Genomic DNA, 288,358 nt, shown 5'->3' with positions numbered 1-288,358 from the left:
TTTATTATTTGTAATTTTATGTTTTTTCTTTTTTTTTTTTTTAAGATTTATGTATTTGAGAGAGAGAGCATGTGCACAGAAGGGAGGGGCAGAGGGAGAGGGAGAGAGAGAGAGAGTTTCAAACAGACTGTGTGCTGAACACGGAGCCAGGTGTGAGGCTCAATCTCACAACCCTTAGATCAGGACCTGAGCCAAAACCAAGAGTCAGACGCTTAACTGACTGTGCCACCCTGTATGCTTTTTCATAAAAAGAGCCCCCAAGATTGCATAGATTCCTGGCCACACAAAACTTAGATCTGCCCCTATTTCTGAAAAGTAAAGAGAATAATCACCAGAACCATATACAAAAAGAGATCAAGAACAAGACTTCTAGACCTGAGTTACTGAGCTCCTAGCCCTGGGGCTCCTGATCTGACCATGTCTAGGAACTGGATGGGTCTTAAGATCTGGAACATAAGTGAACTTATAGGTGGATTAAAGGAGCCCCCTGTCATGTCGATGTGTAAGAAGTGAACCAAGCAGAAAGTCACCTTGTTAAAGTCAGGTTAGTTAGTTTAGTTAAGACTCCACTATGGGGTTAAAATAATAATATTGACTAGCTTTTGTTGAGTTCTTCTTATGTGCCACACAATATACTAAGCAATCACTATATTATCTCACTTATTAACCTTATTGACCTTGCAAGTTCAACAACATTTCAGCTATTACAGATGAGGAAACAGGTTTGAAGAGGTTGGCCTGCCCAAGATCACACACAGTTAAGGTAATTTAAAATTCAAAACCACGTCTCACTTCAAGCCTTTGCTCTTAATCACTGTATAATGCCTCTAAAATATGCTGTGAAAAACTGTTGTGATGAGCATCTGAAAGACTTTTACTCAATTCCCTCTGCTTTGCAGCAGCACTTACATTACCTCAACCACACTATGATTTTAAATTCCACTTAGAGTTTGCCTGTGATGGGGTCACTGACTTTTTTAGAAGCCAATGAGAATCAACATCATTAAAGAAATACTGTCCTGGGACAGAATGGGAGAGGGGGAGTGGGAGATGCAGGCTTCCAGTTAGGGAATGGGGAAGTTATGCAAATAAAAGATACAGTCTAGGAAATATAGTCATTGATATTGTAATAGTGTTGAATGGTGAAAGATGGTAGCTACACTTGTGGTGAGCATAGCATAATGTATGGAGATACTGAATAACTATGTTGTACACCTGAAGCTAATGTAACATTATGTGTCAACTATACTCAAACAAAAACATTTAAAAAAGAAGTACTGTGCCAAATTTTCACCTATTCATTTCAAGTTCAGTTTCCACAGGCTTTGTGAAAAGTTCAGCTTTTCACAGCATTGCTTCCTTAGAAATCACATTATAGTGAGGACTTTGCCTAGAGGGCAGCCCGAGAATACTGTCCAGCGGATTAAGAATAGAATGCAGGTCAAGCGGGGATCCAAGGGAGTAGCAATCATATCAAAGGCAAAGAACCCAGCACTAGTCCTTTATCCAGGATAAAACTAAGGATGCCAGCTTCTTCTTGCCATTTCTTGCTTCTTCCCTTCTACAGGGTATAATTAGGAACCAAAGAACTTGATCTCAAATTTCTTTCTTCTTTCTTCCAATCATTCAGCCAAAAGCTCCTGTGGAGTATATAGGTTGTGTTCCTGCTTTGGACTATAGTGTAGCTGCTGCTAAACTAACCATCTTGCCTTTAAATTGGTTACTTCTCAAATAGGATCTTTCTTGCAAGGAGGGAACAGGGAGAACAGTCACTATAGTTATCACAGTGAGTCTTTCTTCTTGAAAGATGGCAATCATCATGGAATATTTGGAATTTGTGGCATTTATGGACTGTTTTATAGTCCATTCATTAAGGAAGTTTGCACAGATATGTTAAGCAAAACCTCTTAACCCTAATTTCTGCTTTAAAGTATTTTTAAACTTGGTTAATTCTCTGACCTACTTCCCACAGTATGTATCCCAAATCTTCATCAGGACTCTACTTAAAGAGATGCCTGAGTGGCTCAGTTGTTGGGCATGTGCTCAGGTGGTGGTCCCAGGGTTCTGGGGTTGAGCACAAGCCCCATACCAGGCTCTCTGCTAGGCAGGAAGCCTGCGTCTTCCTCTCCCACTCCCCCTGCCTGTGTTCCCTCTCTCGCTGTGTCTCTCTCTGTCAAATAAATGAATAAAATCTTAAAAAAAAAAAAAAAAGACTACTTAAAGCTCTCAACCTATCCTCATTGGATAAGCTATCTGCCTATTCTACAAAACAATAAGCCATTGGTCAGTCTTCATCTGTCCTCCTTTCCATCTCTAAAAATCACAACATTCCTTTCCGCCTTCTTTTCATCTTGCTTCCTACCGAAATTAAACTCTTTGCCTATATCCTCAATCTTGCCCTCTCTAGGTCCTTGAGGATCTTCCTGCCACAATTATCCCCAGTTTTTCAAGTGTTCTCAATTTCTCTCTCTCCACTGGGTCTTTGCACTCTGCTTTCCAATATGTACAAAATCTCTCACACTGAGGGGAAAGGAGCATCCATCCGGTTGACTCCTCAGTTATCCCTGAATTCTGTTATATTTCACATTCTTCATTATCACACTTCTTGAAAAATGTGATACATTCCTCACCACTATATCCTTAATGCCCTGAAGTCCATTCATTAAGGAAAACCCGCAGCACCAAGTACCTTTGTAACTAGGGATAAAGGACAGTGGCTGAAGTAAGGATTGTGTAAAAAACAGTTTGAGAAGTGACTCCTTCCCTAGGTCTTCTCCCAGATTCCATGTGGCTGCATAACTGTCCCTCGGTTACCACCGCAGAAGTCTGGAACTGGTTTTCTGGAGAAGATGTGATGAGGCCCTCTGGATTAGGGGATTCCAGGTAAAGTTAAGGTTTGGGGTACCTTGCAAAAACAGGGAGATCAAATGACCATCTGTATACGAAATGCTGAGGTGTCTCTAACTCATTCCCGACTCTGCTTCCAGAGCACTGGAAGCAGCTTAACCACTACTCCTCAGGCAGGAAATGCAAGACTCCTTTCTGAGGATTCTACTATCTTAAGAGAAAAACCTAAAGACACAACATCAGGGGTTTCCTAACAAACAGCTTGTCCAGGTCTGTCCACAGGGAGACTCAAAGTCAATAAACCCCACCTCATGCTCAAGCTTCCAATGAGCTCTTTAACGTGTAATCATGAACAGACAACTAAAAATTATCATCTCTCTGAAGAAAGCCTCTGATATGAAAGACATAGATCAAAACAACCAAACAATAAACAGAAAAAAAAAAATCTCTGGCATGGAGGAGGGTGGTGGGATAGGGTCACAGGGTGATGGATGTTAAGGAGGGCACATGATATATTGAGGGCTGGGTATTATATAAGACTGATGAATCACTGAATTCTACCTCTGAAACTAATAATACATTATATGTTAATTAATTGAATTTAAATTTTAAAAAAAAAATATTCTGAGGAAATAAAGCCTCTTTATGGAGTAGAAAATTCCTCAAGGGAGGGATGCCTGGGTGGCTCAGTCAGTTAAGTTTCTGCCTACAGCTTGGGTCATGATCCCAGGGTCCTGGGATCAAGTTCTGCAGTGGGCTCCTTGCTCAGCAGGGAGCCTGCTTTTCCCTCTGCCTGCTCCTCCCCCTGCTTATGCTCTCTCTCTCTGACAAATAAATAAATAAAATCTTAAAAAAGAAAGAAAAAAGAGAATTCTTCAGAGAAAGAGAGAACACATCTATAAAAAAAGAATAGGATGTCGTTAATAAACAAATCAATAAAAGGAGCATTCAGAAAGAAAAAAAAATCCTCTTGGGTTTGAGGGCATCAAAGGTACAAACTTATGGTTGTAAAGTAAATAAGTCATAGTGAAGTAATGTACAGCCTGGTACTGTAGTTTCTACTTTATTACACACTTGGAAGTTGCTAAGAGAGTAAATCTTAACAATCACATATGGGAAAACTCTGTAACTATGTATGGTGATAGATGCTAACTAGACTTATTGTGATCATTTTGCAATATGAATCATGTTGTATACCTAAAACTAATATAATGTTTTATGTCAATTATATCTCAGTAAAAAAACAATTTTTAAAAACTCTTGAAAATTAAATACAGGATAGCAGAAATCCAAATGTTAATAGATAAATTTGAAGAAATCCCTTAAAAGTACTGCAAAATGAGTTAAAGGTGGAAAAGAAGAGAGAAAAGATGAAAAATTAGATGACCACTCCAAATGTTACAACATCAGAATTAGAAAAAGCAGAGGGGAGGGAATCATTAATGAAATAATTCAAGAAAATTTCCCAGAATTGAGGTTTCTAGACTTGAAAGAGCCAAAAGGCAAAAAGTTTGAAGTGACTCGAGCATGAGGAGGTTAGGACCACTTGGTAAAGGACCTTTTAAGTCATCCCTAGGGGCTTAAATTTTATCCAGGAGGCATAGCAGAGATTTTTAAGCAGGTAAAGACCAGATTAGATATATTAAGGAGCTGGGTGGGGTTGGTCCGGGAGCAATAGGATGAACAATGGTGTGGAGAAGAGAGAAAATAATTGCAAAAAGAATGTTCCAAAACAATTTAAAATGGTTAGGAAAGAAATGTTGAAGCAGATTTAAGAGCTATTTAGGAAGTGGACTAGGCAGACTTGGAGCAATTAAGAAAATTTGAAAGACATTAAAGTAGAAGATGTTTTCCAGGTTTCTAATTTGTATTGTATAGTAAAAATTATAACCAAAATAGAAGATTCAGGAGTAAGAGATTTAAAGGAAAGGATTACAAGTTCACTTTGGGACATATTAGGCTTGAAGTGTTTGTGAGACATCTAGGTATAAATGGACTGAAGCTCAAGAGAGTAACTTAGGACAAGGGAGAATTTGGTCCAGCTTAGGGTGGGAGTTGGAATCTTATGGAAGAAATGGGATCACCCTGAGCAAGTGTATAGAGTTAGGGAGTGGGGCAGACAGGGAAGACCTAGAATGAAATCAAATGATCACGAACATTTGAGAGGTGGACACACAGGAAGAAATGAACAAAGGAGAGTCGAGAAAAAGAAGCAGAGAATGAGATCATATAAGCCAAATGAAGAATGGAAGTTAAAAAGGAAAGGCAAAACAAACAAACAAGGGGCGCCTGGGTGGCTCAGTGGGTTAAGCCGCTGCCTTCCACTCAGGTCATGATCTCAGGGTCCTGGGATCAACCCCACATCGGGCTCTCTGCTCAGCGGGAAGCCTGCTTTCCCCTCTCTCTCTGCCTGCCTCTCTGCCTACTTGGGATCTCTCTATCAAATAAATAAATAAAATCTAAAAAACAAACAAACAAAAAAACATTGAAGAGGCAAAATAAAATGAAGATAGGAAAAAAATTGGGTTTGACCATTAAGAGATTCAGTTTTAATATTGTAGTGGTTCATACACCAGATTTTAGTTTCTTAAGGATTGAATAGGAGAGAAAAAAATGAGGACATGTAAACACAAGTAACTGTAATACAAGGCAGTATGTGTATTATGTTAGAAGGGAAACATATAAGGGTGCCTGGCTCAGTTGGTTAAGTGTCCCACTTTTGATTTCATCTCAGGTCATGATCTCAGGTTCGTGGGATCAAGCCCCACACTAGGCTCTGCACTCGGGGTTGGGTCTGCTTGTCCCTCTCTCTCCACTCCCTGCCCATCTCTAAAATAACTAAAATATTAAAAAAAAAAAAAAAAAGAACATAAACATATATTCTTCTACTCTGTTAGTAGTAGTCTGCTGCCCATGGTCTGTTGTCTACATGGTAGCTGCCTTCCTTCAGACTGCTGGACTCCAAACTACACAGACAACACTGCCTTACCCCAACCTCTAATACTCCTCCCCTTTTCTATCCAACAGCAGAGCACATTCCACTTCCTAGAACCAGCAGCTCAGCAGAGCTGATGGGCCCCTACTACTCAAGATTTCCATTCAGCTCTCTTCTTTCTAGAACACTCAGGCACTCCAGAAGGGGGTAGAAAGGGCTAGATTAAATTATGGTCAGCACGATTTCCCCACACCTGCAACTTCTACAGCCACCATTCTCTTTCTCTCTTTTTTTAAAGTTTTTCTTTTCTTTTCTTTTCTTTTTTAAGATTTTATTTATTTATTTGAGAGAGATAAAGAGAGAGCAGGAGAGGGGGGAGGGTCAAATAGAGAAGCAGACTCCCTGCTGATCAGGGAGCCTGATGAGGACTCAATCCTGAGACTCCAGGATCATAACCTGAGCAGAAAGCAGTCACCTAATCAGCTGAGCCCCCCAGGGTACCCTACAGCCACCATTCTCCGGGACTTGTCATGTCGCCTAGCCCCTACACCAGATTTCTTCATTCGTGATGTTTTTCTCTCAGGTGCTCTATACACTCTCCCTCAAATCCTGACCTGCAAACAAATATGTATATGCCAGAATTCAAACATGAGCCAAGTTCAAATTCTTTCTCAGATTTCTGGACTTGAAGCAAACCACAGAATTTCACTGGAAATATTTTTCAATATCTTCAAAAGTCCCATGGCAAATAAAAGGCTGGAGATAGGTAAGAAATATGGAGAAAAATATTCATAACTAACATAAATTGAGCATTTACTATGCATCAGACATTAAACTAAATTCTTCATATATATTTACAGGCAAGGAAATTGATTCAGAAAGTAACAAACTAATGTAGTTGTTAAATAACAGAGATACTATTTGAACCTATGCAGTATTAGTCCAGAGTTCTTGCTAGATTAAGGGCAAAGAATTAAACTGAATAAAAAACAACACAAGTACATTGTTTCTGCCCCCAGTTATCCATTTTAAATTGGAAGTCTGGTTTAATAAAAGGACAAAAAAGTAAATAAAGGAAATGTCAGGGAAGCGTACGAGCCAAATACATAAAACAAGTTGTAAAAATAGAATCAAACATCAGTTACGATGATAGAGGCAAGCAATTTTAAATCTTACATTTAAAAAAAACTTACATTAAACTAAGACTGAGGAATTCATGTCAAGCTGATAATTTGGGCACAAGAATTTAACTCCCTTTGTATCAATCAGATACAAGTCAGATTCAAATCAGATACAGATCTGTTGGGTGGACGAGAAATATGCTGAGGTGTGCAGGTCACAGCTAGTCCATGATGATTGCTAGGTGAGTACTACTAGGCTTCCTTCATGTTGTCAAAAAACAGCTCACTCAAATCGGGAAATCAAGTACCTTTCTCCTATGAATTACAGTGTCCCTCCAGAACTCTGTTGACAAAGTCTAATATCAAGCTAACTGACAAAGTTTACAGGCTCTGTTATCAAAAATGTGACAACGAAGAGTGCATTTGGAACTAAGAAATAATAAATTAATAACTACCCAGTTCATCCCTTTAATTTCCATATATACCCTTCTTCATACATTCAAACTTCCATAAGACAATAAAATAACTCTTTCTACCTAACAAGTTAGCCAACATCAATTTGTATAGAAAATTTAAAGAGAAAAAGGAAAGAGAAAATAGTTAAATATACAAATAAATATACTACACATAATCAGTGAAGAGAAAACAGGCAAAGCTACCACAAATCCTCAATTTGGCAATTGGTCCTGAGGCCATAGTTAATATCTGTGACTTCCTTCTTCTGTTAACCATGGTAACCATTCTGGTCTTTTATACATTAGGGTGATCTGATCCTTCATTTTGGAAGAACCCTCCAATAGTCCTGCCTTTGTCTGATTGCTATAGTTTTCTATAACTTTTACTTTGTGTGGGGGAGTATTAAAAGTAGCCCCAGGAGATCCCTGGGTTCCGGAATCACTCTTTTTATGCATGTGGCAACAACTTGATTTACCCAGGGTAATCAGGAAGTAATCATTCAGTAGAGTAATTCTTTTATCTGCCTGCTGGTTCAGTGTCATAAAAGGTCCGAATAGCCAAATGGAGTTTCATCTTCTAATTCAATGGAAACATTATTGTATGAATTTCCTGTTAGAAACAAAGCTCTCCAAACCAGCAGAACTCAAAGTAGCTGAAAGAGGAAGCAAAAATCCTGAGTTTGTTACTAAGTATTAATTGCGAGAGGAGCCATCCCTCCTTCCTCCCCTTGGGTTGTAGATTCTGGATATGGAGGAGACAGCACCATATAAAGGTCTCTGATTCAACAATACACTGCATACTGTAAGTCAAAATCCTATCCTTTCACGGTGTCCTCTCCTAACCTGGTAGTCTAGTCTTTAAGATTCATCCAACCTCTGCAGAGGCCAAACAGGTATGTTAAATGTAGATGTGATAGGTATCAGCATCCCAGCACATGTCAAGTCTTTGACAGTGGTACTAATGTCTATAGTTCCTGCAGGGATGCAGCATTGCACCTGGTTTGTTGTTTTGATAGAGAGCGTTAGCCTTTCTACCACAATGGCTCTCATAGGCAGGTTTATTCCAACTATACCTTCAGGAACTGGGGAAATAACTATAGGATATGTCTATGGACAAACTGGTCCGACCTTAACTTATGCTAAAATTCTCATCCATCACCTCCCAATCATAGTCCCCACTATGAACCACAGTGTCATTTTGGATCCCCTGTGATTAACATTAATTAATACCTGAAAGATCTAGATATTCCTTTTTTTCCAGTGCATAGACACTCTAGCAAGTGGGTGAGTATCCCTTTGGAGAAGGCCTGGAGGAAGATTTACGATGTGTTCATGCAGCAGTGCTGCAAGATCATTCCTCATGGGAAGGAAGGCTCCCATTCAATCAAAGGATTCTACATTTGTGAACTGGCTTAAGTCTGGAAACTGGGTGAGAGGCCATGACTCTCCAGTGTGGTAATTCAAGTCAGATTTTTGGCCACCCAGTAAAGACCAGGCTGTTCATTTTACTTCAAGGGATATCATGTTCAATTAGCCACAACCAAAGGTCACTGTGGGCAAGAGCATTCTTATTACTAATCACATCTCTCCTGTCCTTTAGAGTAAACATACCCACCTTGTCTTTTATGGCTAAGTGCTGCCACTCGACCTCTGCTACTTGGAATTCTACCATTTCTAGTGAAATCAGGGAGTTCATCACAATGGCAGCATCTTGCATGGTCATACCTTTCCCACAAAGGAGAGCAACCACAAACCTCTCTAATGTATTTCTCAATACTTAGTATTTCTCTTCTCACTAATGTATTTTTCAATCCCCTAGTGGCAGGAGTGCCATCCAGGCCTCCCCAGGAGTTATATATGGAGGATGAGCATGTCATTTGTATAAGATAAATCCACTCTAACCTTCCTGTCACCTTAAGTCTTGGATACCCATCTTTACTCCAGGCCAGTGAAGCTGTGGTACCCACCTCATTCAACAGGCTACCAATGAGTGAAAATTTTAGTTAACCAGCCCATTAAGCTGTTAGAGCCACTCCATTTGCATAAATTAATACATTAAATCTGGACTCTCTAGTAAGCAGCCCCATATCAATGAATTCTTCCTAATCTAGTTATGTTTTGTCTTCTTTGGTCTGATACCCTTAGAATCTACTCCAATACATTTCCAGGTTTCTGCTATCAGTGTATATATTAGATAAATCTTGTGGTAATTCATTTAATATACTAGCTACTCCTTTCTAGGCCATATTATATATCAGACTCCCTAGAGTAGACCGAAATTTGACCCTACCTGTGGTTCTACTGGGAACCAAGTATGATTGTGGTGTTTCTTACAGAAGATGCACACCCCTTGCAAGGCCTCTATCATCAGTCAGGTTATTGTCAGGTTTTCAAGCAAAACAAGGCTAGTTTCCTCAAAGTCCTGCCTTTTGGAGATGATGGATATGTTTATGGCATAAACTATAGTGATTGTTTCATTGATGTATACTTATCTCCAAACTCATCAAGCTGTATACATTAAATATGTACAGCTTTTTGTATGTCAGTCGCTTTTTGAAATCAATAATTTAGCTTCAAAAAAAGAAATTTTAAGGCACCTGGGTGGGTCAGTCAATAAGCAGCTACCTTCAGCTCAGGTCATGATCCCAGGGTCCTGAGATCAAGTTTTGCTTCACATTGGGCTCCCTGCTCAGTGGAGAGCCTGCTTCTCCCTCTGCCTCTGCCCCCTGCTTGTCCTCTCTCTCTCTCTCTCTCACTCTCACTCTATCAAATAAATAAATAAAATCTTTTTAAAAATTAAATATAATTTTAAATGGAAAAAAAAAGAACTATATTGTCTTAGGTTTTGCCCATCCCTCTACTAGAGGAAAAAAGGAATGGTAAGAGGTTTACCACTGCTCAGGAAATTCTCCCCTCTACTCCTTCCTTCTGGGTTGCTGCCACCACCTAAACCAGGTAGGCAGCACAAAGTAGTCTCTCACTGTCCCTTAAACATGCCACCCGCACTCACCAGTTGTCTCCACGAGTGTCAGGTTACACTTTCTCAAGTCAATATGACTTTTAAATGCTGAAAATATAAGGGGACATGGAGTTTATTTGGGAAGAGGGAACGTAGTAGGTTTTAATTTGTTTCAGTTACCAACCATTTAGGAAAAACACTGATGTTGGACTAAGCTAAAATGTTGAGGAGAGGGTTTAAAGAACAAACAACTATTTTTTAATGAAATAATAACAACTATTAAAATTCACTAGCAGTGATTATTAGTGATAACAGATACTTTAGGTCCAAAGAGAAATGGAGAAATAGTGCTATGAGAAAAGCAGCATTAGAAACATGATTGAGTCACATAAATCATGGGAAGTTTCTCGAAAAAATCATGTATTTACAGTAAGCTTATTCTTCTTGGTTTAAAGTGGAAGATCTGAAGAAAGAGAAATAGACAAGTAATATATTCACCAAAGAATATATCAAAAACTTTTATGGGGCACCTGGGTGGCTCAGCCTTTTGTTCAGGTCATGATCCCAGGGTCCTTGTATTGAGTCCCCCATCGGGCTCCCTGCTTAGCAGGGAGCCTGCTTCTTCCTCTCCCACTCCCCCTGCTTGTATTCCCTCTCTCACTCTGTCTCTCCCTCTATCAAATAAATAAATAAAATCTTAAAGAAAAAAAAAACTTTTGGCATAAAAGGTACATCTAGAATCAATGAATTGAGTAAGTTCATACCTTTGTGTTGGCTAATGTTACACTCTATGATTTACACTTTAGAAGATGTATCTTTTGGGGGCCCCTAAACCATGCTATTCAGCTTCCCACATCTATTTATAACTAAATTATTAATTAGTTGTCTTTTTTAAGTTCAAACCAAACCATAATTCTTCCATTGATGCTCATGCAGATCCCCTTTTAAAAAGTTATTCAAATGGTGAGTAGAGTGTTGTCAATGATGACATCAGGATTCCTTATGGAAACTATCTAGCTAGCTAATCACTTTGTAGTTACACCAAATGCAATTGCCTTTTAGGCCACAAGTTCTTACAAGAGTAAACAGTTTTTTTGAGAGTAAACATTTTAAAATATAGGTTGAAGACATATTAGAAAAAAATCACTTTCTTTTTTCTCCCAGGAACAAAAACTAAGAGCAGATTAAAAATCAAGAAAGTTACTCATCAGGGTACAAGAAGAGGCTTAGAGTCTTTCCTTTGCTGCCAGAGTGGTGCTGATTTCAGCATAATGGCATCCTTCAGTTGAGAGACCCTGTCATTCATCAGTGATGTTCACTTTGGTTAATTAGAAATACTAAAATAACATGGGAATTATTTTGCTAGCCTAAGAGAGCATGAATAAATTATATAAAAGCCATGAGTAAACAGAACATTCACATTAGCTTTTCATAATGGTTCCCATCTCAACTTCACAGACTTAAAACATCTCCAAAGTTTAATGTGACACAGTCAGAATAAAGCTCAACCGGGCTTAACCACACTTTAGATATAGGAGTGCAACAGACGGCAGGCTGCAGGGGTAAGGAATCAGCTTCCTTGAAATGTGTATTAGCCATATAATCATGTGTACTTAAATAGAAATAAGGGATACATTTTTTTTTTAAATTTTATTTATTTATTTGACAGACAGAGATCACAAGTAGGCAGAGAGGTAGGCAGAGAGAGAGGAGGAAGCAGGCTCCCCGCTGAGCAGAGAGCCCGATGCGGGGCTCGATCCCAGGACCCTGAGATCATGACCTGAGCTGAAGGCAGAGGCTTTAACCCACTGAGCCACCCAGGCGCCCCAGGGATACATTTTTGACCAAGGATGCAGTATAACATTGGGATAAATTATTTTACTATGATGACCTGTTTCAGAGGCTTCCCTGAAAATAGTGGTGGAGAACAAAGGGTAGTAACTACCCTTGTCTTGGGTCTCAGAAAGATACAGAGTAGTGGTTCTTGCCAATGAATGATATCACATAGGAGAGAAGAGAACTCCTCTGACATGCTGTTTTTCTCCTCCTTTAAGAAGGACAACCCAGTCCTAGTCAGGGCTGCCCCTACAGAATTCAGGTATAGAAAAAAACTGGGGGGACGCCTGGGTGGCTCCGTCAGTTAAGTATCTGCCTTCAGCTTAGGTCATGATCTCGGGGTCCTGGGATCGGACTGCCTTGTACTCTAGACTCAGCAGGGAGTCTGCTTGTCCCTCTGCCCTTCTCTCTAGTCCTGCTCTCTCTCTCTCAAATAAATAAATAAAATCCTTAAAAAAAAAAAAAAAGAATACCTTGATTACTAAGGAGTATCCAATCTCCAGGCCACCTTCCTAAAATTGGGACTTAGCCATGGGACCTTAGAACAGCCCCATAGTATGAATCCCATAGTTACTCAGAATGTCTGATCAATTATTATGATAATTTTATAAATGATAATAATTATTATGATACAATTTTGATGCATTAGTCAAAAATAAGATGTAAAATAATTTACTTTTCAGTAACATCAAAAAACATCAGATATTTAAGTATAAGTTTAACAAAGTATGAAAAACCTGTACACTGAAAGCTACATAAACTAGAAAAATTAAAGAAAACTTAAATAAATGGATACATCATATTTGTGGATCAGAAGACTCAATATTGTTAAGATGCCAATTCTCCCCCAAATTAGTTCAAATAATTCACACAGGGTGTCTTTTGTTGGTGGTGGTGGTTTTAGAAACTGACAAGCAGTTTCATAAATATTTATGGAAAGGCAAAGGACCTAGAAGGAACCAAACAATCCTGGAAAAGGAAACAAGCTGGAGGTCTTATACTACCTAACTTCAATACCTGCTATAAAACTTCAGTATTGGGGCACCAGGGTGACTTAGTCGGCTAAGCATCTGCCTTCAGATTAGGTCATGATCCTGGAGTCCCAGGATCGAGCCCCATGTTGGGCTCCCACTCAGCGGGGAGTCTGCTTCTCCCTCTCCCTCTGCCCCTCACTCCTATTCTCTCTTGCTCACTCTCTCTCTCTCTCATATAAATAAAATCTTTAAAAGAAAAAAAAACTTGAGCACTAAGACAGTGTGATGCTGACATAAAGACATATAAATCAATGGAAGTGAATAGCAAACCCATAAATAGACTCACACGTATATGATGAGTCAAAGGTACCAAAGAATCCATTAGGAAAAGGAAATCCCTTCAATAAATAGTCCTCAAAAAGGTGATTATCCATATAAAGAAAATAAACCTCAACCCCTATTTCATACCAGATACAAAAATTTATTCATGACAGACTAAATGTAAAATCTAAAACTATAAAACTTTTATTTTATTTTATTATTTTTTTAAGATTTTATTTATTTATTCATTTGACAGAGACACAGCAAGAGAGGGAATACAAGCAGGGGAAGTGACCCCGGGATCATGACCTGAGCCGAAGCCAGAAGCTTAGCAACGGAGCCACCCAGGCACCGCATAAAACTATAAAACTTTTAGAAAAAGAGAGGAGACATGGGAGCAGGCAAATTTTCTTAGACATGACACAGAAAGCAGTAATCAGAAAACAAGTGATAAATTGGACTTCATCAAAATATAAAACTTCTGTTCTTCAAAAAATATCATTAAGTTAAATAAAATCTTTAAAAAAAAAAAAAAAAAAAGGGGCGCCTGGGTGGCTCAGTGGGTTAAGCCGCTGCCTTCGGCTCAGGTCATGATCCCAGGTCCTGGGTTCGAGCCCCACATCGGGCTTTCTGCTCAGCAGGGAGCCTGCTTCCTCCTCTCTCTCTGCCTGCCTCTCTGCCTACTTGTGATTTCTCTCTGTCAAATAAATAAATAAAATCTTTAAAAAAAAAATATCATTAAGTCAATCATAGGCAAGCTGCACAATGGAAAAGTATATTCATAAAACATATATTTGACAAAGGATTTATATTCAAAATATATAAAGGATTCCTAAAGTTAATAAATAGGCAAAATTTTTGACACAGACCATTCAGAAAGATATACGAAAGGCCAATATGCACAGGAAAAAGTATTCAACACCGTTCTCACCAAGAAAATGCAAATCTAAACCACCATGAAATACCACTAACACCTAGTACAATGGCTAAAAAATTTAAAACTGGCATCATCTAATATTGAAAAGTGTGGAGCAAACAGAATTCTCATTGTTGGTGGGAATAAAAAATGGAACAATTTGGGAAAAGGCTAGGCAATTTCAAACATAAACCTATTCTTTATTTAGAAGTTTCACTCCTAAGTGTTTAGCCAAAAGAACTAAAAATACATTGCAACAAAAAGACTGTACAAAATGTTCATAGAGTCTTTATTTATAATAGCATCAAACAGCAAACGACCTAAATAGCCTTCAACAATTGAATGAATCAACAAATTATAGCATATTCCTATAATTAAATATTCAGAAATATTAAGAAACAGGGATGCCTGGATGGCTCAGTTAAGTGTCTGACTCTTGATTTCAGCTCAGGTAGTGATCTCAGGATCATGGGATCGAGCCCCACATTGGGCTCTGTGCTCAGCACAAAGGTCGCTTGTCCTTCTCCCTCTGTTGCTCCCCCAGCTCTCGCTCTCTCTCTCTCAAATAAATAAATAAACAAAATCTTTTTTTAAAAAAGAAAGAAGTATGAAGAAACAAACTCCTGATACATAAACCAACATGGATAAATGTCATGAGTATAATGCTAAGCAAAAGAAGCCATACACAAAAGACTACATGTTGTATGATTACATTTATAAAACGTTCTAGAACAGGTGGGGCATCTGGGTGGCTCAGTCAGTTAAGTGTCCAAATCTTGATCTGGGCTCAGGTCATGATCTCAGTGTTGTGAGATGGAGCCCTTCATTGGGCATGGATCCTGCTTAAGATTCTCTTTCTCCTTTTCTCCCTGCCCCTTCTCCCAGTTGCTCTCTCAAACATGTGTACTCTTCCTCTCTCTCCCTCTCCCAAGAATAAATAAATAAATAACATTTTAAAAAAGATTTTATTTGTTTATTTGAGAGAGAGACAGTGAGAAAGAACATGAGAGGGGAGAAGGTCAGAGGGAGAAGCAGACTCCCCATGGAGCTGAGAGCCCGGTGCGGGACTGGATCTCGAGACTCCAGGATCATGGCCTGAGCCAAAGGCAGGCACTTAACCAACTGAGCCACCCAGCTGCCCTAAATAACATGCTTTTAAAGTTTAAAAAATTAGCTGGGCCCACCACCTTTTCTGGTAAGACCCTGTTGTCAAAAAACTCATTTTCCCCACTACCTAAAGACTATTTAAAACCTCCTTCTCCACTCTCTCTAACCTTCCATCTTCCCTGTCTCCTAATCACAAAGAGTTCCTCCCACCACTAAACCTGCAGGTCTGCTATTATTCACATCCACATCTTTCTCTTCCCTCCTGTTCCAAAGAAAGAAGTGGCATTTCTTCTCTCCAGTGTCAGTCCCTCTGCCTGAGCCCTAGAGTCCTGCCCTCTACCCCCACCATCCCACCTTGCCTTTGATTATCATTTTCTTTTCTATCTTCTCTGCTGGCTCCTTTCCATCAACTTACCACACTCAAATCTCTTCTGTCCTGAAAACAAAAAATATAAAATCTTTATTACACATTTTCCCTAACTCTGCCTTATTGCCCTCCCCCTTCAGAAACAAATTTCTGAAAAGAATTATGACACTAGGGCGCCTGGGTGGCTCAGTGAGTTAAGGCCTCTGCCTCCTGCTGAGGTCATGATCTCAGGGTCCTGGGATAGAGCCCTGCATCCGGCTCTCTGCTCAGCGGTGAGTCTGCTTCCCCCACCCCTGCCTGTCTCTCTGCTTACTTGTGATATCTCTTTGCCAAATAAATAAATAAAATCTTAAAAAAAAAAAAAAAAGAATTATGACACTAATTTTGTCACCTTCTTCCATTTCCCTCACTCTTTGGCCACTCCAGTCTGGCTTCCACCTCCACCACTTCATTTGAAATGGCTCTTAACTAAGATCACCAATGACCTCCATATCACAAACAAAAGAATAGTTTTTAGTCCTTATCTTCCTTGGACACTAAGTAGCATTTGATATCCCCTTCTTATCAAAAAGCTTCTCAAAGTTTCTATGACTCCATATTCCCTGGCCTAAATCTCATTTGCTAACCTTTTGTCTTCTACCAGAACCCCATATGCTGGAGTTTCCTAGGTCAATGTCTTGGACCTCTCTCAACACATTGTACCTCTCCTGGGTGATCTCATTTGCTCCCATCTATGTGCTAAGGGCTCCCAAATGGATTTCTCCAGCTAAATTTCACTTCATACTCCAGAACAATATATTTAACTCTCTGTGGTGCTTTCACATCCTAGGGGCACCTCAAACTCTTCATGTCCAACACTGAACTCCCATACTTGCTTTCCACAAGACTCCCTGTATGAGTGTCTGGCACTACTTTCCCACACAATAACTCAAACCAGAGATCTAGACATCCTTGACTTTTACATTTCCCTCACCACCCATATCCAATAAATCACCAAATTTTGGAAATTTTATTTTTAAATATCTTTCAAATCTTCATTGTCTCTGGTTCATCCTAGTCCAAGACACTATTCCCTCTTCTTAGACTCCAGTTACAGCATGACTATTGATCTTGTCTTCAGTCCCACAGGCCTCTAGCCTTTTTAACTTACAACAGCCAGAGTGGTCTTCCTACATTTACTTTTGATCACTTTCCCCACTCTTCCCCAGTCTGCTTAAAAATATGCAGTGACTTCCAACTGTCCTAATGACAAAGTGAAAAATACTCAGTATGATCTATCAAGTCCTTTGTGTTGTGACTTTGTCTAGCTCTACAACCTGGTTTTATGCCTCTCTCCTTCAGTCTCTTTCTTCCAACAATACCAAGACAAGAATGGCAGTTGAATCCCCTGGGAAGAAATGCTGAGATGGAGTCAGAAAGGCAAAACACTTATTGGGAGTAAGACCTACGAAAGGAAAAGGCAGAAAGAAGGATCGGGCAAGAGGAGCCATGAGGATCGCAATACAGATCTGTCAAAGTCTTTGCCAGTCCAATGGGGAGCCCTAGAGCAAAGACTGCGAATTACAGGACTTTCACATTAGGCAGAAATAGCCAGGCTCTTAAACCACAATCTTAGTCACTGGCTGAAGCTATAGAAGAGCATAACCTCCTCTCAAAAGCTGAGGTGGAACTGAAGGCGTTAACAGCTGGAGGTCCATGGAAGGTACCCTTAATAGCCCCTTTTTTTTGAAGGGGGAACAGCCATTTTCATTGTCTCCCACAAGGGCGCATTAACAATAGCCCCTTCTGAAGCCTAGGATTTGGGGGAAGACTTCCTAAGGAAGCAACATCTAAACTGAGGCCTATTTGGTAAATTAAAATAGGCCAGAGAAGAGTGAGAGTATTTCAGTCCAGGGAACAACGGTATGTGGGAAGGCTCTAATAGCAAAGGTGTTGGATTCTTTTTTTTTTTTTTTTTAAAGATTTTATTTATTTATTTGACAGAGAGAAATCACAAGTAAGCAGAGAGGCAGGCAGAGAGAGAGGAGGAAGCAGGCTCCCTGCAGAGCAGAGAGCCCGATGTGGGGCTCGAACCCAGGACCTGGGATCATGACCTGAGCCGAAGCCAGCGGCTTAACCCACTGAGCCACCCAGGCACCCCAAGGTGTTGGATTCTTGAAGGAACTGAAAAAGGACCCAGGTGGCTGAGAACAATGTGTTGAGCACAATGTTGGTTCCATCATTCACTCAAGAAATGCATCTTTTTCAAACTGAACGTATGTAAGATTTTTTGAGGATTTCTAATTAAAATTGCAGATCCCTGCACAGAGATTCTGATGCAGTTGGTCTGGTGCAGTCCTTACCTGTGTGGGGTTTTTTTGTTTTTAATTTTATTTACTTATTTGACCGAGAGTGATCACAAGTAGGCAGAGAGGCAGGCAGAGAGGGAGGGGGAAGCAGGCTCCCTGCTGATCAGAGAGCCCGATCCCATGACCCGAAGGCAGAGGCCCAACCCACTAAGCCACCCAGGTGCCCCTTAACCTGTGTTTTGATAAGTACTTACCCCTAAGGATTCCAAAGTAGGTGGTTTACAACACACACCTTGAGGATTGTGATAAACAGTAGCTGTTTGTCTACCATCAACTGTGAGTTTCTCTCAGGGAGTTTATTAGCACTGAGTATAAAATAGGTATTTGATAAATATTTGATGAATGAATAAATGACAAATAAAAAATGGAGGCAGGGTCATGTCATAAGCATAGGTTGCCTAAAACTACCTTGTCAGCTATAAATAAAATGTTCTATACTGTAAACAGTGACTTTCAACTTTTTTCACCGTGTCCTGCACTAAGAAATGCATTTTACATTGTAACTTGGTGCACACACACATGCACACACACTATACACTATATACGCAACTATAAAACAACAGATTAACATGCTAATAGTTAGCCTTATTACATATGAAGCATTCTGGTATTTTCTATTCTATTCTATCCTTTTTCAGAAAATATATTGTCTTAATGACTCATTCATGAGTCTTGTACAGTTGAAAAAACAATGAGTAAAGTGATGTTTTTTCCACTACTCCTTGACCCACCCGGTGTCCATTCCCCAGCTATGATACAGCCTTGCTAAATTAACAACAAGTACCTAGTTCTGTGAACTTAATTCTCAAGTCTGTACAGCTGCTTCCTCAAAAGGCCCTCCACCCTTTCCTTTCTTGAGTAATTCCCATTTATTCTGTCCTGTCCTATGGCCTGGAAACCTTTCCCTCTCCTGGGCTAAAACAGCATTGTGTTTTTATCACTGTCACTTTGTATGGAAATTGTCTGTTTACCATCCATACCCTTCAGCAGGCTCAAGACTTAGAAGTCAGGGATTGAATAAAATGAGCACTCAAAAAATGTTTTTCACATACCTAAATAAAATCAAAGTGCTGTTATATGTTATTTTGAGAGGGGAAATCTGGGTGCTGGGGGGCAGAAGGGAGGCATGAGATAAATGACATAATTTATGTTGTTAAAAACATGAAAGTTCTGTAAACAAACCAAGAGAAGCCTCGCATTTTCAGAATCTACAAATTCTGTGACTCACTAAAACTATTGGGTTTTAGTCCAAGCAGATGCAAGTTTTTGCTTTGTGGTCTTTATACAGAGCCTAAATATTTAAGTGTTTTAAACATGAATATTAGTAGAGATATTGATTCACTGAGAAGTGATAAAGGCTTTGGTGATGGAATCAACTGATTGAATCAAAGATATAACCTCAAAGTGCCCAGTATGAAGGCCATAAATGAGATGGACACAGAGCCCTTAAAGGGGTAGAGTGGCTCTGCTCCTCAGCACACTCAAAAGGCACCTTGGTCCGCATACAAAGTGAGGAATTGAAATTACAAGGTCTTGTCTTTTCTTCACCCATATAGTTACTCTGTTAGTTGAATGTATTTGTACTGTATAATGGGGAGAGTATTAACAAAACCCAATAACATTTTTCAAGCTTTTATTTAAATTCCAGTTAGGAAACATACCCCAATAACATTTTTTTAAAACATTTTATTTATATATTTGACAGAGAGGTCACAAGTAGGCAGAGAGGCAGACAGAGTGAGAGGGGGGAAGCAGGCTCCCCGCTGAGGACCCTGGGATCATGACCTGAGCCAAAGGCAGAGGCTTTAACCCACTGAGCCACCCAGGTGCCCCTCCAATAACGTTTTAAAGATGTTTGTGTTTCCTTTAAAAACTGTTTAGTCTTTATGAAGACTTAACGTATTTTTGTCATTTCTTAGTTCCCTTCACTTTAAGCATTTCTACTTGAAGTGGCTCTTGACACTGTCACTCCTCTCTCTGTCCCTAGAGTCTTTCTTCTGTCTTGTATTCCCCCTCTTCTCTGAGTAATCAGAAACCAAAGGATCTTTGAGATGCAGCTTTTTGACAGTTGAAGGAGGTAAGGTACTACCTTTCATCATACTTAATAAAGGAGGATGCCACAGAGTGAGGCTCAGCCTTGACTCCTAAGAGGTAGGGTTGATGTTCCATAGAGTTGGCAGCAATGCAGGGATCTGAGAGGAAAATGAAGAAGTACCGTTCCTTATGAAATGTCTATTATGCAGTCTCATTCTGTTCTCCTAGTATACCAACACTATGTAAAATCGATCAACCTAGATTTAATTTTTATAGTCTCCATTTTTTTCTATTAAGATTTGAAAAGTGCCACATACTAGACCACCAGTAAGCTGTGTATTTACCAAATGCACTTGTGAAGTGGCCTTGCTTCCATTCCGAAAGCATGTAGTCCAACACTGAGCCCTCTACTTATTCATGCTTAATATAGAAGAGAATTGGGGTGCCTGGGTGGCTCAGTGTGTTAAGCCTCTGCCTTCAGCTCAGGTCATGATCTCAGGGTCCTGGGATAAAGACCCGTATTGAGCCCCACATCAGGGTCTCTGCTCAGCGGGGAGACTGCTTCCCCCCCCCCCGCCCCCCTCACCCTGCCTGCCTCTCTGCCTACATGTGATCTCTCTCTCTGTCAAATAAATAAAATCTCTAAAAATATATAGAAGAGGATTGAAACAACTGTCATAATATTTACAATGAATGCTATGTTGTAAATATATAATACTATGTCTATTGAGACTTTTGTCTTCTGAGAGTTTTTACCAACATCCAGGAACCCTTGTCAGGTATGAGTCATATAAACAATATTAGCAAGGAAAAAAAAAACAATATTAGCAGAAATAAAAAAAGAGGAAAAAATTACTCTCAACTCCACCACTGCAACAAATCAAAACCCTTTTTATTCCCCACATTTCCTGTCCTTGTCTCTATATCTATTAGATATTTCACTTGCAAATAACTAAATGATAAAAGAATTGATTAAAAGTATTGCTTCAGATGAGGCTTGACCCAGCAGCTCAAACTAAATCACCAAGTAAGTACCAAGTTTCTTTCATCTACTCTATTCTGCTTACCACTGTGTTGCTTTATCATCAGGTACAACATGCTAAACTTAGGGAGTTCTAGTCCCTCCCAGTACAGCAAAATAGCTGCAGAAGGTCTAGATCCTGCATTCTGACACCTCATCAAGCCCTAGCAAGTAGGCTGTGATTGGGTTACCTGCCCATCCATGAAACAACCACTATGGCCAGGGAGATGAAGTTCAGTTGACCTGAATTATCAAGACCCACCTACATGGCTGAGAACTGGTAAGAACTGCTTTCTTTAGGGGCGCCCGGGTGGCTCAGTGGGTTAAGCCTCTGCCTTCGGCTCGGGTCATGATCTCAGGGTCCTGGGATCGAGCCCCGCATCGGGCTCTCTGCTCAGCGGGGAGCCTGCTTCCTCCTCCCTTTCTCTCTGCCTGCCTCTCTGCCTACTTGTGATCTCTCTCTCTGTCAAATAAATAAAATCTTAAAAAAAAAAAAAAAGAACTGCTTTCTTTAAAAACAAAACAGAGGAAGGGCACCTGGGTGGTGCAGTTGGTTAAGTGTCCAACTCTTGGTTTTGCTCAGATCCTGATCTCAGGAACGTGAGATAGAGCCCCATGTAGGGCTCTGCACTCAACATGGACCCTGCCTGACACTCTTTCTCCCTCTCCCTCTGTCCCTCCCTCCACCCCACCCCTGCATGTGCTTTTGCACTCTCTCTCAAATAAATACCTAATTCTTAAAAAAAAAAAATGTGCTCTTGGGAAAAATAGAGAAAGAATGCTAAACAATATATGCCTGTTACCATGGGCAAGCTTAATTTGTTTTATCATTATAATCGCAGCCTGAATGTGATTTTATATTCTGCTTTTTATTTTATTTTATTTTTTAAAATATTTTATTTATTTATTTGACAGACAGCGATCACAAGTAGGCAGAGAGGCAGGCAGAGAGAGAGGAGGAAGCAGGCTCCCCACTGAGCAGAGAGCCCGATGCAGGGCTCGATCCCAGAACCCTGGGATCATGACCCGAGCCAAAGGCAGAGGCTTTAACCCACTGAGCCACCCAGGCACCCCTATATTCTGCTTTTTAAATGTAATCTTCTACAGAATTATATTTCCTTTTTAAAAAATATTTTTATTGGGCTCCTGGGTGGCTCAGTGGGTTGGGCCTCTGCCTTTGGCTCGGGTCGTGATCCTGGGGTCCTGGGATCGAGCCCCGCATCGGGCTCTCTGCTCGTTGGGGAGCCTGCTTCCCTTCCTCTCTCTCTGCCTGCCTCTCTGCCTACTTGTGATATCTCTCTGTCAAATAAATAAATAAAATCTTTAAAATATATATATATATATATTTTTTTTTTTTTGACAGATGAAGATCACAAGTAGGCAGAACAGCAGGCAGAGAGAGAGGGAGAAGCAGGCTCCCCGCTGAGCAGAGAGCCCCATGTGGGGCTTGATCCCAGGACCCTGGGATCATGACCTGAGTTGAAGGCAGAGGCTTTAACCCACTGAGCCACCCAAGTGCCCCAATAAGCATACTTTCAATGCTGTTAGACTTATGCCATTTCTAGTGACTCTGTCATCATTTAAACTTGAATGTAAATATTGTTGACATTAATGAAAAAGCTAGTGACAAGTCATTCGAATAATATAAGCATATAAAATTAATCATCCATGGAAGCTGTTGTATCAATAATCAATGATCATGATACATACAGTGATCAAAATGATACATACAATGATCAAAATACATCTTTGGGGATGCCTGGGTGGCTCACTCTACCTTTGGCTTAGGTCATGATCCCATGGTCCTGGGATTGAGCCCTGCATCAGGCTCCCTGCTGAGGGGGCCTGCTTCTCCCTCTCCTTCTGTCTGCTGCTCCCCCTGCTTTTTATCTCTCTTTGTGTGTCAAATAAATAAGTAAAATCTTAAAAAAAAAAAAAAAGGAAAACAACTAATTTGAAAATATATATGCACCTCTGTGTTTATTGCAGCATTATTTACAATAGCCAAATTATGGAAGCAACCCAAGTGTCCATGGATAGATGAATGGATAAGGAAGAGGTGGTATATGTACAATAGAATATTATTCAGCCATAAGAAAAGAATGAAGTCTTGCCATTTGCCACCACATGGATGGAGCTAAAGAGTATTATGCTTAGCAAAATAAGTCAGTCAGAGAAAGATAAACACAATATTATTTCACTCATAGGTGGAACTTAAGAAACAAAACAAATGAACAAAGAAAGAAAGAGATAAACCAGAAAACAGACCCTTTTTTTTAAAGATTTTATTTATTTATTTGACAGACAGAGATCAGAAGTAGGCAGAATTAGTAAGTAATAGTAAGTAATAAGTAAACAGACTCTTACTATAGAGAACAAACTAATGTTTACCAGAGGGGAGGTGAGTGGGGCATGGGTAAAATAGCTGGTGGGGATTAAGGAGTGCACTTACCATGATGAGCCCTGAGTAATGTATAGAAATGTTGAATTACTATATTGTACACCTGAAACTAATATTACACTAAATGTTAACTATACTGAAATTTTATTATTTTTTTTTATTTTTAAAGATTTTATTTATTTATTTGAGAGAGAGACAGTGAGAGAGAGCACGAGAAGTAAGAAGTCGGAGGGAGAAGCAGACTTCCCATGGAGCAAAGAGCCTGATGCGGAACTCGATCCCAGGACTCTGGGATCATGACCCGAGCTGAAGGCAGTCGCATAACCAACTGAGCCACCCAGGCGTCCCATACTGAAATTTTAAAAGAAACAAATTAAGTTAAAAAAAAACAAACAAAACAGTTATCACTAAGGCTGAAAAAAAGAAAAACCACATCTTTTGTGGTCAAGAGTTTAAGAGTAAGATTTTTTTTTTTAAGATTTTATTTATTTATTTGACAGAGAGACAGAGATCACAAGTAGGCAGAGCAGCAGGCCGGCGGGGGGCAGGGAGGGGGCAATGGTGCAGGGGGAAGCAGGCTCCCTGCTTCTCAGAGAGCCCCATACAGGACTCTATCCCAGGACCCTGAGATCATGACCCGTGCCAAAGGCAGAGGCTTAACCCACTGAACCACCCAAGCACCCCAAAGACTTTTTTTTTTTTAAAGATTTTATGTATTCATTTGTCAGAGAGAGAGAGAGCACAAACAGGGGGAGCAGCAGGCAGAGGGAGAAGCAGGCTCCCCGGTGAGCAAGGAGCCTGATGCAGGACTCAATCCCAGGACCCCGAGATCATGACCTGAGCCAAAGACAGATGCTAAATCATCTCAGCCACCCAGGCATCCCAAGGCCAAGACTTTAAGTGAATACTTATTTACTGATTTATTTGCTTATTCAACAGCCATTCAACAAGAACTTATGTGTGCCAGTGTGTCCTAGCAGTGGGGAATAAAATGATTAATCAAAACTCGTCTCTGACCTCAGGACTATATGGGTTTTATCAGCCTTTTCCCCAAACCTCATTCAGGTTTTATAATTGTGTTTTCTGTATAATTTACTTTGATGTAGCAAAATTGAGTAACAACCTCAAGTTTATATCTCTGATAAGTTTCTTCCCTGGAGCAACCTGGACATTATTTCGGTCTTCAGACAGACTCTGAAGCCACAGGATTGCAGTGTCTGACTACAAAGCAGATTCTTGCATATCTATTTATGTGCTTCCAGAACTTATTATCAGCATATAATAATTCCTAGAGATATAAAGGAAGATTTGACTAAACAGAGACATTACCATATTCCTGGATGTCAATCCTTTCCCAATTAATAGATTTTTAAGTGCAATTCTAATCATCATCAAATTAAGTTTTTAATTATAACATGATTAAAAGATAATTTGAGTATCTTCTGGAAGAATATAAAATAAAAAATGAGTGATGATTCTCTCTTCACAGAGACTTTAAGTGTTTTAAAAACTATAAAACAGGAAGAATTCCAAATAATATATGTAGAGATTCCACCTCTAGGATGCAAAACTTAATTTCTGCCTTCTCCCCTCCAAGTGTTGGCTATACTTACTAACTCTCTATGCAAGGGTAGGGCAAGGAAAGGGAAAAAATAGTAACTTTGCAGTGAAGAAACTTGGCAAACATGACCTTAACTAAGTGATGAAAGTTTACATCATCAGTGATATTGTCTATCACTTACCCCAATGGGATATGCAGAGAAGGGCATTTCACCTCTGTGATATTCTTTCCAACAGTTCATAAGCCCAGTCTAATCATGAGAAAAACATTAAACTCAGATTTGGGACATTTTTTTTTTTATTTGGGGACATTTTACATAATATTTAGCCAGTACATCTCAAGACTATCAAAGTCATGAGAAACGAGGAAAGACTAAGAAACTACAATAGACCAGAGAGACTAATAGAAGTTAGGGACTCTTGGGTGGCTCAGTCAGTTAAGCAGCTGCCTTTGGCTCAGGTCAGGATCCTAGGATCCTAGGATAGAGTCTCGCATCAGTCTCCCTGCTGAGCAAGGAGCCTGCTTCTCCCTCTGCCTGCTCTTCCCCCTGCTTGTGTGTGTGTTCATGCTCTCTCTCTGATAAACAAAAATCTTTATAAAAAAGTAAAAAAAAAAAAAAAAAGGGGTCTCCTGGGTGGCTCAGTCGTTAAGTCTCTGCCTTTGGCTCAGGTCATGATCCCAGGGTCCTGGGATCAAGCCCCGCATGGGCTCCCTGTTCAGCAGGAAGCCTGATTCTCTCTCTCCCACTCCCCATGCTTGTGTTCCCTCTCTTGCTATGTCTCACTCTGTCAAATAAATAAAATCTTTTTAAAAAGTCAAAAAATATATATAAAAAATAAAATTTTTAAAAAGTCATAGCAACTGGGGTGCCTGGATGGCTCAGTGGGTTAAGCCTCAGGTCATGATCTCAGGATCCCGGGATCGAGCCCCGCAGAGAGCCCGCTTCCCCCTCTCTCTGCCTGCCTCTCTGCCTACTTGTGATCTCTCTCTCTCTCTCTGTCAAATAAATAAATAAAATCTTAAAAAAAAAAAAAGTCATAGCAACTAAATCCCCTAGATTGAAACAGAAAGAGGACATTAATAGGAAAATGGGTGAAACCCAAAGTCTTGCATTTGGCTAATTAAAATGTACCAATGTTTGTTTCTTGGTTTTGACAAATGTACCATTGTAATTATCATAAGATGTTAACAATGGGGGAAACTGAGTGAGGGGTATATCGGAGCTCTCTGTACTCTCTTTATAATTTTTCTGAAAATCTAAAATTATTCTAAAATAAAAGTTTATTTTAAAAAATAGCATGATGTTGGCATATTTACATGTAAATAGAGCAATAAGATTGAAGATATTGCCTAGAAATAGACTTAGTATATAAGAATATAAGAAAAAGAAGGTATTATAAATTATGGGTAATATATATATTATTCAACAAATAAGGTTGGACCACAGCTGTTCAGCAATTTGAAATGAAATCCAACTTGACCCTTACTGCTCCATATACATCTATGAACAATCTATAAATATTTATTGAGCACCACCTACATGCCAGGCATTGTGTTAGGTATTAACACTCCTCCTGCTCTCAAGGTGCTTACAATTTAATGGGAAATGAGACATGAATAAATCATTAGAATTGTAGTTATTGTAAAGAGAAAATTCTGAGTGTTCAAAAGGGTTTCTAACCTAGTACAAGGCATCAAGGAAGTCTTAGACTCAGGAGGTGACATTGAAGTTGACATCTAAAGACTGGCAGAAATTAATTAGACAGCAAGGGGATGAAGAGTATTCTAGGAGGAGGGTACAACCCAAGTAAAGACCTGAGATGTGGGACGTCTGGGTGGCTTAGTCAGTTGAGCAGCTGCCTTTGGCTCAGGTCATGATTCCAGGGTCCTGAGATCGAGTCCCACATCAGGCTCCTTGCTTGGCGGGAAGCCTGCTTCTCTCTCTCTCTCTCTGCCTGCCATTCTGCCTGCTTGTGCTCTCTCTCTCTCTCTCTCTCTCTCGAATGAATAAAACTTGAAAAAAAAATCTGAGATGTATGAGATGACCCAAGGAAAATAGTTTATGTGACAAGAAAAGAAAAGAGCTGAGGAAATAGTCCTAGGGCACCCTAACATTAAAGAATGAATGGTGGCGGAAGAGCCAAGCTTAAGACAGAGAAGCATTTCCTTCAAATGGTAAGGACCTAGGATCAGGTCCTGCATTGGGCTCCCTGCTCCATGGGGAGTGTGCTTCTCCCTCTGACCTTCTACCCTCCCCATGTTCTCTCTCCCTGTCTCTCTCTCAAATAAATAAATAAAATCTCTTTTTTTTAAGATTTTATTTATTTATTTGACAGAGAGAGATCACAAGTAGACGGAGAGGCAGGCAGAGAGAGAGAGAGAGAGAGGGAAGCAGGCTCCCCGCCGAGCAGAGAGCCCGATGCGGGACTCGATCCCAGGACCCCGAGATCATGACCTGAGCCGAAGGCAGCGGCTTAACCCACTGAGCCACCCAGGCGCCCCAATAAATAAAATCTTTTTTTTTTTTTTTTAAAGATTTTATTTATTATTTATTTTGACAGAGAGAGATCACAAGTAGACAGAGAGGCAGGCAGGCAGAGAGAGAGAGAGAGAGAGAGAGGGAAGCAGGCTCCCCGTCGAGCAGAGAGCCCGACGCGGGACTCGATCCCAGGACCCTGAGATCATGACCTGAGCCGAAGGCAGCGGCTTAACCCACTGAGCCACCCAGGCGCCCCATAAAATCTTAAAAAAAAAAAAAAAATACACTCCTTTCACCAGACTGAAAAATGCACTGGGAAGGAAGCACTAGCATCCCTGAAAGGCACTGTATCGCCATTCTCTGCAAGACAGTGGGAAATGCTGTCATTGAAATGCACTTCCTGAATTCAATGTGTGATAAGAGTGCTAGAGGCCAAATGGAGCTCTTAACTGTTAAGAGATAAGGCAGGCATCTCTTTTGTTCTGGTGTGCATGGGGGTTGGGGGGTGCACATGGGCAAAGATAACCGGAGCAGGGCATTTTTACTTGGCAGAAACAATACACCTTCATTATCTTGTCTCAAGTCTGTGTCAACTCTCCAATTCTGTTATAATCTAGACTGTATAAAGACTTTGATCATATCATCTTTCCATATTATATAACCAACTTCCACAGGTAGTTGTTTCACTACCTTGATAACATCTTGCTGACTATACCTAATGAACAGGAAATTGTTTTGCAATTATCTTAGAAGCCTTTGTAAGACACATGCATGCCAGAGGGCAGAAAATAAACATTATAAAAATTAAGGAGACTGTTGCATTGAAGAATTTTCCAGGGGTCTAATAGTCTGAGTCATGTAAAGATATATTCTCCAAGATGAAATGGAGAGTAGCAAAGAAAATACCATTCTTCTCTGAAGTCAGTTACAGCCAGATATGTGGGAAGGCATGAAAGCCATAGTAGCTTCCCAGAAAGCTCTTGAACACTACCTGTTTCTGCTTCACTACTGCAGACTAAGACAATTGGCTCTCAGGTTCTTGAGAATTATGGCACCTTCTCACCAAGCCCTTAAGAACTACTAATTTCTTGGTAGGACCTGATCTTTGATGGTGGTTTCTCCAACCTTTACTCTCCTGCTCTTCCAATGGTTGTATAAGCCCCCAATTCATATATTAAACCTTTCATACCTAGAAAACATAAAATGGTTCCTGTTTTCTGATCCATCACCTACTTATACAGAAATCTAAATTTCTTTTTTTTAAGATTTTATTTACTTATTTGATGGAATTGGGGGGGGCCACAAGTGGTGGGGGAGTGGAAGAGAATCAGGCTCTCCTCTGAGCAGGGAGCCCAATGTGGGGCTCGATCCCAGAACCCTGGGATCATGACCTGAACCAAAGGCAGTTGCTTAACTGACTGAGCTGCCCAGGAGCCCCAGATATCTAAATTTCTAAGTGGTTGTAAAACTTTACTGTGCTATTCACTATTTGGGTTTCTTCTTTTATGAATTAGCTATTGTTATTATTTGTCCATTATTCTATGGACAACTAGTAATGACTAGTTTTATATGTCAACTTGACTAGGCTACAGTACCCAGTGTACTGTACTACAGTGTTTTTAATCAAACACTAATCTAGGTATTGTTCTGAAGATATTTTGTAGATGTGGTTGACATTAACAACCAGTTTTTTTAAGTAGATTACCCCCATTAATGTAGTGGGTATCATCTAATCAGCTGAAAGTCTTTAAGAGCAAAATCTGAGGCTTCCGAGAGAAGAAATTCTGTCTCAAGAATGCAAAACTGCAGCATCAACTCCTGCCTATGTTTCCAGCCTGCTTCTCTCTCTCCCCTCTCCCCTATCTCCCATATTGGTTCTGTACTTCTGGAGAACCTTAACTAATACAGATTGATACAGATTTTGGTATTAGGAAGCAGAGTGCTGCTGTAGCAAATACCTAAGATTGCAGAAGTAGTTTTGGAATTGGGTAATGGGTAGAGGCTAGAAGAATTCTGAGGCACATGTTAAAAAAGCATAGATTGCCTTGAAGAGACTGTTTTGGAAATATAGAGACTAAGGTGCTTCTGATGAGATCTCAGAGAAAATGAGGAACCTGTTACTGGACACTAGAAGAAAAGCAAACCTTGTTATAAGATGGCAAATAACTTGGCTAGATTATGTTTTACTGTTGGGTGGAAAGTAGAAATTGTAAGCAATGAACTTAGATATTTAATTCAAACAATCTCCAAGAAAAGTATGGAAGGTGTGGCCAGAGGTCTCCTTATTGCTTATAGTAAAATGTGAGAGGAAATAGATAAATTGAGGAAGGCATTATTAAACAAAAAGGAACAAGCACTTGATGATTTGGAGAGTTCTCAGCCTATCCAGATAGTGTGCCCTGGAAACAGAACCAAGAGTGTAGCTGGATAAACTTTTGCTGAGGAGATTAAATTTGTGACTTATGAATCTAATCAACCATCTCAGCAGAATCCAGGAATAGAAATGAGTTCTCTGAGAAGAATCTTTGGAGAACCCTCTTATGTAATGGTGTGGATCCCGTTGACGTATATGGAAGATCAACACAGTTTTTTGAGAATAGTATATCAGCAGAAATACTGTCAGTTTGGACTGAAGGGGCCAGAGACAGAACTAAATGAAGGAAGGCTGTCAGACTTCAAAGATTCCACAAGCAGGAAATGAGCTGTACTCAACTACAAATATGTGCTATGCTTTAAGTTAAAGGAAGATTGACTCCAAGTGCAGTCCTGTAGACACAGAGGCAGAGGACAAAGATATGGACCCAGAGGCACAGGCTAAAGAGGCCTCCTGCAGCCCAGAGGGCAGGTCAAGCCACAAACAATGATTCTCAGGTCTTGAAACCAAATGCAATTTCCATGCTAGGTTTTGAACTTGCTTGAGACAACTAGTTTCTCTTATTCCTTCTATTTTCTCCCTTTCAGAATGGGAATATCTATCCTACGTCTGGCTCACCATTGTATTTTGGAATCAGACAACTTGTTTTCTAGGCACAGAGATCCAAAGATGGAGAGGAATTCTGTTCCAGAGTAGACCATACCCAGAGTCTCACTAAAACCTGATTTAGATTATTTATATTATGAGATTTGAGGTTTAGTGTTGATACCAGAATAAGTTAAGACTTTGGGGGATGTTAAGATGGGATAAATATTTTTTTGCATATGGAACGGATGTGAATTTGAGGGTTCAGATGGCAGACTATAGGAGGTTGACTAGTGTCCCACCAGAACCTCAAAATGAGACCTTACTTGGAAGTACAGACTGCAGAATGTAATCAAGTTAAGATGACATCTTACTAGATTAGGATGGGCCCCAAATATTATGACTGGTGTCCTAAGAAGCTCATATTAAGATACAGACAAAGACGCAGGGAATAAGGCCAGGTGAAGACAGAGGCAGAGATTGGAGTGATGCAACTACAAGCCAAGAAATGCCAAGGATCGATGGCCACCACCAGAAACTAGGAGAGCAGCATGGAAGTATTCTCCCTTAGAGACATTAAAAGGAATTAGTCTTGCTGACACCTTGATTTTGAACTTCTAGCCTCCAGGACTGTGAGAAACTAAATTTCTGTTTTTTAAGCTATTCTGTTTATGGCAATCTGTTCTAGGAAACTAACACAGTCAGCATTTAGGCGTTGATTAGTAATTCTTCATTATCTAAATGTATATCTTCTGTTGGATATTTGGGTCACAAGTAATTTCCTCCAAATTGCCACTTAGCTTTTCACTTTATGAAGCCATTGATGCACATGATTTTTAACACAAAATGATATAAACTTTTTTCTTCGTTTTTTGTGCTTTTCTTCTTGTGTCCTGTTTAAGAAATCCTTCAGGGGCGCCTGGGTGGCTTAGTTGGTTAAAGCCTCTGCTTTCGACTCAGGTCATGATCCCAGGGTCCTGAGATGGAGCCCCGCATCAGGCTCTCTCCTCAGCAGGGAGCCTGCTTCCTCCTCTCTCTCTCTCTGCCTGCCTCTCTTCCTACTTGTGATCTGTCTGTCAAATAAATGAATACAATCTTTAAAAAGAAGAAAGAAAGAAAGAGAGAGAGAGAGAAAGAAAGAAAGAAAGAAAGAAAGAAAGAAAGAAAGAAAGAAAGAAAGAAAGAAGAAAGAGAGAAATCCTTCATACTTGGGGCACATGGGTGGCTCAGTCAGTTACACGTCCAAATCGGTTTCAGCTCCAGTCATGATTACAGAGTCGTGAGATCCTTCTGCCCCTCCCCCTGCTTGCTCCTTCTCTCAAATAAATAAATCTTTTAAAAATATATATAAAATAAAATTAAGAAATCCTTCATACCCTGAAATGATGAAGATATTCAGCCATATTTTCTTCTAAAAGTTTTTATGGGAGCTCCTGGGTAGCTTAGTCAGTTAAGCATCTGCCTTTGGCTCAGGTCAAGATCATGGTGTCCTGGGATCGAGCAGCAGATCATTCTTCCTGCTCAGCGGGGATTCTGCTTCTCTCTCTGACCCTCCCCACATCATGCTCTGTCTCTCTTTCACTCTCTCAAATAAGTAAATAAAATCTGTAAAAAAAAAATAAATAAATAAAGGTTTTTATGAATAGTATAAGGTTGTAATGTTTTAATCAAATATTCCAGCACCATTTAATAAACTGCTTATTCCTTGACATGCAATTTCATCTTCATCATTTATCACATTCCATATTTGAAGAAGTCTATTTTTGGTCTCTTTCTGCTGTTCCATTAGATCTATTTGTCTATCTTTGTACCTATAACACATTAACTACAATAATTTTATAGCACTGGTTCTCAACCAGGGGTGATTTTACCTCTAAGGGGACATTTGGCAATATCTGGAGACATTTTTGGTTGTTATATACTGAGTGTAGCGATGTACTACTGGCATCTAGAGGGTATAAGCTAGTGATGCTGCTAGACATCCTATAATGTGCAGTACACAATACCCCACAACAAAGAACTCCCCCACCCCAAATGTAAATAGCACTGAGGTTTGCTTTTTTAAGTATTACTAACGTACAGTGTTATATTAGTTTCAGGTGTACAATGATTCAACAACTCTGTACATTACTCAGTACCCATCTCAGTCAGTGTACTCTTAATCCCTTTTATCTATTTCACCCATCCCCTCACCCACCTCCCTATTGGCAATGACCAGTTTGTTCTCTGTATTTTTTTTTAAGATTTTATTTATTTATTTGACAGACAGAGATCACAGGTAGGCAGAGAGAGAAGGGAAGCAGCCTCCCTGCTGAGCAGAGCGCCCAATGCAGGGCTCGATCCCAGGACCCTGGGATCATGACCCGAAGTCAGGGGCTTTAACCCACTGAGCCACCCAGGCGCCCTTGTTCTTTGTATTTTAAAAGTCTTTTTGTATATCTCTTTTTAGCGTGCTCATTTGTTTTGTTTCTTAAATTCCACTTATGAGTGAAATCACTGGTATTTGTCTTTCCTGACTAACTTATTCTGCCTAGCATTATACCCTCTAGGTCCACCCATACTGTTCCAAATGGCAAGATCTCATTCTTTTTTATGGCTGAGTGCCTGAGTAATATTCTAATATTCCATATATATATATTCATATATTCCATATATATGCCATATATATTCCATATATTTATCTTCTTTATCCATTCATCTATGGCTAGACACTTGGGTTCCTGGCATGCCTTGGCTATTATAAATAATAGAGAGCCCTGCTTTATAGAAGACTTGGGATCTAATAGGACAGTACATTATCTCACTGAATCCTTACAATAACTATGTCATAGGTACTATCACTATCCTTACTTTACAGATGAGAAAACTGAGGCCCCCACTTTGAGTGACTTGTCCTAGATCACACATTTCTCAGTAATTGACAGAACCTAGATTTAAAACTTTAGTAAAACTTCCTAATATAAGATAGTTCTCATCATGTCCTAAGACAGGGCTTCCAAATCCCAAGTTTTCCATTGACTGATTTTTTTTTTTAAAGATTTTATTTATTTATTTGACAGAGAGAGATCACAAGCAGGCAGAGAGGCAGGCAGAGAGAGGAGGAAGCAGGCTCCCTGCTGAGCAGAGAGCCCGATGCGGGGCTCGATCCCAGGACCCTGAGATCATGACCTGAGCCGAAGGCAGCGGCTTAATCCACTGAGCCACCCAGGCGCCCCAGCCATTGACTGATTTTTTAAGAAAATTCATTGTATATCCTTTCTGTGCCAGCTTGGGCTAAATGTGGGAACACACAGTAAACAAGCCAAAAAAACCCTGCCCTTATGAAGTTCATAGTCTAGTGGGGAGATAAACTTGGGAACAATCTCTCCTAAAAATGCTTTTGCAGAGAGTAATCATCACTTTAATTTCCTGTCACAAGACACTGCTTTAAAGTCTTTAAAGAGGGACACTTGGGTGGCTCAGTCAGTTAAGAGTCTGCCTTCAGCTCAGGTCATGATCCCAGAGTCCTGGGATTGAGTCCAGGGTCCTAGGATGGAGTTCCACATCCGGCTCCTGGCTCAGCAGGGAGCCTGCTTCTCCCTCTGCCTACTCTACCTGCTGCCTCCCTGTTTGTGCTCTCTTTCTCTGACAAATGAATAAATAAAAATCTTTTAAAAAATAAATAAATAGAGACTGCGTGGCTCAGTTGTTAAGCATCTGCCTTCTGGACAGGTCATGATCCCATGGTCCTGGGATCCAGCCCCACATCAGGCTCCCTGCTCCTCAGGAAGCTGCTTCTCCCTCTCCCACTCCCCCTGATTGTGTTCCCTCCCTTGCCGTGTCTCTCGCCGTCAAATAAATAAATAAAATATTTTAAATAAATAAGTAAATAAATAAGCAAAGTCTTCAAGGAAATTTGTCATTCTCAATCCCAAATTTTTTTAAAAATATGAATTTTAATCTATGATGGAGAGATTGTTAGGCAAAGTTCAATCTTAACCCAGCCCCTGTTCAAGTTATTGTAAATTCCAAATAAACTTACCTAGTAGAACGTCACTGTGTTTAGGAGTATACAAAAGTAGGGCAATAACTGTATAAAAAGGTGTATAAAGATTGGACAGCGATGTTCATGAAAAGATCAACAACTAAATCTTTTCTTTGTTTAGAGAAAATGCTCGTCAATTCTATCTGAATTAATGGCAGGGAATCTGTGATAAAACCGCAGAATGAAAGTTAGCACCATTTAACCTCCCTCCCTCCACCCACCCCAGCTCTTTAGGAGTTTGGAAGGAAGGCCTGCAGGGTCATTAAATTCTCTCTGTGGTAGCAGGATGGATGTGTTAGTCTCAAACCATCCATAATAGATGGGTGTCTAGTCTAGCCTTAGAAATCTATTCATATGGTGATTGCTACATAGCCTCCCTCAGCAGTTAAGTGTTTTTAGAATTTTAATATTTATTAAATCCAAGCCTCATCAACTTATTTCCAAAGCCCAGATAATGGCAGGCAAGATTTGTTGTAATTGATTCGTCACCTGTCCATCCCTTGCCAGGTTCTCATCTTCCATGCCAGGCACTTTCCAATGTCAAATGACTTCCTTTCTCTCCTAATTGCCAGACTTTCTTCTACTTAGTCTTACATCATCTCTACCCTCCTCTCCTCCCATTTGTGCCTCGCCTCTCCTTTCTCGGGTGCTCGACTCTTAGTCTTCTTTAGATCAGTTCTTGGAACAAGAGCACTTCTGATTCTAGCCGCTGGATTTTGCAACTTTTCCATTACCTGCCTTATGTTTTCTGAACAGTAATGCTTTAGACATAGGATTGAAATATCTCATTATATGTCACTGCAGCTGGCAAAGGGAAATTGATGCCCATTTTGTAATGTTACATTCATGAGAATTGATCTAACTTTAAAATTTTTTACCCAGGGAGTGCCAGGGTGGCTCTGTCGGTTAAGCATCTGCCTTCAGCTCAGGGCATGATTCCGAGGTCCTGGGATTGATCTCTGCATCGAGTCATCAGGCTCCTTGCTCAGCAGGGAGTCTGTTTCTCCCTCTCCCTCTGCCACTCTCCTTGCTTGTGTGTTCTCTCTCTCTCACTCTCTCTACTAAATAAATTATCTTGGAAAAATAAAAAAATAAAATTTTTTATCCAGTGTTGCTCACATTACAGATTTAGCCATTTTCACTCCATTTTCACCTGCATATTTCTCTCTCCATCATGCACTTGTGTCCCGGTCACCACACATCTCACACCTCTCCCTGCTTCATCTGTCTCTTCCAGTTGAAGATAGAGATATATGGGGGAAGTATATTTGTAGGTCATAGAATGGAAGTTTAAGAGGGCACGATAGAATGATTGAGGAGCAAGGCAAGGAGGGAAGGCAGGGTCAGTTGAGGAGATGTATAGAACAGGTAGAAGGGAAATTCAGAAAGGTAAGGTGATCCCAGTGAATGGGATACATCCTGAGGGGCCCATGGAGGAAGCAGCATTAACCCTGGTTCTTATTCTCCTCTGAGCAGTGCTTGTTTGTATCCTACCCTAGAACCTCAGGTAAATTTCTCACTTCAAGTGTCTGGAAGGAGAGATTGAACCAGAGTCATCTGTCTTTCCCACATACAAAGGTGGCAGGTCTGTCACTTCTGGAGAGAAGGTCTTAGGAGAAGAGCTCAGCTCCTCTCGTTTCTAGCCTGCCCTAATCTTGTGGCATCATCTTGGCTGTATCTGCGAAGTGGGAGATAAGAATACTGTTTCTTATCTATAAAACACTGGTTCTCTGGCTATAGATCTAATTTAGATTATAATCTCCTAGAATTGTGTTTAGCAATGCTACATAGAGAAAAGCATAAACCATGGTATCCGATAGACATGGGTTCAATTTTCAGTTCTGCCACTCAGCAGCCACATGACTTGGAGCAAGTTAGTTAGTTTCCCCACACCTCAGTTTTCTCATGAAAACTAAAGTACCTGCACTATAGGCTATAGAAGGAATTAAAGGAGATGATGTATGAAGGCTTCACAACACTATGAGGGCTGAGGCTGTGCCAATTTTTTCCCCATTTGTAGTCCAATGGCTGGCGCAGAGTATGTCCTCAATAAATATTTGTCAGAACTGAATGAGTGAGTAGGCACTTAATAAGCTGTACCTGGTTATCCCTTTGTCCAGGCTGATTCTAGCTGATAGTAAGATACTCTGCTCTGACACAGCCTAAAAAAAATTGCTACATCAAATCCAGGGATAGTGGCATACTAGTCTAATGTACCTGGGGGGTTGCATCATGTCCCATGGGCTAAAAGAGGCTTGTGTGAAACAAAACTTTCAATAGCATTGATTGTACCCATCAAGGAGTTTAATATAGTGCTTCTCAAACCTTAATGTGCCTCCAAATCACCCTGAGATCTTGTTAAAAAGCAGACTCTGTCTGTGCCATCTTTCCATGCTGTCATAATGGTGCATATCAATGTCCTGACTGAGGCTTTCAAGAATATCAACAATGCTGAAGAGAGGCAAACAGTAGGTTCTTATTAGGGCATGCTCCAAAGTCATTGTCCGATGTCTAGCTGTAATGCTAAAGCATGGTTACATTGGTGAGTTTGAATTCATTGATGATCACAGAACTGGGAAAGTTGTTGTGGACTTCATGAGGTTAAGCAAGTGTGCAGTGATCTAGAATACGATGTGCGGCTCAGAGATCTAGAAAAATGGCAAAATAAACTGCTCCCATCCCTTCGGTTTGGTTTCATTATACTGATAGTTGGTATCATGGACCATAAAAAAGCAAGACGAAAACACACAGGAGGGAAAATCCTGGGGTTCTTTACCTAGGGATGTAATACATACATGCAAATGAATGCTTCGATGGGGGAGAAAACAAAACAGGTTTTGATTCAATAGTTCTAAGTGGAAGTCAGACAAGCTCCCAGCTGAGATGCCTGGCTTCATTTGAGCAGCAGGGGTCTAACACAGAGGTCAATAGACTTTTTCTCTAAAGGGCCAGGTGGTAAATATGGTAGCTTTGTGAAATGTATGTTCTCAGCTGTCACTACACTTTACCGGTGCAGCCATAGACAACATGGAAAAATGAGTGTGGTTGTGTTCCAATAAAACTGTTTTTACAAAGCCAGGGGCAGACTGGATTTGGCCTATGGGCTGTAGGTTGCTATTGCTGGTCTAATATAGTTAAAATTAGTGTATCATTCTTTTTTTTTTTTAAGATTTTACTTATTTGACAGAGAGAGAAATCACAAGTAGGCAGAGAGGCAGGCAGAGAGAGAGGGGAAGCAGGCTCCCCACTGAGCAGAGAGCCTGATGCAGCGCTTGATCCCAGGACCCCGAGATCATGACCTGAGCCGAAGGCAAAGGCTTAACCCACTGAGCCACCCAGGTGCCCCAAATCAGTGTATCATTCTTATATTGAACCTCGGTGGGCTTGTCTCCTGAGCTCCCAATAATTCCCCCATACATGATAACTTGCCCTTCCTACAGACCACCTTCTCCCTCCCCACAATCTACATGATTTCAGGAGCAGAGCACCCACTGCCAGTTTCCCACAACAGGACTCTCTGACTCCAGACTCCAGCTGATTGGTTCAAGGTAGGTAGTGGCACAACTCTAAGGGGCACCATTCACACCCTAGTCTAGAAAATGCACTCCACAGATGCCTTTTGCATAGAAGACAAGGTGACTGGCAACCTCTAGTACTGTGCAACTTAGCTGAACTGCGCCCTGACTGAAGTGGGCTGCTCATAGTCTTTCCTCTAGATTCTGGAATTGAGTCTAGGAGATTCTGTCCTCTGAAAGAGAAGTTATGTAAGTGGAGATGGAACCCCTTTGTTAACCCTATTGATTGGGATGCACAGAAAGTTAGTAGTGAAAAGGAATGAAGCAGATATTCAGAGAGAAACAATGGTGAGAGCTGGTGAGAGGGTTTCTCGGGTTCTCTGTAGCACTGCAGTCTTTGGCTCTAAGCCCTTTCTGAGCTCCAGATGCATCCTTGCCCTTGGGCTCTATGAAAGGACCCGTACCCTTATATAAATTCATTTTTCTTTTGCTTAAATCCAAAAGAATTCTGTTACATGCAAACAGCAGTCCTAATAGCATTAGCAAACAACAAAGGAGTACTTCAATAGAATTCAAGTTTGGTAGGTTTTTTTTTTAATCAATATATAGATTATTTCAAGAGCACATAATTTTGTTTCAAACTGGATCTCCCTGACGATAGAGTATGTGAAATTTCATAAATACTAAAGTATCTCTATATTCTAATGATCTACATAGTAATAAATAATTGGGTGGAGATGCCTGGGTGGCTCAGTTGGTTAAGTATCCCACTCTTTTTTTTTTTTTAAAGATTTTATTTATTTATTTGACAGACAGAGATCACAAGTAGGCAGAGAGGCAGGCAGAGAGAGAAAGGAAGGGAAGCAGGCTCCCTGCTGAGCAGAGAGCCCAATGCGGGGCTCGATCCCAGGACCCTGGGATCATGACCTGAGCCGAAGGCAGAGGCTTTAACCCACTGAGCCACCCAGGTGCTCCAGGTGCCCCTAAGTATCCCACTCTTGATTTCGACTCAGGTCACTATCTCAGGTCGTGAAACCGAGCACTGTGTTGGCTTCAGTGCTGAGGGAGGAGCCTGCTTGAGATTCTCTCTCTCCCTCTGCCCCTCCCCCCAACCCCCACCCTGCTCACATGTGTTCTGTCTCTAATAAAAAAAAAAGTTTTATGGGGCGCCTGGGTGGCTCAGTGGGTTAAGCCTCTGCCTTTAGCTCAGGTCATGATCCCAGGGTCCTGGGATCGAGCCCCCGCATCGGGCTCCCTGCTCAGCGGGGAGCCTGCTTCCTCCTCTCTCTCTCTGCCTGCCTCTCTGCCTACTGTGATCTCTCTCTGTCAAATAAATAAATAAAATCTTTAAAAAAAAAAAAGTTTTAAAAAATAATTTTGTCAGTTGTATAGTAATTCTCAGCCCCTTGCTCTTCAGTTAAAGTTCAGTGACAGAGAGGGGGAAAAATAAATAAATAAATAAATAAATAACAACCTTGGAGCATAAAGGGTTTATTGCAAGGTATCAAATGGCTTATAATATTGTTATACGGAATGAAGAAACAGACTCTAGGCTGATCTTCCAGGCACAATTTCTAAGTCACACTGCAGAACTGAGCTATGGGAGCAGCTGCTGCTCCTGGCAAGAACAGGAAACTACCCGCTGAATCCAGGACTCACCTATTAGCCACAAGCTCTAGAATCATGCCACTTTCACATCAGGAAGCTACCTGCCAAATGATGGAGCCATCACCTCTGCTTCCAGGTCTAGACCAAACTACTTCCCTTTAAACATCAGGACCAGCAAGATAGACACCTCAAACTTTCCCTTTTTTTCCCTTCTTAACTCAGTTCCTTTTTCAGATCCAAGGTGAATACATTTGATTGAAGAAGCCCTATTCTCATTCAAAACCCTAGCAGCAAAAGAGTCTAGAAAATGTAGTTTTAAGTTTCTCAGTTTTCAGCATTCCCGGAAGACACACTATTTAATAAGACTAAAACAGATGTTGAGTAAGCCAGTCCCCAGATTCAGCCACACCCCTAATTGACCACACAGTTGTAAAACAAAAATTATATTTTTGTGGGGAAAATTTAAACATGAGCAAACAAACAATAACACAGTAGTTCATTGCATTTGTCAGGCTGATGCTAGCATAATTCAGACTTTCCCTATTTTTGCCAGATAGTGTTAGTTATGCATTTATTCCTACTTAGGCATCTGGAGAAGCTTTTAACATCTGAATGATTATGATGAGTAAAGAGATTTATTCATTCATTCATTTATGCAACAAATATGTTTTGAATGCTGCTAAGTGCCAGCCATTGCTTCATGTGGCAACCACAACAGGGAACAAAGGATATTACATCTTACCAGGTCAAGATTCCCTGTGAAAATTTCCTCCATCCTCTGTGAGGCTGGAAGGATTCAGGAGGTTCTGCTGACAGAGGCAAAGACAAAACAATTGCATTGGTGGATGGCCCTTCAATATTTAGCCTTTTAAACCCAATAGGTGCAAACATTTGGTCAAAGAATGCAATAACAGGTAGGCCAACTTTATTGCCTTAAAAACTGGGTAAAAATCTAGATTTAAGATTAAAAAAAAAAACAAAACCTTCTCTTGACCTAAATTTCACCATTATTTGATGATCCTTAATAATTTTGTCTTGTCTACTTTGCTTTTTTTTTTTTTAACATATAATGTTATTTGTTTCAGGGGTACAGGTCTGTGATTCATCAGTCTTACACACTTCACAGCACTCACCATAGAACATACCCTCCCCAGTGTCCATCACCCAGCCACCCTATTCCTCCCACCCCTCACCCCTCCAGCAACCCTCAGTTTGTTTTCTGAGATTAAGAGTCTTTTATGGTTTGTCTCCCTTGTCTGCTTTGCTTTTATGCCAACTAATCTTTGGTAGTATGCTGTGTAACTGCAAATATAATTAATCTTTCCTTGTACTGACATCACTCAGTTAAACACCATCTTTCAAGGGTTAAATATTTATGCTGGCTTGTTTGTATTTTTTACTCCATTGCATGTGGATGAAAAACTCTATAAAGTCAAATGCAGAGAAAAGTCAAAACAAAGTTTCAGACACCTGTAGAATCATGACTGATAAAATGACTGATTGGTGCCAAATTAAAAAAAAAAAAAGAGGGGCGCCTGGGTGGCTCAGTGGGTTAAAGCCTCTGCCTTTGGCTCAGGTCATGATCCCAGGGTCCTGGGATAGAGCCCCTCATCAGGCTCTCTGCTCAGCCGGGAGCCTGCTTCCTCCTCTCTCTCTGCCTGCTTCTCTGCCTACTTGTGATCTCTGTCTGTCAAATAAATAAATAAAATCTTAAAAAAAAAAAGAAAAGAAAAGAAAGAGAGAAAGAAGTGCTCATGAATTTGCTGATTCATTCACTAAATAAGTATTTATTGAAAACCTATTATATTAGTTGTCTATTGCTGCATAACAAATTACCCCTGAACTCAGAGGCTTAAAACAATAATCATTCATTATCTCAATTCTCTCATGAGTTTATAGTCAGATGTCAGCAAAAGCTGCAGATATCTGAAGGCTTGACCGGGGCAAGAGGATCCACTTTCAACATGCCTTCCTCCCCTGGCTGGCCAGCTGATGCTGGCTGTTAGTGGGAGACCTCTGTTCCTCTGGGCCTTACCACAGAATTTCTTGAGTGACCTCACAGCAGCACTTGGCTTCCCCTGAACAAGTGATTCAAGAGTAAGAAAGCACCAAGAAGAAGCTGTATTCTTTCTATTATGTCAGAAAGTCATGTACCCGGGGCGCCTGGGTGGCTCAGTGGGTTGAAGCCTCTGCCTTCGGCTCAGGTCATGATCCCAGGGTCCTGGGATCGAGCCCCGCATTGGGCTCTCTGCTCAGCAGGAAGCCTGCTTCTCCCTCTCTCTCTCTCTCTCTGCCTGCCTCTCTGCCTACTTGTGATCTCTGTCTGTCAAATAAATCAATAAAATCTTTAAAAAAAAAAAAAAGAAAGAAAGTCATGTACCATCACTGCTACCACATTCTGTTAGAAGCAGCTTACACGGTCTGGCCTACATTCAAAAAGGAGAATTAGACTTCCATTTTGGAAAGGGAGAGTGTCAAAGCATTTGTGGACAGATTTTTAAAACCACTATACCAGTTTTGTATAAGTACTGGGATAAATGCTGGGAGACCATGTGTAAGTCCTCATCCAACTTATAGACAAGAAGAAGAGAGAGGGTTTAATTAAAGGAGTACACAGATAAATGTAAAATTACAACTGTGATAAACTCTGTAAAGGAAAGGCACAGAGTGTGATGAGGGAGATTAATGGAAAGACCTGGAATATACGTGAAGAGTAATATTTTAGTCAAAACCTGAAGGATAAATAAGAGCATTCCAGGCAGAGAGAAGGGATGTGCTCCTGGGGCAAGGACGAACATGGCAGGAGGGAGGATCTAAAATGTGACTGCTGGGTGTGTAGCAAAGAGTGCAATGAGGTGAGAGGAAGCTAGAGAGAGAGGCAGGGACCTACCACAAGTTGAGCTCTGGGTCCAAGTGGCTGTCCCATGTGAACCTAACAGCAGATGCCTTGGGCCATGTTAACCCCCCTCTGCATCCTACTTCTAGACCAGATGCATATGAAGCTGCAGAGCCATAGTACCGTATTGTTGCCAAATCACCACAAGAAGGCTCCCAACAATGACTGGTCAGTGTGTGTTTCTTTCAACCAAGAAACTCTCAGGCTGAACCCCATTCAGAGGGGTCACCTTAACTTTCTAATTCCCTTTTCCCACCTGTTTTCTACATCTTCTCAACTGACTCAGCCCTCCTTCCTTGCCTGGCTCCCCAGTCATTCCTTTGTATCTTCTGGAACTTCCATTCTGAAACCTACAAACCCCCTTAGATAGCTACATCTCCAAGCTTTTCTTAGACCAGAACCTCCATCATCTGCCTAAACTGAAGCCTAGTGCTCCCTTGTGAACACCACATCCTCCAAAGCTTTTCCTCTAACCTAATGTCTACTGAAATTTGGAAGGTGAGGTCAGTGTTTTTCTCACCACCACACAGCTTCTAGACTCTTACTATCTTTCCCTCTTTTTTTTTTTTTAAGATTTTATTTATTTATTTGAGAAGAGAGAGAGAAAGAGCTAGAGATGGCACTAATGGTGGGGAAGAGCAAAGAGAGAGAGAGAAACAGACTCCCTGCTGAGCAGGGAGCCAACATGGGGCTCGATCCCGGGACCCTGGGACCATGACCTGAGCCACCCACAGGCCCCTATCTTTCCGTCTTGTGAAAGAAAAAATTTTGTGCTTTTGCAGTTTCTCCCTATCCAACAATACCGCTTTCCTTTCTTGCCCACAAAACTACCATTTTTCAGCCTCTTGCTTATGACCTGTCATTCTCTGAAGACTCTGGCATGTGGCTCAAGGCTTCCTCTCCTTTACAACTCCTATCACCTTCTGGGTGGTACCAGTACCCACATAGTGAAGCCATCCACTATTCTGGGCTCTCAGTTTCCTTGACTTCCTCAGAGTCAGCGACAATTTTCTTCATTCCATTGCAGCCTCCCATGTTCCCGGTCACATATAGAACTTGTCATCATCAGAATCTAACCACCTCCTAAATGATTTGTTCAAACATCTCATTCTTCAGAGGGCAAACATCACAATGCCCTCTTGTTCCAACTCATTTATTTAAGAATCTCCAAGGAAGCCATTCTTCGCTTTATTAGGACTTCCAACTAATTAGTTTTGCCCATTCTGTCCACCATCACCCTCCTGTGTTCCCTTCTTGCCTTAAAGATGATCCATCTTGGGGCACCTGGGTGGCTTAGCTGTTGAGCGTCTGCCTTCGGCTCAGGTCATGATCCCAGGGTCTGGGGATCAAGCCCTGCTTCAGGCTCACTGCTCGGCAGGAGACCAGCCTCTCCCTCTCCCACTCCCCCTGCTTGTGTTCCCTTTCTCCCTGTGTCTCTCTCTGTCAAATAAATAAATAAAATCTTAAAAAAAAAAAAGATGATCCATCTTTGTGATCATTCTCTTGCAAGTACCTTCGACCTCTCTGCCACTTTTTCTTGGCTAGAAGATAGTATATCCTCATGGGCTCTGGGACATGGTATCTTCCTCTTTTGCCTTCTCCGAAAGCTCACTCTTGCCTTTATCCGCGTCCCTCACTCCCACCTCATTTTTCCTCACGCCCACTCCATCTCTTTTACTTCTCCCTCTATGGCAGAGACTGCTAGATGTTCACCAAACCCATTACGTCTTATTCCCAAGCACACAACTAAACTAAATTTCTCAGCTTCCCTGACACTTAGGTATGTAGTGTGGATCCATGTGACTGATATTATCTATGTCATTGTTATCTGCGCTAAAGTGATATGTGCTACTAGCAGGCCAGACACACAAAGACATCCCACAAATATTATCTGTGTTCTTCCCCTTTCATTGCTTGATGCAGACAGGCTTGGAGCCGTAGAAAACTTGTTGAAGATGCATGAGGCACAAGATGGAGGAAGTCTAGGTCCTGAAGTACCATTTAAAGGAGACCTAACGGCTTTAGATTTTAAGTTATGAAGACATAAACTTCTACCATGTTTAAGTCATTATGAATAATTGGGATGGTTTATACAGCAACTACTTTATCTTAATTAATCAATATTTTACTGGATTATTTCCGGCAAACACTCAAACATGGGTTTAGCACTCAAACATGGGCTAGGATTTTTCACGTAGAATAGGAAATCCCTCCCTTAATCTAATACCCTCTTACAGCTACCACCCCCACTGCTTCCTCAAAATTTTTCTCACCAAGGTCACAATAACCTCCATATTGCTAAATTCAATGGACAGAAGTGCCTGGGTGGCTCAGTGGGTTAAGCTTCTGCCTTTGGCTCAGGTCATGATCTCAGGGTCATGGGATCGAGCCCCACACTGGGCTCTCTGCCCAGCAGGGAGCTTGCTTTCCCCTCTCTCTCTCTCTGCCTGCCTCTCTGCCTACTTGTGATCTCTGTCTGTCAAATAAATAAATAAAATCTTTTTAAAAATAAATAAATAAATAAATTCAATGGACACTTTTCAGTGGCCATCTTATTAGATCTTTCAGCAGCACCTGACTCGACTGATCATTCTCTCCTTCTTGAAACATTTTTTCCTAATTCTGTGACAACACACTCTTCTGGTTGATCTCCTACCAACACATCTACTCTTCTTTCTTCTTTGTTGGCTCCTTTTTCTTGACCCAAATATTTTTATTGCACTTCTCATCTCACTCAAACTTTTTTCCCTATACAATCCCATCCACATCCCTACATTTAATAACTAGCTATGTATCAATAAGTCAGATTTTTGTCTCCAACCTAAACCTCTCTTCTGAGTTCTGAATATTCTTTCTCATTTCATGACATTAAACAGAGAACCAAACAGCCAGGCCCAGAAACATGAGAGTGAATGTTGGTGTGTTCAAATTAAATAGGAGGGACAGATGGGACTAGTAGTGGAGAGGATGAAGAATCTGGAGAGTACACTTTTATAGCCCTTAGAGTACACAGCCTGGATGGATCACTCTAAAGGACTAATGAAACAGAGACACAGTAACAGTTATTTTATTGCATCCTTTGCCTATAATGTCCTTCCTCTAACTCAAAGAATTGATTCAGGCTGTAGGTCAGACTTGCAAATTTCCAAGAAATATTTAAATAATAGAGAATGTGTTTTTTTTTAACTAGACATTTGGGGAAATTTTTCAAACATTTGAAATTCTTTTTTGTTGGGTTAGGCTCATACACTTGTATTGTGTATTATTTTATTTGTTCAAGATTACTGTATTTTGTATATCATTTTTTAAAACATCTTAAATTCAGAATGTAAATTACAAAATCACCAATTTAAATTTTTTAAAATTATTTTAAAATATTAAGGGGCACCTGGGTGGCTCAGTCATTAAGCATCTGCCTTTGGCACGGGTCATAATCTCAGGGTCCTGGGATCGAGCCCTGCCTTGGGCTCCCTGCTCAGCGGGAAGCCTGCTTTTCCCTCTCCCGCTCCTCCTGCCTGTGTTCCCTCTCTCGCTGTCTCTCTGTTAAATAAATGAACAAAATCTTTAAAAATAAAATAAAATATCTAAAAATGGAGCCAATAAGCCACAGAACCTTAAGAACAAAGTATTGTTTGCCAGTTAGTAAAACCAGGCGAAACTCACAAATAAAAGGGGCCCCTAGGTGATTTAGTCAGTTAAGTGTCTGCCTTTCAGTCAGGCCAGGATCCCGGAGTCCTGGGATTGAGCCTAACATTGGGCTCCCTGCTCAGCAGGGAGTCTGCTTCTCCCTTTCCCTCTGCTCCTCCCCTGCTCATGCTTGCTCTCTCTCAAATAAAAAAATAAATACATACATAAAGTCTTAAAAAAAAAAAAACTCACAAATAAAAGATGGTGTCAACTTAGCAAAATAAATGTGATTCAACTATCACACTGAGTCCCCCGTTCTACTGGAGTTACTCTGTAATATCCAAATACAACTTACTCAAACCACTGTCCCACAGAAAATAGAAATTTGTCCCCTCCCAGTGTTTTGTATATCCTTTGGGAAGGACTCATGTTTTCCTTCTCACTGATTCTCCTGTTCTCCAGCTCACGAAGACTTCCTTTGCCCAAGGTTCTTCCTTGGACCTATCCTTCCCATCTTTTCATTTCTTCTCTTCACTGCTCTTCTCTCTCCAAACTGTCCAGGCCTATTCCCCCAGATGCCCCAAAACTCCAAATTCTTCTCACTTCTTGCTTTCTTTGGCAGAGCAGTTCTGCTCTCTCCAGTTCTCCTCTCCTCCAGGCATTTCTGGGCCCTCCCAAATCTCACACATTGTTTTCCTCAACAAATAAGAACCTGTACTATGGATACTATTCCTGTCCTGAAAGTGAAAATGAGCCATGATTTTTTTTTTTTTTAAGAGCAATTTTCCCCATACACAGAGAATATTGTTCTTTTAACATCGACATTTGCCTCTCCTGTGTACCTCAGTATATTCCATTCCCTCTGCCGGGAACACACCCCCACAGCCTCCCCCAATCCTCCTCATGGCCCACACAACCTATGCAACTTCGAATCTCACTCAGGCATCATATGTCCTGCAGCTGGTATGTGATTGCTGACTGAATAAATACATTAATTATGTCTTCTCAACTCTCAAATACAAAGGGCATTCATTTCTGGAAAAGATCTTCAGGAAAAATAGAGCAAAATTTACTCAGATTTAATCTAATGGGACTTATATTCTAAGCAATCATTGCCACCAGTTTTTGCTTTTTCTGCCTTGTTTCTAAAAATTTTGTGGGTTGCTCCAAGTTGAAGATTAGCCAAGACTGGAACATGCTTTTCTTTCCTTCCTCCTTCCTCACATTCATTTACTCCTTTAATTGGTGTATTTCCAGAATGGAGTATGCTGCTTGTCAGAAATCCAGCCGCTGCCCTGTGGTCTGTGTGACATTTTTTAAAGACCTTTCTGGCATATTGTCATTTGGTTAACATTTGTAGGTTTGCATTTCTGCTTCTGCAAGTGGAATAGCTCCAACAGGGGCTATTGGCTAACACAATGCTTTCAGTTTCTTAAACATCCTTGTCTAGATTGTTTAGAAAAGGGCTGCTTTTACAATGTAAGTAAGAAGCAGATTAGAGAAAGGAATGCACACATTCATTCGGATTCATTCTTAAGGTGGGACAGATAATACTATATGGCAGTGATACAGCAAAGCAAATGTTGCATCAGGCTCAGTCTCCTACAGAATGTCATATCAATAAGCTGTAATATATTGGGTGTTCTGTTGTTCCCCTTTCAATATGGTATAAATGGAAAAGATGTCTATTTTCAATAAGTTCATTATTTCTCGTTCCTGAAAACATTCTATCTGTCCCACAAGACACAGAGATTCTTGCCTTTTTTCTTACACATATTTTATTATCTAGTCATAATCCAACTCTAAAAGAGGCTTATTCAAACTGGACTGTTGAGCAAACAGGAGAATAATGCAAGTTATGATTACTGTATGGGCTTTGGAATCAGCCAATGCCCCTGCATACTGGCTGTGTGATTTTGGATGAGTCATTTTAATTCCCCGAACTCTAGGATGCTATATCATGAAATGGAGGGACAGCATATTAACTACTTCAGTGAATGACAAAGAATCAAATGGGATTGAATTTGTGACATAGCAAGGAGAGAGCCTGAAATACAGCAAGCACTTAAACAGGAGTTACTACTACTACTGCGGCTGTTGTCATCGTTGTCGTCGTTGTTGTTATCGTTGTTGTTGTTGTTGAGCCCTGTCAGGCAATTTTATTAACTGTATGATATTTTTTCCAGTTTTATTGAGAAATAATTGACCTACATCACTGTGTAAGTTTAGGGCATACAGCAAGATGGTTTGATTTATGTATATTGTGAAATGATTACCACAGTAGGTTCAGCTAACCTCTATCTTCTCATATTATTGTGGTACTTTTAGAATCTGAAAAATTCTCCTATTCCCCTCATGGTTCTTTGTCAGTTTTGCTCAGTGGTGTCCCAGAAAAATGTGTAAGCAGTAAATAGGCTGCTTTCATACATGATTTGTTCATAAAATCTTGTATGAAAGTCAAATGTATGAAAATTTAACTACATTTATCAAGCAGGGAAAGAGATCTATTCTCAATAATCAAATACATATGGAGACATATATGTTTATATGTATATGTAAATAGACATATATATGTATAAATATATATAATCTCTAATTATATCTCTGATTATGTATTTCCAGTATTTTAAAACTATTCTTTCGGGCACCTGGGTGGCTCAGTTGGTTAAGCAACTGCCTTTGGCTCAGGTCATGATCCTGGAGTCCTGGGATCGAGTCCCACATCAGGATCCCTCCTGGCTGGGAGTCTGTTTCCCCTTCTGACCTGCCCCCTCTCATGCTCTCTCTCTCTCTCTCTCTCAAATAAATAAATAAATAATCTTTAAAGAAAACTATTCTTTAATTTTTTTCCCTTTAAAATCAACACAATACGAACTGAGTTAATACTATCCAAATGAAAATAAAAAGTCACACTTTCAGGTTAACCAAATGGTAGCTGCAATATGTTTATAAGACATACACATTTGACCACCACTGTCAGCAATTTCACCTTTCCATTTTTCATTTACTTATGTAAAATATCAGTAAAATGCACAAAAAATTCAAAGTTGGACTCACAGCGCTATACCCACAAAGACGGCAAAATCAAACCGTTGCTTGATACATGTAATAGAGCAAAAATGTTCACTTATCTGCAGATGTGCAAACATTCAAAAATGTTTTATTTAGCAATATCAGTGTAATATACAAAAGTATAGCCTGCAGGTAAGTCAAGAACTACCCTTCTGCTCTTTTGGCAATTTTTCTAAAGTTAATGCCACTAATAGTTTTTGAAACAATTATTCATCTTAGGATGTTAATGGGCAACACTTTTTAATGATGGTGGTGTAAAGGAGCAGAGGAGACTTCTGGGCAGAAAATGCTAGCAAGAGCAAGAACATCATGTTCATAGACATGAAGGATTCTTTTTTTTTTTCCTTTAAGATTTTATTCAATTATTTGATAGAGAGATAGAGAGCACAAGGAGAGGGATGGGAGAAGCAGACTCTCCACAGAGCAGGGAACCTGATGTGGGACTCAATCCCAGGATCACGACCCTAGCTCAAGGCAGTTACTTAACCAACTGAGCCGCCCAGTTGCCCCCCCCCCCATGAAGGATTCTTGATGTGTGCAGTCAGCACTAATACATGAGGCCTATAACCGTTCAAATATAAATTGGAAACATATATTTCATGTGCCAGTATTTGCAAATCCTTGTTTTGATTGGGTTGGGTTTTTTTTTTTCTCTTTCTCAGAAAAACTTTCAGTTTGGAAATGTTTTTATACCAGAATTTCCCTAAGCCTCACCAACCTGTAGGTACAAATTAGGTTACATTAACAAATATAACCCACATTGTATGGCTCAGTCTCACATATAAGTCCATGAACAGCTAGACTGACAGATAACCTGGAAGACTGGGTTACCTATGAACTTGCTGGTTTATTAAATGGTTACAATGGGAACAAAAGTGGCAGCAGAAAACTGAGTAAGATGGCAGAAGCATGGGCATTGCCACCTGAGGGGTTAGGGGACGTTTAAGCTTAAGGATATGTTGGAACAATGCGGAAAGACAATTTCCTGCAGCTAGTCTTTTGTGATACCCAGATCCTAATGGTTCAGACAACCCAACTTTAACAAACGTTCAGCCTAACCAATTGCAACAACGCACCACAAACTCTTCCCCCAGTACGTACCATCTCCTCTTCTCCCTACTCACCCAGTTCTCCCCAATAATACCAAGTTACATATTAAAGAACATAATAAGGAAAATACCAAGTCATAAACCCAAACCATAACCAGCATCAACTTTAAACAACCCAGAAACAACCTACAACAGTGTGGCATGGCTGGCTGGGAGACTTCCCACACACAAGCTTCTGGCACAGAAGATCATGTCCCAACAATAAGCACTTCTAGCCTTGAGGGAGTCTCAAATATGCTCTAGTCATCACCACTGCTCCATGGAACTAGAACCCTCCTGTGCAGAAGCATTTTTTTTTTAAGTTTTTATTTATTTATTTGACAGAGAGAGAGAGAGAGAGATCACAAGAAGGCAGGAGGGGGTGGAAGGGAAGCAGGATCCCTGCTGAGCAGAGAGCCCAATGCAGGGCTCGATCCCAGGACCCTGAGACCATGACCCAAGATGAAGGCAGAGGCTTAACCCACTGAGCCACCCAGGAGCCCCATGCAGAAGCATTTTCACCTCCAAACTCTTAAAGCTAAAAGTCAACGACATGGGAAGCAAAAATGCTGTGAGTGGGTTATTGGGTATAAGAGTGAAAGGGACCATTCTACTTGCATATGTTGATTGCTAGACCCATGTATTCTGGCTATGGGGGAGAAAGCACCATATAATTATCTCTGATTTAGAACATATACTACATCCTGTATGACAGAACCCATTGTTTCAGAGTGTTGTCTCCCAACTGGTATCAAAACCAAATCTTTAGTAATCCATTCTATGTTTTTATTAGACTATCTACTTCTAGGTAATGGCATATGTAGTAAGGTCAGTTAATTTCTTGGGCATGAGTCCACTGCTTGTGGACAGAATACCATGACAGTGAGTAAAGCATTCTTGAGAAAGCTAACAGATGGTGGAGCTGACAGAATATTTCAGGTAGGGTTGGAAAATCATACCATATGTTTATTCTCCTGAGGATGAATTTATGACCTCTCCATGATGGAAGAGATATCACATATTCATCCTGCCATCAGATGGCTGGCTTTTCTCCCTGGGGAAAGCTGCCACATTGGGGATTCAGTGCTGACATGATGTTAGCCGATTAGGTACTCAGAAGTAGCAATATGTCAAGTCAACTTCCTTAAGGGGAAGTTCATATTTTTGAGCCCATGAAGATATTTCATCTCTAACATCATAGCCACATTATCTATGAGTTCATTAAACAAGCACTGGGGTAAATAATGAAAAGTCATAGATTTGTTCCAAAATCCTAGAGGTCTATTCTATGATTCTCCTATTGGGGCTTACTAAATGTTTTATTCACCATCATTATTTGCTGGAGACCTCCAAGGATCATTGGATCTGCTGGATCATGGGACCAAATAGAAAAGCATCTTATTCTATGGTCTGGACATGTTGCAGAGCCTTTTATTGCTCTGTTCCCTATTTTAAAATGTCAGCCTTCCTGAGTGGCCCAGTTGGTTAAGCAACTGCCTTTGGCTCAGGTCATGATCCCAGAATCCCGGGATCAAGTCCGGCATCTGTCTCCCAGCTCCACAGGGAGTCTGCTTCTCCCCCTGACCTTCTCCCCTCTCATGCTCTCTCTCAAATAAATAAATAAAATCTTTAAAATAAAATAAAATGGCAGCCTTATGGGTGACTCCTTAGATGATTCCAGTTCAAAATATGTTGTATATTACCTCCAAAATCCAAAAAGGCCTACAAATCACTGCAATTCTTCTGTCATGGTAGAATAGGCATCAACTTTTCTGTCACCTTGGAAAGGTGACATGTTGATACCTCAACATGTTTCAGTCTACTGGATTCAGTCTTTCTGGATTCCCAGAAAGTTCACTGAGGTGGCAGGCCATGTGGTTTTTCCCACACTTCATGTTTATATATATCTTATAAGGCTTCTAAATTAACTGCTAGTTTCTGATCATCAGATCTAATCAATATAATGTCATCAATGTAATGGACAGTGTGATGGTTTATGGAATATGAAGACAATCAAGATCTCTGTTGACTAAAATATGGCAGAGACTGAGAGCTGCCATAGCACTGAGACAGACAGTAAATGTGTACTTTTGACATTGCCAAATAAAAGTAAACCACTTAAGGACACCTGGATGGCTCAGTCAGTGGAGCACGTGACTCTTGATCTCAGGGTCATGAGTTCGAGCCCCTTGCTGAATGTAGAGATCACTTAAAAATAAAAACTTATCGGGGCGCCTGGGTGACTCAGTGGATTGAGCCTCTGCCTTCAGCTCGAGTCATGATCTCAGGGTCCTGGGATCGAGTCCCGCATCGGGCTCTCTGCTCGGCAGGGAGCCTGCTTCCCCCTCTCTCTCTGCCTGCCTTTCTGCCTGCTTGTGATCTCTCTGTCAAATAAATAAATAAAAATCTTAAAAAAAAAAACTCTTTTATAAAAGGAGCTACAATTGAAGTCACACCCTAATTAAGTTTATTGAAATCTACAATCATTCTCCAATCATTCTACTTTTGCCCAGACCAAACAAGTGAATTACGTGAGATATGCTAGATATTATAGTATTTAATGTTACACTAATCTCTGCATTTCCCCCCAGAAATGCACCATTGGTTCTGGTTTACTATCTTGGTAGGAAGATGTTCCAGGGCCTTCCACCTAGCAATTTCTACTGTAATGACCTTATCCCATGGATTAGAAAGCCAATGTAGTAATTTTCCCTCTGGCCAACCATGTCTATTACAATTATTTCTTCAGGAACTAGAGAAATAACTACAGGGTAGAACCATTGACCAACTGGTCCCATACTTTAGTGGGCTACAATGGCATTTGGGGCTCCCAGGAATTAACATCAATTCAAAGGCTTTGTCTAATCATCTGCCAAAGTTCTGAGTATTTCCTTTTCTCCTGTGCTGTCACTCTAGTAAATGACATCAGGTTATCTTTAGAAAAGGCTCAAGAGGAAGATTTATATTATATGCTTGTGACAACACTGTATGATTCTTCTGCAAAGAGACCCAGCCTCCCCTTCAATCAAGAAGCAAACAAAAACCTACTTTCTGTCTCTATGGATTTGCCTAATCTGAAAATTTCTTATAAATGGAATCATATAATATATGACCTTCATGTCTGGCTTTTTTCAGTTAGCATAATGTTCTCAAGGTTCATCCAAGCTGTAGCATGTATCGGTACTTCATTTTTAAGATTTATTTATTTATTTTAGAGAGAGAGGGAGAGCATGTGAGTAGGGTGAGGAGCAGAGGGAGATAATCTTACTTCCCACTGAGCATAGAGCCCATCCCAGGGTTTGATCTCACAAAACCCATGAGATCATGACATGAGTCAAAACTAAGAGTCAGACGCTTAACTGAGCCACTCTGGAGCCCCAATACTTCATTTGTTTTAATGGCTGAATAATATTCTATTGTATTAATAATGTCAAATTTTGTTTATTCACTCATCAGTTCATGGATATTTGGGTTGCTTCCACTTTTTGGAAATAATACTCATAGTATTACTATGAGTAATACTGCTATGAACATTCATGTACAAGTTTTGGTGTAAATATTAAGTTTTCATTTCTCTTGAGCACATACCTGTGAGTGGCATTGCTGGGTCATATGGTAACTCTGTTTATTTTTTTTTTATGTACTTCCAAACTGTTTTCCACAGCAGCTGCACCATTTTATGTTCTCACCAGCAATGTATGAAGATTCTAATTTCTCCATACCCTTACCTATAGTTGTTATTTTCCACTTAAAAATATTATTATAGCCGGGCGCCTGGGTGGCTCAGTGGGTTAAGCCGCTGCCTTCGGCTCAGGTCATGATCTCAGGGTCCTGGGATCGAGTCCCGCATCGGGCTCTCTGCTCAGCAGGGAGCCTGCTTCCCTTCCTCTCTCTCTGCCTGCCTCTCTGCCTGCTTGTGATCTCTGTCTGTCAAATAAATAAATAAAATCTTTTAAAAAATTTAAAAAAAAATATTATTATAGCCATTTTGTTGGTACAAAGAGGTATCCTTCTGTGATTTTGATCTGCAGTTCCCTAATGACAAATGATATTATGTATCTTTGGAGAAATATCTATTCACATCTTTTGCCCATGTAAAAAAAATTGAGTTATTTGTCTTTTTATTGTTGACTTAAAAGAGTTATTATTTATTCTAGATATTATGTACTTATTAGATATATTATTCAAAAGTATTTTCTCCATTCAGTGGGTTATCTTTTCACTGTTTTGGTAAAGTCATTTGAATCACAGGAGTTTTTACTTTTAATAAAGTCCAATGTATCTTTCTTTCTTTTGCTGCTTGGGCTCTTGGTGTCATATCCAATAAATCATTGTCTCATCTAACATCAAGATGACTTATGTTTTCTTCTAAGAGTTTTATAGTTTTGGTTCTTACATTTACATCTTTGATCCACTTTGAATTAATCTTTTTATATGGTGAGCTAAGGGTCCAAATTAATTACTTTGTATATTGATACTCCATTGGCCCAACATCATTTGTTGAAAAGACTACATTTTCCCCACTGAATGGTCTTGACATTCTTAACAAAAATCAATTGACCATAGGTATATGGATTTATTTCTGGACTCTCAGTTCTACCCCACTGATCTATATAGGTCTATCCTAGTACTTTGTTTGCTTACCAGTTGATTACTGTGATTAAGAGAGCTCTGGGGTCAGAAATGCTGAATTCAAATCCTGGCGCCACTATTTACTTACTGTACAAGTCTAAGCAATTACTTAATTTCTCAGAGCCACAGTTTTCACATGTATAAATGGAGATAATAAGAGGACCTATTACACAGGAAGGCCTGTTAATAATAACTGGGATAGTGTGCATAAAGCACTGAGTATCTAGAATATAGTAAGTGCTCTATAAATATTACTATCATTTTACTATATAGTATGTGTCAGGCAGGAGCAGGCAAAAAGAGCCACCATTTATCTAGAAATATCAAAGGGAGTTAGGTAATAGGTGTGGTACTTCAGCTTGCTCAGATTGAGCACCTGGTACATGTAATAAACTATAAAAGATACCAAAATGAGCAAGGTGTAGCTTAAGCCTCTTCCTATCTTTGCTGAAATTGTTGATAGCTTAACATAAAGTATGTTCAAAACAGGGAACTCAGAGTCTGCTACATCTAGGTGAGATGATTCATGAAGATAAGTGATTTCTACAGTTTCTAGGCTACACCAAGGCTGACATTCAAAATGGCCTCAGGCTGCTTAACATTGGTCAGTCCAGTCATGTCATACACGTGCAGCTCCAGCAACAACGTAGGCATCTTAGGCTGGATTCCCTCAGGAGGTATAGCCTAATCTTCACATGCAAGAAGTTTAAGAGGTAATCTTGGTGACCAAAGTCAGGGACAAGGGAGAGGGAAACACAAAAGAAGGGAAAATTAATTCAAGAGTGCATGCCTGAGATGTTGCACCTGGGTGGCTCAGTCAGTTAAACGTCTCTCTCTTTTTTTTAAATATTTTTATTTATTTATTTGACAGACAGAGATCACAAGTAGGCAGATAGGCAGGCAGAGAGAGAGATGGGGAAGCAGGCTCCCTGGTGAGCAGAGAGCCCGATGCGGGGCTCAATCCCAGGACCTGAGATCATGACCCAAGCTGAAGGCAGAGGCTTTAACCCACTGAGCCACCCAGGCGCCCCAGTTAAACGTCTCTTGATTTTGGCTTAGATCATGATCTCAAAGTGGTGAGATTGACCCCACATCAGCTTCCACGCTGGGCATGGAGCCTGCTTGAGATTCTGTCTTTCCGGGGTGCCTGGGTGGCTCAGTGGATTAAAGCCTCTGCCTTCAGCTCAGGTGATGATCTCAGGGTCCTGGGATCGAGCCCCCCATCAGGCTCTTGGCTCAACGGGGAGCCTGCTTCCCCCTCTCTCTCTGCCTGCCTCTCTGCCTACTTGTGATCTGTCAAATAAATAAATAAAATCTTTTTTAAAAAAAGATTCTCTCGGGGCGCCTGGGTGGCTCAGTGGGTTGGGCCGCTGCCTTCAGCTCAGGTCATGATCTCAGGGTCCTGGGATCGAGTCCCATGTTGGGCTCTCAGCTCAGCGGGGAGCCTGCTTCCCTCTCCCTCTCTCTCTGCCTGCCTCTCTGCCTGCTTGTGATCTCTGTCAAATAAATAAATAAAACCATTTAAAAAAAAAAATTCTCTCTTTCCCTCTCCCCTCTCTTTGTCCCTCTCCCCCTGCCCCTGACCACTCTTGCATGCTTGTTCTCTCCCTAAATTAAAAAAAAAAAAAAAAAAAAGTGCATGCCTGAGTTGATCACAGCTGTGGAAACTGGGGATTGATCTTATTGAAACCTTCTGAGGAGATGTGGAAAATCACCTCAAAAGAGTCTGCCCATCGGTCATAAGAGAGGAGAATTTATCCTTCAACTCCCATCTCCTTTTGGTCAGGATTGTCTCATGACGTGTTAAACCCTCACACTTCCTAAGAGCACCAGTATGAATGCAGGTGGCTCTTACAGAAGCCCTGAGACAGAAAGTGAGAGATGTGGAGGAGAAGAGATGAGTTGCTGCTACATAATACTTGTGTGAAGCTGGTTCCCCAGCAATGATAGTCTCAAAGGAGGGCCTAGAGGACATGAGGAGAGTACAAGAGATAGCCAGGACAGCGAGTAAAGCAGCCATTGGCTGGCCTTCAGCACAAGATTTATTGTTGTCCTTTCCTGGTGGTTGACATCATCTACAGGCAGGAGCAAGGAGCTGAGATTAGAGTCCTAGCGGAACAACACATCTCTGTTCTTTATCTCTTACTGAGCTCTCTTCCCAAACTGGGAACAAAGTACATGGCTTTTCCTGATTACGAGGCTGGCGATTTAATTTAAAACAGCAAAGGACAAACAGACAAGCTCCTAGAGGAGTTGAGACAAAATCCTGAATGTGGAAGACAGTGTGACAAGTACCTTCACTGGATGTCCCAGTGAGGAGTGAGTGTGCTGCAGGGATGGAGAGGAAGAAAGATTATCCACTGGGGAAAATGATAAGGGTTTCAAGCAGAAGGTTGTATTTGGGACAGGCCTTAGAAGGACAGATGGACCTGGGTAGACATGTTCTCGGGCTTAAGGACTCAGCAACATCCCCAAAGCACCCTCTGCCTGGAGGGAAAAATGGAACCCAGGAAGACAAAATCTAGCAGATCTTAGAGGAAAATAGAGAACAACTTAAAGGGATAAAAAGAAACAAAGATCTAAAAGTGAATCTTGTTGTTGCCCCTTTTAGGAATTAGATAGCTAGGAAAGCATATTCGTTTCCTATTGCTTTTATAACAAATTACCACAAAATCAGTAGCTCAAACAATACAAATTTGTTATGTTGTAGTTCTAGAGGTCAGAAGTTCAAAATGGGTCTCACTGGGCTAAAATCAAGGTTATTGGCAGGGCTGTGTTCCTTCATGGAAGCTCTAGGAGATAATTCATTTCCTTACCTTTTCCAGCTGCCAGAGGCAGCCCTCATTCCTTGACTTACAGCTCCTTTCTATCTTCAAAGTCATCAAAAGTGGATTAAGTCCTTGCATCAAATCATCCCAACCCCTGCTTCCATTGTTACATCCCCTTCTCTGACTCTAATTCCTCTTCTGCCTCCATCTTTCACTCTTAAAGACCCTTCTGATTATATTAGTCCCACCTGGATAATCAGTCAGCTGATTAACAACCTTAATTCCCCTTCGCTATATAACATAACATAGTCCCGGGGTTCTGGGGATTAAGACACGGGTTTCTTTGAGGGGTCATTATTCTTTCATCAGAAGGGATAAGGGAATAAAAACTCTTTCCAGTCCTTTCCATGCTCTCTGAGCATCTCAGCTTCGTTGTTCAGAGAGTTTTTGGCATTCACGGGCTTTATTTTGGCCAGGGTCATCTGAAAACACATCTTGCCTACTGCAGTCTTGTAGAGGTGTTGAAGGCAGTGACAATGTGTATCTGCACTACCCCCCTTTACCCAGAATATTTTCAGTATTCCGTGTGTCCCTGTGTAGACTTCCCAGGTCAGGGGCTGGCCCTTTCCAGGTCCTGCCCTTGAACATCCTCCAAAGAAGGGAAAGGAGTCTCCTTCCTCAAGCTACCTTCTGTGTAAGAAAACTTGTAGAAGGGGGGTGGGGGAGGGGCACCTGGGTGGTTCAGTGGGTTAAAGCCTCTGCCTTCGGTTCAGGTCATGATCCCAGAGTCCTGGAATCAAGCCTCAGATCACATCGGGCTCTCTGCTCAGCAGGGAGCCTGCTTCCCTTCCTCTCTCTGCCTGCCTCTCTGCCTACTTGTGATCTTTGTCTATCAAATAAATAAATAAAATCTTTTAAAAAAAAGTTACTAAAAAAAAAAAAAAGAAGAGGGGTGGAGGGGTGGTCATACCAACTCCATATCCACACAGGACTCAATCATGTGTCTCATGGAAAAAAAACACGAAATCAAACATATGGGCCAATACTAAATAAAAACCACTGAACTGTACAATTTAAAATCGAGAATTTTATAGTAGGTGCATTATATATCAATAAAAACAATGTTACAAAAAAGTCTGTGGCAAGATTATTCATCCTTTCATTAAGTAATTCATTTATTTATAGATCCATGGGTTCAGCATATATTTATAGAGTGCCTGCTAAATAGGAATGCCAGCTCTGCAGGAGGCTACTCTGGTAGCCATCTTTTTGATGCCATATCAGTTTAACAGCTGCCTTCTTGAAGAATGACCTCTCCCACAATCCGCCTACAAGGTTGAGGCCCTGGGACTCAGCAACATATTTATAAGACTTACCTTTAACTCCTTAACCCCAGCCGATTGGACTTCAGCTGGCCAAATCAGATTATTTCTCCCCAAAAAACCTGGGATTTGGTTTTGGCCCTCTTCTCTCCACACATTCCATATCACCCCTCAAAGATGGCACTCTTCTCCACAGCTGCATTTCTATTACAATGACTCCCAAATCTATATCACCAAACCAAACCAGCTTCTGAAGCTCCACAGCTGTCCCTCCAGTGGCCTCTGGGCAGCTCCACTTGGATGCCCCACAGGTCTGGGAAACTGTCAAACTGTCTGATCTTTGACTTTGCTCATACCAGCAGCTGCTTTCTATTGTCTTTTCCTGACAGGAGCGAATGTCCCAATCAAAGCCTCTGGAGCCTGAGGCAGGGACTGTGTCCTGGATTTCTTTGTGTCTTCTACACCATCTGGCACAAAAACTCACACTTGGTAAACACTGATTAGTCAGTCAGTTGAGTTGGGGCTACCTATTCAGACCAACTATAGGTCCAGTCTAGTGAAGTCTGCAGGCAGATATTGTCAGGGTTGAATTGCTTTGGTGATTGGCAGATAATGTTTTAGATTCTTTTTTTTTTTTTTTTTTAGCTAAGTCAATATACTAAAAGTAAAATTACCTCCTAGAGTTCCCAGTTGCTTTCAGACATGATGTGATTTGTCACAATTCCCAACCCAAGGAGCAGTGGAAAGTCCCAGTGCTTAAGAAAAATGAGGGGCCAAAAGGCTGAAAGCCATATTTATCTATGGAGTTCTGGGACTCTCTTGAGTGTACTCCCATTGTCTTCTCTTCCAATTATAAACAAAAAAGTAATTAGCATAACTGAGTCTTTGCTGTATGCTAATTAGGATTTATGTCTATATTCCTGTTATGGGCTGAATTATATGACATCAAAATTCCTATGTTGAAGTCCTAACCTCCGGTATCTCAGAATATGACCATTTTTGGAGATAGAGCCTTTAAAGAGATAATTAAGGTAAAATGAAGTCCCGTGAGTAGGTCCTAATCCAATATTCCTGTTGTTCTTATAAGAAGAAGAGATTAAGACACAGGCACATACAGAGGAAAGACTATGGGAAGACACTGGAGGAAGATGGCCATCAAAGGACAGAGACCTTAAAAGAAACCAACTTCTCAGAAACCTTATTCTTAGACTTCTAGCCTCCAGAATTGTGAGAAAATAAATTTCTGTTGTTTAAGCTACCTAGTCTGTGGTACAGGCTTACTTTGAGTATATTGTGGGTTTGGTTCCAAACGACTGCAATAAAGAGAGTCAAGTGAGCTTTTTGTTTTCCTGGTGCATATGCAAGTGTATTTACACTATACAATAGTTTATGAAGTGAGCAACAGCATTATGTTTAAAAAAACTGAGTATAGATAGATAGATATTTATATATAGATATACCATAATTTAAAAATGTTGGGGTGCCTGGGTGGCTCAGTGGGGTAAGCATCTGCCTTCAGCTCAGGTCATGATCTCAGGGTCCTGGGATGGACCCCCACATTGGGTTCTCTGCTAAGTGGGGAGTCTGCTTCCCCCTCTCTCTCTGCCTGCCTCTCTGCTTACTTGTGATCTCTGTCTGCCAAAAAATAAATAAAATCTTAAAAAAAAAATACCAACCACCATTTGAGCTTTCAGTGAGTCATAATCACTGACCACAGATCACCATAACAAATATAATAATAATGAAAAAGTTTGAAATATTGCAAGTGTTAGCAAAACGTGACACAGAGACATAAAGTGAGCTAATGCTGTAGGAAACTTTTTTTTTTTTTTTTTTTTTTAGAGGCAGAGAGCAAGAACACTAGCAGGGGGCGTGTAGGGGCAGAGAAAGAATCTCAAGCCTCAAGGAAGCTCCACATTCAATGCTCAGTGCAGAGCCCAACACGGGCCTTGATCCCACAACCCCAAGATCATGATCTGAGCAGAAATCAAGAGTTGGAAGATGAACCAACTAAAGCCACCCACATGCCCCGGGAGCAAATGCTGTTAGAAAAACAGAGCCAATAGATCTGCTCAACACAGGGTTGCCACAAACCTTCAACCTCTAAAAAACAGTACCTACAGGGGCACCCGGGTGGCTCAGTGGGGTAAAGCCTCTGCCTTAGGTTCAGGTCATGATCCCAGGATCCTGCTTCCCCACCCACCCCCACCCCCACCCCCGCCTGCCTCTCTGCCTACTTGTGATCTCTGTCTGTCAAATAAATAAATAAAATCTTAAAAAAAAAAAGAATCACTGCAAAAACAAACAAACAAAAAACCCCAAAAAACAGTACCTACAAAGCACAATAAAGCAAAGTACAACAAATTAAGGTAGCCTGTACAGTACTTTGTCATGGCAGACTGAACAAACTAATACAATTCTACTTAATCCTCCGACCAACCCTGCAAAATGAGTTCATGAGCTTCATTTTATAAATAAGGGAAGTGAAGTGACTTTCCTGATCCTCCAGTCCATAAGTGACAGGGTAGGGATGAAAGCCCAGGTTTGCCTGACATACAGGCCCCATTGCAACCAGTGTCTTGTTCTAGAGGCTACAGGCCATTTGTAGATTTGATGGAAATGTGGTGTGCTCCTGCTGACCTCCCCTCTCTCCCTGATCTTTGTGGGTTCTCTTGATCTCTCCCTCTCTCTGGGTACCTCAGCCCAACCCAAGCATTTGTCAGTGACTCCCAGGCACAATTAGCTCCTTGGTTTCACTAAAGTCACTTAAGAAATTTTTGAGTGTCCTTGTGTAGATGCTCTTCCTGAAAACCCTCACATTTTAGGACCCATCTTACCCCAAGATTCCCACCTAGAACTGGAGGTGGCGGGGGAGAGTCTCCACTACTTTTCCCATCTAGAAAGATAGGCAGAGGGCAGGACAATTACCCAAGAAGAATACAGCACCAGTTTGACCTCCTCAGTCCTTCTCATTCATCATCCTATTTAATCCTCACAACAAACCTATGAGTTAGGCATTATTATCATCTTCATTTTACAGATGAAAAAACAGAGGCATCAGGCAGGTAAGAAACTTGCCCAATGCCCTTAGGTAGACTGGGGAGTCTGTGAAGGCTTACTTGGAAAAGTATATTGAAACTGAAGGAGGAGTAGAAAATGGAAGAATACACATGCAAAGATCCTATGGCAAGAGAGAGCCTTTGTGTCGGAAGGGCTAAGGGAAGAACACATGTCTGAGCACAGAGCAAGAGAGAACAAAACAAGGCAGGGCCAGGCGAGACAGAGTCTCAGAAGCCTTGCTAAAGGTTTGGATCTCTGTTATAAAAACAACAGAAGCGGGGCGCCTGGGTGGCTCAGTGGGTTAAGCCGCTGCCTTCGGCTCAGGTCATGATCTCAGGGTCCTGGGATCGAGTCCCGCATCGGGCTCTCTGCTCAGCAGGGAGCCTGCTTCCCCCCCCCCCTGCCTGCCTCTCCGTCTACTTGTGAGCTCTCTCTGTCAAATAAATAAATAAAATCTTTAAAAAAAAAAAAACAAAAAAACAGAAGCCATCAGCAGGTTTTAACCAAGGGGATAACAGAACCAGGTTTGCAGGTTGAAAAGATCTTTCTGGCAACAGTGTAGATAGAAGATTACAGGGAGGATAAGATCCAAGGATACCATTAGGGTCCATGTCAGTAATTAGGCAAGAGAGGCTGGCAACATGGACAATAAGGGTGGAGATAGAAGTGGAAATGGAAGCGAGTAAATGCTTTTAAGAGCCATTTTAGAAGGAAAATTGAAGCATTTGGTGATGGATTGGGCATGGGGTGACAGAGGTTGGGGTCCCAGGTTTCTGACTGATGCAACTAGCTGGCTGGTGAGTAGTTCCTTCAGACAAAACGAAGGTGTGTGTAAAATTATGGGTATGTTAAATTTGAGGTAAGACACCCACATGGAACTATCAATAAATGGTTAGATGTGAAGATTTGAAGGTCAAAAGGGAAGTATGGACTGGAGATGGATATTTGGGAGTTGTATCTGGGGCCCTTCTATCTACTATGCACACTAGGCCCATTAGTTCTCCAATACTTTTAGAGGTCCATAAAAAATGCTTTAATCTCCTTTAAATCAGAAGAAAAAAACAAACTTTTAAGTCAAAGATGTTTTATTGTACAAAATTAATATATTCATCTTTATACCAATACAATCATAAAATGTAATTTAAAAAGAAATTGTTCTGTAGGAACCACAAAGGCCATAATGTTGCCTTGGTTGTATCGGTAAGAATGCTTTCTGCCACAAACATCAGAAAAGCTCATTCACAATGGCTCCTGCAATAATAATATTTAATTTCCCTTGTTTGAGAAAGTTCAGCATCAGGGTGGCCTCTGGGGTTGGCAGACTGGGCGCTGCCAAGGACAAAGACTCCTTCCAGCTCTGCACTCTGCCATCCTTGCTGTTCGCTGCCTCTTCAGCTGTTAGTACAACAGCTGCCTTAGTTACAGTTCACATTCAGGCTTGACAACATTCCCAGGAAGAAGACTCACTATTAAAAGAGAACTAGGGGTTCTCTCCTAGGAGTGAAGAAACCTTTCCCAGAAGCCCCCCAGAGGATGTCCCCTTGGCCTCACTGGACAGGACCAGAGCATATCCCCATCTGTAAACCAATTACTGGCAAGAAAGATGGAATATTAATATGATGGGCTCAGAGTAATCATCCAGGGTGGTACTGAAGTTAAGCAGTCATAATGCCTGCTTTAATAGTCTTCTTCCAGGAGGTGAGAGTTGAAGCCAAAAGCATGGATGAACTCACCTAGGGAGAGTGTGCAGAGGAAGAAGGACACAAGAGCTTCAGCATCACCAACATCTAGCAAGGGCTGACACTGCAGAGACTGAATCAGTTATGGGTCCTGCTACAGAGGAGCTTCCCGTCTGATGGAAGAGATCCACCATTAAACATAGTTATAAATGGATGGGAACTATATTTGGGGTCAACACAGGGCCTATGAGAGCAATCTAAGTCAGAGTCTCAGTGTATTTTTTTTTTAAAGATTTTCTTTTTAGTTTATTTGTTAGAGAGAGAGAGAGTGCACAGGCAGGCAGAGTGGCAGCAGAGGCAGAGGGAGAAGCAGGCTCCCTGCCAAGCAAGGAGCCCGATGTGGGACTCGGTCCCAGGATGCTGGGATCATGACCTGAGCCGAAGGCAGCCGCTTAACCAACTGAGCCACCCAGGTGTCCCAGAGTCTCAGTGTATATTAATAACTGTGGGACTGCAGATTTCTTCAGCTTTCTGCCTCAGTTTCCTCTCTATAAAGCATCCCATGCATAGTAAGTATCAAATAAATGCAGTTTTTATTGTTTCACTATCATTCACATGATACCATATTTAGATGGTGGGAAGCCATTGGAAGGAAATTAACAGGCAAGTCAGAGTTCTGTCTTGGTTAGATGGCTTGGACAGATTGGACAGGTTGTGTCCTGTCCCTGTTCTGGGTTTCCCCTTCACCAGGTCACCATGAGCCACTCACTGAGTTTCCTTCCAGCTGCCCCAAGGCTGAGCCCTACCAAAGCCCTCCAGGCCCCAGCAGCATTCCACAAAATCCCTGTGTTGGTTTTAACAGTGTTCCTGAGCCTTGGAATCAGGATGAATTACTGTCCCTCCTTTCACCCCTGTCCCCTTGCATTGTTGCCACTCAAAGAAATTAATCAGGCTTATTAAGCATGACCTCCCTTTTGTGAGCCCTGCTCTCAGTCTGCTGATCTGTACCTGTCTGCTGCTCTTCTAGCTTGATTCCAGAGGGGCCTCAGCCTGCCTCGGTCCTCTAGTGGGGGCAGGGACATGCGGCCAGTGGCCACATCTTTTGTTGCTTGCAGAGACTGACGCACTGGACCGGATCGGACAAAAGCAGGATCCTCTGCTGTAGCGAGCACAAGGCTCTTTGTTGCCATGGCTGTGGAAAAAATAGGAACAAAAAGGATAAATGTTGCGTCCAAATATGCTAATAATGAACACTTAGCACCATGGATATAAAAAGCACTTAAAACTAAATTACTATGATCGTAATAGCTGTTCTTTATTCAACCTTATTCTACATGGCATCATGGCTCGGTAGTTAAGTGTGCCTGAGCTGGAACCTGATTGTCTTGGTCCAAATCCTAGATCTGCTATTTACCAGCTCTGTGACTTTGGGCAGGTTACTCGATATCCTCCTGTCTCAGTTTTACAGCTATAAAGCATAGACAATGAAAGTCTGCAACTCATAGGGCTATATGAGTCCATGCTCTGCTGATAAAGCATTTAACCTGGCACACCACATAATAAGCACTAAATAAATATCATATTTTTATATAGCAGATTTAGGGCTTTATCTATATTCGTTAACAAATTTAAACCTCAAAACAAACTTGTGACACAGACATTATTATGATTCCCACTTATCAGTTGAGAAAATCAAGAGTCAGATGGGTGCCTGGGTGGCTCAGTCTTCAGGTGTCTGCCCTCGGCTTGGGTCGTGATCCCAGGGTCCTGGGGTCGAGCCCCATGTCGGGCTCCCTGCTTGATGGGAGGCATGCTTCTCCCTCTCCCACTACCTCTGCTTGTGTTCCCTTTCTCGCTGTATCTCTCTCTGTCAAATAAATAAATAAAATCTTTAAAAAAAAAGTGGTTTCGGCCTGAACCGCCATCTTCCAGTAATTTGCCAAAATGACCAACACAAAGGGAAAGAGGAGAGGTACCCGGTACATGTTCTCTAGGCCTTTTAGAAAACATGGAGTTGTTCCTTTGGCCACATACATGTGAATCTACAAGAAAGGTGATATTGTGGACATCAAGGGAATGGGCACTGTTCAAAAGGGAATGCCCCACAAATGTTACCATGGCAAAACTGGAAGAGTCTACAATGTTACTCAGCATGCTGTTGGCATTGTTGTAAACAAACAAGTTAAGGGCAAGATTCTTGCCAAGAGAATTAATGTCCGCATTGAGCATATTAAACATTCAAAGAGCCAAGATAGCTTCCTGAAGCGTGTAAAGGAAAATGATCAGAAAAAGAAGGAAGCCAAAGAGAAAGGTAGTTGGGTTCAGCTGAAGTGTCAGCCTGCTCCACCCAGAGAAGCACATTTCGTGAGAACCGATGGAAAGGAGCCCGAACTGCTGGAACCCATTCCCTATGAATTCATGGCATGATAAATATAAAGAAAATAAAAGACCTCAAGACTGTAAAATTGTTTCTCTTAATTGAGTAGAAGTGTAGTGTCCTTTCCCCCAAAAAATATTTAAAGCAAACTTTGTGTCTTTATTAAAAAAAAAAAAAAAAAAGTGAGAGAGGTTGAGTAACTTTCCCAAGGTCACCCAATAAGAAAGTAGCAGAAACCAATTCTGTTTGACTCTAAAGTCATGTGCTTTCCACTGAACCAAGTCGCTGTCTTCCATGAGCTTCTGGCAAGAGGTCCCACATCAGTGTGATGCTAGATTGTTGGTGACTCTTTCACAAAATCCTCCTCCCTTTAGTGAAGTTGGAATATATGAAAATAAAGGACAGAAGGGTCCGGTGTAGAAGGCAGCTTTACTGAGGGTTTCCCTCCTCCCCAGCCCTTCTTTATCCCCTGTGTGTGAGGCCCAGTTCTCTGGTAGAAGTTGGAAGTCCAGCTTGGAAGAGCAGAGAGCTCGGGGGAGGACTTTCTTAAGTTCTAGCTCTCTGATGAGTTGACAGGCAGAGGGGAGCCACGGGCAGAACCTGGCCACAGGGCACCAACCCACACCAGGCCCAGGTCTGCAGACAGCTTTTGCACACTAAAAGTCTTTGAACAGGGGCACCTGGGTGGCTCAGTGGGTTAAAGCCTCTGCCTTCAGCTCAGGTCATGGTCTCAGGGTCCTGGGATCAAGACCCGCAGCATCAGGCTCTCTGCTCGGCAGGGAGCCTGCTTCCTCCTCTCTCTCTGCCTGCCTTTCTGCCTACTTGTGATCTTTGTCTGTCAAATAAATAAATAAAATCTTTTTTTTTTTAAAGATTTTATTTATTTATTTGACAGACAGAGATCACAAGTAGGCAGAGAGGCAGGCAGAGAGAGAGAGAGAGAGGGAAGCAGGCTCCCCGCTAAGCAGAGAGCCCGATGCGGGACTCGATCCCAGGAACCTGAGATCATGACCTGAGCCGAAGGCAGCGGCTTAACCCACTGAGCCACCCAGGCGCCCATAAATAAATAAAATCTTAAAAAAAAAAAAAAAAAAGTCTTTGAACATCACCAAGAAAATAAAATGGAATGGCATTAACCCAAATCACTTTCTTGCCAGAGAACTTTACATTCTTTTTTTTTTTAAAGATTTTATTTATTTATTTAACAGAGAGAAATCACAAGTAGGCAGAGAGGCAGGCAGAGAGAGAGGAGGAAGCAGGCTCCCTGCTGAGCAGAAAGCCCGATGTGGGGCTCGAACCCAGGACCTGGGATCATGACCTGAGCCGAAGGCAGCGGCTTAACCCACTGAGCCACCCAGGCGCCCCAGAACTTTACATTCTTAAAGGAATCCAAAGTCTTAGTATACCTCCTACAGAGTAGACATCTGGCAGCCAGACCAGTTGAGTGCCCATCAAGGCTCTGATCCTTGCCCAGCCCAGTCAGGCCTCTGCCCATACCTCTACATAACCGAAGTCAGTCCTCTGCTCATAATTCTACATAACCAACTCTCCTTGAGTATTCAGAAGCAGCTCAATTGCTAAAGAACCACCTAGGCAAACATAAAACTTAGCCTTACAATACCTCTGGGAAAGAGAAGTGTCTGGCTATATTATTAATTGCAATCATTTACTAAGCCACATTGCTTTAGGCACGTGATCATTTACTAAGCCACATGCTCTAGGCAAGCCACATTGCTTAGCATGACCCTTGTCACAAATTCCACCTAACCCCCTAACCCTCACTTGTCCCTCTAGTTCATGGCTAGCTCCTGATGGCTCCTCCCCTGTGCCTCTCCCATGGCCAGATGTCCATTTGCAATCAAATAAGAACTGGCTCGATTCATCCTGGACTCTAGGAAGCACGACCCTGGCTCCTCAGTGAGGATACAACTTGGTGTAAGGACAACAAGCCTATGATGGGGCCTCCCTGGAAATCCCCAGGCTACGTTCATAGCTAAATCAAGATGGCAGAGCCACTTATCAGTGCACAGGTGAGCTGTCTATGCTTTGTGGACTTCCCACATGCCCTGATCACAGGCCTCTCTCGAAATCCCTTCTATCTACACCTGCCTCTTGCTTCCTACATACACACTCAGGACTCCTAAATGAAGATGGAGCAGGAGGGAAATGGCCAGGTTGTAGATTCATTGAAAATAGCAGGAGCTCTGTAGTTGGATAGACATAGGTTTGAATTTCACCATTTTACTTAGCAGCTGTGTGACTTAGGCTGTTCACTTAACTTCTCTGAGTCTTACTTTCTCATCTCCAAAAAGGGGAATTATCGTCTGTACTCTTGGGGTTTCTGTGAGGATTAGAAACAATATATGTGTGTGTTATGCCCAGTGGCACTCAACCAATGTCAGACATAGGTGGGTCTCTTCATACTCATTAAAATATATATACTTTCTGATCCCAGGACCAGAAGTTCATGCCCCACGAATGGGTCCCTGCTCAGCAGGGATTCTGCTTCTCCCTCTCCCCCTACCCTGCTCCAGCTCTCTCCCTCTCTCTGTCATGCTCGAGCTCTTTCCCTCTAGTAAATAAGTAAAAATTTAAAAAATAAATAAAATAAAAGCGTATATACTTTCTGTCCCTAAATTCTTACAATGACCAAGCTGCATGGTCAGCCCACCAGTGGTGTTGCTGTGATGAGCTTGGTTGGGTTATAGCTAAGTTTTCCTGTTAGGTCTAGACCTTAGTCTCATGCAGACATGGAAGTTTTGGCCCCTGTGTCCATGGTTTGCCTGGAATTGTCCCAGTTTAAGGACTGAAATTTCCACATCCTTGAAGCACTGGATATTTAATCTTGGGAAAACTGGAATGGCTGGTCACCCTATGAAGGTAGCTGACCCAGAGCAGGTGGAGCAGCTGTTAGACCTAAGAGAAGAAGCTGGGCTTCCCTTAACCACTCCCAGCTGGATGGATGGGCCAGCCAGGTGGACACTTAACTCAGCCCCTCCTTCCTGGTACCCAGCAAAGTCCCTGTTAAGCAGAGGTCGTGGGTGACACCTAGAGGCTATATTAAAAACTGCAGTCTGGTAATCACCCACCTGCCCCTTGAGGCCTTAGTTTGTTCGTTAATAAATATTGAGGCACGGGACATAAGTCTTAGGGGTCTTGGAAGACATCCTCAAGCAAGTTAAGCTGAGACCTACTGCTTGATAAAGTGTTAGCTGGGTCAAGGCAAGTGGGAAAGAAAGTATCTTGGGCAGGAGGGAACAAAAAAGACTGAAGTTCTGAGTGGGAAGAAGGATGAAACTTTCAAGAAACCACAGTATGGGTGGGGGTTGGATGGTGACACCAAAAGTTGGAAAGATTGTCAGCGGCTAATCAGCTAGGAGAAATTTTTTTGGTCTTTTCCCTAAGTACAAGCAGAATTTAGTGAACATTTCAAGCAGGATAATAACATAATCAGATCTACATTTTTCAAAGCTAACTCTGGCTACAAGGTGGGACTGGTTAGGACAGTAGTAAACCTAAAGCCAGACAGGCAATTAGTAGTGTCCGGGTGATGCAGAGACAGTGAGGCCCTGCATGTGGGTGGTACAGAGGGATGAAGAGGGAGGTGATGGCTTGAGAGACGTTATGGAAATAGAATGGGCAGGGACACGGGGATTAATGAGGTGAGGGGTGAGAAACAGCAAGATTCAAAAATGCTGTAGGTTTCCGAATAGGACCACTGGAGGGCAGTGGGACAAGTGCTGAGATGGGAGCATGAGAAGAAGAGGGAAAATGTTGGGCATGTTGAATATGAGGTGACAGAGGGACATCCAAATCAAGATGGCAAATAAGCAGTTGAATAAAGATTAGGAAGGGGGACATAGATGTGGAGATTATCCAGCAAGGAGATGGTAACTGAAGCCCTGAGCAGCACCTATTTATTTACAAATAGGCAGAGGCAGAGGAGAGAGAATTCACCAAAGGAAAACCAAGTGAGTATGATGTTATAAAAGGGGGACAAGAGTATTCAGAAAGTAGACAGTGGTCAGCTGCAAAAAATATTCTGAGAGGCAGTGAGGTGAGATCTGAACGTTGTCCACTGAACAACGTGAAAATTATTGCTGACCCTAAGTCCTTTTAAGGAAGAATAATGGACAGAAAGACAAATACTGCATGATTTCACTTATATGAAGCTCCTAGAGTAGTCAAAAGTAGACTAGGGCTTCCAGGGGTTGGCAGGAGGAGAGATTAGTGAGGTCTTTAATGAGGACAGAGTTTCAGCTGGGGAATAGGGAAAGAATTCCCTAGATAATGATGGAGATGGAGGTACTTAATACCACTGAACTTGCACTTACAAAAGGCTAGCAAGATAAATCTTACTATGTTATGTGTATTTTGCCACACATGCATACACACACAAAAGTCACCTTCTCTGTGAGGTCTTCCAGGCCACCCTTTGTTACATGTCAAGCACTCCACAGACTCGGAGAGAAACGGAATCAGGTGGAGGAGGGGGAGGAGGAGGAGGAGGGGGAGGAGGAGGAGGAGGGGGAGGAGGAGGAGGAGGGGGAGGAGCAGGGGCAGGGGGAGGGGCAGGGGCAGGGGCAGGTGACCGGTGGGAAAGGAAAGAACTACCCCAGCCGCCTCCGCGAGAAGGGGGGAGCGAAGGGGCTGGGAGGAGCGGGTTAAACTGAGGGCAAGGGTGACACCTAGAGGTTATGTTAAAGAACAGCAGCTGACAATCGTCCACCAGGCCCAGGAAGGAAGGAGAGTGACGGGATGGGACCTGAGAGGCGCGAGTTCCGGAAAAGGAATGTCAGTTCAGGCTGGTAGAGGGGAGACGGGACAGGGGTGAGGTCAGGCTTTGAGCGGAGGAGCGTGCACCTCCGCCAGCCCCCGGGCTCGAGCTGAGAGCTGCGGAAGGGACTTGGTTGTACAGGTTCAGGACGTGTATAGCACCTCCACAGCCGGCTCCCCACCCCTGCACCTCCGCTGTCCTGGCCGCTGTGGAAGGCGGATGTGGCATGAGGCCTCCTGCAGCGCCATCGCCTCATCCCTCGGACCTACGTGCCCTCCAGCGCTCACCTTTAGCATCCATAGCCCGAGCAGGAAGGCAGTCGCGGACAGGCACGGAGGACGCCATCATGCGCAAGTTGCCCCAGGGTCCTGACCGGGAGGAGATGGCGGTCTTACATTGGTCACAGCCCAGATGCCAGCAGGAATGGGAGTCCGGCTTGGGGCGGGGGGAGGGTGGGGAGGGTGAGGGAACCAACATCAATGACCACCTCTACCCTTTCCGCCCCCCGCCCCCCAAAATGGCCTCTGGGTCAAGGTCAAGCACGGTGCTGTTGCAGGGCAATATGCCCTAACTAAAATCTCCCTTTCTTTAAGTCAGACCCTTCTTGGCCTTTAGAAATCTACCCTCTCCCTCAGGACCAGGTGGGAAGTGATGGGTTAGGGGACCCGTTTCTGTGCCCTCTGTCGGTACATAGGGCCCTTGAGTGGAAACCCCTCTGGCTGCACCAAAGGCCTGGAGGCACTAGAGCTGCTCACCTGGGGCCCTGATCATGATAGCGTGGACAGAAGATAACCTATTCTGCCCGAGCCCTCACAGAGTGCTATCCCCAGGGGCCCTAACCCCAGATTCCACACCAAAGCCAGGGCCTTCCTAGAGCCTTCCCAGTGCTCAAACCTGGGGGGAGGGTGTCCAAATGTGGTTGTTACTCTGAGTTCTACTGCAGCCCCTCTCCTTGTGACATACAAACCCACTTTGTATGCCCTGATGCCACGTAGCTGGGCTCCGGCGCATAGGCTAAATCCTGGACCCCTTGCCAGGCTGCAGAATATACTCTTATCTAATCACAACAACCCTATGAAGTAGGTGCTATTATTATCCCCACTTTTACAGAGGAGAAAATCAAGGCTCAGAGAAGATAAGCAACTTGCCCCAAGTCATACAGCTACTAAATATTGGAGGTAGTTTTCAAACCCCGGTCTATCCAGCTTTTGGAACCCATGCTCTCCAATTTACTAGTCTGCAGAGTAGCACCAAGTGCCTTTTACCACCGCTGATCAGCTTCTGGGTACTGCCTTCCTGACTGCAAGACTAAACACGCAGCCAGACCTCTTTTTCTCAGCCCTGTGCCTCCATCACATCCTTCTTCCTCTTGCCAATGAACTTGCCAATGACGTCATACTGAATGGTATTATATCTGCTCCCTGACAAAAGAATCTCCTTTGCAATGCCTGGAACCATAGCATCTATCCCAAATGTCTTCCCAATCTTATGCTCTTGCTCCTCTGAGGGTTTGGCTCGCATTCCTGACCTTTTTGCTTATGCCATTTACCCCTGAAGTGCCCTTCCCAAGCCCTCCAAGAGCCACCTGCAGAAATCTCAGAAGAGGGCGCCTGGGTGGCTCAGAGGGTTAAGCCTCTGCCTTCAGCTCAGGTCATGATCCCAGGATCCTGGGATCGAGCCCCGCATCGGGCTCTCTACTCAGCAGGGAGCCTGCTTCCCTTCCTCTCTCTCTCTCTGCCTGCCTCTCTGCCTACTTGTGATCTCTCTCTGTCAAAAAAAAAAAAAAAAAGATGGGGCGCCTGGGTGGCTCAGTGGGTTGAGCCGCTGCCTTCGGCTCAGGTCATGATCCCAGGTCCTGGGTTCGAGCCCCGCATCGGGCTTTCTGCTCGGCAGGGAGCCTGCTTCCTCCTCTCTCTCTGCCTGCCTCTCTGCTTACTTGTGATTTCTCTCTGTCAAATAAATAAATAAAATCTTTAAAAAAAAAAAAAGTCTCAGAAGACTCCTACTATCTACTCAACTCTACTCAATCCAGTGATCTCACACAATTCTGGGTCTCAAGCCCAGAAAAGGTATAGAAAGCTTCTCTGGCCCAATACCCAGTCAGGAAGCTACAAGGAGGGCTTGAGTTCTAGTCCAATAGGGTCAGGAGGGAGAGAAAGAACACTAATGCAGCTGTTTCTTTCAGGTCCTGAGCCACCAGTTTTTTTCTCCAAATCTTGCTTGGGTCAGGAGGCAAAAGATTGTTGAGAGAGAAGTGGGGTTGAAGAAAGAGGCGCAGTTGAGAGACTAACAGAGAAAGAGAGGTTTGTAGGAGCCATACAAATGACCTATCTTCCTATAACATCAGTTTCTCTGGACCAATTTGGGGAGGGAAAGAAAATCTGTAAAAAAAACATTTTGATATTTTTAAAGTTTTAAAGGAACATTACGCGTCAAAGGCAAAATTCTCTAGCATTTTTAAGCTAAAACAGGACACTGGTAAATTCCTTGCTTGGGGCAGGGGCGGGGGTAGGCGGTTAGGAATTCTGGCTCCTCCCCCGGCTAGGATTGGTTCCCTTTGCTCTTAAGTTTAGCGGAGGAGAAAAAGCCCGGCTCCTGGCACCAAGTGAAGGCTGCTATTGTGGTCTCCGGGGACGGTGGTTGAAGGGTGGCTCAGTGCCCGAGGGCATGGCCCATCAAGAGGCTCTGGGAAAGGGCAGTCCTGCGTCCCCGCTGTACCCTTGGCGACACGGTCTGCGTGGGAGGGGAAGAGTGTGAGCCGCGGTCCCTGGCGCCGCCTCTTCTCTCCGGCTGCACCCCAGCTCTGGCTCCACGTGGTTTTCACCACTGGCCCCGCAGACCGGGTGGTCCCAACGCTGCTCGGGATTGGAGAGGTCGTGGCGGAGAACCGCGAGCCCCAAAGGAGTGAGTCTGTGATTTCGTCGGAAAAGAGCGAGGAACACGCTCTGCGGGAAAACTGGACTCCACAGGCTTCCGACGACGAACCTTGGACAGAGGGTCCGGGAGTCCTGAAAAGCCAGGTGAGCGGTCCTAGGGGAAGGACAAGCCAGGGTCATCATCCGGACCGCCATGGCCGTGCACGCCCGTCGTCTGTGCCACATTGCCTTCCACGTGCCCGCGGGGCAGCCCCTGACCCAGGATCTGCAGCGTCTCTTTGGTTTCCAGCCCCTGGCGGTGCGGGAAGCAGAAGGCTGGCGGCAGTTGGCCCTGCGCAGCGGCGACGCGGTCTTTTTGGTGAACGAGGGCGCAGGGCTGGGGGAGCCGCTGTATGGCCTGGACCCACGTCATGCTGTGCCCAGCGCCACCAACCTGTGTTTCGACGTGGCGGACGCGGGCGCCGCCGCCCGGGCGTTGGTCGCGCAGGGCTGCAGCGTGCCGGTGCCCCCGGTTAACGTGAGGGATACGCAGGGCACAGCCACCTACGCTGTGGTCCGCTCGCCCGTGGGCAACCTCAGCCTGACACTCCTGGAGCGTGCGGGCGTCCGAGGGCCTTTCCTCCCAGGATTCCAGCCCGTATCCTCTGCAGCCAGCCCGGGCTGGGTCAGCCACGTGGACCACCTCACCCTAGCCTGCATCCCTGGCAGCTCCCCCACACTGATGCGCTGGTTCCACGACTGCCTAGATTTTCGCCACCTTCCACTGAGTCCAGGTGAGGACCCAGAGACAGGCCTCGAGGTGACAGCAGGATCTGGGCGAGGGGGACTGAAGATCACCGCCCTGCAGACCCCACCAGGCAGTGCCGTCCCCACTCTCGTGCTGGCTGAGACCCTACCGGGGGCTTCTAGTGGACAGGACCAGGTGGAGCAGTTCCTGACCCGGCACAGGGGACCAGGACTGCAGCACGTTGGGCTCTACACACCGAACATTGTAGAAGCCACTGAGCAGGTAGCAGCAGCTGGGGGCCAGCTGCTGGCTCCTCCTGAGGCATACTACGAGCAGCCGGGCAAGGAAAGACAGATCCTAGCTGCTGGGCATGAGCCTAGCCTGCTGGCCCGACAGGGGATCCTGCTGGATGGCGATGAAGGCAAGTTTCTGCTTCAGGTCTTCACCAAGTCTCTCTTTCCAGAGGACACCTTCTTCCTGGAGCTGATTCAGAGGCAGGGGGCCACAGGCTTTGGCCAGGGCAACATCCGGGCCCTATGGCAGTCGGTGCAGGAGCAAGCCACCAGGGACTTAGAAGCCTGAGGAAGGTTGTGGCTGGTTTCAGCCTCCTGTACTGGAGCACAGGGCCAGCTGAACTGAGAAACACCTGCAGAGGCTTGGGGTGAAGGGCTTTGTCTCCAGGGGCCAGGTACGGCCACCATGTCTTCGGTACCTACCAGAACTTGAAGCTCTCACTGGGGTCCAAAGAGGTGGGATTTTTTTTTTTTTTTTAAACTATGAAATGTTCTTACGTAGTCTATAACTAACATAAAGAACGATAAAGGAATTATAGTAGGAAATAGAACTTACCAATACTTTTGAACCATCTTTGTGACCTCTGATCCCATTTCTCTCCACCATATCCCCCAATTTTATGATTATTAACCCTTGATTCGCTGTATTGTTTCACTACATATGAAACAATACAGAAATAAATTTAGTGTTTAAGGTAGGAATTTAAGACAGAACAAATCCTCCCGCTTCCCTTCTCCCTAGGGAGCAGCCTCTGTGGGTGGGGAGGGCTTGGGTCAGGACTGAGCCAAACCACCTGCTCTAGAACAATACTACTGCTACCGTCAGAGCTGACCAGAGATCTGGATTAAGGGTGTTGGGCCTCGGGCAGGGGGCCCACTGCAGCTGCTTTCTTCCTCTCTCCTGGGGGCTGGGGGGGGCGATCACTCTGGACAGAACACTCACCTCCGTTTGCCCCGGGCTGGCTGGGAGTGCGGGCAGCGGAAGACAGCACCAAGCAGGACTTCACCACTTTCTGGGCCCCTCTGCGGGGAAGAATGAGTGGGCTAGGGAGGAGGTGGAAAGACTCCAAAAGGACTATAAAAATAAGCACTTTATTTAAAAAAAAAAACAAAAACAACGGATTCTCAGGAAGTGGGGGCTTGCAGAGGCGTCACTGGGCGGTACTGTTGAGGTGGGGTGTATCCATGGGGAGGTGAGGCCGGAAGAAACTATCCAGGACTTGCTGGCCTGGGCCGGGCCTTTTCCGGCTGGATGGAGTAGACACCAGGGACCGTTTGGAACCCTGTGGAGAAGCCAAAGGAAGGAGCCACTCAGGGGGCAGCAGAGTAGCAGAGTGTCCTCTCCTGCCCCCCTCTCCACGGCCCTGATAACAGCTCAGGTTCCCGTCTGAACGCGGTAAAGCTTCCAGCCGGTCTCCATTATCTACACCTTCGGTCAACTCTGAATGGCAGCCCAAGGTAGTCTCCCTAAGATACAAATCGGATTCCTCTCTCCACCAAAAATGCTTTTGTGGCCTGGTGCCCCTGGCCCTGACTGGCCTGCACAGGCCCTGCCCATCAAATGTGTCCTTGCGCGCGGCACGCCGAGTTACACCAGCTTTGCTCACACTACTCTGGGGCCTGGTAGGAACATTCTTGCTGCAGACTCCCCTCCCAGACCTGGAGATGATGATTCATTTCTTCAAATCAGGTTACCAGCTGCTGCTTCTAAGCAGTCTTTCCTGATCTTTGCCTCCCAGACAGAACAGAAAGCTCTCATAAACCACAAAACCTAGTACAAGCATTTTTCACACACCTGTGACCCTATTGTCTCCATCATTTGTTCTTATTCTCCACCCCGGATTCCAAGCTCTAAGGTCTCCAGGGAAGAACTATTACTCTGCTGCCCACAGCCAGGTCTGGAGGGGATAATGTTCACCCAAGCACGTGTCATTTAACTCACTGAAAACCCGTGGGTTCGGGGCTGGGGAAAGATGGCTGGGTGAGGGCCAAGAGACTCACCTTGCGGGTCCCTGGCTGTTGGCCCTCATACACACGGAACACCTAGCCAAGGAGAGGGGGAGAGTGCAGGGCTGGCATCTTAACCCCAAAGAGCCAAACCCCTGTGGTCTCTCAACTTCATGCCCCCCACAACACACCTGTTTAAAATATGCTTTTGTGTTTCCCTGTTTACATGGTAATAGGTTCACAAAGAACATACAGGAAACACAAAAAAGTACAAGGAAGACAACACAAGTAGTGCCTTTTTCATAGCGGTGGAGACAGCAGCAGTGTGAAACTCCTCGCGGGTCAGCCAGCGAGCACCAGATGGCGTGACGGTCACCGGGGTCTGCCCGTCCAGGGCCAGACTGTATACTTGATATGTCAGCTTGATGTGAGAGAAGGTGTGGACCACCTGGAGGGAGAACCAAGGGGCTGAAACAGGCCCATGAATGTGCCTACAGAAGCCAAGACCCCTGCCCCTCGCTTGGGTCCCTCACCTGCCCCAGGTGCTGGAGGTGGGTGGCTGGGAGGGGCCCAGCCCAGCGCTGAAGCTCCCGCAGCAGGGCCTCTCGCTCACATGGCCCGGAGGGCTCTGCGGTCACACATGGGAACTCCCACAGTCCTGCCAGCAAACCTGAGAGAAAGGGCAGCCAGGTGTGGCCAGGCATTAGCTGTCGACTCCTCCGTGTCCCCCTTGGTGCTCCTGCCACCACCCTGGGCTCTGAGGATCTAGCTACCTGAGCTGGGCCTCTGCACCAGCAGAATTCGAGGAGCTCCACGGGCCCTGGGCTGCTCCAGAACACAGACAGCAGAGCACTCCTCCCTGGGGGGCCTGCGGCTGGCTTTTCTGGGGAAGTTGGTCACTCCCAGGGTCTGGTCCCAGGGCTCCGTGGGAGGCGCACACAGCTGGCACTGCCCCGTGCTGGGAGCTGGGAAGAGAGAGCCCCAAGTGCTGCTCAGGCCCCGAGAGCAGGCCAGGGCGCAGCTCTGCAGAGTCTTATTCGGGGTGTAGGACAAACTGGAATGAGGCTTCCACAAGCAGGTCCCCAACGCTGCAGTAAAGGGCTGGGGCTGGCACTCACCACACTCCTCCACATCGGGGCTGCCTGGCAGGTTCTGCAAGGCCAAGCGCTGTTCCCGCTCCACCTAAGGGGCATGAGGCAGATGTCACGCAGCAGGGGCTACCGTCTAGGGCCCCTGCCTGCCCTTTCCCCAAATGGCTCACCCTCCAGTGTGCACGGCACAGGCTCTGCACTGGGCACTGGCTGCAGCGTGGGTGCTGTGGGGTGCACACCGTGGCCCCCAGCTCCATGGCCGCTTGGTTTGAGTCCCCGGGCCGGGCGGGGTCTACCAGCTGCTGGGCTAAGCTCCTACAAGGGAATGTGGCTATGAGCCAAAGACACTTTGGAGACACCCTTCCCGGTCTCCCCATGACCCCGAGATCCTACCAGAGATGCTGGGAGACGAGGGTGCTGCTGGGATCCGCACCAATGGCTCGGACTCGGCACAGGACCCGTACGACATTCCCGTCTACCACACCGGCTGCCTGGCACAGAGGAATCCAGGAGTTAGCCTATTCTGGGAGGAAGAAGGGTGGCACGCACCAAGCCAGGGTGGGCTGGGGACTCACCTGTCCAAAGGCAATGGAGGCAATGGCTCCAGCTGTGTACCGCCCCACGCCAGGTAGGAGCTGCTGCAGGGTCTCTGCTGTACGTGGCACGTGGCCCTCTAGTTCCTCTACTACCTGATTGTGGGGTCCAGGGAGGCTCTAGGTTATGAAACACCTGAGGCCCTGGGCCTCACCCCCTTACCTTACCTTACCCCCGTCACTCCCTCACCTTCCGGGCTCCCTCCTGCAGCCGCCGGGCTCGAGAGTAGTAGCCCAGGCCCGCCCAGAGCTGGTTGACCTCCTGTGGGTGAGAGCAGAGAGATCAGTGGTCAGTCCTCACTTGTCCCCATTCCCCCCACCCCAGGGTGACTCTTACCTCCAGAGAAGCACTGGCCAGGTCCTGCAGCGTTGGCCACTTCTATAGCTCGAAGGCAAACAAAAAGAAGCAAGCCCAAAGTCAAGGGAAGTGGAGGAAACCTTCTTCACCCCTACCCCAAAGGCTGGGCTCTCTCTGGGGTCTGGCTCATGACCCTCCCCTTCCTTCCCTGGAGTCACCTGCATCCATCGGGTATAATAGTCGATCACCGTGGCAACCTGGGTCTGCTGCAGCATGACCTCTGAGACCCACACTGGGGGAGAGGGGTTGGCGTGAGGGCGTGGACGACCTGCCCTGCTCCCAGCACACAGCCCCTAGACCCCAGACCAGTAGGCATCCAGGCAAAGCAGCCCAGGTCCCAAGACATGCACTCACCAGCATATGCCCGCCTGTCCAGGTCCACCTCCCCCTCTGCCTGCCAAAGCAGTCCCAGGAAAGGAGTCAGTATGGAGACCACTGGATACCCACCTCCCACCCTGCTGTCCTGTCCCTCACCTGCTTACCCGCCTTCTCCAGGGTAGGTCCCGCTTCTCTCGGTCGTACCAGCTCAGGAGCTTCTCCCGAAAGACTGTGACCTCAGCTGTGTCTCTGAAGAGATGGTATGGGGAGAAGGCCTGCAATACCACCTCCTCCTGTTGCCTGGCCAAGTCTGCTGGGACCACAGGAAACTCAGGTATCGTCCCTGCCTAAGCCATGCACCAGGTACCCAGGGCACTGCAGCCTGGCTGCTCCCACTTGGGTGTCCCCTCCCCCCAACCCCGTGCTTAAGCTTTGGATCTGAAATCAGACCAGAATTCTCTAGCTGTATGTAACCTGAGCCAGATTTCCAGCCTTAACTTTCCCAGGGTGGTACGGCCGCCTTCTTTGACTCTGGGTCACAATGAACACCCAACAGTTTCAGCCGAGCATAACGTATACGTGTGCGGCGCTTTCCCATTTACAAAACTTTCAGGCTCATAAACTCAATCGATCCCATGAAAGCCACAAGAGGAAGGAAATGCGCAGACAACTGCTCCATTTCACTGGTAAAAAAGCAGCCGTTCAGGGCAATCATCCCAAAGTGACACAGCAAAGTCAGAAGAGACCTTAATTAGTCCCTTAAGGTCCTGACACATAACTGTGCTCCCTTCCCAACCCGAATCTCCCTCCCTTTCATGGCCAATGAATCCAGCACCTTCGTCTTTGACTAGGACTGAGCTCCTCACCATTTGGGGTAGAAGGCTTGACCCAGCTGCTGCTAAGGACACATTTCTTCTTTCCCTCCTGGCGGGATGCCTGCTTCCTGTGATGACTCCTCACAGCTGTTCGCGGCTTCTTCATGATGGCCTAGAAGAGAAAGGCCCAAAGTGGTCAGTCACAATGAGGCTGAATCTTGGGGCCCCACAATGGGTATAACAGCCACCTCCCTCTCTGCAACCCTCATGATAGAGTGTCTAGCTTTCCTCACTCTCCAGATGCTCATGGGTTCGCTCTTGGCAGGCTGTGGCACTGAGGGATGACGAGCAGGGCTGAGTTTCTGCAAGTGACTTCAGAGAGACCAACATAAGCGGAATCTTGGAGACACGCAAAAGAAGAGACCAGGGCTGGGCTGGGCAGGATACACCTGTGTATCCCGGATGCTCACTGTGACTCTATGTGTGGACAGGGGCTTATGAGGTGTGTCTAGAAGCACGCGGCGGGCAGGAAGTTTATCTGGTAGAGATGCAGCACATGAAACAGCCTTGAGCCATCATGTAGTCCGAACCTCCTTTCTTTTTTTTTTTTTTTTTTTAAGATTTTATTTATTTATCTGACAGAGAGAAATCACAAGTAGGCAGAGAGGCAGGCAGAGAGAGAGGAGGAAGCAGGCTCCCCGCTGAGCAGAGAGCCCGACGCGGGGCTCGATCCCAGGACCCTGAGATCATGACCTGAGCCGAAGGCAGCGGCTTAACCCACTGAGCCACCCAGGCGCCCCCCGAACCTCCTTTCTATAGAAAGGAGAAACCAAGGATCAGAGATGGGAAAAGATTAGCCTGAGAGCAGACGGCAAGTTGGGGTGGTGGCAGTGGTGGTGGGAGCGGATGTGCTATTTTTATTCCTAATCTTTTCTTGTAGTAAACCAAAGCTGGCTGCCCACTGGTAATAAGAAATGTATCTGGTTGATCTTCATCACTCCCTTATTGTTCTTTTGGTTAGTGAGGGCTTATCGTGTGCCAGACCCGATGCTAAGTTAAGCGTTTTACCCCTCCATCTCCAGATAATGTCATTAGGTATATGCTTGTATCACCTCCACTGCAGTTATGAGGAAACTGAGGCTTCTAGAGATGAACCAGCCTGTGCACCCAAACCCAGAAGGTCTGCCTCCCGAGACTGCACTCCTGTGCTGTGCTCCACCAGTCCCTGCTGAGCCCCTGCTTCAAACTCTTAAAACCTCTCTTCATCACCTCATTTTCATCAAGAGCTTCCTTCTTCCTTCAGAGAAAAGTGAATGCACAAGCTTCCTGTCCTCTGCACTTACCTGCATTCTCTTGCTCCCTCTCCTCCGCATATGAAACAGTGGTCTCTCCCAAACCGCGCTGAGCTCAAGGTCCTGCTCCTTTATCCCTTTTACAAAACCCACTCTCCTTCCTTTCCGAGCCAACCTATGGTCACCAAACTCATTAACTCCATAATTCGTCCTACAATCTATTTTCCAAAGAGTAAAGCCGTCTTTTAAGACACGATCGTCTCATTTTCTTACTTAAAACCTTCAATGGCTTCCTACTAATTCACTGAGTAAATATTTATGTAGTGCCTATGTGCCAAGTAGTTTTAAGTACTTGGAAACTTCAGTAAATAAAACACCAAAGGTTCCTGTTGTTATGGAGCTTATATTCTAATGCGGGAGGGGGGAACAATAATAATTAAATTATATAGGATGTTAACTCATAAATACTAATACAAAGAGAAGATGTAGAGTAGGTGAAGGGGATAAGGAGTGGTGATGGTGTAATGTTGCAATTTTATTTTTTTAAAAGATTTTATTTATATATTTATTTGACAGAGAGAGTGAGAAAGCACAAGCAAGGGGAGCAGCAAGAGGGAGAGGGAGAAGCAGGCTTCCCACTGAGCAGAGAGCCTGGTGTGATGGGGGGGGGCGGCATTAATCCCAGAACCCTGGGATCATGATGTCAGCCAAAGGCACACGCTTTACGACTGAGCCATCCAGGTGCCCCCTGGAATGTTGCAATTTTAAAGCACATGGTCAAGGTGGGCCTTATTAAAGTGATATTTGGCCAGTGATTTCAGGCAATTGAAGGAATTCGCCAAAGGCATCCTACAAAGGAGCTAGTGCAATGGCCCTAAGGAAGGTGCCTGGTGTGTTTGTAGAATACTAAGGAAGCCAGTGTGGTTAGAATGGACCCAGGAAGGATGAGCAGTAGAGGAGGTCAAAGAGGTAAAGAAGGTAGGGGGCACAGGATCTCTAAGTACCTTGTAAGCAATGGAGGACTTTGGCTCTTACACCCATTGCTCTGAGAACCCAATCCTCTTAACACAGTCTTGTAGGCTCCAAAGATCCCCACTCACTATGCTCCAGCCATATTTGCCTTAATAGTTGCTTCAATCCCCCACATATCTGTCCGCCTTGACATCTCACCCAATCCTTTTTCTCTATTTGGACAGCTCTTACCCTGTTCTTCACCTAACAGTTACTCACTCTTTCAGGTCTTCCCCACCCCCCACCCCTTTTTAAAGATTTTATTTAATTATTTGACACAGAGAGAGAGAGAACAAAGCAGGGGGAGCAGCAGAGGAAAAAAGCAGGCTTCCCACTGAGCAGGGAGCCCGATATGCGGCTCCATCCCAGGACCCTGGCTGGGATCCGTGACCTGAGCCAAAGGCAGATGCTTAACTGACTGAGCCACCCAGTCACCCCATTCTTTCAGGTCTTGACTTAAATGTCCAAATCAGCCCCCCTCCCCTAGTCTCACAATCTTATGTAATTCTTCATTTTTTCCCTCTTATACTAATTGTAATTTCACATTTATGTTTCTTTGATCAGTGTCCGCTTACCTGACTTGACTACAAAACTCCATGAGCAAAGACTGAGTCTCTTTTGTTGACTATTGAGTCCCCAGTGCTGAGCACAGTTCCAGGTAAGTTGTATACAACAATCACTGTTAATTAACCGGATGAAATATAGTAAGAGGTTTCTTTCTTTAGAATGGGAGAAATCCAGTGCTCGCTTCGGCAGCACATATACTAGAATGGGAGAAACCAAACGATACTGACTAATGATGAAAAAGACTCAGTGGAGAAAGGTTGAAGATGAACTAGAAACAGTAAATAAAGAAAGAGCTGAGACTCCTTGATGGGAACCGGAGCCCGGGAGACAGAACCGGCCTCCGGTAAGGGCATGTCGCTCACGGTATCAGGATTCAAGTGCAATCACCCTGGAGGTCAACTGTACTTCCTGTCCGGATTATTGCAAAGGCTTCCCTGCCAGTCGGTGGCTCTAACCCCTCTGGCAGCCTCGTCTCGAGTCCCCCTACCCGCCTTTTCACTTCCTGGAAGTGAGGTCTCCATTCTGCTTGTGAATTTACCTATTCCCATTAGATCCTTCTTTCTCCCTACACTGCCCTGTCTGTGCCTAACTCCTGGGCGCGCTTCAGGCTGGCCCGGGCAGCCTCCCCGCAGCTGGGGACCGCCATCCCCACCCCGGGTCCGCGTGGATGAAGACCGCATAAAGCCGCCGCCGCCGCCGCCGTTCCCGCCGGAGAACGCAGAGAACGCATTACCTCCAGTTCAGTCTCCCGCGCCCGGCTTCCGACTCGCTCCAGGGGGCGTGGCTCCGACCGCAACGGCGCCAGCCAATAGGTCCCCGCGCGCGCCGGGCCGCCTCCTCCGTGCCAGACCCGGGTGGTGTGAACGGAAGTCCGACCCGTCGGCGACTCCGAGGGCGAGGCCCCACCCCGTCCCCCACCGCCGGAGCCGCGCGGAGAGCAGGCAGGCGGAAGCTCCGCGTACCCACCAACTACTCAGGCGAGGGCGCGCGGTGTCATGGCCGCCGACAGTGGCGATGGCGCAGCCTCAGCCCCAGCGGCTCCTGACGGTGAGTGGCTTTCTAGGGCTTCCCGCCTTAAAACCCTGTGCGCTCCGGAGAGGGGAAGGCCTCGGGCTCTCGGCTCTAGAAACTAACGTTCAGAGGACCAGGAAAGAGCCACGAGGAGACTACAAATCCCGGTGGGCAGCGCGGCTCGGGCTGCGGGAGCCTGGCGCGTTGAGAGCAGTCGGGGCGGGTAGGGGCGTGTCGGGAGGTGTAGTCTAGAGTCCTGGTTCTGTTACGTGGCGTGAGTCCGAAGAAGTGGAATGTATTGGGAGCTTGGCTGTGAGAAATTATTTATGAGGCTCTGGAGGGTACTAGTTACCGTTGCTTGTGGCTCCTGGGGCCCCGTGGGAACAGTACTCTGGAGCTTTGGGGGGCATTAAAGGAGTCGCATTCCTCAAGCCCTGAGAAGGATTTCCTGCGGAATGTGGGAAGAAGGAACCTCACAGATCGTTTATCCAGCGTTCCACTTCTAAAGATTGTGGTGCTGTGGGGAGAAGTAGTTTTCCCAAAGTCTGACGTAAACCACTGAAGACGCCGGCCTTTCCCCCCCAAATTCAGAGCACTGCTCACCCCTAGGCCTGTGTGTAGAGCAACATGTGATACAAAGGCTTGGAGGACAGAGGTGCTATTTCTTGCCTTAATGGAAACTGCCCCCCAACATTCCACCCCGAGCCATGGCCTACACCTTGGTACCTGTTGCTCCGGGCCCCTGCCCCAGCATTACCATCCACGCTCTCTCCTTAGCCTCAGGCGGTGTCAGCAAAAGCACAAAATCTGAGGAGAAGCTTGCAGTCCAGGTGCCCGTGGTGGATGTGCAGAGTGACAACTTCAAGGAGATGTGGCCATCCCTCCTGTTGGCCATAAAGACTGCAAGCTTCGTGGCTGTGGACACGGTAAGGGCAAGGGAATGGGGAGGGCAGGTAGCTGTGCGAGGGCTGGTGCTGGGAACCTGACACAAGACTCTCCCTTTCACACTCCCAGGAACTGAGTGGGCTTGGGGACAGGAAGAGTTTGCTGAACCAGTAAGTATAAGCCCTGATCTTGGTGCCAGCCTTGGCAGGAGGGACAGACTTCATCCCTGGAGTAGAAGTCACAGTCCTGGGTGGTTTGAGGGCTAACTCCCAGCCACAGCCACTCCCTAAACCCAACCCCAAGGTGCATCGAGGAACGTTACAAGTCCGTGTGTCATGCAGCCAGGACCCGTTCTGTTCTCTCCCTGGGCCTTGCCTGTTTCAAGCAGCAGCCAGACAAGGTATAGACTGATCTTCCCATCCCTGCTCTGTGGCCGCGGGGAAGAGGGTTGAGATCCCGGAGAGCATCGGGTGTGCGGTATTTCTATCCCAAATCCTGATGTAGCAGATCCTTTCTCTCTCAGGGTGAACACTCCTACCTGGCTCAGGTGTTCAATCTGACCCTGCTGTGCATGGAAGAGTATGTGATAGAGCCAAAGTCTGTGCAGTTCTTGGTACAGCATGGCTTCAACTTCAACCGGCAGTACGCTCAGGGTATCCCGTACCACAAAGGCAATGACAAGGTAGGTCTCCAACCTTGACACTGCCCCTTCTATGATTTCATTTCTTCCTAACTGGTCTGGGTACAGGGAGATGATCTGCTTCTTAGGGAATATGGGAAATCACTAGGGATAAGGCTAGGGAAACAAGCCTGATCCACAATAGACTAGCATAGGGAGCGAGAACTTTCCAGATAGGGGCGCCAGGGATAAGTGTTGTGCAAAAGAGGCTCCCTACAGGACTGTCCTTCCCGATGACCCCTTTCTTTCCACCTAGGGTGATGAGAGTCAGAGCCAGTCAGTGAGGACACTGTTCCTGGAGCTAATCCGGGCCCGCCGGCCCCTGGTACTACACAACGGTCTCATAGACTTGGTGTTCCTGTACCAGAACTTCTATGCACACCTGCCCGAGAGCTTGGGAACCTTCACTGCCGACCTGTGTGAAATGTTCCCAGCCGGCATTTATGACACCAAATATGCTGCTGAGTTTCATGCGCGCTTCGTGGCCTCCTACCTAGAATATGTTTTCCGGAAATGGTGAGGAACTGGTTCAGGTTTAGGGGTGGGGCCTGGTATAAGCCTGACTATTTCATTCATTTAAGGTATTTATTGAGTGCCTACCATGTGCCAGGCACAGTATTTGGTGCTGAGTATTCAGCAGTAAGCAAAACTGACAAAAACCCTATTCTCTTGGAGTTTATAAGCTAGTGGGCCAATGCCCTCTTATGCTTTTTCAGTGAGCGGGAGAATGGGAAGCAGCAGGCAGCTGGCAGCCCACACCTGACCCTGGAGTTCTGCAACTATCCTTCCAGCATGAGGGCCCATATCGACTACCGTTGCTGCATGCCCCCTGCAACCCATCGCCCTCATTCCACCAGCGTCTGTGACAACTTTTCGGTGAGAGCACCCACCCACTTCTTGGGGGAGGGGAGGTTCTGATGCCTGGAACGCCTCTCTAAGCCTTTTCCTACCTCTAGGCCTATGGTTGGTGCCCCCTGGGGCCACAGTGTCCTCGGTCTCATGATATTGATCTTATCATTGACACCGATGAGGCTGTGGTGGAGGACAAGCGGCGACGGCGGCGACGTAGGGAGAAACGGCGGAGGGCTTTGTTGGGCCTGCCTGGGAAACAGACCTCTGAGGAAACTGAGGATTGTCCTCCAGTGAAGCAGGTCTGTGGCGATGGCCTCAAGGCTGAAGAAATGGAGCAAGAGGTAGCTGAGGATGAGACTAGGACCCAGCCTGGCTTGGAGCAAGGTCACAAAAATGACTTGGAGCTGGACCTTAAAACAGCAGGGCCAGAAACAGCTGATACAGCTGCCCCAGAAGCGCCAGGGAGTCAAGCCGGTCCTCACCCTGTGCCTGGGGATGGACTGCATCGGGCTGGTTTTGATGCCTTTATGACAGGTTACGTGATGGCCTATGTGGCAGTGAGCCAAGGACCCCAGCTCTGTAGCTCTGAACCCTGGTTACCTGAATGCCACAACAAGGTATACCTGAGTGGCAAAGCTGTACCCCTCACAGTGGCCAAGAGCCAGTTCTCCCGATCCTCCAAAGCCCACAACCAGAAGATGAAGCTGGCTTGGGGCAGCAGCTGACCCAACTTCCACCTAGCACTCAAGGCCCAGGAAGAGAACAGAGTGGAACAGAGGTGTCTGGGTTCCTCTAACCTGTAAATGTTCTACTCCCACCTTCTACAGAGCTGGGGGTTTGGGGTTGGTCTTGGCCTGGACCACCACCTTTACTCTAGAGGGTAAGGAACAAGGGTACAAGTAAGGAGGCTGACCAGCACCTGTAACACAGACTTTATTTATTTTTAAATCTGAAAGTGTCTTGGGAAAAAGTATTACCAAAAAAACAACAGAAACAAGTTATGAAAATATTTGACCAGCTTCATCTTTGGTTATTTCTTATTGCGGCTCTGTAAGGACAGATTGTTCCCGTGGCTCCAGCCAGAGCAGGAAGGGAAGAAAATCCGCCTGTGCATAAGCCATTTAACCACCTGGTTGTATCACATGTTGACAAATAGATAGAGCAGGCCCTGAGGCCTACAAAACCGGCCCCACTCCCAACCACAAGGTTGAAAGTTTCTGGGGCAGAACATTAAGACTCCTTCATAAATATGAAAATAGATTAATCAACTGGAAAAGATCTTTGAATAGGTTAGCTAAGAGCCATGACCACCACGCTGCCTCACCCTCCCCTTGCATAGAAATGTAGTGATGTGGTCTGACTATGCAGTAAGTGCAAACAGCAATTATTCAAGTGTCTTAGACGTCCTGGCAAGAAGCTCCCCGTTCTTCAGGTCTGAGAAATAGCCATGCCTTTTATGGCTTCCTGGTTAGCTCCAGGTTCCATCCAGTAGCTTATATGACAGACCTGGGGTGGGAGAAGAACCTGGGGTATTAGCTGCCTGCCAGCTCAAACCAGAACTAAGAGTCCTCTGGTCCTGTCTGGGGAAGTGCAGTGGGAGTTGGGTGGGAGCCAGAGCTCCTTGCTGGATTTCAGAAGCTTTGTATCAGCTGTTGGCCCTGCCTGGGAAGGCCTTTCACTGCTGCCTCCCCTCTCATACACAGCCTTTGGGCACTTGGAGTCCCCAGATTGAGCCTGGCCTGGCCTGCCTGCTCTGTAGGCTGCAGGGAAGAGTCGAGGCTGTGCACCAAGGGGGCCCTCTGGCTTCAAATGAAGGTCCACCCCCAAGGTGAGCTGGGGACTAACCCCTCTCACCCATCCTGTTTTCCCTGGGTTTTCAGGCCTATGCCTGAGACAGAGAAAGGGACTGGAGCCAAGCCTCTTGGCCTTTCTTCTTCTACCTCCATTTCCTCAGAAGCACCTGCAAGGCATGAACTGGTTCCCTGGGGCCTGGGCCCCAAACCATTTTCTTCCTGGGGACTGGAGCAGTCCATGGCTTCGTGGGCTGGAGCAGCTTGGAGGGCAGAGGCTCGGAATGGCGGGATCTCTCTCACCCTGTACTTGAGACTACTGAGGCGTGGTGGGGGCCCATCAGATAGTGATTCTTCTCGGCCAACAAATGGACAGGACTCTCGATGCAAGAACTCTGGTGAACCAGGCAAAGAACGCCACCGGCGAGCAGGTGGGGTTAGGGGGTCCTGCCAGTCAGCCACAGGCAGAGTTCCAGGCCCTGGTGCGTCCAGGTCAAATACCAGGGAGATAACAGATTTGCTGGGCAGGTCAAAGAACTTGACCTTGCCACCCTTGAGGTCTTGGCGAGCACTGAAAGGGTTGATTTTGGGGGTGCGGGCAGCACCATCTCGTGGCTGGTAGTATGGGTCCAAGACATTCACTGTACGTGGGGGCTTATGGGAGAAGATGTCTGATTGGCTTCGAGACAACCAGATAGTACGTCTTGGGCGTGGGGACTTGGGGGGGATCTTGTCATCCAGTGTGCTCAGTCGCTTCACCCCAGGTCCTTTTTCCAAGAGTCCTGAAAAACAATGAGTCAAAACAGGCTTACTCACATTAATCATAACAAACAGAAGTGGCACCTTGTGCCACAAAGCATTTAACCAATGAGAAAACTCAAGAGAGGCCATATGCCGAGTCATATTTCTAAGAGTCCAGTACTTTTTCCATCATCCCCTGCCCCTCTGCCTTTCTTCTGGACGTGAGATCCTATAATCAGCCCTAGAGAAGAAGGCCCCACATCCTAATTTCTTCCCTTGGAGTCACGTGGAACACTGGTCTAATCTCTTACCCTTGGCTGTGGACTGCAGCTTCCTGTCTGTCTCCAGCTCTTCTTCCTGTAGATGGCTCAGAATTTCCTCCAGGGTCTTCCCAATCTCCACGAAGGATGGGCGCAGTTTGGGGTCCATCTGTAGTCATCCACACCAACTGTTAGCCCTGTCCTCCTATCTTCCACCCCAAGGATGGCATTTGAGTCTGTTTCTGGCATCTTCTAAGATTCAGATATGCAGCTAAGAGATCTTTTCTAAAGGTCCCAGACCATGAGGGTGATTCTCAGAGCTAAGGTCAGGGAAGATGCTGTTGTCTTATACCCACTCCTGTCAGTACCCTTTCGGTATGTGTCTTATCCCCTTGATGCGCACAGAACCATTCAAAAGGGTATGGTTACATTGGTTTGTTCTGTTTTTTTGTGGTTTTTTTGTTTTTTTTTTTTTTAAGATTTTATTTATTTGTCTGACAGACAGAGATCACAAGCAGACAGAGAGGCAGGCAGAGAGAGAGGAGGAAGCAGGCTCCCTGCTGAGCAGAGAGCCCGATGTGGGACTCGATCCCAGGACCCTGAGATCATGACCTGAGCCGAAGGCAGCGGCTTAACCCACTGAGCCACCCAGGCCCGGTTTGTTCTGTTTTTGCTAACATGTTTCTGGGAGTTACCTGGATAAAGCCCAGCTACCCCTTGGTCATGACAGGTAGGTCCAGACCCCAGAGCTGTATAAAATGAAGGCTATCAAAAGCCCTTCCCATGGGCCTTAAGGCCAGCTGGACCCAAAGTCCAACTGAAACCTGACCGGAGCTCTATTGATGTCCAGGGCAAGAGACGGTGAGTCTACCCTGCAGGCTGAGGACTGTATAACACAGAGTAATTTTCCTTTTCTTGGTCCACGGCTCTGGACAGTCTGTCAGGCCTGGAGGAGGGGCCATGGGCACTGCTATTCATCAATGAAAACGAGGCTCCTCATGAAGCTAATTAGCAGCCTGTCCCTACAGTCCTAACTAGATGAAAGGGGTTCAGCCAGCCCCTAACCAAAGCTGGGGGGAGGGGAGGGAGATACTCACATTACAGCAGTTGAAGGTGAGCTGCAGAAAGTCTGGGGGACAGTCTCCCACCATATGCTGGAAAGCATCATAGTCTAGCCCGAAGTTCTGTGGATAGGTATGGTAGGGTCATTAATCTCTCTACCCATCCTGGCCTGCTTAGGAGAGGCTGAGAATTGCCCCTAAAGTAACTACACAGTTCCAGCAACTCCACCCTGGGAACAACAGTTCCAGAGCTTCAAAACCAGCCCCATCCCACTGGCACTGTGCCCTATGCCTGCAGCTCACCTCTGTGCGGGGAAGACAGTCCGGATCAGCCTGGATGCGGGCGATGATCTCACAGAGGATGATACCGTAAGAGAACACGTCCGCCTGGTGGGTAATGAGACCTCAGTTTCCTTCTCAGTGGAGTGAGAGGTGGGGTTTCTCCCCCTCAGGTCCACCAGCGCAGGCCTGCGCCCAACTGTCTGCAAATCAGTTCATTTACCGGGCAGCTGCGGAGTACCAGCCCTGGTCTTAGCAGGATATAGCTCCCCACCCGGAACATACAGGTTGATCCTGGATACTTTCCGCTAAGAGTGGATTCTAAGGAGTACCAGGCCCCGGGGTCCCCAGACTCACCTTTTCATTATAGGGCTCATCTCGGAGAACCTCAGGTGCCATCCAGAATGGTGAGCCCACCACGGCCAGCTTTTCACAACCCATGCTGTGGGGCGGGGGTGGAGGGGAGATTATATGGAAAATGAGCTTGCCACTGGCTGGCGCAATGGGATACCTGACCACTGGGAACTCCTCTCCCTGAAGGGGAGACATCTTAGAAGGCACTAAAACTGACCACATTTAGGGAGCTGGGACTGAGCTGTGACCAAGTTCTGGCCTCTGGGGAAGAAGCTGGAGCTTTCCTTTTGCTTCGGTCCCTTCTGTGACCCCAGTACCAATTAGGACTACCCACCTCACATCAGGAATCTTCTCAGCCAGGCCAAAGTCAGCTACCACTGCAGAGTAACCATTCTCATCCCTCTTTATCAGGCAGTTCTAGGGTTCCCAAAGAAGAAGACAATGTGGCTCAGAAGGGGGACCACCCGGCCATAAGGTTACCACCACCCCTCCCTTCCACAGGGCACCTTGGCGCTCCTCCTTGGTGAAACAACACTCTTAGCTGACCCCAGTGGTCAGACTTGGGGGTTCTGTCACCCATGGGAGATGGCTCAGGCCTGGATCTTGGGTTCCTGCCCTAAGATTCATATGCTTCCAACAAATATTTATCTTTGCTTTCTATATACTAAGCCTCAGTGAACAGACATCTTTGTCCTCTTGGAGCTTACAATCTAGTAGAGGAAGACAGACTATCAGGCCCCTGGCTTTCCATTCTCTTTTCCTCAGAATGCAGAGACCCAAACACTAGCCTGACCTTGCCAAGTAATGTAAGCGTACAACAAGCATTCAGACCTGCACTACCTTTCACTGCCCACAGGATCACAACCAGCTTCCTCTCAGTCTATGACCTGGTTCTAACCAACTGACCTCCCCCCCTCCCCCGGCTGTTCCTATGCACACATCCCCATCCAAACTTGTCACAGACAACCTGTACTCCTAAAGCCTGAACAGCTCCTTCAAGCTTTTGTTGTTGCTTATAGAGTTCCCTTCCATTTGGAATGTTCTCCCAACTCTCCTTTTCATGTATTTTTAGGTATTTTAAAATACATAAAAGTGACCTTTCCACCCTGTCATTACCACACTCTCTCTCTTCTCAACTCCTTTAACTCCTCCTCTCTGCCACTTCCTCTTACAGTCTAGCAGAGAACAGGTTCTAGTTCAGGCGTTGCCTCCTCACAGCACTCAACTGGTGACAGAGGCTCAGGATGTGTTCACTGAACAAGAGAAAGGATGAACCCAGATGACTTGTAAATAAACACAAATCAGCAACCAGCTCTCCCCAAACAGCTGCATTCAAAATAGCCCTACACACTCACTCAGGAGGCACCTCCCTCCACCCCCTTTCTCCAGAGGCAGGAGAGAGTAGGGATCCTGGGCTCAGGGACATCTCTGGGGCCAGCAAGGCCCTATCTGACCCAAACCTGCCCTCCCTCCTCCTCACCGGGCTTGGCATGCAGTTGCTGAGGCAGAGCCACACCACCTCCTGCTTCCTCCACCACAGGTACGAATGACTCCCTTTCTTTGGCCTCGATGTGATCATACTATTCTCTCCCTGAGCTGGAAGGAGCCTGTGATTTCATCGTTTCCTACCCTGGGTCCCAGATGGACATGCACCGTACCTGGCTTCCAAGCAGGACCATCCTTGTGCTTGCCGTGGCTTTGGCCCTTCCATCAAGTCGTGCTGCCTCAGCACCCCTGAGCCCCCCAACTATCACTGTGAGAGGATGGGCCTGGGCCAGCTATTGCCTATTGAAAAGCCAAAGCCCAGGCTACAAGACACAGGCTTGTGAGGCAGTATCAGCTCAGATCGGTCATGTTATTTTCCCTCCTCCTCCCTTTTCACCAACAACTCAGGCTCCTGTCTCCAAGGCTCAGTCTAAAGTCCTACTTACTATTTGCTTTATAGCCCTCAGAAACAGCCCCATAAATTCAGCCTGGGAGCAGCAGATAAGGAAAAAAGAATATGGCTACAGTATACTGTCCTTGTCAAAGCTGTGCGGTTTCTGCCCCAGCTTCACATTCATGGACATCTACTGTCCGCTCACTGCAAACCACCCACATAGGGGTAAGTGACTTCACAGTAGTTTCTGTGAACAGCTGAGAAATGGCTAAGGCAGGGATGATTGGGGCCCCACAATATGGGACAAAGTTACCCAGTTTGCCTCTCATCTAGAGGGTGACTCCTGCACCTTGTACAGCTTCTCACAGCCAATAGCTGGCACGGGAGCCAAAGACAAAGATGGGATAATGCACACCAAAAGAGCCAGACTTTTGGAGCCTGTATCTGAGGTGATAAGGAAAATGTGGAGGAACCCTGCTGGATTAGCCCCTGTGGGATTTACCAGAAACTCCCAGCCTGCCCTTAATGGGGTCAAGGCTAGTGAGGTATGGCTGGCCACACTTGCTGTTTTCACTTCCTTATCTCCCACTCATTCCTCATCGGTTTTTGCTGTGAGTTCCCCCAGAGGATACAATGATTTCTATGGCATTAATTTCAATAGACAAAATTAGTTCTTATATACTTGATCTTTCTGCTGCTGACATTGCTGATTACTTCTTTCAACACTTTTTTACGTGATTCAGGAATCATATTAACACTGGGCATGCAGGGGCACCTGGGTAGCTCAGTCAGTTAAGCATCTTGCCTTCAGTTTGGGTCATGATCCCAGGGTCCTGGGATGGAGTCCCACATCAGGCTCCCTGCTCAGTAGAGAGCCTGCTTCTCCCTCTCCCTCTGCTGCTCCCCCTGCTTGTGCTCTCTCTGCCTCTGTCTCTCTGACAAATAAATAAATAAATAAACTCTTTAAAAATAATAATAATAATAAATATGTTCCAAATCAGTCCCTCCTTCTTCATTCCCACTACCCTTGCATTAGGTCCTCCTCATTCCTCCCCTGAAGATTGCAACACTCCTGTAACTGGTCTCCCTGGCCTGGTCCAGGCTTGATCTCTATTATTCACCTTCCTCATTCCTGCCAACATGACCTTAGTAAAATGTAAATCTGTTTTACTCCCCTATTTAAAAGCCATCAATGACATATTGTATGACTCCATTTATACGAAATGTCTAGAATAAGCAAATCCATAGAAAGTGAAAATGGATTAGTGGTTGCCCAGGGCTGAAGGGAGAAGGGACTAGAGTGTGGGGTTTTCATTCGGGAATGAAGAAAAGTTCTGAAATTAGATAGTGGTGGTGGCTGAATATACTAAAAGCCACTGAAATACATACTTTGAAAGGGTAAATTGTGTTTTATGTGAAGTATATCTCAAAAAAGCTGAGTGGCTTTCTCCATTTCCCATCTAGAAGATTAAATAAGCCACACAATATATGATCAGAGTCCTCTCTTTTCAACTCTTATTCCCTACCACTCCTCCCTCCCAGTCTGCACATCATAGAGTTCATGCCACTATGCCTTCGTTTGTGCAATTCCCTGTGTCTGCTCTGGTCTAGAATATGACCTCCAGCATGTGTGCTGATAATAATTAAACTAAACTAGTAAGTATAATTCAGTTTTCCAGATTCAGTTCAGCCCCCATCTCCTCTGAGAAGCCTGCTCTGTACCCTTAGGTTGGGTTAAATACCCTTTTTTCAAAGTATCCTATGCATCGCCCTCTCTGTAACATTCCCATCTACCATGTTATAAAGAAAGTCTGTATAGTCCCTTCCCATGGCTAGAGACTATAAGCTTTAGGAAAGCAGTGATGTTTTAAGAAGGAGATGGCCCAGAGAATACTTCCTAGCCTCTTGGGTAAGGGAAAGATTGCCTACTTCTGTCTATATGGCATCCTAAGATTACAAAACATTTTTCACAAACACAGTCAAAACAACATTGTCAGGTGAGCAGATCTAAGATTTTTACATTTAAGATGAGAAAAATGAAGCTTACAACTGTAAGTGGTAAAGACCCAGGTCTCCTAAGGGTTCTCACATGACACTGCCCTCCCCAGAAAGAGGCTGAAAAGCTTTCCCCTTTTATAATGAAGCAATGTAGGCTTCAGCAAGATCATGGCAGGAGCAATGTAGTCTTAAGAGAGCAGCAGGGCCCAGGGGCCGTGGAGAAGGCAGCACTATGTGCAATACCGTAAAACCCCTCCATTTGGGACTCCAGCCACTATCTCAAACGTCCAAAGGCATCTAGTACAATGCTTGCATTTCTCATCCAACTTGGACGTGGCCCCATTATAACTAGGTGGCTACAGAATACAAATATGAAGCTCAGACCACTGTGGGGTTCTGAAGAAGCCAGACCAGTTTTCATGCTGTGTGGAATATAAGGTCCACTACATATAGAACGAAGAATGCTTTATTCAAAAGTGTCTTTGGGGCGCCCTGGGTGGCTCAGTTGGTTAAGTGTCCAACTTGATTTTGGGGTCATAATCTCAGGGTTGTGAGACTGAGCCCCACGTCAGGCACCATGCTGGGCATGGAGCCTGCTTAAGATTCTCTCTCCCAAACCATAAGAGACTCTTAATCTCAGGAAACAAACTGAGGGTTGCTGGTGGGGCTAGGGATAGGGTGGCTGGGATGGACACTGGGGAGGGTATGTGCTATGGTGAGTGCTGTGAATTGTGTAAGACTGATGAATCACAGACCTGTACCCCTGGAACAAATAATACATTATATGTTAATTAAAAAAATAAAAAGATTCCCTCTCCTTTGGCCCTCCTCACTCCCTCTGGTGGGGTGGGGGGGAATGTATCCTTGCCTAGAGTAAGCAGCAGACATAAGGGAGGCTCAGACAGACTTCCCTGAGGGGAAAGGTTTCTGATTTTCAGGCTCAAAACGGAGCGTAGGCCCTACAGCTTCCTGGCTTCTGTTCCTCTGTGTCCGCTCGGCTATTAGAATGCATCACACTAGAGCAGAGAGACTTCTATGTTTGCCTCTTCAGTGACGGAATGATCCCATTCATCTCTGTGTCTCAAACCTAGCGCAGACACACAGAAACGGCTTAGCAAAAGTTTATTTGAAAGTTTGGGCAGATAATTGAACAACTGGGCTTCTTTTCATATGTGTCAAAGGCATACAGTAATCATACATTCAGCTCTCCACTGTGGGGACTGAGCTGACAAGGGACTCAGAGGGGTCTTATGACTTATGAGATCACAACCTGAGCGGAAACCAAGAGTCAGACGCCCAACCGACTGAGCCACCCAGGTGTTCCTCCACTTGCCATCTTTTTTTTTTTTTTTTAAAGATTTTATTTATTTATTTGACAGAGAGAGATCACAAGTAGACAGAGAGGCAGGCAGAGAGAGAGAGAGAGAGAGAGAGAGAGGGAAGCAGGCTCCCCGCTGAGCAGAGAGCCCGATGTGGGCCTCGATCCCAGGACCCTGAGATCATGACCTGAGCCGAAGGCAGCGGCTTAACCCACTGAGCCACCCAGGCGCCCCTCCACTTGCCATCTTAATGCTGCTTCAGTAACAGTGCAACTGACTACAAAAGGCCCCGTCACACCCAGGGGCCCCACATCCACCTCCCCAAAGCTATTTTCTCTGCAGTAGTTTATAAGCCAATCGCCAAGGTCCCTTAGGGGCAGTACTGCTGTTTGGAACACAAGAACCGCTGTCGTGTGAGGTAACCAAGGACTTACAATTCTAGGCCTTATTGGCTCTGAGAGTACAGCTTGCTTGTGTCCCCTTTGCAAACTTCGTCTTATATCAAGCTCCCTCACCCCTCCTTCATGACAGAAGGGGTACAGGAGTCTGGTATGCATGTCTATATGTGTGCATGTGTAGGTGTTGCGGGTGGAGAATGAAATGACAGCTATTCTTGGACAAGTACAAAACTCCTCTATACCTCTCTAGAAGACTTTAAATCAGCTCTTACACAGAAGTCCTGTTAGATGGCTTATAGTTCCCACATCAATGATCAAACAATACTATTTATATAAGCCTGGTTATGGTGGTGTCCTGGGCCACTTGGCCCTGAAGTGCCTGCCTTGTAGCATGGCCAACTTCCTCTAAAAGCAACTATTTTCTAACCTAGTCACACAGCAATTTGGACAGCAAGAGACTAGCTGATGCCAAAGAAGAACTGGCAGAAGGGCAGAAACTCAATCACAGATAGAAAATGGGTCAGTACATTATAGCCCTCAAAACCTGCACTCTAATGACAGAAGCAGTGAACTCTTGCTCTCAGTTAAGAGCTACCTCCTGAAGGCCGTGAAAGAGAACTCTACGACACAGGCCCCCAATTTGCAATGACTGCTGTCACTCCTATAGGAGAGGAATCTCTTAACCCTCCCATGTCACCTGCTCCTGCAACACTCATTCAGACTGGGTCAAGGATTAAGATTCTTAAGATATATATGTTGCCTGGCTCAACACTAAAAGGTACCTGCTGTGAGCCAACACTGGCTTTCTAAGGACTAGCTGTACAGAGTAGTACGTTATATTCTCTGTGACTAAAGGATAAATCTATATGAGATCTTCATCATTTCAAAGCTCATGAGTGACTGATTTCTTAACATAGCTTTCTGGTAACGGAAGACAGTGTCTCAAAGAGTTGTGCAAGGAAAGCCTTCATACCTTAGATGTGAGGTCCCGATGGAAAATGCCTTTGAAGTGAAGGTAGCTGAGGCCAACTGCTATGTCATAGGCCAGTTTCACCCTCACAGTCCAGGGCAAATGCAGGTTACTGTCTAGCAACTGCTCCAGGTTTCCAGAGTTGATATACTGCAAAACAAAAGGAAAAACCCAGCCACCATTTGTCAGAAATGTTTAGGCTGGTGGTGAAACCGTTAGAGAATAAACACCCAGAGAATAGAGATTCCATTAAAAAAAAAAAAAAGAATAGAGATTCCATGTTTTTTAATTTGTTTTAAGTTACTGAGGGTTTATTCGGCGCACAGGCACTATGGTAGGTGCTGCACACAGAGGCCCTTTCCTTTGGGGAGATGACAATCTATTAAGTGGTACAAACAGTATCATGTGGTAAATGCTAAAACATAGCTTTGTACAGGTACAACAGCACTATGAGCGCAGAGGATAAAGTTACAACGTCAATCTGGGCGTGTCAGAGGAAGCTGCACAGAGGAAATAAGGAATTAAAAGGATGACCTGGGGGAACAGGAAAGAAAGAACGCATACAGAGGGAGCAGTATATGCAAAGTTATAGATTAAGTGCCAGGTGCATTCAGGAAATAATTTACTCAATATGGCCAGAGTGCATGAAGAGTAGAAACAGGTGAGGCCAATATACTTTGCTATGGACTTTATCCCGTCTATCAGACCAAAATAAGTCCAAAATAAGAGCAAAATACTCATCTTTACTTTTCAAAGAAAAGATTTTTTTTTTTTAAAGATTTTATTTATTTGTCAGAGAGAGAGGGAGAGAGAGCGAGTGCAGGCAGACAGAATGGCAGGCAGAGGCAGAGGGAGAAGCAGGCTCCCTGCTGAGCAAGGAGCCCGATGCGGGACTCGATCCCAGGACTTGGGATCATGACCTGAGCCGAAGGCAGCTGCTTAACCAACTGAGCCACCCAGGCGTCCCAGAAAAGATTTTTTTTAAGCAATCAAATGATTGATGGATTAGATAGATTATGGAAATGGGTAAATAGGCAATTATTGCGATAATCCTGGTGAAAGAAGGGTGCATCGGTTAAGGCAACAGAGGAGACACTGGAACAGAGCAAGATTCAAGACATACTTATATGGCAGAATTGAAAACAAATAGACACACACAAAACTTGATGACAGTCTGGATTGGGGGGATGAGAGCAATGAAAATCTCTAGGTTGAGGGGCACCTGGGTGGCTCAGTGGGTTAAGCCGCTGCCTTCGGCTCAGGTCATGATCTCAGGTTTCCTGGGATCGAGCCCCGCATCGTGCTATCTGCTTAGCAGGGAGCCTGCTTCCCTCTCTCTCTCTCTGCCTGCCTCTCTGCCTACTTGTGATCTATCTCTGTCAAATAAATAAATAAAATCTTAAAAAAAAAAAAAAAAGAAAGAAAGAAAGAAAATCTCTAGGTTGATCCCGGGCTCCTGGATGCCATTATTAATAGCCACACAATAGACAAAAAGACAGGTTTTTAGAAGCAGCAGCAAGGTTAAAAATAGTAAGGTCGGCTAGGATATGTTGATCTTAAGCGCTTGTGGGACAGCCAAGGTGGAGATGTCCTAAAAAGAGCTTAGACAAAGTCTGAGCTAGAGACCAACATTTAGGAGGCAGTAGCAATGAGCTGAAGTAGTCACTGATGCCTTAGGATGTATGAAGTTGTCCAGGGGTTAACATATAAAGTGAGAAATTCACAGAATCCTAAGGAATAGTAACATTAAAGAAGCAGGCAGAGGAAGAACCAAATAAGAATGTTAACAATGAAGCCAAAGAAGGAGAATATTCCAAAGTGGAAATGACCATGAAAAGTATCAAATGCTACACAGTTCGAGTAAAGTGAGCAGGAAAATTGTCCACTGAACTTGCAACTAAGAAATCATTGGTAACTATGGCGACAGCAGTTGGTCAAGACCAGAGTTAAGACCAAAGTGAACTGAGGAGAGAGTAAGAAGATAAGGCTATGGAGCAACTATGTGAAGATGTACTCTTTCAATAAATTTGGCTGTTCATCATTTCTACACACCCATGAAATGGAGGAAAAAAAAAAAGGAGCAAATAAATGTATTATTATAGAGGTGATAAGAGTCAGAGTAATAATAGTAACAACAGCAACAAAACAACAGTAGCAACAGCTAATATTTATTCACATAGTGCTTACTTTGTACCATGCACTAATCTAAGAACTTAACATCAATTATCTCATTTAATCTGCACATAACCGTATGAATTAAGTATACTATTATTCTCATTTTATAAAAGGCATTTAGAAGTTAAGAGCCAGGATTCAAACTCTGGGCAGTTTAGCCCAGAGTCCATGTTCTTTACCACTACATTACGTTAGACTAACAAGCCGCAGCATCTGAGTCAAAGAGCCTCATACAGAACAGGAGCTCAAAACTTTTTGCCAAGGAGATCATGAATTTATTCAAACCTTACATGATATATTATTATATTCCTTCTCCTTTCATAAAAGAAAAAGGAAAAATTCCTCTAAGCTTAACATTAAGCTCTTAAATACCTATTTTGGGGGGGTGATACTGAATTTTCAAACAACCAGGGAACCTAAAGGGGGAGCAGTCAGGGGATCTGAATTTTAGTCCAAATCTGCCTCTTAATAACTAATTACCTATGGACAAATCAACTAATCAGTTATTTCTACAACCATTCAGTGAGTACATCTCCACTTCCTGTCACCCCCATATGACAGTAAGAACCTATCAGTTTACATCAACATTATTTTCCTTCTGTGATTAGAGTTTTCCTACCTATAAAATAGATATTATAATTCCTGATCCATATAACTCACAATGTCATCATGAGAATCTAATACAAGCATATGAAAGTGCTTAGAAAAAAATTTAAGTGTCATACAGTCTGAGATGTCATGATGCCGTAACATAAGCACCAGAAAGAACCAGTTGGGGGCAGCACGATGCAGCACTTCATATCCTTGGACAAGGCGGCTCAGGCTTGGCATCGCAGAGAGAATGGCTAAAAATACACCTAATTTCTCAAAAGGGAAACCTGTCAATCTGCTCCATTCTACTTGATAATCCATCTTGGAAATCTCAAAATAAGGCATGCTGATGGCATTAACACAGCGCCTTTCATCTCTTCACTCTAGCTGAATCTGTCCACAGTTCACATTTGAGGAGCCCATTTGCTAAAAAGAAACTAAACTTGCAAACTTCAAGCTACTTGGGAGCAATATAGTGGACATCTCATCATGCAAATTCTTTTAGTTCTGACAGTCAGAAAGAACTGAAAAGGTGGTTCACTTCTTTGATAGGGTGACAATGTGACACGGAAGGCCTTCAGGAGCCACTGAGGTTTCCCAACTGAGGGCCAGAAAAGACTACGGTGAAAAGGCTGTATCTGGGGCACCTGAGTGGCTCAGTGGGTTAGAGCCTCTGCCTTCGGCTCAGGTCATGATCCCAGGGTCCTGGGATTGAGCCCCGCATCGGGCTCTCTGCTTTGCGGGGAGCCTGCTTCCTCCTCTCTCTCTCCCTGCCTCTCTGCCTACTTGTGATCTCTGTCTGCCAAATAAATAAAATCTTTAAAAAAAAAAGAAGAAGAAGAAGAAAAAGAAAGAAAAGGCTATATCTGCATTCTCTCCGGGCCAAGATAAGCCAGGACTCTTGATTCTGGTTCAGAAAAACACATATTTACTCTTTTCAGCTTGTCTTTGAAGATCTGAGAATCCATAGATCAAGGCATAAGGTGGAGAGCGGAGGAGAAAGGTGAGGTGAGGTGAGGAATCACACCCTTAGGAGGTTCTGGTTCTTCCAAGCAAGATGGAAGAAGCACAAACCAGGACCAGAGAGGGAAACTAAATGGAGTTTCTTGTTACAAACCATTTATCTTGCCTGCCTTTGGCGAATATTTTTAGAGGGGGCTGATAAGCCTCTGGGCCTTCAGAAACCACAACTTCTGAGTGTCTCAAGACCTTTGTGTGTATAAAGAAAGGAAGTTTGAGATCTGCCAACAAGGAAGATTTCTAAGTTGCTATACACTCTGTGTGCCCATTAGTTGGGACGTTGACTTCCCCATAAGCAACTCCCAGCGCAGGCTCAGCTGGTGTGTCCTCTAGCCAATCCCTCTGTGGGAAGCGGAGGCAAGATCAACTACACTAGCACATTCAGCGTCCCAGGATCAGGGTAACAGCTGCTTGGCTTTGTTTTCTTCCAGACCACTCCCTTGGGCAGCTCTACAAAGCAACCTAAGGCCTAAGGCATTGGCAGTGCATTTAAATAACCTACTAGAGAGATAAGTTTTTACATTTTTTATTGTTGTTCTTTTACACTTTCAAGTTCAGAAAACTGCAGTACGGGCCAACCAAGAGCTACAGGTACTTCAGGACCTCTTAGTGACTTCCGAAACTTTATCTACACCCAAACCTGCCTTTCCAATTCGCGGTCTAATAAAAATATTATAACAGAGTTTCTACCAATTCATTTGTGTTTGGTACTTGATTTCATTAAAGACTCTTATCCTAAAAGGCAGTCAATAAATAGATATGTGCTGGAGACTAAACAATATTATGTATGCAAGAAATCATATGTCAACACCATAGAAAAAATCACCATGGGGTCAGATTAGTGGACATTCAGTTTTCCACTCAGGAATATCAATTAATTTCTACAACCATTCAGTTATTTCTACAACCATTCAGTGAGTACATCTCCACTTCCTGTCACCCCCATATGACAGTAAGAACCTATCAGTTTACATCAACATTATTTTCCTTCTGTGATTAGAAGAGTACATTACACAGAGTAAATGTAGGTAGATAAAGATGAGTAATAGTTTATAACTTAAGGAAGTCCAGTGAAAGACACACATATAAGTAAATAATACCAATAACCCTTTAGTAGAGGTAAATACTTGAGGTATGAAAGAAGAAACTGACTCTCCCTGAGCTTGGAAAATTTCAAAGAGAAGATAACATCTGAGAAGGATCCTAAAATATGGCTAGAAGTTGTGTAGGCTGAGAATATAGTTCTTCCCATATATCCCCATAGGCTCTGATAGTACCAGCTCAGACACAGACAGACACATAAACATGCCCACACAGAGAATATTCTGGAGCAGCACTAGGCAACACTTACCTCTCAACGAGGTAACACTCACTACACCCAGGGCTCCTGTTCCCAGCTGATTTTAGTCAGTTATAGTAGCCTCACCCAGTCATGATCAGTCAGAAGAATAAGACAAAATGGTTGATTTTTTTTTTTAAACTTTGGATTATCAACGTACTGATACCTCCACTAATAAGCTTATCCCTGAACAGTGGCTCAAAGGCATATTCAGAGGCTGTGAACAAAATATCAACTGTAAGGATTATTACTTTTTGAAAAATCTACCCAACTGGCCTGGAGCTAGGGCATTCACCCAAACCAGATAAATGTGCTGCCATCCAACTAACAGAGATCATTTGCTACCATGTAATTAGCAGGGCTGTCCTGAGGAAGATCCGTCCAGCTCTCTAACCATCTACCTACACAAACACTGAAAGCCTGTTTGTGAAAACACAAACAGTGAAAACACAAACATAAAAACAAAAGTGGGGCCAGTCTCTCCCCTTAATTCACAGTCTAGTCTACTTTACTGTCCAGTCAAAGTGATAACTACAATTTTCTCTTCACATACAACAGTAACATATATGCTATACAGAAAATATCACTCTAACAGTAATGTACAAACTGTATAGAAAAGTCAGGAATTGAACGTGGGAGAACAGTTAGGAGGCTTCTGGAATCACCTAGGTAGGAAGGGGTGAATAAGACAATGACCACAAGAATGGAAAGGAGGTTAGTATCTGGAGACATCTTAGAGGTAGAAGCAACAGGATTTGGTGTTTAATTAAAGGCAGGGAGTAATGAAAAGAAATAAGGCACACAAAGTATGTCCAGCATAGTGCTTAGCTCATACTATACAACTCACTCTGCCCACTATCAATATCTTATCTTCATAACCCCTCCCTGGGTTATTCCATTGGCTTTCTAACTAGTCTTCTTGCCCCTTTCTTGAACAGACATAGCCCTCATTCCAATCCATTTTCCATAAGACAGCCTAAATACTCCTTCTGAAATGCCAACCTGGACTCAATCCCCTGTTAAAATTATTCAATAATGCCTTATTACCGTTAGGGTAACCCACAACCCTTACTTAGCATAGAATATAAAGCCATTCACTCCTGCTTATAAAGGTCTGACCCCTGTTTACTTGCACATTTGCACACAGTGCTGGTCCTTTTACCTGGAATACCCTCCCTCACCCAAGCCTGGCTAATCACTCGTTGAGGATTCAGTTCCATTTCATGGAAGCCCATATGCAGGACTGGGAATAAGAAAGACATTCTGTACAAAAGGAACACAAAGATAAAGTACGGAGATTAGAAGTTATTCCTTTACTTTTTCCTGAGTGAGGTATAAGTAGAGAAAAGGGATCAAGCTAAAAAGTAAAGATGGACAGTACAGTATAGTGGAAAAGCCCACACACTCTGGAGTTAGACTGCCTAGGACTGAATCTCACCTGTGACTAGCTGTGTGACCCTAGGTTGGTCATTCAGTTTCTTTAATACTCATCTATAAAATGAGAATAAGAATAGTATCCACCCCCCCCCCAACAAGATTAGTATGTAATCTATAGAGTTATGAAGAGTAATCGGTTGATGTGTGTAAAATGCTTAGAACAATATCAAAGAAAGTTCTCAGTATATGTCAGTTATCTATGCTATTTTATTATATTTGGAATCTCTAAGTAACCTTTCTTTTAAAATATATATTTCTTTTAAAATATATTAGTTATCTATGCTAGGTTATTATATTTATTATTATAAATATGTAATTTTTTAGAGAAGTTCTGGAACACCAAGATGAAACATCTATAGTTAATTTGTCAGACCACAGGAGCACTAAAGGTTTATAGGTGAAGTATACTATGATCTGTTGTGTGTTGAATCATGTCCTCCAAAAAGACATGCTCAAGTCCTAACCATTGGTAATAGTAAATGTGACCTTTTTGGGAAATAGTCTTTGCAGATGGAAAATCAAAAATGGGATCATACTGGAGTAGGGTAGACCCTTAATCCAAGGACTGGTATCTTTATAAAAAGAGAAGAGCGGGGCACCTGGGTGGCTGAGTTGTTAAGCGTCTGCCTTCAGCTCAGGTCATGATCCCAGGGTCCTGGGATTGAGCCCTGCACCAGGCTCCTTGCTTAGCCGGAAGCCTGCCTCTCCCTCTCCTACTCCCCCTGCTTGTGCTCCCTCTCTCACTGCGTCTGTCTCTGTCAAATAAATAAAATCTTTTTTTTTTTTAAGATTTTATTTATTTGTTTGACAGAGATAGATCACAAGCAGGCAGAGAGGCAGGCAGAGAGAGAGGAGGAAGCAGGCTCCCTGCCGAGCAGAGAGCCCGATGCGGGGCTCGATCCCAGGACCCTGAGATCATGACCCGAGCCGAAGGCAGCGGCTCAACCCACTGAGCCACCCAGGCGCCCAAATAAATAAAATCTTTAAAAAAAGAGAGAGAGAGAGAGACAAGAGACACAGACACACAGACACACAGGGAGAATGTTATATAAGGGAGGCAGAGATGTGAGTGAAACATGTATAAGCCAAGAAACACCACCAGAAGCTAGAAAGAGGCAAAGAAGGATTTTCCCCTAAAGTTTTCAGAGAGAGAGCACAGCTCTGTCAACAGTTTGATTTACTTCCAACCTTCAGAACTGTAAAAGAATCAATTTCTGTTGTTATAAGCCACGCACATTGTGGAGCTTTGTCATGGCGGCCCTGGGAAACTAATACCTGCCCAAAACTACATTTTAGAAAGATCATGCTGGTAGCAGGATAGAGGAGGAACTAGAGGAAGGTTTGGAGGGTACTGCAACAGTCCAGATGAGAGGGACCCAAATTCCTGACTTAGAGTGCTATTATATTATAGGCATGAAAACGTGGGCTACAGTCAGACTATGCAGAGATAGAATCTAAAGGATATAGCAACTGGGTGATAAATATGAGAACTGAAGGAAAAGAAAGGTAACTCAGAGATTCCAAATTCAGGTGTTCAGGGAAGTAATAGGAAGAGATCCTATCATCTTACGTGCCATCAGTAAGTCAGAAACACATCAGAAACCAGCATCAATGTCAAATAGCCAAATCAGTGACTTGTCAAACCTCTGTTCTTTGGATAAGCCCTCTACGGACAAGGGCCCAGCCCCGACCTAGTTTTCACTGAAGCCCAACAATGCCATTGTGCTAGCCACTGTATGTTTTTTGGTCCGCTCCAAACACAAAGACTAGCAGACATCCCATCCTGCTGGCTTGGTTTGAAGAAGAAAAGAAAGCTTTGTTACCGCCCCGGGTAATTTCAGGACAGGCATCCCAAGAGCGCCCTGTGGGAGGCTTGTGCTCCAAAGGAGCCTCCTGTTCTCAGCTCGAGGTTCTACAGCCACTACAAGCATATATCCCTCCATCTGCCAAAACCCGAGTTTGCCACTGTTCAGGAGATCCACCAGGGCTTGCCTGACTGAAATAGTAGTAACGAACTGACCCAAAGAGAAATGGAACCCAAAATGTGTTCCTGCATATTTAAATGTTTTACTCTCTCTGTCTTCACATATGCCTATCTACTGCCCAGAATATTCTTCTTCCCCTTCACAGCTCTTATTCATCCTCCTAAACCTAGCTCAACTCATTTATTTTGGAAAGCATTTCCTGACATTCCATTCTACACTTTGTGCCACATTAGCCCCCTGTACATATTTCTACTATTGCTTACCACATTGTACTATAACCCTGATGGTAGGGACCAGATCTTTCTCAACTTGGTGAGCCCAGTATCCAGTGAACAATAAATTGTTGAATGAACAAATGAGTAAGTATATTTAAATAAATGCAGGCAGGTTTTAAGTTCTCTCTTATCAGAAGTCATCCCAATTCAGTCATTAATGTAATTTAAGATCAAAACAGGGGGGAAGGGGCACCTGGATGGCTCAGTCATTAAGCACCTGCCTTCAACTCAGGTCGTGATCCCAGAATTCTGGGATCACATCGGGATCCCTGCTCCGTGGGAAGCCTGCTTCTCCCTCTCCCACTCTCCCTGCTTGTGTTCCCTCTCTTGCTGTGTCTTTCTGTCAGAAAAATAAATAAAATCTTAAAAATATATATTTTAGGGGCACCTGGGTGGCTCAGTGGGTTAAGCCTCTGCCTTCGGCTCAGGTCATGATCCCAGGGTCCTCGGATCGAGCCCCGCATCGGGCTCTCTGCTCAGCAGGGAGCCTGCTTCTTCCCTCTCTCTCTGCCTGCCTCTCTGCCTACTTGTGATCTCTGTCTGTAAAAAAAAGAAAAGAAAAAAAAATCTTGGGGCACATGGGTGGCTCAGTGGGTTGAGCCTCTGCCTTTGGCTCAGATCATGATCTCAGGGTCCTGGGATCGAGCCCCGCATCGGGCTCTCTGCTCGGCGGGGAGCCTGCTACCCCCTCTCTCTCTGCCTACCTTTCTGCCTACTTGTGATCTCTCTCTCCCTGTCAGATGAATAGATAAAATCTTAAAAAAAAAAATCTTAAAAAAAATATATATATATATTTTAAATAATGATAATGCCAACTATATGGCTGATATTATGGTAGCCCTGGAAATAAAATGAAATACAAAACAGTGCATTTGGCCACTCAGTGATATAAAATTTTGAGGTTACTTTTATCACCCTATCGGCAAACTCCTTAAAATGATCAAAATTACATGGGCTTAAAAAACATAACTGCAATCTCCTTTTGGAAATTATAGAAGATTATTTCTTTTATCAGTAACTGAAAGAAGCCATAAAGATATCTCCCCTTCTTCATTCACACTTCCCATAGCTATATATTTAGTATGAACCCATTCACTGCTAAAAGAATATGTTTGCTTAATACACCTGAAGCAGTAGGAGTGTTTTTCTATGCATGTAAGCTACTATAAACATCAAAATGAATGTTTACCTAACAGATTCAAAAAAGTGTGATTAAGCTTTACCCACAAATTTTTAACTCTTCCATCAAACATCTCATAATCAAAATCAAATTTGTTTAAATAAAGTAAACATTAAAAGATAAATCCATAAATAAATCTTCTCAAAGAAATAAACTAAGAAATAGACTGTTCCCTTTACCCTGTGAAGCTCTACATACAATCAATGGTCGGAGACATGATTTAAGACCAGCCCAGGGCTCCTAACTGCTCCATCTAGTCTGTTTTCATATCCCTAAGTCCACAAAGCTATTGGGTTCATGCTTAAAATAATTCTTCCCTCCAGTTTGCTACCCCACATCTACAACGACCCTGCATTGAGCAGACCCACATTGGAATCTTTGACATTCACCTGGTGACTGGCCTCAGAGTGAACAAAGCAGTCCATTAAGGAAAAAAAACACACCCTGCATCCCCACCAGATCTGAGGGATAGGAGCTTCACAGTGGACAAAATGAAAACAGAAACCGAAAGAACTTGAGCTTCTAATTAAGGTGATTTATATCAAAGGAACGGCATCTTCAGATGAACCAATAATTTCTTCTACCTACTCTGCTTATATTAGTACACCACTTGGCCTCAGAATAAGGAATAAATCAAGCAGAAGTTAAAAGAAGCAACTACAAGCTTAAATGGTATCTTCTAGTGGCAAATGGTAGGTGGGGGAGGGTAGAAAGGGAGGAAAGGTTTCCAACTTGCTGTGTGGAATATAGCTTCGCAGCCCAATAGTCACTCCAAGTGCACGCAGAAATCTCTTGAAAAGGTTAAGGGTCAAATCGGTAACTAAATACCTTCACGTTCACAGAAATTCATGAAGACTACAACGAGTTATCAAAGGAAAGTGTGGAGACAGAGGACCCAGCCAGTTCTACTGCAGTCAAAACAGATTTGAGGTCTTGTGTATACATAATTATCTACACCCTCAAACAAGAAAGGAGAGCCTTTTCTTTTCCTTGGTTTCAAACCATCTCAGATGTCAGAATGATGTGCCTTCTTTAATGAGAGAATAAGAAAAATGAGGTGGTTGATCTTGAGTGTAATTTTTATTTTTAAGATTTAAGATTTATTTTTACCAACTTGTTCAAAATTATCTTTCCTTTATTAGCCACTGGAACTCTCAGGGAAGCAGCTAATGGTAGTCTAATGCCAGCTCTCAAATTAAGTAAAGCAGCAAATGGATATGATCCCATTCGGAAGGATTTGGGGATTCTAAACTGAAAAAAATCTTTTTCCAAATGACTAGAAGCAGAGAATGAGCATATTACTCAATTTGAAACCATTTCTAAATAAATTCAGAGGGTCCTAACACATAATTAACTTCATTTCACGAGTTCACTGAAAACAGGTTCAATACAGTGTCTGGTAAAGTAGGCCCCCATAAATACTTGGTGAATGAACTTAGGAATGAAGTGTCCCTAACCATTTGTCTGCATATAGGGATTCCTTCTCCACTCTCCGTGAGTCAGCTCTCATCACCTACCTCAGTCTTCAGAGCTTAGACCAGGAAGGTCTTGCCCAAGGAAATAAGCCTTAAGCTGGTCTAAGACAAAAGACTGAGCCTGGTCTTCTATAGTGAAGAAACTATGCCAATTACAGCATTATGTTAAAAAAAAAAAAAAGTTCCCAGGTAATACACATACAGCAGAGGAAGGAGAAATATTCCAGCTATACTCTCCAAGTTTTCGACGTCTCAGTAAATGGCACCATCACCTACCTAGAAACTGGGCACCATCTGATTTCTCATTCTTCTTATCAAAGCCACAATCAAGACCTTGTGCCTCTATTTCCAAGACAGATCTTTACATAGACACTATCCCAGTCCATACTACCCACATCTCTCATATAATCTCTAATATAAATTTCTCCTATGGTTGGTCTCCATGCCCCCATTTTTGCCCCTCAACAATCTATTCTCCCCAGAGCAGCTAAGCTGCTATGTTTTAAATGCAAATTGTATCATATACTCTCCTATTGAAAATCTTCAGGCTTCCTGCTGTATTTAAAATAAATTTCAAACTCCTTACCATAGCCTGTAAGATCCTGCATGATCTAGCCTCTGTCTTTTTCCCCAAATTTTACCATTCTTCTATCTGATCTTCATGAATGCCTCCTTATCTCTTATGTATTCTCAGAAAAGTATTTGATGACCTTACATACAAGATAAGTTAGTCAGGGGGCAGGCTTAGTCTAGGTGGCTTGTCGGTTAGCGTCAGACTCTTGATTTCAGCTCAAGTCACAATCTCAGGGTCTTAAGATCTAGCTCCACATTGGGCTCCCTGCTTAGCATGGAGTCTGGTTTAGAATCTCTCTCTTCCTCTGCTTCTTCCCCTCCTCCTGCTTGCTCTCTCTCAAAACAAATAAATAAAACCTTAAAAAAAATAAAAAAGGTAAGTTAGTATCAGCATATATACATTACACTGTCCTTATTTATCTCACTTGCCGTGATAAAGAAAAAATTTTTTCAGAAGTACAAAGTACATATTCATAGGGAAAACAATGCCCAAGTCTACAGAATAACAATATGACAGAATAGATCTGAAAGGCAATCCATTCTAAGGTCCATATCAGACATTTTCCTTCTATAACATCCTTGCAAGTAGCCAAAGCAATCCATATTAGCTTCATCAAGAGAAACAGGTCATGAAGAGAATAAGAACCACACTAAATACAACTGCTTTCCTTAACTGTGGTGCCCTCGGTTAACAGTCCAGCCTCCCAACATCTAACAACACTGACTTCAGCGTTCCTAGCTTGATAGAAAGGCAGTGCCTGAAGAAGCCCAACTAGTTCTTCTAACCCAACATCTGTCCCCTCAATGACCTGCTACCTATTTCTTGCTAGTGGTAAACAAAACAGAAAATGGCCCCAGTCCTCATGGAAATATGGGAGAGAGAAAGAGACAATAAACAAACATTCATATAAATGCAGAATTACATGTTATATATAGATGTCCTACAATAAAAAAGAAAAGACTGCTAACAAAGAGAATCAGAAACCAACTCACAATCTGGACGTGGGGAGGTCTTTAGGAAAAGCCACTCCAGTGAAGTAAAAATTTAAACTAAGGCTTAAAAATTGAGAAGTTAAGTAGGTTAAAAAGTGGGAGAATCACTTTCCAAATTTTGTCTAATTCTTGGGTTTCTTCTTACATAAGACAGCAGTAATAATGACAATATCTCAGAGGGTTGTCACATAAGGATGTAAAAAGAAAATACATATAATACTTAATATTCCAGAAATAACAGCTATTTCTTTAATGAGTATGTCTGATTTTATAATTTAAAAAAGGTTTTGGGGGGCACCTGGGTGGCTTAGTCAGTTGAGATTTGTCTCAGGTCATGATCTAAGGGTGCTGGGACTGAGCCCAAGTTGGGTTCCCTGCTAATAAGTATGGAGTCTGCTTGAATATTTTCTCCCTTTCCTTCTCTCACTGCCCCTCCCCCTGCTTGCTCTTTCTCTCTCTCTCAAATAAATAAATAAATCTTTTTTAAAAAAAGGTTTTTTTAAGTGTCCCTGGTACTACCAACTACAATAAATTATTGGTTTAAAAAAACTGAAACAGGGGCGCCTGGGTGGCTCAGTGGGTTAAAGCCTCTGCCTTCGGTTCAGGTCATGATCCCAGGGTCCTGGGATGGAGCCCCTCATCAGGCTCTCTGCTCAGCGGGGAGCCTGCTTCCTCCTCTCTCTCTGCCTGCCTCTCTGCCTCCTTGTGATTTCTGTCTGTCAAATAAATAAATCTTAAAAAAAAAATTAAAAAAAAAAACTGAAACATTTTCTTATCCAAAACTTTAGTTGACTTATCAGGTAAGTAGTATGTCTATTGTTTTATCTGTATTTTCAAAAGTCCAGTGCTCAGTTCTGTTCCTTCTGGGTGTACCAGAAAAACATGTTTGACTGACTAGCTAATCTGGATGGAAATTAAGTTGTTGAGCAAATTAGTTACACAGTCAAAGTTATAATTAAATAACGCAAAAGTCATTTAGAAATTATTCCATTCATGAGATGAGAGTTCTAGCCATTCATACAGCCTCTAAAATACATTTTTTTTAAAAGATTTATTTATTTGACAGAGAGAAATCACAAGTAAGCAGAGAGGCAGGCAGAGAAAGAGGAGGAAGCAGGCTCCCTGCTGAGCAGAAAGCCCGATGTGGGGCTCGAACCCAGGACCTGGGATCATGACCTGAGCCGAAGGCAGCGGCTTAACCCACTGAGCCACCCAGGCGTCCCCCTAAAATACATTTTTAAATGTACTTTTAAAAGAAATTTTTAAAAGAAAATTTGCTCCATTTTGCTTTTTAAGATGGCATGAAATGTGCTTCCTTTTCCCCCAATTCAATCACTCAGTCAAGATCTATAAAGTGTCTTCTAACTACAAAGTACTGCTGGGAGATCAGGAATACACAGATGAGTAAAATACTATCCCTATAGTAACCAGAACTAATTGGTTTTATAAGGCACTTTAATAGTTACATCATTTGAACCTTGCAACATCCTGAAACATTCTTCTTATCCTTTTAAAAAAATTTTTATAAGGAGGAAATCAAGCCTAGAGAATTTAAATAATTTGCCTATGGTTACTCAACTAATAATGGCGGAGCCTGGATTTTTACCCAAGCTTTTTGACCCCAAAGCCTGGGTTTCTTCTACTCTGGAGGCTTACAATTATATAGGGAAACCAAGCAAAAAAAGCTTTAATACATGGCAGAATGTGTAATAAGAGAGGTACCCCGCCAGTGTGTGTGTGTGCATAAAGAAGATCAATGAATGGCCAAATTTGGCAAGGAGGGGAAAGCAACCAATGGCAAAGAATCAGAAAAGTTTTTATGGAGAAATAACTGGACTTTGAGCCAAGTCTTGAAGGGAGAGAAGATTTCTATATGATAAAGGAAAAGAGTACATCCTAAGATAAAGAAATATGAATAAGGAGGCAAAAATACACAGCCATGTTTAGTAAACACATGAAAACCAGTTTGTCTGAATGATAGAGTACTTGTTTTTTGTTTTGTTTTGTTTTGTTTTTAAAGATTTTATTTATTTATTTGTTAGAAAGAGAGAGAGAGGGAGCGAGCATGAGCACAGGCAGACAGAGTGGTAGGCAGAGGCAGAGGGAGAAGCAGGCTCCCCGCTGAGCAAGGAGCCCGATGTGGGACTCGATCCCAGGACGCTGGGATCATGACCTGAGCCGAAGGCAGCCGCTTAACCAACTGAGCCACCCAGGCGTCCCATGTTTTGTTTTGTTTTTTAAAGATTTTATTTATTTATTTGACAGAGAGATCACAAGTAGATGGTGAAGCAGGCAGAGAGAGAGAGAGAGAGAGGGAAGCAGGCTCCCTGCTGAGCAGAGAGCCCGATGCGGGACTCGATCCCAGGACCCTGAGATCATGACCTGAGCCGAAGGCAGCGGCTTAACCCACTGAGCCACCCAGGTGCCCCGATAGAGTACTTGTTAAAGAAGACCTACCAGAAAAAAGGCAGGATGATGCTAGAGTACAAATGACTAGGATACCGAGCTAAGAGTATCCTGGATTCCACGTTGTTGTTGTTGTTGTTGTTGTTGTTGTTTTTAAAAGATTTTATCTATCCATTTGACAGAGAGAGAAAGAGAACAAGCAGGGGTAGCAGCAGAGGGAGAGGTTGAAAAGCAGGCTCCCCACTGACCAGGGAGCCCAATGTGGAGCTCAATCCTAGGACCCTGGGATCATGACCCAAGCCAAAGGCAGGCGCTCAACCAACTAAGCCACCCAGGCACTCCCTGAATTACATGTTTTAGCCCTAGCTGTGTACAGGATAACCTATGCACTTCATAAATTAATAAAGTTTTTAAATACAGATGCTTGGGCCTCTCCCAAGATTTTAATTCGGTGGGTCTTGTGGGAGGTCCTGGCATCTGCACTTTCTAAAAAGCTCCTAAGCAATTCTGGTAAGCAACTAAGGTTATAAAACCCATCAATGAAGAAATCACTGAAGGTTTTGAGCCAGAAAATGCCACTGATTATTCACAACAAAAATGATAAGCAGCTATCATTTCTCAGGCACTATACTAGGACCCAACTGATATCAATGTAAATAGAATGGTCCTTGCCCTTAAGGAATTTATAACCTATATATACAAACAGGGAATAAAAATCAATGATAAATACTATTGTAATATAGAATTAAATAGGAGGGGTACCTAACCTTAGGATATCAGAAAGGGCTTCCAAGAGAAAATAAGTTAAGTAGGAGTTGGCCAGGCCAATGGGAGATGGAGAGGTTGTGCTCTAGGCAGAGAGAAGAGCTGGTACATAGGCCCAGAAGTAGAAAGGGTCACATCCATTTGTGGAACTGAAAAGGTTCAGTATAACTGTAGTACACAACTGAGACAGCAGCAAAGAAGTCAGAGAAGCGAGCAATGAGGACACACAGACAAGCACGAGTTAAGATCAGATGTTTTGACTTGACCCTGAGGGCAATGAAGAGCCACAGAAGGGTTGATGCAAGGAGAAACAAAATTAGATTTGTATCAAACACTGTGCTCCAAAAACAACAACAACAACAACAACAACAACAACAACAACAACAACCCACTGCGTTTATGTTCATCAACAGATGAGTGGATAAGTAAAATGTGGTATGTATTTACGATGGAGTATTTTTCAGCCTTAAAAAGGAGGGCAATCCTGTCACATGTTACAACATGGATGAAACTTTAGGACATGGTGCTAAGTGAAATAAGCCTGTCACAAAAAGACAAAATGCTGTATGATTTCACATCTTTGAGGTGCCTGGAGCAGTCAAAATCAGAGAAACAGAAACTAAAAGATGAAAAAGATCTGGAGCTCCGTTGCACAACGTAAACATATTTAATATTAACTATTGAACTGTACACTTAAAGATGGCTAAGATGGTTAAAATATAGATTGTACTTTAAAAGGACCACTTGGCTGGCAACATGGGTAGTATGGATTTAAGGGGAGAAGAAGACTGATAGACTAGTTAAAAGGTTATTGCAAGATGGCGGCAGAAGGAACTGGTGCAAGGTGAATGGATTCAAGATAGGAAGAAGGTGAAGTGGAAAGGACATGGTGATTGATAAGACAGAAAGTAGGAGAGGTTGGGAATGAAGGAAAAGAGAACAATCAGCTAAATAGTAGAAAAGCTAAGCACAGTAATAGTTTTATAAGTTATTACTTTAACATTTATTAAAGCAGTTATTTGTGTTACACATTGTTCTGCCACCTTCAAAAACTAGTTTCTTTTTCTGCTTAATTATTTGTTGAGTAGAAAATAAACATAAGCAATTACTATAGGAAGGTGAAATGTCCTAAAATGAGAGTGTTAAGGAAAGAAATGCTTATGATTCTCTTTGGAAATCACTGATGTAAGAATTTACTATATAAGCAAATAATGGTGACCATGATAACAAGAAAAGACCAACATAAAAAACAAGTAAACACAGAAAGTGCAGACAGCAATGATGTATCTGGTGTAGCAATGCTGAAATGCCCTTGAGTAGCAGGAATGTATAAGAGGTAAACTGTGAGACCACCCTCCTTCCACTATCCTTCCATTCTTCTACAGGATCCAAAGTAGGAACAGCTAGCTCTCAAGGTGCTACACAGACCCAATTTCTGTGAATGATACCACTTATCAAGTTAAGAAAAGCACACTTGTCAACCTGGCGATTCACAGTCTTGTACCTCCGGGGCTAATAATACATTATATGTTAATAAAAAAAAATTAAAAAGCACACTTGTCGAAACTTCTGTTAGAAACTGGTTTAGAGGGGGCACCTGGGTAGCTCGGTAGTTAAGAGTCTGCCTTCAGGGGCACTTGGGTGGCTCAGTGGGTTAAAGCCTCTGCCTTTGGGGGCGCCTGGGTGGCTCAGTGGATTGAGCCGCTGCCTTCGGCTCGGGTCATGATCTCAGTGTCCTGGGATCGAGCCCCGCGTCGGGCTCTTTGTTCGGCGGGGAGCCTGCTTCTCTCTCTCTCTGACTGACTCTCTGACTGCTTGTGATCTCTCTCTCTGTCAAATAAAAAAATAAATAAATTAAAAAAAAAAAAAAAAAGCCTCTGCCTTTGGCTCAGACCATGATCTCAGGGTCCTGGGATCGAGCCCCGCGTCGGGCTCTCTGCTCGGTGGGGAGACTGCTTCCCTTCCTCTCTCTCTGCCTGCCTCTCTGCCTACTTGTGATCTCTATCAGATGAATGAATAAAATCTTTAAAAAAAAAAAAAAGAGTCTGCCTTCAGCTCAGGTCATGCATGATCCCAGGGTCCTGGGATCGAGCCCCACATTGGGGTCCCTGCTCAGCGAGAAGCCTGCTTCTTCCTCTCCCACTCCCCCTGCTTGTTGTGTGTGTTGTTGTGTGTCTTGTTGTGTGTCTCTCTGTCAAATAAATAAAATCTTTTAAAAAAAGAAAGAAAGGAAAAAAAAAAGAAACCGGTTAAGAGTAAACTCAAAAAGACCTCTATGAATTCAGTTGCCACACTAGTATCATAGTCACAGAGAGGATTAGGAGAAAGATTAGCTAGAAATCTCCTAAAGCATTTTTCTAAATCCTCCTTCTGTCCTATCACTACCAACACTGAGAAAAGATGCATCAGATGGATGCCCAAAACCACGATGGAAAAGGCAATGTCTTTGTGGCAACCAGATTAACGCTTTAAGTTCAAGTGTGGGAAGTAGTATTTATTCATTCATCCATTTATTCATTCACCCAACTAGTATTTACTGCATGCTTTTATGTGCCAGTTGCTGAAGACTCATTACTAACAAAATAACCAATTCCAAGGAGCTTAAAGTCTAGTAAACACAAGATTATAGTCAGCCAGAACTTGATTTCAAATTCCAGCTCCATTACTTAGCTAAAAAGACCTTAAATTAATTTCTTTCTCAGCCTCCAGATTCTTCATCTATAAAATGGGGGAAACACTACCTATTTCATGGTATTGTGTGATAACTAGACAATACGGAGAGAGAGGGGGGAAAAAATTTACCAAGGCCTGACACATAGAAAACATTTAGTTAAAAAGTGCCTGGGGGCACCTGGGTGGCTCCGTTGGCTGGGTATCTGTCTTCCGCTCAGGTCATGATCCTAGGGTCTTGGGATAGAGCCCCACATAGGGCTTCCTGCTCCTCAGGAGGCCTGCTTCTCCCTCTCCCTCTCCGACTGCTTGTGTTCCCTCTCTTGCTATGTCTCTCTCTGTCAAATAAATAAAAATCTAAAAAAAAAAAAAAAAAACCTAACAGGAGGTGCCTGGCTGGCTCAGTTGGTAGAACATGTGACTTTTGATCTCAGGATTTGGAGTTTGACCCCCATCCTTGGTGTAGAGATGGAAAGAAGGAAGGAGAGAAGGGAGGTAGGAAGGGAGGAGGGAGAAAGGAAGGAAGGAATCAACTTAATTAATGATTTTTTTCACTATTATTACTCAGGAAGTAATACAGCAGTTGAAAAATGCCTCCTTTCAAATCAATGAAATGTTTTCTAATGAAAAAAGTGATAAACAGGATCTGAACAAGTAAGGTATCATCACTCAGAGTACTCCTTGGAATCCCCATGATCTATGAAGTTATCTCTACTTGTTTGTCCAATAAATATTTCAAACTCAACCTGTTCAAAACTGACAGCTCAGTCCTCTCCCATCTTATACATCCTGTAGTCTTCCCCATCTCAATTAATAGCAACTCTATCCTTCAGGTGTTCTGACCAAAAACCTCGGAGTTAACCTTGACTCCTTTTGTCTTCTCACACTCCACACTTAATGCATTAAGAAAGCCTAGTTTACTCTCAAAATTGATCCAGAATCACCAGCAGCACTCTGGTCCAAGTTGCCATTATCTCTCAGCCTTTTTGCATAGTCTCTATTTATTGCACAGACTCAACTGCAACTGTCTCTTAACTAGTCCTCCTGCTTTCACCCTTGCCTCCTTTTCAGTCTCTCCAACTCACAGTAGCCAGAGTTATCGTTTTAAAAGATAAGTCACATCATGTCATAGCCCTACTCAAAAAACCCCCAAAGACTTCACAATTCAGCCTGAGTAAAAGCTGAAGTTCTTACAACGGTCTACAACAATGTGTGATCTGGCTTGCATTTCCTCTCTGCCCCCCATCTACTATCTTTTTTGCTCTCACCACTGCAGCCACGTCACCCTCCTTAGAGTTCTTAACCACTCCAGGAACATTTCTGCCTCCATGTCTTTGGACTTGCTGTTCCCACTTCCTAGAACACTCTTTCCCCAGATATTCATATAGTAAGTTCCCTTACCTCCTTAATTTTTGCTTCTTCTGTGAGAACTTCTCTGTCCACACATTGAAATTGCAAACCCCACACACTTAAACCACATATATTACAATTTGGTTCCTATGTAGTCTAACTCTCCTACCCACCCCTCTGCTGATCACAATGTAAGTTTCAGAGGGCAGAGATTTTTTTATTTGTTTGTTATTATATTCCCAATGCCTAGAATAGTGCTAGATACATAGTGGAAGCCCAATAAGTATTTTTTGAATGAGTAAATGAGCCAGAAGCAAGCTAGCAAGTCAGGGGAAAACTGCTTTAAGAATAAGGTAAACTAAATGAACTCTTCTATTATTTGTGGGTTAGAGTGCCATCCTCAAATTCTTGTTTCTCAAATGTCATAGGGAGTTACTAAATGTAAGGGCAGAAAACATGTACCACAATTTATTTAGAAATATTTTTATTACTAAATGACCAAACCAAAAAATTAAATAAAAGCTACCTTTTTCAAAAGTAAAGATGCCACCAGGTGTTTATAGGAATGTTTTTAGCTCCTTTTATAAGTATAAATGAAATAAACTTCTAATTGTGAAAGAACTTGAGATGTAACACTTCACACTATTTCTGACTCAAGCTCTTTCCACTGGGGCTAATTCAGCTTTCTGAGAGCTGGGTCTACACTAAACAACCAACTATAAACATCCTAAACATATACTATGGGCCCAACCACACGAAGTATCATCCTTGGCCTTATTTGGGAGACTGAGCTCCATTAGAGAGTTTGGAATTTGACATAACTTGGAAAGTGGGAGGAATAAGAGAGATAAGGGCATCCTAGGTCCTAGAAGGCACATCTAAAGCCAGCATGTGTAGAAGACAACATAAAGACCCACCTAACTAGTTTTTAAGATGTATATTCTGAAAGCAAATAGAGTTTAGAATGCTAAACAGAAGTTTTTAAGAATTTTTTTAAAAGATTTATTTATTTATTTTTGAGAGAGACAGGGAATGAGAGAGAAGTAGGTGCAGACAGGGGGAGGGGGGCAAAGGGAGAAAGAAATTCAAGCCGACTCCACATTAAGCACAGAGTGCCACACAGGGCTCAATCTCACAACCTTGAGATCATGACCTGAGTAAAATCAAGAGTCAGATGCCCAACCAAATATGCCATCCAGGAGCCCCTAAACAGAAGTTTTTAAACAGAAGCATCACATTACCAAGCATACCAAGTATGCTTAATGGATTATTTGAGTAGTGATATAGCAAACTAAAGCAAAGAAAGATTGGAGACAGGAAAACCAGCCAAAGTCTTTGTAGGAATCTAGACATAGAATAACATTATGGCAAGAATGCAGAGAAAGAAGAATCAGAAAGATATCACAAAGAAAATAGAAGGATTGGGAACTGATTAAATTCAAGAGATGGAAAAATGTAAAAACCAATTCTGTAGTTTTTATTTGGAGGAATAAGTATTCTAACAATAGAAAATGGTAAGATTGAAAAGAGTGACCTAACTGAGCTATGCTGTATTTGAAATATTAGTAAAGTAACTGAGTGGAAAACAGGAGTTGACAGGAAAAAAGAATATGAACTGGGGCGCCTGGGTGGCTCAGTGGGTTAAGCCACTGCCTTCGGCTCGGGTCATGGTCTCGGGGTCCTGGGATCGAGCCCCGCATCCGGCTCTCTGCTCCGCAGGGAGCCTGCTTCCCCCCCTCTCTCTGCCTGCTGCTCTGCCTACTTGTGATCTCTCTCTCTCTCTCTGTCAAATAAATAAAAAAAAAAATAAAAAAATAAAAAAAAAAAAAAGAATATGAACTACAATGAGTAACAACTATTAATATACATGGAGATGTAAGAGATAATATCATGGAGTCATGGCTGGATATTTAAAAACAGCTTTTGGGGCACCTAGGTGGCTCAGTGGGTTAAAGCCTCTGCCTTCGGCTCAGGTCATGATCCTGGGGTCCTGGGATCGAGCCCTGCATCGGGCTCTCTGCTCAGCGGGGAGCCTGCTTGTCTTCCTCTCTCTCTGCCTACTTGTGATCTCTGTCTGTCCAATAAATAAATAAAATCTTTAAAAAAAATAAAAATAAAAACAGCTTTTAAGGAAGAACATAGTAAGAAATTTCTTACTACCCCAGTAACTAAATACTGAGTTCATGAAAGACATAGCAGTGGAGTAAAAATGGTCAGTGATGTAGAGTCTAATAATTCCCCTCCCTGTGAATCAGACCTGACCAAAAGAATGAGCACAAGTGACGTTCTGAAACTTCAAAGGTAAGTCGTAAGAAGTCTTTCAGCTCCCACTTGGGTAGCCTATACCTCTTTCCAATCACCATATACAAAGTCCAACTATCCTGAGATCACCACGCTATGGGACACTCAAGACATATGGAGATGACCTAGAGAATGAGACACCACGCAGTGAAAGAGAGGGGCCAAGCCACCCTCATTCACCACAGCACCAGACATGCGAATGCAGCAGCCATCCTGGAAGTGGGTCCTCTAGCCGAAACATGTGGATAAGAGACCCAGGAAAGCCCTTCCAAATTCCCGACCTAAAAAATCACAAGCAAAATAAAATGATTGTTTTAAATCACTAAATTTTAGGGTAGTTTGTTATACAGCAATAAATAGGGGAATAGGCTTCTTTTTATCCTGATAAGCCCAGAGCCTAGCAGATTGCCTAGCCTACAGCAGATTCACTCAAAATGGTATATGTAAAGTGATTCCCTTTCTTCTCTTGCAGATGCTAATTCACAGCCTGTCATTTCTCCTACCCTCACCATTCCTTTAGAAGTCTTGAGTCACAGGGGCAATCATTGTTGGTACATCTGGAGTGTCCTTTTCACTATTATGTGATAGAATTAGTCTCCTCAAAGCCACCCCATGCTTGAAAGATAGTACGGCTATGCTGCAAAAGTTAACCCAAGGCAGGCCCCAGACAATATTGCTTCTGGCTCAAGGTAAATAAGGCCAAGAGAATACTCTGTACTGGGCCACACAGAAGCAAAAAAAAAGAAGCAGGCACAACTAACAGCAATATCACAGCACACCAAGAAACTAGAATCGGGGTCTGGCTGCTCATTTTTATAAATAATGCATGAGTCTGGTCACTGAACCGACAGAGTTTCCTTTCATTATAAGCTCTCTGATTATATAAGGCTTCTTATAAGTCTGACAAAAAAACAACTCAGAAACAACACATATCAACCCACATAAACAAGGAATTTCCCAAGTAACTATTCCTTAAAAAACCAAGATGATGTACAGTGGGGGTGGAAACGGTGAGTGAGAAGAGGATGAGGACTATGTGAATAAAAAGTTCTTTTCAGCCACCTGTAGGGCTGAATCATTCCCTCATGAGCTAAGAGTGTTTCTTGTACTACCAAGTACCTGCCTGACTGAAGTGACTTTGCTGTAAACAGAATGAATGACCTCACTGCTGTGTCTATAGCTAAGTGATTCTTACTGGAATGGGGGGGGAAAAAGCATAGTTTCTCCATGGTAGAGAAGGCAAGAGAGACCGCAAAACATCTGCAAAGCAATCCTTTTGCTGACTCTTTGACCAGAGAGTATTGTCACTTGAGATCCCTACCCAACCTTATATCCCACTCATTTCCCAAATTTCCAATCTTCTAGGCACGGAAAGGTTCTGCACAGAGAGGATCCCTGAACTATTTGATTATGAGGATATTTCGCTCTTTGTGCCTTTCTTAACAAGCTTAAAAAGAAGACATTATGAGATGACACATAATTTGTCTCAAAGCATCTCTCTCTCTTGTCTTTGACAACACTCCACACCTCCATCTTGGATATGGAAGAGAAAACATACAGCATGTTAAGTTGGTGGCAGCTACTTTTTGAGTAAAATGACAGCCCCCTTAGGATGAAGTTGACAATATAAAGACAGACCAAAGAGATGGAAAGACATGGGGTCTCTGAATAACATCTATTTAGCTGCTGAATTAAAGCAACCTTAACCTAATAAGCTACCAGAATTCAGGTTATATTAGTCATTTTGTTGTTTAAGGTCTTTTGACTATTTTCTGTTACTTGCAACTGAACACATTCTCATATATCCAATAACCAGGAAGTATCTTTTTCTAAGTAACCCAAAATATAAAAATAGTCAAAATCAAATTCTACAAATACTACACATGCTATACATATAAGAATCTGTGGGGAATATATATAAGAGCTTATTAGCACTGTAGGGAATACATAAGTCATTTAAGGACAGTATGTTATAATGGAAAGGGTATAGACTTTGAAGTCAAATGAATCTGGATCCAAATCCTTCTTTGGAAATTCCCTTAATTTTTCTAAGCATAGATTTCTCATGTATAAAATGGAGAAAACTGGGGCGCCTGGGTGGCTCAGTGGGTTAAGCCTCTGCTTTTGGCTCGGGTCATGATCTCAGGGTCCTGGGAGCAAGGCCCGCATCGGGCTCTCTGCTCAGCGGGAAGCCTGCTTCCCCTTCTCTCTCTTCCTGCCTCTCTGCCTACTTGTGACCTCTCTCTGTCAAATAAATAAATAAAATCTTTAAAAAAATAAAATAAAATGGAGAAAATACGATTACAGAATTGTGAGAATTATAGCTAATATATAAAGCACCAAGCATAGCACTTAGCCCACAGTAGGTATTTAATAACTAACTGGTAGCTATGATTTTTATAATGGGAGAAAGCCTTTGCCCTCAAATAGGGTAGAAAAGACAAATAATTATGATTTTTTAATTGGGATATTTATAGGATATGGGAGATTGCAACAGTGGTTCTGATTCCTCACCCCTTATGGAATCGATGCCTTTAACATACAACTTTGCAGTATGCTCCCAATGTGGACTCAGGTGTGTGACTTTTTTTGTCCAGTGGAGATGCTGGGCAAGCAAATGTGAATATAAGCAGAATCATGAAAAGCACTTGAGCAAATGGCTGGCCTACTCTTGCTGTTCTGGTATCATCACATCCGGCTAGTCTGTTGATCGCAGAAGGGTCAGAAGCAGCTGAAGCAAGGCCGTCCCAGCAAAGCCCAACCTAGATCAGACTACCAGTTGACCTGCCAGATGCATGAATGAGCTCAAGTGAGACTAGCAGAGTTGTCCAGCTGGGCTCAGCTCAGCTCAGCCCTGCAGGTATACAAGAAATAAATGTTTATTACTGTCTGCTTTTGAGGTTTTGTGGTTGGATAGTACATAGCAATCGCTAACTAATATATAGGGTTATATTTTCTGTCTTCAAAAACTGAAGATTTTCACTTCCTTGATACTCTTGACTAAATGAAAGACAACGTTAAGGTTTCCTGAGTCAAAGACATACTTATGGAGTATTTCTACTCGATACAATATGGATTCTTAATTCAACTTATAAACTTAAAAGGTTTTATTTGATCTTTTATCAAACTTTTCTCTTTAACAAATAACTCATTTGCTTAAAAACTCAGAAGTCGGGGCACCTGGGTGGCTCAGTGGGTTAAAGCCTCTGCCTTCAGCTCAGGTCATGATCCCAGGGTACTGGGATCAAGCCCCGAATCAGGCTCTCTGCTCAGCAGGAGGCCTGCTTTCTTCTCTCTCTGCCTGCCTCTCTGCCTACTTGTGATCTCTGTCTCTGTCAAAAAAATAAATAAAATCTTTAAAAAAAAAAAAAAAACCTCAGAAGTCTATACTTAACTACAGGTGAAACTATCTGTAGTACTTAGTAGTACCTAACTGTCTGACTGTTTCAAGTTCAATTAATGCCTACAATTTCATTATTTTTTCAAAGACTTTATTTACTTATTTGAGAGAGAGAGAGAGTATGCACATAACCAGGGGTTGGGGTAGAAGGAGAAACAGACTCCCAGCTAAGCAGGCAGACAGACAGACATAAACCACTGAAGACTCCGGCCTTTTCCCCCCAAATTCAGAGCACTGCTCATCCCAAGGCCTATGTGTAGAGCACCTGTGATACAAAGGCTTGGAGGACAGGGGCTTGATCCCATGACCCCAGGATCACAACCTAAACCGAAGGCAGACACTTAACTGACTGAGCCACCCAGGCACCTTAAAGCCTATAATTTTATTTTTTAATTATTTTTTAAAAGATTTTATTTATTTATTTGAGATAAAGAGAGAGAGAGAGTGCAAGGCGGGGGCAGAGGGAGGGGGAGAAGCAAGCTCCCCAACTGAGCAGGGAGCCTCACGTGGGGCTCGATCCCAGGACACTGGGATCATGACCTGAGCTAAAAGCAGACACTTAACTGACTGAGTCACCCAGGTGCCCCCAATGTCTATAATTTTAAAGAAGACTCACGGAAATGGTTCAAGCCCAGAAAAGTCCAGATCACTACTGTACCTGAGAAATACTATTCCTAATACTATCAGTACTTTATAGGCACTAACAAGAGCTATGTTTGTCTGCTGTAATTATTGACAAAGTATTTTAAGAGAAATAAGACATGGTATTCACATTATTATAAAGAGCAGCATTCTACCAGTCAGAAAAATCTACTAAATGTCATCTAAGTTCCCAGGGCTATGCTAGATGTTATTAGTAATTTATTTTTCTAATCCTTAGTGAAACCAAGAGCTGTGCTGCCAAGTCAAATTATGGGATAAACACAGGATTCCCCAGAGATCTATGCCATGATGGCCTTTGCTGATCCCCTTCTGAAAATAACCATAAGCATTTGGATATTTGGGCTGCATGACCATCAGCCTATTAACATCATAGTAAAAATTATTTATGTTATAAGCTATGCCAATATCCATCAATGATACTGGAAATACACACTCTTTCACAAAATAGGCACTATATTTTATATATGGCTATGAATAAGACAACAAACAACAGAAAATATTATTTAAGTGCAACATGGACAAAGAATGCTGAATTAAGGGGCGCCTGGGTGGCTCAGTGGGTTAAAGCCTCTGCCTTCGGCTCAGGTTATGGTCCCAGGGTCCTGGGATCGAGCCCCACGTCCCACCCTCTGCTCAGCGGGGAGCCTGCTTCCTCCTCTCTCTCTCTCTCTCTCTGCCTACCTGTGATCTCTGTCAAATAAATAAATAAAATCTTCAAAAAAAAAAAAAGAATGCTGCATTAAGATCATTCAATTCTGCCACTTCCATTACACCCCAAATTTGAATCTGCAACACGATTACAAATTTTAAAGCATTTTCTTCTTTGTCAGCAAAACCAACATACAAGCCCTTCCAATAAACTTATATTCCAGAGAACAATGATATAACAAAGGAGTATAACAAATATTTTAAAAATTATTAGTGTCAGAGCTCTGGCAGATAGAAAGCTTGAGAGAAGGAGAGAGTTTTGTCTTTGAAGAATTTAGACTCACTTCTGAGAAAAGAAATACATAGAAAATGTTTTTTTGATCTGGAATGCTGGTTATGGGTGTGTTCATTTGTAAAAATTTAGTGAGCTATACATGTATCATATGTGTGCTTTTTTTATGTCATACTTCAATAAAAAGCTTTTTAAAATTTTAATAACATTAACAGCAGTATTGAAAAGCAGTATTAGATACCAAATGAAAAATATTGACAATTCAAGGAATTCAGGAAGGACAAGTCAATGCTAATAACAAAAGCTGTAATAGTTAAAATGTATTAATGAATTACTATATGCCAGGCACTGTGCCAAATAAGCATTTTACAAAATCCCTGTGAAATCATCATTTTATCAGCAAGGTCTGCCATAATTACTTACTCCCTCCTCCTTGAAACGCCTTCCTTTCCATTCCAGGCCAATACAATTCTCTTATTTTTTTTTCCTAACTCACTAGCCACTCCCTCTTCAAAAATGCCTTTCTCCTTTGGCTTTTAGAATTGAAATACTGTAGGGCTCAGACACTGGTCTTCTTCTCTCTCTAGACTCGCTGGGGCAGATACTATTATTATTATTCCCATTTTATAGACGACAACACTGAGACACAGAGAAATTCAAACCTAGGCAATCAAGATGTCAGAGGTCATGCTCTTAATTACCTCATTATTCTGCCTTCTTTGACTTTCCATAAAAGAGGCAGGACAGAGGGTGCCTGGGTGGCTGGGTGGGTTAAGCCTCTGCCTTCAGCTCAGGTCATGGTCTCAGGGTCCTGGGATGGAGCCCTGCATCGGGCTCTCTCTGCACTGCATCAGGCTTTCTGGTCAGCAGGGAGCCTGCTTCCCCCCTCTCTCTTTGCCTGCCTACTTGTGATCTCTCTCTCTCTCACACATAAAAAAAATCTTTTATTTTTTAATTTTATTTTATTTATTATTTTTTTAAAGATTTTATTTATTTATTTCTCAGAGAGAGAGAGGGAGAGAGAGCAAGCACAGGCAGACAGAATGGCAGGCAGAGGCAGAGGGAGAAGCAGGCTCCCCGATGAGCAAGGAGCCCAATGTGGGACTCGATCCCAGGACGCTGGGATCATGACCTGAGCCGAAGGCAGCTGCTTAACCAACTGAGCCACCCAGGCGTCCCTAAATAAAATCTTTTAAATAAAATCTTTTAAAAAACAAAAAAGGCAGGACAGAGCTACACACATTCCACATTCTGATGCCCTCAGTAACTGAGAAAAGAGACAAAGAGTGAAGCATATAGGACCTTCCATCATCAGATATTAATGACTAAAATGAGGCACCAAGCCAGCAGGAAATGAACATTCACAAATCCTGAAAAACAGTTTTCCTTCCTAAGTTTCTTCACTTTGTATTTTGGTACTAAATTCCCAAGGAAAATTGTGAACACTTTCTAGCGCATAGATTCTCAAATCTAGATGCTCATTTGAATAATCTGGGGAGCTTTTAAAAATGCATGTGGGCCCGATGAAAACCTACCAAACTAGATTTCAGGGATCTGTGTTTCTAAGAAGCACCCAAGCAAATTCTGAAGCTGATAGCTCAGTACCTGAATTTAGGAAGACTTTGTTCTAGAAAGGATTCTCTGTCTTCAGAGGCTAAGTAGTGACTATCACATATTACCTGCTTAGAAGAGGCTGAAAATGAAATGAGACTGGAGAGGTAAACTAATTCTAATTAGTAATAAGACCAATCAGGACACTCTAGCAGTGACAGTGGAATTCTAGATCAGGACACCAAACGTTTATGTTTGTTGCCATGAAAGAGTCTACAGCCAAGTGATGCCATCCCTTAGCCTAGGAAGGGGTCATCCAGGTAGCAAGAATCAATATAATATTTGAGCACTCATATTCTCAGAGTACTCATGAAGTATTATGAGGGAATCCAAGAATATTAAGAAATACAGCCATTATCCCCAGGCAAGAGAAGAAAGCACTGTTAACACTGCTATTTTTGCATAAATATCAATGCATTATACAAACAACAATCACTATGGAAGCCAAAATGCTGAAACTAAGGCAGAGAAGCCACTTCAATAGGCTTACTTAAGTCTTACCTCTGTAAGCGCATGCAACTGTCCTTGATGTACACACACACCCATGAACCTATGAAACAAAACACATTTTTTTTAAACAAATGAAAATACCACAACTGCCATATTGAGAAACTAGCTTAGTTACTCATGCATTAGAAACAATCCAATACCTGTGAAGTCTCCTGGGTTCCTGTGCAACCCTGTAGCCTCTCTAACTTTGATATCAGGCTGGTAAAATTCTAAGTTTACCATGAAACATCTGGTTGTGGCAAGATCTAGTGGTAAAAAACAACTGTGGAAGAGAGAAAGGAGTAAGCCTTAAAAATAGCATGGTATATTAGAAAAGGCACCAAAGCACCAAACTGGAAGTAAGGAGACTTGATGTTGGTTTCAGGTCCACTACCATCTAGCTACATGCTCAAGAAAAATTTTTAAAAATTTTTTTAAAAGGAGAGAGAGAGAGACACTAACACTATCTGAACTTCAGTTTCCTCATGTAGAAAGTAAGCAGGTTGGACTAGCCAATCTGAAGGTCTGTAATTTACAAACTAGTAACTATGAGAGAGAGGGGGTAAAAAAAGCACCCATATGCTGGAAGACAAAGGACTAACTTCCTTTACATTAAAAGAACTCCTCCAAATATGTTAAAAAAAAAAAAAAAAAAGAAGAAGGAGAAGAAGAAGCAGCAGCAGCAGCAGCAGCAAAGGTGTCTTGTTGGCTCAGTTAAGCATCTTACTTTGGCTCAGGTCAGGATCCCAGGGTCCTGGAATCAAGCCCCAAGTAGGGCTCCCTGCTCAGCAGAGAGCATACTTATCCCTCTCTCTTTGTCCCCCTCCCCCCTTACTCATGCTCACTCTCTCTCTCTCTCTCTCAAATAAAATCTTGAAAAAGAAAAGGAAGCAAAAAAAAAAATGCATGTAATTCACAGAAAAGTAAAATGTCTAATAAAAATATCAAAATGCTCGGGGCGCCTGGGTGGCTCAGTTGGTTAAAGCCTCTGCCTTTAGCTCAGGTCATGATCCCAGGGTGCTGGGATCGAGCCCCGCATCGGGCTCTCTGCTCAGCAAGGAGCCTGCTTCCTCCTCTCTCTCTGCCTGCCTCTCGCCTACTTGTGAGCTCTGTCTGTCAAATAAATAAATAAATAACATCTTTAAAAAAAAAAAAGAAAAGAAAAAAAAATATCAAAATGCTCTAATTCACTCATAATTGAAGAAATATACATTAAAAGAAGATATTGTTTTTTAAAATCTATCAAATGAACAAAGATTAAGATTGATCATGCTCAGTGTTGTCCAGAAGGTGAGAAAACAGGAAGAAGAACCACTGTTAAGTTCTTTGCACAACTTTTTCAAAGGGTAATTGATTATATCTAGCAAACATTTTAATAGCTCCAACAGTTCCACTTCTCAGAACTTATGTTACAAATATACTCAATTTGGGTACATATAAAAGGACATTTACTTCACCACTGTATATCAAATACCTGCCAATAAAAGACTAAATATTTATAGTATATTCACAGATTGGAATACTATACAGCCATTTAAAAGGAATGGACTAGATCTTTATGCACTGATATGGAAAGATATCCAAAATATACTGTTAAATAAAAACAATGAGCTACAAATCCCATTTATATTTTAAAAAGTCTGGATATTGGGCGCCTGGGTGGCTCAGTTGGTTAAGCAACTGCCTTCGGCTCAGGTCATGATCCTGGAGTCCCGGGATCGAGTCCCACATCGGGCTCCCAGCTCCATGGGCAGTCCGCTTCTCCCTCTGACCTCTCCTCTCATGCTCTCTCACTCTGTCTCTCTCTCTCTCTCTCAAATAAATAAAATCTTTAAAAAAAAAAAAAAGTCTGGATATTAATAGAGAATGTCTAGGAAGCACTAATAATAATAATATATGATGTCATATGTGGAATCTACAAAAAAAAACCAAGATAAAAACAGACTCATAAATACAGAGAACAAATTGGTGATGGTTGCAGGAGGAAGGGGACAGAAATGGGAGAAACAGCTGAAGGGGATGAAGAGGTACAAACTTTCAGTTACAAATAAGTCATGGGAATGTAAAGTACAACACAGAGAATATGGTCAATAATATCGAAATAATTTTGCATAGTGACAAATGATAACTACACTTATGATAAGCATTTCATAATATATATAAATGTTGAATCACTATGTTGCACACCTGAAACTGATATATTGTATATCAACTATATTTCAATTTTTTTAAGACTTTATTTATTCATTTGACACAAAGAAAGAGAGAGAAAGCACAAGCAGGGGGAGCAGCAGGCAGAGGGAGAAGCAGGATCCCACTGAGCAAGGAGCCCAATGCAGGACTCAATCCCAGGACCCTGGGATCATGACCTGAGCTGAAGGCAGACACTTAACTGACTGAGCTACCAAGGCGCCTCTCAACTATACTTCAATTTAAAAATAGAAAGAAGAAAAAAAGAAGAGGGGAAGATACTTGAGAACTATCTGGAGAGAAGGCCAGGTAAACATAGAGGCAGAGATAAAAGTTATGCTGCCACAAACCAAAGAATGTCTGGAGTCACCAAAAGCCAGAAGAAACAAGAAAGGATTCTCCCCTACAGCCTCTGAAGGAAGTGTTGCCTATCAATACCTTGATTTCAGACTTTGGAACTGCGACAGAATAAATTTAGATTGTTTAAAGCCACAGGTTTACGGTACTTTGTTAGGCAGTCCCAGTTAACGAATACAATGCATGACTGATTTTGTACAAAGTAGATGCAAAGGCAATTTGGTAGAGCAAAAATAGTGTTTTCAACAAAGGGAGCATGAACATCTGGATACACACATACAAATAAATTTGGATTAATACCTTTTTTTTTTTAAAGGTTTTATTTATTTATTTGACAGAGAGATCACAAGTAGGCAGAGAGGCAGGCAGAGAGAGAGGAGGAAGCAGGCTCCCTGCCGAGCAGAGAGCCCGATGCGGGGCTCGATCCCAGGACTCTGAGATCATGACCTGAGCCGAAGGCAGTGGCTTAACCCACTGAGCCACCCAGGCGCCCCTGGATTAATACCTTTTAGCATATATAAAATTGACTTAAGATGGATCATAAACCTTAATGTAAAACCAAATCTATAGGGTGCCTGGGTGGCTTGGTTGGTTAACAGCTGCCTTTGCCTTAGGTCATGATCCTGGAGTCCCAGGATTGAGTCCCACATCGGGTTCCCTGCTCAGCGGAGAGTCTGCTTCTCCCTCTGACTTCTCCCGTCTCATGCTTTCTCTCTCTCATTCTCTCTCTCGAATAAACAAATCTTAAAAAAAAAAAATCTATAAAATATCTGGAAGAATTCATAGAAGAAAACCTTTGTGACCTTCTGTTAAGTAAAGTTTTCTTAGACATGACACCAAAGCATAATCTATAAAATTAAAAATTGATTAAACTTCTATTTTTTAAGATTTTATTTATTTATTTAAGAGAGAGTGAGCAAGAGAGAGAACACATGCAAGGGCAGAGGGAGAGGGAGAAGCAGGCTCCCCACTGAACAGGGAGACTGATGCAGGCCTTGATCCCAGGACTCTGAGATAATGACCTGAGCCAAATGACCACAAAGCCACCCAGTCTCCCCAATTAATTAGACTTCTTAAAATCAAAATCTTGTGCTTTAAAAAAAAAAAAAGATTATTTATTTATTTATTTAAGAGAGAACAGAGCGTGCAAGAACATGAGTGGGAGGCGCGGTGGGAGAGGGAGCAGACTCCCCATTGAGCAGGGATCCCAGGGAACCTGGGTGGCTCAGTGGGTTAAGCTGCTGCCTTCAGCTCAGGTCATGATCTCAGGGTCCTGGGATCGAGTCCCACATCGGGCTCTCTGCTCAGCAAGGAGCCTGCTTCCCTCTCTCTCTCTCTCTGACTGCCTCTCCGTCTACTTGTGATCTCTCTCTGTCAAATAAATAAATAAAATCTTTAAAAAAAAAAAAAGATTATTTATTTATTTATTTATTTATTTGAGAGAGAACAGAGCGTGTGAGAACACGAGTGGGAGGCGCGGTGGGAGAGGGAGCAGACTCCCCATTGAGCAGGGACCCCAGTGAGAGGCTTGATCCCAGGACCCTGGGACCATGACCTGAGCTGAAGGCAGATGTCCAACTAACTGAGCCACCCAGGTCCCCTATCTTGAACTCTAAGACACTGTTAAGAGAATGAAAAGACAAGTCATAGGGGCTCCTGGCTGGATGAGTGGATTAAGCCTCTGCCTTCGACTCAGGTCATGATCTCAAGGTCCTCGGATCAAGCCCCGCATGGGGTTCTCTGGTCAGCAGAGAGCCTGCTTCCCCCTCTCTCTCTGTCTGCCTCTCTGCCTACTTGTGATCTATCTCTCTCTCTCTCTCTGTCAAATAAATAAATAAAAATCTTAAAAAAAAAAAAGACAAGTCATAGACTGCAGTGCATATACCTAAGAAAGATTTGTGTTTAGATTTTTTTTTTTTAAAGATTTATTTACTTATCTTAGAGGAGGGAGATGCAAAGGGAGAGGGAGAGAATGCCAAGCAGACTCCACACTGACTGTGGAGCCCAACATAGGGATTGATCCCCAAAACCGGAGATCACAGCCCCACCCAAAATCAAGAGTATGATGCTCAACTGACTGAGCCACCCACCCCATGTTTAGATTTTTTTTAATCTCTCAAAACACAATAATAACCCAATTTTAGGGGCGCCTGGGTGGCTCAGTGGGTTAAGCCGCTGCCTTCGGCTCGGGTCATGATCTCAGGGTCCTGGGATCGAGTCCCGCATCGGGCTCTCTGCTTAGCGGGGTGCCTGCTTCCCTCTCTCTCTCTCTCTGCCTGCCTCTCCGTCTACTTGTGATCTCTCTCTGTCAAATAAATAAATAAAATCTTTAAAAAAAAAATAACCCAATTTTAAAAATAGAGAAAGAATAAAACAGACAATTCGCTAAAGATATACAGATGGAAAATAAGTACATGAAAAGATCAAGATCTTTAGAGAAATGCAAATAAAAAAAATAAGATGTACTATACATCTATTAGAATGTCTAAAATTAAGAACTTTCAGTACCAAATGATGGTAAAAATGAAGAGCAACTGGAATACCCATGCAGTGCTGGTGGGAATATGAAACGGTACAAGCACTTTGGAAGACACTGAGGTAGCTTTTTTTTTTTTTTTTAAGATTTTATTTATTGATTTGACAGACAGATATCACAGATGGGGAGAGAGGCAGGCAGAGAGAGAGGAAGGGAAGCAGGCTCCCCACTGAGCAGAGAGCCAGATGCGGGACTCGATCCGAGGACCCTGGGACCATGACCTGAGCTGAAGGCAGAGGCTTTAACCCACTGAGCCACCCAGGCGCCCCCTGAGGTAGTTTCTTAAGTAAACATGTACCTATCATATGATCTAGCTATTCCACTCCTAGGTATTTAAAACAAAAGAAGTGAAACCATATGTCAACACAAAACTTTTACACAAATACCCATTAGCAGTTGAAGGGATAAAACAAATTATGGTATTCATACAACAGACTAATTACTCAGCTACAAAAAGGAAATATGCAACAGTGGATAAATCTCAAAATAATTATGCTGACTAAAAAATCTGGACCCAGGCTCCTAGGTGGCTCAGTTGGTTAGGCAACTGCTTTCAGCTCGGGTCATGGTCCTGGAGTCCTGGGATTAAGTCCCACATTGGGCTCCCAGCTCCGTGGGGACCCTGCTTCTCCCTCTGACCTTCTCCCCTCTCATGTTCTCTCCCACTGTCTCTCTCTCAAATAAATAAATAAAATCTTTAAAAATATAAAAAAATAATGAATAAATAAATAAATAAATAAAAGTAAGAAATCTGAACCCAGTAAAGTACATACTATCCCATTCCATTGATATAAAAGTCTATAAAGTAAAATGAATCTATAGTGACAAAAGCAGATTCATAGTTGCCTGAGAGGTGTGGAGTTTATGGGGGTGAAAAGGGAAGGGAGGAGGACATGTTCACTACCTCATGTTGATGGTTTCATGGGTGTATATACATATGTCAAAACTTATCGCAGTGCACACTTTAAATGTGTGCAGTTTATTGTATATCATTTAAATCTCAAGAAAGCTATAAAACGAAGAAGAAAAACAGTAAGTGGTACTGACCAGGTAAGGGTAATTTTTATTTTTTAGCATACACACTTACGTTATATTTGAAGTCTTTTTAACCAACAGGTTATATTTATGTGTAAAAATAATTTAAAATATAAATTTTAAATTAAAATTAAAAACTATACATAAATGATTATTACTGATGATGATCATTAAAATGGGAGGAAAAGATAAATGTCACAAAGCCAGTGACAATTGGGCCAAGAAGGAAGTCTCATTAACAATTCCCTCAAGGGGCACTTGGGTGGCTTAGTCCGTTAAGCATCTGACTCTTGATTGCAGCTCAGGTCATGATCTCAGGGTTGTGAGATGCAGCCCTGTTGGGCTCCGACTCAGTGAGGAGTCTGCTTGAGATTCTCTCCCTCTGTCTCACTCTGTCCCTCCCCCAGCTCACACTCTCTCTCTCTCAAATAAATAAATCTTAAAAAAAAAATGCCCTCAAGTCTCAAGTAAGCTCTAGTTTAGAAGGGCAAAGAAAAGCGAAGACTGACTACAAGTGAGAGTAAAGGCAAAGCAGTGATAAGGTTGGAAAGGACCATAAAGTTCCATGAAGGCAGAGTCCAGGTCATATTCTTCCTCGTGTTCATAGCACTGAGCAGTACCCAGAAAATAGGAGGCACAAGCAGTAAATGACTGTTGAGTGAAAAGGAACTGAGTGAGGGAGAATGTGTGGTTGGCTGTAATATCACAGTAGAGTTTTAAAGACATGCCACAAATGTGGAAATTTCAGAGTTTCTCTGGAGGTCATTTCTGGACCGCCAGTTTTCTCTAACTGCATCCAGAGACTTGGTGGGAACTTGAGAAAGGAAAGAACCCAAGGAAAGATCTAGGCAGTACTGGAAATAGGATACAGGCACCAATCACCAGTTAAAACTTACCTCTGGCTCGGGAATAAATGGGAAGTGAATTGGTAAAGGAGTTAAAAGGGTCTGAAGTTAGAGGGTGTGGGCTCAATCCCACCTCCACTCTATTACGCAAGCATTAGTTTCCTCTTTGTAAAATAAGATAACATTGTCCACAACATAAGGTTGTTGGAAGAGATTAAATGAAATCATGAATATAAAGTTCATAGCACAGTGACTGGTATACAGTAAGAGTTCAAAAAAAAAAAAGTAATTATCATAATTATAACTTAAACATGGACCAGGTGAGAATCAAATTCAGTCACAAGGTGACTGGGCAGAAAAGCTTCTTTTTTTTTCTTTTAAAGATTTTATTTTTAAATAATCTCTACACCCAAATGCAGTTCGAACTCATGACTCCAAGCTCAAGAGTCGCATGCTCCACCAACTGAGCCAACCAGGCAACCCGAAAAACTGGTTTTTATGTGCCCACTCTCCCCTAACCCTTGCTCCTACCTCCACTTCCTGCTTTGGAAAAGTGGGACATTTAACTTCATTCATCTCTCAGTTTCTTTACTATGAAAAATTGCTACCTAATAAGGAAGAGGGTGAGGGAGGAATGTTGGGCAGACAAAAGTCTAACAAATAATGAACCTAAGTAATACAGAATGCTGAAGACTGAATCTGGAATGCTATTTCTGGCCAGCATGGCACAATGTCTATAACCTATGCAGAAAGAACATCTGAGAGTGGCTAAGTTACTGTCAGAAACTAGTTGGGTAAAAAAGACGAGGCTGAGGGCACCTGGGCAGCTCAGGATGTTAAGACTCTGTCTTTATAGCTGAGGTCATGATCCTGGAGTGCTAGGATCAAGCCCCACATTGGGCTCCCTGCTCAGTGGGAGCCTGCTTCTCCATCTCCCTCTGCTGCTCCTCTGTTTGTGCTCTCTCTCTCTGTCAAAAATAAATAAAATCTTAAAAAAAAAAAAAAAAGAGGAGGCTATAGTGGAACAGAGGAAATATGAGCAAGATGAATGAGAAAACAGTTAATCTGAGGGAGCTGCCGTTGTTACAGCATCTTTAAAATAGGCCACTCTAAGTATCTGTGCAACTCCCCAGTCTTTGGAATTACAAGAATCAGCATGCCATTCACGTATTAAAAGACTATTTCTTTAATTTACTTTTTTTTAATTTAAATTTAAGTTAACAGGGGAGCCTGGGTTGCTCAGTTGGTTAGGCATCTGCCTTCGGCTCAGGTCATAGTCCCAGGGTCCTGGGATCGAGCCCTGCATTTGGGTCCTTGCTCAGCAGAAGCCAGCTCCCTCTCCCACTCCCTCTTGCTTATGTTTTCTCTCTCTCACTGTGTCTCTCTCTGTCAAAAAAATAAATAAACCTTAAAAAAAATAAAGTTAAGTTAACATATAGTGTAGTTTTGGTTTCAGAAGTAGAATTCAGTGATTCATCACCTACATATAAATCCAGTGTTCATCCCAACAAATGCTCTCCTTAAGGCCCATCTTTCATTCAGCCCATCTTCTTCCAGCAACCGTCAGTTTATTCTCTATAGTTAATAGTCTCTTATGGTCTGTTTCTTTCTCTGTTTTTATCTTATTTTATTTTTCCCTCCCTTGCCTTATGTTCATCTGTTTTGCTTCTTAAATTCCACTTATGAGTGAAATCATATATTTGCCTTTCTCTGACTGACTTATTTAACATAATAAATACCCTCTAGTTCCATCCACATCATTGTAAATAAACAATTCTTTATTGAGTGAGTGGCTACTATATACAAGGCTTTAGGGACAGGACAGTGAATAAAAGAAAGTCCCTGATCCCACAGAACTTTCATTCTAGAGTTCATTCTGCTGTAAGGCAATTGTAATAAAAAGTTAAGTGGGTATTTTGCAGAATGTAGCTAAACTGTATGCATAAATAGCTGTTTCTAGTGAGCCTCTTACAGAAAGGATGCTTCTCTTGAGATCAAATGGTATCCCTACCTAAGAATAATTCTATTCCCAGGGCACCTCCGTGGCTCAAGAAAGTGTCTGCCTCCAGTTCAGGTCCTGATCCCAGGATTCTGGGATCAAGTCCCATATCAGGCTCCCTACTCAGCAGGGAATCTGCTTCCTCCTCTCCTCCTTGCTCATGCTCTCTCTCACTATCTCTGTCTCTCTCTCTCTCTCTCAAATAAATAAATAAAATCTGAAAAAAAAAAGAATGTTTCTAGTTCTTTTGCCCCACCATAGCAAAAAGAGATAAAGTAAAATATGATAAGCCAAATTTCTTTCTTCATTATGGCTTTTCAAACTATAATAGGCCCTACCAGGGGTGGGTTAACTATGGCCCACTATTTGTTTTTATAATTTTTAAAAAGTTTTTATTTATTTATTTTTGTGTGCATGAGAGAGGGCGGGGGAGGGAGGCAAAGGGAGTGCAGGAGTTGGGGGGAGGCAAAGTGAGAAGCAGACTTCCTGCCCAGCAGGGAGCCCAATGAGGGACTCCATCCCAGGATTCTGAGACCATGACCTGAACAGAAAGCAAACGCCTAACCAACTGAGCTACCCAGGCACCCAGTTTTTATAATTTTTTTTATTGGAACAAAATCATGGTATTGTCTATGGCAGCTTAGCTGCAATAGAGACTGTATGACTTGCAAAGATTAGAATATATACTGTCTAGTCCTTCACAGAAGCAGTTTGCTGACCCTTGCACGACTGCATAGGGATCCAACCCATTCCCATCTAGGGGGACTTACAATATCCTCATCTGCAAAAATGGGACCCCAAAATAACACCATCTTAGAGGCTACTTAGGAAGATTAAATGGAATAGTTCAGGTATAATATTTAGCAATGTCTAGCCCATGCTCAAATAAAACTTAGTTGCTTTTAATTTATCATTATTAATGATCCTAAATTATACCATCCCTTACATGGCTATTAGGATCACCTTTCAAAACACAAAATATGTCATTACCCTCTTATAACACTTCAACAGCTCCGTTCTGCCTATAGAATAATGTTGAAAATTCCTTACCACAGTATTTAAAACTTGATCTGGTCCAACTTATCTTTGGATCCTCATATTTTCCTATAAGCCTTATTCTCTGCCCATCTCTTCATCTCCTCTGGTTCTATCCTACAAATATATTTAAATTTCCCCCATCTCAAAAAATGCTTCCTTGCCCCATCCCTAAAATAGGATGCTAATTTACTCTTTTCATTTGTTATCAAACTTTAATAGGTTACATTCACTATCTACATTTCTTTAATCTTCACTCATTCTTAAGTTCATTATAATTGGCCTTCTGCCCATATCACTCTTTTGTAACTTCCTTACTATGAAGGATTCAGAGGTTTTTTTTTTTTTTTAATTTTTGCATTTCTAGTACCTAGTATAGTATCTGGCACACAGTAAGCAATCTCTCAGTAAAGATTTGTTTAATGGCATGAATGATTTTTATGACCTACAAACTTAAGTTCAAGCTCTTCTCTGAGTTGGAAGACTATTTTATTTCATTTTACTGAAAACCATCCTTCCAGGATCAGCTAAAATTTCATCTTCTCTACATTGATCTAGATATCTTTGGCTAGCATTATTCCTCTATCTTTCCCTTACTCCCCCCAACAGTACTACAATGCACTTTTCACCCTGCTTTGAAAGACTGCTCATAAGCATAACTGAGGTGGTCCAGGGTCTGGAGTAAGACTGCTTATATTTGAATTCTGGTTCTGCCACTTCATGATAACCTCTCCATATTTTAGTTCCTTCACATGCAAAATGAAGGTATTACTATTACCTAACCCAAATGGTTATTGTGAAGATGAAATGACATAACTTGGGCTCCTGGAACATAATAAGCACTAGAATATGTTAGCTATTCTTCTTCTTTTAACACTTCTAACTCCTTCTCCAGGCTGGAATATGAGAAAGGTTTTCAAGAATACAGCTTTCTTCTCATTTGTTTCTATACACAGTGCCTGATACACAATGCTTTGCACATAAGATACAAAACAAACACTTCTTGAATGCAAAAGCAATAATCGCCAAATTAGCTTGACAATGTAAATTCATTTTCTAAGAAAAAACATTTAGAGGCAGGTACAAGGCTGGAAAGACAAGAGGTATTTATTTTATTTAATCAAATATTTACATAGAAGCTAGGCAATAGGACTCTACTAGTAAAACAATGGCTACATTTTAAAGTCATGGACCTCCTAGAAGCTGAAAAGACCTGGTTACACCCCCACAGGCCACCATTCACTATGACCACATCATCCCCAGAGACGTCACAGCCAGCACATTCAGGCAGGCACTGGCTTCATGTGACAGTTTTCTGCCTACCTTCCTCCCCACCCCCGACTCACATCACCACATCACAGTGGTACAGCACAACTCTACTTCTATGTGAAACTGCTCTGCCTGACCTCCTCAACCTCACTTCCTTTTCACCACCCACCACATCCAAAACAGTGTCACAGAGCTCACAAGCTAAGACAGGTATTAGCTTTATATTGGAAGAAGAGCTTGAGCAGAGTTCATCATTCCAATTCTATAAAAAGCATATACTTTAAAAGGGAAATATTACTCATCCTTAACAGGGAAGTGATATACGCCTAGAAAAGTATTTATTTATTTTAAAGATTTTATTTATTTGACAGAGAGAGACACAGTGAGAGAGGGAACACAAGCAAGGGGAATGGGAGAGGGAGAAGCAGGCTTCCCGCAGAGCAGGGAGGCCAAAGCAAGGCTCAATCCTCATGACCCCAGCCAAAGGCAGACGCCCAACAACTGAACCACCCAGGTGTCCCTAGAAAAGAACTTAATGTCAATAGTAAGTTGTCACTGAAATTGTTATTGCTAATTATATTAAAATCTAAGTTGCGGATGAAGCCTCAGATTTTTTTCAGTATGAGATCAGACCTAAAAAAATACATTTGGAATTATTTTTACTCCCCACTACCACCACCCAAAATCATGCCAGCCAGAATTACTTAACTCAGGAGGAGAGTTCTTTGTTAATGCATGTGCTTAGTTTTTATACTACACACACACACTAGTTAAGATGTAGGAAGAGTTACTGTTGTTTGTTAAGCCAGTGCTTCCTAAATTTTAATGTGCAAACAAATCACCTGGGAATTATGTAAATTGCAGGCTCCAATTCAATAGGTCAGGGCAGAGAGAAGCTAAGCTGAGCGTCTGAATTTCTTTCTTTCTTTTTAAGATTCTTTTTATTTATTTGAGAGAGAGGAGAGCACAAAGGGAGATTGAGAGGGTGAAGCAGACTCCCCGCTGAGCAGGGAGCCCAATGCAGGACTCTATCCCAAGGAGTCTGAGGATCATGACCTGAGCTGAAGGCAGATGCTTAACCATCTGAGCCACCCAGGCAATAAGCTCCCAGCTAATGTTGATGCTCCTAGACCCCTGGAGCACATACTGAGCACCAAGGCTCAGTCTAGACAAAAGGCAAATGATCACCCACTCTAAAGTTAGTGAGACGGTAAGAGGAAACTCCCAACTCTGATACTACTAGTAAACTAGACTTCGACCAGAAACTTAATTTGCCATAGTCTTTCCTGTAGTATGATTTACTATTTTCCATAAAGTGTTCTTACCATGCTTTTATATACCCTTTGACTTTTCTCAGACTGTTTCCACTGCATAGAATGCCCCTCCCCTCTTTTCTACATAGTTAGATTCTCCCCACCCTCAAAGCCCAGTTCAAATACTTCTTTCCCACAAAACAAATCTGGCTCCCTCCAAGGAGAAGTATTTCTGAACTAGCATGCTTCTGAACTTAACTACCAAGGCTCTCCATCTACACCACTCTCCTATGGCATCATCATTTCCTACCTTTAACTATGTTTCATAAAACGAAATGAATTCTCTTGCCTGTCATATGATAGTATATAAATACTTGCTGGGTAAATTTAAAACACAAACCTGACCACTCAAAAATTATTGAATGCCGGGGTGCCTGGGTGGCTCAGTCCTTAAACATCTGCTTTGGCTTAGGTCATGATCCCAGGGTCAGGGGATCGAGCCCCACATCTGGTGCCCTGCTCAGCAAGAAGCCTCCTTCTCCCTCTCCCACTCCCCCTGCTTGTGTTCCCTCTCTCGCTGTCTCTCTCTCTGTGTCAAATAAATAAATAAATAAATAAAATCTTAAAGAACTTATTGAATGCCTACTATGTGCCAGGCACTGGTAAAGATTATATGATTATGATAGCAACTGATTCTTAAAGAGCGCTTACTATGCACGCATTGTTTTTATATTCTATTTATTTAATCCTCACAATAATCCAATGAAATAATACCTTTTTTCTCCCAATCGTATTGATAAAGAAACTTGGGATCTGAGAAATAAAGTAATCTGCCCAAAGTCATACAGATAATACGTGGCAAAGCCAGGCATCAAACCTAAACAGTGGGTTCCGTGCTCTTAATCACAATGTTGTATTACCTCTTCATATAGTTATAAAAAGGATTAAAAAAAATGAGCAGGATACAATACCTTTCATTAAGAAGTTAGTGGCTGCTCAAAGTTTTTGCGGCAGCACACAGCACCTGATCAAAGTCCAAATTCAAGAGTGTGTTATTCAAGAGTGTGAATGATCTGACCCCCACCTCTCTTCCCTTATCTCTTATTATATCCACCTACATTCTCTATGTTTTAGTTATATAAGTTTCTACTCCTAAAAATGTCCTAAATTCTCCCACCTCCATACTGTTGCTAGAATGAGTCCATCTGGAATCCACTCTTCAAAGCTCTACCAATCCTTAAAAACTCAGTGCAAGAACGTCTCCAAAGAATAACAATAACAACAATAGCACCCAACGTTTATGTACCATTTAATGTGCCAGGCACTGCCATGTATCAAGTTATTTGATTGCTAAAACCACACTTTGGGAATGGTTATAATAATTCCCATCTCAGAGATATAATTTCAAATATTTCCCTAATCTTTCTAATCCAAAGTAATCTAATCTAATCTTTCCTCCTTAAGTAAATGACATTTCCCAGTGTCTATAACAGTTGGTTAACACCATAATACAGAGTTCTGGAGAGCAGTATAGGGGCAGAAGTGATCATGTCATTTCTAGGCCTGTCCCATAAAAACCTCAACCCTATCCTCCATACTTTCCTTTTTCATCTGTCAGCAGATGCAGAAGATCCAGTGAAGGAATCTGAGGCCCCATCTTAGGTTTAAAAAACAAAAAACAAAACAAAACAAAAACTCCCCTTCTACCTCTACCCAACACACACTGAACCAGGACATAAATAAGAAACAAGCTTTTAAGGGGCACTTGCCTGGACTGGTTGGTAGAGCATGTGACTCTTGATCTCAGGATTATAAATTCGAGCCCCATATTAGGTATAGAGAGATTACTTAAAAACTTAAAAAAAAAAAAAAGACAAGAAAAGAAACCAAGCCCTTAAATAAATAAGATTTTATGTTGTTTATTACAGTAGTTAACCCTCCTGGAATAAATATACCATGTAGTTTTGTGTCTCTATATATACCTAAAATACTGCCTTGTTCATAGTTAGGACTTAGTAAATATTTACTGAGTTCAATTAAAAGTTAAATTTCTTAATTCCAAGGTGGGATCTTTCCTAAGTCCTACTATTATCCAGTAGTCTCTAAAATGAGGAATGAGTGATATGGTGAGTGCTGTGAAGTGTGGAAGCCTGACCATTCACAGATCTGTATCCCTGAGACAAATAATACATTATATGTTAATAAAAATAATTTAAAAAATAAAAAATAAAATGAGGAATGAGCATGATTATCCACTGAAGTATGGAAAGAAAATTAGAACCTTTTTTATCTATATTATTATTTTTTTTTTTAAGATTTTATTTATTTGACAGACAGAGATCACAAGCAGGCAGAGAGGCAGGCAGAGAGAGAGGAGGAAGCAGGCTCCCTGCTGAGCAGAGAGCCCGATGCGGGGCTCGATCCCAGGACCCTGAGATCATGACCCGAGCCGAAGGCAGCGGCTTAACCCACTGAGCCACCCAGGCGCCCCTATCTATATTATTTTTATATAAAAAAGAGAAAATGAGTTTTAGTAATATTTAATATGGGTTAACAGCACTTGGAGATGTGATCAAAATGTTTCCCTAAGGGTAAACTATGATAGGCAGAAGATGTCCAAAGATATCCATGTTCTAACCCCCAAGACCTGTGACTATGTTGTTATATGCAAAGGAATTAATTAAAGTTGCAGATGGAATTAAGGTTGCTAATCAGCTGACTTTAAAATAGGGAGATTAGGGGCACCTGGGTGGCTCAGTGGGTTAAAGCCTCTGCCTTCAGCTCAGGTCATGATCCCAGGGTCCTGGGATCAAGCCCCACATCGGCTCTCTGCTCAGCAGGGAGCCTGCTTCCCTTCCTCTCTCCCTGCCTGCCTCTCTGCCTACTTGTGATCTCTGTCTGTCAAATAAATAAATAAAATCTTTAAAAAATAAAAAAAATAAAATAGGGAGATTATCCTGGATTATCAAGTGTTACCCCACACTTGTAGTGTCATCACAATGGTCCCCAAAGATAGAAAAGAAAGGCCAAAAAGTTAGTATTAGAGGGATACAATATGAAAAAGAATCAGCTGGTCACTGTTGGCTTTGAAGATGAAAGGAGCTACAAGCCAAAGAATGCAAGCCACTAGAAACTGAGAAAAGTAAGGAAACAGATTGTCCCCTAGAGCTCCCCAGAAAGAAACACAGCCCTCTCAATACCTTGATTTTAGTCCACTAAGATCCACATCAGACTTCTGACCTATAGAACTATAAGATAATGAATTGTGTTGTCTTAAACCACTAGGTAATTTATTAGGGCAGCCACAGAAAACTAATGATACATAATAAAAAAAAAATTATGGGTTACTATCTTATGTTATAATGTTTACAGATCTAGGATAGACTTTGGGCTTTGACTCCTAAACAAGCACAAGGAGGGGTGCCTGGGTGGCTCAGTCTGACTCTTGAGCTTCTGACTCTTGATTTCAGCTTGTCATGATCTCAGAATTATTAGATCAAGCTGCTTGTCAGGCTCTGTGCTTAGCACAAAGTCACTGACATTCTCTTTCTCCTTCTCCCTTTGCCCCTCCCCCTGCTCTCTGGCGCTTTCTCTAAAATAAATAAACAAACAAAAAAATCTTCTAAAAAATAAAAAACAGGGGCGCCTCGGTGGCTCAGTGGGTTGGGCCTCTCCTTCGGCTCAGGTCATGATCTCGGGGTCCTGGGATTGAGCCCCGCATTGGGCTCTCTGCTCAGCGGGGAGCCTGCTTCCTCCTCTCTCTCTCTGCTTGCCTCTCTGCCTACTTGTGATCTCTCTCTGTCATAAATAAATAAATAAATAGATAGATAGATAGATAGATAGATAAATAAATAAAACAAGCACAAGGAAAATAACATTATTATGTTCCTTGGTAGCATTTACCTCCACTCAAATATTTACTGAGCTCACAGTTCTGCTGTCAGGGTTAAACATTAAGATTTAAATACGGTCCCTCATCAAAAGTTTATTACCTAAACAGAAGAGGGAGAAGTGTGACAGCAGGCTAAAACATACCTAGCTGTTCTCGCTCTGAAAAGAAAAAATAAAAAAAAACACAAAACACTAACACTACTATTAGTTTTGGACCTGCTTAATACTACATAATATGACCTAGTAAGAGTTCCGTGGTCATTATATCAAAGTTGTCCAAAATATTACTACTTGTTGCTAACCTACAATATACCTAGAAACTGTGCCAAGTGTTTTATATATATGACCTGAGATTAAATTACCCTCATTTTATCATCTAGGAAAACAAGGGTCAGAGCATTTAAGTGACTTGACAAAAGTTGGAGAAGTACCAGGATCTGGATCTGTTTGGCTCCAAAACCTATGTTTTGTTCTGTGACAATGGGTATGAAAGAAAAAAGGCCAACAGTTCAATAATAACTTCATTTTGAGGATGCGTGGGTGGTACGGGCAGTTGAGTGAGTGACTGACTCTTGGTGTTTGCTCAGGTCGTGATCTCAGGGTCATGGGATGGAGCCCTGTGTGGTGTTCTACCTTGGCACGGAGTCTTCTTGAGACTCTTTCTCCCTCTGTCCCTCCTCCCTGCCTCTCCTCTCTCTCTCTAAAATAAATAAATAAATCTTTAAAAATAACACCTTTGGGGCTCCTGGGTGGCTCAGTGGGTTAAGCCGCTGCCTTCAACTCAGGTCATGATCCCAGGGTCCTGGGATCGAGCCCTGCATCGGGCTCTCTGCTCAGCAGGGAGCCTGCTTCCCTTCCTCTCTCTCTGCCTGCCTCTCTGCCTACTTGTGATCTCTGTCTGTCAAATAAATAAATAAAATCTTTAAAAAATAAATAAAATAGGGCGCCTGGGTGGCTCAGTGGGTTAAGCCGCTGCCTTCGGCTCAGGTCATGATCTCAGGGTCCTGGGATCGAGTCCTGCGTCGGGCTCTCTGCTCAGCAGGGAGCCTGCTTCCCTTCCCCTCTCTCTGCCTGCCTCTCTGTCTACTTGTGATCTCTCTCTCTGTCAAATAAATAAATAAAATCTTTTAAAAAAAATTAAAAAAAAATAAATAAATAAAATAAAATAAATAAAAATAACACCTTCATTTTTTATTCATAAAAAATAAACACCTAACTGTAATCAATGAAAATCTAACTGGTTTGCTTTATAAGCCTTTCTACTGCCAGCTTTGAGCAATAAGCAGCATCCATGTTGTAGGGGTTCTTCTTTTTTTTTTTTTAATTTTTTTTTAAGATTTATTTATTTATTTGACAGACAGAAATCACAAGGAGGCAGAGAGGCAGGCAGAGAGAGAGGAGGAAGCAGGCTCCCCACGGAGCAGAGAGCCCGATGTGGGGCTCGATCCCAGGACACTGGGATCATGACCCAAGCCGAAGGCAGAGGCCTAACCCACTGAGCCACCCAGGCGCCCCTGTAGGGGTTCTTCTGACCTATACTGGTCTTTCCAGAAAAATGTCTGGCTCAAAAATTATGGCAAAAACAATTAAGAGGTCTGAAATAAACCTGTAATAGAGTATTAAAATGTGAACAGATTTTTATATTAATATGCTTTCTTAAAATCCCTACATCTGAAGTCTACTTACACTGGTTTACTTTTCTTTAAAAAAAAAAAGTTTAAAAAAAAGTTTTTCCAGAACTTTTGATATATTTTTATCTGATTTCCTCCCATAATTGAAGGAAAGGCCCTGCAACATACTCCACCAGATTCCACTAAGCTTTACTATGTGGCACTAAAATGAACTCCTTTGCATTCTACTCCCAAATAAAGCAAAGTTACCATCACTCTCTTGGACCAGAAAAAATTACCAATAACCAAAAAGGAGAAGAAAGGGCATTGCCTCGGCTCTCAAGTCCCAAAAGAGCTATGAATCTAGACCCATAAAAAAGCAGTAATATCTTTTAGTAAGGCTTGCGGCACTTTAAATGTGTTTAAAGGTATTACATCATGGAAAACTGGTTGTGTTAGGTCCTTTCTATGAGAACTCAAAGAAAACTCAGCTGAACAGACATTAACCACCAAAGCCTCACATCAGGTGACACCAAACAGAGCTGGTTTGGTCTGGCTTTCTCTTTTCTGTCCACAGTTTTTATACTCTGATTTTAAGATAGCTAAAGGCAACTAAACATTGCTCACAATCACTAGATCATGTAGATAGCATTACATATAATAACAAGAGGACCAATGAAGTTCATGGTCTAATTTTGTTTTCTTCTACTGAAATAATACAAAAATTTAAAAAGTTAAAAAAAAAGATCTGCTTGCTTATAAGGATTAAACCAGTTTAATAAAAAAAAAAAAAAACCTAGATTTCCAAGAGAAAAACAAATATTCTCTATCTTGAATAACAACTGAAAGTAAACTGAGACTGAGAGTTAAACTTATTTTGTATTTTATTTCACAGAAAGTTTTAAACCGCATTGCTTAAAACTGCCATGGAAGTAGCAAAATACCAACTCTCTTGGCAAAGGGTAACTATTAATACATAAATATGACTTTAAATGTTCCCAAATGTTTTTTTTTTTTTTTAATCTGGGAAGTTCAGAACAGAACTAACATCCACAAATCCAAGTATCTAGATTATCTCCCCAGGCACTGAAAATGCTTCTTCCTCCTTCCCAAATTTATCCTTTATTCTAAGATAACTCACAAACTCACACCCAAATAACAAAATATAAACACAAACTTCAATTTATGTTAGCACACTTCTGAAACAACACTCTCACATGATTTATTTCTTCCTCTTCTCCCAATGTAGAAGAAACGTATAGAGAAAGAGAATTCAATCTGAGAAGCATGTGTCAAGAAAATGAGTATGTTCAAGGTTTGTGCTCTCTATAGATAAACAAAACACTTAAAAAATTTTTTTACTACCTGTCACATATAAACTAAGCACCGTGATAGGCAAAGGAGACCCAGTGGGTGCTAGAGAAATAAACATGATAGTCCCTTCCTCAAGGAATTCACAGACAAATAATGATTACATTTATTAAGCACTCACGATGCATCTGATATTATTCTAAGTACTTTACAGGTATTACCTCATTTAATTCTTATGAAAACATTATGTTATAGGTACTATTATTATCTCCATTTTACAGATAAGTAAACTGAGGAGAGATTAAGTGGCTTGCCCAGTGTCACACAACTTGCAAATGGCAGAGTCAGGACAGGATTCTTAACTCTTAAGCTCTATGCTCTAGAGCCTCAATATATGACACTTCAGATGATTATGACTATAGTAATAACAGTAATAAAATAATAATAGTTAACCTTTAGTGCCTTGCACTGAGATAAGTTCTTTATCTCATTTAATTTTCCCATCAACCTGGTACAGTAGTACTATTATTACTCTTTACTTCATAGATGAGAAAATTGAGGTCATAGAAGTTAGATAATTTGCCAAAGGTCCCCTAACTACTAAAAGACACAACTATCCTGAATCTCTCCTCTGAATTCCAGACCTATTTACCCAACTGCCAATTTGATAACTGATGTCTCTCCCCAAAACCTGTTTCCCATGCAGTCTTCTCCAACATAGTTACTGGCAATTCAATTCTCCCAGGTGTTCAAGTAAAAGCCTAAGAAAGAGTTATCCTTGACTCCCCTTTCCTTGGGCTAATATCCCATACCCAATCCATTAGGAAATCCCACTGCTTCTACTAAAAAAAATATCCGGAGATATCCAGAATCCCACTATTTCTCTCTACCTTTGTTGCTACCACACAGTACAAGCCATTATCAGCTCTCTCTAGATTACTGCAAGTGTCCTAACTTAATTTTCATCAGTTAAACATTTATATAGCTTCAAATAAGTATATAAAGAAAAATAACAGTCCCTTGGCCTGCCCATACCACCACTGAATTCTATTCCCCTGAGGGAACTACTCTCAATTCTTTTAGTTGTTTCTTCTATTTACCATCATAGCTCTAGCTATCTACTGATTATATTGCTATTTCTCACTTTCTACTGACTCTCCACTGTGGAGGCTGAGGATTCAGCTCTCTTAAATTATTTCCTTTCTAATATTTGTGTAAGACAATCTTGGGTCTCCAAAGCAATCTATAGATTTAGTGCAATTCCTATCAAAACACTCATAGCATTTTTCACAGAACAAGAACAAATAATCCTAAATTTGTATGGAAATTCAGAAGACCCAAATAGCCAAAACAATTTGGAGGTATCACAATTCCTGATTTCAAGTTACTACAAAGCTGTAGTAATCAAAACAGTATGGTACTGGCACAGAAACAGACACATAGATCAATGGAACAGAATAGAAAGCCCAGAAATAAATCCAAATTATATGGTCAATTAATCTTTTTTTTTTTTTTAATTAATCTTTGACAAAGGAAGCAAACATATGCAATAGGAAAAAGAGAGTTTCTTCAACAAGTAGTGTTGGGAAAAACTGGATAGCTACATACAGAAGAATGAAACCAGACCACTTTCTTATACCATATGCAAAAATAAACTCAAAATGGATTAAGACCTACAAGTGAGGCCTGAAACTGTAAAATCCTAGAAGAGACCACAAGCAATAATTTCTCTGACATTGGCTGTAGCAACATTCTTTCTTTTTTAAATTTAAATTCCAGTTAGTTAACATACAGTATAATATAACATTAATTTCAGGTATACAATATAGCAATTCAACACTTCCATACAATACCCAGTGCTCATCACAAGTGCACTCCTTAATCCCCATCACCTATTTCACCCATCCTCCCACCCACCTCCCTTCTGGTAACTATCAGTTTGTTCTCTATAATTAAGAGTCTGTTTCTTAGATTGCCACTCTTTTTTCTCCCCTCTGCTCATCTGTTCTGTTTCTTAAAGTGTACATATGTGTGAACTCACATGGTATTTGTCTTTCTCTGACTGACTTAATTCACTTGGCATAATACTCTCTAGCTCCATCCACGTCATTGCAAATGGCAAGATTTCATTCTTTTTAATGGCTGAATAATATTACTTTGTGTCTATATACCACATCTTCTTTAGAAGGCATAATCCTAAGTAAATTAAGTCAGAGAAAGACAAATACCACATGATTTTACTCATATGTAGAATTTAAGAAACAAACAAATGAACAAAGAAAAAAGGGACAAACCAAAAACTAGACAACAAATTGCTGGTTTCCAGAGGGGAGAAGGGTGGGGGAGATGGGTAAAATAGGTGATGGGAATTAAAGAGTACACTTATCATGATGAGCACTAGTAATGCATAGAATTGCTAAATCACTGTATTGTACACCTGAAACTAATGTAACACTGTATATTAATTATACTGGAATTTAAAAAAAAAAGAAAATATACTACCACAGACAGTTCAGACAGTTCAGTTAAAAAGGATTTAAAAAGAGGGGCACCTGGGTGGCTCAGTGGGTTAAAGAATCTGCCTTCAGGGGCGCCTGGGTGGCTCAGTGGGTTAAGCCGCTGCCTTCGGCTCAGGTCATGATCTCAGGGTCCTGGGATTGAGTCCCGCATCGGGCTCTCTGCTCGGCAGGGAGCCTGCTTCCCTCTCTCTCTCTCTGCCTGCCTCTCTGTCTACTTGTGATCTCTCTCTGTCAAAATCAATAAATAAAAAAATCTTAAAAAAAAAACAAAAACAAGACTCTGCCTTCAGCTCAGGTCATGATCCCAGAATCCTGGAATCAAGCCCCGCATCGGGCTCTCTGCTCAGTGGGGAGCCTGCTCCCCGCCTGCCTCTCTGCCTAATTGTGATCTCTCTCTCCAACAAATAAATAAATAAAATCTTAAAAAAAAAAAAAAAGATCTAGAAAGAAACAGGTAGAAAGATGATAGTGGGGTGCCTGAGTGGCTCATTTGGTTGAGTGCAATTCAGCTCAGGTCATGATCTCAGGGTCATGAGAAGGAGCCCAGAGACGGGCTCTGTACTCTGTGTGTGTGTGTGTGTGTGTGTGTGTGTGTGTGTGTGTGTGTGTGTGTTGGGAGGGCGTGTCTCCTTGTCCCTCTCCCTCCCCCTGTACCCCTACCCCTTTACCACCTCTCTTTGCCCCTCCCCACACATGTGCTCTGCTCTTGCCCATGCTCTTTCTCTCAATCTCTTAAATAGATTTTTTTAAATCTTAAAGAAAAAAAAAAGATGATAGCAAGTCCCAGGGTGACTCCTGGGCAACAGTCTAGAGAATAAGCAATCCAAACTAAAGCAGAAGGATCAAGAGCTCCAGGAGAGATGTTAGGGGAAGGATGTTTGAAGAAAGAATTTTTACATTTCCAGATGTGTTTGGCAGAGTGGAAATTCACATTAGAAGAATTTTACAATTCTGTCTGAAGCTTTGGGAAGAATTAGTGGTAGGTATGCAGTAACTAAGCAAATGAAAAATTAGGCAAAACGCAAAAAAATGTGCAAGAAATAAAATATAATTATAATACATTATTTGGCCTAGCAGTGAGTATAACCAGTCATAATAATGTAAATGCCAAGTCTTGATTTCTTTCTCCTGAATATTATTTTTACCTAAGACTGTTTTTTTTTTAAAGTTTTTAATTTTAATTCTGGTATAGTTAACATACAGTGTAACATTAGTTGCAGGCATACATCTACTTGATGATTTGAAAGAGGGTAAGGGAAAGATATTAAGGATGATTTCTAGATTTTTAGCCTAAGTAATAACAGCAGTAATGGCAATTCCATTTGATGAGATGGGAGAGGTCTAGAGAGGAAAAAAGGTCAGGTAGCAAAATAATCAACAGTGACCCATAATAGGTGCTCAATAAATGGTAGCCATTGTTTACATTAAAAGTCATCTTCTCTTATGTCTCGATTTCATCTCAATAAAAATATTTTTTTTAAAAATCATCTCACTGGGGTTGTACTACTTCACTACCCACAGACAATGACATAAATATTATTGAAGCTTATTCCATATTTTATTTTACAAAATTCTCCTAATTATATGAAATTAGAACTTACACAAAGTCCTAAGTAATTAGACCTTCTACCTTGACAGAGAGAAGAGGAAAAAATGTTAAGACCTCTTTACCAACATGCTCGTGTTATAAAATTTGCTTTGAGAGCTACAGGGAGACTCTTCCACCTAGCTACTCACTATAATTACCATGATAAAATCAGAAAGATCCATTTTAATCCAGCATTTTCAAATGTGTCCCATTTATTCCAGACCACGTGTGTGTGTGTATGTGTGTGTGCATGGCCATCTGAGATAATATATACACACCTGAGATAATATATTCTTTAAACCTGATCTTTTATAAATTATTCAACATTAATTCACTGTGGATTTCTAACCACTGATCTGGTCCACTCCCCTAGTTTAACGAAGGAAAAAAAACAAAACCCCAAGGTCAAGTAACTTGTCCAAGAAAACACGATTAGGAAATCACAGAGTTGTGTTAACTGCATATGAGGAATAGTGGAAGACAGGGCTAGAAAAACAGATCCAGACCATAACTGTCAGTCTAAAGGATTTTCAACTCCATTCTAAAATAAAAGGTTTATAGGAAATAAGCTACACAATTAGAGCTGTGTATCAGAAGAGAGAAAAGGGGGACACAAAAAGATAGGGAAAATAGCTTACTCTAGGCAAAATTCAAGAGGGCTGAACCAACAAATGTATATAAGGAAGAACAGATGCAGAAGTCTTCGAAGCTTTAGAATCAAGCGCTTATCTTCTGATTAGAAGCAAGGAATAAAAGGAATAAGCAGGGGCGCCTGGGTGGCTCAGTCACTTAATCTGATGCCTTTGGCTCAGGTGATGATCACAGAGGTCTGGGATCAAGCTCTGCATAGAGCCCTGCACTGGGTTCCCTGCTCAGCAGGGAGCCTGCTTCTGCTCCCTGCAACTCACCACTGCACCCCCCCATCTCAAATAAATAAATAAACAAAATCTTTAAGAGACAGGAAAAGGAATAACTAAAGATGGCTTTGGGATTTTCAAAATGGTAATTGGAAAGATAGCTATCTTAATAACCGAGACTGGGAAAACACCCTGCCATATTCTCATAGCTGATACTAGTCTATTTCCTACATGTACAGTTTATTTCCCAAGGAGACTGGGAGACAACAGTGTTCTACTTCCCTTGTATTCACCATGACATTGCAGCACAGGCCTGGACTGAGTAGTTCCAAGTAAATATTTGGTGAACTGAAAGCATATTCTCCATTTTAACAAAATGGTAACCACATTGTCACAAATGGCTATTAAAGGGGAGCTAAAACAATTCTTTTTTTTTTTTTTTTTTTTTTTTTTTTAAAGATTTATTTATTTGACAGACAGAAATCACAAGTAGGCAGAGAGGCAGGCAGAGAGAGAGGAGGAAGCGGGCTTCCTGCTGAGCAGAGAGCCCGATGTGGGGCTCGATCCCAGGACCCTGGGATCATGACCTGAGCCGAAGGCAGAGGCTTTAACCCACTGAGCCACCCAGGCGCCCCAGCTAAAACAATTCTGAATAAAAAATAGTAGATAGGAAAATAAATTCAGAATGTGGCCTAAGAAAAAGTAAGGATGAGAATATGAAGAGGGAATCGAAAATTTTAAATTTAAATTTCTCATGACATGAAGAATAACAAAGAGGTATGAGAATGAATCTTGGTACAGGTCCTCAGAAAGACCACTGGGGAGTGGAAATGAGAAGGTCACGGAATTAGATTACAAATCTTGAGCATAAGACTTCCTGGCATAAACAACCTTATTCACAAGAGGGCCAAACGATCAGTCCATACAGTCAACAAAGTATTTTATTGTTCCTTGTTTAAACTGATAACTTAGAGCAACTGATGATAAGAGAACCAATCTTAACCGTATCTGTGTATTAAAAAATATATATAGGAGCATGTGGGTGGCTCAGATGGTTAAGCATCTGCCTTCAGCTCAGGTCATGATCTCCAGGTCCTGGGATTGAGCCCCATGTCATTGGGCGCCTAGCTCAGCCAGGAGTCTGCTTCTCCCTCTCTCTCTGCCTCCGCCCCTGCTTGTCTGTGCTCTCTAATGAATAAATTAAAAACCTTAAAAATTTTAAATAAAAAATTAAGGGGCGCCTGAGTGGCTCAGTGGGTTAAGCCTCTGCCTTTGGCTCAGGTCATGATCTCAGGGTCCCGGGATCATGGCCCACATTGGGCTCTCTGCTCAGCGGGGAGCCTACTTCTCCCCCCTCTCTGCCTGCCTCTCTCTCTGCCTACTTGTGATTTCTCTCTCTGTCAAATAAATAAATAGAATCTTTAAAAAAGAAATTTAAAAAAATATATATATATACATACACACATATATACACAAACAAAATATACACACCTACTGCCTCTATAACTTACCAGGCCCATTCTTTTCCTTCCAACTAGAAATCTTAGGAGGGAGAATGATAAAAGGAAAAAGAGGAAGTGAGGTTGGGGGTCAAGAAAATGAGAAATACAATTGCAGAAGTTCGGCTCACTAACTCCTGCTGGGCACAAAATAGCTGTGCCAGCAGAGGACCAAAGCTTGCCCAGAGGATTAGATGCCCACCATCCGGCAGGTCACGCAGATAGCCATCCTTCCCATGAAAACTTTCCAAATCACCAGTGTAGTGATTTTTGACCCGTTCCTTGTTTTCAAGCAGGAGACCTTTTCTTTAAAATTCTTATACAGAAGTTTAACATAAAACAGAGAAAAAGAAAGAAAGAAAGAAAGAAAGAAAGAAAGAAAGAAAGAAAGAAAGAAAGAAAGGAAAAACAGAAAAAGTAGAACTGCTTTGGCTGGGTGAAGCCAAGTGGGGAACCAGAAACCTACTCGGCTCAGCAATACCCCTCCCCTCAGGGGTCAGCCTCTAAGGAAACACGTCTGTGAAATACCGAGGGTTCTGAGAGAAGAGCTTTTCCCCCATTTAAAATCTAAGAATCTCGGGGCGCCTGGGTGGCTCAGTGGGTTAAAGCCTCTGCCTTTGGCTCAGGTCATGATCCTAGCGTCCTAGGATCAAGTCCCGTAACTGGCTCTTTGCTCAGCACGGAGCCTACTTCCCCTTCTCTCTCTGCCTGCCTCTCTGCCTACTTGTGATCTGTCTCTCTGTCAAATAAATAAATAAAATCTTTTAAAAAAATAAAATAAGGGGCGCCTGGGTGGCTCAGTTGTTGGGCATCTGCCTTCGGCTCAGGTCATGATCCCAGGACCCTGGGATGGAGCCCCACATCGGGCTCCCTGCTCCGCGGGAAACCTGCTTCTCCCTCTCCTACTCCCCTGCTTGTATTCCGTCTCTCACTGTCTCTCTCTCTCTCTCTGTCAAATAAATAAACAAAATCTTTAAAAAAAATAAAATACGGGACGCCTGGGTGGCTCAGTTGGTTAAGCCGCTGCCTTCGGCTCAGGTCATGATCCCAGGGTCCTGGGATCGAGTTCTGCATTGGGCTCCTTGCTCAGTGGGGAGCCTGCTTCTCTCTGTCTCTGCCTGCTTGTGTTCTCCCGTGCTCGCTCGCTCTCTCTCTCTCTCTCTGACAAATAAATTAATTTTTAAAAATAAAAAAATTAAAAATAATAAAATAATAAATAAAAATAAAAAATAATAAAATCTAAGAATCTCAATTTGAGGGAAAACCTTGGTTCATATTTCTGCCTCAACTTCTGTACCTATAAAGGAGAGCTTGTGTCACAGCTTGAAAGCAGACTAAAAGCCTAACAAATAGTAACAAAAAATTTAAATTATAAAAACAAAGTATTTAATAGTAAATTTCTAAGACAACTAGAAAAGCATTTAGAATGGAACATAGTCGTGCTTAGTTTCATATTTAAGGTCTCCTAAGGAAGTATAATAAATGTTTTCAAGGCTATAGTTAGCACTCCCCAGAATAATGAAAGCCAAGAAGACTGCTCCCTCTAGGCCACTGGTAGGATAATTTCCTTTTGTTGTGTTCAAAATAAACAATAAAAGTAAAGACACAAAGACATGAAAAATATGAACAATTAGAAGCTTTTAAAATTAATTTTATTTAAATTCAATTTAATTAACATATACTGTATTATTAGTTTCAGAGGTAGAATTTAGAAGCTTCTTTTAAAAAAGTAATCTGGGGTGCCTGGGTGGCTCAGTGGGTTAGGCCTCTGCCTTTGGCTCAGGTCATGGTCCCAGGGTCCTGGGATTGAGCCCCGCTTCGGGCTCTGCTCGGCCGAGAGCCTGCTTCCCCCTCTCTCTGTCTCTCCCTGCCTCTCTGCCTACTTGTGCTCTCTGTCAAATAAATAAATAAAATCTTAAAAAAAAAAAAGTAATCTATTTCCAGGCTTTTAACCACAGAATATTTGAGACAGATGGCTTATGCAGAACAGAGTCATCATCGCAGTGCACATCCACCATAGTTAACAATAATTATAATAATTTTTATGCAGTATGTACCTTCTGTGGATTACAACAGATCTACTGGCTTTTATGTAGTATCTCATATGCTGGCTTATTGCCAAGATCAAGACAGAGTTAGCACTATCTTTTACATATCAGAAAACTTAGCTGAAAGCAAAGAAAAATACTGTTGAAAGTTAAAAGGGAGGGGTGTGTCATTCCTGAGCAGCGAAAACAAAAAGAGACAGGCTAAGAAAGTAGATCAAAGGGACATCAGAATAGGAATGGTATCACTGGTCTCATCACACCATGTTCCTAGGCTGGACATACATATTAAGCAAAACAAGAGCAAAGATCTAGATGGACTCTAGCCCAGTATTTTCCAGCACAGTAGCCAGTAGCTTCACATGGCCATTTAATCAAATAAAAAATTCAGTTCCTTATTCCCACTAGCCCCATTTCAATGCTTATTAGCCACATGTGGCTACTGGACAGCACCAATAAAGAGCATTCCCATTACTGCAGAAAGTTCTATTCAACAGCATTATTCAAGCAGAAAATCTTTGAATGTATTAAAAACAGCAGCACTCAACAAATATTTGGTTAGTGAATGAATGACAATAGACAGGTTTCCATGGGCCATTAAAAAAAAACTAACAAAAGAGGACGCCTGGGTGGCTCAGTCAGTTAAGTGTTTGCCTTTCGCTTGGGTCATGATCCCCAGGGTCCCTGGATCAAGTCCCACTCCATCTTGCTCCCCTCTCAGTGGAGAGTCTGCTTCTTTCTCTGGCCCTCCCCCATCTCATTTTCTCTCTCTCTCTTTCACTCACTCTCTTTCAAATAAAGATCTTTAAAAAAGACACAAAACAAGCCAGAGAAAAAGAAACTAATAATAGTAGCTAACATTTACTGCACACTTAACAAAAGCCAGATACTATATGTGTATTATATGGACTAATTTAATTAACCTTAAATAACAATTCTATAATGTATTTACTGTCATTACTCTCATTTTATAGATGGGAAAATGAAAACTCAGCCAGATTAAGTAACTTTCCCAAGATCCAGGATTTGAATCCAGGCAGCTTGATCTAGAATCTAGAGCCTTGGGTTGTTTTTGTTTTGTTTTGTTTTTTTAAGATTTTATTTATTTATTTATTTATTTGAGAGAGAGAGAGAGAAAAAAAGAGTGCACGTGCATGAGGCTAGGCAGAGGGAAAGGGAAAAGCAAATTCCCTGCTGAGTGCAGAACTGCAAAGCCAGACTCTGGACTCCAAGGCTCAGTCCCACCAGGACCCTGAAATCATGACCTAAGCTGAAGTCAGACACTTAACCAACTGAGCCACAAAGGTGCCCCTAGAACCTTCACTTTTAACCATTATACTATACCATTCTACTTCTATTATACAATGACTGTATTTAAAATTTTTGCTGTGATAGAGTAAAATTTATTTGAAGTCATTCTTCTCATGTATTCACTAGTCAAGTTCACAGTAAAGAGAATATGAAAAATAGTAAAATAAAAAAGACTGTCAAGAAATACACTAAATGTTAACAACAGTTTGATCCCTTTGCACCGAGATAAAGGGTAATTTTAATTTTCTTGTTTTGCTAACTCTATTTTCTAAATGTCCCATAGTGAAGACGTATCATTGCTATAAAAATGACAAAAATATTAAAAATATTATTTTTAAGCAAGATGAAAATACAATCAGCTTAAAAATTCCTAAGCAGAATATCAAATCAAGACTCAACCATCTCACCCTCAAACATCACAGAGGCCCCCTCACTGATCTCTTAGCCACGAGCCTACCCAACATTAAACCCTTCTGCATTTGCTATCAGTTACCCTCTACCACCCTAGTCCCTGCTCAGAATCCATTACAAAGAGCATAAAATATACTCTTTTTGGCTTTATGAAAGCCATTCCTGCATAACTGCATTAGGTTTCCACCTTTATTTACCAATATTATGCTATCGACCTCAGTTCATCTAGGAGAAACATGGTAGAAAGAGCCCAGGCCTCAAAGTCACAGATCTTGGCCAACATATAATCTCTTAGCCTCAGTTCCTTCAATGGTGATTAGATGTGAAGATTAAATCTTTTTTTTTTTTAAGATTTTATTTATTTATTTGACAGAGAGAGAGAGCACAAGTAGGCAGAGTGGCAGGCAGAGGGAGAGGGGGAAGCAGGCTCTCCACCAAGCAAGGAGCCTGATGGCGGGACTCCATCCCAGGACCCTGGGATCATGACCCGAGCTGAAGGCAGCCGTTTAACTGACTGAGCCAGCCAGGCGTCCCAAGATTAAATCTTTTTTTATTGTATTTTATTTATTCATTTGAGAGAGAGAGAGAGCAAGAGCAGGGGGAGGGGCAGAGGGAGAGGGACGAGCAGGCTCTCTGCTGAGCAGGAAGCCCTATGCGACAGCTTGATCCCAGAACCCTGGGATCATGAACTGAACCACCCAGGCACCCCAAGATTAAATCTTTAAATAGGTAAAGATCCAGCATACAAGCCTTCAATAAATGGTGGTTTTCTCATTATTACTATTATTAGGCAAATGGGTTTTTATTCACTGATTCTTCAAAAAGCTTTGCACTTTCACCTCTGTGCTTAATTACTATTCTGCTTCTTCAGAATTCCTTCCCTCTCTCCTAAAATCCTACTAAAATTCAAGTTACAGGGCGCCTGGGTGGCTCAGTGGTTAAAGCCTCTGCCTTCGGCTCAGGTCATGATCTCAGGGTCCTGGGATCGAGTCCCGCATCGGGCTCTCTGCTCAGCAGGGAGCCTGCCTCCTCCTCCTGTCTCTCTCTGCCTACTTGTAATCTGTGTGTCAAATAAATTAAAAAAAAAAAAAAATCTTTAAAAAATAAATAAATAAATAAATAAAAATAAATAAAATAAAATTCAAGTTACAGGGCACCTGGGTGGCTCAGTTGGTTAAATACTGCTTTCAGCTCAGGTCATGATGTCAGGGTCCTGGGATGAAGCCCCACATGGGGCTCCCTGATCAATGCAGAGTCTGCTTCTCACTCTCCCTCAGCCCCTCCCCCTGCTTCTACTCTCTCACTCTCTCTCTCAAATAAATAAATAAACAAAATCTTTTAAAAAAAAATAAAATTCAAGTTCTAGTTCTAGTCGACCTCCTCCAAAAAAGCTTCCCTAACTCTGCCAAGCTAATGTAATCTCTCACTCCTTTGAACTTCTATAGCTCGTAGCGTTTATTCTACCCAAGTGGAGAGGTCCTAGCTGATTTTATTAGTTCTCTTTTCATGTATGTAAGTCCAAGATCCCCGGTTAGAATGAAAACTCCTTCCTACTAGCATTCCATTCCATTTTATATATGTCTTTATACCTTTCTGGTATCTGACAAATCACCAGGTTTATATTAAATGCTCAAAAAATGTGCTAATCGGATTTATGCACTGGGAAGAAAGTCATAACAAAAATACTGGCTGAACATTTCTATAGTATACTAGGAAGGCAACAATTCTCTATTAAGGTAGAAAGTTTCAAGTAAGCAGTATAATCTAATCCTATAATGTACTATCACTGACCAAATATGTAAGCCTTACTTACATATTTAACAGTACTTTTAGATTTTTATTTATTTACTCATTTATTTATTTTTAAAGACTTTTTTTTTTTTTTAACAGAGAGACAGCAAGAGAGGGAACACAGGCAGAGAGAGTGGGAGAGGAAGAACAGGCTTCTCATTGGGCAGGGAGCTCGATCCCAGGACCTTAGGATCATGACCTGAGCCGAAGGCAGACAACTGAGCCACCCAGGCACCCCAGCACTTTTAACTTTTTAAAGTGTCTTACACATAAACCCTACTTAAATATATATTGACTCAAATTGTTGTATTTGGTTTCATTTGGAAATACACTCACCTCACTAAAAAAACAAAACAACCAAGTTAATTCAGGTGAGAAAAGTTCAGATACTGATTACTAGAAAATGGTGATTATATAACCATATTATATATAAAACAAATTAGACTCGAAAAAGGTAAACTAGGGACACCTGGGTGGCTCAGTAGGTTAAGTGTCTGACTTCAGCTCAGGTCATGATCTCAGGGTCGTGGGATCAAGCCCTGTGTCTGGCTCCCTGCTCAGCATGGAGTCTACTTGTCCCCTTCCCTCTGCCCCTCCCCTGCCTCATGCACATGCTCAAGTGCTCGCTCTCTCTCTCTCTCTCTCTTTCGCTCGCTCTCTCTCTGCATATGCACACATGTGTGCTTTCTTTCAGAAAAATGAATAAAATCTTAAATAAATAAATAAATAAGTAAACTATGTCTTCTCAAGTAAGTGCTAAAAGTTAAGGATAGATAGCCTGGAGGGATACCTTCATTTCACTGATTTAATTACTATTCTTCATAAAATGATTTAAAAAAAAATTAAATAGGGCGCCTGGGTGGCTCAGTGGGTTAAGCCTCTGCCTTCGGCTCAGGTTGTGATCTCAGGGTCCTGGGATCGAGTTCTGCATCGGGTTCTCTGCTCGGCGGAGATCCTGCTTCCCTCTCTCTCTCTCTGCCTGCCTCTCCATCTACTTGTGATCTCTCTCTGTCAAATAAATAAATAAAATCTTTAAAAAAAAAATTATTCCTCCTCTCTCTCTCTCTCTGCCTCCCTCTCTGCCTACTTGTGGTCTCTGTCTGTCAAATAAATAAATAAAATCTTTAAAAAAAAAATTAAATAACCATGTAAAGACTAAAATCTTTTCTCTTTGATAAATTACTAATAGAGCAGTAAGAAACTTCTTTTTTTAATTTAATTTTGTGTGTGTGTATGTGTGTGTGTATGTTCCAAAATTCATTGTTTATGCAGCACACCCAGTACTCCATGCAATACATGCCCTCCTTAATACCCACCACCAGGCTCGCCTAACTCCCCCTGCCCCAAAACCCTCAGGTTGAACTTCTAATGAGCTGCTACTAAGAGTAAAGCAATTTGAGAGACAGAAGGAAGTTGCTTTATTAAATGCAGCTAATTACCAGAAAATTAATACTTAACATGCAGAAAAAGACCTATAACACACTAAACCCCAGCAAGATTTGTGAATCCCTCTTTTTAGCTGTTAATGCTATTCTAACAGGCCTCCAATAATGTTTAAGCTTTCTCACTGATCCCCAGAAGGAAGGAAAAGCCATTACCTAAGGATGTTGGGATGGGAGAGTCTATTCATGAGCTGAACTTCTTTCAGCATGTTTGCCCGGTTACTGCTCAGTGTGTTCATCTTAAGAGCCATCACTTGGCCAGAAGCTCGGTGACGCACCTAGAAAATAAAATAGAACAAGAAAAGAGGTTCAAGGAGAGCAGTTAAATATGAGGTCAAAGTCTCCATATGTAAACATGCCAAGATGTTCTAGATAAAATAGACATGATTAGGGATGTTTTTCTATAAACTGATCACATTAGGGTCTCACTTCCATTAATGAAGATGGATTTATTCTATCCAAGACCTGCTTCACATTAAGTCAGCCAGAAAAGCTTTGTTAATTACACCTCAAGAAATGACATCTTTTCTTCTAATACCTTAGGGAAAAAATGGGGGAAATTTATTAGGCTGGCGCTGTATGGCCAATATTGCTTAGTCTTAGGACACTAACAGTCCTCTTTGTGGAATTTTAAGTGTGCACAGAAAAGATACATGCACAAGCCTTGTATAATACTTAAGGGATTATAAAACTTTCTTTATAGAACAATAAAGCCACATTCTCAAAATTTCCCCCATATAAATACATATATGTATACACATATATATGAAAAGAAGCATTGAATATTAAATATAGAAGTCAGTGAAACTTATGAGCTAATATTATTGTAAGCCAAGCCAAATTACCTTATAATCATTTAAACATACTCAAGTGAGACACAAAAAACATGGGCCACACCATTCAAACTATTAGCCACACAGAAGAAAGTCTACTTCTAAAACATTCACCCTCTATAGAAGTCAGTCTATTTTACATGTAAAAATATTGTTTTAGAGTTTCAATGCATACTCCACAGGTTTCAAAAACTGTAATACTTTACTACTTGCAAGAAAATTAACTTTTTCACCCTCTAAATGCCTCAGTAGTAGTAAAATGAGACTACCAGAGAAAATATTTTGTCTTACGCAAAAGAAGGTCAACTATTTGCTGAAATGTGTTTTTCCTACCAAGAAATTATGAATAAGGCAGTAGAAAAATTACTAAGTAACAAGGACCTCATTACTTTCTGGCTTAAAAAAAAATCATTTCAGAGGTGCCTGGGTGGTTCAATCAGTTAGGCATCTGCCTTCTGCTCGGGTCATGATCCCAGAGTCCTGGGATCGAGTCCCCCCATTGGGCTCCCTTGCTCGGCAGGGAGTCTGCTTCTCCCTCTGGCTCTTCCTGCTACTCCTGTTCTCATGCTCTCTCTGACAAATAAATAAATAAAATCTTTAAAAAAAAGATTTTATTTAGGGGCACCTGGGTGGCTCAGTGGGTTAAAGCCTCTGCCTTCGGCTCAGGTCATGGTCCCAGGGTCCTGGGATCGAGCCCCACGTCGGGCTCTCTGCTCTGCAGGGAGCCTGCTTCCTCCTCTCTCTCTGCCTGCCTCTCTGCCTACTTGTGATCTCTGTCTGTCAAATAAATAAATAAAATCTTAAAAAAAAAAGATTTTATTTATTTGTCAGAGAGATCAAGATTGAGAGAGAGAGAGAACATGAGAGGGGGGAGGGTCAGAAGGAGAAGCAGACTCCTCACTGAGCAGGGAGCCTGATGCAGGACTCAATCCCAGGACTCCGGGATCAGGACCTCAGCCAAAGGCAGTCGCTCAAGTGACTGAGCCACCCAGGCACCCAAATAAAATCTTTAAAAAAAAATCATTTTAGGGGTGCCTGGGTGGCTCAACCATTTAAGCATCCAACTCTTGATTTCAGCTCAGGTTATGATCTCAGAGTCATGAGATCAAGCCCCACTTGGGATTCTCAGATTCTTTCTCTCCTTTTCCTGCCCCTCCCCAAACCCCTCTCCCTTTCTTAAAAAAAAAATTTTTTAAAACTAAAAAAAAAAAGTGATCCGAAGGGACACATGCACCCGAATGTTTATAGCAGCAATGTCTACAATAGCCAAACTATGAGAACCTAGATGTCCATCAACAGACGAATGGATAAAGAAGATGTGGTATATATACACAATGGAATACTATGCAGCCATCAAAAGAAATGAAATCTTGCCATTTGCGACGACGTGGATGGAACTAGAGGGTATCATGCTTAGCGAAATAAGTCAATCGGAGAAAGACAACTATCATATGATCTCCCTGATGTGAGGGAGAGGAGATGCAACATGGGGGGTTAAGGGGGTAGGAGAAGAGTAAATGAAACAAGATGGGATTGGGAGGGAGACAAACCATAAGTGACTCTTAATCTCACAAAACAAACTGAGGGTTGATGGGGGGAGGGGGGTTGGGAGGGGGGGTGGGATTATGGACACTGGGGAGGGTATGTGCTATGGTGAGTGCTGTGAAGTGTGTAAACCTGGCGATTCACAGACCTGTACCCCTGGGGATAAAAATATATGTTTATAAAAAATAAAATTAAACAAAAAACAAAAAACAAAAAAACAAAAAAAAATAAAAATAAAAAATAAAAAAATAAAATAAATAAATAAAAACTAAAAAAAATATATCAGATCTTGTACAACAGAGACTTGCTATGCAAAAATGTCATCAACCTATGAACTTTGAGTATTCTTTCAGCATGTTATAATTTACCAAGTAGAAGTTTCAAGAGAAAATATGACAATCTACTTAACTCTTCAATCTCAAGAAATCCCTTCAAATGACAATAGCCCTAGAAGATTAGCATATCTATTAATACAGTACAGACACCACATTTTATCTTAGAATTCAAAGCACATTTTATCTTAGAATTCAAAGAAACAATGTTTCAAAGTGACCAGACAGAAGGAAAAGAAGGAAGCAAAACACTCAGAGGCACAGGAACTCTGGTCAGAAAAACAGGCAGAACATTGGCTGTCTCTCCCCTCTTCTAGATCACTTAGTGAGATTTGGAACCCATCTCTCTTCCTAGTGCATCAATGATTCTGTTGTCATGTACCTCGTGACTGAAGAAAGAGAAGTGGTTTTCTTTTTCAGATCCTGCATGGATAAGTTAAAAGAGACATTTATACACAAAGAACACACTGACAGTATTTTCCAACTCTATTTACAGAAGACATCTGTGTTTTAATAAGGTCTCTCCATTCTGAAAGTTACTCTTCTCCTTTTTTCATCATCTGAAAACTATCACTTAGAGATTTTAACAAAATAGTTTGATATTAAAACAACGTGAATTTTGGGGCACCTGGGTGGCTCAGTGGATTAAGCCTCTGCCTTCCGCTCAGGTCATGATCTCAGGGTCCTGGGATCAAGCCCCGAATCAGGCTCTCTGCTCAGCAGAGAAGCCGCTTCCCCCTCTGCCTGCCTCTCTGCCTACTTGTGATCTCTCTCTATCAAATAAATAAATAAAATCTTTTTTTAAAATGTGAATTTCAGGGATGAACAATCTTATATTTCAAACCAAACAGGAAAAAAACCAACTTTCTTAAGCAAGTGGACATGATAAACATGTTCATAATCATTGTATTCTTTCACCTGCATAGAATAGTTTCTGCTAGTCCCTCAAATTCTACTTATCTTTCAAGACCACATTCAAAATTTCCTCCTCTCTGAAACCTTCCTTGATTCTCTCTGGGAACTGTTTGTGGTTTCCTTCTTTATACTACTTCAGAAAAACATCTGTAACACCAGTATACCACTCATTACATGGTTCTGTCTATAAATATCTCCCCACCAGGCTATGATGCATCTTAAGATCAGGATCTATACTGTACCCATCTTTGTCTTGCAGTGTTGGGAAGGCCTGGCATATCATTAAGGGCACAGTGAAAACAATGGCAACATCAGTTAAATGAAACTTCTAACATACTTTTTTAAGGGCCAATGAATCATTTATTTATGAGCCTGGGTGGCTCAGTCAGTTAGGCCTCTGACTCTTGATTTCAGCTCAGGTCATGATCTGATGGGTCATGGGACTGAGTCCCCCATCAGGCTCTACACTCAGTGCAGTCTTCTTGTCCTTTCCCTCCCCGTGCATGCCCCCCCAAATAAATAAATAAGTAAAATCATAAAGAAAAAGAAAAGAAAGGTTAAGATGGTGCTTGCTAGGGGAGAAAAGTGGGTGGGATTGGTGAAATAGATAAAGGGATTAAGAGGTACAAACTTCTAGTTATAAAATATTAAGCCAAAGGCATGAAAACTATAGCATGGGGGAACGCTGCAGTGACTCAGTTAAGTGTCTGCCTTCATCTCGGGTCATGATTCCAGGGTCCTGGGATGGAGCCCCACATCGGGCTCCCTGCTCAGCGGGGAGTCTGCTTCTCCCTCTCCCTCTGCTGCTCCCCCGTTTGTTCTCTCTCTCAATCTCTCTGTGAAATAAATAAATAAATAAATAAAATCTTTTTTTTTAAACCACAGCATAGGGAATATAGCTAATAATGTTGTAATAACTTCATATGGTGACAGATAGGAACTATACTTAATTGTGGTAAGCATTTCATAATGTATAGAATTGTCAAATCACTATGTTGTATACCAAAAACTAATATGTCAACTATACCTCAACCAAAAATTTAAAATAAAAATATTAATATAAAGATGAAGACCAAAAAAACAAAAACAAAAATAAAGATGAAGTCCTCAGGACACCTGGGTGTCTCAGTTGGTTAAGCATCTGTCTTCAGCTCAGGTCATGATCCTGGGGTCCTGGGTTCAAATCCCCCATCAGGCTCCTTGCTTACCAGGGAGCCTGCTTCTCCTTCTGTCTGCTGCTCACCCTGCTTGTACTCTCACTCTCTCTCCTAACAAATAAAATCTTTTAAAAAAAAATTAAGGGGGCATCTGGGTGGCTCAGTGGGTTAAAGCCTCCGCCTTTGGCTCAGGTCATGATGCCAGGGTCCTGGGTTTGAGCCCCATATCGGGCTCTCTGCTCAGCAGGGAGCCTACTTCCCTTCCTTTCTCTCTGTGTGCCTCTCTGCCTACTTGTGATCTCTGTCTGTTGGATAAGTAAATAAAATCTTAATTTTTTTTAAGACCTCAAAAAATTAAAAATAGAATTGCCACATGATCTAGAAATTCTACTTCTGGATACATACCCAAAAGAACTAAAAGCAGGGTCTCAAAAAAATATTTGTACACCCATGTTTATAACAGCATTATTCACAATAGCCAAAGGGTATAAGCAACTCAAGTGTCCACTGACAGATGAATGGATAAACAAAATGTGGTATACACATACAATGGAATTTATTATTCAGCCGTAAAAAGAAAGGAAATTCTGACACATGCTGTAATATGGATGAATCTTGAAGACACTATGGTAAGTGAAATAAGCCAGTTACAAAAAGAGAAATACTGGGGTGCCTGGGTGGCTCAGTGGGTTAAGCCTCTGCCTTCAGCTCAGGTCACGATCTCAGGGTCCTAGGATTGAGCCCCACATCGGGCTCTCTGCTCAGCAGGGAGTCTGCTTCCCCCTCTCTCTGCCTGCCTACTGATGATATCTCTTTCTCTCTCTGTCAAATAAATAAATAAAATCTTTGAAAAAAAAAAAGAGAGAGGGGGGTACCTGGGTGGCTCAGTAGGCTAAGCGTCTGCCTTCGGCTCAGGTCATGATCTCAGGGTCCTGGGATGGAGCCCCACATCAGCCTCTCTGCTCGGTAGGGAACCTGCTTCCCCTCTCTTTCTCTGCCTGCCTCTCTGCCTACTTTTGATCTCTCTCTCTTCTGTCAAATAAATAAAATCTTAAAAAAAAGAGAGAGAGAGAGAGAAACACTGTAAACTTCCACTTACTTGAGGTAGTTAAATTTATACAAACATAAAGTAGAATGGTGGCTGCCAGAGGCTTGGAGAGGGGAGAGATCTGGAGTTGTTTCCTGGGTAAAGAGTTTCAGCTTTGCCAAGTTCTGGAGACTGGTAGCACAACAATGTGAACTGAACTGCACACTTGAATATTATTAAGATGGCAAATCTTATATGTATTTTACCACAATTATAAATACATGAAGGGAAGGAGGGAAGAAAAAAAGAGAAAGAAAGAAAGAGAACAAAGATAAGAGAAAATTAGTATTTCTCCTTGACTTTTAAACTCATCTGATGATACTACAGGAGCTCCAACCGCTTTCTAAAGAACATAGAAGAGTAGTAAAGTGCTTGAGCTCTGGAGAAGAGCAGACTGAATCCAAGTCTTTAACATTTAACTAATTAGAAAGACTTCTCTTTGAAGTCTTCTGTTGTAAAGTCAAGACAATAATAATTTCAAAGAACTGCTATGGAGGATAAAATAGTGTCATGTTAGATTAATGAGATAATATATATAAACTACTTAACATAGTGCTTGGCACATAATAAATATTCAATACAGAGCTATTGTTTTTAATAAAAATAACTATATGCTCATAAGAATTTAACATCGCAGGTAAATTTGACATAACACAGAAAATGCAAATAATTTTAAGTGAAACTAATGATATTCAAATCTGTATAATGCTCCCAAGATTAGTTATTTATTACAAAGGGGAAATTTTACCTTTACAATGGCAAGATCTGCTGGCTGGCACCTTAACCAAGGGGTCAGTCACATTGAGCATTACCCAAAGTGAAACACCTGGAATTACCTATCAATCTTCTGATGTAATATACTTGCTAAAACGTTTAATTCAAATCTAATCATAAGAAAACAATTAGAGGGGCGCCTGGGTGGCTCAGTGGGTTAAGCCTCTGCCTTCAGCTCAGGTCATGATCTCAGGGTCCTGGGATTGAGCCCCACATCGGGCTCTCTGCTCAGCGGGGAGCCTGCTTCCCCCCCCCCTCTGCCTGCCTCTCTGCCTACTTGTGCTCTCTCTCTCTCTCTCTCTCTCTCTCTCTCTGTCAAATAAATAAATAAATAAAATCTTTTTTAAAAAAGTAAAAAAATCTTTTGTTGGAACACCTAGCTGGCTCAATCGGTAGAGCATACAACAACTTGATCTCAGGGTCATGAGTTCAAGCCCTATGTTGGGTGTAGAGCTTACTTTAAAAAAACAAAAAACAAAAAAACAAAAAAAAAGTTTGTTGGCAAATAGGAAAAATTTTAATAGGGACTATATATGAAATTATTTTTCTGAATTAAGTTCAATTGTCTAAGGTATAAAAATAATGATATTATAGCTTTGTAGGAGAATGTACTCTTAGAAGATAAATATTAAAATATTTTAAAGTATCATGATATCTGCAATTTGCTTTCAAGTGTTGTTAAAAAAAAAAATACTGATGGGGCACCGGACTAGCTCAGTCCACAATGTTTATGGCTCTTGACTCAGGGTTTTAAGTTCAAGCCCCATGTTGGGTGTAGAGATTACTTAAAAAATAAAATAAAATCTTAAAAAAAAAAAAAATATATATATATATATATATAGATAGATAGATAGATAGATAGATAGGGGTGCCTGGGTGGCTCAGCCATTAAGTGTCTGCCTTTGGCTCAGGTCATGATCCCAGGGTCCTGGGATCAAGCCCTATATTGGGCTCCCCGCTCGATGGTAAGCCTGCTTCTCCCTCTCCCACTCCCCTCTCTTACTGTGTCTCTGTCAAATAAATAAATAAAATCTTTAAATAGATAGATAGGTAGATATAGATAAATCAATTAGCAAAATATTAAGTTGTTAATCCAGGTGAAGGGACTATAGGGGTTTATTGTACCATTCTTTCAATTTTAAGTAGATTTTTCAAGTTTTCCAAAAGTTGGAAGAACTAAGCAAAAATGTATTTTATTTTCTCCCATAAGTTTAGCATTAAGAAATAAAGAACAAGGGTGCTTGGGTGGCTCAGTTGGTTAGGCATCTGCCTTCTGTTCAGGTCACAATACTAGGGGTCCTGGGATAGAATCCTACATCAGGCCCCCTGCTCAGTGGGGAAGTCTGCTTCTCCCTCTCCCTCTGCCTGCTACTCTGCCTAGTTGTGTTCTCTATCTCTCTGTCAAATAAATAAATAAAATCTTTTTTTTTTTTTAAGTTAAATATTGGGCGCCTGGGTGGCTCAGTGGGTTAAGCCGCTGCCTTCAGCTCAGGTCATGATCTCAGGGTCCTGGGATCGAGGCCCGCATCGGGCTCTCTGCTCAGCAGGGAGCCTGCTTCCCTCTCTCTCTCTCTCTGCCTGCCTCTCCATCTACTTGTGATCTCTCTCTGTCAAATAAATAAATAAAATCTTTAAAAAAAAAAAATAAAGTTAACTATTAAATGAATTGCTTAGGATTTCCAGTCAAGAAGTCACAGTGAGTATACTTATTAAGTGTACAATAAGCTGGTATAGCAACATAAATATTAGAAAAATAGGGCTTATTTTTTTAAAGATTTATTTATTTATTTGAGAGAGAGAGACAGAGTGGGGGGCGGGGGAGGGGCAGAGAAAGAGAATGACTCTCCAGTCAACCCTCCACTGAGTGCAGAGCCCGACTTTGGGTTTGATTCTGCAACCCTGAGATCATGACCCAAGCCAAAATCAAGAGTCAGACACTTAACCAACTGAGTCACCCAGGCACCCTGACAAATAGGGTTTAAAGCAATAATTTCCAATAGAGGCTATACCAAGTCACTCTGGAGTGTTTCTGAAGGTTTTAGGTTAAGTTTTTTTGTTTTAACAATGACTAGGGACAGGGAGTTTTGCTGGCCAGAAATGCTAGACATCCTGCAAAGTAGAGGACAGTACTACACAAAGAAGCATTGTTCTATGTGCTGTATGAAATTCAAATGTCTTGTAAGACATTCACATAAGTGAAGAACATATTTATTATTGCCTGAGCTTGGATTCTAACTCTATTTTACATAAAAACAAAGCCAACTTGCACCATTTTAATATAAGTTGAATTTTCTAGAAATACAACTACCTTATAAATTGAGGGAAAATCACATTTTTGTTATTTTCAGAACATAATTAAGAATTGGTTAACATTGGCTACCTGGGTGGCTCAGTCGGTTAAGCAGCTGCCTTCGGCTAAGGTGATGATCCCAGGGTCCCGGAATCAAGTCCCACATCAGGCTCCCTGCTCAGCAGAGAGCCTGCTTCTCCCTCTCCCTCTGCCTGCTTCTCTGCCTACTTGTGCTCTCTCTTTGTCAAATAAATAAATAAAAATCTTAAAAAAAAAAAAAAGAATTGGTGAACATTAAAAAGGGTGGGGGGGCGCCTCGGTGGCTCAGTCAGCTAAGTGTCTGACTCTTGATTTCATCTCAGGTCATGATCTCACTGCATGTGCAGCCTGCTTAGATTCTCTCTCTCCCTCTCCCTCTGACCCTACCCCCTATTAAAAAAAAAAAAAAAAAAAAAGTCTTGGTCAACAAAACAAAAAGATTTTTCAGAAAATCAGGGGCACCTGGGTGGCTCAGTGGGTTGAGCCTCTGCCTTCGGCTCAGGTCATGATCTTAGGGTCCTGGGCTCTTTGCTCAGCAGGGAGGCTGCTTCCCCTCTCTCTCTCTGCCTGCCTCTCTGCCTACTTGTGATCTCTGTCAGATAACTAAATAAAATCTTAAAAAAAAAAAAAAAATCAAACCACCAATGGCAATGCTGCTCCTGATATTTGAATCCCAATACAACATATTTGTATAAGAAGCCATTTATAGTTTTTATATTCACAGTGATTTTGTTTAGCCTTTATCTTATTTTATTTTAAAGATTTTATTTATTTGACAGAGAGAGACATTTATTTGACAGAGAGGGAACACAAGCAGAGGGAGTAGGAGAGGGAGAAGCAGGCTTCCCACAGAGCAGGAAGCCGGATGCAGGGGTTGGGGGGTAATCATGACCTGAGCCAAAGGCAAACACTTAACTACTGAGCCACCCAGGCACCCCTAGATTTTATTTTAAAATATCAACCAGGGATGCCTGGGTGGTTCAGTCAGTTAAATATCTGTCTCTTAATTTTGGCTCAGGTCATGATCTCAGGATTGTGAAATCAAACCTCACATAGGGCTCTGCTCTAGGCATGGAGCCTGCTTAAGATTCTCTCTACCCCTTTGCCTCTGCCCCACTCCACTTCTCTCTTCCTCTCTCTCTCTCTCTAAAAAAAAAAAAAAAAAATATATATATATATATATATATATACATATATATATGAACTATAAATAAAAAGCATATTTTAGCCTTGCCCACAAATAAAGTCATTAATGTGCTACTCTACCAACTTTTTCCCCCAAAGAAACATTCAAGATTAAACATTTTAGGGGCGCCTGGGTAGCTCAGTGGGTTGGAGCCCCTGCCTTCGGCTCAGGTTGTGAGCCCGCGTCGGGCTCTCTGCTCAGCGGGGAGCCTGCTTCCTCCTCTCTGCCTGCCTCTCTGCCTGCCTCTCTGCCTACTTGTGATCTCTATCTGTCAAATAAATAAATGGAATCTTAAAAAAAAAAAAAGATTAAACCTTTTACAAAGAAACACTGATAAACACTGATAAAGTTAGCAAAGATCTATCACACTCCTCTTCTCTCCTTCATCAATCTGTAATTTGTCTTGGCAAGCTATCTCTATTTCACTTGGGGTCACTTCCCTCTTCCCTTTATCACATACAAATAAGTCTAGTCTGTTTTGTTTTGGTTTTTTTTGGTCTGTTATTATACTTTTCTTCTGATATCTACCACCATCTCTCCTCTTTAATTTTTCTTCTTGCATGGAGTGGCTTCTGATTGCCATCTCTTAAAACTATTCATTTATAAGAGGGTAAAAGCATCTGACTAGCTCATCAAGTTTTCTATAATAATTTTGCTTATTGAAATCTATATTTCTGGGACGCCTGGGTGGCTCAGTTGGTTAAGCGGCTGCCTTCGGCTCGGGTCATGATCCCAGCGTCCTGGGATCGAGTCCCACATCGGGCTCCTTGCTTGGCGGGGAGCCTGCTTCTCCCTCTGCCTCTGCCTGCCATTCTGTCTGTCTGTGCTTGCTCTCTCTCCCCCTCTCTCTGACAAATAAATAAAAAATCTTTAAAAAAAAAAAAAAAGAAATCTATATTTCTACTACCTTAGTTTTCTTTTACTCTTTATCATAGAGTTAGGGTATCATGTTGATGCTTTATAATTATGAATGACAGTAACTTAATCACCTATAAATTTCACTTCAGGAAACTTCATTAAAATATTGTTATAATAAAAATTATTATAATAGCAATAATATAACTATTATTCATAGTACTTGTTACATAGTAGGTTCTGCTATACACATACATACACACACACACACACACATTTAATCCTCAAAATAATTCTGGGAAGTAGGTATTATTAATGTCCCCCATTTTACAGATATGGAAACTGGGCACAGAGAGATTAAAGGACTTTCTCAAGATCATACATCTAGTAAATGATAGAGCCAGAATTTGAACCCAGATAATGTAAACATTGGGCCTGAAAGGCTTAAGAACTCATCTAAGGAAAAAAGCATTGCATGCACACTACCTAACAATTATTCTGCCAAGAAATAATAATCATGAACTTGTATGTACCTAACAACACAGAACTATAATGTCTAAAACAAAAATTGACAAAATACAAGGCAAATTTGACAAAGCCACAGCCTTCGTGGGATATTTTAACATACTTCTCAGAAACTGAAAGTTCTAGGGGAACCTGGGTGGCTCAGTGGGTTAAAGCCTCTGTCTTCAGCTCAGGTCATGATCCCAGGGTCCTGGGGCTTTTTGCTCAGCAGGGAGCCTACTTCCCCCTCTCTCTGCCTGACTCTCTGCCTACTTGTGATCTCTGTCAAATAAATAAATAAAATCTTAAAAAAAAAAAAAGGAAAGAAAAAAGAAACTGAAAGTTCTAGAAGAAAAGAAATGAATATGGATATGGTACCTTTTTTTTTTTTGATTTGACAGATTTTGATTTGACAGAGAGAGAGATCACAAATAGGCAGAGAGACAGGCAGAGAGAGGTGGGGAAGCAGGCTCCCCGCTGAGCAGAGAGCCTAATGTGGGGCTCAATCCCAGGACCCTGAGATCATGACCCGAGCCGAAATCAGAGAGGCTCAACCCACTGAGCCACCCAGGTGCCCCGGATATGGTACCTTTTAATAACAAAATTCACATGCTTGATCTAATCTTGTCCCAATAAAAGTAGCCTTTATTTATTTATTTTTCAAGTCCATACGAAAATATTTACCAAAATGCATGGATGCTACATCATAAAGGAATTCTCAAAAAATTTCAAAGAATGTAGTTCTGGGGCACCTGAGTGGCTCAGGTGGTTGAATATATAGTTCTTGGTTTGGGCTCAGGTCTGATCTCGGGGTCATGGAATCAAGCCCCGCATCAGGCTCTTGTGCATGGTGCAGAATTGGCTTGGGTTTCTTTCTCCCTCTCCCACTCATGCTCTTTTTTTTTTTTTTTTAAGATTTTGTTTATTTATTTGACACAGAGAGAGCAAGAGGGAGAGACGGAGAGCAAGCACAAGCAGGGGAACAGCAACAGGGGAGAAGCTGAGCAACAAGCCCAATGCAGGGCTGGATCCCAGGACCCTGGGATCTTGACCTGAGCCGAAAGCAGCCGCCTAACTGACTGAGCCACCCAGGCACCCCCCATGCTCTCTGAATAAATAAATAAATAAATAAATAAATAAATAAATAAATAAATATTTTTAAAGAAACTTTTAAAAGGGGCGCCTGGGTGGCTCATGGCTCAGATGGTTAAGGATCTACCTTCAGCTCAGGTCATGATCCCAGGGTCCTGGGATCAAGCCCCACTTTAGGCTCCCTGCTCAGCGGGGAGTCTGCTTCTCCCTCTGCCTCTGCTGCTCCCCCGCCCCATGCACATGTTTCTCTCTCTCTGTATCTCTCTGTCTCAAATGAATAAATAAAACCTTAAAAATTTTTAAAATAAAAACTTTTAAAAAAAGGATGTGGTTCCAAAACCACATTTCCAAACCACTATGAAATAAAATTAGAAGTGAACAATAAAAAGGTAATTAAAAACAAACACAGCAGACAATACTATTTACTCAACGTCTCTTTTCCCCCTTTCTTGACTAACAGGACCCCAAATAGGTGGCAATGTGCTTAATTAATTAAAACATCCAATCTGGCAGTCTTCCTTGCAGCTAGATAGCCAGGTAACATACTACTAAGTAAAGAGATATGAGTAGGAACTGCTAGGTAGGGATTCTGGAAATGCTACTGTTTTCCTGATGAAATTGTCCTCTATCCTTTTCTTAGCCTGGAGTAAAGATGCAGTGCTTGTATCAGGAGCAGTTACTTTGTAACCAAAGGCCAGAAGTCCTACACTAAAGACAGGGGAAGCTAGAAGAAGCCGGATTTGTTGATGACTTTTTTTTTTTTTTAAGATTTTACTCATTTATTTGACAGAGATCACAAGTAGACAGAGAGGCAGGCAGAGAGAGAGAGAGAGAGAGGGAAGCAGGCTCCCTGCTGAGCAGAGAGCCCGATGCGGGACTCGATCCCAGGACCCTGAGATCATGACCTGAGCCGAAGGCAGCGGCTTAACCCACTGAGCCACCCAGGTGCCCCTGTTGATGACTTTCTTAAGCAGGTGCCCAACATAAACATTTCTCAAGATTGCTTGAGAAAAATTAATCCCTTATTTGAATAAGCCAATGTGTTCAGGTTTCTGTAATATACTGCCAAAGACGATCCTAATTGGCTTGCAAAAGATTCAAAATAAATGAGTTCAACCAAAAAATGCCAGAAAAAATAAAGTATAATAATAAAGATAAAGGCAAATATTAATGAAATAGAAAACAAAGAAACAACTGAGAGTTTCAACAAACCAAAAGCTGATTTGGGAATTAAAAAAAAAACTAATAAGGAAACATATCTTAAAAAAAAAGAAAAAGAAAAAGAAAGAAAAGAAAAGAAATGAAATGAAACATATTTTCTGTGATTCTGGATTTAAAAAAAAAAAATTATTTTCTGGCCCCTGCCTATCCCTCTAGACTCATCAGTCTTGTCATTCCTTTACATGCATCCAGCAGGCTTGAATCAAAGCAAATTTCTCACCATTCCTAGAATATCCCTCTGTGCCTCCACACATACTTTTCCTACTGCTTGAAATGTCCTTTCCCTTACTTGTACACCAGACAAGCTGTATTTTATTCTTCAGGAAAAGTCAAGGGTGACCTCCTGTAGGAAGACTCTAACCCTTCAAACGTTTATACTGGTGCCCAGTATTATCACCCTTGGTACCCTATGCATACTTTCACACAATTAGCAAATATGTCTTAAGCAATTTCAGGCTCTTGCTAAAGCTCATTTTAGCAAATACTGTGTTTTAAATATATTTCCTGTCTTCTACCCTAAGCAAAGAGCTCTTTTAGGGCAGGATTTTATTCCTCTGTCCCTAGCACCTAGCTCAATGTCATATACCTAATGAGCATTAAATATGTGCTGAGTAAATAAATGAATGACTAAGATAACAAATGACTACAATGTTTATCACATGCTAAAACAGAAATATCAGCAGAGTGCTATGTGATCACAAAGGGAAAGCAACCAACCCTCTCACTCTCCTTGCTGCAAAATGATACACTAGAATAAACTTTTTGTAGTATCTTTCATATGCTTTCATATATATGTTTACAGAAATACTTCTATGAGATGAGTGAATAGAAGTTATACATGCAACTTGTGTGCTTCTAGTTTTTGTTTTCCCAACTGAATTATCAATTAAAGTGAAGGACCTTAGCAGGTATTTCTGTGCAACAGAATGAACACAGTAAAATTTGCTACCTGATAAATTATTACTTGATGTCACCAGGCCACTGAGACATCTACAAAATTCATCACTAATTAGACCAACTTTCCACACCAGCTCTAGAGGAAATATTAAATTGAACATGGCCAAAGGTTACAGCCATACACTGCTGTATGTGAACCTTCAGTATACATATTATAGAAATACAGAGTCTCCTTTAAAATACCATCATTTCCCCACACACACCAAACACTGAACCTCCCCAGAAGAGCTCCCTCTCTGAAATCCCCTGTACCTCAAAGAGGTTGCAGAACCAGATAAATGCAACAAGGAAAACAATAGGAAATTGAGCAAGAAGTAGTTTTGACAGACAATAAGGATATGCAACAAAGACCATTATCAAGGTGCAAAGCCCAAAGCAGCACTGGACTGCTATCATCCTCTTTCTCCCATACTTTTCCATGCTAAACTCCTTCAAAAAGGGTGGTGGAGGGTGGGGAGGAAGTTTGTTTTCCTCTTTATACTCTCTTTTATACATCTCTGTAATACGGTGCCCGCCCCTTGGAATTTATGTTTGGTGGATCTGTCACATTCCCTGATCTTTAGGAGCCTATCTCTGACCGCTACTTGTCTCTTTTCCTTCTTCACACCCTCCACAAACAAAGGTAGTTAAGGTTCAAGCCTTGCTGCTTTAGTGTCTCTATCCATACTCTTTTCCTTGATTCTTTCTGACACTGAAAATATCTTGATGGTTAAAAACATGCTAAATTCCTATATAACACTGCTTTCATGCCAGAGTAATACTGTACAAAGAAGTTTTCTCTATATTTGATCTTCCTTGATCTCATTTTTTTTTTTAGTAGCCCAACGTGGGGCTTACACTCGTGACCCTGAGATCAAGACCTGAGCTGAAATCAAGAGTTGGACACTTAACTGACTGAGCCACCCAGGCATCCCAATTTTATTCCTTTTTAAAAAGATGTATTTATTTATTTATTTATTTTTGAGAGAGAGAGTGCAAGCATGAGCAGTGGGAGGGGCAGGGGGAGACACAGACTCCCCGCTGAGCAGAGAGCCTGATGTGGGGCTCGATCCCAGGACCCTGAGATCATGACTTGAGCTGAAGGCAGAGGCTTAACCCACTGAGCCACCCAGGCACCCCAATCTTATTCTTGATATTGAAATTTCCCTTAATTTTTTGACTCTGTGGAGCAATTTAATTCTGAAATGACTGGTCTGATATGAGGGGACAAATATGGACAGCCAGACACGCACATAAACACACATCTTGCTCATTGGTGTTTTAGAGTTAGGGGTAGTTCAGCTTCCTCCCAGAACTCATTACTTTGTTCCTCAAAATAGCCTTGGTATAAACTGACATCTCAGTCAGAGCAATAACACTAAAAGCTGGTACTTCAGATATGCCTAATGGGCTTTCTCCTAACCTTCACTCTCAGAACACACACTACCTCACATCATCCTCACCGTCTGGCTCTAGTCATCTTGCAAAAGCTGCCTTACATACACCTCCAAGACTATAGATCTAACTCTTCTCTGATACAATGACTATTAAAACATACAGTCATTACATCTTTTTTTTAAGATTTTATTTATTTCTTAGACAGAGATCACAAGTAGGCAGAGAGGCACGCAGAGAGGGGGGCGGGGAAGCAGGCTCCCCGCTGAGCAGAGAGCCGATCTCAGGACCCCAAGACCAGGACCTGAGCTGAAAGCAGAGGTTTAATCCACTGAGCCACCCAGGTGCCCCCAGTCACTACATCTTTTTAGAACAGGATCATACGAAGTGTTGATGAAAACACTTTTTACAGTGAGGTCACAGAGAGGTAGATAGAAAAGCACAAACACAACCATGAAATAAAAAATAGAGAATTGAAAAAAAAATTCTGGAGTATTTGTAGATTCAGGCTGCAACAATGATCACATTTAAAAGAAAAATGATTCACTGTCTTGCAAATGTCACAAGTTGTAGTTTGAGAAGCTAAAAAATGATAGGCCGTTAGGGCAATAAGACTGTTGAAGCAACACCAGCATTTTAAGACCCAGTATCTTCTTTCTCAGATAAAGGAGACAGAACTACCAGAGTACCAAGCACAAAAATTAAATATATTACAACAAAATAACATTCACATACTAAAATATTCCCCTTACTATTTTTTTATTATTATTTAAAATCAATTAACTAGGGGTGCCTGGGTGGCTCAGTCAGTTAAGCATCTGCCTTTGGCTCGGGTCATCATCTCGGAGTCCTGGGATCCAGTCCCACGCTGGAGTCAAGAAGTCTCCTTCTCCCTTTCCCCCTGCTCCTACCCCTACTTGTGCACATGCTCGCTCTCTCTCTCTGATAAATAAACTCTTTTTTAAAAAATCAATTAACTAGCATACAGTGTATTATTAGTTTCAGAGGTAGAGTTTAATGATTCATCAATTGCACATAACACCCAGTGCTCATTACATTAAGAGCCCTCCTTAATGCCCATTATTACCCAGTTACTCCATCGCTCCACATCCACCTCCCCTCCAGCAACCCTCAGTTTGTTTCCTATAGTTACACTTTACCTTCTTTATAGCACAACTGTTAATACTGCTACAGATATAGAGTTTGCATGACAACTCCATGTGCACTAAATAATAAATGTATAACCATGAATGTGAATAAATCAATTTTTCAGTACCCAAGCAGATGGCAGATATCTGGCTCTTTTAGTTTATAAGTTTACTGTTTCTTATAGCTTAGCACTTCCAGACATGGTGCTATCAATTTATAACAGAGGAGAAAGTAGGAACTTAAGCCTCTATCTTACATAACTAGTTGTATACTTAAAACACAAACTGAATCAGGTATACACACATAATTGTATCCTAGAAATATAGTATAAATTAGTATAAATATGCAAAAATTCATAAAAATAATCTTTCAGGCGCTGGGGTGGTTCAGTCAGTTGAGTGTCCCAATCTCGGCTTTGGCTGGGGTCACAATCTCAGGATCATGGGATTGAGTCCTCTGTAGGGCTCTGCGCTCAACAGGGAATCTGCTTGAGATTTTCTCCCTCTTTCTCTGTCTCTCCCCTGCTAACTCTCTCTCTCTCTAAAATAAATAAATAAAATCTTAAACAATATCTTAAAAAATAATAATCTTTAAAATTTTTCTAAAATTATCAAAAGTAGGTACAATATTCCATTCATCAACTACACAGCTAGGAATTCATATCCTAGCTGTACCATTTACCTATTGGCAAAACACTAAATATTTTTGGACCTCAGTTTCTTTCCTTATTCTTTCCTTTCTTTCCTTTCTTTGTTTTTCAAGTTCCAAAAGCTCTATTACCCCTCTAGGGGTGGGGTTCAATCTTTTTTGGCTGCCACTTTCCTCACGGCTCCCAGTAGGTTGCTCAGCTCCCCTCTCTTCCTCTTGGCACTCTTTTCTTGATGAACTAGAGGACACGCTTGTCCTTGGAGACCCTGAGAAGCTCCATGCCACAACACTCATATGAGGTGAAGCCACACACCTCTCGGATCATGCCCTGCAGGAACTTGGTGTGCTTAGGGAAGTGCCCACAGGGGAGGCTGTGTCTTGGCCTGCTCATGTTCTTAGTCACCTTGTGGCCCTTGCTGAGTCCCAAGTTCACAGTTGTATAGCAACTGAGCCATGGCTGCTGCTTCTTAATCGATCCCACAGTAGAAGCGGTTCCCTCATTTATAGAATAGAAGTGTAACCACTTATAAGATTATTGTGGTAATTTAAAAAGATAATATATACAAGTTCTTAACACAGTACTTAGCACAAAGAACTCAAAATCTTAACTGCATATGTGACAGAAATAATAATAACTAGCCCTTATATAGGATATATTATATGCTAGACATTATTCTAGTATTTTATATATACTAGCTCATTACATCCTCTCAACAACCCCATAAGGTAGGTACTATCACTATCTCCATTTTGCAGATGAGGAAACTGAGGCACAGAAGTCAAGTAACTTGCCCAAGGTCAGAAAGCTTGTAAGTGGTAGAGTCAAAATTCAAACAGAGGCAGTCTAGTTCCAGAGTCTCTCTCTCTCTCTTATGTTGCCTTTCAATGCATTCTCTCTTTTTTTAATTCTTTTTTTATACTGAAATATAATTGACATACACTGTTATGTAAGTTTCAGGTGTACAAAATATTAGCAAATTCTATACATTCTTTTTTTTTTAAGATTTTATTTATTTATTTGACAGAGAGAGAGAAAGAGAGAGAGATCACAAGTAGGCAGAGAGGCAGGCAGAGAGAGAGAGAGAGAGAGGGAAGCAGGCTCCCCACTGAGCAGAGAGCCCAATGTGGGCCTCGATCCCAGGACCCTAAGATCATGACCTGAGCCGAAGGCAGAGGCTTAACCCACCGAGCCACCCAGGTGCTTAATGCATTAACATTAAATATGTTAATACATTCTTAAACATATATATGAGGTTTTTTTCTCATGCAACAAATATTTAGCAAGTACCCTCTACATGGCAGAGTCTATGCTAAGTACTAAAGACAGAAAGATGAAAAACAAAGGGAGGTTTGACCTAACAGAGAAAGGCGAACGTGTTAAAAAAAAAACAAACATAAAAAGTCATAAAAATCATTGCTCTGATAAAAACTATAGGTTATATAGGAGACACAAAGGAGGGAACAGACGATCATGCTATGAAAAATACGATAATGATAAGAAGGCATCTAAAATGAAAATGAAATCATCAAAAATGAAATCACATAGAGACATCGAGGTGGCTCCGTCAGTTAAGTGTCAGACTCTTGATTTCAGCTCAAGTCATGGTCTCTGGGTTATGAGATCAAGTCCCACATCCGCTTGGCGCTCAGCGTGAAGTCTGCTAAAGATTCTATCTCCCCTTTTGCCCCTCCTCAAATAAATAAATAAATAAATAAAATCTTTCTGAAACTTCTCTCCTTGCCCCTCCCCCCACAGGAGTGTGCACTCTCTCTCTCAAAAAAAAAAAAAAAGAAAAAGAAAGAGGGGCGCCTGGGTGGCTCAGTGGGTTAAGCCGCTGCCTCCGGCTCAGGTCATGATCCCAGGGTACTGGGATCGAGCCCCACATCGGGCTCTCTGCACAGCGGGAGCCTGCTTCCCTTCCTCTCTCTCTGCCTACTTGTGATCTCTCTGTCAAATAAATAAATAAAATCTTTAAAAAAAAAAGAAAGAAAGAAAGAAAGAAAAGATGTAACTCATCTCATTAGAAGCCTCACGTTCTAGCTTCAAAGACTCAAGCTGCCCTATGAAGCCTATCAAGCTGAAGCCCTCAGTTCAACAGACCACAAGGATTTGGATGCTACCTTCAGTCACAGAGCAGATCCTACCCCACTTGAGCCCAAGCTCCAGCTGACACCTTTATATTTTTCTAAGTTTCCTTTTATTTATTTAAGTAATCTTTATATCCAGTATGGGACCTGAACTCATAACCCTGAGATCAGAGTCACATACTCTTCCAACAGAGCCAGCTAGGAACCCCGCCCAAGCCGACACCTTGACTGCAGCTTTATGAGTCATGCCTGGACTCCTGAACAACAGAAACAAATGTAGTAAATACATGTTCCTTTCAACTGCTGCATTCATAGTAATATTGCCATGCAGTAATAGGTAACTAATATTCTATGCTTCCCTTTGTGTTGCATTTGCCCTTGTAAATATTTAATATAAATATTTACCATTAGATTATAAATTATGTTAAGGGCGAGAATAATAAATCTTAATCATTACCATATCTCTGCACTCAGCATAGTGCCTAGCATATAAAAGAACTACAATATAATAAATGGATGGACGGATGCCTACTCTACGTGGAACACAGTCCTGTATCCTAGAGAAACAAAAATAAATAAGGCACGGTTCCTGTCCTCATGGAGCTTAAAGTTATATGGGTGACAGACACATTAAACAGATAATTTCAACAGAATATGATAAACGTAACAGAGGTTTCTGTGAAGACAATGGGTATGTAACTCAGACTGCAAGGGCTAGGTATGGGCAAATGTTATACAGTCAGGATTTATGATGAGCAGGTAACATGATCTTATATACAGAGAATTCTAAAAAATAGGGACACCTGGGTGGCTCAGTTGGTTAAGCATCCGCCTTTGGTTCAGGTCACGATCACAGTCCTGGGATCAAGTTCCACATCAGCCTCCTTGCTCAGTGGAGAACCTGCTTCTCCTTCTGCCTGCCATTCCCCCATTTGTGCTCTCTCTCTCCCCTTCTCTCTCTCTGACAAATAAATAAATCTTTAAAAAATAATAATAATAAGAGAGTTTGACAAGGTTACAGGATACAAGACAAATGTGGTATTATCCATATACTGGAATATTACTGGGCCATAAAAAGGAATGAAGTGCTGATACACACCATAATATGGATCAATGTTGAAAACAGTATGCTAAGTAAAAGAAATCAGTCATAAAGGCTATAGATTGTATGATGCTATTTATATGAAATGTCCAGAATAGGCAACCCCATAGAGACAGTAAGTATAATAGTGGTTGCCAAGAGCTGGGAGAAGGGAGAAATGGGAAATGACTAATAATGGGTACAGGTTTTCTTTTTAGGATCATAAAAAAAATTTTAAATTAGTGGTAATGGCTGCACAACCTTATAAATATACTAAAAAACATTGAATTGTATATTTTTATAACATATTTTTTAAGATTTTATTTATTCATTTGAGAGAGATCAAAAGTAGGCAGAGAGGCAGGTATGGGGTGGCGGGGGGGAAGCAGGCTCCCCACCAAGCAGAGAGCCCAACACGGGACTCCATCCAAGGACCCTGAGATCATGACCGGAGCCAAAGGCAGAGGCTTAACCCACTGAGCCACCCAGCTGCCCCTGAACAGTATATTTTTAAGAGGAAAATTTTATAGATTATAAATTATTTCTCAGTAAAGCTATTATTAAAAAGAAAAAAAAAGCCACACTGATACTTTGTCCTGGAATAGGATTCCAGGTTTTACAGTTTTCACAATACATACTAAAATACGGAGTTATATCATGGGGTAATAAAAGGTTAGTTACCTCAAGACACTGGAAGAACCATCTTCCTGGAAAGTCTCCTTCCGATCATACTCCCAAACAAGGACATCAAGAAAGTAAGAACCTTCTATTGTATCTCAACAGAAGCACTTCTTAATTGGAAACATTAAATAGGTTGTCAATCACTGCTATAATGGAGCTGGACAGATTTTCCACTTACCAGAGGATGACAGACTGGGACGACTATGCCATTTGGTTTTACATTTTTCTCTCTTACTTTACAAATGAACATAAAAATACTAATGTCATCTCCACTGACACATGTTTCAGTCCTTTCCTAAATAGATTTCAGTAACATACAAAATATTCTAAGTCATTTTCCTAGAAACGATGAAATTTATCCTAATCTGTATTTCATGGTTTTTTTTTAATGAAAAAGTAAAGCTTAATAACCAAAGGTAAATATTTGAAGCTCACAAATTATTATAAATGCAAATCCAACCTATTTTGTTTCTAAAAGTATATTCTCACTGAATTCAGAAAAGAGGTTAAAGAACGCTTTCATCTTCTCTAACACTTTTAGGCCATGGTTTTACAACCTCAGCACTCCTGACATGTAAGGCCAGATAATTCTTTGTTGCAGAGCACTGTCCTGTGTATTACATAATATTTTCTGTCAACCCTGGCCCCTACCCACTATATACCAGTAACACCCCCTGCCTAATTGTGACAACCAAAAATAACTCCAGACACTGTCAAATACCACTTAAGGGGCAAAGCTGCCCCCAGTTGAGAACCATTGCCCTAGGCCATCTGCCTTAATTATTTCCTAACAGCAAATTAGCTAAACTCATCATTAGCCTTAAAAAACAAACACATTCTTGTGAAATACAGAAGCTGAATAGACCTAAAAGAGAAGGTTTCTTTGTGTTGAGGGTTTGAATAATCCATTTCTGAAATTATTATAAAACCAATCATTTATGTGCATTTTAAAAGTATTTATGTATATCCTCAAACATATAGTATGAGGAAAAAAGAAAAAACTAAGCTTCACTTCTAATGAACTTAGATTTCCTTCTATACATACCTTTCCCAGAATACAAAAAGTACCAGCTTCTCTCTCTTTTCTCTCCTCATAATCAATAATCATATAGATATTAAAAGGGAACTTTATATACAAAACCTTCTAGTTCTATCATGGTAACTGTAGAACAATGACACATTTGTAACCTAAAATACATGTTACCTAAAAACAGTTTAACCTTTTTTTGAGGTCCTAAGAGACTTAAAATTCATAAAGACAGCCCAAGTTTAACCAATGAAATTATCAGGTTGGTTAATTTAAGAAATGTGCTATACCTCTGACAGTCACAATCTAAAGAGCCCAAGTTCCTTCCAAATCAACTGCTCAAAAGATTATTTTTATAGCTATACAACTAAATAAGACTCTTAAGATGAGATAATTTTTAAGAATAATTTTTAGTAAAGAAAACAACAAAATGGGGCACCTGGATGGCTCAGTGGGTTAAGCCTCTGCCTTCGGCTCAGGTCATAGTCTAGGGGTCCTGGGATCGAGCCCCGCATCAAGCTCTCTGCTCAGTGGGGAGACTGCTTCCCCCTCCCTCTCTGCCTACTTGTGATCCCTGTCTGTCAAATAAGTAAATAAAATCTTAAAAAAAAAAAAAAAGAAAGAAAACAACAAACTATTCTAATTGTAATTCATGGGGCTACTGGCCCACACAGTATAAAATAAAGATCATGAGGACTTTGCTAGCCATGGTTTTACATCCTTCATAAAATATAACCCAATAGTCTTTGTTACTTATCTAAAGTCAGGCTTCAGAACTAAATAAATAATAGTATCTATTGAACAGATAACATAACTAAGATCTATTTTTAAGGATGAATGACCAGAAGGCCCTAAATTTTTTTTTAAGATTTATTTATTTATTTTACAGAGAGAGAGAGAAATCACAAGTAGAAAGAGAGGCAGGCAGGGGGAGGGGGCAGCAGGCCACCCGCTGAGCAGAGAGCCCAACACGGGGCTCTATCCCAGGACTCCGAGATCACGACCCAAGCCGAAGGCAGAGGCCTAACCCACTGAGCCGCCCAGGCACCCCACAGAAGGTCCTAAACTGCAAAACTGAATTCTGTTAAAGGAACACAAGCAAGCCACATAAATCCACATTCCTCAATGCGAAGTCATCCATCAATCAGTCTTTCTTTTGCTATCTAAGGCAACTGAAAATCCTTAAGTTACTTATATAATGTGTATCTTCCACACCAGAAGTCAAATATTTCCTTTTATTGCTACTGATACACTTTTTATTTAACTTGACCTTTAAAACTCTATAGTCATCTGTACTTTGTAATCAAAGATAAAAACTAACCATATCCTAGCTACACTATATTTATCAAACCAGTGGTTGGCAAACTTTTTCTATAAAGAGTCAGATAGTAAATACCTTAGACTTTAAGGGCCATATGGTCTCTGTCATAATTATTCAACTCTGTCATTATAGCACAAAGACAACCATAAAACATACACTGACAAATGGGTGTGTATGTATTTCAATAAAACTTTATTTAAAAAAGAAGTGTTGGAGCGCCTGGGTGCCTCAGTGGGTTAAGCCTCTGCCTTTGGCTCAGGTCATGATCTTGGGGTCCTGGGATCAAGCCCCACACGGGCTCTCTGCTCAACGGGGAGACTGCTTCCCCCCCTCCCCCCGCCTGCTTCTCTGCCTGCTTGTAAATCTCTCTCTGTCAAATAAATGAATAAAAATCTTAAAACAAAAAAAAAGATTTTAAAGATCCAATAGAAAGAAGATATTTATTTCAGGCTCCAAATCATATTAATTAGGAGGAAACATTACAAGCATTCCCATTTGAGTCAGGAACAAGCCGAAGATGACAAATATAACTATTACTTAATAATTTAGGAAGTATTAGTCATTGCAGTTCGCTGAGAAAAAGATGAGGTATAAAAATGAGAAATAAATAAATGTACCATCATTCACAGCTGATATGAGTATATGCTTGGACTGAAAATCTATCACAAACATTAAAAAGTTCAGTATGGGGGCACCTGGGTGGCTCAGTGGGTTAAAGCCTCTGCCTTCGGCTCAGGTCATGATCCCAGGGTCCTGGGATCGAGCCCCGTATCGGGCTCTCTGCTTGGCAGGGAGCCTGCTTCCTCCTCTCTCTCTGCTTGCCTCTCTGCCTACTTGTGATTTCTCTCTGTCAAATAAATAAATAAAATCTTAAAAAAAAAAAAAGTTCAGTATGTTAACAGCTTCAAAAATCAATATGCAAAACTTAGTAGTCTTCATATGTTAAACAACAAAGATAAAATGGAAGGAGAATTCCAATTAACAACTACAGCAGAAAAGAGAAAAAACTAAGAATAAACGTCACAGGAAATGTGTAAAATACATATATTTTTAAAATTTTTTAATGTCTACCAAGCAACACAAAAAACTTGAACAGATCATAAAGATATGCCATGTACTTATATAAAAAGATTCAATAAAATAAAGATATTAATTCTCCCTAAATCTATAAATTCACTCTAATCTCAATAAAAATAACAGGGGCGTTTGGGTGGCTCAGTGGGTTAAGCCTCTGCCTTCGGTTCAGGTCATAAACTCAGGGTCCTGGGATCAAGCTCTCTGCTCAGCGGGGAGCCTGCTTCCCCATCTCTCTCTGCCTGCCTCTCTGCCCACTTGTGATATATATATACATATATATATATCTGTGTCAAATAAATAAATAAAATATTTTTTAAATGAAAATAAAAATAGGGCGCCTGGGTGGCTCAGTGGGTTAAGCCGCTGCCTTCAGCTCAGGTCATGATCTCGGGGTCCTGGGATCGAGTCCCGCATCGGGCTCTCTGCTCAGCGGGGAGCCTGCTTCCCTCTCTCTCTCTCTCTCTCTCTCTGCCTGCCTCTCCGTCAACTTGTGATCTCTCTCTGTCAAATAAATAAATAAAATCTTTAAAAAAAATAAAAATTAAAATTAAAATTAAAAAATAAAAATGACAATAGTATGCTTTTGGAAACCAGCAAACTGATGCTAAAACTCACATAAAAGGGAGCTTGGGTGGCTCAGTTGGTTGAGTGACTGCCTTCCGCTCAGGTCATGATCCCGGACTTCCAGGATCGAGTCCTGCATCGGGCTCCCAGCTCCTTGGGGAGTCTGCTTCTCCCTCTGACCTTCTCCTCTCTCATGCTCTCTCTCACTCATTCTCTCTCAAATAAATAAATAAAAATCTTTAAAAAAAAAAACCACATAAAAAATAAGAAACACCACAATAATTCTTAAACAGAAGAATACTGGTAGAGAACTAAACTAATAAGATATTAAAATAAAGCTGCAAGAGGCACCTGGGTGGCTCAGTGGGTTAGAGCCTCTGCCTTCGGCTCCAGTCATGATCCCAGGGTCCTGGGATCGAGCCCCACATCGGGCTCTCTGCTCAGCCAGAAGCCTGCTTCTCTTCTTCTCTCTCTGCCTGCCTCTCTGCCTACTTGTGATCTCTGCCTGTTGAATAAATAAATAAAATCTTAAAAAAAAAAATAAATATAGCTGCAGTAATTAAACTATTGTAATAATTCTTAAAAGGAACAATAATGATAGAGAACTAAACTAACTAGATATTAAAATAAAGCTACAATAATTAAATTATTGTAACAGTGTGTACTGGTATATGAATTGACAAATCAAGGTAATAGATTTAAGCTTAGTAACATACAAAAATACTTAGGAAAATTCAGTATAGAATAAAGAGAACATTTCTAATTAATGAGAAAAATATTAAATATATAATAAATGTTGCTAGTACAACTGAATGATGAATTCCAAAGGGATCAAATATTTAAATATAGGTAGTAAAATCATAAAAGTGATTAGAAAAAAATTATTTATAACATAGAAATACAGTATTATTTCTCAATTAATAAAAGATAGAAATTAAAAGATTAAGACAGTTAAAAACAAAATGACTATTTCTACACTGTAAAAATTATTACAAGCTAGTTTAAAAAACACTGTAAGCTTGGAAAATATCTATAATTAACAGCACAGACAAAGGAGTCCTAAAGGTGCCTGGGTGGCACAGTCAGTTAAGCATCTGCCTTCACTCGGGTCATGATTCCTGGGATTGAGTCCCACATGGGGCTCTCTGCTCACTGGGGAGCCTGCTTCTACCTCTCCCTCTGCCCCTCCCCCTGCTTACACACCCTTTTTCTCTCTCAAATAAATAAGTAAAAAAACTTAAAAAATAAAAATAAAAAAGGAGTCCCACAAATTAGTAAGATCAAAGGAAGATAACTTTGGAGAAAAATAAGTAGTATGTAACAATTCTAGGCACTAAGGATTTAGCAGTGCACAGAGATAAAAAGAGATAAAAACCCTGTCCTCAGGACCGTTGGCTGGTTCAGTCAGCAGAGCATGTGATTCTTGATCTCATGGTTGTGAGTTCAAGCCTCACATTGGGTATTGAACTTACTTGAAAAAAAAAAAATTCCTGCCCTCAAATAACTTACATTCTAGTGGTCTTCTATCTTGGAGTAGGTAATTAAAAAAACAATAGATAATTGATACAGAAATACACACACAAACACTGGCCTACACAAACATACACATATAGACATACATATATTTGCTTATCTACGCAGAGAATACCTCTGGAAGGATACGTAAGAAAGTATAAATATTGGTTGCCTCCAGGGAGGAAAACTGCGGGGCAGTACAAGATAATTTTTCACTGAATAATCTTTTTTTTTTTTTTAAGTAATCTCTATGCCCAATATGGGGCTTGAACTCACAAGTGAAGATCAAGAGTTGCATGCTCTACCAACTAAGCCAGCCAGGAGCACCACTGAAGAATCTTTTATACCTTCTGAGTTTGTACTGTGTGATTTTAAAAACAAATTCAATTAAAATTAAACAAAATTAGATGTTCAAAGAAAAATAATAAGATACTGAAAACAGGGGCGCCTGGGTGGCTCAGTTGGTTAAGCAACTGCCTTTGTCTCAGGTCATGATCCTAGAGTCCCTGGACTGAGTCCCACATCAGACTCCCTGCTCCGCAGGGAGTCTGCTTCTCCCGCTGACCTCTCTCCTCTCATGCTCTCTCTCTCTCATTCTCTCTCTCTCAAATAAATAAAGAAAATCTTTTTTTTTTTAATATTTTATTTATTTGACAAAGAGAGATCACAAGTAGGCAGAGAGGCAGACAGAGAGAGAGAGAGGAGAAAGCAGGCTCCCTGCCAAGCAGAGAGCCCGATGTGGGACTCGATCCCAGGACCCTGAGATCATGACCTGAGCCGAAGGCAGAGGCTTATTAACCCACTGAGCCACCCAGGCGCCCCTAAATAAAATCTTTTAAAAAAACAAAATAAAACAAAAAAGATACTGAAAACAAAAAAGGAGCACATTTAAGAAAAACAAACAGAAAGTCTAGAAAAGAAAAATACAGCAATTGAAATAAAAAATTGCAATGAATGTTTCAATGTCAGAGTAGAAACCAAAAGAAAAGGGGTAAATAAGTGGGAAATTACCAACTCCCCCTCCCAAAAAACAGCAGAAAAGGAAATTAAAAATATGAAAGAAAAATTAGGAGACAAGAAAGATATCATTAGACAATCCAATATGCATATAATGGAAACTTGAGAGAACAAAGAACAGAATTTTAAAAGATAATACCAAACAATTTTCTAGAACCAAAGACAAATATGAGTTCTTAAACTGAGAAAGTATACCACATCCTGAGAATAAATATAAATAAATCCACTTAAAGACCAGTATAGTGAAAGTACAGAACAAAAAATAAGTCAGTAAGAAAAAAAGGAGTATTTTCAAAGTGCTGAGTAAAGTAGCTTCTGTCTTAAATTCTATACTTCGTTAAATTACCATTTAAGAGTTTATTCAATATAAACATAGAAGAAATCACAATAAATATAAATAGATTAAAATCTCTGGCTCTCTGTGGGAAAATTTAATTTTGGATCCAAAAAAATTTAAATATAAAACTGTTTTGGAGGCACCTGGGGGGAGCACAGTCAGTTAGGTCACTGACTCTTGGATTCAGCTCAGGTTGTGATCTCAGGGTTGTTAGACTGAGCGCCAAGTTGGGCGCTGTGCTCAGCATGGAGTCTGCTTAGGACTCTCTCTCCCTCTCCTTCTGCCCCTTCCCCCCGACTCACACTCTCCTTCTTAAATAAATAAATCTTTTTTAAAATAAATATATATATATTTTAAGATTTTATTTATTTGACAAACAGAGATCACAAGTAGGCAGAGAGGCAGGCAGAGAGAGAGAGGAGAAAGCAGCCTCCCTGCGGAGCAGAGAGCCCGATGTGGGGCTCGATCCCACGACCCTGGGATCATGACCTGAGCTGAAGGCAGAGGCTTTAACCCACTGAGCCACCCAGGTGCCCCTATAAATAAATCTTTAAAAAGAGGGCGTCTGGGTGGCTCAGTGGGTTAAGCCACTGCCTTCGGCTCAGGTCATGATCTCAGGGTCCTGGGATCGAGTCCCGCATCGGGCTCTCTGATCAGCAAGAAGCCTGCTTCCCTCTCTCTCTCTGCCTGCCTCTCCATCTACTTGTGATCTCTCTCTGTCAAATAAATAAATAAAATCTTTTAATAAATAAATAAATAAATAAATAAATAAAAAGAAAAAAAAACTGGGGCGCCTGGGTGGCTCAGTGGGTTAAAGCCTCTGCCTCCAGCTCAGGTCATGATCCCGGGGTCCTGGGATCGAGCCCCGCATCGGGCTCGATCCCGGGGTCCTGGGATCGAGCCCCGCATCGGGCTCTCTGCTCCGCGGGGAGCCTGCTTCCTCCTCTCTCTGCGTGCCTCTCTGCCTACTTGTGATCTCTGTCAAATAAAAAAATAAAATCTTTAAAAAAATAAGGGGCGCCTGGGTGGCTCAGTGGGTTGGGCCGCTGCCTTCGGCTTAGGTCATGATCTCGGGGTCCTGGGATCGAGTCCCGCATCGGGCTCTCTGCTCAGCAGAGAGCCTGCTTCCCTCTCTCTCTGCCTGCCTCTCCGTCTGCTTGTGATCTCTCTCTGTCAAGTAGATAAATAAAATCTTTAAATAAATAAATAAATAAATAAATAAATAAATAAATAAATAAAAATAAAATTCTGTTAAAAAAAAAAGAGGGGCGCCTGGATGGCTCAGTGGGTTAAGCCGCTGCCTTCGGCTCAGGTCATGATCCCAGGTCCTGGGTTCAAGCCCCACATCGGGCTTTCTGCTCAGCAGGGAGCCTGCTTCCTCCTCTCTCTCTGCCTGCCTCTCTGCCTACTTGTGATTTCTCTCTGTCAAATAAATAAATAAATAAATCTTAAAAAAAAAAAAGAAAGAAAGAAAAAGAAAAAGAAAAAAAACTGCTTTATAGGATATGAAATTGCACCTGGCTAACTCATTCAATAGAGCATTCAACTTTGATCTTGGGGTCATGAGTTCAAGGCCCACGATGGACTCAGAGCTAACTTTAAAAAATGAAAATTAAAAAAGAAAAAGAAAAAAGGGGGTGACTGCCTGGCTCAGTTGGTACAGCATGTGACTCTTTATTTCAGCTCAGGTCATGATCTTAGGGTCGTAAGATCAAGCCCCATGTGCTCCACACTTAGCAGGGAATTTGCTTGAGATTCTCTCTCCCTCTGCCCCCCCCCACCCACTCCGTTCACATGCACACACTCTCTCTCTCAAATAAATAAATCCTTTTAAAAAAGAAGCAGCTTAGGGGCGCCTGGGTGGCTCAGTGGGTTAAGCTGCTGCCTTCAGCTCAGGTCGTGATCTCAGGGTCCTGGGATCGAGCCCCGCATTGGGCTCTCTGCTCAGCAGGGAGCCTGCTTCCCTCTCTCTCTCTCTCTGTGCCTGCCTCTCTGTCTACTTGTGCTCTCTCTCTCTGTCAAATAAATTTAAAAAAAAAAAAAGAAAAGAAAAAAAAAGAAGCAGCTTAAAAAAACAAAGATAAGGAATGCCTGGGTGGTTTAGTTGTTAAGCATTTGCCTTCAGCTCAGGTCGTGATCCCAGGATCCTGGGATGGAGTCCCGCATTGGGATCCCGGCTCAGTGGGGACCCTGCTTCTTCCTCTCCCACTCCTCCTGCTTGTGTTCCCTCTCTCACTTTCTCTCTCTGTCAAATAAATAAATAAAATTTTAAAAAAGAAAAAAAAAGAGATGAGGGGAAACTGGGTGGCTCACTCATTTAAGCATCTGCCTTTGGCTCAGGTCATGATTCCAGGGTTCTAGGATGGAGCCCCAAGTCAGGCTCCCTACTCAGCAGCAGAGTCTGCTTGTCCCTCTCCCTCTGCCTGTCCCTCCCCCTGCTCATGCTCTCTCTCTCTCTTTCTCTCACTCACTCACTCTTTCAAATAAATAAATAAAATCTTTCTTTAAAAAAAGAAAAAGGGGGGGAAAAAAAGAAGAAAAGAAAAGAAAAAGGGGTGCCTGGGTGGCTCAGTCAGTTAAGCGTCTGCCTTTGGCTCAGGTCTTGATTCCAGGGTCCTGGGATTGAGCCCTACATCAGGCTCCCTGTTCAGCTGGAAGTCTGCTTCTCTCTCTCCCTCTGCCTGCGGCTCCCCCTGCTTGTTCTCTCTCTCTCTGTCAAATAAAACCGAAAAAAAAATTTTTTTAAGATTTTATTTATTTATTTGACAGAGAGAGATCACAAGTAGGCAGAGAGGCAGGCAGAGAGAGAGGGAAGCAGACCCCCTGCTGAGCAGAGAGCCTAATGGGGGACTCGATGCCAGGACTCTGGGATCATGATCTGAGCCAAAAGCAGAGGCCTAGCCCACTGAGCCACCCAGGCACCCAACAAAACAAAATCTTAAGAAAAAAAAAAATAGAGATGAGAAAAGATATACTAAGATAATAGTAACCAGAACATTAGGCAAATGCACACAAAAAGGAAGAAGGCATGCAATATTGGTACCAGAGAAATCAAAGCTAAAAGTATAAAGTGGGACAAAAATAGACAACTGATATTTATAAAAAATATAATCCATCTATAGTGTACAATCCAATAATAATCTTTAGTTTCTATTAATAACTAACTCACCAAATGGACTAGAAATAAGTAACACACTGATAGTAACACAGAGAAATCTGTAAACACTTTAAGTGATATTAATAGAGCTTTTTCTAAGAAATAGATCAAGTAGACCAAAATAAGCTTAGGCCATAGAACATTGGAATAACACAATAGAAAAGCTTGACCCAATAGAGACATACAGAACTTAATGAAAACAAATACACAAAACAGAGAATTAGTATCTCAAACATATTTGCAGCATTCAAAAAATATAACCACACATTAGTCAAAACAAAATCTAAGTGTACTGCAAAAGACAGACATCATAGAGGCCATTTTCTCTGATCATCATGCATTAATATTACAAATTAAATATCAAACAATTACCAAAAAGCAACTCACCATAAGGGAATTTTTTTAAAAACTTCATTTTATATAATCCTTAGAATAACAGAAAATCAAACCAAATTACATTTAGGAAAAAATACATAAAAACCTGTGATATGGCCAAATCTAGAGGAAACTTCAAAATTTAAATGTATATAATGGAAAATAAGAAATAGTGGCAAAAACTAATGTACGGATAAAATTCCAGAAGCTAGAGAAAGTAGGAGCCTGCTTCTCCCTCACTCTCACCCTCCACCACTCCCCAAACTCATCACATACTCTCTCTCTAATAAATAAATCAAATCTTAAAAAAAAAAAATTTCATCTGAGAGAGAGAGACAGACAGCACAAGCATGAGTGGGGGCAGGGGCAGAGGAAGAGGGAGTAGACGACACCCCACTGAGCAGGGAGTGCAATGCAGTGCTCAATCCCAGGACCCTGGGATATTGTCCTGAGCTAAAGGCAGAGGCTTAACTGACTAAGCCACCTAGGCACCCCTAAAAAAATTTTTTAAAAAGCTAATAAAGGAATATTATGAACAACTCTATACCTATAAATTTGATAACCCCAATTAAATAGACCAATTCCTGGAGCACCTGACTAGCTCAGTTGGTAGAGCATGTGACTCTTGATCTCAGGGCCCTGAGTTCAAACCCGACACTGTGAGTAGAGCTTACTTTTAAAAAATAAATAAATAAAATAATAAGTAAATAGACCAATTCCTTAAAAAAACAAAATCTGGGACACCTAGGTGGCTTAGTCAGTTAAGCCGCTGCCTTCAGCTCAGGTCATGATCCCAGGGTCCTGGGATCGAGTCCTGCATCGGGCTCCTTGCTCAGTGGGGAGCCTGCTTCTCTCTCTGCCTCTGCCTGCCGCTCTGCCTGCTTGTGCTCTCTGTCTCTCTCTCTCTCTCTCTGACAAATAAATAAATAAATTAGTCTTGGGAAAAAAAAATCTGCCGAAACTCATACAAAAAGAAATAGTTGGAATACCTCTTTATCTATTAAGGAACTTAATAAATAATTAATAATGTTCCAAAACAGAAAGCACCAAGCCAAAAAAGGTTCACTGGTGAATGCTACCAAACATTAAAGAAAGAAATTATACCAATATTCCACAATCCCATCCAGAAATAGAAGCAGAGGAAACACTTCCTAACTTATCTATGAGACCAATATTAGTCTAATACCAAAACCAGGCAAAAACATTGCACAAAAAGAAAACAACAAACCAACATCTCTCATGAACAGAGATGCAAAATACTAGCAAATCAAACCTGACAAAGCATAAACAGAATACACCACCATATCCAAGTGGGATTTATCAAAGTCTTGCCAGACTGGTTCAACGTTCTGAAACTAACTAATATAATCCATCACCTCTACAGATTAAAGAAGCAAAAATCCCTGGGACGCCTGGGTGGCTCAGTTGGTTAGGCGGCTGCCTTCGGCTCGGGTCGTGATCCCGGCGTCTTGGGATCGAGTCCCGCATCGGGCTCCTTGCTCTGCAAGGATCCTGCTTCTCCCTCTGACACTCTGTCTGCCTGTGCTCTCTCTCTCTCTGACAAATAAATAAATAAAATCTTAAAAAAAAAAAAAGAAGCAAAAATCAAATGATCATATTAAAAGATGCAAAAAAAGGAATTTGGCAAAATGATTTTAAAACTCTCAGCAAATAGGAATAGAAGGGAAGTTCCTCAACTTTATCTTTATAGATAAAGAACATCTATAAAAAACCTATAGCTAACATCATGGTTAATGGTGAGAAACTCAAAGCTTTCCAGTTAAGATTAGGAAAATTGTACCAACATACCTTCTCACTACTGCTTTTCAATATCATACCGGAAGTCTCAGCTAAAGCAATAAGATAAGAAAAAAACTGTCCTTGTTCACAGAATATATTAGTAACGAACAACTGGATTTGAAATTAAAAACACATTACCATTGGGGTGCCTGAATGGCTCAGTCAGTTAAGTATTAACTTCGGCTCAGGTCACGATCTTGGGGTCCTGGAATTGAGTGCCCTACCAGGCTGCCCGCTCAGCTGGGAGACTGCCTGTCCCTCTCCCTCTCATTCTGCTCCCCCCACTCATGCTTTCTCTCTCTCAGATAAAAAATACAATCTTTTTAAAATTTACCATTCACATTAGACCACATACAAAAATTAACTTAAATGGGGCAGCAGCCCTTTTGCCTACGGGTCCTATCCTCATGCTTTAATAAAACCACATTTTTGCACTGGAAAAAATTTTAACTTAAATGGACCAAAGACCTAAATGTAAAGAACTAAATCTATAAAACTCTTAGAAAAGGGGCACCTGGGTGGCTGAGTTAGTTAAGCCTCTGCCTTCGGCTCAGGTTATGATCCTGGAATCATGCTCTAGGCTCCCTGCTCAATGGGGACTCTGCTTCTCCCTCTCCTTCAGCCCCCCACCCCCCTGTTCGTGTTCTTTTTGTCTCTCACTCATTCTCTCTCTCTCAAATAAACAAATAATCTTTTAAAAATAAGCAAATAAAACTCTTAGAAAAAAACATCGGGAAAAATCTTCATGATACTGGATTTGGCAATGATTTCTAGGATATCACACCAAAAGCACAGACAATACAAGAAAAAAAAACAGATAAACTGGACTTAATCAGAATTTAAAACTTGGGGCGCCTGGGTGGCTCAGTGAATTAAGCCTCTGCCTTCAGCTCAGGTCATGATCTCAGGGTCCTGGGATCGGGTCCTGCATCAGGCTCTCTGCTCGGCAGGGAGCCTGCTTCCCCCCCTCTCTCTGCTTGCTTGTGATCTCTCTCTGTGTGTCAAATAAGTAAATAAAATCTTTTTTTAAAAATTAATTAACAAAAAGAATTTAAAACTTGTATACATCGGGACACCTGGGCTCAGTTAGTTAAGTGGCTGCCTTCGGCTCAGGTCATGATTCCAGCTCCTGAGATCGAGTCCCGCATCAGGCTCCTTGCTCAGCAGGGAGCCTGCTTCTCCCTCTGCCTCTTCTGCCACTCTGCCTGCCTGTGCTCTCTCTCTCTCTCTCTCTCTCTCTGACAAATAAATAAAATCTTAAATAAATAAATAAAACTTGTATACGTCAAGGGACACTATCAAGAGAAGTAAAAGACAACCTATAGGAGAAAATATTTTCAAGTCACATACATACATACAAACAGAACCCAATTCAAAAATGGGCGAAGGAGGAGTGCCTGGGTGGCTCAGTTGGTTAAGAGTCTGCCTTCAGCTCAGGTCATAATCCCAGACTCCTGGGGATCGAACCCCGCTTCAGGATCCCTGCTCAGTGAGGGCCCTGTTTTTCCCTCTTCCTCTGCAGCTTCCCTTCCTTATGCTGGCTCTGTCAGATAAATACATAAAAATCTTTAAAAAAAAAAATATGGGCAGGGGCACCTGAGTGGCTCAGACAGTTAAGTGTCTGCATTCGGCTCAGGTCATGATTCCAGAGTCCTGGGATCAAGTCCCACGTTGGGCTCCCTGCTCATTGGGGAGTCTACTTCTCCCTCTGCCTACCAACCCACTTATGGCTTTCTTTCTCTCTCTCTCAAATAAATAAATAAAATCTTTTTTTATATGTGTAAAGGAATGGCCAACAGACACATGAAAACATGCTCAACATCATTCATCATCAGGGAAATGCAAATCAAAATCACAGTGAAATATCACCTCACAACTATCAGAATGGCTAAAATCAAAACACAAGAAACAACAAGTACTGGGGAGGATGTGAAGAAAAAGGAACCCTCATGCACTGTTGGTGGAAATGCAAACTGGTATAGCCACTGCAGAAAACAGTACAGAGATTCCTCAAAAAATATAAAATAGAATTACCATATGATCCAGTAATTCTGTTACTGGGTATTCACCCAAAGAATACAAAAACACTAATTCAAAAAGATATATGCACTCCTATGTTTACTGAAGCATTATTTACAATAGCCAAAATATGGAAGCAACCTAAGTGTCCATCATTAGATGAATGCATAAAGAAGATGTGGTATATATCTACAACAGAATATTATTCAGCCATTAAAGAGAATGAAATCTTGCCATGTGAAACAACATAGATGGATCTAGAAGGTATAACGCTAAATAAAATAAGTTAGATAAAGACAAATACCATATGATTTCACTCATATGTGTAACTTAAGAAACAAAACAAACCAACAGAAAAAAAAAGAGACAAGCCAGAAAACAGACTCAACTATAGAGAACAAACTGATAGTTACCAAAGGGGAGGTGGGCTGGGGGATGGATGAAATAGGTGAAGGGAATGAAGAGTACTTATCATCATGAGCACTGAATAACGTATAGAACTGCTGAATCACTATGATATACCTGAAAATAACATAACACTGTACATTAACTATAGTGGAATTACATTTCTTTTAAAAATATGGGCAAAAGATTTCAACAGACATTTCTCTAAAGAAGATACATAAAAGGCCAATAAGCACAAGAAAAGATACTAAACATCATTAATCACTAGAGAAATGCAAATCAAAGCCACAATGAGATATCACTTCACATCCACTAGGTTTGCTACATTTTAAAAAATGAAAAACAGCAAGTGTTGGTGAAACTATGGAAAAATTGGAACTCTAATGCATTGCTGGTGGGGATGTAAAATGGTGTAGTCGCTGTGGAAAATAGTATGTTGGTTCCTTTGAAAGTTAAAAATAGGCTAAGTCGGGGCACCTGGGTGGCTCAGTGGGTTAAGGCCTCTGCTTTCAGCTCAGGTCATGATCTCAGGGTCCTGGGTTCGAGCCCCACATCAGGCTCTCTGCTCCGGGGAGTCTGCTTCCTCCTCTCTCTCTGCCTGCCTCTCTGCCTACTTGTGATCTCTGTCTGTCAAATAAATAAATAAAATCTTAAAAAAAAATAGGCTAAGTGAAATTAGGCAGTTACAAAAAGACAAATACTGTATGATTTTGCTTATATAAGGTATCTAGAGTAGTCAGACTCACAGAAACAGAAAGTAGAATGGTTGCTGTCAGAAGCTGGGAGACGAAGGAAGGAGAGAGTTGTTTGATTTGTACAGAGTTTCAGTTTTACAAGATGAAAAAGTTCTGGAGATCGGTTGCACAACAGTGTGAATATACTTAAGACTACTTAACTGTACACTTAAAATTATTGACAGTAAGTTTTATGTTATGTGTATTTGACCACAATTTTAAAAAAGTTAAATACAGGGTGGCCTGGGTGGCTCAGCTGGTTAAGTGACTGCCTTTGGCTCAGGTCATAGTCATGATCCCAGAGTCCCGGGATCAAGTTCCGCCTTGGGCTCCCAGCTCCTCAGGGAGTCTGCTTCTCCCTCTGACCTTCTCCCGTCTCATGCTCTCTCATTCTCTCTCTTTCTCTCTCAAGTAAATAAATAAAATATTTTTTTAAAAAAGTTAAACACAGAATTGCTATATGACCCAGGAATTCCACTAACAGTTAAATACCCAAAATAACTTGAGTGCAGGAACTCAGATACTTGTACACTAATGTTCATAGCAGCATTATTCACAATAATCAAAAGGGGGAAACAACCCAGATGTCTACCAATAGATGAATGGATAAACATAATGTGGTAGACACAGGCAATATGATATTATTCAGCCATAAAAAAATTATTCAGCCATAAAAATTCTGATATATGCTACAATGTGGATGAAATTTACCCTAAGTGAAATAAGCCAGACAGAGGACAAATACTGTGTGATTCCATTAATATGAGGTACCTACAAAAGGAAAATTCACAGAGAAAGAAAACCCAACAGTTAATAGGGACTGGGGGCAGGAGGACATGGGGAGTAGTTATTCAATGAGGTACAAAGTTTCTGTTTGGGATGATGAAAAAGTTCTGGAAAGAGATAATGGTGATGGTTGCACATAACATCACAAATGTACTTAATGCTACTGAACTATGTACTTAATATGGTTAAAATGGTAAATTTATGTTATATATATTTTACCACAATAAAAAAAAAAGAGAAAATAGAAGGAGAAGTATAAGAAATGGTGAGTGGAGGCAATGCTATGGAGGTGTTTTGAGTCCAAAAGAAGAACATGAGGGAGGCGCACCAGGGTGGCTCAGTTGGTTAAGCCTCTGACTTCTGATTTTGGCTCAGGTCCTGACCTCAGGGTCATGAGACTGGGCCCCGCATCAGGATCCACACTGGGCGTGGAATCAGCTTAAGATTCTCTCTGCCTCCCTCCCTACAAGCTCTTTCTCTCTTTCTAAAAAAAAAAAAGAAGAGAAAGAGAGAACATGAGGGAGTATAGCTATAGGGGATGTTAGGGTCAAAATATGCTTTTCCCTGTTTAAAGTTTTTTTTTAAGGTAAGAGAAATAAATAGAAGGTTTAGAAGTTAATGGGAATATTTAACAGAAAGCGAAATATGATATAGGAAAGAGGGGAGAATTTCTTAGGTAATGTCTTTGAGTAGGCAACTAGAAAAATGATATAGAATACAAATGGAAATATGGCTTAGATTTTAACATGGGTAGTTCATCCATAGTGACAAGTATAAAGGCTGAGTAGGTGGGGAAGATATGGGTTAGTAGCTATTTGTGGTGACTGCAGGCTGTAGAAGTTCTCCAGCTTCCTTCAGTTTTCTCAGTGAATTAGGAAGCAAGTTCATCATGGAGAAAAAATACTGAATGTCAGATGAGAGAAGAAAAAGTATGAAATAATGTTCTGGAAGAATAAATGAATCAGGAAAATATGAACATTTGGGAGCACTAAGTGCCCAGCTTTATTAAAAATAACCAAATAGGGCGCCTGGGTGGCTCAGTGGGTTAACCTCTGCCTTTGGCTCAGGTCATGATCTCAGGGTCCTGGGATCGAGTCCCGCATCGGGCTCTCTGCTCCGCAGGGAGTCTGTTTCTCCCTCTCTCTCTGCCTGCCTCTCTGCCTACTTGTGATCTCTGTCTGTCAAATAAATAAATAAAATCTTAAAAAAAAAAAAACTGTATGTGTGGGTATATGTGTGTGTATATATCTTCTTACATGTATATACAAAATTCTATATATATATATAAGATGTGTAAGGAGAGAAAAGGATCCAGAAGTATACATATCAAATTATTAATAGTGTAGAGAGAGAGAGAGAAAGAGAGGGAGGGAGGGTAAAAGAGACTCCTATATTATTTGAGTTTTTGATCAGTATGTATCAGTTTTGTAATTAAAATAAAATAGATGTTAATAGTTTATTTTTTTTATGATTTCATTTATTTGACAGAGATACAGTGAGAGAGGGAACACAAGTACGGTAGTGGGAGAGGGAGAAGCAGGCTCCCCACCGAGCAAGGAGCCCAATGCAGAGCTCGATCCCAGGATCCTGGGACCATGACCTGAGCCGAAGACAGATGCTCAACGACTGAGCCACCCAGGTACCCCAATAGTTGTTTTGTTTTGTTTTGTTTTGTTTTTTATTAAAACTAGAGCCTTTATAAATGTCTCTGGAGAGATGGGAGAGGAAAAAACAGGATACAACTCCCAATGGTAAAATTCTCCCACCCACCCTTTCCTCAAAGTGTCTGAGGCAGAGTTTAGGCACCACCAAGTAAATACAAAAATATCCAGGTTCTAACTATAGGCGCTGATGAAAAATGGGCAGGTCAGGCCTCCCAGGCATAAATAGAAGGAGCAGATATGATGTAAACCACATAAGAATCTCCGTCTTCAGGGTGATTCCAATCTGCTGGCTGGCTCAGGCCAACCCCAGAACCCTCCTGAGTTCTCCTGTTGTTGAATGCATCTGGGAGCACGTGCACTGAAGACTCCAGGGTCCCCAACCAGCAAGTAAGACCCAGTATCCTGCCCAGGGCCACACCATGGACTAGCAAGAGTGCAGCACTGGCCAGGCCCACAGCCACAAGCAGTCCCAAAGCTAAAGGAGAGGACAATTTAGAACACTGATCAAGATCCATAGCACCCTCACCCCAATTAGGTAAAGCCTATGTACTAATTACACACAATTATCAACTTGGCAGTAAAGGTGATTATCAACAAGCCAAAATGAGAAAAGCAGAGGCATCACTCACCTTGAACACTTCAGAGAAGAAGCCAGACCCTATTTTTTCACAGGTGAAGTCATCTAAACGTGTCAGTCTAGAAAAGGCACTTATAAGAGCTCGATATGAAGATGGCCAAACTCTTCCCACTTGGGTCATGTTCCCATCTCCTCCACCACCTCCTTCAAAATCTTCAAGACGCTCCACACGTGGAGGAAAGCCTGCAATTGAATTCCGTTTGCTCCGATCCATAGTCTCAATAATCACTTTTTTCTTCTTTTAAGAAGGAACTCCACACATAATAAAATTTTGTTGAGTTTTACTTCTCTTCTGGTTTGACACTAAACGAGAGATCAGAAAGGTATTTCACTAAAACCATGAATTATTACATACATGCAAATTAATGAATTATCAAATTAAAAATATTTCCTCTTTCGTGTTCTAGCTCTTGAATTTCAGATTAAAAAAAAAATTTTATGGGGCACCTGTGTGGCTCAGTGGGTCAAGCCTCTGTCTTTGGCTCAGGTCATGATCTCAGGGTCCTGGGATTGAGCCCCGCATCAGGCTCTCTGCTCAGCAAGGGCGCCTGCTTCTCCCTCTCTCTCTCTGCTGCTCTGCCTACTTGTGATCTCTCTCTCTTTCTGTCAAGTAAATAAATAAAATCTTAAAAAAAAAAAAAAACACCACTTTATACCTTTACCTTCAAAAAATACTTACATATTTAAAGCCCAAGACATAGTCAGTCTTTAATATGAGTAGACTATAATAAAGATCATCAATTACATTCTAAAAAACAAAATAACAGGGGTACCTGTGTGGCTCAGTTAAGCATCTGCCTTCAGCTCAGGTCATGATCCAGGGTCCTAGGATCAAACCCCGCATCGGGCTCCCCACCCCACAGAAAGCCTGCTTCTCCCTCTCCCACTCCCCTGCTTGTGTTCTCTCTTTCAAATAAATAAGTAAAATCTTTTTTAAAAAATCTTTTTCAAAAAAATAAAAGCATATGTTCATACCAATGCCTTTCATAGCCTACATTACATAATTTTCTCTTCATTTGAAAAATTAAGTCCAAATATATCAAACAATGATGAATATTTTATACTATAAAATTGTGTTATATTATTTCATTTAAAGATTTTACTTTTATTTATTATTAGAGAGAGAGAGAGCAGGAGGGAGAGAGAGAGAGAATCTGGAACTGACTCAGCACTGAGCACAGAGCCAGATGCAAGGCTTGATACCACAACTGTGAAATCATGACCTGAGCTAAAACCAAGAGTTGGAGGCTTGAATGAGCCACCCAGGCACCCCAAAATTAATTTTAAAAGAAGAAAACACACAAATTTTAAAAGAAGAAAACCAGGGCGCCTGGGTGGCTCAGTGGGTTAAGCAACCGGCTCTTTTTTTTTTTTTTTTAAGATTTTATTTATTGGTCGGGGTTTCGTACGTAGCAGAGCAGCTCCCTCGCTGCGATCTATTGAAAGTCAGCCCTCGACACCAAAAAAAAAAAAAAAAAAAAAAAAGATTTTATTTATTTATTTGACACAGACACAGCGAGAGAGGGAACACAAGCAGGGGGAGTAGTAGAGGGAGAAGCAGGTTTCCTGAGGAGCAAGGAGCCCGATACAGGGCTCATCCCAGGACTCCAGGATCATGACCTGAGCTGAAGGCAGACGCTTAATGACTGAACCACCCAGGCACCCCTAGCAACCAGCTCTTGATTTCTGCTCAGGTCATGATCTCAGTGTTGTGGGATCAAACGCAGTGAGGAGTCTGCTTAAGTTTCTCTCTCCCTCACCCTTTGTCCCCCCACACACACACCCTGCTCACACATTCCCTCTAAAATAAACAAATATTTTTTAAAAAAGAAAAAGAAAACCATTATCTAAAAGCAACTTAAAATTTTATTACTAATTAAACAGTACAGTCTAGCAGAAATGACTACTGAAGGCTCCATCCCATCTGGTGCAGTGATTAAGAATAAAAATGCAAACCCGGGGCGCCTGGGTGGCTCAGTGGGTTAAGCCGCTGCCTTCGGCTTGGGTCATGATCTCGGGGTCCTGGGATCGAGTCCCACATTGGGCTCTCTGCTCAGCAGGGAGCCTGCTTCCCTCTCTCTCTCTCTCTCTCTCTCTGCCTGCCTCTCTGTCTACTTGTGATCTCTCTCTGTCAAATAAATAAATAAAATCTTTTAAAAAAATGCAAACCCATGTTTTCTTTTAGCCATCTCTCCCTACTTCTACTTTTTTCCCAGAGAAATGATTATAAGGGTCGTATGTAGAATACAACATTGTGACTTTTCAATTAGTAAAATGCTTTCATAAAGGTGATGAATACCTAGCCCAGACCAGCTCTACTACCTCTAACCATGGAGAATAGCAGCAGGGCTCCCAGGGCTATCCTTACAATATATGACCATGCTTCCTTAGCTTTAGACAAAAGTCAGCAGCAGTCTACCTAATAAGGACCAATCACAGCTCCTTTCCTGGCAATTTGGAATTGGAATTAAGATATCCTAGCCTCAGTCTGGCTGCTTCCTAAAATGGAAGACATGTAGTGGCACCTGGCTGGCTCAGTGGGTAGAACATGAGACTCTTCATCTCAGGGTTATAAGTTCAAGCCGCATGTTGGGTATAGAGACTATGCCACTATAGTGGCAGCAGATCAGCAGACCAAAAATTTAGGAATATAAGACCAACATTTTTAAAATTTTACAGCCAGTAAAGACCATAAAGTTCAGTCACTCATTTTATATGTGAGGAAACATAAGGCCCAGAACATGGGAATGATTTGCCCATAGTTATAAGCTATTTACTAACAAAGCTAAACTTAGAACCAACGAACCAAAGGTAGTACATTTCTAGAAGTGTGTCTACTAATCACCTGCTTCAAAATTACCCAAGTAGCTTGTTTAAAACCCAGATTTACTGTGTCCCAACCTTGACTTACTATATCAGAATCTCCTGGAGTGATGCCTGGAAATTTTACTAAACTCCCCAGTGATTCTTACGTACACTAGGAGTTGAAGATCCTCTACTCAGAGAAGGGGTACATTACTAACTTAAAAAAAAAAAAAAAGGAGGAATTTTACAAGAATTTCCTCATTTAATCTTCAAAGATAACACCACTTCAGAGAAAGAGAAATGTAGGCTCAGGAGGTTAAGTACCTTGTGTAAGGATACACAGCTAGTAGAACCAGAATTAGAACCAAGGTCCATCCAGCATCAAAACTCAAGCTTTGGGGCACCTGGGTGGCTCAGTGGGTTAAGCCTCTGCCTTCAGCTCAGGTCGTGATCTCAGGGTCCTGGGATCAAGCCCCGCATCGGGCTCTCTACTCAGCAGGCAGCCTGCTTCCTCCTCTCTCTCTCTCTGCCTGTCTCTCTGCCTATTTGTGATCTCTGTCTGTCAAATAAATAAATAAAATCTTTAAAAAAAACTCAAGCTTTTTCCATTTCATATTATTTAGTTCAGTGTTTTTCCACTATAGAGTTATAAGGAGTTAAGCTAGTCATCTACATAGAAAAGAGGACCAGTACTTGAGTACAGAGGAAGACAAGGGTGACTGTAATTTGGACAGAGACAGAGAAGGGGAAAAAACTCAACTTTAGAAAAATAAATTACAAAATACCAAAGTTAAAACTATATAAAGCAGGGCGCCTGGGTGGCTCAGTGGGTTAAGCCGCTGCCTTCGGCTCAGGTCATGATCTCAGGGTCCTGGGATCGAGTCCCGCATCGGGCTCTCTGCTCGGCAGGGAGCCTGCTTCCCTCCCTCTCTCTGCCTGCCTCTCTGTCTACTTGTGATCTCTCTCTGTCAAATAAATAAATAAAATCTTTAAAAAAAAAAAACTATATAAAGCATAGATGCCTCTGAAATTACTGATTGGATTACCATCTACTGACTTTTTCATTTTGAATGAAATACAGTTAACCTCCACGATGCTCTCAATTTTTCCTGTGGGGGCTGGCAGATTCTTTTCTCTATTCTAAAGCTAGACGAAATTGCTCATTGCAGCTCAACAGGTCTGAGAGGAGGTAAGGAATATCTAATAGCAACTAAACTGGTTTGGTTGGAGCTCTTACAAGTTTCATGATAGCAAAATAGGCTGAAATTTTTGATATTTTTATTTTGAAAAACAACTTGTACCTTGGCTCATGGAACTTTTCAAGTTGGGGGAGTATTAATTTAAAAGGCAGGGATGTCTAGGTGGCTCAGTAGGCTAAGTGTCTGCCTTTGGCTCAAGTGATGACCCCAGGGTCCTGGAATAAAGTCTCGCATCAGGCTCCTTGCTCAGTGGGGAGCCTGCTTCTTCCTCTGCCTGCTGCTCCCACTGCTTATGCTCTCTCTCCCTCTCTCTCTGAAAAATAAATAAAAACTTAAAATAATAATAATAAATAAATAAATGGTATATGCTTATAGAAACTCCTGCACATTAGCATAGGGGACATAAACAAGGATATTCATTTCAGGGGTGCCTAGGTGGCTCAGTGGGTTAAGCCTCTGCCTTCGACTTAGGTCATGATCTCAGGGTTCTGGGATCAAGCCCTACATCAGACTCTCTGCTCAGCGGGGAGCCTGCTTCCCCTCTCTCTCTCACTGCCTGCCTCTCTGCCTACTTGTGATCTCTCTCTGTCAAATAAATAAACAAATAATCTTAAAAAAAAAGGATATTCATTTCATTTCATTATTGTTTGTAATAAACGTGGGGGAGGTACTGCCCAAAGTCAGGCTGTAAGAACAATAAGAAAGTGCAGAATATTTTTCAATGAAATATACAGCATCTACAATGAATGAACTCTATCTAGCAATGTAGAAGTATTTCAAAAGCAGTATGAAGTTGGGGGGGAGAAGCAAGTTGTAGTTAGTGGGATCATTAAAATTTAATTTAAAAAATTCTTAAGATTTTATTTATTTATCTGAGAGAGAGAAAGCACATGTGAGAGCATGAGTGGGGCAAGGGGCAGAGGGAGAGAAAGAAGCAGGCTCCCTGCTGAGCAGAGAGCCTGACTCAGGGATCGATACCAGGTCTCTGGGAGCATGGCTTAAGCTGAAGGAAGCTGCTTAATGGACTAAGACACCCAGCTGTTCCCCCACAAAAAATTTTTAAGTTAAAAAAAAAGGAGGGAGGGGCGCCTGGGTGGCTCAGTGGGTTGGGGCCTCTGCCTTCGGCTCGGGTCGTGATCCCAGCGTCCTGGGATGGAGCCCCACATGGGGCTCTCTGCTCAGCGGGGAGCCTGCTTCCTCCTCTCTCTCTATCTGCCTCTACTTGTGACTTCTGTTAAATAAATAAATATATTTATTTTAAAAAAAAAAAAAAGGAGGGAGGGTGTCTGGGTGGCTCAGTCAGTTGAGCGGCTGCCTACAGCTCAGGTCATGATCCCAGGGTTCTGGGATCGCCCCCCCACATTGGGCTTCTGGCTCGGCAGGGAGCCTGCTTCTTCCTCTGTCTGCTGCTCCCCCTGCCTGTGCTTGTTCGTTCTCTCTCTCTTTCTCTCTCTGTCAAATAAGTAAATAATAACCTAAAAAAAAAAAAAAAAAAAAAAAAAAGAAAGTGCAAAGAAAGCTGGGGGAGCAAAACTTAGGTGGACAATAAAAAGAAACAAAGATGATAAAAAGAAACAAAGAAGGACACTACACATGATAAAGGAAACAATTCAACAAGAAGATGTAACAATAATAAATATTTCTGCACCCAGCATAGAAGCAACTAAATACATAAAGGAACTATTAACAGACATAGAGGAAGAACTTGACAGTAATACAATAATAGCAGGGAACTTTAACACCATACTTACATCAACAGATAGATCAGATATAAAATCAACAAGGAAACAGTGTCTTTGAAGGACACCTTGGACCAGATGGACCTATCACATATATTCAGAAATTCTATCCAAAAACAGTAGAATACACCATTTTTTTCAAGTGCACATGGAGCAATTTCCAGAACAGATCACATGTTAGGCCACAAAACAAGTCTCAAAGAATTGAAAGACTGAAATCATATCATGCATCTTTTCTGACCACAACAGTATGAAACTAGAAATCAATCACAAGAAAGAATCTGGAAAGAACACAAATACATGGAAGCTAAACCACATGCTAGTAAACAATAAATGGGTCAACCAAGAAATTGCAGAAGAAATTTAAAAATACATGGAGATGAATGAAAACGAAAATACAACTGTCCAAAATCTTTGGGATGCAGTAAAAGCTGTTTTAAAAGAGAAGATTATAGCCATACAGGCCTACTTTAAGAAGCAAGAAGAATCTTAAATAAACAACCTAATCTTACATCTAAAGGAGCTAGAAAAGAAGAACAAACAAAGCCTAAAGCCAGCAGAAGGAAGATAATAATAAAGATGAGTGCAGAAATAAGTGAAATTGAAACTAAAAAATAGAACAGATTGATGAAACCAGGAACTGATTCTTTGAAAAGATCAACAAAATTAATAAATCTTTTTGTTGATTAAAAAATCAACAAAATTAATAAATCTTTAGCTAGACTCATCAAAAAAAGAAGAGAGGGGACTCAAAAAATCAGAAATAAAGGAGAAGAAATAAAAACCAATGCCAAGAAATACAAAAGACTATAAGAGAATATTATGAAAAATTATATGCCAACAGATTAGACAACCTAGAAAAAATGGTTACAAACACGTAACCTACCAAAACTGAATCATAAAGAAAAAAGAAAACTTAAACAGACTGATTACTAGCAATGAAATTGAATCAGTAATCAAAAAACTTCCAATAAACAAAAGTTCAGGACCAGAGGGCTTCATAGGTGAATTCTATCAAGCATTTAAAGAATGTCTTATTCTGGGGCACCTGGGTGGCTCAGTCAGTTAAGCATCTGCCTTTGGTTCAGGTCATGATCTCAGGATCCCAGAATCGAGCCCCACAGTAGGCTCCCCACTCAGCAGGGAGTCTGCTTCTCCCTCTGCCCCTCCTCCTGCTCATGTTCTCTCTCTCTCACTCTCTTGCATTCTCAAATAAATAAAATCTTAAAAAAAAAGACATGACTGAAAAAAATGCGGATCTCATTTTTTAAATTTTTTTTTAATTTTTCTTAAAGATATCATTTACTTATTTGACAGAGAGAGAGATATCACAAGTAGACAGAGAGGCAGGCAGAGAGAGACGGGGAAGCAGGCTCCCTGCTGAGCAGAGAGCCCAATGCTGGGCTCGGTCCCAGGACCCTGAGATCATGACCTGAGCTGAAGGCAGCGGCTTAATCCACTGAGCCACCCCAGTGCCCCCAGATCTCATTTTTAAAGAGACTACTTGATTCAAAAGACTACACTCTGTTGATCAAGAATAATTAATTTTGGGGGCACCTGGGTGGCTCAGTCAGTTGAGTGGCTGCCTTTGCTCAGGTCATGATCCCAGGGTCCTGGGATTGAGCCCCACAACAGGGTCCCTACTCAGCAGGGAGCCTGCTTTTCCCTCCCCCTCTGCCTGCCACTCTGCCTACTTGGTACTCTCTACCTCTCTGTCAAATAAATAAATAAAATCTTTTAAAAATAATAATAATTTTCCCAGGACAAGATGACTCCATCCATGCTTCTCCTGACAGTCTGAGGATCAGAAGGACTGTCCATGATAAATGGACCACCACATTTTATAGAAAGTACATTGTTTCCAAGGTAATCTGGGAAACATTGCAAAGTCTATACCTTTAGTAAGCATAGCACTTTGTTTGCCTGGGGCAATGGAAAAAAAATAAATGCTATCAATGTCAACTAACAAGGGACTATGACTCCTTTGATCTTTTGCCTTGAGTTCTCCCAAAAACATTGTACTGGCAATGTGGCACAGTTGGGATTCCCAACTGCACCTTTATGATATGAAAACTGGTATATGTTTGAAGTCTTTCATCCAGAAAAAAATGCAAAATTATTGTCCATCCTGGTCAAGAAATGAAACTATTTGTATTGGAAATGCTAACAATTAAGTTCACTTATTTGAAAACAATTTTACGGAGCTCCTGGGTGGCTCAGTCACTAAGTGTCTGCTGAAGGCACTGAAGGTTCAGGTCATGATCCCAAAGTCCTGGGATAGAGCCCCACATCAGGCTCCCTGCTCAGCAGAAAGTCTGCTTCTCTCTCTCCCACTCCCCCTGCTTGTATTTCCTCTTTCACTCTCTCTCTCTGTCAAATGAATAAATAAAATCTTTTTAAAAAAAAATTTTTTTAAGAGTTTATTTATTTGACAGAGAGAGAGAGATCACAAGTAGGCAGAGAGGCAGGCAGAGAGAGGAGGAAGCAGGCTCAGTGCTGAGCAGAGAGCCCGATGCGGGGCTCGATTCCAGGACCCTGAGATCATGACCTGAGCCGAAGGCAGAGGCTTAACCCACTGAGCCACCCAGGCGCCCCTAAAAAAATTTTTTTTTACTATGGAAAGATTTATGAAATAAATTTACTATTTATTATAAATGTACACAGTTTTATTGCCTTACATGGCATCATGGGATTTTCCTAAATACTGTTAATATATTAAGAATTGCTGTTATATTAATTCACTTGAATAACTCTTGTATGTCTACGTGCTAGTGAAATTCTGTAACAGGGATTTTCATTTTTTTAAGATTTTATTTATTTGAGGGGCACCTGGGTGGCTCAGTGAGTTAAAGCCTCTGCCTTCAGCTCAGGTCATGATCCCACAGTGCTGGGATCGAGCCCCACACTGGGCTCTCTGGTAGCAGAGAGCCTGCTTCCCCATCTCTCTGCCTGCCTCTCTGCCTGCCTCTCTGCCTACTTGTGATCTCTGTCAAATAAATAAAAACAAAATCTTAAAAAAAAAAAGATTTTATTTGAGAGAGAGAGAGAACATAAGCAGGAGGAAGGGCAGAGAGAGAAAGACAAGGCAGGGCTCAATCCAAGGACCCTGAGATCAGGACCTGAACCAAAGTCAGTTGCTTAACCAACTGAGCCACCAGGCACCCCCAGAGATTTCCTTTTATAATAAGTTTTTATTACCAATAATCATGATTAAATTAAGGCATTTTCAAAAAAAAAGAATAGTTTTCAGCATGTAAAACTCTGGTATTCTTAAATGAAAACTGGTGGTATTATGTATGATCTGCTTCACTAAAAATATTTCAAGGGGAAACGGACATGTGAAAATTTACGGGGAAGAAGGTCCTTGTCAGGGAGAAGTTATTGTCACAATGGTGAGGGTGTGGGGTGGGCACTACTGGCATTTTAGTGGGCAGGGTCCAGGGAAGCTAAATGTCCTACAATGCACACAACAGTCCTGCACAACAAAGAATTGTCCTGCCCTAAATGCCAGTAAATGCTCCCACTGAGAAACACGACGTTAGAAAATCTTCATCAGTTTGACATGAAACTAGGAAAAAGCCTCTAGCATTCTTTCAAAAAATAACAAAATTATGTTGCTAGCAAGGACATAAATCATTTTTTAGTAACCATATTCTCAATTTCAATACTTAAAACCTGCAAAGTTCAAAACTTTTGCTTTCTTTTTCTATGTAAGTATGTCTTTTCAAAGGTTAGTTTGGGGGGCACCTGAGTGGCTCAGTATGTTTGGCATCTTGAACCTACTCTTGATTTCAGCTCAGGTCATGATATCAGGGTCCTGGGATCTAGGCTCAAAGGCTCCATCTCCCTCTCCCTCTGCCCCTCCTCCAAGTCACACGTGCACACTCTTTCTCTCTCTTCTTTTTTTTTTAAGATTTTATTTATTTATTTGACAGAGGGAGATCACAAGTAGGCAGAGAGAGGGGGAAAGCAGGCTCCCTGCTGAGCAGAGCGCCCGATGCGGGACTCAATTCCAGGATCCTGAGAGCTAAAGGCAGAGGCCTAACCCACTGAGCCACCCAGGCACCCCTCTCTCTCTTTTTTAAATAAATAAATAAATAAAATATTTTTTTTAAAGGCTAATTTACACTGATATTAGAATTGATTTATTTTTCACAAAGAAGGTACAATTAAAAGCTTTGGGGAAAGTAATCTGAAAAGCTATCAATAAAAGAGTGAGCTAAATAATCTATACCCAGTATTATATATTTTATCTTTCAAAGTAGTAATTCCATAAATGATATTCCAGAAAAATCAAGGAAAACTTTTAAGGACTCCCAGTTAGATCATACTAACACTTGAAATGCTTCTGGAAATAGTAACTGCAGCCACCATTTACCATGGGCTATGCATTCTACCAAGTGTTTTGCATATGCTATCTCTAGTATTTATGACAACACTACAAAGTAGGTATTATTTCCAATTTAAAAAGTACAAAATTGGGTGCCTGGGTGGCTCAGTGGGTTAAAGCCTCTGCCTTCGGCTCAGGTCATGATCCCATGATCCTGGGATCAAGCCTCGCATCGGGCTCTCTGCTGAGCAGGGAGCCTGCTAACCCCACCTCTCTCTCTGCCTATCTGCCTACTTGTGATCTCTGTCAAATAAATAAATAAAAATCTAAAAAAAAAAAGTATCAAACTCAAACAACTGGTGACAGACTTGGGATTCAAATCCAGTAGTTCCAAATTTAAACACTTCCCACTATGACATCTCCAGAAAAACAGCTAAATTTCTGTGAAAATGATCTGCATATTAGTTAGATAGAAAGCTACTATTATTCCCCACTCTACCTTGACAACAGAGGCTAAGGAGTATGTAATGATAGCTCCACCAACCTCTGGAACAAAAGCCTTTGGTGATTATTTTTTTGAAGATTTCTTTAAGATTTGGGGCATCTGGGTGGCTCAGTGAGTTAAGTGCCTGCCTTTGGCTTGGGTCATGATCCCAGGGTCCCAGGATCAAGCACCCCACTTTGGGCTTCCTGCTCAGCCAGAAGCCTGCTTCTCTCTCTGCTCCTCTCCCCCAATCACGCTCTCTCCCTCTGAAATAAATAAACAAAAAATCTTAAAAAAAAGAAAAGGGGGGGGATTTGGAGGCGCCTGGGTGGCTCAGTGGGTTAAGCCTCTACCTTCAGCTCAGGTCATGATCTCGGGGTTCTGGAGTCGAGCCCCACATTGGGCTCTCTGCTCAGCGGCGAGCCTGTTTCCCCCACTCTCTCTGCCTGCCTCTCTGCCTACTTGTGATCTCTGTCAAATGAATAAATAAAATCTTTTTAAAAAATTTTAAGGGATTTTTTTTAAAGATTTATTTATTTATTTGAGAGAGAGAGAGTGCGAGCACGTGCATGCAAGCACGGGGGGAGGACAGAGGGGGAGGGAGAGAGAATCTCAAGCAGACTCCACCCTGAGCACGGAGCCCAATGTGGGGCTCGATCTCACAATCCTGAGAACATGACCTGAGCCAAAAATCAAGAGTCAGATGCTTAACCAACTGAACCATCCAGGTGTCCCAAGCCTTCCATCATTTAATCACATTGTACAGACATAAAAAGTGGCATTGGTTTAAACAGACAGTCTAAAGATGGATGCCAAGCTCACAGGGAAAATATGCCAACTCCCAATCATTCTTCTTTTCCATTCTAATATACAGGATTTGCTGTTTCTTACCCCTTCATAAACTTCACAATGGTGGAGATGAAATAAAATCCTGCAATGCACTGAATAACTGTCAACCAATAGCAGGCAGGGCATGAAAAAGTGTCAACCAGCAACCAAAAATTTTCAATATCCATTCAAATATAGAATCATGGGTGCACAAAGTTGGTAATGAAGTCCCACAAGGTGAGTAAAAAGGATTGCTGAGATTTCAGTGGACTTTTATACCCTGGGTATAAAGAGTAGAAAAAGAATAATAAATAATATCCTAATCATACATTTTCTTTCTCTTATCATTAGAACTTTTAAAGTCAAACTAAAACAAAGATTGGAAAACAAAATTTTTTAATTAAAATTTTAAAAAAATAAATAAAACAAAGATTGGTATGGGTAAGATATGGCCCAGAAAACTGGCCATTTTCCAGAATAGGAATACTGACAAGTGCATTAGCTGTGTATCAAGACCAACCACATGGCAAATCTACATGACAGGTCTGCTCAGCTGCTATCCTTTCTATGGACCAACATAGCAAATACAGACACATTTCAGGATGACTGCCTAATTAAAAATAAAAGCAATACTGCTGAACTTGCCATCCTACTGTGAAATAATGAGTTGCAGTTTCCATTCAAACCAAAGGCAATCTAACATAAAAACTGGCATCCCCTATTTAATTAGCCATGAATTACACAATGGCACATATTGCTGTCAGACAGATCAAAAGCCAGTTCTTAAAACTGTATTATCTCTTTCGGATAAACATCTTATCTGCTGTTTTAACTACAATGTACCAGGCCTTAGGTCATGACATAAAACAGAAACTTAGGTTGAAAGTTCTAAAGGCATTTAGATTAACTAATCCAATATTTTGGTCAATCCAGGAATACATACCCCTCTGTTAATTTATTCAAATGTTAATTGGGTTCCTACTAAGTATAAGGCATTATGGTAAGTGCTATAATATTTACTGAGCATTTACAACAATCCACACAGTCTTACAAGTGCTTTATATGTTTAATATTCATAACAACCCTACAAAATGGATACCATTATTATCCCTGTTTTATAAATGTGGAAACAAAATGCAAAGGAATTAACCTGTCCAGTTCCAACAGCCAAGAAGTCACAGAGCCAGAATTCAAATCCAGAGCCTATACTCTTAATCACTATACTACTGTCTCTCTGGGATAAGGATACAGAAAACCAAATAAAACATGACTCAACCCCTCAATGAGCTTAGTCTCCCCCTGGAAACACAACTGTAAATCAATGAGTACAATACAGTGTGACAATTGCTAATGACAGATTAGAAAGAAGGAGAGCTTAATTGAGGCAGTAACAGTGAAGACAGAGAATTTAGAGAGAAGATAAGTGGGACTTTAAAATGGTGACTAGAGGGGCGCCTGGGTGGCTCAGTGGGTTAAGGCCTCTGCCTTCGGCTCAGGTCATGATCCCAGGGTCCTGGGATAGAGCCCTGCATCGGGCTCTCTGCTCAGCGGGGAGCCTGCTTCCCTTCCTCTCTCTCTGCCTGCCTCTCTGCCTACTTGTGATCTCTCTCTGTCAAGTAAATAAATAATCTTTAAAAAATAATAATAATAATAAAATGGTGACTAGATGAAGTAGGAGGTATGAGAGGTACTTAGGATGACTCCAATTTTAACTAGAATCCTTCCCATGTTTCAGATTTGGGTGACTGGGAGGAATGAGTAGGCATTCACCAAAAGGAGATTTGTGAATTGATTCAAATTCACTCCTGGTCTTATTGAGTTTGAGATGCCTAAAGAAATAGCAAGTAACAACATTTAGGAAGCAGCTGAAGATAGCACGCTGGAGCTCAGAAGAGAGGATTAGCCTGGAGATACAGACTTGAAAGTCATTTACACTTACAAATATTCTAAAGAGTTTCCCAGAGTAGAGAATATGAGAATATGAGTAATAGCTAATATTTACTGAGTTGCTACTATGTGCCAAAGCCCAGTCTCCTTCTTTATGTCCATAAGTGAGATCAGATAGAGGTGAAGGGAACACCAACATATACAGGACAAAATAGAAACAAAAGAGGTAAAAAATAAAACCAAGAGAAACTATGTCACACAAGCCAAAGGTGGAAATGATTAATATATCAAATACCACAGGTATTCAAATAATATGAGAAAAAGTGTCCACTGGATTGAACAGTACAGAGGCAGGAGTCAACTCAGCCTACTGAAAAAACACCACTAACAAAGAACTCAGTAATTCCTCCAGTGGCTTGTTCTATTATTAGAAAGTTCTCTTTTTTAAAGATTTGTTTATTTGAGAGAGAGAGAGCATGCATGCATGAGCGAGCAGGGAGAGGGACAGAGGCAGAGGGATCATGACCTGACCCAAAATCAAGAGCGAGAGGCTTAACTGACTGAGCCACCCAGGTGTCCCTATTATCAGAAAGTTCTGTTAAAAAAAATAATCTTTTCAAAGAAACAAAAGCATAGGGGGACACCTAGGTGGCTCAGTCCGTTAAGAGTCTGCCTTTGGCTCAGGTCATGATCCCAGGGTCCTAGGATCGAGTCCCACATCAGTCTTCCTGCTCAGCAGGAAATCTGCTTCTCTCTCTATCTGCCACTTTCCCTGCTTGCACAATCACGGGCTCGCTCGCTCACTCTCTTTATCTCTCTCGCTGGCAAATAAATAAAATCTTGAAAGAGAGAGGAAAGAAAGAAAGGGAGGGAGGAAAGAAGGAAAGAAAAGAAAAGAAAAAAAAAAAAAGAGAAAAGCATAGTGTTCTATTCAAATTCCGGAATTAAGAGTTATAATGACTAGGACACCTGGGTAACTCAGTCAGTTGAACAGCCGACTCCTGATTTCAGCTCAGGACATGATCTCAAGGTCCTGGGACGGAGCCCTGTGATGGGTATGGAGCCTACTTAAGATTCTCTCTCTTGGGGCACCTGGTTGCTCAGTCGTTAAGCATCTGCCTTTGGCTCAGATCATGATCCTAGGGTCCTGGGATCAAACCCCACATCATGCTTCCTGGTCAGCGGGAGGGCTGTTTCTCCCTCTCCCACTCCCCCTCTCTTGCTGGTCTCTGTCAAATAATAAATAAAATCCTTAAAAAAACAAAAATTCTCTCTCTCTCTCTTTCCCCCTCCCCATCTCCCCCTCCCCAGTTCCTGTGCATGCTCTATCTCTAAAAAAAAAAAAAAAAAAAAAAGTTATAATGACTAAATACAGTAATGACACCTGACTGAATCCTGATTTGAAGAAACTAGGTATAAAAGACAGCTGTTGAAATTCTAATAAGGACTACTATTAGATAGTTGAAAATTATTTTTTAATTTTTTTAATTTTTTTTTTTAAAGATTCCATTTATTTATTTGTCAGAGACAGAGGGAGAGAGAGTGAGCGAGCACAGGCAGACAGAGAGGCAGGCAGAGGCAGAGGGAGAAGCAGGCTCCCTGCCAAGCAAGGAGCCCGATGTAGGACTCGATCCCAGGACGCTGGGATCATGACCTGAGCCGAAGGCAGCCGCTTAACCAACTGAGCCACCCAGGCGTCCCCCATTTTTTTTTTAATTTTTTAAAAAGATTTTATTTATTTATTTGAGAAAGAGAGAGCATGGGCAGGGAGTAGCAGAGTAGAGAGATAAGCAGACTGCCCACTGAGCAGGGAGCTGGATACAGGGCTCAATCCTAGGACCCAGGGATCATGACCTGAGCCAAAGGCAAACGTTTAACCAACTGAGCCACCCGGGTGAAGCCACAACAAAGAAAATTGTTTTTATTTATTATTTTTAGTAATCTCTACACCCAGTGTGGGGCTCAAACTCACAATCCTAAAATCAAGAATCACATGCTTTCCAACTGAGCAAGCCAAGCACCATGATGATAGTAGAAAATCATTATTTTAAGTGTGATAATGACATTAGGATTATATAAGACTATTTTGGGAGAAACAGAGGTGAAATAGCAAGTTTGTATTTGCATTAAAATATATCAGAAAGAGGGACACCTGGGTGGCTCAGTTGGTTGGACGACTGCCTTCGGCTCAGGTCATGATCCCGGGGTCCCGGGATCGAGTCCCACATCAGGTTCCCAGCTCCATGGGGAGTCTGCTTCTCCCTCTGACATTCTCCTCGCTCATGCTCTCTCTCACTGTCTCTCTCTCAAATAAATAAATAAAATCTTAAAATATATATATATATATATATATATATATATCAGAAAGAGTAGATGTAGCAAATTTTACAAAAGGTTAACAACTTATATATGAGAGATGGATAAATGAGTGTTACATTTTTCTCATAATAACAAAGACAAAAAGGCTTCACAAACAAAAGATAAATATTTTGTCAATAAAAACTCTAGGGACGCCTAGGTGGCTCAAGTCAGCTAAGCGTCTGCCTTCCTCTTAGGACATGATCTTGGGGTCCTGGGATCGAGTTCCCCCTTCAGACTCCCTGCTCAGGGGAGAGTCTGCTTTTCCCTCTCATTGTCCCCCTCTGTGTTCTCCCTCTCTATCTCTCAAATAAATAAAATCTTTAAAAAGAAAATCCAGCACATGAATATAGGTATACCTTATTTTACTGTGCTTCACGTTATTGTGCTTCACAGATACTGCTTTTATTTTTTTTTCCCCCAAGTTGAAGTTTTAGCACTCCTGCATTGATTAACTCTATTGGCACCATTTTTCCAACCGCATTTCCTCACGTCATCTCTCTGTCACATTTTGGTAATTCTCAAAATACTGCAAACTTTTTCATTATTGTATTTATTATGGTGATCTGTGATCTTTGATGTTACTAATTGTCTGGGGACACCACAAACTGTACCATGTAAGATGGAGAACCTAACCGAATGTTCTGTGTTCTAACTGCTCCACCAACCAGCTTTTCTCTCTTTCTCCCTCTCCTTGGGTCTCCCTATTTCAGGAGACACAATATTGAAATGTGGACAGTTAAGTTTGACTTTCAACTCTTTTTTTTTTTTTTAAAGATTTTATTTATTTATTTGTCAGAGAGAGTGAGAACAGGCAGACAGAGTGGCAGGCAGAGGCAGAGGGAGAAGCAGGTTCCCTGCTGAGCAGGAGCCAGATGTGGGACTCCATCCCAGGACGCTGGGATCATGACCTGAGCCGAAGGCAGCCACTTAACCAACTGAGCCACCCAGGCGTCCCTGACTTTCAACTCTTATTAGTTAAAAAACACATTTTATAAAGCTACAGCTGCTATAGGAAGTGACTCCTCTGATGGATCCAGGCAAAGTAAATTGAAAATCTTCTGGAAAGGATTCACCATTCTAGATGCCAATAAGAACATTTGTGATTCATGGGAAGAGGTCAAAACCACAATATTAGCGAGAGTTTAGAAGAAGTTGATTCCAATCCTCATGGAAAAATTTGAGGGATTCAAGACATCAGGTGGAGGATGTAACAGCAGACAGGGTAGAAAGAGCAAGAAAACTAGAATTAGAAGTGGAGCCTGAGAGGGTGCCTGGGTGGCTCAGTCAATTAACCATCTGCCTTCACCTCAGTTAATGATCTCAGAGTACTGAAATCAACCAGGGCAGGCTCCCTACTTCTCCCTCCCCCTCTGCCCTTCCCCCACTCATCCTTGCACTCCCTCATTCACGCTCTCTCTCCCGTGTCCTCTCTCAAATAAGTTAAATCCTTAAAATAAATAAATAAGTAAAAATAAAATCTTTTTTAAAAAGTGGGGGCACCTAGGTGACTCAGTCAGTTAAGTGTCTGCCTTCAGCTCAGGTCATGATCTCAGGGTCCTGGGACTGGGCTCCCTGCTCAGCGGGGAGTCTGCTTCTCCCTCTCCCTTTGTCCTCCAACCCCCTGCTCATGCTTGCTCTCTCTCTCTCTCAAATAAATAAATAAAATCTAAAAAAAAAAAAAAAACAAAAAACAAAAAACTTTTTTTTGAAGTGGAGCCTGAAGCTGTTACCCAGCTGTTAAAATCTTAAAATAAAATTTACTTTTTATAGATGAGCCAAGAAAATGGTTTCTTGGGATGGAATCTATTCCTGAAGGTGCTGTGAAGATTGCTGAAGTGACAACAAAGGATTTAGAGTATTATATGAATTTAATTGATAAAGCAGCTGCAGGGTTTGGCAAGATTGACTCTAATTTAGAAAGAAGTACTACTATGGGTAAAATGCTATCAAACAGTGTCACATGACACAGAAGAATCGTTCCTGCAAGTATGAGAAAATTAATTTGGCAAACTTCACTGTTGTCTTATTTTAAGAACTTGCCACAGCCATCTCAACCTTCACCAACCACCATGCTCATCAGGCAGCAGCCATCAACATCAAAGCAAGACTCCAACAGGAAAAAATTATGACTTGCTGAAAGCTGAGATGATGGTTAGCATTTTTTAGCAGTAAAGTACAGTCAACCCTTGAACAAAAAGTTTGAACTGCATGGGTCCACTTATAAAGGATTCTTTGATAAATACGGTACAGTACATAAATGTATTTTCTCTTCCTTATGACTTTCTTAGTAACATTTTCATTTCTATAATTTACTTTATGGTAAGAACACGGTACATAATAATAAAGGGGCACCTGGGTGGCTCACTCAGCTGGGTGTCCGACTCTTGATTTTGGCTCAGGTCATGATCTCAGGGTCCTACGATCAAGCCCCGAATCAGCTTCATACTCAATGCGGGTCTGCCTAAGAATGATTCTTTCTCTCCCTCTCCCTCTATCCCTCCCCTCCCTTATTTTGCCTGTGTGCTCACTTGCTCTCCCACTAAAATAAATAAATCTAAGGCGCCTGGGTGGCTCAGTGGATTAAGCCTCTGCCTTTGGCTCAGGTCATGATCTCAGGGTCCTAGGATGGAGCCCCACATCAGGCTCTCTGCTCAGCAGGGAGCCTGCATCCCCCTCTCTCTCTCTGCCTGCCTCTCTGCCTACTTGTGATCTCTCTCTCTCTCTCTCTCTGTCAAATAAGTAAATAAATAAATCTTTTTTAAAATAAATAAATAAAAATAAAAAATAAAAGAATACAGTACATAGGGGCTCCTGGGTGGCTCAGTGGTTTAAAGCCTGTCTTCAGCTCAGGTCATGATCTCAGGGTCCCGGGATCAAGCCCCACATTGGAACCTCTGCTCAGCGGGGAACCTGCTTCCCCCTCTTTCTCTGCCTGCCTCTCTGCCTACTTGTGGTTTCTGTCTGTCAAATAAATAAATAAAATCCTTAAAAAAAAAAGTTGTTCTTAAAAAAAAAAGAATACAGTACATAATATATATACAAAATATGTGTTAATCAACACTTTATACTATTGGTAAGGCTTCCAGTCAACAGCAGGCTATTAATAGTTATGCTAAATGCAGATTTTCGACCACAGAGAGGGTCAGCACCCCAACCCCTGTGTTATTCAGGGATCACTGTATTTTTTAATCAAGGTGTGTACATTTAAGATTTTTTTTTATTTGACAAAGAGAGAGTACAAGTAGACAGAGTAGCAGGCAGAAGGAGAGGGGAGAAGCAGGCTCCCCACCGAGCAGGGAGCTGGACATGGGGCTCAATCCCAGCACCCTGGGATCATGACCTGAGCCCAAGGCAGCCAGTCAACCAACTGAGCCACCCAGGTGGCCCTGTACATTTTTTTAGACATAATGCCACTGCACACTTAACAGACTACAGTATAGTATAAACATAATTTTTTTTAAGATTTTATTTATTTGACAGAGATCAAAAGTAGGCAGGGAGGCAGGTGGGGCACAGGAGGGATGGGGAAGCAGGCTCACCAACGAGCAGAGCGCCCGATGCAGGGCTCAATCCCAGGATCCTTGGACCATGACCTAAGCCGATGGCAGAGGCTTTAACCCACTGAGCCCCCCAGAAGCCCCTAAACATAAGTTTTATATGTACTAAGAAACCAAAAAATTCATTTTGCTCACTTCATTACAATATTCACTTTACTGCAGAATGGAATAAACCTGCAATATCTCCAAAGTATGCCTGTACAGCAGACATCACGAGTACCAACACTAGAAATGTAAAAACCAACTGCACTTACACTATGTGAATGAGTACTTATTGCTTGGAATAAAATTTCTAATAAAGCAGCATATAGGGGCACCTGAGTGGCTCAGTGGGTTAAAGCCTCTGCCTTCAGCTCAGGTCATGCTCCTAGGGTCCTGGGATCGAGCCCTGCATCGGGCTCTCTGCTCAGCAGGGAGCCTGCTTCCACCTCTCTCTCTCTGCCTGCCTCTCTGCCTATTTGTGATCTCTGTCTGTCAAATAAATAAAAATAAAAGCTTTAAAAAAAAAAAAGCAGCATATATATATTCAAAACCTGCTATATCTGAAATGATTTAGATGGCATAGCAGATGATTGTGAACTATGCTAGATAATTCAAAAAGGGTGTAGTGATGGCAAAGATACTGAGGTTGAAAAAGCATGTAAAGGCATAAAATTTCATTAAATGAGAACAGGAAAAAAGTGATTTTTCTAAAATGATATATTATTATGTATTTAAAATATATGTGTGTGACTAAAATAAGCAGCACAGGGGCGCCTGGGTGGCTCAGTGGGTTAAGCCGCTGCCTTCGGCTCGGGTCATGATCTCGGAGTCCTGGGATCGAGCCCCGCATCGGGCTCTCTGCTCAGCAGGGAGCCTGCTTCCTCCTCTCTCTCTGCCTGCCTCTCTGCCTGCTTGTGATCTCTCTGTCAAATAAATAAATAAAATCTTTAAAAAAATAAAAATAAAAATAAAATAAAATAAACAGCACAAGTTTTAAAAATTCTGATTCCAATTAGTAGTTTAATGATCTTGGACATGTTACTTAAATTCTGCCCTTATCTATAAGATAGAGATATTAACTATATCTCATTTAGTTGTTAGTGAGAATTAAAGGAAAACATACTAAGGAGTTAACGGATAAAAAATGCATGTATGAAGTACAAGCAAGGTGCCTGTCACAGAGTAAGCACTTAATAAACGTGAATTCCCTTTCTTCTCCCTTCCCAGTTCCACCCTTAATCCTAGTTCTGAATCCTGCAAATATACAACAAATTAAGACTATTTTTTTTTCTTCTTTATGATAGCTTTTCAGTTAACCCAAGTCTTCCCCAGGGCAAATATACAAAGTCTTTCAGATTTCCTAGGGAACATGGAATCAAGATCTCCCTGGTTACTTTTTTTTAAATTTAACCTTAATTGCCATCCAAACTGTCAAAGCCCAGCTAAAACACAATAGCAAAAAATGTACACAATATTAAATATATAATCTCACTAAGACAAAATTGAATAGGACTATTACTTCCCATAATCTGAATATAAAGAACATAGTTTCTGATCTTCTTTTTTTTTTTTTAAGATTTTATTTATTTATTTGACAGAGAGAAATCACAAGTAGGCAGAGAGGCAGGCAGAGAGAGAGGAGGAAGCAGGCTCCCTGCTGAGCAGAAAGCCCGATGTGGGGCTTGAACCCAGGACCTGGGATCATGACCTGAGCCGAAGGCAGCGGCTTAACCCACTGAGCCACCCAGGCGCCCCAGTTTCTGATCTTCTAAGCATACTAAATGTATCTGTAACTTTGTACGCTGGAACATGAAATTTGACACAAGGTAGACTGATATTAGAACCCATTCAAATAAGCTGAAATGCTAAAGTACTAGGGGGATGTACAAATTTCCAAGATAAAATCTTTTGATAAATGTTCCCTTTTGCGGGGGGGGGGGGTGTCGTATTTTAAGAAGAACCAAACATGGCCACTTAGGTCAGATAGGCAACTCTTTTTTTTTTTTTTTAAACATTTTATTTATTTATTTGACAGAGACAGCAAGAGAGGACAAGCAGGGGAAGCGGGAGAGGGAAAAGCAGGCCTCCTGTTGAGCAGGGAGCCCTACTTAGGGCCCCATCACAGGACCCTGGGATCATGACCGGAGCTGAAGGCAGTGCTTAACAAATGAACCACCCAGGCATTTCCCCGCCCCCTTTTTTAAATTTTATTTATTTGTCAGAGAGAGAGAGAGCACAAACAGGAAGAGCAGCAAGCAGAGGAAGAAGCAGAACTCCCTGCTGAACTAGGAGTCCAATGCAGGACTCAGTCATAGGACTCTGGGATTATGACCTGAGCAGAAGGGAGACATTTAACTGACAGCCACCCAGGTGTCCCTATTCATCTCTTCTGATAAAGTGAGTTAGAAGGCTATTTCAGAGACTGTGGGAAAGAAAGCAAACAAGAGTAAAGAAGATGTGGGGCGCCTGGTGGCTCAGTGGGTTAAGGCCTCTGCCTTCGGCTTAGGTCATGATCCCAGCGTCCTGGGATCAAACCCCGAGTTGGGCTCTCTGCTCGGCAGGGAGCCTGCTTCCTCCTCTCTCTCTACCTGCCTCTCTGCCTACTTGTGATCTCTGTCTGTCAAATAAATAAATAAAATATTTTTTTTTAAAAGAGTAAAGAAGATAGTAGTTCTGGGGTTAGGGTAGGCTATTCTGTAGTTTACAGGTCTAAGGAGAACTCTGATAAAAGGCAAAACAAAATTAATAACATTAAGTATCGGGGTGTCTGGGTGGCTCAGTCCTTAAGCATCTGCCTTTGGATCAGGTCATGATCCCAGGGACCTGGAATCAAGCCCCACATCGGGCTCGCTGATCAGAAGGAAGGCTGCTTCTCTCCCCGTCCCCCTGCTTGTGTTCCCTCTCTTGCTGTCTCTCTGTGTCAAATAAATAAAATCTTAACAAGAAAAATAAATAAATAACATTAAGTATTATCAAAATATATTCCCGGGCACCTGGGAATGCGTGTCGGTTGCGTGTCTGCCTTCCACTAAGGTCATGACCCTGGGGTCCTGAGATGGAGCCCCATGTCGGGCTCCAGCCCCATGTTGGACTCCCTGCTCAGTGGGGAGCCTGCTTCTCCCTCTGCCTCTGCCCCTCCCACTGTTCATGCTCTCCTTTTCTCTGCCAAATAAATAAATAAAATCTTAAATATATATATATATATTCCCCCCAAAATATTTTTTTAAAGATTTTATTTATTCATTTGACAGACAGAGATCACAAGTAGGCAGAGAGGCAGGCAGAGAGAGAGGGGGAAGGAGGCTAACCGCTGAGCAGAGAGCCCGATGCGGGGCCCGATCCCAGGATCCTGAGATCATGACCTGAGCCGAAGGCAGAGGCTTTAACCCACTGAGCCACCCAGGCTCCCCCCAAAATATTTTTATTCAACCTTCTTTCTTTCTCAAATGTATGATTTCCACTAAAGGGAATATTTTATAGCCATTAAAAATGACAGCTACAATAAGCACACAAAGATATATGTAAACGAATATTAATTTACACAGTTATTATCAGTAACAGATAAAATCAGAGATAATCCAAATGTCTACCAACAGGGATAGGTTAAATAAATTAGAGTACATCCATGTAATTTAATGTTATATAGTCATTAAAAGAGGTCAATTCTATACATCCTAACAAGGAAAGAGTCCAAGTTTCACTGTTAAGTGATGACAGCAAGTTGCAAAATAGAGTGAATAGAAGGAGCTTTATTTTTTAGTATAACAATGAACATTATATCCTCTTATCTATAAAATAGAGATAATGGGGTGCCTGGGTGGCTCAGTGGGTTAAAGCCTCTGCCTTCGGCTCAGGTCACGATCCCAGGGTCCTGGGATCAAGCCCCACATCGGGCTCTCTGCTCCGCAGGGAGCCTGCTTCCTCCTCTCTCTCTGCCTCCCTCTCTGCCTACTGTGATCTCTGTCTGTCAAATAAATAAATAAAAATTTAAAAAAAATAATAATAAAATAGAGATAAATATTAACTATATCTCACTGAGTTATTATGAGAATTAAGTGAGTATATGCTTAGAAAACAATTTCAAGGAATATATACACTAAACTGTCATCTTGGTGGAGGAAATGATTGTAAGAAACATTCACTTTTTTATGTAATACATTCAGCAGAGTTGTTTCTTACAATGATCATGCATTACTTTTATTTCAAAAATGATGATAAAAAGGGAGAACTAGGGGCGCCTGGGTGGCTCAGTGGGTTAAAGCCTCTGCCTTCGGCTCGGGTCATGATCCCGGAGTCCTGGGATAGAGCCCCGTCAGGCTCTCTGCTCAGCGGGGAACCTGCTTCCTCCTATCTCTCTGCCTGCTTCTCTGCCTACTTGTGATCTCTGTCTGTCAAATAAATAAATAAAAATCTTTAAAATAAATAAATAAAGGGAGGACTAAAAACTATCTTTTCAGGGCACCTAGGTGGCTCAGCGGGTTAAGCCTGTGCCTTCCGCTCAGGTCATGGTCCCAGGGTCCTGGGATAGAGCCCTGCATCGGGCTCTCTGCCCAGCGGGGAGCCTGCTTCCCCCTCTCCCTCTGCCTGCCTCTCTGCCTACTTGTGATCTCTCCCTATCAAATAAACAAATGAAATCTTTAAAATAATAATAATAATTAATAAACAAATTTAATAAAACTATCTTTTCATCCCTCCTGCAATAGTAGCTTAGACCACAAGAGATAAAATTTATGATATATGTGAAATGGGAAGAGGGTAAGGGCAAGGAATGTAAAAATTGAATAGTCAGTGATTAAAAAAATTTTTTAAGACTTTATTCAGTCATTTATTTGAGAGGGGGAGAGAGTGAGTTAGAGAGATCGAGAAAAAAAGCATGAGTGGGGGGAAGGGCAGAGGGAGAAGCAGACTCCCCACTGAGTAGTGAGCCCAACAAGGGGGGCTTCATCCCAGGACCTTGAGATCATGACCTGAGCTGAAGGCAGACACCCAACTGACTGAGCCCCCCAGATCTCCCCTTAGTCTGGCTTTTAGACATGCTTTACAAAAACTGGCCTAATCATATCCCAGACTTAACCCACATTTCAAGTATAGCTTTCCCTTCCTATCTCAGCTGAAGTGACATTCACCTCATTCTAGCTGTTATTCAGTTAATGTCCTCTTGGTCCTCCTATCTCCACTCTAGTACCTGTTTCAATCTATTCTCCAATGGGAGGAAACTTTTGAGAACTCTTCGTGTGTGATACAAAGGCTCTTTCTTATTTAGCCTCAATCCTCATCTCTCTCTCTTCCTTTCCACAAACAAAATCTACTCCAGACATAGAGAACTACTTGTAGAGCTCTGTTCACACTTTAATGCCTATACAGATAATATTCTTTCTCTCTGGTATGTTCTTCCTGACCTATTCTACATAGCTCTCTCAATAATCATCTCACATGGGTCTGTCCTCTGACCCCTTAATCTCGCCTTGCACAAATCTCTGCTGTTACAGTAATTACACAGTATTTCAATTGTTTATCTGTCTCTTTCACTGGACTATGAGCTCCATAAGGGCTTAGGTTCAAACCTACTTCACCTCCAAATGAACTGTGGCATACAAACTTCAATACTACTATATGAATCAAAATTTATAGTAAAGGGGCGCCTGGGTGGCTCTGTTGGTTAAGCGACTGCCTTTGGCTCAGGTTATGATCCCAGAGTTCTGGGATCAAGTCCCACATCGGGGTCCTTCCTCAGCGGGGAGCCTGCTTCTCTCTCTGCCTCTGCCTGCCACGCTGCCTGCTTGTGCTCTCTCTCTCCCTCTCTCTCACTCTCTGACAATTAAATAAAATCTTTTAAAAAAAATTTACAGTATGTAAGAAAATAAATAGGCCATTCAGATTCCATACTTTCTATGTAAAAGCATGTTCATTTTTTCATTCACTCAGTCAACAAACATTAATTTAGTACCTACTAGGGGCCAGGCACTATGCCAAGCCCTAGAGCGTTGGTGATGACAATATGGACATACACACAAAAAGCACAAGAAGAATTCTAAGCAGATACATCCCAAATGTTAAAATTGGCCATTAACTTTTAGAATCTTGGAAGATGTGAATAATTTGTATCTTTTCCTTTAAAACCACCTCTACTTTCATATTTGACATTAATGAAATGCATTAATTTTATAATCTCTCACACACACACACACACACACACACACGTGAGGTATCCTCCCAAAGTACAAATTCCTACCAGTCAGCAGAAATAAAACACCCATGGTAAATAATGTATAAATTTGCAAATCATAGCTAATGTGAAAGCAAAACAATTTTTGAGGACTTTTTTTTTTTTTTTTAAAGATTTTATTTATTTGACAGACAGAGATCACAAGTCGGCAGAGAAGCAGGCAGAGAGAGAGGAAGGGAAGCAGGCTCCCCGCCGAGCAGAGAGCCCGATTTGGGGTTTGATCCCAGGACCCTGGGATCATGACCTGAGCTGAAGGCAGAGGCTGTAACCCACTGAGCCACCCAGGCACCCCAATAAATAAAATGTTTAAAAAATGTTTCAAAAGTCGGGTGCCTGGGTGGCTCAGTCGTTAAGTGTCTGTCTTTGGCTCAGGTCCTGGGTTTGAGCCCCACATTGGGCTCCCTGCTCAGCGGGAGGCCTGCTTCTCCTTCTCCCATTCCCTCTGCTTGTGTTCCCTCTCTGGCTTTGTTTCTCTCTGTGAAATAAATAAAATCTCAAAAAAATAAAAAAATTTAAAAAAATTTTTTAAGTTAAAAAAAGAATTCTAATACAAAGAATAAAACTAAAGTATGCAAAAATACTTTAGGATTTCCACAGTGCCTACTCTTGAAAAAGATCCCAGGCAAACTGTCCAAGGAAAACACTGACCACAATATCAATACCACCAGTTTTCCACACTGCAGAAAGAAAATTATGTCACTGTATTCCACTTAAGGCAGAGGAGATGACAGCCTCTATACAATTTATCCAGAAGACAAATTACTAAATAACACCATATTTCATCTATAGAATGATTTACAGTTTATAGTTCACAAAATACTTTGACCTTCAATTGTTTTCTTGTTCCCACTGGATAGATAAAAAGTGGAGGATTAAAATGGAGAAGGCCTTTCTAACTATGATTCAAAATCCAAAAGCCATAAAAGAAAAGATTAAGAAATTTGTCTACATAGGGGCGCCTGGGTGGCTCAGTGGGTTAAGCCGCTGCCTTCGGCTCAGGTCATGATCTCAGGGTCCTGGGATCGAGCCCCGCATCGGGCTCTCTGCTCGGCAGGGAGCCTGCTTCCTCCTCTCTCTCTACCTGCCTCTGCCTGCTTGTGATCTCTCTCTGTCAAATAAATAAATAAAATCTTTAAAAAAAAAAAAAAAAGAAATTTGTCTACATAAAAAAGAAAAATTTGTCTGCATAAAAATACACCTAAATCTGGGGCGCCTGGGTGGCTCAGTGGGTTAAAAGCCTCTGCCTTTGGCTCAGGTCATGGTCCCAGGGTCCTAGGATCGAGCCCCACATCCGGTTCTCTGCTCTGCAGGGAATCTGCCTCCTCCTCTCTCTCTGCCTGCATCTCTGCCTACTTGTGATCTCTGTCAAATAAATAAATAAAATCTTAAAAAAAAAAATACACCTAAATCTAAAAGTTTTTCATGGGTATAAAATAAAAGAAGTCAGAAGACAAATATCAAAATGGGAAATATTTATAATACATACCACAGAAAAAAAATCTATCATATATACATGAACTATATTAAGTATATATGTATGTATATACACACGTATAATATATAAAGACATAGAAATCAATAGAAAAGAGACCTATGACAATAGATAAAAATTTAAACAGGTAGTTTACAGAAAATGAAATATGAATAACTCAACATAAAAAGATGCTAAACATTAACATAATTTTTTTAAGATTTTATTTATTTGTCAGAGAGAGAGGGAGAGAGAGCAAGCACAGACAGAAGACATAGAAATCAATAGAAAAGAGACCTATGACAATAGATAAATAAAAATTTAAACAGGTAGTTTACAGAAAATGAAATATGAATAACTCAACATAAAAAGATGCTAAACTTTGGGGCGCCTGGGTGGCTCAGTGGGTTGAGCCGCTGCCTTCGGCTCAGGTCATGATCTCGGAGTCCTGGGATCGAGCCCCGCGTCGGGCTCTCTGCTCAGCGGGGAGCCTGCTTCCTCCTCTCTCTCTGCCTGCCTCTCTGCCTGCTTGTGATCTCTCTGTCAAATAAATAAATAAAATCTTAAAAAAAAAAAAAAGATGCTAAACTTTAACATAATTTTTTTTTTAAGATTTTATTTATTTGTCAGAGAGAGAGGGAGAGAGAGCAAGCACAGACAGACAGAATGGCAGGCAGAGGCAGAGAGAGAAGCAGGCTCCCCACTGAACAAGGAGCCCGATGTGGGACTCCATCCCAGGACGCTGGGATCACAACCTGAGCCGAAGGCAGCCGCTTAACCAACTGAGCCACCCAGGCGTCCCACTTTAACATAATTTTTTAAAGCTTAAAACCACTCTGAGGTACCATTTTTCTCTATCAGACTGAAAAAAATTCAACTTTGATAACAGCAAAGTGTGATTCTAACAACACTGATCCTAAAGCCAGAGTGTTTAGTTTGAATTTCTACCACAGTACCTATATGATTTGGGCAAGTCTCTTAAATTGTCTTCCTGAATCTATTAACCTAAAAAATAAAGATAATAATAGTACCTATCTCAAAGGAATATTAGTAAACTTATATATGTAAAAAAATATATATAAAGCAGTCTGAATAGTACCTGGCACATAGCACCTTTTAAGTATAATCTAAGATACAGCTAATGATGGTGAGTTACAGGCAATGTATATTAAAACAACCTCCAAGGAAAGCAATTTGGCAAAATGTCATAGTTATAAATGCATATATCCTTTAACTTAGAAATCCCACCTTCTGGGGCGCCTGAGTGGCTCAGCTGGTTAAGCACCTGCCTTAGGCTCAGGTCATGATCCCATGGTCCTGGAATCAAGCTCCACCCAAGCTCCCTACTGAGCAGGGAGTCTGCTTCTCCCTTTCCCTCTGCCCTTCCCTCTGCTCATGCTCTGTCTCTCAAATAAATAGAACTTTAAAAGAAAGAAAGAAAGAAAGAAAGAAAGAAAGAAAGAAAGAAAGAAAGAAAGAAAGAAAAGAAAGAAAAGAGGGGTGCCTAGTTGGCTCAGTCATTTAAGTGTCTGCCTTTGGCTCAGGTCACGATCTCAGGGTCCTGGGATCGAGCCCCAAGTAGGTCTCCTCACTCCATGGGGGAGACTGTTTATCCCTCTCCCTCTGCCACTCTCCCTGTTTGCACTCTCCCGCTTTCCCTCTCTCTGTCAAATAAATAAATAAAATCTTTTTTAGAAAACCAATTAAAAAAAATTTTTAAATTATCACAAGTAGGCCTCTAACTGAAAAAAACACCCACTCTGAGTACTTGGCAAAAACAATACTAATGAGACACACTGAAGTCATCCATATGATGACTTGGAAAATAGTACAATACCCATTGTTGGTCCAAAACATTCAGCATCACCCACACTATACATTGTAATAATTGGGCTTCATTTACTGGAAGAAGATGAAATGCTCATAAAGGCCCTTATCATAGATTTCAAATTCCAACATGATGTTCATTTTGCTGAACAATGAAGTGTACAACACTAAGAATATATCTATAAACACTTCCACACAGGGAAGAAAAATTAAGTCAGCTTTCTACTCTAAGTAAGCCAGGGAATGAGTACATGTAAATATGCAATTTTCCTTTTACAATTAACATAAGCACAGGGATGCCTAGGTGGCTCAGTCAGTTAAGACTCTCCTTTCGATTCAGGTCATGATCTCAGGGTCCTGGGATGAGTCCCACATCAGGCTTCTTGCTCAACACGGAGCCTACTTTTCCCTCTGCCTGCCACCATCCCCCTGCTTGTGTGTGTGCTCTCTCTTTCTGACAAATAAATAAAACATTAATAAAAAAATTAACATAAGCATAAAATGTTACTGGGGGTTCTGGGGTAGAGAGTCCCTAGCTTAGTCTCTCAACATATATACACTTTTAAACAGAATTAAATAGGCCTACCATATACCAAATCTCAAAAGATTTTTGTTTGAGACTGTCCCAAATATATATCTGTATGAGAGAGTAAGATATCATAGATCCAGGGCACAGGAACTTGACATTAATTCACACAAACATCTGTATCACCTAGTACTACTTTTTTTTTTTTTTTTTAATTTGTCAGAGGGCAAGAGCGTGAGAGAGCACAAGCAGGGGAAGCTGCAGGCTCCACGCTGAGCAAGGAGCCTGATGAGAGATTTGATCCCACGACTCTGGGATCGTGACCTGAGCTGGAGGCAGGCGCCTAACCGACTGAGCCACCCAGGTGTCCCCCAGTACTACTTTCTAAGAAGTAATAAGGAACCTCTAATTCAATCATGGGGCCCTCAGGTCTGAGCAGCCCCACCTATAGAACCCAGTATCTCCTCTTTTCCATTTCCTGCTATCATACTAGACAATTATGATATCCATACCAATGACATATTCAGCACACTTCACAGCCCCACAACCTCCCACTAATTCAATAACCTGTCCTTCCATTCCCCTTCAACAGCACTATAACAGTTATATCCTAGAGCTTTTGGGGGTTTTTTGTTTGTTTGTTTGTTTAAGATTTTATTTATTTATCTGACAGAGAGAGAGCACAAGCAGGGGGAGCTGGAGAGGGAAAGGGAGAGCAGGCTCTCTGCTGAGCAGGGAGCTAGATGCTGGGCTCAATCCAAGGACCCTGGGATCATGACTTGAGACAAAAGCAAACGCTTAACCGACTAAGCCACGCAAGCACCCCTATACCCTGTTTTTTTTAATCTTGAAATAACAAACTCTCAGCTGTCCCATTCTGTATTTCTTTATTATTATATATTTTTTAGCAATCTCTACACCAATTGTGGGGCTCAAAATTACAACCTCAAGAGCCACACACTCCTCCTCTAACTGAGCCAGCAAGGCACCCCTCCCATTCTGTATTTCTTTTTTTTTTTTTAAAGCTTTTATTTATTTATTTGACAGGGAGGTCACAAGCAGGCAGAGAGGTAGGCAGAGAGAAGAGGGGGAAGCAAGCTCCCCAACAAGCAGAGAGCCCGATGTGGGGCTCGATCCCAGGATCCCCAAGATCATGACCCAAGCCAAAGGCAGAGGCTCAACCCACTGAGCCACCCAGGTGCCCCCATTCTGTATTTCTTTTTTTTTTTTTTTTAAAGATTTTATTTATTTATTTGACAGAGAGAGATCACAAGCAGGCAGAGAGGCAGGCAGAGAGAGAGGAGGAAGCAGGCTCCCCGCCGAGCAGAGAGCCCAATGCGGAGCTCGATCCCAGGACCCTGAGATCATGACCTGAGCCGAAGGCAGCGGCTTAACCCACTGAGCCACCCAGGCGCCCCCCATTCTGTACTTCTTAAAGAACCTGGTCTTCAACCACATTTGTTTTTGAAAGAATTTATTTATTTATTTGACAGAGGAAGACACAGTGAGAGAGGGAACACAAGTGGGTTGGGGGTGGGAATCAGAGAAGGAGAGGCAGGTTTCCCGCTAAGCAGGGAGTCTGATGCAGGGCTCCATCCCAGGACCCTGGGATCATGACCTGAGCTGAAGGCAGACTTTTAACAACTGAGCCACCCAGGCATCCGTCAACCACATTTCTGATTGTCTCCTTATTCTCCAAGTACACTGGGCCCTCTGAAGGATTTCCTTCTTAAAACCCCAGCTTGGACTCTCAGACTCCACCATAACTCCCACAATATACTAGCACTGTACAGTTACTCTCCATCTTATCTTCTCGTCTTACATATTCCAATTCTGGATCAACCCAACCTTATCTTTTCTGCACTCCCACTCCTAAACTGCTGGGGATAATGCAAAATCCATGCTACTGGGCCCATTACAAATATATTATATCTAACTCTTAATGGGCCCACAATGTGGTCAGCAATCTTTTTTTTATTCTTAATCTATTTTCATTTTCCATTGAAGATTTCCATGGCCCTAATACTCACTGTAGCTCCTCAGTCTCCAGAAATAAGTGACCTCTCTAAAGGTAACTAATCACATCAAGAAAGTAAGACCATCTGTCAAATTCCCCCACCTTCTTTTCCTTCTACCACACCATTATCCATCTTAACCTCTAACCTTTTAGTATCAAAAAATGAAATGCCCTGGAGCCCTACTCATGCTCTCTTTCACTATCTCTCTCTCTCTCAAATAAATAAATAAATAAATAAAATCTTTTTAAAAAATAAAAGAATGAAATGCCCAAGATATTTCCTAGGTAAATTTCCCCCTCAACCTACAAAACTGTTTCACCAATACTTTAAAAAAAAAAAAAAAAAAGTGCCATAGTGGAAAGTTCATGTTCTTGCCTGCAGTCTTCCCAGTTGTAAAAGAGGAATACTGATACCTACACCACAAGGTTGTTGGGATCTATAAAGCATCTTTACAGTACCTGACATAGAATATATTCTCAATAAAAATGTTACCATCAGCTTTCTTTCACAACCACACTTGCTGAAAGAGTAATTTTACTCACTGCCTCCTATTTGTTCCTCAATCCATCATGATCTATTGCTTGCATTTCCACCATTGCACAAGCCAAAGTGTCTTTTAGAGGAAACAAGTGATCTCCTAATTGCTAAATTCAGTGGTTTCCTTCTAATCGTCATTCTACTTGAGCTTTGCAGCACCTGACAGTGACAGTCATCCCACCTTGAAACCCTTCTTCCTTTGGTCTCTATTATAATACTATTCTGTTCTTATTCTTGTCCCATTCCTTCAACCTCTCTTTCTCCGTGTCTATTACCCTTCAAAAAATGATGTTCCTTCTGGTCCATAACCCTTTTCTTCTCTTCTTTCAGTATTACCATCCCATACTAAGTCTTCAAATATCCCTGTTATGGGGCGCCTGGGTGGCTCAGTGGGTTAAGCCGCTGCCTTCGGCTCAGGTCATGATCTCAGGGTCCTGGGATCGAGTCCCACATCGGGCTCTCTGCTCAGCAAGAAGCCTGCTTCCCTCTCTCTCTCTCTCTGCCTGCCTCTCCGTCTACTTGTGATCTCTCTCTGTCAAATAAATAAATAAATAAATAAAACAAATATCCCTGTTATATTCTCTCTTGACCCTCAAATTTACATATTCAATTTTTTAAGATTGTATTTATTTACTTGAGAGAGAGTGTGACAGAGCACAAGACCAGAGAGGGTGAGAGCGAGAAGCAGGCTCCCCACCAAGCAAGGAGCCTGACACAGGACTTGATTCTGAGACTCCAGGATCATGACCTGAGCCGAAGGCAGTCGCTCAAATACCTGAGCCACCCAGGCGCCCTCAAATTTATGTATTCAGTTCCAACCTCTCTCCCAATTTTCAGACCCAAATTTCCAGCAAACCACAGTAATATCTGAAAAGCACCTCAAATTAAACATGTCCAAAACAAAATTCATGGCCTTCCCTCCAAACTGCTTCTTCAGGGGCACCTGGCTGGCTCAGTGGGTTAAGCCTCTGCCTTCGGCTCAGGTCATGATCCCAGGGTCCTGGAGTCCCTGCTCAGCGGGGAGCCTGCTTCTCCCTCTCTCTCTGTCTCTCTGCCTCTCTGCCTACTTGTGATCTCTCTCTCTGTCAAATAAACAAAATCTTGGGCGCCTGGGTGGCTCAGTGGGTTAAGCCTCTGCCTTCCGCTGGGGTCATGATCTCAGGGTTCTGGGATCGAGTTCCGCACTGAGCTCTCTGCTCAGCAGGGACCCTGCTTCCCCTCTCTGACTACTTGTAATCTCTGTCAAATAAATAAATAAAATATTTTAAATAAATAAATAAATAAATAAATAAAATCTTAAAAAAAAAAAAATGCTTCTTCGTGTTCCCTATTACAATTAACACTACCAGTGCATCCCAGCAGCGAAGCCCGAAACATCCCACTACCGCTCCCAACTCTGGAAACCTCGAGGAATTTAAATGTCCTAGAAGTGCATGTCTTTCTCTTCATTTTCTTCCCACTATTCCAGTTCATCCCCTCTGGCCTGGATTAGCACAGTGGTTTCCTGCCTACCTAGGCTTTCTGCCTCCACACTGTCTTCACTTTCAATTCTTCCTTCACATGCTCACCAGAGATCATCAGTCATACCAAACCCTTGCTTACAAAACCCTCAGTGGCTCCCCATACCTGCAGAATAAAGTCCAAATTCTTCAGCAAGGTTTTCTCAGAGTTGTAAACGGAAAGGTCTTTAAATCAAACAAACATGAGTTTCGTTTCTAGCTAAATCTAAATACTGGGTTAGTCCAGAATCTTCCAAGTGAAGGGTAAAAAGCAGAAGAGCGAAAAGGAAGGATGGGGGAGAATAAGGATGACAGAGAAGAGAAAAGAGGGGGAGGCAGTAGTGTCTTGGGGCGGGGGGGCGGGCAGAGTACTTTCTAACGTAGAAAGGGAAAGTTCCCAGGAAAGAGTATGTTTGAGGGAAGTAAAGTGAGGGAGTCCAGATCTCTGAGGGACGAGGAAGGTTCTCAGTGCGGAGTTGGAGCTCTCTGAAGCAAGAGTTCTTCCTGAGTCTCTGAAGTGAGAAAAGTCCCTGAGAGGACTCAAGGACCGGGTCCCTGCTACCAAGGAACTTCTAAAGGGTTCCCGGCCTCTGAGGCGAGGAAGCGGAGGTAGGAATGGTGGCTGTCCCGGGACCCTGAAGAAAGTGAAAAGGGAAGGAAAACGGATCGAGGAGTATCCCCAGCCGCTCAGAGGGCCCTGGGAAGCAAAGAGGTCCTGTCGGTACTGAGAGACCCTAGTGCCAATGCTCCGGAGCCGCGGCGGTGGAGGAGCCGCGCGCCCGGGCGCGCGGGCCGGGACGCCCAGGGTTTGTGCCCTATGCGCTCTCTCGGCGTTACCTGAGGCGGGACTGAACAGCCAGAGGGGTGCCTGCGCGGGCGGGAGGCGGAGGCAGCAGCAAAGTGGGAGCATAGTAGTCCTAACAGCTCCGAGGCGGCAGAGGCTCTTAGCCCGCGGAGGTGGTGGGGGTCCCTCGCGCAGAAGCAGGCGACTCGTCGGAACTAGCGGCAGCGAAGGACGAGGAGGCTACTGCCATGGCCCCGCAATCGGGACCGTTTCCCCCGTCTGTTTGGCGGGGCCAAGAGAATGATCCCAACGGCGAGCCTGAAAAGGGAGCTGAATCTCTGAGGAGCTCCGCAGCCGCCCGCGACTGAAACGCCTGCCCCGCCAGCAGGGGGACTGGGGCGGGGCTAAAGGTGAGCACGCCCCTCTCCTCAAGCCTCCGAGCAGCCAATCAATCGTCAATCTTTGATAAACGAGCTAGCGGAATTACCCAATTAGCATTAGGAATGCCACGTGGTATGAGGGTGGCCTCAATAGGCGTCCGGGAAAGCCAATCAACAGCCCTCGGCGCCAACTCTGGGAGACGAAGAGAACCAATAGGAAGGAAGAGGAGGTTAAAAACAGAAGAAGCAGTGTGTTAGGAAGGCGGAACCAAGGAGGAGGGAATACACCTGGGGGAAAACTCAAGTCCCCAAGCCTCCGGCGCTGGGAGGAGAGCAGTAAACACGACAGGGAACAATCATTGGTAATTAATAAAACCAACAGAAAATGGATTCGACTGACGCGGATTTTCGGTTGGCGAAGGGTATAGCTAAGTAAGGATTACCTGAATAAAGGAAAGATAAATGAACGCAGAGTCCTGCAGAACCTCAGTATAGTGGAAAAACTGATGATCAACTATTATTAGCTACCTGAGATGGTAAGAGCAATGGGTAAGGTTAAAATGCTGAGGCAACTATTAATCAAGACTGAGATCCGATTCAGTGAAGCCTTCTTGGAGGAGATAACAGTTGAGCTGGCTTGAAAACTGAAGATTTTGAAAGAGCTGCGTAGGGGGTAAGAATTCTGCTCAACTGTTCAACATGCATATATTTCCTTCCTCATGCTTCCCATATACCTGGACTTCAAGGTCCTCATAATCTCACGCCTGAGCAGATTGGAACAGGGCTAGAGCTCCCAATGCTAAAACAGGCAAAGAAACACTGGAGCATGGGCCTTTCTGCACCAGTACTCCCTTGGATTAGAGACATCCTTTCAGATATCTTTAGACTTGCCTTCTACCAGATGGGTCTTGACTGATGAGTGAGATTTGAATAGGAGCATAAGTAGTGTGCATTCCTGTGGCAATAAAGTTTAAGAAACCTGTGTATGAATTCATTCATATGTGGAATCTAAAAAACGAATGAATAAACAAAAAGCATAACTGGACCCGTAAATATAGAGAACAACTGGGGCGTCTGGGCGGCTCAGTCATTAAGCGCCTGCCTTTGGCTCAGTCATAATTCCAGGGTCCTGGGATCCAGCCCTGCCTGGGGCTCCCTGCTCCGCCGGAAGACTGCTTCTCCCCCTCTCCCCCTCCCCCTGCTTGCATTCACTCCCTCGCTGTCTCTCTGTCAAATAAATAAAATCTTTACAAAAAATTACAGAAAACAAACTGATGATTGCTGGATAGGACAGGGACAAAATGGGTGAAGGGGAGTGGGAGAGACAAGCTTTCAGTTATGGAAGAAAAGGTCATGGGGCTCCTGGGTGGCTCAGTGGGTTAAAGCCTCTGCCTTCAGCTCAGGTCATGATCCCAGGGCTCTGGGATGGAGCCCCACATCGGGCTCTCTGCTCTGAGAGGAGCCTGCTTCCTCCTCTCTCTCTGCCTGCCTCTCTGCCTACTTGGGATCTCTCTCTCTGTCAAATAAATAAATTCTTAAAAAAAAAAAAAAAGAAAGAAAAAGTCATGAGAATAAAAGGCACAGCATAAGGAATATAGTCAATGATATTATATTAGTGTTGTGTGGTGACAGATGGTAGCTACACTTGTGGTGAGCATACCATAATGTATAAACTTGTCCAATCACTAATGTTGTACACCTGAAACTAATGTAACATTGTGTGTCAACTACACTTAAAGAAAAAAATTTTAAAAGAAAGATATGTGAGGGCGCCTGGGTGGCTCAGTGGGTTAAAGCCTCTGCCTTCGGCTCAGGTCATGATCTCAGGGTCCTGGGATAGAGCCCCGCATCGGGCTTTCTGCTCAGCGGGGAGCCTGCTTTCTCCTCTCTCTCTCTGCCTGCCTCTCTGCCTACTTGTGATCTCTGTCAAATAAATCAATAAAATCTTTAAAAAAAAAAAAAGAAAGATATGTGATAGGAGATAAGAATGGAGGTTAAATGTGAATTGAGCTTAAATGCTTAATTTGTCCTTTCTTTTTTATGCTCTGAGAGCTGTCAAAGGTTCTTGAGCACAGTACCCTTAACGGGATACCGTTTTAGTTAGATTAATTGGTAGCTCACAGTATCTCCAGGTGCCCCCTCACAGTATCTCCAAAAGGAGAAAAGAAATTACCCCAGCCCAGGGCCGTTGGCCCAGAGCCTTCTCCCGATCCTTCTTCTGGCAATACATGATGTGCTGCCACCTGGTGACAGTTCAAATACCATTGTTCCACATTGCTATTGAATTTTTCTGTTGTTGAAGCCCAGGCACCCTTGCAAACCTGTCTCCCATAAAGCCAGATGCGAAGAAGTTGATAAATAAGTACAGCTTTCTACCAAGCAGAATTGAATAATGCCATCATACCAGACATTATCATATGCCCAGTGAAAGATGTACAAGACTGGGATTACTTGTACCTTGAGAAGGAAGATGAATCTTAATGGTAAGTATTTAGTTTTTTGAACAAGTTCTGTTTGACCCAAGTTTGATCTCTACATTCCACTCTCAGAAATCTCTTTCTTCTTTTAAGATTTATGTGTTTAGGGACACCTGGGTGGCTCAGTTGGTTAAGCAGCTGCCTTCGGCTCAGGTCATGATCCCAGCGTCCTGGGATCGAGTCCCACATCGGGCTCCTTGCTTGGCAGCGAGCCTGCTTCTCCCTCTGCCTCTGCCTGCCACTCTGTCTGCCTGTGCTCACTCTCGCTTCTCTCTCTATGACAAATAAATAAATAAAATCTTTTAAAAAAAAAAAAGATTTATGTGTTTATTTGAGAGATAGAGTTGGGCAGGGGGAGGGAGAAAATCTCAAGCAGAACCCCCCCTTAATCCCAAGACCTTGAGATCATGACCTGAGCGGAAATCGAGAGTTAGAAGCCTGACCCCTTGAACCACCCAGGTGCCCCTCAGCAATCTCCTTAATACTGAGGAGAAAGAACCAAGGAATGCCTTAGAGCTACTCAGGTATCAAAGGTCCACTCTTCGTGACCTGTCTGCTAGTTAGGCCAAGGCCTTAAATATACCCCATAGGAGGAAGTAGCTCCTACCTACTCATTTCAGCCTTTTATTATGCTTTTATTTCAGATAATTGTCTCCTCTTCCCAGCTAGATGGAGCTAAGAGTTGGGACCCTTATGAGCCCACTGCATATCTTAGCTGAGGGCAAATACACACCAGGGCTGGTATGTATTATGCTCAATAAATATCCACTTGGTGGATAAATGGCATTATCCTTTGTCTATATTTAGCAGTGGAAGAGACCTCATGAGATCTTAATGGGATACTGCTGCTTCTAAGGAAATATTAAGACTGCATTGTCCAGAATACAAACTCCGGGTAAGGTGAAAGTAAAGCTGCCCTTAGTCTATCTACATAGAAATATATACTTTCCAGGAAGCAACCCAGTGATGAAAGGATTAGAGCCAATAACCACAAGGCCTAGTTTTTTAATATAATAGGAAATATCAGAGTACATCACTCCTAGTGATTCAATGAGTATTATATCATGAAATTTGGTCACACATGGGTGGTTCAATCAGTTAAGCATCTGCTTTCTGCTTGGGTCATGATCTTGGAGTCCTGGGGTTGAGTCCCAAGTCGGGCTCCCTGCTCTGCAATGGGTATTCTTCTCCCTCTCCCTCTGTGCTCCCCCACACACTCTCTCTCTCAAATAAATAAATAAAATCTTTTTAAAAAATAAATCAGGGGCACCTGGGTGGCTCAGCGGGTTAAGCCACTGCCTTCGGCTCAGGTCATGATCTCAGGGGTCCTGGGATCGAGCCCCACATCGGGCTCTCTGCTCAGTGGGGAGCCTGCTTCTTCCTTGGGACGCCTGGGTGGCTCAGTTGGTTGGACGACTGCCTTCGGCTCAGGTCATGATCCTGGAGTCCTGGGATCGAATCCCACATCGGGCTCCCAGCTCCATGGGGAGTCTGCTTCTCCCTCTGACCTTCTCCTCGCTCATGCTCTCTCTCACTGTCTCTCTCTCAAATAAATAAAATAAAAATCTTTAAAAAATAATAATAATAAATAAATAAATAAATAAATCATGAAATTTCTTTCATTTGGTAAATATACATGTATATACTTATTAAATGATATACATGTATATATTTACTACAATGTAAACTGTATTTCTTAGTGGAGGTGACAGCCAAATAATTCTTTTTTTTTTAAGATTTTATTTATTTATTCAACAGAGAGAGAGAGATCACAAGTAGGCAGAAAGGCAGACAGAGAGAGAGGAGGAAGCAGACTCCCCACTGTGCAGAGAATCCAACACGGGGCTCAATCCCAGTACCCTGAGATCACGACCTGAGCCGAAGGCAGAGGCTTAACCCACTGAGCCACCCAGGTGCCCCCCAGCCAAATAATTCTAAAAGCCACTGGATTAGAGGTAGAAACTGGAAGAAAAGAGACAGGAAACTGCTACAGAAATATAAGCTGGGTTGGGCTGCTGGAGTTGAGGAGGTGTGGTAGGACTGAAGTAAGCCTTAAGAGGCAGAAGCTGGAGATGAGAAGAGGAAGCCTCCTACTACTCAGGTCCAGGGCCTACCTGAATGCCTTGCTCTCCTCTGCATCCCCACAGCAATACTGCCCCAGAGCACTGTCCTATCTCATTCTATCCACCAGAACGGGAACTCCCATTTCCTTCCAAGTTCCACTGAGCGCAGGGCTTGAACTCAGAAGGTATAGTTATAAATATCTATGAACTTGGATTTCAGAGAGAGATGGCAGGAAGCAGTCAAGTAACAGGAGGAAGAAAAGATACAGTATCCCATGTAGGTGCTGATTCACAGAAGATATCAGGGAGGGTTAAAACATTTTATTGCAGCTGGTGGCCAAGGATGGGCAGGCAGTGACAAGCCCCAGTAAGGAGGGCAGATACTAGCTAGATCAAGAGAGGAGAAGTAGAGGGGACCAGAAACAGGGCCTTGGAGGGGAAAAGTGAGCAAAACTACTCATACAAGTCCTTACAGGTCACTCAGGAACATTGTGAGGCCCTTAAAGAAGAGGTTCTCCTGCTCAAGGCTCTGGGCCTAGAGCTGTAAGCTGCTGGGCTCCAGTTTAGAAAATGTGCTCCTCTGGAGATCTAAGAGAGAAAAGGAAGAGAAAACAAACCATCAGCGAGCACTATAATACACACCGAACTAAGCCCTGTGCCCGCCTGATGAGGAGGAACATACAGGCTTAACTTGGAATAAGTAATAACAGAGGATGATGGATTCACAAAAAAAGAGGCAGAGACTCCATTCTACTCAGTGCCAAAAAATTAAGCAGCAGACACCCATGAACCTTCAGATTCAGGCTCACCCACACCTAGGATCCCTGCCCTTACCTCCACCTAGCTTCCTTAAATGTTCCCAGCTACTGTAACTGTCCGGAAGACTGACTTCAGAGCGAGATGAAGAAAGAGACATGGCGAAGGTGGCAGCCACAGGCAGGTTAGATTGGAAGATATGAACGGAAGTCCTGGAAAGGGAAACAAAATCATAGGCAAAGATGGTGACTGTAGGACAAGGGGACCCTCCCAGCACAGAACTGTCCTCCATCCTGAGGCCAGAACTCCGGTCTCCTCCCTCTTCATCCTCTAAACAAATGAAGATACCTCAGTGACCCTGTATCAAGTAAAGAATGCCCAGTATTATCTTTATGGGCTGTAACCCAGACAATCATACACCCCAACCAACCAATGTCAAATCTAGGATAGTTGAGGAGTGCCTGAATGGCTCAATCCGTTGAGCGTCTGACTCTTGATTTCAGCTTGGGTCATGATCTTGGAGTTGTGGAATCGAGCTCCACACTGGGCTCTGCACTCAGCACAGAGTCTGCTTGAGATTCTCTCTCCCTTTGCCTGTCCCCTACTCATGCTCTCTCTCTCTCTCATTCTCTCCCAAAAAATAAATAAATAAATAAATACCATCTTTTTAAAAAATCTACAATAGCTGAATGTTGGTCCCCAAAGCCTGGCCTCTGAGACAAATCCCTTCCACTTCCACAAGCACCCATATCCCCTGACCTGTGGAGGTTGTGCTCACGCCGGACATTCTGTGCCTCTGTCCTGGCAGCCTCCAGGGTATGACCCTTGGCCTCCTGGCCACTTTGCAGCTGCTCCAGCATCTGCCAGACCACAGACCCAGGTAGGCCCAAACCTCTCCCTCTCCAGGAGGAATAACCCTCCCCACCACTGGCATATACAGCACACATGGAACTCTCATGTGGGCAATGACAGTTTCTCAACCTGGAGAAAAGGGCTTGGGAAGAAGAGTTTTGGAGAGAGATAGGGTCAGCACAGGGAAAAGAGAAACAGACAAGGGTGGAAAAGAGTATCCTGGCCTGCCTGCAGATCAGAATAGACAGAGAAGAAAGGAAGGGGCCTCCACAGGGAAATATGAAGAGATAGGTCCAATCCTAGCCCTACCTTTGAGCTGTGGGCCTGAGCTTGCTGCCCCTCAGCCATCTGTTTCAGCAGCAGCTCCTGGTGCTGGCCTTCAGATGAGAGAAAAATGTAAGGGAGCTATTCTCCAACTTCTTTCCCTTCCCCTCCATGCCTTGTGCCCAGCCTGGTGCTGAAAACTGAGATGGGGCATTCTGGTGTAACTAATGGGAAACTTCCAAGCTGACTGGGGAGACTAGACTCACACCACGGAGGCAAGACAAAACACTTGGCCAGACTTCTGAGCAGCTCAAGCAATCAAAGCTACGGCCACTTACTGGGATAGCAAAAAGACCCTCCAGAAAAGAGAACAGGTGAATTTGTACCTACCCCCAATCTTTTACTCACTCAGCTGGTCCCGCAGAAGCTTCAGCTCCTCCCGAAGAATCTCTGACTCCTCCCACAGGAGTTGCCGCCTGCACAGATGACAGCAGAGTCATCCTAAAGCCAATCAACAAACCCAGAGGACACTACAAGGAGTTAGAGCCCTGAAGGAGAGAACTTGCCCATCACATACTCATTCTGCAATTCTTGGTGAAGCCCACTAGAAGCACTGCACTTTCGTGGTCCTGTTTGTATTTGGGCTTGGGCCTGTTCCTGCACCTGGCTTCGAAGAACCTGTAACTCCCTTCTCAGCCCCTCCAGGCGTTGCTCCAGAAGGAGGGCCCTCCGCTCTGGGCCCCCCTGCAGCAACTTTAGTGAAGCTGTAGTGGGATGAGTTGAGTGTCAGCCCTTCTGAGAGCTTTGTACAAGAGCCCAGACACCCCACTTGCTAATCAAGACACAAGTAAGTGCACAAGTGTGTAACAAAACCGTGTGCATACATAATGAGCTATCCATATGAAAAAAAGAACTGGCCAGATACCTTCCAGGGCACAGATCTGGTACTTCTGCTGCTCCTGCTCTTCCAGCAGCCCCTGCACAGCCTGCCTTAGTGCCTCAGTCACCTACCCAGGCAAGAAAAACCACATGGGCTACTATGTAAAGGGCTTCCCCAATCCCTGATATCCTCATCTCATTCAAACACCACACATAAAACCTAGAAGTCCATGCTTTACCTGAGCCTGGGATTGAAGCTGGGATCGCAGAATACTAACTTCATCCTGGAGAGAAGTTGCTCTATGGGCCTCAGCCCAACTCAGCCTTTCTGGAACAAAGAGAGTCTCTAGACCCCAAGGCTGTCGAGTTTGGACTCCAGACTGTGGAGGCAAGTGATGAGGAGAAATCCAGGTCCCAGCCAGGTCTCCTGTTGAGGGAGTAAGTAAGGGACAATTTTGAGGCCTATCTTTGGGGGGAAAACAGAAGTCTGTTCAGGAAAGGAAACCGTTGGAATCTGGAAGGAATAGTGAATGGTACAGGCACAACAGAAAGGCAGATCCTGGAAAGAGAAAAGGCTGGAGGGTAGCAAAGGGACAACACTTACCTGTCGTGGAGACTGCAAGAGGATACAGCCGCTGCTACAAAAGAAACAGGTGCACAGGCCAATAAGCTCTGAGTGTCCCTAAACCCAAAACTCCAAATGGGGGCCCTTAGGCGCCCCCTCACCTTAATCCTGGCCACATTTCCATCAGTAGCATTGAGAAGTGCGTCAAGATGCTCAAACCAGCTCAGGCTCCTACTCATAATCTTTGGCGAGGCTGCGTCCTGGCGTCTTGTGCCCTTGCTCTCCCAGCTCAGAACACCCGAAGCACAGCGCGGTAAAGCCACACGTCAGAGAGTGGGTATAGGGGATGTAATACTAAAGGTATCAGGCCAAAAGTGGGACTAGTCAGGGGAACGGCGCTTGGGGAAAGTAGGAGGAAAGCGAGATACTCTGATACGCAGATATCAGGTGAGAGTTGAGAGTGCCGAATCTTGGTCGAGACCACTCCAGATCCAAGACACACGCGTCATCACGCGGAAAACTACAGGAGCCACCCAGTTTAAAAACTCCTTATAAACCGGAGAAGCGCTACTTCGGACTTGTAGCCGCACTGCCACTTGGGAAACTGAGTTCGTCTCTCACGGAGACGACCGGCGATGGAGGCTACCGAACTACGTTTTGGAAGCGACACGAACACTCAAACCCTCACCGTGAAGCTTGCCGGGAAACCGAGGCTTTTGGATTCTGTAACTGTTGGCCTCAAGCACCATGTGAACTACATATCCCAAGATGCATTGCACCAAGTCAACGCTATCCCGCTTCTAGTCCCAGTAGTTCCTGGGAAATGGAGTCCAAAGTACCTTGAACTTAACGGACCAGGTTATCCTTAAGACTCCATTCCCCAGCAAGCTCTGCGCGTAGCGTGAGCTATGGAGCCGCAGGTCGCAGAACTGAAGCAGAAGATTGAGGACACGTTGTGCCCTTTTGGCTTCGAGGTTTACCCCTTTCAGGTTGGTTCATCCCTTCTGCGGTGCTGGGCGAGGTGTATGATTGGCCTGGGTGCTACCGGCGTGAACCCGAGGCTTTTGGTCCTTCCCGAGCTCCCCTGGCCCCACGTCCCTCTGACCTACCGGGACAGGGTGTTAGCCGTGACTCCATGTAAAAAAAAGTAGAGAAACGGTCGCACCCTTGTCCTTTTACGCCCATATAATGCCATGCTGATAAATGGGAGAAACATAATCTAATGATTTTGTGGCTTTGTCACCTCCACATTCAGAGGAAAAAGTGACCTCTGGACCCAGTCACTTTAGAAGCTTCCTGAAGGAATTAGGATAGGGCAAGGCCTGGAAGTTTTGCGTAGCTAACATTTAGGCCATCTGAGGAGGAAAGGGCATTCTTGTTGAACAAGCAAACAATCGGCTGGTTGGTTCCATCTACCAACAGAAGAATAATTCATGGTGTTGCCAATCACCAGCGCTGGGCTGGATACATAAACTGTGCACTTGCCTGACACAGAAGTCTGGCACCACCACCTACCTACCCTTGTTTACATAGATCCATTTCTCCCTGTACTAAGCTGTGTGCTTGTACAAAGCTAAATCAACTCAGCTTGAACCTTTTGCCTGATGCTTAAGAGCAGCCCACTCCCACCCCTTCCACTGAGTGGCCCACAGCAGTGCTGGAAAAGAACATAGAGGAAGAGGTAGGTTGGGTCTAGCTTAAGAAGGACTAACCAGAAAAAATGGAGTTGAACTACATGTGAAAAGAAGGAAGGGGGATTATGTATATCCCAAATATCAGGAACAGCTTGAGTAAAGGTGTGGTGGTAGTGGTGGATGGCAGGTATGGAGAGAGTGAGAATGACTGGTGGGTTAGGTAGACGTGGGTGGGTAATGGGAATTACTATACTGAACAGAGCCAGTCATCTGGGCTCCTACTTACCTTTCCCTCCCACACATCCAGTCTCACACCAAGACTTTTGGAATCTGTCACCTGAATCTCCCAAATCCATTCCCTTCCTTCCAACCCCTCTGTGCTCTGGTAGTCCAGGCCAATCCAATCCTCACTTGGATTACTGCAGTAACCTGCTCGCTGTCATTCTGCATGCAGTCTATCCTCCACACTGCAGCCAGATCTTTCTAAAACTAATTATGTCCGTTTACTCCTTAAATCTTTGATGGCTGGCCCCTCATCACCAAATTAGACCCATATTCCTTAAATTGGTACTCTAAGCCAGTCATCATCTCATGCCTACTGATCCATCCACCCCTTTCTTGCTCCCCTTCACTTCTATCAAACTGGACAAACTGCTGTTTTCCAAATATGCCCTTTTTGCATGTCTTTGCTAATCCTGTGACCTCTGTTTATAATATATAATGGATTCTCCCTCCCCACATCATTCTGTCAGATTCCTTCCTACCTTTCAAAACAGCTTCCGAGAAGCCTTTTCTAATTTAACAGGACCTTCATCTGGTCCTGTCATTGCACTAATTGCAGTATAATTTCTTTTGGTTCTTAGTTGTTCATGAATGTTCTGCCTCTCTATTCCAAATTCCCTGTCATATTCCCCCATGGGGAAGTCCCCCTATAAATACACATCATGCAGGATCAGTACAAATCCATTGACTAAATGAATGAAATGGAGCCTGAGGCAAGATATATGAGGCCTGGAATGCTAGGATGAGGTAGGAGCCTAGCAGAGGCCTAAATTGGCCCTCCTGTGTGGCCTGAGTTTTCTCTCTATTCCAGGTGGCATGGTATAATGCACTCCTGCCTCCAACCTTCCACCTAACCCTGCCAGGACCTACCCTGGCCTTCCTAGTACTCAGCACACCTGCCATGTTTGATCGGGCCCTCAAACCGTTCCTGCAGAGCTGCCACCTCCAACGACTGACTGACCCTGTGGACCAATGTGTGGCCTACCACTTGGGCCGAGTTAGAGAGGTGAGCAAGGCTCTTATATTCCCCCAGCTTCGAAACCTGTAGCTGCTTCCAGCTCCTCTAAGCTCACTGCAGGACTAGACCTACATAGACCCAAGAGCCACTTCCCAGATAGGATATCCTAAAACCATCCCTGACATTACGATCTCTCCACATTCCGCTTTCTTACCCGTTTCAGCCACCTACTTCTAGCAATCCCCAGGTCTGGAATCAATCTCAATCACCCTACTCAGATGGGCAGTTGATTATATGAACCTCAAACCAGACTTCTCTTGGCCTCCCAATGAAATAGGAATAAGCCCAGCATCCGCCAAGCATCTCTCACCCCTTTGCCCTAAGCCGGAAGTATTTCCCCACCACACACGTGCACATAAAATACATACACATACATTGTATCTCCCTGAAGCTGGGCCAAGTCTTCATCCACACTGGGACTCTGGAAGGCAGAGACCAGTCACCCCTCATTAATAAATTTTTGTTTAAGGATTTATTTTAGAGAGAGTGCAGGGGGAAGGGGCAGAGGAAGAGAGCATCTCAAGCGGACTCTGAGGGTGTTGTGCTGAGGGTGGACCCTGACACAGAGGGCTGTCTCCTGACCCTCAAGAGATCTGAGTTGAAACTGAGAATTTGACACTCAACCAGCTGCACCACCTAGGCGCCCCAGCCCCTCATCATAGAAGCTTCTGAGTAAGACCTTGTTATTTCCTTTCAAACGTGGACCCTCCTGGACAGATCATTTTCTTCACAGTGGACCCCTGCACCCATCCAAGTTTAAGGTCATGCTTTCACTTCAAATGATTTCTGAGGACAGGACCTTAACATAAGTAAGAGCTTTTGGGGGCAAAGTCATTCTTTTCATGCTGAAATGAGCTTCCATCTCTATCCCAGAACCTCCCAGAATTGCAAATCGAAGTCATCGCTGACTATGAAGTACACCCCAATCGGCGCCCCAAGATTCTGGCCCAGACTGCAGCCCATGTGGCAGGGGCTGCTTACTACTACCAACGAAAGGATGTGGAGGCTGACCCCTGGGGGGACCAGGTCAGAGGGCAAGTATGAATGAGTAGGGACTGGGAGAAAATAGTGAAGGCCCCTCAAGATACCAACTCTTAACATTCCTCCCCCTCTCCTGGGTAAGGGATTTGGTAGACACAGTACCAGAGAGGTCAGGTATCGGGTGTCCGGATATCAGGTCGGTGAGGAGACTGGACACCACATGCTTTCTGGAGCTTACCTGGGAACACATCAGCTCAGAGAACCTAGGCTTTTTAAAATCTGGTTACAGGATGGGTTAGAGCAGTGATTAGGAGACCAGTGGTGAGACTGGGACACTAAGGGAGGTGTGGCTCAGTTTAAGGAACGCACCTTCCTCATGGCCAAAGTAAGGTCATGAAAAGGGTTGTCTGAGAGAGGAAATGGGGGAGCCCAGCTGTAAGAGAAGTTCAATGTGGAATCAGTGTCCTTTGAGAATTGAACAAGCCTAGTCTGCAATGATGGTAGTTGGGACTTAGTGACCTCCATGATCTTGCTTTTTTTTTTTTTTTTTAACCCTCTTCCAGCACATATCGGGTGTGTGCATACACCCCCGATATGGGGGCTGGTTTGCCATCAGAGGAGTGGTGCTCCTGCCAGGAATAGAGGTGCCAGATCTGCAACCCACAAAGCCCCTGGACTGTGTACCTAAAAGAGCTGACCGAATCACCTTGCTTGAAGGGTTTAATTTCCACTGGCGTGACTGGACATACCGGGATGCTGTGACACCACAGGAGCGCTACTCAGAAGAGCAGAAGGCTTACTTTTCCACTCCACCTGCCCAACGTTTAGCCTTCTTGGGCTTGGCCCAGCCCTCAAAGGATCCTAGCTCTAGGCCTGCTGAACTACCTTTTACAGTACACAGACCCAAAAACCCCCAGAATCCCAGCAGAGTCCGCGGCTGGCTCAGCCCCCATGTCTCACCACCAGCATCCCCTGGCCCTTCCCTCCCCTGAGATCCCTATTGATAAGTGGGACTTGCTGGGACTTGTTTTGCTTTTTGGCAAGGCAAGGTTTTATTTTAGGTATATTCTTGATAGAAGAATTCTAGAGATCTTCAATGAAGATAAGGCTCAGAATTTAGTCAAAACAAATCAAAGATCCAGAATTCCCACCTGGCTTGGAATATGGGATTATTCCTGTTTGCATTTCTCCGCAATGCTCCAAAATGCTACTTGTTATGAAGTCTTGGGGCACCTGGGTGACTCAGTATGTTAAATGTCTGCCCTCAGCTTAGGTCACAATCCTGGGTTCCTGGGATCAAGCCCCACATTTGGTTCCCTGCTCCTCAGGGAGACAGCTTCTCCCTCTCTGCCCTTCCCCCTGCTTGTCCTGTCAAATAGAATCTTATTTAAAATGGCTTTCTAAAGGGTTATCATCCACTAATGGCATCTGCCTCATAGGCTTATTGTGGGTAATGAATAAATACATGTAAAGCACTTCTGAAACAATGCCTGGCTTATTAAAATGGTGTCAAGGGTCACCTGGGTGGTTCAGTCTAAGCGCCTGCCTTCGGCTCAGGTCAGGATCCAGGGTCCTGGGATCGAGTCCCACATGAGCAGGAAGCCTGCTTCTCCCTCCCTAGCTCGGTCAAGTAAATCTTTTTTTAAAAAAATTTTTTTTCTTTAAAAAAGTGTTAGCAGTCTTTGAATGCCCAGGCAATCCTGTACTGCTGCTTATAGAGGTCTTGCTTGGAGGAGTGAGAATACGCTGAAGTAGCGGACAGGTTTCTAACAGAGTTCAGAATACACAACAGACTCAGTTCTTTTCCTTAGCCCCAAGGGCTCAGAAGGCACCCACCACCTTCTCCCCAAACATCCCTCCCTCCCTCAGGACAGTAAGGGCCAAAAAAGGACTACCTTCAAATCAAAACTGGGATCCAAAGCAACCAAAGTGCTCAGCACTGTGGATTTTTGTTGTTTTAAGATTTTGAGAGCAAGCAAGCATGCAGCATGAGCAGGGAGCCCAAGAGGGGACTTGATCCCAAGACCCTGGCACCATGACTAGAGCCTCAGAGACACACCTGAGCGACCCAGGTATCCCAGCACTGTGCTTTTGATACAGAAAACTTTACCCTATAAACACTAGGAATCTGTTTCCCCTCCCCCTTTTAGTTTCAAAGCCTCTACTTCTGATCTTTCATAAACCCAGTACCAGGCATTTATCATTAAGAGGCCAAGCTTCAGTTCTCATACAGCACTCCCAGTAGCATGAAAGTAAATGTCCCAAATCATCTCATTGGGGCCTATCCAAAGCCTGTAATTTATTCTTTAACGCATTAACACATATTTCAATGCTTTAGCCAACATGACTGCAGGTCTTGCTTTCTTCCCCCAGATACAGTGAAAATATTACCACCACCTGGGTTCAGTTCCATTTCCTGTAATCTACCTGCATTTTCCCCTACCCGCCCCCATAATTTTGATTCTGAAGCTCTCACCCTCATTTTCTCCTAAAAAAGGGAAAGCAGAACGTAAATTCCTCTCCAAATCAAAAGTAGCACCCCCCCATGAAGAATCAAACACAGTCTCAGTTCAAGTTTAATAGAAACAACAGAAGATCGAAAGTGTTGCCCTACTACTGTACATCACAGTTGGCCTGCCCTGTAACACAGTTCAGGCCATTCTCTCCAGAGGAAGAAAGGCTGGACTCCCCACCCCTGCAGGAAAGGCCTGTCCCATCCCATACCACATCTGCACAAAGTCTAAAGTCTTGTGTTTTAAGCATAACAATAGTACAAAAGAGATTTTGTTTTCATGGCCACCCACTACAGCCCAGCCCTAAAATGGCCCGACGCTCACTTCTGCTTAGAGAAATATTCTTTGCTCTTCTGGACATCAGGCTTGATGGTATCACTGCCAGGCTTCCAGCCAGCTGGGCACACTGCAAGAGATAAGTATTGTTAATAACCTGCTCAATCATGAGCTCCACCTTCCTCCCATGAACAAATGGAGACAAAGGGCTCAATAACCAAATCTGATCCCTTAAGAGGCTAGGCTAGGTTGAACATACCAGAAACAGAAGCCTATGCTACAGTCTGAAATCATTCCAGCCTTTCAGTGCAAGGCTAACTATAAGCATGTAATTTAATCCTCACCACAGCCCTAATACTATTACACCTAAATTTATTCATGTAGAGCACCTGAAATTTAAAGACAAGTAACACCTTCGATTTTATGCCTTGTTCTAGAAATAATCTGTCTGAAGTATCATTACAAAACAATGTAAAATTCGTTAGTGGGGTGCCTAAGTCGTTAAGCATCTGTCTTTGGCTCAGGTCATGATCCCAGGATCCTTGGATTGAGCCTGCTTCTCCCTCTCCTCCTGCTTGTGTTCCTCCTCTTTTGCTGTGTCTCCGCCAAAAAAATAAACTCTTTAAAAGAAAAACAGTAGATAGTGCATGAATAGGCATTTAGTTTCATGTATGCTTCACACACGTTTTAAAAAAAAAACCTTCAGGGGCGCCCGGGTGGCTCAGTGGATTAAGCCACTGCCTTCGGCTCAGGTCATGATCTCAGGGTCCTGGGATCGAGTCCCGCATCAGGCTCTCTGCTCGGCAGGGAGCCTGCTTCCTCCTCTCTCTCTCTCTGCCTGCCTCTCTGCCTACTTGTGATTTCTCTGTCAAATAAATAAATAAAATCTTTAAAAATAAATAAATAAATAAATAAAAACCTTCAATGCGAATGCAAGCTGATGCAACCACTCTGGAAAACAGCATGGAGGTTCCTCAAAAAGTTGAAGACAGAGCTACCCTGCAACCCAGTGATCGCACTACTATTTACCCTAAAGATACAAATGTGGTAATCCAAAGGGGCACATGCACCTGAATGTTTAGAGCAACAATGTCCACAATAGCCAAACTATGTTAAGAACCTATCCATCAACATATGAATGGATAAAGATGATGTGGTGTGTGTACACACACACACACACACACACACACACACACACAGGAATACTATGCAGCCATCAAAAGAAAGGAAATCTTGCCTTTTGCAACGACGTGGATGGAACTAGCAAAATAAATCAGAGAAAGACAATTATCTTATGATCCCCTGATATCAAGAATTTGAGAGGCCAAGTGGGGGGTTTGAGGGGGTGAAGAAAAAATGAAACAAGATGGACCGGGAGGGAGACAAACCATGAGACTTTTTTTTCTTAAGATTTCTTTTTTAAATTTATTTGACAAACAGAGATCACAAGTAGGCAGAGAAGCAGGCAGAGAGAGAGAGGAGGAAGCAGGCTCTCCGCTGAGCAGAGAGAGCCTGATGCGGGGCTCGACCCCAAGACCCTGAGATCGTGACCCGAGCCGAAGGCAGTGGCTTAATCCACTGAGCCACCCGGGCGCTCCCAAAGGCAGAGGCCTTAATCCACTTAGCCATCCCCACGCGCCCCAGGAGACCCTTAATCTTACAAAACAAACGGAGGGTTGCTGAGGGGAGGAAGTAAGGGAAGGGTGGTTGGGTTACGGACACTGGGGAGGGTATGTGCTATGGTTGAGTGCTACTGAAGTGTATAAACCTGGCGGTTCAGACCTGTATCCCTGGGGCTAATACTTTGTATGTTAATAAAAAATTTAAAATTATATTGGGGGGGGGGGACTCTTGAATGCTCTTCAACAAATGTTACTAGGACCAGCTGGATTTCCACAAGGGACAGAATGAAGGTGGACCCTTACTTCACACCACCTACAAAAAATTAAGGCAAGGGTGCCTGCATGGCTCACTCAGTTGAGCAGCCAACTCTTGGTTGGTTTCAGCTCAGGTCATGATCTCATGTGTCTTGGGATGCCCGCCACCAACCCCCAGCAGTGGTCTCCTTCAGATTCTAGCTCCCTCTATCCTACCTCCACCCCAACCCTCCCCACCCCCCCTTTATTTATAAATAAACAAACCTTTAAAAAAAAAATTCATGGGGCACCTGGGTGACTCAGTTGGTTAAGTGACTGCCTCCGGCTCAGGTCATGATCCCAGAGTCCAGGAATTGAGCCTAGCTTTTAAGTGCTCCCTACTCAGTGGGGAGTCTGCTTATCCCTTTGCCCCTTCCCCTCCACCAGGGATCTTCAACAAAATTTTTAAAAAGTTCTCAGTTAAAAAAAATAAAATTAGTTTATGTGCCAGTTTTATCAGTGACAAGACAGGAAGACCCACACTTGGATGTTTCACTCATATCCAGCAGCAGTGGCTTTTTCAGAATATGGAGACCAGAAGAAATAGTTGAGTCCCACATAAATCAGCTTTCAAATACAACTGAAATACCATGACTCTCCAAGGAGAAAATGGCATCACTCACAGTAACCTCAGTATGAGAACTTCCAATACAGAAAGCCCTAAACAATTTTTTTCAACATTACCTAAAAAAAAAAAAAGATGGTTATGAATCTGGATCCCAATTTCAACATTTACTATGAGTTTGTGCTATGTTTAAGTATTGGTTTATGCGTCCTTGAAATCAAATGTAGGCTCTTCATTACATGGAATAAACTGAGGGTTACAGTGGAGGGGTGGAGGCATGGGTTAAAATGGTTGATGGGTGTTAAGGAGATCACTTGTGAGGACCACTAGTATCTTCTAAGTGATGAAATCACTAAATTCTACACCTGAAACTAATTGTTACTCTATCTGGTATTTATTTTTTTTTTTTAAAGATTTTATTTATTTATTTGACAGAGAGAAATCACAAGTAGGCAGAGAGGCAGGCAGAGAGAGAGGAGGAAGCAGGCTCCCTGCCGAGCAGAAAGCCCGATGCGGGGCTCGAACCCAGGACCCGGGATCATGACAGGAGCCGAAGGCAGTGGCTTAACCCACTGAGCCACCCAGGCGCCCCTCTATCCGGTATTTAAATAAAAACTTGGAAAGCAAATAGGAAATGTAGGAAATAGAAATACACAAATGAAACTGAATCATTATGGGGGCACATGGGTGGCTCAGTTGGTTAAGCAACAGCCTTCAGCTCAGGTCATGATCCTGGAGTCCCAAAATCAAGTACGTACCCAGCTCCCAAGCTCGGTGGGAGTCTGCTTCTCCTTCTGACCCTCCCCCCTTCTCATGCTCGCTCTCTCCCACCACTCAAATTTTTTTTAAATTAATTACGTTGTACACCTAAAAACGGAGTTAATTATACCTCAATAAAAATTGGCATGTAGGGACGCCTGGGCGGCTCAGTTGGTTAAGCAGCTGCCTTCGGCTCAGGTCATGATCCCAGCATCCTGGGATCGAGTCCCGCATCGGGCTCCTTGCTCATTAGGGAGCCTGCTTCTCCCTCTGCCTGCCACTCTGTCTGCCTGTGCTTGCTCTTTCTCCCTCTCTCTCTCTCTGACAAATAAATAAATAAAATCTTAAAAAAATAAAAATTAAAAAAAAAATTGGCATGTAGAATAAATAATACATGCGAAGTACTTCAGAGGGGTGCCTGGGTGCTCAGTCAGTTAATCGTCTGCCTTTGGCTCAGATCATCCCTGGGTCCTGGGATCAAGCCCCGCATCGGGCTCAACGCCCCGCATTGGGCTCCATGTTCAGCAGAGGGCCTGCTTCTCCCTCTCTCTGCTGCTCTGCCTACTTGTACTATCTCCCTGTCAAATAAGTAAAATTTTTTTTTAAGAAGTACTTTGGGGGCGCCTGGGTGGCTCAGTGGGTTAAGCCGCTGCCTTCGGCTCGGGTCATGATCTCAGGGTCCTGGGATCGAGCCCCGCATCGGGCTCTCTGCTCGGCGGGGAGCCTGCTTCCTCCTCTCTCTCTGCCTGCCTCTCTGCCTGCTTGTGATCTCTCTCTGTCAAATAAATAAATAAAATCTTAAAAAAATAATAATAAATAAAAAAAATAAATAAAAATAAAAAAGTACTTTGGTGTGCCTGGTATTCATAGGCTCTCAAGCATTAACCTTCATATAAGCCATAAAGGCTGCACACAAAGTGCCTGTTCTAGTGGGATGAGAAGCTGAAGAGACCAAGAGTCTGAAGAAGCAAGCTTCAGAGTTATGAAAGCGGATTCAAGAGTCTAGGCTACATGCAGGTGCTAGGAAAGGTCTTCGCCATTCCCTAACTCCTCCTTTCTTTGTGCTGAATCTCATCCCCCACCAGGGGGCAGTGTCAGGAACCATCTGCTCCTTCAATGCGCTAAGGTAAAGCCCATACTCACTTCTACAAAGGTGCCTTCGGATATCACTCACTAATCCCTATTAGCCTCCAACTCTAGCAAAAGCACCACTTTCAGGTCCCCCAAACAGACACCACTAATTCAGACTCTTAACAACTTCCATATTCTGTATCCTAATATGAGAGAGGACATGGGCCTTAGAAAACTAGTCTGAACGATTTATCACCTAAAGAAAGAAAATGAGATGCAGTAAGGCCAATTCATCCAAGTACATCTACGTAATTCATCTTACCTCAGTAGCACTTGATCCCAACTATTTTGTCCCCAATTGCATCGAGCTTGGGAGGTTATGGGGTTCAAGATCTCCATTCTCCCAATTACCCAGCACTTAACAGCCTCATGACCTAAGTCCTTAAAAACTAAACTAAGTCTTAGTTAGGGTAAGGTTATCTCAGTCCAGCAACAACTATATACCAATGGGGGGAGAGGGTCAAAAAGCTACAGCCTTACTAACTCCAAAGCTGGGATCAAGGGCGCCTGGGTGGCTCAGTGGGTTAAGCCTCTGCCTTTGGCTTAGGTCATGACCTCAGGGTCCACATCGGGCTCTCTGCTCAGCGGGGAGCCTGCTTTCTCCTCTCTTTCTCTATGCCTGCCTCTCTGCATAATTGTGATCTCTCTGTTTCAAATAAATAAAAATAAAATCTTTAAAAAAAAAAAAAAAAGCTGGGACACCTGGGTGGCTCAGTTGGTTAAGCAGCTGCCTTTGGCTCAGGTCATGATCCCAGCATCCTGGGATCGAGTCCCACATCGGGCTCCTTGCTCATCGGGGAGCCTGCTTCTCCCTCTGCCTCTGCCTGCCATTCTGTCTGCCCGTGCTTGCTCTCTCTCCCTCTCTCTCTCTGACAAATAAATAAAATCTTAAAAGAAAAAAAAAAAAAAAGCTCGGATCAAGTGGTTCAGTACTTTATCACAAAACAATGAAAATATGAGGAAAATACTAGTGCTCCAGAATTAGAAAAAGAAGGCCCACACTCTGACAAATGCTAGATAAAAACTCACAAGTTCAAACTGCTCGGTAATGTGTAGATCTTAGAACAACTTATAAAAGAAACAGGATTTTTATCCTCAAACACCTAAAGGAGAATCTAGATATTTCATCTCCAAACATCCTAGCCCTAACTTCTCCTCAAAAGAATTTTACATGGGGCACCTGGGTGGCTCAGTTAAGTGTCTGCCTTTGGCTCCGGTCATGATCCCAGGGTCCTGGATCGAGCCCCACATCGGGCTCTCTGCTCAGCAGGGAGCCTGCTTCCCCCCCCCTCCACCTCTCTGCTACTTATGATGTCTCTGTCAAATAAATAAATAAAATCTTTTTTTTTTTAAGATTTTATTTATTTGACAGAGAGAGAGAGAGTTCACAAGTAGGCAGAGAGGCAGGCAGAGAGAGAGAGCGGAGGAAGCAGGCTCCCTGCGGTGCAGAGAGTCTGATGCGGGGCTCGATCCCAGGACCCTGAGATCATGACCTGAGCCGAAGGCAGAGGCTTTAACCCACGGAGCCACCCAGGCGCCCCTAAATAAATAAAATCTTAAAAAAAATTTTTTTTACATAAACACTTATATAATTTGGTTATTTCCAGATTTTAAGTACCACACTACAATACAGTGTAATTTAAGATGATAAAAACAGAGACGCCTGAGTGGCTCAGTCTGTTAAGCGTCTGCCTTCGGCTCAGGTCATAATCTCAGGGTCCTGGGATTGAGTCCCACATCTGGCTCCTTGCTCAGCAGGGAGCCTGCTTCTCCCATCTGCCTGCTCTGCCTGTTCTGCCTGCAGCTCTCCGTGCTTCTGCTCTGATAAATAAATAAATAAAATATTTAAAAAAAAAGAAGAAGAAGATAAAAACAGGTAGCCTGGGTGGCTCTTGGTTTAGCTTTTGCCTTCAGCTCAGGTCATGATCTCAGGGGCTCCCTGCTCAGCATAGTCTGCTTTTCTCTCTCTCTACCTCTCCTCCCTCCTTCACATGCTCTTTGTCTCAAATAAATCAATCTTTAAAAAAAAAATTTTTTTTTTAAAGATATAAATGCATTACAGGGGCACCTGGGTGGCTCAGTGGGTTAAAGCCTCTGACTTGGGCGCCTGGGTGGCTCAGTGGGTTAAAGCCTCTGCCTTCGGCTCAGGTCATGGTCTCAGGGTCCTGGGATCGAGCCCCGCATCAGGCTCTCTGCTCGGCAGGGAGCCTGCTTCCCCCTCTCTCTCTGCCTACCTCTCTGCCTACTTGTGATCTCTGTCTGTCAAATAAATAAATAAAAAAAATAGTTTAAAAATAAATAAATAAATAAAGCCTCTGCCTTCGGCTCAGGTCATGATCCCAGGGTCCTGGGATCGAGCCCCGCATCGGGCTCTCTGCTCAGCGGGGAGCCTGCTTCCTTCTCTCTCTCTCTGCCTGCCTCTCTGGTTACTTGTAATCTCTGTCAAATAAATAAATAAAAAAATCTTTTAAAAAAATAAAATAAAATAAATGCATTACAGCTGTATCTATCTAGTCTTTGGGCAAGTTATCTTAGTCCTTTTATTTTCCAAAATTCAAAACTAGTCATAGGTTATTTAAAGGGAGGTGGGGGGCGCCTGGGTGGTTCAGACATTAAATGGCTGCCTTCAGCTCAGGTCATGATCCTGGGGTTCTGGGCTTGAGCCCCCATCAGGCTCCCTGCTCAGAAGAAAGAAGCCTGCTTCTCTCCCTCTTCTACTCCCCTGCTTACGTTCCTGTCAAATAAAAAAGGGCGCCTGGGTGGTTCAGTCGGTTAGGCCTCTGCCTTTGGCTTGGGTCCTGGGATAGAGCCCCATCAGGCTCTTTGCTCAGCAGGTAGTCTGCTTCCCTCTCTGCCTACTTCTGATCTATCAAATCAATTTCAAAAAAAAAAAAAAAAAAGTTTAAAAAATAAATAAAATCTTAAAATAAAAATTTAAAAACCTACTGTCACCTGGGTGGCTCCATCCATTGTCTGTCTGTCATGGTCCCAGCATCCTGCTGAATCAAGCCCCAAGCCGTCTGGCTCCCAGCTTGGCAGGGAACCTGCCTGCTTCTCCCTCACCTACCCATTCACGTGGTCTCTCACTATCTGTCTCTCTCTCAAATAAATCTTAAATAAAAAACTAATAAAATGGGGGCTCCTGGGTGGCTCAGTGGGTTAAAGCCTCTGCCTTCAGCTCAGGTCATGGTCTCAGGGTCCTGGGATCAAGCCCCGCATCAGGTTCTCTCTGCTCAGCGGGGAGCCTGCTTCCCCCTCTCTCTCTGCCTGCCTCTCTACTTGTGATCTCTCTCTGTCAAATAAATAAATAAAATCTTTAAAAAAAAAAAAACTAATAAAATGAATATGGATCACAGAGATTAAAGCTCTTCTCCCAATAAACACTAGTTAAGAATGGCATGCCCTATCTATGAAATTCTCCCATCTTTTGTTTTGCCTTTATACACATCTATGAGGATCCTCCTAAACTCCTTTCCTTTAGTAAGTTAAAAGCTGCAGCAGTGAATCTAAATGAGCAGGGCAGAAGCAGGGACAATACAGCTGGAACAAACAGCCTTTATATATAGTTCCCTCCCCAGGCTTTTCCATTACCTCACCCTACAATCCACTACAATTTATTTCTTGTAGACATGCTTTCATCTCGTAGACATTTTTCCTGCCATCTTTCCTATTCTACCACAATTCTGTTGTCAAAGTCACCAGGCAGATTGGCTTACCTTCCCCATGCTTGTCGGTAAACTGGAAGGCCTGAACCAGTCGCAGAGTCTCATCCACAGAGCGGCCAACAGGTAGGTCATTTACAGTGATCTGCCTAAGGATGCCTTTATCATCAATGATAAAGAGGCCCCTGGGAAGAGGAGATTAAAGGTTTGAGAGACATGCAGTACAGGTTTAGAAACTACTTTGTTAGAACAGAGATGCAGTGGGAATGAAAATGTGCTGGCCTCCCAGACTTGCACTGACTTTGTCTTCCTACATAAAGAATGAAACAAGGAATACCTGGCTGGCTTAGTCAGAAGGTGTGACTCTTGGATCTTGGGAGTTGTGGGTTAGAGCCCCACACTGGGTGTGGAGGGAGGGAGAAAGGGAGGCAGGAGGAGGAGAAAGAGAGAAAAGGAAGGAAAGAAAATGAATGAAATGAGATCATCATCCTGTATGCTTTATTACATACAGTGATGGGGGTGGCTGACTAGCTCAGTCAACAAAATGTGCAACTCGTATCTCAGGATTTTGAGTTCAAGCCCCACATAAGGTACAGAGAGAAATTTTTAAAAAGTATTTAAAAAATAAACAAACAGGGTGCCTGGGTGGCTCAGTCTGCTAAGTGTCTGCCTTCAGCTCAGGTCATAATCCCAGGGTCCTGGGATCAAGCCCCCATCGGGCTCCCTGCTCCATGGGGAGCCTAGCTTCTCCCTCTCCCATTCCCCCCACACTTTGTACTCTCTGGCTCTATCCCTGTCAAATAAATAAAGATCTAAAAACACACACACACACCAACAATGAAAAGAGCAGAGTCTACAGATCAGGGCCCTACCTTTCTCCAATAGTCCCTCAAGTCAATCAGGTAGTTTTGATGGAATATCAGCCCCTGGCAGGCATATACCTGAACGAGATGCCTTCATCAGCCTTTAAGACTCCATAGTCCTGAGCAATGGTACGCTTGGGGTCTGATACCAAGGGAATGTTCATGGGTCCCAGTCCTCCCTGTTTCTTGGGTGTGTTGATCCTAAAGCAAAAAGCACATATACATATCACATTCACTCAAACTCTTCTGTAGTTTTTTGTTATCTATTCCTTCCCTCTTTTAGCATTCCTAATCTTCCTTCCCGCCCCCCCCCCAAGACCAAACCTTTTCCCAAGGAAATTGAGTGCCTGAAGATATACTTAAGGTCACCAGAGTACACTCAAATGCAACCCAAGCTGCTGCTCCTCTGCTGCCAGGTGTAAAAGAGCAAAAGGAGGAAGTCAGAGCCTTTGCAATCCCTTCCATCAGAAGCCAGAAGACAATACTTCAACAAGTCTACTGTCAAAGCCCCCCCACTTCCAGCTGCTACTTAGTTCAAAGTTCACAGGCAAAATCGACCAAGAAATTTACCATGCCAGGTGACAGAAATGAGAATCCACAGAAGCACCAATCACTTGACAGTTGAGTTTCTTAAATTCTTCTGCCCTGTCACTGAAAGCAATGATCTCCGTGGGACACACAAAGGTGAAGTCAAGAGGGTAAAAGAAGAACACAACATATTTTCCTAGGGGGAAGGAAAGAACCAGAAGTTTGCCTTCAAAACACACTTCCTTGCTTTACAAAGAAAAAAAACCAAGGGGCACCAGGTGGAGTGCAGGGCTCTGTGGGGGAGGGAGTGGGAAGCAAAGAGAAGGGGAGACAGTATCTTAACCAGACTCCACACCCAGCACAGAGCCCAACATGGGGCTCCATCTCACAATCCTACAATCACAACCTGATCTGAAATCAAGGTCATGCTTAACCGATATGCCCCAGTAACTCTTTATCTTAGAGTTCTGAGCTTGAGCCCCACGCTGGGTTTAGAAATTACTTAAAATCGGGGCGCCTGGGTGGCTCAGTGGGTTAAAGCCTCTGCCTTCGGCTCAGGTCATGATCCCAGGGGTCCTGGGATCGAGCCCAGCATCAGGCTCTCTGTTCGGCGGGGGGCCTGCTTCCCCCCTCACTCTCTCTGCCTACTTGTGATCTCTGTCAAATAAATAAATAAAAATCTTTAAAAAAAAAAAAAAAAAAAAAGAAATTACTTAAAATCTCGGGGCACCTGGGTGGCTCAGTGGGTTAAAGCCTCTGCCTTCCGCTCAGGTCATGATCCCAGAGTCCTGGGACTGAGTCCCACACATCAGGCTCTCTGCTCAGCAAGGAGCCTGCTTCCCCCTCTCTCTCTCTGCCTGCCTCTCTGCCTACTTGTGATCTGTCAAATAAATAAATAAAATCTTAAAAAAAAAAAGAAAGAAAGAAATTACTTAAAATCTTGAAGCACCCTGATGGCTCAGTGTGTTGAGCACCCAACTCTTGGACTTCGGGTCAGGTCATGATTTCAAGGTGGACTCATCCCACAGAAGAGGGTCCAGAGATTCTTCCCCTCCTTCCCTCCCTCCCACTGGCAAGCATACTCTTGCTCTTAAATCAATCTTTTGGGGCACCTAGGTGGCTCAGTGGGTTAAGCCTCTGCCTTCGGCTCAGGTCATGATCCCAGGGTCCTGGGATGGAGCCCCACATTGGGCTCTTTGCTCAGCAGGAAGCCTGCTTCCTCCTTTCTCTCTGCCTACTTGTGATCTCTATCTGTCAAATAAATAAATAAAATCTTTAAAAAATAAGTAAATAAATAAAATCTTTAAACACAGTTCTCATCACAAGAAAAATTAAAAAAAAAAAGACCTTCTCCTATGAAAAAGTCTTTTTAAGCCGATGGTAGACAAACTGCCAAATGCCTAGACTCAACACAAAGGTTTCCTAGCAGCTACTTCTAGAACTTCTTGTGGTAGGAAAACCTGCATGAAAAGACTTTCTTTCAGTTCTAAGCTTTATTTTCCTGCCTCCCCATTAGCTGCCAACCATAAGATGAACACTGTTCAGTATGATTTTGATCTCTAGATAGTTAAAATTAGCAAACACCAAGTTCTCCAATAAAGGAAAGCAAAACCTAGGATGAAATTACCTACTAGACTAGTAAATGCCAATGCATACAATGAATGCACAGAAAGAGCTCAATTGCTGAATTCTGTGCTGCAAGTCATTCAAGAGACCAAGAAAGAGGAAACCAGGGCTTTTGGCACTTCTTCCACAATGAACCACAATAACTGTGGACACAAGATTTAAGTCATCATCTAAATCACCATAAACCTGTTCCTAACAAGCCTAACTGGACAAGAAAAATTTCTTGAGGCAAAGTTCCCAAAGTCCTAGTAAGGTATAACAGGATCTCTAGTTTAAATTTTGCTGAAGTCACTCAGATTACCAGTGGAAGTAGATCTTCAACCAGCCAAGCAGCCACTCACCACAACTAATAGGCTGAGTTATTGAAAGAGTTCCAAATATTCACTGGTTTCCAGGCAGCAGCAATGTCTAAAGTCAGAATAAGCTGCTCCTTTTGACATTTACTCTGAAAACCAAATCACTAGCAACTTACTCATCTAAACCTCTCCAGGGCTTTACTTAACAAGCACCATGAAGCCTCAGCAGGTCAAGCCCTGGAGGACAAAGAACAGCTACATCTAAACCTTGTGCCTTTACCCTTGGGCCAGGGTCACCTCCCTGTGGTGCTACTTACCTTGTTTGCCAGGAGCTTCCCTCCATAGGGCCCCTCTTAACTGCTTCTCATTCCAAACAAGTGTGATGTGTTAGGAAACCTTAGTCACATGTTCTACCCAAAAACTGAGTCCAGGAACTAATTACTACACCAGTAAAAAAGGTACACTTTACACCCGAGTTTCAGGTTTGCACTTCAAGGAAATCTCCACGTACCAACTACCTCAAAAAAACCCTACTGTTCCAGGACTGCAAAAACAAAGGAATACCCTCATCAGAGCTGACCAAGTGCCTGCATTAAACGATCACAGGGAAGAGAACGGTCCCAAATGCAACATCAACTCTTCTCCTGGGGCTAAGAGTCAAGGGAATGTCCCTAAGCCTCTGCCTAATGATACAGCAGCTCTGACATAGAGGTTTCATAAACTTGAACAGCTTACACTCCAAAGACTTGAGCTTTCAATGGCATAACAAGAATTATCCCCTAAAACAGTAATATAATTGAGGAGTTCTAAGAAATAATTAAGGTAGTACGTCCAGGCATAATGAAGCATGGGCTTTTTCCATAAGCAGTCTGACTCTCGAGTATCTATCAGTGATCACAGTTGGTAATCACTACTTCATCAGGAAGGCAAAAGCCTCCTACCCTAAGACTGTGACCTAGGTAGGATATATAAATCATTTTACAATCAAGTCTAACTGAGATACAGAAATCTAATGAGCCATCCTAGATCGTAAAAATTCCACTTTTACGAACCTATTGTTATTACTCTTACCTTTGTAGTCAGATAGGCTGAGGTCTTTGAACTGGCCATCTGGCATAACAGCCGTGGCTTTGAAGTTGGGGGCAGGATGCCCAATTTTGGCATTTCCTGAAGACATCTTGCTATTGGCTGGAAAATATAAAAGAGGAAGTGAGGGACGCCTGGGTGGCTCAGTTGGTTAAGCAGCTGCCTTCGGCTCAGGTCATGATCCCAGCGTCCTGGGATTGAGTCCCGCATCGGGCTCCTTGCTCGTCAGGGAACCTGCTTCTCCCTCTGCCTCTGCCTGCCATTCTGTCTGCCTTGCTCACTCTCTCTCCCTTGCTCTCTCTGACAAATAAATAAATAAAATCTTTAAAAAAAAAAAAAAAAAAAGAGGAAGTGAATTGGAAACAAGCCTTACTTATTCTTCTAGGTAACACCGTTCAACTTATAGACTTAGCTGTAGAATGATAAAAAAAAAAAAAAAAATTGTCCAGTGACTTTAGGATACACATTAATTTTTATATGGGTATGAGGCATAAACTGAGCTTTCCAACTTCTGAACAAAGATCAGACACTAAAGGAGAATGTGGGTGGCTCAGGCTTTTCAGCACCCTTGACTTTTTTTTTTTAAGATTTTATTTATTCAACAGAGATCGCCAAGTAGGCAGAGGTGGTGGGGGGGGAGTGAGTAGGCTCCCTGCTGAGCAATCCCAGGACCCTGAGACAGGATGCCAAGACCCTGAGATCATGACCTGAGCCACAGGCAGAGGCTTAATCCACTAAGCCACCCAGGTGCCCCAGCATCCCTGAGTTTTGATTTGGGCTGGGTTCCTGATCTCAGGTCTGAGATTACAGTTGTGATTCTCTCTTCCACTCCCCCATTCCTCCCCTCCTCCCCTTCATTCTCAGGGTCACTCTCTCAAAATAAAAAATGTATCTCGTATTAGCTTTTGTTTTCATTGAAAAGCAACAATTTTGGGGCGCCTGGGTTAAGCCTCTGCCTTTGGCTCAGGTCATGATCCGGGGTCCTGGGATTGAGCCCCTTCCTCAGCAGGAAGCCTGCTTCCCTTCCTCTCTCTCTGCCTGCCTCTCTGCCTACTTGTAATCTCTGTCAAATAAATAAATAAAAATCTTTAAAAAAATAAAAAATTAAAAAAGTTTTAAAAAAGGAAAGCAGCAATTTTTTAAAACATAAGTAACCTCTATTACTTTCTTTACTATCATCTGTGAAAAAGCATTTTCCTCTATTTTCATTACACAAAAAGCAGCACAGAGGAAGATTCAGCCTCAAACCTGAGCTGAGCCCAAACGAACATTGCCACGAAGAGAACATCTGATTTCTAAAGTGGTCATGTTGCCCTTTCCCTAGAGTGCACCTTCATCTGCCTTCATAATTCAGGAAACACACTTGACCTTTCTCCAGGTCCACCTGCCGGAGACCAAAACCACCCTAAAGCCCATCCAACTTTTCAAGACACAAAACCAGGATTCTGGCATCTGCTCAATTACAAAACCTTAGCAACTGTGTTTAAGCTCTAGCAGTACTTTCAAAACGCGTTTCTGCCAGGATTCTGGATCAACAGTAAATAGAACAAAAAGTCTATTTATTGCTGGGGAGCCTGGCTGGCTCAGCTGGAGGAACATGTGACTCTTGATCTCAGGGTTATGGGTTCCAGCCCCAGGATGGGTTTAGAGATTACTTAAAAAAAAAAAAAAAAAAAAAACACTTACTTTAAGGGGAGTAAAAAAAAACTAAAATACGCACTGCTAAAAAGCAATGTTACACTGGATTCAGCCAGGTCAACATAAAGACAGGGAGTTAAGATGTAAACCACTAATCCATCAGTTTGAAGACCCAAGAAGCTAGTCTTCCATGTTCCGATATTCCTTGGTACATAATACTATAACCAAAAAAATCGTCGTAATCATCGATTATTACTAACTTTCTACTGCTTAACACCTTTAACAGACCAAAAACACTAATACATCAAGCTGCAATTTGGTGACCAAATGTATGGAGTGTGACCCGAACATAAACCACCTTTTAGTCCAAACCTGCTTTTCGAGGTGGTCCCCACGTCCATTTAAGTCCGACTCAGCGGGATGAAAACCGTTGGACCTCAAGCCGGTGTGGGCCTCGGCGGACCAGCCCTAACTTTCATGGCGAAAGCCACACCCCCCAAAACCGACTTCAGGTTCCCTCCTGCCGCTCCCATTATCGACCCCACCGTAACACTTCGGAAAGTACCCCCCCCCCCAAAAAAGCAAGCCGCAGTCTTCACAGATGGATTTGTTATCACCACAATCCCTATTCCGCAAACACAAAAAAATAAAGCCAGAAAAGGGCACAACATCTGAAACTCCTCATCTAGCCGCAGGTCCAGGCCAGCAACAGCCTTCACCTCTACCACACGTCGGGCGGGTAGCCTCAGGTCATTTTCCAGGTCCATTCTAGAAGCTTCCCGAACCGCCCGGAAGATTAACTGAGGAGAGCCCACCACTACCACAAGTCTGCCCGGCCGCCACGCCAAACCAATAAGCAAGCGCCCTGTGCTCGGGTTGCCGGGGGAGGAGGAAAACTCGAGCCGACGTTAGCCTAAGGGTTTCAACAGGTCCCCGAGTCCGTAAGGGAGGCCGCCGGGAGGGTGCGCGTACCTCCTAACCACTCTCGAGCTTCAGATCTCACCCAGCCACCTCCCCCGTCACAGCACCCAAGGGGAGCAGGGTGGGAGGGTGGGACCCCAGAACAATGAGAAAAAGACGACGACCGCCGTATGAGAAAACTTTCTCACCCGCTCCACGAACAAAAACGCCGAAGACAAGCCAGGAAGAAGACTCGTGAGACGGTGCGCGGGGCGCTGCCTTTATAGCCTGTAGGGCTCTCGCGAGAGTCAGAGCGGGCCGGGGGTGCAGGAGGAGAAGAGAGGTGGGGGATCTGGTCCGAGCCCCGCCCCGAGCCAACGCGCCCCGCCAGAGTGACTCAGCACTTTCCCTCCCTGTGGGCGGGCTCAGGCACCGAAGACACGGAAACCCCTGCATGCTGCCAACGGTTGGGGTCGGAGGGCCCAGGGCGTCCATCTCCAAAACCAACCGCCTCGGTTAATCTGGCAATCTCTTTGGGGGGCCCCCTGTTTGTCCTCCCCTCAAGGCCCAGACCAGGGAAATGGCCCTGTTGCTCCACGGAGGATCACGTCTAATCCACACCACAAGCACTGAAACTATCCAAGCATTTCTCAAATACACCACCCCGATCCCCGCAGCCTCTACCCGAGTGCTGTCTCAGTACTTAGACAACCTCCCTCATTATTCTGATTTATAGGATTGCAGCTTTCCTTCTCCCACCCCGCTATTTCCAAAGCTGCTGGGGGGAATATTTCTGAAATCTGTTCGTTTCACTTCTCTGGTTTGTGGTTTAAAAAATCGGGGCTCTCGCGCTCTCTCTCAAATAAATAAATAAATAAAATCTTAAAAAAAAAAAATCGGGGCTCTGTAGTCAGTTTCCTGAGTTAAAACTCAATGTCATTGTATGTGTGGTCTTCAGGCAAGAGCTTTTACTCTTCTCACCTGTAAAATGGGAATACTGTTAATTCTTCAGGATCATCTCTGTTGATTACTTAGCACAATTCTGAGTTCTTATTATACGTTAGAAAAGTTAACTTTTCTTGCTTCTAGGTTGATTTTAACACAGAGAACAATGCGTTGCTGTTTCAAGACTTCAGGCTTTTGTTCAAATATGAAGAATCTGATCCCTCCTAGTTGGCCTAGAGAAAATGTCTTTGAAGACTCAGCTGAAGCATTACTTCCTCTGAAACTGTTCCTGACCATGGTTCATCCCCAGAATTCCTCTGAAGCTATTCTGGCTTTTGCTCATCCCCAGAATTTGTGCCCCTAAATATCCTATGTTGCCAGAAGCTCTACAAAATAGGTCTTAAGCTATTCTACATGTTTATATGCCTACCTCTTCTTGCTAGACTGACTTTCTGGAAAGTAAGGTTTGGGTTACACCCATCTCTGTGTCCCCAAGACACAAGAGAGCACCTGATACAAAATAGGAGTATGTAATAAACATACTATATCCCCTTTCTGACCCCATGACCGCTCCGACCACCACCCTCCTATTAACTCCCTTGTACATTATAGCAGGCTAAGAAATGGGAACCTGGGGGGCCTAGGTGGCTTAGTCATTAATCATGTGCCCTGGGCTGGAGTTATGATCCCAGGGTCCTGGGATCCAGCCCGCACTGGGCTCCCTGCTGAACAGGAACTCTGCTTCTCCCTCTCCTGCTCCCCCTTCTTGTGTTCCCTCTCTTACTGTCTCTCCCCCTGTCAAATAAATAAATAAAATCTTTTTTAAAAAAATAAAAATAAATAAATGAGAACATGCAGTGTCATGCTGGCTGAGTATCTCAAAATTTTTTGGCATTTATCATCCTATCTAGCAACATAAGTCATTTTTTGTTTGTTTTTTTCCTTCTCTGCCTGAGCTGAACAAGTATTTGGCCATTATTCATTTCCTTCTAGAGGCAGCAGGGGAAATGTAGAAGTTCAGAGCTTAATAGTAGATGGTTATTGCTATGGGCAGGTTAAATCAACAACACACAGTCCTATTTCAGCCACAAAAAAATTACCATGTGCCAGTCCTGTGGGGCACTTGGGCTTATTTGTCTCATTCAAAAACCAAGAGAGTTCTCCTGGCCCAAGGAAATCTTAACAGCCTATCCTATCCCACGGAAATAAAAAACTGAAATACCAGGACAGAGTTCTGAAAAGACAAGAAATCTGTTGAACACTTGTGGTCGAAGTAAGTGATTGTGGAATCTCTTTCCTCAGAGAACACCAAAGACTTGGAAATGGCGGCAAGGGGTCTTTCTTTTTTATCCTTCTACAGGAACTAGTATCTACCTATATGTCTAGGTTTAAACATATATTTGTCCTTCCTTGTTTGTTTGAAGATTTTATTTATTTATTTGACAAAGAGACAAAGCAAGAGAGGGAACACAAGCAGGGAGAGTGAAAGAGGGAAAAGCAGACTTCCAGCCCAGCAGGGAGCCTGATGCAGGCCTGGATCCTAGGACCCAGGGATCATGACCTGAGCCTAAGGCAGCTACTTGACAACTGAGCCACCCACAAGCTCCTGTCCCTCCTTGTTTAGCAGTAGTCTGGGAAGGATTTTACCTGATCTGCTTATCTATAGAGTACCAGAACCTAGCACAGTAACTGGCCTAGGAAGCATGCTTAATTAATTTTGGAATGTACTTAGGATTTTTGAGAGGTGAAGTTAACTTATTTGAACTACTTTTTTTTTTAAGATTATTTATTTATTTGACGACAGAGATCACAAGTAGGCAGAGAGGCAGGCAGAGAGAGAGAGAAGAAGGGAAGCAGGCTCTGTGCTGAGCAGAGCGCCCGATTTGGGGCTCCATCCCAGGACCCTGGGATTATAACCTGAGCTGAAGACAGACTTTAACCCACTGAGACACCCAGGCACCTGTGGATTTTTTTTTTAAGATTTTATTATCTATTTACCAAATAAATAATAAAATCTTTAAAAAAAAAAAGATTTTATTATTTATTTGAGAGAGAGAGAGAACAAGCGTGAAGAGGGACAGAGGGAGAAGGACAAGAAGGCTCCCCACTGAGCATGACATGGGCTCGATCCCAGGACCTAGGGATCATGACCTAGGCCGAAAGCAGATGTTTAACCAACTGAGCCACCCAGGCACCCCTGTTTGAACCATGTTTTAGAAAAATGATTCTAGCAGCTATGTGATAAGGTAAAATAATGACTGGGAGGCAAGAAGTAGAGACTGATTGGGAGGCCAATGCAACGGTCCAGACAAGAGAAGTCTCAGAACTGTAATGTGACATTAGCAGCAGGATGGCAAGAAGGAAAGAAAAAATATCTCTACAGGCCTTAGTACTGGATTTAAGGCAAGAAAAAGGAGGAAGTTCAATCTGATTCCTTGGTTTCTTTCTTTCTTTCTTTCTTTTTTTTTTTTTTTTGTAAGATTTTATTTATTTGACAGAGACAGAGACAGCAAGAGAGGGAATACAAACAGAGGGAGTGGGAGAGGGAGAAGCAGGCTTCCTGCCAAGCAGGGAGCCCAATGAGAGGCTCAATCCCAGGACCCCTAGGATCATGATCTGAGCCAAGGCGGCAGACACTTAACGACTGACCCACCCAGGTGCCCCGATTCTTTGGTTTTTTTATCTTGGTAACAAAGGAATAATGTCAGTCACCAGAGACATAGAAAACACTGGAGGAGAAGTAGGTTTGAGGTTTAAAAATAATGAAAAACATTTATTGAATACAGTTTTACAGCTGAAGTACCAAAGAATGTAATTGTTAAAAATCAGAGCTAATAGGTGTTGGGCCAGAGGCCATCCTCGCAGCAGAATCATCATGTAGTACAATATGCCAATGTGACGTTTATATAGACTATAAAATGTAAATGGTGCTTATTGGAGTTGTGCCATACTGTGGTCTGGCCAGTCTGTATGACATGAGTCCATGCTATTACTTACTAATTCCTTTCTTAATGGAGAAGGTAAGCAGTTTGGTAAACAGCACTGAAATGCTCTTTAGACATCCAGGTATCAGTGTCCAGAGATCACCCCTAGAGACACAGATTGGAGAATCAGCAGCACGGAGTTTTAGTCACGTGTTTATTGTTCTAGTTACAGGAGATCTGTACTTTGCTAGACACATAAAGATGAATAAGGCACCATCTATTCAGGTACTTTGAAGGATCACTAAAGAGTAAAGACGAAGAGTGAGGGGCGCCTGGGTGGCCCAGTGGGTTAAAGCCTCTGCCTTCGGCTCAGGTCATGATCCCAGGGTCCTGGGATGAGCCCCACATGGGGCTCTCTGCTCAGCAGGGAGCCTGCCTCCTCCTCTCTCTCTGCCTGCCTCTCTGCCTACTTGTGATCTCTGTCTGTAAAATAAATAAATAAAATATTAAAAAAAAAAAAAGAACAGTGAAAGATGAGTTCAAGCAGAGAAAACAGCAAAAGCAGTAGGAGACAGTATAATGTATTTGGGGTAGTACAAAAAGTTCACTAGTAGTATAATGTAAATTCCAAAGACTAGAATATAGAGACAAAAAACACAGATTAGTTATGATGTATCCCATAAGCCAGGCTAAGGAGTTCAACTTTTACCCAACAGGTAAATTTAAAATGTAAGTATAGAAAGAAATTCAGAGTTTTTTTCTTTAAGATTTTATTTATTTGTTTGAGAGAGAAAGAGACAAGATAGTGACAGAGAGCACAAGTGAGATGCATAAGCATGAGCGGGGAGGAGAGGAAGAAGTAGGCTCTCCGCTGAGCAGGGAGCCCCATGCAGGGTTTAATCCCAGGACCCTGAAATCATCACCTAAGCCAAAGGCAGACGCTCAACCAACTGAGCCACACAGGCACCCAAGAAATTCAGAGTTTTAAATATTGGGTCATATTATTAGGTTGTATTATTGATCGTTCTGGCAGTTGCAAAGAGAATAGATTTAAGGTACCAAGAAAATGGGATAGGGAAATAAATAAGGAAGCTATTGCCATGACCAGGGAAAAGAGGTAGAGAGCCTGAACGAAGGCCATAGTGACCATGAAAGAAGGGATTAGATGGCAGTTTTCAAAATCTGGGCATCAAATACAGAAACTTAAAGCCTCTGCCTTCAGCTCAGGTCGTGATCTCAGGGTTCTGGGATGGAGCCCTGCATCGGGCTCTCCGCTCAGCAGGGAGCCTGCTTCCCCCTTCTCTCTGCCTGCCTCTCTGCCTACTTGTGTCTCTGTCAAATAAATAAATAAAATCTTAAAAAAAAGAGAGAGAGAGAGAGAAGTCAAGGATAAGTCCCAGGGAAATTAGGCAAAGTGTGGTACAACTCACAGACATTCAGTGAAACAGTTTGGAGGAGATGATAAAGACCCCACTTTGGGGAATATTGAATTTAGGATTCCAAGGGGAGATGGTCAGTAGGAAGCTGGAAATGTGGAAACTTGTTCATCAATACTTAGCAGCATGTTCCTTATCACGATTGGTACAATAGATATCTGTTAAAAAAATTAATGAATTATATTTGTTCACATCACTCACAATATCAGGGGTATTACTTAAAGCTGTGGAAGTAAATGAAATCCTGTAGAGGACGGTAAGCCAAGACCAGGACCTCAGAGAATTTCTATGAGAGTAGGAAGAAGGACAAAAGCAATTAAGAGCAATTCAAAAAGAACAGCATCTTGTGGGGCACCTGGGCATCTGCCTTCGGCTCAGGTCATGGTCCTGGGGTCCTGGGATTGAGCCCTGAGTGTTGGGGGGGGGGCCTCTCTGCTCAGCGGGGAGCCTGCTTCCTCTTCTCTCTCTCTCTGCCTGCCTCTCTGCCTACTTGTGATCTCTGTCTGTCAAATAAATAAATAAATAAATCTTAAAAAAACCCAAAAAACAAAAAAGAACACCCAGCATCTTGTGGCTGAAGGGTCACTCATGAAGATGGACTGTTTCCACCAAGAATAATTTTTTTTGGTCCCCACCATCAGCACTGAAATTTCCTGCACCTGGGAAAGAGTAATAACAACAACAAAATGGAATGTTTTAAGAAGTCAAATAGTAGGGGCACCTGGGTGGCTCAGTGAGTTGAGCCTCTGCCTTCAGCTCAGGTCGTGATCTCAGGGTCCTGAGATGGAGCCCCGCATCGGGCTCCGCATCGGGCTCTCTGCTCGGTGGGGAGCCTGCTTCCTCCTCTCTCTCTCTCTCTCTCTGCCTGCCTCTCCGCATACTTGTGATCTCTCTCTGTCAAATAAGTAAAATATTTTTTAAAAAAAGAAGTCAGATAGTAGACACACAAGCTGCCACTCATGAAATTTACTTAGTAAGTTTTCTCTAAAATCCTTTAAAGGAAAAAATATATATGTATGTTACTAAGTTGCTCTTTGCTGAAGGCATTAGGTGGGGCTTTGTTAGGAAGAATTGCTTGGTGTCAGGGCGCCTACTGAAAAAATGCTTGCATGAATCATACTTTGCTCTATTTCTTAGAAGTGAGGCCCTTAAATTTTTTCTCTGCCAGTTCAAGTAAGTACAGCTCTTTGCTGGATGAAACACTAGTTCCCAGCTCAGTTTTTCAGATCTAGCTCCCTCCACCTGTTGTGTTAAAGTAGTATTGTCAAACAATTAGTAACATGAAGTTCCTTGTGAAAGAAAAAATATTCTTGAGGAACTCCAATGTTAGGGCTGATTTATCAAATTATTTAACTTTCATTAATTTTATTTTACTTTTTTTATTCAGACTAATATTTATATTTCAATATTGCCCCATGATGCAATATTGAAAATAATTTTTTTTTTTTTAAGATTTTACTGGGGCGCCTGGGTGGCTCAGTGGGTTCAGCCTCTGCCTTCAGCTCAGGTCATGATCCCAGGATCCTGGGATCGAGCCCCACATTGAGCTTTCTGCTCAGTGGGGAGTCTGCTTCCCCCTCTCTCTGCCTGCCTCATTGCCTACTTGCGATCTCCCTCTGTCAGATATATACAATCTTTTAAAAAAAGTATTTTATTTATTTATTTGTCAGAGAGAGAGAGAGCAAGAGAGCACAAGCAGGGGCAGAGGGAGAAGCAGGCAGAGGGAGAGCAAGCTCCCTGCTGAGCAAGGAGCCCTATTTGGGACTTGATATCAAGACTCTAGGATTATAACCAGCACTGAAGGCAGAAGCCTAATCTACTACTGAGCCACCCAGTCACCCGGAAATAATTTAAAATACTGTTTCATGAGGAGACCTGGGTGGCTCAGTTGGTTGAACTACTGCCTTTGGCTCAGGTCATGATCCTGGAGTCCTGGGAGTAAGTCCCGAATTGGGCTGCCTGCTCAGTGGGGAGCCTACTTCTCCCTCTGACCTTTCCTCTCTCTCTTATTCTCTCTCTCTCAAATTTAAAAAACAAAACAAAACAAAAAAACAAAAACTGTTTCATGAAAATATTTTCCTTGTTAATTACCACTACTCTTTTTTTTTTTTTTAAGATTTATTTATTTATTTGACGGAGAGAGAGATTACAAGCAGGCAGAGAGGCAGGCAGAGAGAGAAGGGGAGAAGCAGGCTCCCTGCTGAGCTGAGAGCCCGATGCGGGGCTGGATCCCAGGACCCCGAGATCATGACCTGAGCCGAAGGCAGAGGCTTAACCCACTGAGCCACCCAGGCGCCCCTAATTACCACTACTCTTGCTAACTGCTGCAAATTGAAACATATAAGATGGAAAAAAGAAAAAGAAATATACAAGATGAGATTCTTGCAAGCCTACCCTCCCTGAATATGGCCTTAATGCTACAGTGCATCTCCTCCTGGGTTCTGCATACCTATAATTGCCTACACCTTGTGATGGTGACTCAATTCTCCCACCACCTTTCTCTGTTTAAACTAGCATGAAACCTTTGTTCATAAGGTGTTGTTTGACGTCATCTGGTCTTCCCTTAACAAAGTATTAGTTGTATTGCCGCACTGAGTTGCTACGGTAAGCACAGTTAACTGATTCATGAACAGCCAATGCCTCTTCTTCATACCTAACTAGATACTGCAAGTAAGGCAATTCAGTAGGAGTATAAAACAAATGTCCTTTAACAGTGATCATTTTAACATTAGGAGTTGCTAACCTAATAAAAGCCTATCGTAAATTTATAAAGCATTAAAGTTAAGCCTATAAACCATTAACAGTAAACCTATATGCCATTAAAGCTAAATGCTTTCTTGTAATTGTAATAATAAATACAATCATGGAAATCAGAATCAGAGGGCAGCACTCAGTTATGAGGACATCCGGATAATTCAGAACATGTTTATTTTTATTTTTTTTAAATGATCGGGGCGCCTGGGTGGCTCAGTGTGTTAAGCCTCTGCCTTCGGCTCAGGTCATGGTCTCAGGGTCCTGGGATCGAGCCCCGAATCGGGCTCTCTGCTCAGCAGGGAGCCTGCTTCCTCCCTCTCTCTGCCTGCCTCTCTGCCGCCTACTTGTGATCTCTATCTGTCAAATAAATAAATAAAATCTTTTTAAATATAAATAAATAAATAAATGAAAATAAATTATCACTAAGGGGTACCTGAGTGGCATGGTGGGTTAAGGGTCAGAGTCTTGGTTTCGGCTCAGATCTTGAGATCCCGGGATTGTAAGATCCAGCCCCCTGTTGAGCTCCATGCTTGCTCAGCACAGATTCCGTTTGGGATTCTCTCTCCCTCTCCCTCTGCTCCTCCTGCTCATGCTCATGCTCTCTCAAATAAATAAATAAATCCTAAAAAAACAAAAGCAAAAAAACCAAATTATACCTAAAAGGAAAACATTACATTTAACAGTTCTTAAAGAACACTTGAGTCCTTAAATTTATAAGAATTCAATTTACAAAATTATATTTGGGACACACAAAGGCCTACAATACCAATTTAAGAAAAACTTATCAAGGATGATGTTGCTTAGAATTGAACACAGCTGGGGTGCCTGGGTGGCTCAGTCGTTAAGCATCTTGCCTTCAGCTCAAGTCATGATTCCAGGGTCCTAGGATCAAGCCAGGCATCAAGCCCCGAATCAGGCTCCCTGCTTGGCAGGAAGCCTGCTTCTCCCTCTCCTACTCCCCCTGCTTGTGTTCCCCTCTCTCACTGTGTCTCTTCCTGTCGAATAAAAAAAGTCTTTAAAAACAACAACAAAAAGAAATGAACACAGCTGCAATAACAGTTAAACCCAAATAACAAACTTAACCAAATAGGGGATTAATTTTTCCCATTTTTTTAAAAAGATTTTTTTTTTAAGATTTTATTTATTTGACAGACAGAGATCACAAGTAAGCAGAGAGGGAGGCAGAGAGAGAGGAAGGGAAGCAGGCTCCCTGCTGAGCAGAGAGCCCGATGCGGGACTCCATCCCAGGACACTGGAATTGTGACCTGAGCTGAAGGCAGAGACCTTAACCCACTGAGCCATCCAGGCACCCTTTTTTAAAAGATTTTATCTATTTACTTGAGAGAGAGGGAGAGTACAAGTTGGGGTACAGACAGAGGGATGAGCAGACTCCTAACTGAGCCCAGAGCCCAACTTAGGGCTTGATTCCAAGACCCTTGCATCATGACCTGAGCTGAAGCCAGACGTTTGACTGAGACACCCAGGCGCCCCAATGCAGACTTCTTTTAACATTCTTTCTTCTTCTTCTTTTTTTTTTTTTAAAGATTTTATATATTTATTGACAGAGAGAGAGAGATCACAAGTAGGTAGAGCAGCAGGCAGAGAGAGGGGGGGGAATCAGGCTCCCCGCTGAGCAGAAAGCCTGATGCAGGGCTCCATCTCACGACCCTGAGATCAAGAGTTGCATGCTCTACCGACTGAGCCAGTTAGGTGTCCCAACAAAAGGTGTTTTGTTTTTTTAAGATTTTATTTATTTATTTATTTATTTGACACGGACGGCGGGGTGTGGGGGAGGGTAGGGATCACAAGTAGCCAGAAAGGCAGCCAGAGTGAAGCAGGCTCCCTGCTGAGCAGAGAACCTGATGTAGGGCTCCATCTCAGGACCCTGAGATCATGACCTGAGCCAAGGGCAGAGGCTTAACCCACTGAGCTACCCAGGCACCCCTTCTTTTAACTCTCTATACCCAAACCCCTAGCATATAGCTTTTATTCTTATGATTATCTTATAGTCACAAAATGTCTGCTCTATTTCCAACTGTATATTGTTGGTATATATATATTCCAGGGTGAAGGACAAGGCAGCCAGAAGGGGGTGGTGACTATAATGAGGAAGCAAAGCACTCCCAGAAACTCTCAGTTTTACATATTTCCCAGAACTATGTCACATGGCTGTTCCTAGCTATAAGGGAAGCTGGAAATGTGTCTATTAGTCAGGTATGTTACCACTCCTAATAAAATTGGGATTCTGGGGGCGCCTGGGTGGCTCAGTGGGTTGAGCCGCTGCCTTCGGCTCAGGTCATGATCCCAGGTCCTGGGTTCGAGCCCCGCATCGGGCTTTCTGCTCAGCAGGGAGCCTGCTTCCTCCTCTCTCTCTGCCTGCCTCTCTGCTTACTTGTGATTTCTCTCTGTCAAATAAATAAATAAAATCTTTTAAAAAATAAATAAATAAATAAAATTGGGATTCTGTTAGGAAGAAAGGAAGGAAGAAAGATATTGGATAGGCAACTAGAGTGACTGACCTTGATGGAATTTGAAAAGAAAAACTTAAGATTCTGAATGTGGCCATGTAAGCATGTTGAAATGCTAGAAAAAGTCTCAGTTACTGTTTTTATCTTCTACTCTTAAAAGACGTGGCAATTTGTTTTACTAAACTTGCCTTATATTTACAATAAGGGGCTCTGTGTCATACAGCTTTGGGAAGGTGATATTCACTTTATGTTTTCCATGAATAGTGTCCCTGGAATTGGGTAACACAGCAAACCTATTTGTTTTTCTGGTTTTTTTACTTTTTTTTTTTTTTTTTTTTTAGATTTTATTTATTTATTTGACAGAGAGAGATCACAAGGAGGCAGAGAGGCTAGCCAGGTAGGGAGAAGCAGGCTACCTGCTGAGCAAAGAGCCCAACACAGGACCCAATCCCAGGACTCTGAGATCATGACCTGAGCCAAAGGCAGAGGTTTAAGCCACTGAGCCACCCAAGTGCCCCCGCAAACCCGTTTGTAGTAATGCTTTCAGTATTGCAGACCTTTCATGAAGTGATATATATTAGAACTCTTGGTTACTTGCATGATTAAATATTTACTTATAAACTGTTATATCCTCAAAAAATATAGAGCCCTAGACTCTCAGAGTTGGAAGAAACCACAGTTAACTAATTTAAAATTAAGTTCCCACCATGTGCCATGTACTATTCTAGGCCCTGCCCTCAGTGCCCTGTACTAAACATGAAGCTCAACATCCAACCTTCTACCCATTACCAGAATCCCTTCTTCAGTAGGTCTAATAGTCCCTGAGCCCTGACTTGAACAATTCTATGATGTCTGACTTCCAGATGCTTATATTGGTGCTCTCTGGGCTGTCCATGACCCCTAGAAGGGGGCAGCAATTCAGCTGCATAGAACTATGGTATTCCTCATGTAGAATAAAATGGAATTGTTCTTGCCTTGGCTTGCTTACCAAGTTCCAGTGTTGTTTGTTACACAAGCATAGATAACTGAGATCCCATGTAACTCCCTTCACTCAGCCTTAGTTCTCTCCTCACGAAAATGGTGTGACAGAGTTATCTCTTACAGAGTAAGTACTTAACAGAAATCACTCTTATCATCTTCATCATCATCATCATCATCATTATCTGTGTCAAAATTTGTTGGCTTGGCTCCAACCCATCATTTGAGTCCATCAAAGAACTAATGAATTTTGGGCACTTGGGTGGCTCAGTTGGTTGAGTGTCTGACTCTTGTTTTCAGCTGAACTCATGATCTCAGGTCCTGGGATCGACCATCAGGCTCCACACTCAGCATGGAGTCTGCTTGAGATTCTCTTCTTTTCCCTCTCCCTCTGCACACCCCCCCACCAAAATTTTCTTTAAAAACTAACAAATTTAGGTACGTCAGGGTGGCTCAGTTGGTTAAATGTCTGACTTCAGCTCAGGTCATGATCCCCGGGTCCTGGGATCGAGCCCTACATCAGGCTCCCTCCTCAGAGGGAAGCCTGCTTCTCCCTCTCCCTCTCCCTCTGTTTGTGTTCCCTTTCTTGCTGTCTCTCTGTCAAATAAATAAAATATTAAATAAATAAATAAGTAAATAAATAAATACAATCTTGTAATCAATCAATAAAAACTAATGATTTTAATTAGCTCATTACCTAATCTTTATTTGAACTTCATTTTTTTTTAAAGATTTTTATTTATTTATTCAACAGAGATCAGAGTAGGGGGGGGGGGAAGCAGGCTCCCTGCTGTGCAGAGAGCCGGATGGGGGAGCTCAATCCCAGGACCCTGAGATCATGACCCATCCTTCTGAGCTGAAGGCAGAGGCTTAACCCACTGAGCCACCCAGGCGCCCCTGAACTTATTTCTGAGACTACATTGACTTTTACTTATTTCGTTTTTATTTGTACAAATCTGATATCCCGGAGTGCTTGGGTAGCTCAGTCACTTAGTAGTAATAGCTTGTCTGTCCAATGTTCAGATCCCAAAATATTTTACCAAATGAAGAAATTATTTTACCTCTGAGGATCTTACTGGAAGCCCAGGCTTATATGACGCTTAGTGTTTATCAAGTACCTACTATTGGGGGTGCCCAGATGGCTCAGTCAATTAAGCATCTGCCTTTGGCTCAGGTCATGATCCTAGGAACCCCCTGTCAGTTCCTTGTTCAGTGGGGAACCTACTCCCTCTTCCTTTGCTGCTCCCTGTGCTTGTGTTCTTTCTCAAAAAATAAATAAAACCTTAAAAAATGTATATCTGGGGCGCCTGGGTGGCTCAGTGGGTTAAGCCGCTGCCTTCAGCTCAGGTCATGATCTCAGGGTCCTGGGATCGAGTCCCGCATCGGGCTCTCTGCTCGACAGGGAGCCTGCTTCCCTCTCTCTCTCTCTCTCTCTCTCCGCCTGCCTGCCTCTCTGTCTACTTGTGATCTCTCTCTGTCAAAATAAATAATAAATAAAATCTTTAAAAAAAAATGTATATCTGATATCCCAATTCCTACATTTTCAGATTCCAACTTTATTTTTATTTTGTTTTTTTAGATTTTATTTATTCATTTGACAGAGAGAGAGTACAAGCAGAGGAAGCAGCAGAGGGAGAAGGAGAAGCAGATTCTCTGCTGAGCGGGGACCCCGATGCAGGGTTCGATCCCAGAACCCTGGGATCATAACCTGAGTGAAGGCAGAAGCTCAACCAACTGAGCCACTCAGATGCCCCAGATTCCAACTTTAAAATCAAGTGTGGGGACACCTAGGTCATGCAGTCGCTTAAGAGACTTCGGCTTCGGCTCAGGTCATGATCCCAGGGTCCTGGGATTGAGCCCTGCATTGGGATCCTTGCTCAGTGGGGAGCCTGCTTCTCCCTCTACCTCTGTTGCTCCTCCTACTTGTGCTCTCTCTCACTCACTCTCTTTCTTTCTCTGACAAATGAATAAATAAAATCATTCAAAAATAAAATAAAATCAAGTATGATTTGGTATTTGTTATTCTTCTGTCATTGTCCTATTTTATACTGAGATGCTATTCATAGTTAAAAGAGGTACACACCAGGCACCTGGGTGGATCAGTCGTTAAGAGTCTGCCTTCAGCTCAGGTCATGATCCCAGGGTCCTGGGATTGAGCCCCCAGTTGGGCTCCCTGCCCAGGAGGTAAGTCTGTTTCTCCCTCTCCCACTTCCCCTGCTTGTGTTCCCTCTCTTGCTGTGTCTCTCTCTGTCAAATAAATAAAATATTTTTTAAAAAGAGGTACATATTTAAGATATTGAACAATTTTAGACTCCAGTTTTCACCCACCTATACCTAACTAGAAAAATAATCGAAGTGTTGATTTTTCTTTTCTTCCTCCATCTTCCATCTCCCCAATTTTAGGAGAACTGGAATGAATGCATAGATATAGTCAAGACCAGAGCATTAAAGGGGAAGTGCTCAAGGGTCCACCATGGCATAGCGGTAAGCTAGACTAACAGCAGACGTGCAGCTTATGTTTATACAATTAAAGTGGGCTTCTACCTCTAGCCATACGATGCTCAAGAACTACTGCTCAGGGACGCCTGGGTGGCTCAGTTGGTTAAGCAGCTGCCTTCGGCTCAGGTCATGATCCCAGCGTCCTGGGATCGAGTCCCACATCGGGCTCCTTGCTTGGCGGGGAGCCTGCTTCTCCCTCTGCCTGCCATTCTGTCTGCCTGTGCTCGCTCGCTCTCCTCTCTCTCTCTGACAAATAAATAAAATCTTTAAAAAAAAAAAAAAAAAGAACTACTGCTCAAATCTTTTTTCACCCCCTCAAAACCAAATCCTTATAAACATAAGCATTTATCAGTAATTTCCAACATCAGTGCTATCAGTATTTTGAGTCGGGTAATTCCTTTTTGGGAGGGTAGGGGGGCTGTCCAGCGCATAACAGGATGTTTAGCAATATCCTGCCCTCTAGGGGCGCCTGGGTGGCTCAGTGGGTTAAAGCCTCTGCCTTCGGCTGGGGTCATGATCCCAGGGTCCTGGGATGGAGCCCCGCATCGGACTCCCTGCTCAGCAGGGAGCCTGCTTCCTCCTTGCTCTCTGCCTGCCTCTCTGCCTACTTGTGATCTCTGTCTGTCAAATAAACAAATAAAATCTTTTTTTTTAAGATTATGTATTTATTTATTTGACAGGCAGAGATCACAAGTAGGCAGAGAGGCAGGCAAAGAGAAAGAGGAGGAAGCAGGCTCCCCACGGAGCAGAGAGCCCGATGCGGGGCTCGATCCCAGGACCGCGGGATCATGACCCGAGCTGAAGGCAGAGGCCCTAACCCACTGAGCCACCCAGGCGCCCCAACAAATAAAATCTTAAAACAAAAAAAATATCCTGCCCTCTAGATGCCAGTAGCAAACCATAGCCCCCCCCCCCATTACCAAATGTGCCCTGGGAGACACATTGTTTGTTTGTTTTATTATTTTTTTTAAGATTTTATTTATTTGACAAACAGAGATCACAAGTAGGCAGAGAGGCAGGCAGAGAGAGAGGAGGAAGCAGGCTCCGCGCTGAGCAGAGAGCCCATTGCGGGGCTTGATCCCAGGACCCTGAGACCATGACCTGAGCCGAAGGCAGAGGCTTAACCCACTGAGCCACCCAGGCGCCCCTGGGGGACACATTGTTGTTTTGAGAAGCACATTGGTGGGTTGAGAACCTCACCCCAAGGTTGAGCTATGAAAGTCAAATAAATGACTTGAGGACTCCTAGCATATCTAATCTTCTGGCCCATTTGTTCTGGCTGGTAGGGTCTTCTCTGCCCAGAAACAGGAAAAAAAATAACTTACTTCCAGTAAAGTATGAATACTTACTTATAAATACTTATGTATTCATACTTTACTTCTAGATCTCTTGGCTAAAGCTTCCAGAAGAATGCCTTGACTGTCAGAAGCATAGCAATTAGGAGACTGACGATACTGAGACTAAAAAGGCTCACACCCTTTGTAATGAATGACTCTTTGGCTTTTTCTTCTGAGGGCCACTCAGCCACTGACAGATGGGAAAGAAAGGGAGACAAAGGACAAAAGGCTCTGAGAAAGCATACAGATGGAAAAGAAGAGCTAATTTACCTTTGGGAAAGAAGGCTTCACTGATTCATTCCTAGCCTTAGCCACACCTCTAACCACAAGCAGGAATCCTGCCTTTCCTGGCACCCTTAGTGAAGTTCCCTCAGCCCTCTTTAAGCCGTAATTCTCCAACTAGAAGCATCTCCACATTCTCTCCTTCCACCTTCCCCAGAGGAACATCAGGGCTGACAAGCAGGCCCTAATTTGAGAACTCTTCAGACCAGAGTGAGATAGGAGGCAGAGCCATCCCATAGGTTGAACAGTTTGGGCACCTCACCAAAGAGGCTACTGGAAGTCTGATTCCCTGCCAAGAACCGGCTTTTCATGTATGGTTCACCAAGCCAGGGCTTGAGATCAAGACCTGAGCTAAGATCAAGAATCAGACACTTAACTGACTGAGCCACCCAGGTGCCCCCAAAATTGTCCTTTTCTAATTCTGAGGCAACACAGAATAAAAAACCTGTACATGCTGTAAGGTCCTATTTTATATTTTTATATTTTAGCCAGAGGCTTCCATTGAGGTTAAACAATAACCTTGTTGTTTAACCCTTAAACTGTCCCTGCTCCCCCTCCCCCAGGGGACTTACTTAAAAACAAGTCCCGGAAACCAGCCTCAGGTAACAACGCACAGATACAAGGATGGGTCAGGCCAGGTGGAGACATCTGATCAGTGGGGGGGATGCATAGTGTCTCCCTAGCTACCAAGGAGTATGGGCCCCGACCTTTGGGAACCTTTTGGGCGCCAATCCTAACCAAGGTGAAATTGTTCACCTTGCAATTGGTCACCTAGCAACACTGTGCAGTTTTCTCTGTGTGTTACAATTTCATTGGCCACCTGTGCGTGGCCAGGCCCAACCTCGTGGCCTTTGCCCTTAAAAGCTAGTCCATAAAGGAGAGCAGGGTCGCCCTCTCTGTAAGAGGTGCAGCCGTGGCCCGCCAGTTTGATTGTTGATGCTTGGCGCAAAATAAAGTTTTGCTTGACCTTCGCTTTGTATCAGTCTCGCTTCTTTAATCACGGACCCATTATTCGGGCATAACACATGCTATAAACCAGAAGGTTTATTTCCCCTAAGTCTTCTCAACTTAAACAGACCCATTTCCCTAGCTGTTCCTTATGTGATTTACAAACCTCTTGCTGATTATCTCCCCAGAGCCCTATAGCTTAGCATAGTGTTCAACATAGTATTTCTTTTTTTTTTTTTTTAAGATTTTATTTTTTATTTATTTGACAGAGAGAGAGATCACAAGTAGGCAGAGAGGCAGGCAGAGAGAGCAGGGGAAGCAGGCTCTCCGCTGAGCGGAGAGCCCGATGCGGGGCTCGATCCCAGGACCCTGGGATCACGACCTGAGCCGAAGGCAGAGGCTTAACCCACTGAGCCACCCAGGCACCCCAGCATAGTATTTCTTATCCTGACACACATACCCTCCACCATCTGACATCTTGTTCCTTCTCCCTCCATTTTGCTCTAAAGATCATAAAGAACTATGTGTCCTCCTGAGTGTACCATAATGTTAGAGATCTCCCACATCCTAGTCACAGATTCTTATTTGCCTAACACATGCTTGTCTCTCAAAACCTGGTTCAAGTGTTACCATTTTGGGACACTTTTCCTGACAACCTCCCCATTCTTATTCTTCTTTTTTTTAAAGGCAGGAGGTTTTGTTTTGTTTTGTTTTGTTTTTTAGATTTTATTTATTTATTTGACAGACAGAGAGCATAAGCAGGCAGAGAGGCAGGCAGAAAGTAGGTGGGGGGTGGGGTGGGGAGTGGGCTCCCTGCTGACAGAGAGCCTGATATGGGGCTTGATCTCAGGACCCTGAGATCATGACTGGAGCTGAAGGCAGAAGATTAACCCACTGAGTCACCCAGGCGCCCCATCCCCATTCCTATTCTGATTTTCAGTGCTCCTTCCTCCTGCTCAGGAGGCTCCTTCCTCTTTTCCACCATACCCTGTGCTCTGTGCTTATTTCTATCACAGACAGTACCTATTACATCTCATCATTCCATAATCATTGATTATTTCTTTTTCCTGCCCCCCACCCCTTCCCGGCCGTGGACCATGATCTTAGTAAGTTAAAGATATGCTGGTAGCAAGTACCCCATAGCATCAAAGAGAAAACAGATTGAGAACCACTGCATTGGACTGTCCATTCCTTGAGGGCAGGGCCACATCTTTACCTCTTCACCTCCAGCATCCAGCACTTGGCCTGATGCTCAGTGAATGTGCAATAAATGCCTGAAAGCCTCTGGGAAAAGGGCATTGCTCTCAGGTGGCTAGACACACATTTAGTGATCTTATTTTTGAATGTCATGAGGATCCAAAAAGGACCAAGATGCAGCCGGAAAGCTGATAGAATCCTGCCATCACCCCATTCACTTGTATCTGTCATATGTGTGCTAGTTCCTTATTCATGTCAACAGCAGAGAAAGTGTTGAACAGGTAGGCATTTGCTGAGTTAATCAATGTCACAATTTCCCCACTTTCAAGAACTGAGGTTCCTGCTGCCCTCTACCATAGGCTAGCAAGATTAAATATAAGATAAAATAAAAAACAGACATCCCACGTATTTAATATTACTTTCTGAGTTCCTTGCGGGGGAGGGTGTCAGGCAGAAAGCATTATGAGTCAGCTCCATTGAAAAATGAGACAACCACAGCCACTATGGTCTGGATGGTGGCCCAGAACTGCTGACAGGAGTAGAACTAAACTGGGCCTGAGAATTGCACTGTGACTTCTGTCTTCCTTCTCTCTGGGTGGGGGTTGGGGGGAGGGCAGGCAATTTTTCAGCGTGTAAGAACTGGGGCCCTAAGTACCTTAGGCGGGAAGTGCCAGTGTGGAGACTTTCACTGGAGAATATTTTTGATCATTAAGTGTTAACACACTGGATTTTCTACTTCTGTCTCAAGAGGGTTTCCAGACAGGGCCTAGCCTGGGAGTTCCAGAGCTCTAATTAGCTACTAATTGGTCATTTAAGTTATAATAGCTTGTCTGTCCAATGTTCAGATCTTATAGTATTTTACCAAATGAAGAAACTATTTTGCTTCCAAGGACCTTACTGGAAGCCCAGGCTTACACGACGCTTAGTGCTTATCAAGTACCTACTGTTGGGGGTGCCTGGGTGACTCAGTTGGTTGGGCTTTTGCCTTTGACTAAGGTCATGGTCCCAGGGTCCTTTTTCTCCCTTCTCCTCCCTGCTGGTGCTCTCTCTCTCGCTATCTCTCTGTCTCTGTCTTTGTCTCTCTCTCTCTAATGAATAAACAAAATCTTAAAAAAAAAAAAAAAGCACCTACTATTGTATTACTAGGGACCCTGAAATCTTATAATCTTCTTGCCCCTCAGAACTTTAGATGTTGGTAAGACATGACTAAGGCAAGTGTTTTGGCTATAGCTAGTTTATGACTAAAAGGGCAGCCTTGGGGCACCTAGGTGGCTCAGTTGGTTAAGTAGTTGCCTTCGGCTCTGGTCATGGTCCTAGGGTCCTGGGATGGAGCCCCATGTCCGGCTCTCTGCTCAGCGAGAGCCTGCTTCTCCCTCTGCCCGCTGCTCTGCCTACTTGTGCTCTTTCTCTGTCGAAATAAATAAAATATTTAAAAAATAAAGTAAAATAAAAGGACAGCCTTATAGTAAAGCATTATCTGCTAGACTCCCCAGAAAAAGGAAAACACATTTCCAAAGCCTAGCAGTAACACAGCTCAGAGAAGTCACCTTCTCACCCTAATGAAGTAGGAAGGGCATCAGGAAGTACCCAGAGCTTTAACCTTCACCCACATCCTGGCCAGAGAAGGAAATCTGGGCTCCAGTGCAGGGATCTGGCTCGTAGGCTTTGTCATGGTTGTGGGAAAGTGGGAGAAGAAACCCCACCCCCACGCTAGGCTCTGGGCCAGCCTCCTCCCTCACTGTACACAACCTTGATCCAGGGGCAGGAACTGGCACCCTGGCTTTTTGAAGCCCAAGAACTTTGATCTTTTTTTTTTTTTTTTTAAGATTTTATTTATGTATTTGGCAGAGAGAGAGAGAGAGCAAGCGAGCCTAGGAGCACACAAGCGGAGGGAGTGGCAGGCAGAGGGAAAGGGAGAAGAAGGTTCACTGCTGAACGCAGAGCCCTCAGTGGGGCCCAATCCCTGAGTGAAAGGCAGCGGCCTAAATGACTGAGCCACCCAGGAGCCCTGGACTTTAATCTTTGGAGCTGAATGAGCCAAATACAACTAGTGCCAAACCTGCTTTTGGTAACCGTTTTTGTTTCTCCCCCCTGCCCCCCATTTAAAATATCATAGACATTTTTCCACTACAACACTTACAGATCCACTTTCTTGCAGGGCTAAATTACTTTTGTTGTATGGATATACGATAATTTATTTTAGCCAATTCCCTTCTTAGAACATTTGGGTAATTTTTCTTTCCTTTAAACAACATAGTAAAGAGCACCTGGATGGCTCAGTCAGTTAAGCATGTGCCTTTGGCTCATGTATTGATCCCAGAGTCCTCTGATGGAGTCCCATATCTGGCTCCTTGTCCTTGGGGCAGCCTGCTTCTCCCTCTCCCACTGCTGCTCCCCCTGCTTGTGTGCACACGTGCGGGCTCTATCTCTGTCAAATAAATAAATAAAATCTTTTAAAAAATAAAATCTTTTAAAGAAAACAACACAGTAAATATCCTTGTCACTCTATTATTTCCTTTGACTAAATTCCTTAAAATTGCTCTATCAGAAGAGATGCACGGGGCGCCTGGGTGGCTCAGTGGGTTGAGCCACTGCCTTCGGCTCAGGTCATGATCTCAGGGTCCTGGGATCGAGTCCCACATTGGGTTCTCTGCTCGGCCAGGAGCCTGCTTTCCCCTCTCTCTCTGCCTGCCTCTCTGCCTACTTGTGATCTCTCTCTCTGTCACATAAAAAAATAAAATAAAATGAAATAAAAAAGAATAGATGCACATTTAAAATTTTACCATATACTACCAAATTATCCTATAGAAAGATTATACTATTTAGCATTCTCATCATCAGTATATGAACAGGTAGATCTTTTTTCATACTATCCCCAACACTGGGGCTTTATCTTTTTATCAGTCTGATGAGGAGAGTGATTTGTATTTCTTTCATTGTCAGTATATGAATAACCTTTTTATAGCCATTTTTCTTTTAACTATTGAGAACTACTACCTTTTAAGAACTTTGTCTATTTTTTTTTTTAAATTTGTTTTCTTTTTGTTGATTTTATAGCAGTACTTTACAAAGGAAGATTTGAACCCTTTGACCATTAACTATTGGAAACTCTTTTCCTACTTTGTCATTTGTCTTCTAATCTTGCTTGTGTTGTTTTTGCTGCACAATTTTCACTTTTATTTGGTGAAAACTGATGCAGGAAGGATGTTAGGGCTCAAAGCCAATAGCTAAGAATGAATTCCTGAGATGTCTTTGGTGCAAAAATGTGCTTTTTTTTAAGCCTGGGGACCCATGGGCAGAAAGAGCTGCCCTACTTTCTGCTCAGCAGGGAGCCTGCTTCCTCCTCTCTCTCTGCCTGCCTCTCTGCTTACTTGTGATTTCCCTCTGTCAAATAAATAAATAAAATCTTTAAAAAAAAAAAAAAAAGAAAAAAAAAAAGAAAGAGCTGCCCTAGAGTAATGACAGGGGCCCATTATATACTTTCTAGTTGGGAGGGGGTTAGGGATAGCTTAAGTCTCTAATAAGGAATTTGGAAGCAAGGTTTCCATGACCTTGAGGGGGCTGGCTATTGTTCGGGAAGTCATTTATTACTGTCTAGTAAAACCTGAGTCATGAGGCCCTTCAGATGTATACCGGTGAGTCATATGCTTGGAGGATGATTGCCAACAAATATCTTGGGGGGGTAGAGATAAAGGAATTTTTATATGTTCAGGTAGACTTACAGGATCCTGGAGGGTCAGGCAATGATTCCTTTTTGCCCTCAGCAAAATATTAACACTGAGGCAGTTGAGTCCATAGAGGTGTATCATTCCACTTGTTTTAAGAAATTGTCAATGGACTGTAAGTAGTGGGAATTTAACAATTTTTCTTCTGCCTTTGTTTCCCACATCAAAACCTGTCAATATTTTCCTTTATACTTTCTAACTTTGGCTGTAAAATAAAGAAAGGCCTTTTCTATCCCCAAGATTATAAAAATATTCTCCTGTTTCTTCTTTTAGGATTTTATTTGCTTGTTGTTTAATATTGAAACCTTGAAACTTCTGAAATTTACCTTTGTGTCTAGTATGAGGTAGGAGTTCTACTGTTGTTTTTTTTTTTTACAGATTTTATTTATTTGTCAGAGAGAGAGAGCGAAAGAGAGCACAAGCACAAACAGGGGGAGGGGTCAAGGGAGAAGCAGGCTCCCCACTGAGCAAGAAGCCTGAAATAGGACTTGATCTCAGGACCCTGAGATCATGACCTGAGGTTAACTGATTGAGCCACTCAGGTGTCACAGGATTTCAACTTTTTTATCCCCAAATGGTTAGTCACATTTTTATGTGGCATCTAAAGGCTTTTTATGGATGGACCTCAGTCTACTTCTCCAACTTCATCTCCCATTTTTCTGCCTGAAACTATGTCCCCTTCTTTCTTTTTTTATTAAGATTTTATTTATTTATCTGTCAGAGAGAGAGAGAGAGTGTGAGAGCACACAAGCAGGGGGAGTGGCAGGCAGAGGGAGAAGCAGGGGTCTCGCTGAACAAGGAGCCTGACAAAAAGGACTGGATCCCAGGACCCTGAGATCATGACCTGAGCTGAAGGCAGACGCTTAACCGACTGAGCCACCTAGGTGTCCATTCATGTCCCCTTCTTATCAAACCATATAGAGTTCCTGGAATGTAACATCCTGCTTCATTTCTCCACAACTTGGCACATGTTAGTTTCTCTGCCTATCCTGGCCTTCCCTAGTTCCCTTTATTTCCCTGACCAGCAACTGTTTACCCTTCCAGAAAATTCTTGGCACGTGGTAGGTGATAATGGAAATATTGGGGTTCAGAGCCAACAGCCAAGAAAGAATTCTTGAGACATTTTAGGTACAGGAAGGTGTTTTTATTATAGCACAGGGACATGATCCGTGGGCAGAAAGAACTGACCTGGGACTGTGAGAAGCAACTGATTACATACTAAACAGTTGGGGTAGGTAAAGACAAAGGAAGTTTACAAAAGGATTTTCATATGCTAAAGAAGAATCACAAAATCCTGGAGGCTGAGCTTTTATCAAGCTAAGGTTGTTTTTCCCTCTAACAAAGCAGTAAGGTTAAGACAGTAGGGAGTTCCTGGAGGAATGTCACATTCTGCCTGTCTCAATATTTGTCATTGGGCTGCCGGTTGTAAGGAAATTTAATTTTATCTACGTTTCCTTCCACCTTTGTCCCCCATCAGTAGGTATCATTAAATGTTTATTAACTAAATGAACAAATCAATCACTTCTACACACTTTTTAGCACCGAGTGGCCTCTGTGGGTGACATGTGCAATGGAAGGATGTAAAATTGGGAAGTGAAGTTGACAGAGGAAATCCACACAGCCATATGATTTAGGGTGTCAGCTTCCTGCTGCGGTTCTGCGCCCTTGCCTTGCCAGACCTGCCCACATCGCTGCTTCCTCTTCCCCTCCGTTTTCCAGCCCCAGACCAATGATTTCAGTCAGCGGCAGCCTTCTTCCCACCACTTCACGGCAGCATTAATCTTTGTGACTGTGATTCCTGCCCTTGATGAAACCATAGCTTCTACACCAAGGGCTGGTGCCCTCCATAAAGGTGTGTATGCACACGTGTGCAAGTGAAAGAGAGAGAGGAGAGCGCGAGCTGGAGAAAGTGCAACCTTTCTGCAGAGTCCTCCTCCATTCGGGAGTCCTGCCATCTCTCTCAGGCCTGGAGAGATTTCAACAGCTTCACTGGGTGGGGAGGGATGATGGTTCTCTTACTTCAGCCTCCCTTGCAGCAATTTACTCTGAATACAAGTAAGAATCATTACCTTTGCTAAATCCCCACTATGCACTAGCAGGTACTTTCTTTCTTTTTTTTTTTTTTCTTAAAGATTTTATTTATTTATTTGTCATAGAGAGAGAAGCGAGAGTGAGCACAGGCAGACAGAGTGGCAGGCAGAGGCAGAGGGAGAAGCAGGCTCGCTGCCAAGCAAGGAGCCCGATGTGGGACTCGATCCCAGGACGCTGGGATCATGACCTGAGCCGAAGGCAGCTGCTTAACCAACTGAGCCACCCAGGCGTCCCACTAGCAGGTACTTTCATCCATTGTTTCATTTACTCCAAAAATGTATCAGCAAGGAAGATATTAAAATCTGTTTCATAGGTGAGGAAATTTGCCCAAGGTCACACAGCTACTAAGGGGTACGGCAAGGATTTAAACACAGTTGTAGCTAAACAGTAACTGTCCTAGATGATTCACAACCAACCCAGTTAGGCAGCCTCAAGGCTAGAGGTTCAGGGCTGAGAGTCTCACGTTCCTAGCCTAACATTCTAGGCACTGTACAGCTACTCTCCGGTTTCTTTCTTTCTTTCTTTCTTTTTTAAAGATTTGCTTTATTTATATGACACAGAGATTACAAGTAGGCAGAGGGGGTGGGGGATGGGGGAAAGTAAGCCCCCTGCTGAGCAGAGAGCCCGATTCAGGGCTTGATTCCAGGACCCTGAGACCACGACTTGAGCTGAAGGCTGT

The 288,358-nt window shown here is 42.5% G+C and overlaps 8 protein-coding genes and 2 pseudogenes across 25 annotated transcripts; 5 read left to right on the top strand and 5 right to left on the bottom strand.

Moving 5' to 3' along the window:
- Nucleotides 1-37,067: 37,067 nt before the first annotated feature.
- LOC125097400 (40S ribosomal protein S15a-like) lies at nt 37,068-37,445 on the top strand (annotated as a pseudogene).
- A 28,404-nt stretch (nt 37,446-65,849) lies between these two features.
- Nucleotides 65,850-66,467, top strand: LOC125099215 (60S ribosomal protein L21-like; annotated as a pseudogene).
- Nucleotides 66,468-73,674: 7,207 nt separating this feature from the next.
- On the top strand, nt 73,675-75,551 carry HPDL (4-hydroxyphenylpyruvate dioxygenase like). Its single transcript, XM_047723901.1, has one exon. The coding sequence runs from the start codon at nt 74,156-74,158 to the stop codon at nt 75,269-75,271; it is 1,116 nt and encodes a 371-aa protein (XP_047579857.1). The 5' UTR covers nt 73,675-74,155; the 3' UTR covers nt 75,272-75,551.
- Nucleotides 75,552-76,058: 507 nt separating this feature from the next.
- Nucleotides 76,059-83,837, bottom strand: MUTYH (mutY DNA glycosylase). Of its 15 annotated transcripts, XM_047723889.1 has the most exons (18): nt 83,708-83,837; nt 80,575-80,701; nt 80,398-80,476; nt 80,156-80,276; nt 79,454-79,602; nt 79,326-79,365; nt 79,130-79,203; nt 78,951-78,992; nt 78,804-78,875; nt 78,596-78,709; nt 78,414-78,511; nt 78,191-78,335; nt 78,048-78,111; nt 77,703-77,894; nt 77,463-77,599; nt 77,225-77,377; nt 76,984-77,025; nt 76,059-76,265 (listed from the first exon to the last, which is right to left on the bottom strand). In XM_047723889.1, exons 3-18 carry the CDS (start codon nt 80,410-80,412, stop codon nt 76,134-76,136), a joined length of 1,590 nt encoding a protein of 529 aa, XP_047579845.1. In that variant the 5' UTR covers nt 80,413-80,476; nt 80,575-80,701; nt 83,708-83,837; the 3' UTR covers nt 76,059-76,133. The 15 variants fall into 15 exon arrangements, with proteins under 15 accessions (XP_047579845.1, XP_047579838.1, XP_047579842.1 ...); XM_047723882.1 differs by having other exon boundaries at nt 80,393-80,701; XM_047723886.1 differs by having other exon boundaries at nt 79,454-79,599; nt 80,393-80,701.
- Nucleotides 83,838-83,888: 51 nt separating this feature from the next.
- On the top strand, nt 83,889-87,412 carry TOE1 (target of EGR1, exonuclease). Of its 2 annotated transcripts, XM_047723900.1 has the most exons (9): nt 83,889-84,021; nt 84,763-84,911; nt 85,000-85,040; nt 85,174-85,270; nt 85,394-85,552; nt 85,806-86,065; nt 86,266-86,425; nt 86,506-87,173; nt 87,218-87,412. In XM_047723900.1, the coding sequence occupies exons 1-8, from the start codon at nt 83,970-83,972 to the stop codon at nt 87,124-87,126; spliced, it is 1,539 nt and encodes a 512-aa protein (XP_047579856.1). In that variant the 5' UTR covers nt 83,889-83,969; the 3' UTR covers nt 87,127-87,173; nt 87,218-87,412. The 2 variants fall into 2 exon arrangements, with proteins under 2 accessions (XP_047579856.1, XP_047579855.1); XM_047723899.1 differs by having other exon boundaries at nt 86,506-87,412.
- A 134-nt stretch (nt 87,413-87,546) lies between these two features.
- On the bottom strand, nt 87,547-234,623 carry TESK2 (testis associated actin remodelling kinase 2). 2 transcript variants are annotated; one of them, XM_047723880.1, is made up of 11 exons: nt 234,239-234,623; nt 200,118-200,428; nt 160,039-160,160; nt 127,101-127,149; nt 97,454-97,600; nt 91,221-91,303; nt 90,890-90,974; nt 90,557-90,640; nt 90,290-90,376; nt 89,244-89,361; nt 87,547-88,973 (listed from the first exon to the last, which is right to left on the bottom strand). In XM_047723880.1, the coding sequence occupies exons 2-11, from the start codon at nt 200,337-200,339 to the stop codon at nt 88,252-88,254; spliced, it is 1,719 nt and encodes a 572-aa protein (XP_047579836.1). In that variant the 5' UTR covers nt 200,340-200,428; nt 234,239-234,623; the 3' UTR covers nt 87,547-88,251. The 2 variants fall into 2 exon arrangements, with proteins under 2 accessions (XP_047579836.1, XP_047579837.1); XM_047723881.1 differs by lacking the exon at nt 200,118-200,428 and having other exon boundaries at nt 234,239-234,622.
- On the bottom strand, nt 177,990-193,916 carry LOC125099156 (60S ribosomal protein L36-like). The gene is given in 3 exon segments (XM_047728537.1): nt 177,990-178,063; nt 178,066-178,336; nt 193,890-193,916. Coding segments are annotated over 3 exon segments (372 nt in total).
- A 4,781-nt stretch (nt 234,624-239,404) lies between the features above and the next one.
- Nucleotides 239,405-243,298, bottom strand: CCDC163 (CCDC163 homolog). The gene is made up of 10 exons (XM_047723902.1): nt 242,583-243,298; nt 242,461-242,494; nt 242,096-242,283; nt 241,903-241,984; nt 241,555-241,741; nt 241,386-241,453; nt 241,023-241,090; nt 240,621-240,721; nt 239,940-240,073; nt 239,405-239,693 (listed from the first exon to the last, which is right to left on the bottom strand). The coding sequence occupies exons 1-10, from the start codon at nt 242,658-242,660 to the stop codon at nt 239,641-239,643; spliced, it is 993 nt and encodes a 330-aa protein (XP_047579858.1). The 5' UTR covers nt 242,661-243,298; the 3' UTR covers nt 239,405-239,640.
- Nucleotides 243,284-247,820, top strand: MMACHC (metabolism of cobalamin associated C). Of its 2 annotated transcripts, XM_047723905.1 has the most exons (4): nt 243,284-243,410; nt 245,149-245,343; nt 246,229-246,381; nt 246,900-247,820. In XM_047723905.1, the coding sequence occupies exons 1-4, from the start codon at nt 243,330-243,332 to the stop codon at nt 247,326-247,328; spliced, it is 858 nt and encodes a 285-aa protein (XP_047579861.1). In that variant the 5' UTR covers nt 243,284-243,329; the 3' UTR covers nt 247,329-247,820. The 2 variants fall into 2 exon arrangements, with proteins under 2 accessions (XP_047579861.1, XP_047579862.1); XM_047723906.1 differs by lacking the exon at nt 246,229-246,381.
- Nucleotides 247,821-248,899: 1,079 nt separating this feature from the next.
- Nucleotides 248,900-264,457, bottom strand: PRDX1 (peroxiredoxin 1). The gene is made up of 6 exons (XM_047723904.1): nt 264,305-264,457; nt 261,543-261,659; nt 258,592-258,745; nt 258,100-258,222; nt 257,213-257,343; nt 248,900-249,255 (listed from the first exon to the last, which is right to left on the bottom strand). Exons 2-6 carry the CDS (start codon nt 261,646-261,648, stop codon nt 249,170-249,172), a joined length of 600 nt encoding a protein of 199 aa, XP_047579860.1. The 5' UTR covers nt 261,649-261,659; nt 264,305-264,457; the 3' UTR covers nt 248,900-249,169.
- Nucleotides 264,458-288,358: the final 23,901 nt, after the last annotated feature.

Source organism: Lutra lutra, chromosome 4, assembly GCF_902655055.1.
Source record: "Lutra lutra chromosome 4, mLutLut1.2, whole genome shotgun sequence".
NCBI classification, from domain to species: domain Eukaryota; kingdom Metazoa; phylum Chordata; class Mammalia; order Carnivora; family Mustelidae; genus Lutra; species Lutra lutra.
This window is presented reverse-complemented; position numbering and strand designations above follow the sequence as displayed.

What these genes read in the sequence shown, in the direction of transcription:
- HPDL (XM_047723901.1), top strand. Translation starts at nt 74,156, where the DNA reads ATGGCCGTGCACGCCCGTCGTCTGTGCCACATTGCCTTCCACGTGCCC.
- PRDX1 (XM_047723904.1), bottom strand. Translation starts at nt 261,648, where the DNA reads ATGTCTTCAGGAAATGCCAAAATTGGGCATCCTGCCCCCAACTTCAAA. An exon ending in GATGAAGGCATCTCGTTCAG is followed by an intron (nt 257,344 to 258,099) that starts GTATATGCCTGC and finishes TCCTCTTCCCAG; the next exon opens with GGGCCTCTTTATCATTGATG. An exon ending in TACCGACAAGCATGGGGAAG is followed by an intron (nt 249,256 to 257,212) that starts GTAAGCCAATCT and finishes TATCTCTTGCAG; the next exon opens with TGTGCCCAGCTGGCTGGAAG.
- MUTYH (XM_047723882.1), bottom strand. Translation starts at nt 80,494, where the DNA reads ATGTTGGTCTCTCTGAAGTCACTTGCAGAAACTCAGCCCTGCTCGTCA. An exon ending in TGCAGGAGGGAGCCCGGAAG is followed by an intron (nt 78,710 to 78,803) that starts GTGAGGGAGTGA and finishes CCCCACAATCAG; the next exon opens with GTAGTAGAGGAACTAGAGGG. An exon ending in TCTCCACCGCTATGAAAAAG is followed by an intron (nt 77,026 to 77,224) that starts GCACTACTTGTG and finishes CTCCTTGGCTAG; the next exon opens with GTGTTCCGTGTGTATGAGGG.
- TESK2 (XM_047723880.1), bottom strand. Translation starts at nt 200,339, where the DNA reads ATGGATCGGAGCAAACGGAATTCAATTGCAGGCTTTCCTCCACGTGTG. An exon ending in TCTTCTCTGAAGTGTTCAAG is followed by an intron (nt 160,161 to 200,117) that starts GTGAGTGATGCC and finishes TTTATTTTCTAG; the next exon opens with GTGCGTCACCGAGCTTCTGG. An exon ending in TCCCATCCCAACATCCTTAG is followed by an intron (nt 127,150 to 160,038) that starts GTAATGGCTTTT and finishes TTTGTTTCATAG; the next exon opens with GTTCATGGGTGTGTGTGTAC.
- MMACHC (XM_047723905.1), top strand. Translation starts at nt 243,330, where the DNA reads ATGGAGCCGCAGGTCGCAGAACTGAAGCAGAAGATTGAGGACACGTTG. An exon ending in TCGAGGTTTACCCCTTTCAG is followed by an intron (nt 243,411 to 245,148) that starts GTTGGTTCATCC and finishes TCTCTATTCCAG; the next exon opens with GTGGCATGGTATAATGCACT. An exon ending in ACTTGGGCCGAGTTAGAGAG is followed by an intron (nt 245,344 to 246,228) that starts GTGAGCAAGGCT and finishes TCTCTATCCCAG; the next exon opens with AACCTCCCAGAATTGCAAAT.
- TOE1 (XM_047723900.1), top strand. Translation starts at nt 83,970, where the DNA reads ATGGCCGCCGACAGTGGCGATGGCGCAGCCTCAGCCCCAGCGGCTCCT. An exon ending in TCAAGCAGCAGCCAGACAAG is followed by an intron (nt 85,271 to 85,393) that starts GTATAGACTGAT and finishes TTTCTCTCTCAG; the next exon opens with GGTGAACACTCCTACCTGGC. An exon ending in ACCACAAAGGCAATGACAAG is followed by an intron (nt 85,553 to 85,805) that starts GTAGGTCTCCAA and finishes CTTTCCACCTAG; the next exon opens with GGTGATGAGAGTCAGAGCCA.
- CCDC163 (XM_047723902.1), bottom strand. Translation starts at nt 242,660, where the DNA reads ATGAGTAGGAGCCTGAGCTGGTTTGAGCATCTTGACGCACTTCTCAAT. An exon ending in CGTGAGCACAACCTCCACAG is followed by an intron (nt 240,074 to 240,620) that starts GTCAGGGGATAT and finishes TTCCCTTTCCAG; the next exon opens with GACTTCCGTTCATATCTTCC. An exon ending in TTTAAGGAAGCTAGGTGGAG is followed by an intron (nt 239,694 to 239,939) that starts GTAAGGGCAGGG and finishes TTTCTCTCTTAG; the next exon opens with ATCTCCAGAGGAGCACATTT.